The sequence below is a fragment of the Tachypleus tridentatus genome, chromosome 3, assembly GCF_004210375.1.
Source record: "Tachypleus tridentatus isolate NWPU-2018 chromosome 3, ASM421037v1, whole genome shotgun sequence".
NCBI lineage: Eukaryota > Metazoa > Arthropoda > Merostomata > Xiphosura > Limulidae > Tachypleus > Tachypleus tridentatus.
Window position 1 is genome coordinate 92086346 of NC_134827.1, and position 288358 is coordinate 92374703.

Sequence of the window (288358 nt, forward strand, 5' to 3'; positions counted from 1 at the left end):
TTAGTATGGATATAGTGTAGAAGTTTGTTTTGACATACAGTGATTATATCTTTAGTATGGATATAGTGTAGAAGTTTGTTTTGACATACAGTGATTATATCTTTAGTATGGATATAGTGTAGAAGTTTGTTTTGACATACAGTGATTATATCTTTAGTATGGATATAGTGTAGAAGTTTGTGTTGACATACAGTGATTATATCTTTAGTATGGATATAGTGTAGAAGTTTGTTTTGACATACAGTGATTATATCTTTAGTATGGATATAGTGTAGAAGTTTGTTTTGACATACAGTGATTATATCTTTAGTATGGATATAGTGTAGAAGTTTGTTTTGACATACAGTGATTATATCTTTAGTATGGATATAGTGTAGAAGTTTGTTTTGACATACAGTGATTATATCTTTAGTATGGATATAGTGTAGAAGTTTGTGTTGACATACAGTGATTATATCTTTAGTATGGATATAGTGTAGAAGTTTGTTTTGACATACAGTGATTATATCTTTAGTATGGATATAGTGTAGAAGTTTGTTTTGACATACAGTGATTATATCTTTAGTATGGATATAGTGTAGAAGTTTGTTTTGACATACAGTGATTATATCTTTAGTATGGATATAGTGTAGAAGTTTGTTTTGACATACAGTGATTATATCTTTAGTATGGATATAGTGTAGAAGTTTGTTTTGACATACAGTGATTATATCTTTAGTATGGATATACTGTAGAAGTTTGTTTTGACATACAGTGATTATATCTTTAGTATGGATATAGTGTAGATGTTTGTTTTGACATACAGTGATTATAGCTTTAGTATGGATATAGTGTAGATGTTTGTTTTGACATACAGTGATTATAGCTTTAGTATGGATATAGTATATAAGTTTGTTTTGACATACAGTGATTATATCTTTAGTGTGGATATAGTGTAGAAGTTTGTGTTGACATACAGTGATTATATCTTTAGTATGGATATAGTGTAGAAGTTTGTGTTGACATACAGTGATTATATCTTTAGTATGGATATAGTGTAGAAGTTTGTTTTGACATACAGTGATTATATCTTTAGTATGAATATAGTGTAGAAGTTTGTTTTGACATACAGTGATTATATCTTTAGTATGGATATAGTGTAGAAGTTTGTGTTGACATACAGTGATTATATCTTTAGTATGGATATAGTGTATAAGTTTGTTTTGACATACAGTGATTATATCTTTAGTGTGGATATAGTGTAGAAGTTTGTGTTGACATACAGTGATTATATCTTTAGTATGGATATAGTGTAGAAGTTTGTTTTGACATACAGTGATTATATCTTTAGTATGGATATAGTGTAGAAGTTTGTTTTGACATACAGTGATTATATCTTTTAGTATGGATATAGTGTAGAAGTTTGTTTTGACATACAGTGATTATATCTTTAGTATGGATATAGTGTAGAAGTTTGTTTTGACATACAGTGATTATATCTTTAGTATGGATATAGTGTAGAAGTTTGTTTTGACATACAGTGATTATATCTTTAGTATGGATATAGTGTAGAAGTTTGTTTTGACATACAGTGATTATATCTTTAGTATGGATATAGTGTAGAAGTTTGTGTTGACATACAGTGATTATATCTTTAGTATGGATATAGTGTAGATGTTTGTTTCAATTTGTATTGTAACTGAAGAAAACAATGCTCTGTTAAAGCATGTATATATGTATTAAAATATTTCTTTATGCAAATAAATTATTACGTATTAAATGTACAAGTACTTGTGGTAGCTTTTAGTCAGTCCACCATGGATATCAATTCACTAGTTGTTCAAGACTTATATCAATCAAGACCTGTTTGAACAGGTACATTACTGTTGAAGGTGTCTTCAAAGAAACTTTTTGATTAACATATATTGTATTAGCATTAGTAATAACTACACTTCTTAGAAGCCTTAATTTGAGGGAAAATCTATTCAAACTCCTGAGTTGTTTTGAGGATTTAGAAGCATAATAGTTTTTGAAATACTAATATATTTTCAATGATACAATGTCAGGTTAGAGAAACACACTTTGCATCAGAGGATAACCTGGTGATCTCTTGCTGTTGCAAATGCTTAGTTTGTGCTGTAGCCATCTAGTTTTTCTTTTATAACATCATTTGTATTGGCTACTGTGTGTCCTTTTTTGAGGATTACTGGGTAAAATGAGACCACACTCTTCATGTTTATTCAACTGCTTTATACATTGTGACTTAATACTGTCAGTAGCTTTAGAAAACTAGTCAACTGACAAACTGTAAGTGTACGATCAGTATATATATATGTGTGTGTATATATATATCTTGGTCTACTTGATGATGATCTAAGTAGATGATTTTGTTTAATAATTATATAATTAATCACATTTTGGCATCTGTTGTGAGTGGCATAGTACTGTTATGTTGATCAGAAGTGGATACACATTGCTTGTTTTTAGAGTTTATGTCGATTGTTTATCTCATACTGACTCATAAGGCAATCTTTTCTTTTGTATTGGTTTGCAAAATCTTATCTTTATGAGAGAGTGTTTTCAGATTCTGTATGCTCAGAATCAACATCTCTTGCTCAGTTGAAGACCTCTGATTAGCTGACATGTCATATATATATACACACACATAATTTCACTATATGTGAGAGAAATAGCAAACTAGCTGGGAGGCTGAATTGTTGCATAAATGATATCTGTTCTCCAAAATGATTCTGAAGCATCTATTTCAGCTATTGATTTCTGAAAATGTCTTTGGATACAGTAGATCCTACTGACTAAAAACTATTGTACTTTTCACAAAGTAAAGTAAGCTGAAATGTTCACCACTGGTTCCAAATCTTTTTCAAGGAGTTTATCTTTAACACACTTTAAGTTTCTCATACCAACATATGTTGAACAACATATTATGTAGTGTTTATATTTAGAGCAGTAAAATTAACACAAATGGATATGGAGAAATACTCCATCACAATAGGCCTTTACTAACTTTACGTGGAGTTTTCTCCATAAAGTGTCTTCATATATGTTAGATTTTTGCAAATACAGGTGTAGATAAAACAGTGATTGAAATTTGGTTTGGCTGCACATTTCAGTGATATTATATTTTGTCTAGTCCACATGCACTTGATTTCATATTGTTAATGGCATCCCTTGTGTGAACCTTCAGAATATTTTATTTGGACATGTGTTAGAATAATATGAAAGTTGCCATATTACTCATTTTATCTATGCACTTGACAGAAATAACTTGCATTTGTTTCACCAAATAATGTTCTTTGCTGCTGCTATGGTTCGTCAAGCACACTTATTCAAGTTCACAGTACTCTGTGTCCCATGAAAATTGTGCCAAGGTCTAACTTGTCAGTTATGGTATCAGTGCTAAGTATGTGATGTATCACTCTGTTTTCAACAATACCACTGTCATTTAGTGCAAATAAACTACAAACTCCAGACATGCATTTGTCACACTGGGAGTACCTGATACTGGAAACATCAAACCTTAGTGAATAGAATCTGGTTTAAAAATTATGAGAATATATCTACTATATACAGTGGGAGGGGTTGTGTGTGTTTGTTTTTTTTATGTAGAATGGCTTTGGACGTATGGATTCATAATGCTAGAAAAACATGTAGGTTTAAGAAATAGATTTAATTTAATTAGCTTGTTTCCAAAGAAGGAGGATCTATCTTTTAAAAGTGCTCAAATTATAGGGTTTTGTATCTGGATATATGGAGATAATTTCAACCATGGTGCAGAAGCCAATTTGGGTGTTACTTTTGTTTATCTGGGGGCAATAACCTCTGCATGTTCACAGTTGGTCTTCTCTAAACACATTTCTATCTGCTGACAACACGTGCTCAGTGATCCAACAAAGAACAATATGCTCCTGTCTCTTACTATAACGGTTGTTGATTTAATCAGGTACATTTTCAAAGCTAAATGTATTAATTTTATTTGAAATTGTAATTTTAATCAATAGAACTATTATTTTTTATCCATTTTTTCTATCAAACATTTTTTCTTTCATTTTTTGTCACATTATAATTTGTTTATTTTGTGTAGGAATAGTGACAAACAATTTGTCATTTTTTTGTTTTATGAATTGTGTATAAAGAGAAAGTATAAAGGTTTCTTGTTAAGGTGGAAATTATCTTTATTGTAATCAGAAAAGTTGAGCTTCTTGCATCATTTGGCAAACAGTTTCAGAGATGTTAATTCAGTATGAATTTGAGTTAACTTACAAATATTACAAGCAAAATCTAAAGACAACAGAAAATAATGTATGTAAAGGTAACAGCTAAATATTTGACTTTTATGTTATTATAGAGAGTTTGCAATCAGAGTTTTAGCAATTCATGTAGTTAGTGATAAAAGGAAGGACTGAATGATATCAAAGTAGTTACTTGTGAAAATGTATATATTAAATACAACTTTCACAGGTAACAAAACGTGGAACTCTTATTGCATTCCTTAGTAAAGTATTTATAACATATGAGTTTTTGTTTTATTTATATATTAGAGGCTGGACTTTCAAGTTGTGATTGTAATGTGAAATGATTCGTATGATAAAAATGAAAGAATAAAAAACTGGTTGTTGCTTAAGTTTGTATGAACTTTATTTCCATAAACATTTACTAAAATTATATTCATTTTGTTGTTGTTTGGATTGGACACTTGTTCCGATAGTAAATAACAGTTATAATGACTTTCAACTTAAATAGGAAATAGATGTTGACAATAGAATTTAATGTCCATATAATCATGTCGCTAAGAATAACATCACCTACAGACACTTTTGTAGGGTGATGTGTGTCACTGACATCTCTTTGTTGTTTGGATTGTCTAAAACCTAATTCTAATTATAAGCATACTTATTCTTGTAAGCAGATTAGACTGTTTTGGTATAATTAATGTACCACTAAAGTTTTCTCATTGATTCTGAAGCATTTTACATGCACACTTCAAAATCATCTATGTGAAAGTTACAATAAAAATACTACATGTGGTCAGCACTGAAGTACAAAGATGTTTATAAGCTTCTTTGTGGATCAAAAATTAATATGAACTAGATGAAACTGTTCCGACATCCACCTTATTTCTTTATAGCTATCCGATTGCAAGTGGAATACTAGAAATTTGAACATTTCTCTCATATGATAGCCATAAAACAGTCACAATTGATCAGCCATTAATTACAATAGCATTGAAATAGCATGTTTTAATTGGCCTCCAGTTACAAAGGCCAGCATCTATAGTTAAATTTAGCACATAATTTACACTGAAATTTTGAGTTTAGGAATAGAATGCAATAAAAAGAATAAGTTTTACATTTAAAATTGAAATATGCTAGGTACCATCTGGAACTTTCCTTTTTCTTAGAAAATAGCTCCAGCATACTTTTAATTTCAAACCCAATTTAATTTGTTTAAGCTACATGGAAAACACAGCCCTCATTAGGCTGGAAATTTTTTTCAAAATCTAGTATTTGAGCTAGTACATTACATGAAAAATCACAGAAGGGAGGTATGTGCAAATGGTATCACATATACTAGAAACAACCATTACACATTGCTATGTGTACAATGTTGCTAGGATAACTGGTTCACCCTTTACCGATGTAGAACAGCAAAAAAATGTGATAGGCTGTTTAAATACATGGTGAAAACTCATGAAACTATTTTCTAAATACCATATCTTAAAACCCTAATATTATATATAAGACTTCACTCCCTTAATACAAAAGACTAGATGCACACTTACAAGTACATCATACACCTCACATAAACAAAATCCTTTTAAATATAAATATAAGGCAACCCATTAAGAAATAATATGTAACATCTCCAGTTTGACTAAATTTTTTCCTTTCTTTCTTTCTCCAAGAAAAATACAGAAACTTTATTTAATAAATAAACATACTTAACTTTCATTAATGTTTCACAATCCTGGTACACTGACAGATCTTTACAACCTACAATTAGGTGTCATTTCTTGTCTAACTATAAGCAAAGTTATTGAACAAAACCTCACAATTTTGGCCAAACTGTTTGTGCAAAATATCACATGAGCTAGAAGTTCGAAAGTTTTGTTACATCTTCACCCAAGGGTAAAAGTGCACAGATTATAGTTTTTGTCATTTGAATTAAAGATGCCAAAACCATATGGCAAAAGCATGTGCAGAAATGTAAGTTTTGGTTAGGTCAAGCAAATTAGATTAGTTTCTAGCTTGGATTTTCAAAAGAATCATAGGGATGGATGGTTGTTTATTCATTGCTAATTTTATGCCCACCTTTAGCTAAATTTTATGAAATTCTCATAATTAAAGACTGTTCAGCATGATGTGATATTATCGTAAATAATGATGCTTGATATGGCTGTACCAACTGCATGTGGGAGATGACAAAAAACTGTTAATCTAGTTCTGTAAAGGAAGTTCTTAAGAGGAAAACTACCACCACATATTTTAAAGAATCTGGTTTGTTCTGTAAAATATAGATCTGTTCCAAATAAAAGAATTGTTATTCTAAAGCTGTGGTTTGTTAGTGTGTATTGACAAAAAGTCATTATATCTAGTCAAAACAACTTAGGTGTGACCTAAAGGAATGAAATAAAAATTGGTGGTCAAAGCAGTAGCTACATTTATATTATTCATAATAATTTTGCACCAAATACTCATTCAGTATTTAGCAGGGCCATGCATTTTGTTTTACCTACCATCATGCACCAAGTTAAACAAAAAATGCAGCCTAGCTAACTAATGAATGAATGTTCACTGTAAAATTCTTGTCAAAGTTAAAAGTGTAGCCAAATTTGATTTCATTCCTTTAAATTGCATGTTCAGTCGTTTTTAGCTGCACATTTTTATACTTAAGTTGTTCTGATTAGCTCACCTTTGTCAAAAACAACATGCAGTACTGTTATTACACCCTACATATATAATACAAAAAACCAAATCTGTAAGTATTTCTACTGTGAGTGCAAGGTATTACTTTGAAATTACTTTCATATGTCATCCACCTGTTCCTAATAAAAGCATTTCACATATAAAACTTTTCATTTTGTTGAACTTGCACAGAAAAAAAAAAAACATTATTAAGTTACTTACAAGCATCCCTTAATGCTTTCACTGTGACTGGCACATATATTTCCCAATGCAGTGGAAAACACACATTCCAGCTGCAGTGAAATGGTTAAAACATTTTATGGCAAACAGAAAAAAATATTTCGCATGAATAGAATATTGTAATGCACAGACATACACAAAGAAGACGTATGTGAAATATCTATGTTTGCATACTGAAGCACTGGGATATGTTAGATAATGGCATTCTGGTTAAATGCCTTCTTTTGGTGGGCATACTCTCGACCTTCTTCACTAGGTCCTGCATAATTTCTTCCTTCTCTTTCTGTGTTAAATGAAGTTTGGTCACTGCTTTCAAGTGTCTTGGAAGCAATACAGTTCTCTCAGATTAAATGCCCAGAACTGTCACCATTGTAGTGATATGAACGTGGTAATGATGGTGCAGTATACTGCTGCTTTGAGATATAAATATATAAATGTGTTTATCAAAGGTTCAGTCAAAAGCTCAGAGCTTCTTAGTTTTGTTTTGAAGGGACAAAGATTCTGTCACAGTCAGTTGAACAATCATCTTGACAGTATCTGAGAAATGCTTTACTTTTCATGTTGTTCAGCTTTTATTAAGAAGCAGGAGATTGTATCAGAACTACTTTGCAATTTGTATTAGCTTTACTTGCTCATCTTATAAAGAAGTTTTGGGTTTTTAAGCCTATATTGCCACTTGTGATTGGATCCATAATTTGCTTTAATGGTAATGTTGCCTTTAATGTTTTTCCATTGGACAGGCCATATATTCCCTGCATTTGCTGATATCTGATTCTGCAATGGTAGTTTTCTACTGATGTTCTTTCTTCTAATTTATGAAAAGAGATTTCATGGTCATTTAAGGAAAGAACTTAACATTTCTGACTTCAATGGAACTTCAGAGACTATGGGTAAGTTTTTATCAGTTTAATTACTCCTTGGCTCACTCAACATATCCTCAGTTTCACCTTTTGACACCATAATGAATGAGAAGATTAACATTAGTAGAATATTATCTACATTAACTTGCTCTGTAGCTAGAGCACCATCATCTATAAACTTGATGACAAAAGAAATTTACAGTTGTAGTGATATCAAGCACATCTATCTAAGCAGAAAAGGGCACCTCTCACTTCAGAGTTAAGCAAGTGGTCAATAGTATTACTGCTTGACCTGTTTATCATAAAAAAGTAGGAGAACTAGTAGTCTGGCATTTAATAGATCAGATGTTCATGCTTTAGCACTGGGTAGAAACTAGAGAATTCCAAAATTAGCTACACCTTTGTGTTTTATCAGAAATACTGAGGTGAAGTAGTTCGTAAACATTTCCTTTATAGTAAATACTGTGTCTTAGTAAAAGATAATGAGGCTGTTTGTACATCTGAACTCTAATGTAAACAGTAGGCTTAACAACTAGGTCAGACTCCTTTGGTTCAGGCATAGCAGTTCCTAATTTTGACAGTGCATACATATAGACGTATATAATACACTCTTGCTCATTTGCTTTGTTTACCATTAACCACATAACTGTATGATGGTTTCTATTTGTTTCGATTATGAATTATAATAAGCACTTCAGCTTATATACTGTGATTTCACTGTGACACATAACCTCTTGCTTCCATATAAATATGTAAATACATACACATTGTATATATAAGATAAACCAACCTATAAAGGATGGAATAGGGCAAAATGTTGAAGATGTTCAACAACAGCACAAAGTTTTCAGAAAATTTGAGAAGATTATAAAATATCAATTACTTTGTTAAATTAAGCAACAGTAATATCTAAAATATATCAATGTTATTTTATTGTTGGTATGTGCCAATAATGACCCCTTTTACAGATCTGTAAGTATACCAGTATATGTGTATATCTATCTATCTATATATATTGTGATTGTTCACACCTATAATCATAACTGAAGTGAAATCTAACTACATAATGGAACATGCAAAAAAAGTTGAAAACCAACAATATTTATACTTATCCTACAAGGTGGTGAACTGAATTTTCTAAGATTTTATTTAATTGTCAGGCATGCAAAACAATTACATAAAGCTGTTGTGACATTTACCTTCATTGCTGTCAAATTCCACTTTTTTTTGTTGGTGATGATGGTAAGAGGTAATGTAAGTATATATGTTGTAAAGTTCCTGCTACCTAATTTAGAACTTTCACCTTTTTCTTTATTATATAACAAAGTTTCTGCCTCTATGATGATTTACATATAAGCTTTCACAAGTGAAATTTGCAGACTAAGTATCTATAAAAACACTATGCCTATAGCTATACCTATCTCATACTATCCTTAACTCTTAACATCCACATGCAGTATCAATTTTCTCTTTCAAATGTTTGTTCTAAGTATTCTTGATCTTTGTGACTGCTTATTAGTTGGTGTATGACCTTCACTGTTTTACATGATTAAACTTATCCAAACTCTCAAACTAACTTACTGGATGAGGGTTATCTGAAGCAACCAGATTTGTCAGTGGAATATTAGATTTTCCAGTAGCTTCACACCTCCATTATTTGTCTTTGTTTCTAAAAAGAGGTCTGATACTCCTTAGATTGTCTTTTTTGATCTTTAAACATCTTAAAACAGATTCTGACCATCCAAGACTTTATAATTGGTGAGATGTGTCTTAAACTTATTACCATGCTCTCAATGGATTTTACTTCCAAAACAGTTCTGCATTTCATACTGCACTATAGTATATTTGCTTATCATACCATACTTATGGGATTTTTTTAAATGTAATACCACAATTTGTTTCACGTAAGTGAACCTTATTATTGTAGGCCAATTCATCTCAAACTGAGTTGTATTTTCACTAACAGCTGTTAACATGACCACACTATCTTCTTGAGCAAATGGTCTAATATCTAGTTTTATAACCCAGTGTTACCTTATATCTAGCATATTACTTTTACATCCTGTCAGTGCATGTGTAGTCACAATCATCTATTATAGCAGTAAGTCACTAATTCACATACTTCAATTAGATACTTAGATTCATTCCCAACATCATAAGACTCAGATGAATCTACATCACCTGACAAAACATAATTAAAGAAGACTGTTATTCTAATTTCTTCATATATAAACTTCTCAAAAAAATTAAAGGAACAAGTATGTTTTCTTATACAATTTATCTCAGTGTTCCAAATGTGATAATATTTTTAGTGTTTTAGGTAACTTGCCTCATTTCAGTTCCATCTCTATCAATTTTTTAATGTGTAATGAACGGTAAAACATGAAGAAATAAACTTTTTAAAAATGACGAATATTACCAAATGTGATATCCAAAATGAAACAATACTTTAAACAGTTCACATGCATTTATTCAAGAAATGTTTGAAGCATTCAATATCTCGTGTGACCTCCATGTTCTAACATGCTCCTGACATTGATTTGGCACACTTCAAATCAGTCTATCAAAGTTATCTTGGGGTATGGTAGTCCACTCCTCTATCAGGGCTTGTCGGAGTTCTTGTACATTCTGAGGAGGGTGCTGGCGATCACTAACACGTGTTGACAACATATCCCAAAAATGTTCAATTGGATTTAAATCCGGAGATCTGCCAGGCCACTCAAAAGTCTCTATTCCTTCCTTATCAAGGAAGTCCATACACAGTCTGGTGACATGGGCTCATGCGTGTACCTACATGAAAATGAACCCATTGCCGACAGCACCGGCAAAAGGCCACATAATGGGTTCCAGAATTTCGTCTCCATATCGTCATGCATTCCTGTCAAGTATGACTAAGTCTGTGCATCCACCCAAGCATATGCCTGCCTAGACCAATAAAGAACCTCCTCCATGAGCATTGACTTGCACAATGTTACATCCGGAAAATCACTCTCCTAGGCATCTCCACACTCTCGCACATCCATTATCATGAGACACAGTGAACCTGCTCTCCTCTGTCCATAGCAAGGTGGCCCATTGATGAAGTTCCCAGTCTAGGTGCTGATGATTACGAACTGTTTTCTGTCAGATGGTGTCTGACTACTTGGGTACACAAGATGAAGGTACACAGTGACAAAACAAGTCACAAAAGATCCATGTTGGTGTTTTTTCGAGAATTAATGAGGAATGCATAATTTCACAAAATAGCCTTATATAGGATACCTTGAATTATATCCTCCTTGAGTGAGGGGGGTTTCATTTGAGTTGCTTAAAACTTTACTCACAAGCTTAAAAAGTACTTGTAGACAGATGAATATGTTTTTCATACACAAGTTCAGTTAGGACAAAAATATGTACTCATTCCTTTCAATTTTTTAAGCAGTATACAAATACATATAGGTAATACAGGTAACACACACACACAGACAAAATACTTTCAATCTTATGATTAGACTGTTTAGTTATGGAAGACTGGGTTTGCTGAATATTGAATAATCAACAAAGCTTGTTAAACATACGTCCACTGACGTTATTAATATAGACTGTATTGATTATTCTGGTCAAACAAGAAAGAACTCACTCCCTGTCTTTACAACTATTTGGGCAACTAGTAAAACTTCATCCCTTTTGGTGACTAAAAAATCCAGATGTTCTTGAGCTGTCTAGTCAAACTCAGAGCAATTCAACAAGATCTGAAATCAACATTTTGGGGTCTTGTAGACAAATAGTAAGATATTTTCATCATTCCTCTATATCCATTGTGCCTTGTGTCCAGTAGAATGTTATTTTTAAATCAAGTTAAATATAGCATACTTTTTTTTTCTTCTCTTATTTGCATTTGAAAGAAATTTGAGAACTTATTTTGTATTCAGCTCTAACACACCAGTAGTAATGCAGTCAAATGGTTCACTTCAAAATTGGCACTTTGATTGTTGTTTGTTATAGTGATGAAATTTCTGTAACTACACAGTCAGACCTTTTTTGATGGATTGGACTTAATGCCATTCTGTTGGATGACATAGCTTATCCCTACGATACACTTATCATCACTACTGTCTACCTTGATTTAAAAAACTTAAATTGAATGGGTCAGCTCATTCTCTAGACATTAACACCAAAGCAAACACCTGGGACCAGCTATAGAATGGATTGCACATCTGTCTCACCTTGCAATCAAACTGGATCTTCTGCAGATAACTAAGAAATTAAAAAACACAGGTTTCTGGCCAATAGGTGTGGGAATTTTCAGTGTTTCTGTTTATCAATCATAGTTTTCTATTCTTATTTTTCAAGACACCAACTGGGGATTTAGAGCATGAGCCCCATATGCCAGTACCTAACAACATCTCTGATCTTCTGGGAAATTCCATGTTGCAGAAATGGAGATATATTTCTCAGAATTGCATCCAGAAAATACTATAGGTAATGCAGACACTGAAAAACTGTTAACCTTTAAGGATGGTTATACTTGCTCATAGTGTGAACATAAATATTTTAAGAACTCTCAACTGCTTACATTTCTTAACCATGTGTTTTCTCAAATTAAGAGGTGGGACACCTTTAATTATTTTGTCATCTATGCCAAAACATATGAATCACAATAATAAGTAGTGCATGATAAATCATTTACACATGGATTTAAGTCATTAACAACTACTTATAATAAAGATGCAAATATGCTTACTTCATCAGATAGATAGTTTCACTTAAGCATTAAATACCTAGATAGGTCCAGTTTGTAAGTAAAGTGTTAGTCTATGAAACTATCGAAGCAGGTGATATTTAACCCTAAGGAGACTTAATATAAATTTTCCTGTAAAATATTTAGATTCAAGGCCAGATTAAGGGTTTTATTGGTCCTAGACTTTTTTTAGTATCAGCCAGGTAAGCCCATGCTTTAATCCAGGGTTGTTTAGATGCCTCAAAAAGTAAGTGATATCTATAACATCTTTTGGGGGTCAAACTACTAAGAATCTGGTGGTGAACTTAAAAATATTGTGCAAAGCAACACAATGGTTTTCTGTAGAAAACCATCCATAATTTTGAACTGAAAGACTAGAAGGAAGGCAGTTAGTCAATAACACTCACTGCCACATGGTGAATGTTTCACATTCAAGACTGTTTAGTTTATTTAGTGGTTTAATATTTAATGATTACTTAATTTTCATAACAAGTGTTAAAAGTTAATTATTTTAAAAGTGATAGTTATGACAAGTTACTTACATAAGTCTGTATGGGTGGTACATTGTGTATGCTGTTTAATTGTTGTACTAGGCTTTTGCAATATTGTTGACATCACCTTACTTGAAGCTTCTAATTTTTTTATGTGAATATTGTTGTCACTAGAAGGATAGATGTTTCTATATTTTTCTGTCAAGTGTTATAAATACATGCAGATATACAGTACAAGTAAGAAGTTTAAGTTAATGAAAGTGAAGTTTGACTGTGTGATTGCCAGTTTTAACCATAATGACCAATTTCTAAAGTGCCTTTCACAGTTTGTATTGTAATAAAAAGAGATGAAGAATAATACTTTGTCTTGCAAAAAGATGTTCTAAAGTAATTGAAGCCCTCTGTGTGGACTTTGAAAAGAAGGAGACTAATATTTAAAACTATGGACACATCTGTGGTAACAAACAGTTATATTGGTGATTTTGCAGCGAGTTTCATAGCTTGTAGTGTAACAAAAGGGTTCTAAAGCAACTAAACTGGCTGATATGAACTTTCAACAAAAAAGGAAAGAATAATTTAAAGTTCTGGATACAACTGCAATAACCAACAGCATAGTGAGTATTTGTATGTACATTTGACTTGTTTTAATATCTTAATTTAAAACAAGTGAACTGTATTGCTGCCTATTGTTTAAATTTATTGTCAACATGTCACAGTTACCAATTGTAAAGAATCAAGCCCTCATAAAAACCTAACAGTGATGGAATTAGTTGATGTTGACTATGAAATTAATTCATTTAAATTTAACACTGTCACATCATCAATACCAATTAAGTAGTTTAAAAGATTTTTTCATCCCAACTCTCTTTCTGTTTATTTCCTGAAATAAAAGTGTGGCTGCATGATCCAGTGAAAATAAATCAACAAAAGTTTACACTTCAGATGCAACCAAAGATTATTGTAAAGGACATGTAGGAACATTAGAGGTAATGAAGAATATTTTGAATTTCATGACAAATAATATCTAGCTATTTAATTCTTTTTCCATTGCAAAGTGAAAGTCTCTAAAGTTTCAATTTCTAAGAATGGCTTAGATTCTACAAATGTTCACAAATTCATATATTTTCCCACTATTTGAGTATTTTTATCGTCTTTGTCCAATGAATATTATCTGTATTCAACTTGTGGATGCACATTTTATAAATACTGAATATTTTATAATTTTATATTTGTAGGATTGGCATTACTTCTATAGTCTTGAGATACTACTACTTAAATAAGATATCAATCATTAACAATTCAGAAACTGCAACTAGTTTCATTTCGGACAACTGACAGACTTAAAGCCAAAAATTTTGTGAAGTTGCCTATTTTAAACATGACAATATAAAGATAAGTGAACAAACTGACATATAATTTATTATTTTTTTAATATATCAGAAACATGACATTCAGGCATTCCAGTCAAAGTATTCATGATTTGACTATATAAATATCATATTTTAATGCTCAAAAATTTTTCATAATCATTTTTTCCTGGTTTATAATATTATGTACTGGTATATGGAGAAATATGTAACATTTGTTTGCTTTAAATAACGGACAATATGTACAGAAGTTAGTCAACATTATTTTTTTATTCACCTTTTGATAGAAAATCAAACTTAATCACATATTTTAATAGTAGCTACAATAACAAAGAAGTATTTAGTAAAAAAAAAAGAAAGCTTTTCAAAACATATTTTGATCAGAAAATGTACAATTTAAAACAACACAAGATAAAAGAACAAACATTATCAAGTAGATAATAAAATAACAAAAAGAAAACAAGCACATTTTGTTGGAAATACTTTTCACAAAATACATGTATCAAATAAATACCAAATTTTAAAAACACTTACTCTGCACCAGAAATACGGGTTATTCAATATGCTTAACAAAAAAAAACAGCATCTTTTTAGTTCACATGCATTTTACTACACCAAATCTCGTAAGTCACTAACATTGGCACAAAAGCACAAATTATAAAATTTTCCTATAAAAAATATTTTTCCATTTCACAATTAAAGGCAAAGTTTCATGATAAAATTAACATATAACCGCAAATATGTTATACACTGTGTAAAAAATAACAAAACAAAAAGCATGTAAACATTGAAGGTATTTTTTTCATTCAAACGAAAATTAATTAAGCCCACAGAAGTGAGTATTATGCTTTAGTATTTCTTGAATAATAACAAAAACAGTTAAATACATAAACGTTTCCTCTTCAAATCTTTAACTCAAAGCTAAAAAACATTTTATTTGTAGTGTTTCAGGAATTTAATTTGTTGGGAATACAAGTTTCATATACATATCATTAAGATTCTAGGCACTGACTTGTTGTTTGCATCAAAAAGATAAGGGCTTAAAATGCTAAGTCTGTAGTTTCATTTACATTTGCTTGTATGAAAGCTCACCATCAACAGTGTCATCAATGGCCAATAACTGACACCTTCAAAATATCATTTCAAAATATTAAATTTTTTAATCTTTCATTGCAACTTATAAGCAGTTTCTCTATGCTACTACAGTGCATACTACAAGCCATGGGCATATAGTAGCATTATTTTAGGATATTATGGATTAATACCATATAAACTAACTCTTCCCATGTTCTTAATGCAAATCAGTTTGAATCTCGACAAATGACATTTGATGGACACTGTATCCAACTGGGTAAAAGATTTAGTGACAAATATTTATGTGAAGTATTTTACTTTGTTACATTTTTTAATGTATTGATTTATATATATAAAGAAATTGTCTTTCCCTGTTGTAGAGGTCTTGATAAGTTAGTTTAAAATTGCAACTACTGTAGCATTAAAATTTGATTTTCCATGAATAACATACACAACTACTGGTGTCTTGTATTACATGGTTAATTTTAGAGAGTAGTACACAATTGAAAATACAAGTATAAGAAATGTTTTATGAGGTACCCTGATGCAAGATATATCATTGTGTAATGACTAACAACCTGGTATTAGTATCTTTGAATGTATACAACTGCTGTAAAACTGTAGGTAGCATACATGAAAGTTTAGCATGTTAAAATGTAAAAGAATTTTACCATTCCTGTAAAGCTGTATGCAGTTTTAATAAATGTTTAGCACGTTAAAGCATAGAAGAATTTTTGCAACTGTTGTAAAGATGTAAACATGAAGATGTTAAAATGTAGAATAATTTTACAATTATTATAAAGTGTGCATGGATGTTTAGGAAGTTAAAGTGTAAAAGAATGTTTACATGTGCTGCAAATTTGTTTGTCATTAAGCTTACTAGAATAAAGCTATACAATGGACTATGTGTGCTGTGCCCACCCCAAGCATTACATGCATTCAGACTAACCATTCTAAATCTATAATTAATGTGTATAAATAATTAGCATCTTAAATTGTGGAATAACTTTTAACCATAAAAGTAAAACAATATGTAGCATGCATGAATGACATGTTGAGTTATGGAAGAATTTTACCTCTAACATAAAAAACTGTAATGAGAAAGTGTAATTATTACCAGTACTGTAAAGCTATATGAAGGATGTGTGAATGTTTAGCACATGTATTTTATTACTAATACAATGTTATAAGTAAAATGTACAAATGTTTCACATGTTAACATATAAAAGTTTTTACCATTACTGTACTATATATATAGCTTTTTATTAAAAATAATCTTTTCCTATCAAGTCTACACCTTAAAAAAGTAACAGTGCAATGACTAAAATAACAATATGGAACTTAAGACTAGTACAGTTTTCAAAATTACTTTCTAAAAATAATTTTTAAATATAGTTATACAGTTTAATAGCTTACTTGGTGAAACCTATATGACCAACACTAACGTCTGTGTTTCATAAAGCATAAAAACATGAGCAATTCGGATATAAAAAAACAGTGGTTCGTGTAATGTTCTCTAACTATTTTAAGTTGTTTTTTTTTAAAACATAAAATCAACGTATAATGCATTCTGCGTGTCAGGTGTGTCAATGGTAAGATTTAAAATAATTGTCCAATTATTTACAATTTGTGGAGGAAGAAATAAGCAACTTGTGTAAAGTTTATCTCAGTTGTTTTCACCTAACTTAATTTGTTCTGTTGATCATGACGTAATCATATAATTTTAACTTTTGTTTATTTCTTTTAACAGTTAATACCAATTATAATTCCCTAAACATACACATTATTAAATAATGCAAGTGATAATCTGTTAATCTGTTAAAAGAAACAGAGTGGAACACATTAAAAACTTCCGAGTTTTTCAGTGTTAAGTTATTTACCCAGCCGTACTGATCCTGGGCTTTAAAACAATGATTATGTACATATGAAACAACTAATATCTAGCAACAACAATACTGAGGTCCATATATTGCTTGTTACTTCCAAATAACCTGGTCCATAGTCTACAAAAAAAATATATATATATAATATTAGTAACATTAAGTTAATTTATTAACATTTCTTCACAGGCAGTAAAAACCAAATACATATTTCAATAAAATTGCATGTTACACCCAAACCATATAAAAACACTTTGTCATTATGTTATGCTAATATCTGAATCATCCATCACGTGTATCTTCTACCAAGCCCTTTCATCTGCTTGATGCCAAAGTAAAACTGATGTATTTGTTCAATCACAGACTGATGACGTTGATGTGGAATAAGAACATGAGCTACCCATAAAACATATCCATCCCATACATTAAGCTTTCACTTTCTTAATAAGGATGGTGTGAATTAGATTCCTACAGTGTGATGTGGCCATCCCATAAAAACATACTCACAGATTCTGTACAACACTGGGTCTTTTCATATCCAACCAAGACTTGAACTAAGCAGCTGTTACAGAAGTATTCATGTGGTCAAGCATCAGCATTTTTTTGTTTTTTACCTGCTTCATACACTATTACATATTTATAGGCTCTAAGGATTACAAGTCCACCTTTGAATCCTTGGAGAAGCCATTTGTGATATAGCTTTCATTTTATTAAAGAAAGAAACCAGGGACTTGTGATCAGTACAAATAATGGATCTTCTTCCATAGATATAATTATGAAATCTCTGTACTCTGAAAACCATAGCTATTCCTTCTTTGTGTACCTGGGAATAAGTGTTTGTTCAATACATGTGGTATTGATTCCATGGGGTGGGGCATAAGTTTGTATGAGCTCCTTCTTTTCATACTAATGTACATCTGGTTTGGAACCTCAAACAACTTCTTTTGTTCAGACCCCGAAAGCCACTTCACATTTTTCCACAATAGCTTAAGCAATGGTGCTTGAAGTTTATTAGTCTGGAATGAACTTGTTTTAGCAATTTAAATAGTTTTAAGTAGGTCTTTAACTCTGACATATTAGTAGATGTCTTGAACTGTTTGTACTTTCTATTTTACAGATTGTGAACCCATTTTGTGTCCAAGAAACATTACTTCTTTTTATAGAAAAAATACACTTAGTACTCTGTAAACAAATTTCTGCTTTTTCAAGCCTTTTTAACATTTCCTCAAATTGTGAAGATGCCCCCTTTCATTTAATCTGTTATTAGGATATCACCCACATACATTTCAACACGCAGGATCCCTTATTGTAAACCTTCTAAGAGCCACTGAAATATTGCTGCAGATAATGAAATACCAAAAGGCAACAAGTTTTACCTGAAAAAGCCTTTGTGGGTATTCACAGTAATAAACTTCTTGAAGTTTCATCCGGTATTATTTGTTGGTAATAAATCATTCTTCCGCAATTAGGGCTGCAAATAAATTTTAAGTCCTAGGGAGTGGATACTGTTCCAGGTATGGCAGCTTATTGACTGTTAATACATTACCTTTACATATTCTTACTAAGCCAGTATGGAAAACATACGTGTAACACAGCTTCTTTTTGAGAAGGTGGTCAAGCTCAGCCTTGATGTTTGGTTTCCTGGTGTACGTAGCTGATCTTGGTTTGAAGATAAATACTTTCAACAGATATTTTGACTGTAGTTCCATGCAAAGTGCATACTTCTTCTTTAAACATTCTTTCATGCATTTCTAGCACTCTATACTTGGTAACTTACTTTTATACAGTTACGACAGAAAGTGTTCGTACCCCTGCGTCTCAAGTGGTTTTTTGTTCATAACATAAAAGGTATCACGATTAGGCTAACAAAAGTAAAATATATCATAAAAATTATACTAACACACATTTACATAAACTTATATGTAAATTAAAAGACAAATAAAATGTTTATAAACAAATAACCAAAAATAGGAGGAGCAGAAAGTGTTTGTACATTTCAGAATGTGTGAAAAAACTGATATTCCCGTAAAAATTTTGTTTAGTTTGGTGAATAAACTACATTATACCATTCCAGAACTAGACTCTGGGTTCATAGTTATTAGAATTTAGACAGCAAAAAATGTACTTCCGGCAATTTAGCGCCATCTCCGTCATTATCTGCTTGGTCATCATGGCGAACAGGAAACAACTGTCCAGTGGTTTAAAAAACCAAATTATTGTAAAATACAAGTCCCGTGTGTCTCTTTCCGGTATTGCTACACAACTTAATGTGTCGAAATCTACTTTTCAAAGCATAATTGCCAAGTTTAAGCTTACAGGATCAACTGCTAACCTCCCTCTTTCTGGACACCCCACCAAAATTCCAGAGAGAACCAAGAAGAACGTTCTCAGAGAAGTTAGTAGAAACCGTCGTTTAACACGTAATGACATACAGAAACTGGTAAGGGAAACTGGGGTTGAAGTAAGCATCTCTACAGTTACGAACATGTTACACTCTTCCGGGTTCAAAGCATGCCGTCCTCGTAGAACTCCATATTTAAAGCCTGTTCATTTAGAAGCACGAATGAGGTATGCAAAAAAGCATGTAGATAAACCCTTTACCTATTGGAAGAGTATTCTTTGCTAAGACGAGACTAAAATCGAGCTTTTCGGCCACAATGATGTTCGCTATATTTTCCGTAAGAAGGGGGAACAAAATCTTCCAAAAAACACCGTCACTAAAGTTAAACACGGAGGTGGCTCGATTATGCTATGGGGTTCTTTCAGCTCTTCTGGTGTAGGTAGCCTTCACTGCTTCAATGAAATCATGAAAAAAGAAGATGCGTTGATATATTAGGCACTTATATCAAGAATGATGCTCGGAAATTGTGGCTAGGGCATCATTGGATCTTCCAGCACAACAATGACCCTAAGCACACGTCGAAATATGTGCAATCCTGGTTGCAGAGGAACCATATAAGCTTTCTGGAGTGACCACCCCAGTCACCCGATCTCAATCCAATTGAAAACGTTTGGCATGAGTTGAAGACCAGGGTTTATCCGAAAAACTTGCAAGAGTTGAAGGCCTTCTGTAAAGAAGAATAGAAGAAAATACCAGTCGAGTACTGTCAAATGATCATGGAGGGCTATGAGGAGAGATTGTGCCAAGTAATTCACCTGAAGGCTACACAACTGACCATTAAAGTAGACCCATGAACATTTTCTGCCCCTCCTATGTTTGGTTATTTGTTTATAAACAGTTTATTTGTCGTTCAATTTACATAAAAATTTATGTAGATGTGTATTAGTATAATATTTATAATATACTATACTTTCATTATCCTAATCATGATACTTTTTACGTTATGAGGAAAAAACTACTCATGACACAGGGGTACAAACACTTCCTGTCGTAACTGTAAGTTCATTATCTAGTCTTCAGTTAAAGAGTAATTCAATTATCCAGCTTCTGCCTAGAAGATTGGGTGCTGTACCTGTTAATACTACCAAAGGTAGTTTATTAACTGTATCTTGATATGTCACTATTACTTGAGATGTTCCAGGTGTGTCTGCTATTTTTTCAGTGTAAAGTTTTAGATTAGTTGCACATGTTTCACACACAAGAACTGCCATATTCCATAATTATGAATACTCTGTTACATTAATGATAGTTACACTGCATTCTGTGTTAATCTCTAATTTCATGCTTTCAAAAAGTTTTGTTCATAAGCCTCCAATCCTGTGGGAAACCTCCACATATGTAGTTCTTTCTCGTTACAGGTTGTTTCTGTTACTGAACATTTTGTTTACAGTTGTGTGTGACTTTTGAACACTAGATTAATACTGGAGACATCTTTATACTGTAGATGTAAATATTTTACATTTCTGTTTGTAGATTCAATGGCTTAAACCATTTTTATACTTTCTCAAATGTTAAATCTCTCTCTGTAAACAACTGCATTGGAATTATAGCATCATTTATGCTGCAAACTACCTCTCTATCAGCACTCATGTTAGCATTTCTCTGTGATTCCAGTCCCGTGAACATTTTCACAGCCCTGCCATGTAGTCTACAACAGTTTTATTAGCTTATTGGTGCTATGAATTAAATTTAAATCACTGAACTATTTCACTTGGTATTGCGATGAAATGGATTTTCAATAAGTTTACCAGATCTTGGAATGTCTTGTCTTCAGACTGTTCAGGGCTCAGCAGATTCCTTATTAAAATACAAGTCTGAGCTTCCACCACTCCTATCTAATAAGATAGCTTTGTTCTTACCAGTGTTATTAATATCATTAGCCATAAGGGAACAAAAAAAATAAGAATTTCACAATATTTTCACCAGGTTTATGTTTTGGCAGTACAAGAGGCAACTGTTTCTACTATGCCAGCCATTTTATTTTCTTTGTATGAAGTAAGTAATACTATTATTAACTTCAGTTGACAAATGTTTAAATTTACTTGATCTGCCTGAATCAATCTCAGTTATTTTTATCCTCATTGTCATATGTCATATTCTGACTGATTAACCTAAACAGTTATTATTTTGTAAGAATGAAACTTTTATTAAAATCCTCAATTTCATGTGTTTGTTTTGTTGTAATTTTGATGCAAGATATATGAATCTGAGAGAATTTTAATGACAAATTCACAAGAGCTGGGTCTGGAATGTTAGTGGTCAATTCACTAATAAATTTGCTTAATACCATTAAAATGATAAACTAAACAAAAAGAGAAAATTAACAGAAACTAATATTCTTTTCATTATTTACATGATAGTTGTTGTTATGTACAGTTCTGTCGTAACTATTCAAAGATATTAAGTTTAACAAAGACGTAATCAGTGATGTCGAGAAAACCCACTTGTAGAGAAATATATATGCAAAAACAGCTTGTTTGGGTTGAGAAAATATTTTACGTAGAAGAGCGAACAACGTTTCGACCTTCTACGTAAAATATTTTCTCAACCCAAATGAGCAGTTTTTGCATATATAACAAAGATGTATATTTGTAGTGGCAAACAAACACTCAAACATTACCCTTTTAAGTATTCTGATGAAGTTTTTGTAAATGTTATAATTGTTTTCTTGATGATTAACATCAATCAAATGTATCACCACATTCAATAATAAATTATAAGTAGTATTTTTTAGACTCAACAACAGCTGTTAAATATTTCACAATATAAACAATGATGTTCTATTGATAATTGACTTCTCAGTATAACTTTAGTTTTAAGAATTCAGAAAACAAGTATGGATTAGCTTCTCCTTTGAAGGTTGAATATAACTAAATAAATGTCTTATTTTCACCATAACTGCATGATTTTATGTTTTAGTTTTCACTCCCACCTAAGGCTTTAATAAACCAATAAATAAAAATTCAATAGTTTCACATTTGCCTTTAACAGAAACAATCCAGTTTTTTGTTGCCATTATTATAACTTTGATACTGAAATTAATCAAGCCAAGGATTTAAAATACTTTATGAGTAATGAATGCATAAGTTGTGCTTAAAATGTGAATACACATAACTATAAAAGAATTGTAATACCTCTGCCTCAACAGTTTTGTAAAAGCTACTATCCATCTGAAAGAAAAACACTTTGGAAGTAATATTACAGAAGCACAAGTCTCTTAGTAGTTTAATTTTAAGTAAGAAATACCTTTCATGTTTGCATCCAATGTTAAAGTTACTGAATTCCTGGAGAAGCTACATCCAGCAACAAACCTATTTCAGCATCTAGCTTACATTTTCCACAGTATCCCCCACATTTTCCATGAACTAATTGTCCCTCCTAAGTAAAAGGTTTTGTAGCATAAATTATCCTCACATAGACAAATAATTCCTTAAGTTTTAAGACATGTTGTGGTTTTTATCAAGATATTAAAAATATATACCAATCTTTCATCATATTCAAAGAAATACAGGATGAGTTTAAATATCAAAACAATGATGTTTCTCAATAGCATTCACAAATACAGGAAATCACTTCAGATTAAACCAAATAAATGTCAACTTCTTAAAAAATGCCACATCATAAAAACACTAACGTTAATAGTTATGTTCAAAACATTTAGTAAAAGTAATAAATAAGCAAAAATATGCTACTAAAAATAAGAAATGGCAACAAGAAAAAGCTGAGTAAAATTTTAACCCAATTTTTCTTTAGTAAACTTTGAGTGGCAGTTTAGTTACCACTGGTTTTAGAGAAAATTCTTGTCCTACTTTAAAGACCTAACTTCTTCACATTGTAGCATATTTATCACATTTACACTGCAGCATATTATTATCTGTTAGCAGGACTGTTGCCAATACATTTATCTAGGTAAGTAAAAATAAGTTTATCATATTAAATGAACACATTTACGTCTAAATATTTGGATTACTACTTTTATAAACTATTAAATGTTTTACTTACAAATTAAGGACATGTTAAGATATTAAAGAAATATTATTATTAAGAAACTAGCCAAAAATAATAGTAATAGAACGTGCAATGAGAGGTATCATGACATTTTAAATCAATTACATTAATTATGAATAATCTTTAATAAAATGGTGTATTTATCATAAAAAACATATAATTGCTGTGATTCCACTGTTTCAATACAGAGTATCAATCGAGTAATAATAAAACCAGTGTCAACTGCTTGATCTTAGTCAATAATTTTTTTTTCAAAGATTCAGGGGCACATGTAGAAATATTCTTCCCTAACACCAGTATAAAGAATATTTTGGCAAAATTTTCATTTATTGTAATAAATATGAGTACACAACACTGCTTATACTTGAGAATTATTTCGTAGAACAAATTCCAATGAAAGTCAAGGTAGGCCAGAGTGTTTTCAGTCTTCACAGGCCTTAAAATAAAAGGGCTTAAAACCTTTGCTCAGGGTTATGTTACTCAATATAGTATAGATCAGAGTAATAGTATAACAAATTTAAAAAGTCCTACCAATCTTCTTTTTTTTAGGTAGGATAAGATTATAATAATTAATATGCTGAACAATATACTTTCACTGCTAAGTACTGCACGTTATGACAAAATTTTGTTTCATCGAGTTTCTTCTTTACATCACTGTATGACACAATCAAAAATTTATCTTAAAACTTACCTCTAGTCTGTCTATCTTGATTGTAGCATGATGACCATGTGTCTTCCATTTTGTCTTCTTAGAAATTTTTAATCCTGTACCAACAAGATTGATGGAGAAAGTACCTTGTGGACAAGGAACAAGGCTGTAACAATCTCCAGCCTCTCCAAACTTGACTGGATATCCATGAGTGTTTGAAAAGGCAAAATCATCAGCTAGCAAAAAAAACAAACAAAAAAAAACTTGAAAATCTGGGGAAATTGTATAATGTATTTACAATAACTATTTTCTCTTTTAGAAGGATTTTTCTTTTCCTTACAATTTCTCAATATTAGGTTAAATTGTAGATATCCTAATTACTTTATATTATCTAAAATTTATATTAATTGCACATTTGGAAGAATCTCTGACAAACGATGAATGAAGTTCATTTATTTGTAGAAGAAAAAGAAGATGCTCAAGACATATGACTTAATTTTCAATCTCAACCTCTATTATGATGCGATTTAGTTTCCAGTTTGGAATTCCAAAGGAAAGACGTATAAACTACATCAGTACTATTAACAGAAATTGATACATGTAGCTGGCTGAATTTGGCAATAAAGTTTAGTGCATAAACAACATAATAAAAATTTCCAAGTTTATAAAACTGATTTCATATTTTAGTTTGTCATAAAATGATACATTTTATTATAAACCATCTATTTGAATTATATTGTTTGTTTGTTTTTTGAATTTCCTGCAAAGCTACACAAGGGCTATCCGTGCTAGCCGTCCCTAATTTAGCAGTGTAAGACTAGAGGGAAGGCACCCACTGCCAACTTTTGGGTTACTCTTTTACCAATGAATAGAGGGATTGACCATCACATTATAATGCCCCCATGGCTGAAAGGGTGAGCATGTTTGGTGCAATGGGGATTCAAACCTGTGGCCCTCGGTTTACGAGTCTAACACATTAACTCAGATAGCCATGACAGGCCATTGAATTATATAATGCCCATTCCTTTTATCATGCTGATTTAATGTGTGTAGTGACAGCTTTCATAATGTTAGTTTCTCTTTTCAAATAAATACTGTCAAGCATATTTTGGATTGGTATTAAATCTGTTTCTTGCATTTATTATTCAATGATTTTCCAATTTCAAATATAAGCTAAACTTATATTTCACACATATATTTCCCAATAAAGTGTATTGAAAAAAATCTTAAATCAATAATAGATAATTTATTTTAAGGTTTTCTTTTACAAATACAGATGATGCATTTTCCAAACACAAACAAAAATTCCTAAGTTTATATTCAAGTCTGCTTTGATGTTTAAAGAGGAGATAAAAGTTCCTACTTACTCAAGACTTTAAGGCTGGTAATAATTACAGCTATGTAACTAAAGTTTATATAACCAGTTCCCATAGCTATTCTTCAATGCTTAAAAACAGAAATGCAAAGTCCCTACTTTTTCAAGACTTGAAGGCTGGTAATAATTACAGTTATGTGACTAAAGTTTATATAACTGTAATTATTACCAGCCTTCAAGTCTTGTAACTAAAGGTTATATGACCAGATCCTTCAGCTATTCTTCAATATACAAACAAAACAGAAATGCCAAGTCCTACTTACTCAAAACTTGAAGACTGGTAATATTTATAGCTATATAACTGAAGGTTGTATAACCAGCTCCCATCCTCCATTCCTCAACACATGGACAAAATCTGTGGCGTGCTCCGTTATAAGGACACGATTCAGGCTCAATTAATCTAAAACAAAGGAAAGGCTATATGTAAATGTAAGCTACTAAAAGCTAGAGAACAGATTAGAAAAAAAAATAGTTACTACTAGTTATATACACATTAGCAGATCCATTAAAATAATCCACATTAAATTAAGCATACATATACAATTATACAGAAATGTTGACTATGAACATTTTATGACAGCAGTTAAACAACTAACACTTTGGAAGTTATGTCCCTCATAGTAAGTCATTTTGAGAAACAAGTTTTAAATGTTTGAAACAGGGCGTTGTAAGCAATTTAAGATTTAATTGGCATTTTGATGACAGCTTGAAACTTTGTTCATTGTAATGTGTATAGCTTGAAAGGTAAAATAATAATTAATTTTGAAACATCTTGGTTGATGTTTTTCCACAAGTTGATATTATGTTTGAAATACACTGTATTATTGAAACCTTAAATAATTTATAAGGAATGTGTGTTAATTTTGATGTATCAATAACTTTGAAAATTACTAAGAGTTGATGAACTTCATGTCAGGTGCTAGTAGTTATTTATATATAATGTGCATTTCTATTTATATATGTCATGTTTGTACTTAATATCAGAAACTGATACTACATATCAGTATTTCAAACACATAATTCATTGAATGTTGTAAATAAATTGAAAGTCTACCATAATGAGCCAATGGCATAAAGTGTTTGACATATTCAAATCAGCTTCAGATAAACCTCATTAATACATTTTTTATGAGTTATTTAAACACTTACAATTTCGAACAGAACACAAGTATAACAAACAAAGTTAAACTATTGAACATTTCAATGTCTGTATTTGAATGTAGCACACATCATTAGTTAGTTTTAAATCCCAGTTGTCTTGATTTCAATACATATGGAAAGATTGCAGTCGACTGCTACGTTGAAAGGTTTTACTATTGCTCCTAATGTTAATGAATATTTTTAGTAAGGATGACATAAGTTGATATTTTCATGCTGTTTGTAAGGGAAAAAAGACCAACTGTATTTATATCGCTTATAAACAAAAATGTTGATTTTACACACATAATTTACAAAAGAAAATAACAAACTACACTTCTGTCTTTCTGACTGAACAACATGCAAAACAATCTTTATACAATCAGAATGAAGATAGAAATGAAAGACAATGTGTAGTCATCAGGGGAAAATTGTGGTTAAAAGTAGAGTTATAAAAAAGTAAGGAAGCTCTCAAGTTTAGAATAATGTAGATTATCATTCAACAGATCCAGAATTCTAATATCTGTGTACATTACATGGTTACCAAACTTTATTGCACAGGAACAAAAAGAGCACTACAGATACTTTTTATCCACTTCAAAATATATGTTTATACGTGTTTCTCAAGTAAAATATAAAACTAAAAGTTTTCTTTCTCTGTGGAATAATTCTCCACCCACATACTGAAATTATGTCAGACTCAAAAATGAAATATACACACAACAATTAAAAAAAGTATTATGAACATAGTCTTCTAGGAATATCAGTGACTGCCAACAGCTTTCGAACCACTAATGTCCTAGGTTCTCTAGTGATCATCATGCACTGGCTCCATATAAAATAAAACCACATTTCACCAATGTTGTACAAATAATTTACTGTGAAATTCAATCCAACAGATTGGAAATTAAAAGAACCAACTTCCTTTTAGTTTAAAAACAGTTTACAAATTCCTGTAATCTTCTCTCATAAAATGTTGATGTTCTGGATATTACAGCTAACATCACCAAGATAATTTCAATATATAAATATACATATGCTGCAGAAGTTCTCTCTTTTCACAAGATAGCTCAGAAAGTAAGGGTGATAACGTTCTTACAGCTGTTTATTTCTCAACCAACTACCTTAGCAGTTGTAAAAATTAGGAAGTCCATGTCACTATCATAACCATGCAGCCATATGCACCACATTGTCTCCTCTTTCCCTTGATTAACAGCTAACATTTTACAGTTTTTTTGAAACTATAGCTTGGGTTCACTTGAAACATTATGTAGCCATGGCAATGTATTCAAGGGCACTGAAATACAAGATGTCTTTTGACATGTAGTACTTCCCTCACCATAAGAAGTTCCTAACTGATCGAATATAAATCATACATGGGATGTAATGGTCTCCACATCACCTGGAAGCAGAAGGGTCATATTTGCAAAAAATGTCTGTCTACTGCATCTCATTTACAAGCATCCTTCCAGTACAAAGCTTTAGTAGCACTTGGTGTTCAATCATGTAGCTTATTATACAGATTTTCATAGCATAACTACAGTCAGTAAACATTTCTCAGAGACATTCCTTCAATATTCTCATCTGCATGAGAACAACTGACATTATTAGAGGTTCCTGATAGACAAGGCTACTATTCAGTCACATTCATAGGTGGGCAGAAGATGAAGTCCTTGAATGGTTATGCAGGGAAGCACTCAGTACTCAACAGAGGGCTTTTCCAAGTTTTATTTTCAGATCAGTTACGGCTCACTTCCTCTCCGCTACATTCTCGCTATAATTCAAAGACATTTCTTGGGCAATATTTTACAAGGAGTACAAATGAGAAGTACACCTTGTTGCTGGTGCTAAAATTTGTTTGATTGAAGTCATTTATGGTCGTTTCATGGTTAAACAAAGCACACAGTTATTCCATCTTCACAACAACTAAAAATCTGAAAAAGCAAGATTACCAAATAACAGCTTTAAATCCAAGTGAAACTTAAAGAGCAAGTCTCGACTCTTTCAGGACACAAAATAATCTCTCTCTGAAGAAAAAAAGGAATCTACCTGAAACAACCAAATCTACATTTAAAATTCATATTCTTTCTGTAGCTGAATGATTAGAAAGGCATATCACAAGATTCGTGAAGTATTTTTACTTCTTCTGATGGTTGTAAAGCAATTCTCTCTTTAAAAAAAAAGAAAGATTTAAAGCAGAATACTATACTATTATTCCACAATCCAGTAGATAACTTTTATGACTGAACCCTGCTACAGAAAGTAATACCTCAGACTGAAGTTAGAACATAACCTCAACTAAATTTAGTATGTTTTAAAGAAATTTTTTATAAGAAGTATACACATGACAGGAGAGTAAGTTATCTAGTAGTTGCATACTACAAGTATTCTGCCAACAAGGGCTGACTGATACTTTTGTGATGATGAGAAATCCACTTGAAGTAAAAATGTATCTCAGGATGGCTGGTATGGGTATTAACATTTTTACCAAAATAAAGCAGAGAACAATGTTTCAACCTTCTTGTTCTAAAATGTAAACAATAAATAACACAAAAAACAAACTGCTAAAATTTTTAATCTGAATGCTATTTAGTTTTTACACAATATTATAGGAAGATTTATATTCATGAAGTAAAAAAAAAGGAATATGAGGTTTTAATAATTAGGGAAATGAAGTCAATAATGTTCTCAAAGGAACATTTACTGACTTTGCTTTTTGCTGCAATTATTCCAACATAAGGTACAAATAATTAATTGCTAAAAAAATGATTAATTCATAAGTAGAAGCCCTATACTTGCAAATACTGTGTAATGACTTGCTTGTCAAAATTATCCAAAACTGTACATACAATATTAACCCTAAAAGCATATAGCCCTACAGCCAATAATTTGGTTCAACTCATTTAGGCTTTTCATTAGATATAACATATGTGTATAAATGAATGTTTTAGAATTCCTGCTGTGGCAGTGCCAAAATAAAATGGATAACTTTTGATTTTTTATCTTTGAAGTAGTTACAAAAATCTTAGAAAAATTCTTATTTTGTTACATTTTGTATGTTGATATTAATACTTTCTCAACACACTTTGTGACTGTGAAAAAAAAAAGGGGGTGGGTGTAACTTGGAACCTAATGAGACATTGTACTCTTTAATATGATAATTTTGTTTCTTATTTTTTTTAAAGGTGAAAATCAAAACAGTAAAATTATATAACATTTTTTGGTTTCTTAAATCTAGGAAAAATAATGAACTTTCCTACCATCAACTATATATCCTTTTTATCAAGCACCAACATACTAGGCAAATAATAATTTCCTCAAATATATAAACATTAAACGTTTTAGAGTGCAACACTTTTAAAACCAGTCATCTCTTTTGCAGTGAATAATTACAACTGCCCCAAATACTTTAAATTTAAAAACCAATGTAGAAATTTTACCTTTTATTATAAATCTCTGAAAAATTATCACTTTCTCCACTTGGCAATTTGATGTATTCTTGTGGATGACTACTATTCATTCTAGAACAATAAACTTTAATTGAATGCCCTCTGACTACAATATCCTGTTCTCCATCTTGCAATGTATTCTTTTGATGATCCTGACAACTTGTAGCTTTACCTAATGAGATATAATACAATGATAAGATTATAAGTACAGCTGATACTACAGAATAAATTTAAATTAATATATTCAATCATTTGTTCTATTTTTCATTAGTAATCAGATTTAACAACTGATATAATTGCTTGGATATCTTTCCTTTTCATTCATTATAGTTACTGCTTTTGTTAATTTCTAAGAAGTAATTATATATGCAAGCTTAATTCTAAATGTTGCAAATATTTTTTATGCCAAGATAATGTGTCTTTTTATATTTTATCAGTATAAAAAAATGTATGCTAAAGAAGCAACATAAATGTGTATTTGCACACTTTTTGTTTTTTTTTTTTAATACAGGAAACCAAAACAATGCCCATCATGAGTAATGGAAGTTGTTACTGCACTATAATATTTTTCACTACCAATTTTTTTATGCACTATTGGAACTACTGTCAATTTGAAAACAAAACAAGATACCACAGCAACCAAGATCTGGTTTATAGCTTTTGAAGTATATATGTATTAGACAACTTTTCTCTTTCCTTCAACAAGAATTAAACATGTAATTTAAAAACATACATCTCTAATGATGAAAAGTTAAAAATTAAGTTTCAATACCCACATTGGTCAGATCAAAGATCTCTCATTATGTAGCTTTGTGCTTAACAACATAATGGCAATATTTTGATTATTTGAAAAGTTGAAGTCATACTTAGAAATACTAATTTGAACAAATTGACTATTCTTATGAGTTATAACACTAATCAATCAAGCTGAACAAATATGAATTGAAAAATAACAATAATAGCAATATTTCAATTTCTGAACAGTTAAAATAGTTGAAAATTATTTTTAATTAGTTAATTATTTTCATAATACTGATTATTTTATCTAACACTAAACAATGTAATCAATGCTCATAGGTAATTTATTACATTAATTTTATTGCCTAGCTCTATCAAACAGAAACAATTCAAGCTGAAAACATCAATTGTTTACTGTAGAAATCTCAAGTTAACCAATTACAGATAAGAATAGTTATAGCAGAAAATCTTATCCAGAGTTAAACTGAGTTTCCTACCTGACTAAATTGAAAGTAAGGACCATATCAGCAATGGAACAAAAACATTTTATTTACTAAACAAAAGAAAACAATTTCAATACAATAAGCATGTGTATATAAAACAAAATATAGCAGTTCTTTATAGAGTGTGGAGGGATTGACATTACTGGTAAAAATCTGAATTAACCTAGAGAGCTAAACCCCCTTTATGTACACACAATAAGGCCATCTTTCTCAGACCACATACACAGTACATCACTAATGGTTATCCACATTAACTATCCATATCATTCTTGTTCACCCTATACACGTATTAACCACACTGTTCTTGTTCACCCTATACACGTACTAACTGCAACGTTCTTGGTCATCCTACACACATACTAACCACACTGTTCTTGTTCATCCCATACACGTACTAACCACACTGTTCTTGGTCGTTCCATACACGTACTAACCACACTGTTCTTGGTCGTTCCATACACGTACTAACCACACTGTTCTTGGTCGTCCCATACACGTACTAACCACACTGTTCTTGTTCATCCCATACATGTACTAACCACACTGTTCTTGGTCGTTCCATACACATACTAACCACACTGTTCTTGTTCAAGTCATACACATACTAACCACACTGTTCTTGTTCAACCCATACACGTACTAACCACACTGTTCTTGTTCAACCCATACACATACTAACCACACCATTCTTGTTCAAGTCATACACATATTAACCACACCATTCTTGTTCATCCCATACACATATTAACCACACCATTCTTGTTCAAGTCATACACATACTAACCACACCATTCTTGTTCAAGTCATACACATACTAACCACACTGTTCTTGTTCAACTCATACACATATTAACCACACCATTCTTGTTCAACCCATACACATACTAACCACACCATTCTTGTTCAAGTCATACACATATTAACCACACCATTCTTGTTCATCCCATACACATACTAACCACACCATTCTTGTTCAAGTCATACACATACTAACCACACCATTCTTGTTCATCCCATACACGTACTAACCACACTGTTCTTGTTCAAGTCATACACATACTAACCACACCATTCTTGTTCATCCCATACACATACTAACCACACTGTTCTTGTTCAAGTCATACACATACTCACCACACCATTCTTGTTCATCCCATACACGTACTAACCACACTGTTCTTGTTCAAGTCATACACATACTAACCACACCGTTCTTGTTCAACTCATACACATACTAACCACACTGTTCTTGTTCAAGTCATACACATACTAACCACACCATTCTTGTTCAAGTCATACACATACTAACCACACCATTCTTGTTCAACTCATACACATACTAACCACACCATTCTTGTTCAAGTCCCATACACATACTAACCACACCATTCTTGTTCATCCCATACACATACTAACCACACCATTCTTGTTCATCCCATACACATACTAACCACACCATTCTTGTTCAAGTCATACACATACTAACCACACCATTCTTGTTCATCCCATACACGTACTAACCACACTGTTCTTGTTCAAGTCATACACATACTAACCACACCATTCTTGTTCATCCCATACACATACTAACCACACCATTCTTGTTCAAGTCATACACATACTAACCACACTGTTCTTGTTCAAGTCATACACATACTAACCACACTGTTCTTGTTCAACTCATACACATACTAACCACACTGTTCTTGGTCATCCCATACACATACTAACCACACCATTCTTGTTCAAGTCATACACATACTAACCACACTATTCTTGTTCAACTCATACACATACTAACCACACCATTCTTGTTCATCCCATACACGTTCATCCCATACACATACTAACCACACCATTCTTGTTCACCACACCATTCTTGTTCATCCCATACACATACTAACCACACCATTCTTGTTCATACACATACTAACCATACACATACTAACCACACTAACCACACCATTCTTGTTCAACTACATACACATATTCTTGTTCAACTCATACACTGTTCTTGTTCTTGGTCAACCCATACACATACTAACCACACCATTCTTGTTCAACTCATACACATACTAACCACACCAACTTACTAACTTGTTCAAGTCATACACATACTAACCACACCATTCTTGTTCAAGTCATACACATACTAACCACACCATTCTTGTTCAAGTCATACACATACTAACCACACCATTCTTGTTCAAGTCATACACATACTAACCACACCATTCTTGTTCAAGTCATACACATACTAACCACACCATTCTTGTTCAAGTCATACACGCATTTCTAACCACACCATTCTTGTTCAAGTCATACACGTACTAACCACACCATTCTTGTTCAAGTCATACACATTCTTACCACACCATTCTTGTTCAACTCATACACATACTAACCACACCATTCTTGTTCAAGTCATACACATACTAACCACACCATTCTTGTTCAAGTCATACACGTACTAACCACACCATTCTTGTTCAAGTCATACACGTATTTCAACCACACCATTCTTGTTCAAGTCATACACATACTAACCACACCATTCTTGTTCAACTCATACACATACTAACCACACCATTCTTGTTCAAGTCATACACGTACTAACCACACCATTCTTGTTCAACTCATACACATACTAACCACACCATTCTTGTTCAAGTCATACACGTACTAACCACACCATTCTTGTTCAAGTCATACACATACTAACCACACTGTTCTTGTTCAACTCATACACATACTAACCACACCATTCTTGTTCAAGTCATACACATACTAACCACACCATTCTTGTTCAAGTCATACACATACTAACCACACCATTCTTGTTCAACTCATACACATACTAACCACACCATTCTTGTTCAAGTCATACACGTACTAACCACACTGTTCTTGGTCATCCCATACACATACTAACCACACCATTCTTGTTCAAGTCATACACGTACTAACCACACTGTTCTTGGTCATCCCATACACATACTAACCACACTGTTCTTGTTCAAGTCATACACATACTAACCACACTGTTCTTGTTCAAGTCATACACATACTAACCACACTGTTCTTGTTCAAGTCATACACATACTAACCACACCATTCTTGTTTAACTCATACACATATTATCCACACCATTCTTGTTCATCCTATGCACACACCAACCACATCGTTCTTGGTCATGATATGCACAATCCATCAATTTGTACCATTTGCTAGATTACAATAATGATGCAAGGGAAAAAACACTAACCAGATCACTCTTGTTCATCCTACTATTATTATGCTGATAAACCTAAACAGAGAAGAAGTTATGTAAGCTTAGGAAAAAGCACGTTTAGGTGCCTAGAAGTAATCAGAGTAGTACAATAACTAAGAGTAGGTGCAATTTATTAGAGTTTGCATACCTAGAGTATCAGAGAGTGATCCACCTAAAGTAGTGTTACAAATAACTGAAGATGGACACTTAATTACTCTTACTTTTTGTGCACTTAGTAAAAGTTGTAATCAGAAAAGATGTTAGGAAAAAGCTATTTTAATACAACTAAGTTACATATACAATACAAATTTAAATGTAGACTTCTGAAAAGCAATGAAATATTCCAAAATCATGCTCAAATATGACATGGTAGGTTACACAGTTTCTCACTGTTTGCTGAACAGGCACTTCTTAAAAGAAAAATTTGTAAACAAGGGTTACCTTCTATATAGATAAAAATAATGCAATGTGTACAACACAAAAATAGTTCATACTGTGAATGGACAGTTTAAAGAAACTGTCTCAGTAATAATAATAATAGGTAGTAAACATATTCACGTTGCACGACATGTTAGTTTGATTCTTTAAAAGTAATGGGCTCATCATCTTTACTTTTAAGTATTGGTTCATTCGGAAAAAAATATCTTGATAGAAAAACACCAATTACCAGTTGAAGCTAAGGTTAATATCCTGTGTACTATATGGTATCATGTGTTAGTATCTAAATATAAACGGAGAAATTGTACAGTGTGAAAACAATCCTTTTTACCTAGTGAAATAATTTATTTGCACAAGATATATAGCCAATAAAACTAAAGCATAACTCTTGAAAGGCTAAATAGCAATAAGTGGCTGATATAAGAAACACAAAAGAAAAAGAATCCAGTAAAGAGAGAGAAAAACAGTACAAGTGGAAATAATTATAGTCCATAGTGAAGGTGTCTACACCTGAAATAGAGAAAAGAACATTCTCCCCCCCCCCAAATAAAGTCTTATGCAATTTGGGACTGTTTAGTTAGTATGACATAGATAGCTAAAAATTCCAGGTTGTTACTGAAGGTGATGTGAAAAAATTCAATACTAGTAATAATACATTAGTGGAACCTGTAGAAATGGAATTAATAATAAAAAATACATATAACTGCTCAGATGTGAACAAAGAACTGTATGTATAAATTACAAATGAAGAGAAAGTGACATGACCCAAGTTTATATATAGTAGTAAAATATAGGGTCAGTAGAGTGAAATACTTAGCATTAGTGGAAAAAACTAGCCTCAATCAATATACTTACACATAATCAATATGGAAATGATAAAAGGTTAAAACTGAACTGGGAAACAAATTTATACAATGCAAAGAATATGCTATCCATTAATATTCAAGCAGTTATGCTTTAGGTTTGGGTTGATATTTTTATCTAGAAACCTAATTAGTTGTTAATGACAACAGGTGAAAGTTGAAAATAGTGATAAAGACAAGCTAGTAACTGTTCAAACTAAAGAAGTTTCAATTTAAATACCATTTGTATTATGCAATACACTTTTCAAAGACTTTTGGATATAATTCTGTACAAGTAACAGAATTATGAGCATTTGTTACTTCAGATGATATCTTTATAGCAACAAATACTTCAAATGTTTACATATATCTTAGGTAAATTACATTACAGGTGAAACCAATAATTTTTTTTTTCTAAAAAATACATACACAGTGCTCAGGAATATTAAAGACATTTGAGTATTTGGTTCATGTATATACTTTATTTGAGTATTTTTAGACTTCTTTAGACTTCTTATAATATTCTTTATAAGAAGAACAAAATAGCAGCTAGTAAAAAAAGAACAGGTTGGCTCATAAAATGTTTAAGGGAAAGATTAAAGAAAAGCACCATCAATTTAAGAAATTTAAATCAACTGGTATGACAGAAGATTACAGAAAGTTCATAAAATAGGAAATACATAAAAAGGATGTGTGAGAAAAGGTTGGCTGAAAAATTTAAAAATTAACAGTAAGTATTTCTTTAAATACATTAAAAGTGAACAAAATCTTAGAATGGGAGTAGAACACTTGAAGGATGATAAAGTGTCTGTTGAGTGAAATGACCGAGTTATTAAAATTTTGCTTTTTCCTCAGATTTTACTAATGAAGATTCAAGCAATATTCTAAATCTGGAACAGCTGATAGGTGGAAATGAGGTCAAACAAGATGACTGAACAAAGTCTGAGTTGGTTAAGGAAAGATTGAGAAGTTTAAAGAATGACAGATAAGTATCATGAACCAGATATTTACCCAGTGGTTTTAAAGGAAGTTAAAAACTGTATATGCAAGCTGCTTAGTACTATTTTTTCAGTCCTTGAATAGTGGGCAGGTACCAGAGGATTAGAAGTTAGCTAATGCAACTCCCAGTAACTATAGACTCATAAGTCTTACATCATTAGTGTGGAAAGTATCTTTTTCAGAAAGCATTTGACAAGGTGTCACAAAGATTTGTAAAAGCAGTTATCTCTATAGGTGTGGGAAATAAGTTAGCAAACTGAATAGAATGATCAATGTCTCTACTTCATACTCAAACCCATTTGTTTATTATTCACATGATCACTTAAGCCATTTCTACTTCCTCATACCAAGTCAAATGATTAATCTTCAACAACCCTTCAATTATTTTTTAATTAATTTTATCAAAATGACTATCAGATGAACAACCAATATCTAGATGGGCAAAGTGAAGGCCAAGAAATAGCTATGCATCAGCAGATAAGTATGTTTTTAAAATAATACTTTGTCTTATAAACAAAGCATTCTTTTATTCATTTATGATACTGTTATATGTTAATGTTAAGTTACTTTTGTGGAAAAAAATTAGTTTGGAAGTAATATTAAATATTTTATTAAATTTCTGAACTGAAAATTCTGGCAAAATTTTTTCTTTATTAACACATTTCAACTGATAATTCAAGATATTAATATGAATTGGTTAATTTATATTTCATCTCAGATAATTAGTCAAGAAACTTCCAGACGTATATATATTATTTTAATTATTATACAATACTATTATGTAACTTTGTGTATTGTATAAAATCATATTTACACTGCATTTTACTTACATATGATGCAGTTACTGTTGCGAACTTATTAATTTATTTATTACAATCATTATCTGTCATAATTTTAATTTATTTTTTGAAATTTTATTCTCCAAGTACTATCACTGAATGTATATTAAAAGCTATTTAGTTGTTAGCCACTTTCTCTTCACCATTCACAAATATGGATAAGCTGTTTTAATGAGTTTGTATTATGTTATTATTTACTAATAAATTTGTATTTTTTCATTCTTGCATGTTTCATTATTGCCAAAGAAATATTATGAAAAATGCTAGTATCATCAGTAGCGGTAGTGATAGCACTGCCATGGGTATAAATATATAGCAACAACAGTAGCACTGCTGTATTTTTATTACTATTAAAATATAGCTAAAACCTCATAACTAACTAAATGACAGGAAGGAATAACAAATGAACAGTAAATACTAAGTCTTTAAAGTCATGGCATAAGTCCTCTAAAATGATTAAATAATTCAGACTTAATTCAACAACCCCCCTTCTTCAGTATTTGACACCTTAAATACGTAGGTGGTGGACCCCAAAATGTGTGGATCAATCGTTTCAAAACATGTTTCAAAATGTCTTAAAGAAACAGTACCTTCCACAAATTTTCATTTGTGGTTTTAAGAAAACACACCGTTCTTCAGTAATATTGTTAAGCACACAACTTTTAAAAACTTTTTCAATTAAATGTTCTTAAATGGTTGTTAAAATCACTCTGAAAAACAACACACAGATAAACCAGAATTACCAAAATGATTTAAAAGTAAAAATTTACTCCTTACTGATGATTGTTTCTATATTTTTAATGTATTAAACTCAACATTGCAATTTAATATTCATTTTTCATCTGTAATGAGATACTTGCAGATCTATAACTGTGTTATCATGAAAGTGTATAATTGTATACTTTCAGATATGTGCACTGCATTAATATACATAGTACAACACAATACTGAGTCTGGGAAAGATAAAAAATTGGTAAAATGATAATTAGTGGTTTTTCATTCTAAGTGTTTTAGCATTTTATTTATAATAAAGTAACAGTAATTTACAAGAAAATAAAAGTCCTGTCAATTAGTATTAGAAGTTAATACTGATACAAAACTTCAAGTGGAAGGAGGTGAAATGAACAGTTAACTTCATGTTTTGTTACAGCTTCTGACACCTTTTCAATTTACAAATCTTTTTACTAATATTACAAAGCAGATAGTTGGATTCAGCAGTAATTGTGGTTCACAAGACTTAAAGTATCATATTTAACACTTTTAACATGCATATTTTCTCAGCTGTAAGAACGTTAAGTGACAATACCTGAATTAGTAAAAGTATTATTAGTAGTTTGTTCTGTTTTTGAATGTCGCACAAAGGTACACGAGAGCTGTCTGTGCTAGCCGTCCTTAATTTAGTAGTGTAAGACTAGAGGGAAGGTAGCTAGTCATCACCACCCACCACCAACTCTTGGGCTACTGTTTTACTAATGAACAGTGGGATTGACAATCACATTATAACACCCCCATGGCTGAAAGAGCAAGCATGTTTGGTGCGACCAGGATTTGAACCTGCAACCCTCAGATTACAAGTCGAATGCCTCAACCCACTTGGCCATGCCTGGCATATTATTAGTAAATATTAATCTTCACTGTTTAGTGTGATTCCAGAAATAAACATAAAAAGATGGGAATTTCACATATTGTTGTTATAAACAAGAAATAATGTCTTTAAACAAGTCATTTAACTTACTGAATCAGTTAATAATCAAGAAATGTGTCATCATTACCTTGGTTCTGTTGCAGTAATGTCTCAAAGTCTCTGTAATAGTTTTTAAGATTTTGAAAGAGGTATTATGTAACAAAATTTTTTTATCGCTTGTGTTAAGATAGTTAATAAATTCAAAAATTGATTATACTTATGTCTTGATAGCTATTAGACTACATCACATATAACATTTGGCTGGTGTAAAATTTGGTTTCTACATTCCAGCTGATTGGTGTAAATAAGATGACAAGAGACAAGATCTAGTTTATGTTACTTCCAGTAGTTCAGCTATTCATAGCTGCTTTTCTTTCCCTCTTCTAGCTCCTTGAACATGGCATCAACATTCAACACTTGTAATAAGTGAAATCTTGTAATAAGTAAGTAAATGTTTTGAGAATTAAAAAAGAAGTTTTTTAAACTTCCTGCAAGAAGTTTGGTTATAAATATTAACTTGGATACATAATTATTTGATCAAAGTCAACTTTTTCTTTTGCATGTAAATAAATGTTGAGCAAACTTGTTGGTCACAAGTCATTCAAAATTAAATAACTTCTTTTTAATTACAGTTATCATATGACTTACTTGTAATATACAGAATGAAACCAAGAGAAAATTAACAAAAATGTTCCTTCTTTTACAATTCAAAATACAAATTAAAATGGTATATTTTTACAACATAAGTGGATACTCATTCATTACTTTTTCCAAACTGAAAAGCTTACATGGTTTCTTGTAGCATTTTCTTCTTCTCTTTGGCCTCATAGAATGATGACAATATTTTCTGTTGATCTTTTTCCCATTTAGATTATAACAAGGAACACGTCTTTTCTGCATTCCAGTACCACAAGTAACAGAACACTGAATTCAATGAACCAGAAATAATATTAAAATTAGATGTAAGTGTCCTGTGCTTAACTTACTTATGGAATCAAAGATAATAGTATTACCATAAATGCTAAACTAGGACTAAACTAACTTTTTCTTCTGCCTTAGTATCAAAACACTTTTCCTCACATACTAAATAAAATTATTGTAAAAATTTTTGTGTATGTAGAAAATAAATTATTCAGTGTAATGAAATCTGGCAAATATGAACTACTGCAATATTTCAATATTTCCACTAACCCTAAATGTACAAGCCTGTCTTCAGATGCCATAGAAACAAATTAATTTGTATTGTGAATATAAAGATTGTACAAAGAAGAAATAAATAAAAAAATATGTTAACAAACAGATAATTATCTATATCAAAATATACAGAACAAAGATATGCATTCCCAAGCTTAATCTCATAACTTTGAGCATGAATTAAGCTGTAATTAGTCTAATAGCATCCTATACTTATTGAATATACCTTCCTAAAGCAGACTTTCATTGTTAGATACATGAAAATCTGCTTTTGGAAGGTATAGTTTTAGAAGTGATAGTTCATTGCAAGTTTATTTATGTCACTGTTTATGAATCATATGTTGTGTAATCAACTTGTTGTGCAGTGGTGATTTTTGTATTACTGCATCATGTTACTAGAACCTTCTAAGTTATTCTCATTTTAATTGAGTATTGTTGCATCATAATATCTTGTAGTGTGTGTAATGTTCTAAGCCTCTGTTGGGCTATAAATAAATGTTCAAGATGCAGTTCTAATTAATTAGTTGGTCAGATAGATTTAGAGTGCCTAATTGCAAGTTCAGCCATACAAAGTGTATGATGCCAATTTCTAAAGTGAAATTATCACATGCTGTATTATAATAACACAGTAAAGAAGAATAATCCTTGTCACTTGTATTCTAAAGTAACTGAACCAGCCTGTGTGGACTTTGTTGAAAAAGAGACAAACAAGACACATGATAATGTGTTATGCACCCAAAACAACCTACAAAACACATTTTGTAGCTTGGACTGTGGCAATCTAAACTATTACATATTTTCAGTGAATGAAAAATACTGGACCCTACCCTTACTTTATATACCAAATTTCAAGGCAATCCATTAATAAATTCACAAGATATAAAACTTTATTTGATAGAAAAACATATTTAACTTTCTTGGATGTTTTACAAATTTAGTACTCTTATTAATCTTTACAATCTACAATTAGGTGTGAAATTTGGTCTAAATATAAGCCATATGTGTAAAGGTAACAGAACACTGAATTCAGTGAACCAGAAATAATACTAAAGTTACATGCAAGTGTCCTGTGCTCAACTTACTTATACAATCAAAGATAATGGTATGTATAAAACTACTCAGCTTTCCTAAAATTATTGCACACACCTAAACAAACAGGTCTCAAGTTTTTATACACCTTCATCTAACAGTAAAGATTGACTGTTCTTAATTTTTTATCAATTGGATTAAAGATGGCTGATCAATAGCATCAAAACTATAGGGTAAAACACATGCAGATACATAGGTATTGGTTAGTCAAGCAAACCAGATTAGCAGATTTATAGCTCAAGTTTTCAAAAGAATCATATAGGTAGCTATCTGGCTATTAACTGTTAACGTTTAGGCACAAATTTGCTAAATTTTATGAAATTCTCCTAATTAAATAGAATCACATGATATTACCTTAAGCAATCAGGATAAATAATAATGCTTGATATGGCTGTATTGGTTACATGGAGTTGATGACAAGAAATTGTTAACCTAGATTCCATGGTGTTAGTATAAAGAGAGTTATTAATACTATTTTAGAAAGCAAAACCATCACCATATATTTTAAAGAATATGGTTGGTTCTGATGGTGTAGTTCTATTCACAATAATACGATTGGAATCCAAAAGTTAATGTTGCTAACTATTGACTGTTGCTTTCTTACCTGCAATGTTTTTTTGGTGTGTATTGACAGAAGCTGTGATATCTAACCAAAAACATGCAAGGTGTGGAAAAAAAAAAAAGTGGCCAAAAAACGGACTGAGTAAGCAAGATAAAATAATCAAATCAAATTTGGCAGCCAAAGTGGTAGCTACATGCACAATATTGATAAAATTTTTACAGCAAATATTCATTCATTAGTTAGTTATCAATGATATATGTGTAGCTACCACTTTGGTTGCAAATTTTGATTTCATTCCTTAAAGTCATATGCTGAATCCTTTTTTGGCTTCACCTTCCAGGGTCCAAACAGAGACAGAATGTCAAAACTCTAACAGAATTCCTTGTAATGACAGATTCAAGTTTCAGACAAATACAAATGCTAAGCAAGGTAAAAAGAAAACTTTCATATTTATATCTTATCCAAATTCAAGAATGGGTAGACAGAGCAAGGCCTAATGCTTATCTTTGGTAACAAAATAGCTGTCACTATAATAAAAGTTGCTATGAAACAGGAAGAAAAAGCAGATACAATCACTTACAGGCTGCCATGGCCCAGGTTTCCATGCAACTCCATCATTACAATTCCCAAGGTTACATGACTTTATCAGCTTGGGCTGACTGTTTTCATCACACCATGTTTGGTTGTGGTCATGTGGGTGAGCAAGAGGTTTGGGGTCCATCCATCCATACAGATTCACCTGATAACAATGAGCTGTACGAATCTGAATCCCTGGATTGCATGATCTATTGCACTTGAACAAAAAAAAAAAAAAAAAGCAAATGTGAATCGCATAGTAAGAATACATTACAAAATCCATGTATATATTAAGTTGATTATTGGAATGATCCTGCCAACTGTCTAGCACTACTTACTCATATGCATTTTAAAAAGTATATGCAAGATGAAGATGTTTCCCTAATTGGATAATTAAATGTTTTAAAATATCTATAACCTGTAAGAGTTTCTTATTCCTGTGTTTATCACAGGAACTTAAATTTAGTGTACTTACATAAGGTTTTGTTGCAAGATTGAGTAACTTTTAGAGTTTTAAAATAGCTACCTTTTTGCTTCTTTAATATTCATCCTTGTTACAAACATTTGTGCTAACTCTCGGCCAAACTTAATGCCTTAATATCTAAGACTAAGACATTATAAAGAGGAACAATACAAGATCTTGCAGTGTTATGTCACTAAGATACATGATGATAAACTAAACTGTACCACAACTACATGACAATTTACCCTTTATTTGACTCTACTTACTCAACACTGTAAAAGTATATGTATATATTAAATCAAAGAAATCAAAAAGTCAGTTAGAATGCTTTGAATTAGAAATAAATGACTACTAGTCATCATAAGATTGACCAGATTAAGAACTTGGTGTCTGCTTGTTCCCATGTTTAAGTCCTTGCACTTTGATACACTTTTACAAAACATTTAGATACACATTTCAGTGGCTCTGAATAAGCTTTAAGCATTAAAATTAGAGCAGATGTATTTTATAGTTTTTTCTTTCATTAAAAATACATAATACAGTTGCAAAGTGTATGTGTGTGTGTGAGGGGTGTGTGCTTGGCTAACTATGCTGATTTTACAGTAACAGACTGAAAGTATAAGGAGCTGCTAAAAGTTGCCAAAAATTAATGTAATAATTTACAGTTGCTATACAAGTCAAATATATGAAAGTTGGGGTGCTACAGTGCCCTTGGTTCCAGCACCTCTGTAACATTAGTTACTACACAATGTACTGGTTTTTATCCTCTTACAAATAATCAGAATAGCAATTTATAAAGCACATGCCATATCCAAATTAATAAAAGCTGCTAACTATCTATTTCACCCACATTCAATCAAAACTAATGATCTATATATATAATAATATAAAGTAGAAGCATCATCTATGTGTACACTTTCCATGCATATATTTTTGACTGATCCCAAACAAGTTTGACATGCACCTTTAGGAACTCATGAATGGTCATAGAGGGTTTAGCATTTTGATCTGAATACCATGCCACACTCTGGTAAGCTAGTATCAGCCTTTCATGCATGTTTTAAAATCAATCTGAACCAGATTCAACAAGCCCTCATGAAACCCTCCCCAAGAGTGTGTAACACAGGGCAGTCAACAACATTCAATTAGACTTCCTCATTTTCCTCCCTGAAAGGTCATATATTTAACTGTCTGCCTCTCATATCCCCAGTTTCTGATCAATCTCAACCAAACTTTGGGCCCTACACGAACTGATATGGGAGAACAAACTTGGATCTAAAATCCATAATTGCCCCATTCTAGTTTATTGATTTATACCAACCCTTAAATGCATTCTGAGAAGTAACATAGAGAAAGGGGTGGCACAGGACTTTGTCCTGTCTGTATCCATTTGAGGTATCTTCAGTTTTGGATTAATGTCAACTATACTTGTTATACATCCGTAGTGCTTCCAAGATGCAATACAAAAGGGTCAGAATTTGTATCTGACCCTTCCTAAGCTGTTCTCTGTAGGTACCATGGGCACTATTCTACTTATCTCAACCAAACTTTGAAGACATCCCTTGTGGCTTCTTGAAAAGTGAAATGAGCAAATCAGTTGGTTTTACTATACAAGGAAATGGACCAATAAACTTTGCTCATTCCAAGTCAACTCAAGTTTAAATCATTCAACACATCTAAGTTGAATATTAAATTACTTGCACAGATTTTTACTTTTTAATATTATTTTAGAATAGGTATAAAGGTGTTCCTTCACATTGGTTTAATTTTCTTTTTAGTTGTTGTATAAGTAGGGCTTCTTTGATTTTGCATTTATTTATATTTGTTTTCCTACTTAGTATGTGGGTGTTTTCTATGGTTATGTTGTGTTTATTTGAATTGCAGTGTTCAAAAACGAGTGAAGGTGTTTTTTTTTTCTGTTATTTGAAACTAATTTTTATTTTCCTGCTTCTTTCTCCAATACAAAAGTCATGGCAGTTGTTACAATGTATTTTATAAATTATGTTGGTGTTGTATTTGTCAGTGTAGTAGTTTTTACACAGTATGGACTTTAGTTTTGTACCTAGATTTTGAATAAATTTGGTGTTTACTGGAATGTTGTGTTTTATTATAAGTTTTTCCTAATGTTGGTTATTTTTTTGCTGATGTCAGGAACACATGGTGTGCAGCAGTATAAGGTTTTATAGTTTGTTGTATCTTGGGATTTATTGTTGTTGGTCCAGATGTGTGCATATAATTTTTTCCACAGTTTTTGAAGGAAATTTGTTGATGTTGATAAAGTGTTTTATTTTGTTGATTTCATTGCTAATTTATTGGGTGAACATAGTTTTGTGGTTGTGTTTATTTGGTTTCTTAATATGGTGGGTTTTTGTTTTGTTTCATGTGCTGAGTCCCAGGGAATGTATGATCCAGTATGGGTGATTTTTCTGTGGATTTCTGTTTAGAATTGTGTATGGGTTCTAGTGATCTTGAGGTTAAGAAATGCTATTTGGTAAGCTTTTTCCTGTTCACAGGTGAACTTAATGTTGGGGGGTATCAACTTAATGTGGTTGAAACAAGTGTGTGTTTTGTAGATGTGAATCCAGCAATTGTATCATCAACATATCTGTACCTGTATAGTTGTGGGTGTAAGGCTGAAGTGATTGCTTGAGATTCAATCTGTGTCAGAAATGTTGGAGAGAACTAGTGTCACAGCACAGGATTACCCAAACGTAGGCCATTTATTTGTAGGTAATTTTGGTTATTGAACAAAGTTAATTTTGGTGGTAGTGAATTCTTTAAGGGTTGTTAATGGGTTGGGGTCTTGGATGTAATGTTCTAAAGCTATCTTGCAGGTTTCAGGAGTTAAAACTTCTGTGAAGAAAGAGATTACATCAAAATTGGCCATTACTGCTTTATGGTTTAATTGGTCAAGAATAAAGTTAAAAGAGTCTTTGAATAAAAGAGCCAGCTGATGTTACATATTCAGAAAATGCCCATGCTATATATTTACCAAGGTTGTGGTTGAATGATTTACAGGTCGACCTCATGGATCTCAGTGGACAATCTGGATTGTGAGGTTTGGGGATGCCGTATAGTTGTGGTGTGTGTAAGTCGGTCTTTCGTAGCTAAGAATAACAGTTTTCTGAGCTTGTGCTGGTTTTTTTTCATTTGTAGTAGTATTTTGTTTAATTAGTCTTGTTTAATTGCAGTCTTTTTATGAATTTAATTTCTGATAGCTTCTTCAAGTTATATTAAAGTCAATCTGAGGTAGATAAATGGATGGTTGATTTAGTGTTTTATGGCACAAAGCAGCTTGGCTATCTGTGCCAAACTCTGGTAAAAAGATAAAATTAAGGAAATTTTAGTAAAATTCATAAAAGGAGATTAAAGTAAAACAAAACAAAGATTAAAAGAAACATAAATAGCATAAAACCAATGTTTACGTCTCGTCTACAACATTAAGAGAAAAACTACAGTAATACAAGTTGTAAAGGACTTTCTGTAGCATAATTGTAATTATCATAACTCACCAGGAAGACTAATAGGTAAGAACAAAAACCACTCTCAGTCACCCAAAGTTGGCCTTTCCAGTTCTGGTTCTGAGTTATTTGACATTATGGCCATTTCAAAAAAGTAAAGTAATAAAAGTTTTGAAAGACTTGTAGCATAATTTTAATCATTATAACTTGCCAGGATGACAAAAGGGTAAGATCAAACATCAATGTTAATCACCTGAAGTTGGCCTTTCCAGTCCTGGTTTCGAGTATTTTGACGTTACAGCCATTTTCCAGTTTCAAATTGAACTAGATGAACTGTGATTCTTAAAAGGTCTAATGTATAAATTAGGAAAACTTAAATAGCATTAAAAAGCTTAATGGCCTTAAAATATTTCTAAAATGGACAGTGTCACTGCCACCAATAACACTTTCTAATGTTATGGACAAACCTTGCAGCAAAACATGTTTAAAATGGTGTTGTCACTAAGAGTCATAATGATGACAAGACAGTAAAATGTGGCTTATTGTGTAACATGAGTGTTACACAGAAAACACATTGGTGCATCAGTCCAGATATGAGAAAATGATAAGCTAAAAAACTGTGACCAATGCATAGTCTAGTTAGAACAACTTCCTCTTTCCTATCATTACAGAAGCAAGATGGCCAAAGTCCAATATAGGGTTTATTTGGAAAAGCTTATTTTCACATTTTTCATTCAATTGAAGTGCCAACTGGCATAGAGCCAAGCCTTGAATACAGGACCATAGTTCATATATGGAATAGGCACAGCAGTGATAGTGCCAAAGAAGATAGATTTAGCTTTGGTGTCTGTGAGCTTGTTCCCATGAATACCAACATGGCCCGGTATCCAGAAAAACTGGATAGAAGTAGATGATAAAGAGAAATGGGCCAGTCGGTTTTGAATATCGGCGAGAACAGGGTGAGCCTAATGTGAAGCAATTCCAGGGCCAGTAGAGAACTAACCAAGTCAGTATAAATAGTGCAGTTTGAGTATTGCTTAGCTTATATGTGATCCAGGGCAAGAGAAATGGTGTACAGTTCAGCAGTGAACACAGAAGCTGAAAAGGGATTCTGTGTGCAACCACCTAACCACAACAAACCATGGCAGAGCCCACACAGTCTCCTGATTTTGAACCATTTGTATAAATAGGAATGGAAAGATAGTTTAAAAGATATTCAGTAAATAAGAGACAGTATTTCCAATCAGGAGTGTCTGCTTTTCTCAGAAGACTTAAAGATAGGTCACATATGGGGACTGTAAGAAACCATAGTGGGATGGGCTGACCAGTGGATACAGATATGTTATCCAAGGACAGACCCAATTCATTTGATTGTGCCTGGATATGAAGGCCAAAAGGAGCAATGGCAGACTGTCTGTTCTGAAAAAGTATAGCCTACTGAGGAAGGAAAACACAACCCCACATGGGATGCTTTAGTAAGAAACGAAGTTTCAAAGCATATAGTAAAGACAGTTGTAAACAGCAGAGGTGCAAAGAAGGTTCATGAGACTATATGTATAAGCTCTAAACTGGGGAAGTGTGAAAAGCCCCAGTGCAGAGCCAAAGTCCTTGATGATGAATTGGGTCCAGTATCTTTAAAGCAGAGGTTCTGGCAGAGCCATAGACTAGTGATCCACAGTCGAGTTTCAATTGAATAAGAGCATATATCTTTAGCATAGAACATTAATCTGCTCCCCAAGTGCTGAAAGAGAGGACATGAAGAATGTTCAGTACATTTGTACATTTGACTCACAGCTGCTTGATGTGTGGTATAAAGATCAGCTTCCAGTTACAGATAAGCCCCAAGAACTTTGTCTCAGGGACCACAGGCAGCACAATATTACTGATACGGAGTTCAGGATCAGGGTGAATATCCCATTGGCAGCAAAAGTACAAGTAAACGGTTTTAGAGAGAGAGAAGTTAAAGCCTTTTGCTGTGGTCCACTTCAGTAAACGATCGAGGGCAGTCTGTAGCTGTTGCTCAATATACCTCATATTCGACGAATGACATGAGATGTAAAAGTCATCAACATAGAGCCTGTTTGCAACAGTGAGAGGGAGTTGTTCAGTGAAAAGAACAGGAAAGTGTCGAACCCACATGAACTTGGAATCTCCTGTCCATTAAAAAATTTTTAATAAAAATGGGCAAATGGCCACATAACCCTTATATATATATATATGGAGGTCTTAAAAAATCATAAGCTTTCTCAATGTTAAAGAATATTGATACAAGATGTTATTTGAGAAAGACTTCTCTGACTGAGGTTTCAAGTCGAATCAGGTGGTCCACAGTGAAGTGATGTCATCAAAACCCACAATGGGTGGGTGAGAGGGAGTTGTTTGATTTGAGGAACCAAACAAGATGAGCATTAACTATCCACTCTATGGTCTTAAAGAGATAGCTCATTAAAGCAACTGGAGAGTAGTTTGAAGGAATCTTGGGATTCTTCCCAGGCTTAGAAAAAGGTAGGACAATAGCCTGGTGTCAGGCATTAGGAAAAACATTTTCCTGCCAGATCCAGTTAAATACAATCAGTAAAATAGCAAGAGAAGCAGGAGATAGATGGCACAGCATTTCATAGTGTACATCATCAGATCCAACCAATGTACAGCCAGACTGATGAAGGGCCAGTTTGAGTTCCATCAATGTAAAGAGACAATTATAGTCTTAGAAACAATCAGCTCGAAAAGAAAGAGGTGATTGCCCTGTCTGAGTCTTGATGGCTGAGAAGGTGGAGGAAAGAAACAGAAGTGCTAGATACCCAGCAAAAGCTTTCATTGTATTGGCAATGCTCTGGGTATCAGCTACTTCTTCGCCAGAGACCAAGATCGAGAGGGGGACAGAATTATATTGCCCACTGACCTTTCAAATCTTGTCCCATATGACTTTGGAACTGGTGGTAGGAGGTATGTTGGTTGTGAACTTAATCCAAGATTCCTTCTGGCTTTGACGTCTTACCCATTGAGCATACGCACAGGCCTGCTGGAAAGCAATGCAGTTCAAGAGTGTCAGATATCTACGGAAAGTATCCCAGGCCTGTTTTTGAGCCTTCCATGCCATGTGGCAGGCAGGATTCCACCACAAATGAGGATATTGTGGAAAACATGTTGAGGTTTTAGGATTGCACTGAGCAGCTGCTTGTATAATAGTCAGTTACTGCTGCTGACAGTTCCATTGTATCAAGGTGGCCATTTTTATTTATGCATAGGCAAATTATGTGGAGAATCCTTCTGTTTACAACTACTTCTTTTTACTTTACTGTCTTTATTTGAGGGAAGTCTAATGACCTCCATGTATCCTACCCTGGGTTGATTGGGCAGGTCTTTGCTGTTGAAGAGGATTCCAGCAATTGAAGACGTGAACAAATGATTGTTTTGCATCTTGGGGTGGGAGAAGATGTATCTGAGGAAATGCCTGTACCTGGAACCAAAGCAAGTGGATCTTGGGATTTGTTGAAATGTAGGTAAGGGGCAGAGATGGGTGTTGAAGTTAATTCATCAGCTTTTTTAACCATGGAGGTAAAAAAACTTTCAATTTGTTTAGAGAACGATTTTTTTGAGACACAGAGATCTGTCTACACTCCCACTGTAATAGTGGAATGAAGTGCAGTTGCATACATCTGAGATGAAGTGGTGTACAGCAACTTTCAAGCCTCAGGGTAATTTATGTTATGTAATGTTATGAATCGTTTTCAAATGCTGCACCTCTTTTTCTTCCAACCATTTAAAGTAGGATGGGTGAGAGCCATTGCAATTGATGCAATGAGGGTCCATTTCACAGTCAAAGGCATCCTGGTCCTTGCCACCACAAGGAGCACACGTCAAGGAACCACGACATAATGTCTTCAAATGACAGAACCACTGTCACTGGAAACATCTGAGAGGGTTTGGAGTGTATGGTCATACCATGCAATTAAGGTAACCTGCCTTGATGGTGGCAAGTGGATGTGGTGATGTAAATGTCAGAATCAGGATATTGGTAGGTATCATAATTCCATCTTTGCAAATGGAGATACACCTCACTGCAGAAACTCCTTGACTGAAGAAACCAGCAAGAATCTTTGACTTGGGGATGTTCTTCAAATTCCTCTCAACAATAATTCCTTGTGAATAATTCAAAGTAGCATGAAGTGTAATCTCAATAGGTATATCACCAATTGCCTTTGCATGCAACAGGAGTTCACTGTGTTGAGATGTGGATGTTTCCATCAATATGTCACCAGACAGAAGCTTCTTCTCTGACTTTGGAGAGCCAGGAAGTCCCTCTAGTCCCTTCGTAATGAAAATGGGAGACATTCGATCTAAAGGTTTGTCTGAAAGAGAATGTAGTATAAGAAAATAAGGTACAACAGGTGTTGAAGATTGCTGCTCAGAATCTTCAAGACATGGTCATTTACCTATAGATTGTTTTTTCACTCTTTTATTTAAGTTTTTATTTGGAGGATCCATAATAAAAAAAGAAATATTTTGGTGTTCACTGACCCCACCCACCAAGGAGCCATACGAGGGGATGCACTACAATGTCAAACAAAAACACTGCAGCAATGCCAGGGTTTCATGAGCACTATACCCAAACACCAGCATCAGATACAATATCCACAAGACCTGTTGAGAACATCCAACACTGGCATTTGCTTGACCCTAGCCCAAATGAACCAGCCAATTAACCCAAGGGAAGCTGCCCGTCTACAGGAATTCAAGGCCAAAGTAATGTGTTAGGGTTGGACCCCTCAACCACCATGATTCTCTCCTCCCCTTCACTTCAGGGGTCGCCACATACGGCAAACAAGTGGGTAGATGTTTAGATCCCAGAGGAGGAATCTACATCAAGGGACAGATAAATGAGAATTAACTTTTTCAAAATTAACCATCATTAGGACAATGTGCGTTTAGTTTGTCTAATAACAAAATACCTCTTCAGTGGATTAAATGTAATATTTTGAATTCTTTCTGACTCAGGTTCCACATTTATATGAAAACATAGATATTCTCAGTTTTTTTTGTGCAACAGACATCTTTTTCTCTTTAGATTTATATGTTAGTCACAGCTTTCATCAAATCTTTCAAGTTGAAGTAGCAAAGATAGCTACAATTTTTTTGAGTGTATTATGCCACAGAAATCTATAAACAGGAGTGATGACTTTCTGTTAGATTCTTCAAGTGATATGCATACACTGTGCTTGAGAATGTCAAATATTCATACACATAACAAATTATGTCTTGTAATTGATTCCTGTCTACTTCAGAAAGGATATCTTTAACATAATACACAAAGAATCCTGAACTATCATATAAATTGTCATTTTTTGTCAATGCAGTCTGGTCGTTTGTATTGGTTTCTGTAGAGATGCAAATTCAACCTCATAGAACTGTGTAACAGAAAATGTTTTTACTTTAATTACCACATAGTAAAAATGTTTCAGAACAATAACATTCAAGTTTAAATCATACCTCACTATTAAGGGTGTTTCTAGAGTTAATCTCTATCTAGTTCATGTACCACAAAAGTACCTTAAGCACATCAAAATCACAACCACACAATTATTTGGCATATCAGTATGATGTCACAATAGCAATCCACTGTTTATTGTACTAAGCTTCTGAAAACCACATACCATTTTGCAAAATTTAACAGCTATTATTTGTATACATCCAATATAATGTGTTTGTGTGTTTTTCTTTATGCAAAGCCATGCTGAGATATATGCTTTATCCACTGAGGGAAACTGAACCCTTGATTTTACCATTGCAAATCTGTAGACTTACCACTACCCCAGCAGGGTACTCCAAGGTAAAATGCTACTTGTTCAGATGAGAGTAACAAAATTATAAGGTTATTACTATTATTATTTTTAATAATATAGAAATATCACATCAACAGTGAAAATTTGCTTTATCCAGTGCCATGAAAACATTGGAATAGTTTCAATAGTCTGAATTAGAATAAAGGTAATATAACTTTGGAAAATTTAAACTAAATATCAATTTTGATAATCATCAGCAAATGTCCAAGTGTTTAAATATTCCATAACAATTTTAAGATGCCTTCTTGACTAATCTGTCTGGCTACCAACAAATGGCTTAACTTGGTTTAGAAACAATGAAGATAACAGACACACTTTATATACTACTGTTCGATTGTTGAAGTAAGACTTACCAAAGACCATTTTCCAGCCTTCCATATGAATGGACATGGTGGAATATGTCTGCACTTCCGAGTTATCCTGGGTTTCTTTTTGGGCATGCACATTTTGTCTTCAACGACTTTACCATGGAGATCAGTACAAATTACTTTACGTTTCTCAACTGCACGTCCACATGTAGCACTGCACTGAAGCAATAACACAAATGCTAAGTTCATAGTCCTTTCTATCTTTTACAAAAGATTCATTATTTATAATACTTAAGTAACAGAACATTACAAAATACAATAGAAAACTGACTGCTCAAGGAAAAATAACCCAACACTGTCTCTTGTTAATATAATGTTAAAAAAATTGGGTATATAATTACATATCGAAAACACAGTTACTTTTAGGTATATCTCAATATGGAATATTATTTCATGCTGTAAAAAAGAATTTTGAAAATTTATAGTAAAAAATGTAGAATTATAAATAACAAATAAAATATACAATAACACCAAATATAAAGACTAGTTTTATGAGGCCATAAATCTTTGGTAATTTGAAATAGAAATAAGTGAATTGTTTAAATACAAACTTTATTCCATTTTCCCTTTTTCCAATGAAAAATACAAGATCTCAATTTGCAGGGTCTAATTTCAGATGGAATTGGTAGTCTACACAGGGTAAAATCAACTGACTTATTGTTTTGATGGCAATAATAAAAACGTTCTTGTCTTCCCCATCCACAAGTTGATGAACACTAAAAGATAAAGCAATTTTAATTTTTAAAAAATGGTGGGATAAACCTGATTTTTTATTCTGTTGCATATTTAAATGTTCCTGAAAATGACAACATTAAAAAAAGTGAACTGAGGGTGATAATAAAACTATGTTAAATTATGCTAATGAAGTAAAAGAGTCAAGAACAGCTGTATGCACAATAAAGTTTTCAGACTACCACATACATGTGCAGATGGCTGTCAATCCTAGTATATTTATAGTGTAAAACAAATTATGCTTATATAGCTGTAACAAAGCTGCTTATGGTGTTTGACATTTTTTTTACACAGTCTACATTCTTCTGATAAAGCATTAATAATTTTTGGTTTGAAACAGTTGTATGCAATGGCTTCTGTTGACACTTAGTAATTGGAAGCTCAAAATTGTATTGCGACTGTAAGACTTTGTAGACTGGATTTTTTCACAGTAGGTTTCTGTGATTTGTTGGCAGTAAATTTCAACAATAAATAAAAAGCAACACAATCCACTTGTTTTAAAATAGTATATTTTAAACAAATCTAATGCATGTAGAAAAAATTATTTACACTATATAATATTACAGTTGTATCTAAATTATAAATAATTGTCTTTTTCTGTTGAAAACTTTTGGCAATGCTTAGAGGGCAAATAAGGTTGAGATACCTTTTGTGATTATCAAAAGTTCAATGTTAAGCTTGACTGTTTGTTCAAGTTAATTCTTTGATATGGATAATTTCATAATGTAGTCAGTAAGTATTTCTAAGTCATCCTATAGTAGGGTATATGTCAAACGTTCTTTACGTATCTTTAGATAGAGTATGGAATCTTTGCAGTGAGAAATTGATATTTATATCTGCATTGGTCTTTGTAACTTTCAGAATACATTTCTCTAGCAAATCACACCAAAGAGGATTTGCTGTAGTTACAAGTTACTGTCAAGGAATATCATAACATATAGAAGTGTTTTCTAGGTGCTATGTTATACAAAGTGACCAGCTATTTGATTGTTAATCACCCACACATAGATTCTAGGTGTTATGTTATTTATTACGACGAACTACGTGTACTGAAAAGTATTTCTGTGTGTGTAGTGTATACTATAATGAGGTAATTTCTAGAAGAACAGCAGAGAGAGGGTTTCTAAATGATATTTTATACATCCAAGCAGCTATTTTCTTGAATAATAGTGTATGGAAGACTATAATAATTCTGTTTAATTGTTTGAAAACTGGTCATGGTCTAAACCACATAAATATGTATATTATCCCTAACAAAAGAATACAAAATATGACATATCAGGTCAACTTATTTCCTTAAGAAGTAAAAGGAAGTATTTGTATGCAACATTTTTCTGTTTGACAAAGACACTGAATATTAATGTACTCTCATAATAGGATATTTCAGACAAAAACACCATGTTACTCTCATTGAGCTCTAATTTTATTAACAGATATTAAAGTTTTTTATGTACATGTCCTTTTGAGATGCCATCTGTCAAAACAACAAAACAATAATCACTTAATGAAAGAAGACAGTACTTACTAATTCCCCTGAATATCTACAATACTTTCAACCTTTTACAGACACAAAGGAGGTAATCCTGAATAAGCTTTATCAACTAAGACAAGAAAAAATAACAAAGTAAAGGTAATACTTTTTCACATTATTTTATTAAAAACTAATAAGATGGGAATATTGATACGAAAGTTGTTGTCTGCCCAAGTCAATTCTTTGTAGTCATTATTAGCTTAGTAGTATTTTCGGTTTGCAGTCTCTCATAATTAGAGAAAACAACTGAGCATGCTCAGAAACTTTCAGTTTCTCTTAAAACAATGGTGTGTTGTATGTTGGTCAAAGGACTTAAAGACAGTTATCATGAATTACATTTAGATAAAAGATAATAAAGAATAAATAGATACATCTAAATAAAAACATTTTATAGTTTCATTTTGTGCAATATTTTGGGTGGATGCTTTTCATAAGGCATTAAACCATTCAGTGAAAATCATTTATACATTTAAAATTTTTTTGATATATAATCTTGTACAACTAAAAATATAAGTAACTCACATGATAGTCTATCAAGTGATACATTCAACCATCCTTAATTGTTGTTATTATTTTATAAAAAGTTACCTCGGTCCAGTTAGTCAATATCGACTCAGGACAAGAAGGTTGAATGCATTGTTGCTGAGTTTTGGGCAATGGTCCATCACAATGATCATAAGAAATTAAATTTCCAAACTGGTAAATACACTTTACTTCCCGATGCTGGATTCCAGATCCACAACTTACTGAACACTAAAATAATAAATGATAAATAACCATACTAATCCTGTAGTTTCATATGACAAAAAATTCAAATCAGAATTAATTTTTTTAAAATCTTTCTCATTAAAAACGTATAATTAATTGATATATGTTAAATAATATATTATGTATATTGACTAAAATGCTGCATATGAAATGTCACATGCAGATGTCTAATACACCATTACAATCATCAAAAAAAAATCACAACAATATGCATCTTACATCATTTAATTTTTACAGTGAATTAAAAGTGATGTTTGGTTCATAAATGATCCTTTGACTTTGAAATACAATAACGAAATTGAATTTTTGAATATTTCAAAAAATTTATATTCTTCCAAAAGAACTAAATGAATTTAAACAAGAAAAATAATTAATAGTTGGTTTTCAAATGAACTCCATTTCAAAATGTGCTTTTTAGTTGACAACTGCTGAAGTAGATGACTCGAATTTTACACATAACTAGTAAATTATTTGTGAAAATTCCTTGTAAAATACTTTGAGCACATTTTTTGATTGACTATTTATATGTCATAAATACAAACATGTCTGGAATACATTACATTTCGATTATGGGAATCAATTTCTGTGTAGATGATTTTAATTAATAAATTTTTTATAAGTTAGAAGTTGTGCTGAATGATATGTTTTTATTTAGCTTTATTATACATTTCAGTCTAAATAATTGTAAAACAAGAAAAATACTTCTTAAATATAAATAGAACACTTAAAAAGACCAACTACACTATCCTACCAAAACTCATGGAACACACCTCTGGTTGCAGGAAAATTGGTGTGACAACAAAATAAGCAAATAGTGTGGCCTATAAAGGTAATCAGCAGTTCACTCAAAAGTTATTTCACACTTGTATACTGAATGATGAGTACACAGAAAGATCAAATAAAGTTTCAAAGAGGAAGGATAGTGGAATGTCATTTGGGGGTAAAATGTCTGAACATGCTATTGTGCAAAAACTAAACATTCCTAGGTTGACAATTGACAGTGTGCTGAATAAACAGAAGTCCAGATAACAAAGAGTCCAAGAAATGGCCAGGCAGGCATAAGATACTGAATGACAGGAGCCAACGAGCCTTGAAAAGGCTGGTTATATCATCTCGCTGTCAGATCCTAGAAAATATAGTTTTGAGATGGGCAGACACATACGATCCTATAAGTATGAAGACTTATACTGTTTAAAATTATGTACCAAATCTAAAATAATACCACTATTTTTCTAATAAAGAAATCATCTTCTATTATTGGAACATTCATTTGAATGTATATATTTTGAGGGCTAAAGATATCTTACAAAGAATTAATTGTCCTCTATTATAAAAATATTCATTTAAATGTATAGAACATTAATATTCAACAGTCAAGTAAACTAAAATAATATTTTTGATGGAAAAATTAATATTTAATGTATTTAATAAAGAAACTCTAAATAAAATGATTAAAATATCTTGTGGTAAATATAAAAATGTATTAAATACGTATAATGAAGTAAAATTTAATTAACTTTTCCTGAAAGTTCTTGATAAGTATTTTTCATTGTTAATAAGGATATTTAAACAGCTTGGCACTACTTTTATGCAGATTAACATCATATAAAGGCTAGTTTAGAGTCTGAAAACTGGTAGTTATATAAAGGCTAGTTTAGAGTCTGAAAACTGGTAGTTATATAAAGGCTGAGTCTGAAAACTGGTAGTTATATAAAGGCTAGTTTAGAGTCTGAAAACTGGTAGTTATATAAAGGCTAGTTTAGAGTCTGAAAACTGGTAGTTACAGTGATCTTAATGGGTGGCAGTTAGGAGTTATACTAGTTAGTTTATATAACTGGATGGGCCCCTTTATACTAGCATAATTTGTCTCTTGGGCTTCTAATTATTGCCTTACCCTAATAATGAGAACAGGAATTCCAACTTCAGGAGGTAAGTTTATCTTACTTCTCAATTATTATTACTATTATTACTATTACTATTACTTGTTTTTTTCTTTACTTTGAAAAACAGTCACTTTCCCACAACTGTCTGCAGGCAGTGAAGAGTGATACAGATGTGAGTCATTGTGGGCTTGAATACCCCCATCTCTCTCTCCTAATTCCTATTTTGTTTGATTATATTGTTATTATTTGTAGGTCTAATCACGTGAGACTGGTAAACAGAAGTTATGACTGATAGGCAGTATATCCTCACTGCAATGAGACTCCTACTTCTGCAGGAACCTCCAAAACCTGGGAATCCTCTTGATTTGTGCAGTGTTTTTGACTTTTGTTTAGGCTTATTTTTGTTCATTAAAATGTATATATTTTGATAAGACTATACACATTACATGGATCAAAATTACACTTCCCTTCCTTCTACCAACTTAGAAATTAACTTTTTATTAAAAAAGATTAATATATCAAATGTTTCTTGTTGTAAAGTTTTTCAATGACACATAGGTAGTATATCACATTACCTAACAAAACTTTCATAACCATTGAACTGAAGTTGTGAGTTATGTTATTTGTAACTGGACAAGTTAAGTCAAGAATACCAGATGCCATGTAGTGTAACTTTCTATCATTTAGATAGTCGAAAGATTTGTTTTGGGTTTTTCCACTTCAAAGTATAAATAAATTTTACATGCTATTTACCATTTTGTTCTATAGGATACATCTAATTAACATTAGGTACAGTTATTATAAAAACGTTTCATTTGGTCCAGATTCAGTATGTACATTTTCTTTACATTTTGGCTTTATGGATTAAAATTTGAGAAAATTACAAGAGACTTACATCAAATAATAAAATTCTAGCTGAGAATCGTAGTTTAGTTATATCAACTGTATTCAAACGAAAAACAAGGAATGCAGTCTATAATGTTTGTTTACACACCAACTTTAATTCACACAATTTCACTATAAAAGCATGTTTCAACTTTTCCAGAAAAAGATGTAGAGCTCATATGCTCTTCACCTTTTAGGTTTGCAGCTTATAACATTACACACATACTGACTTCGATAAATAAAATAAACTGTCTATTTCTCCAAAAATTTAATAAAGATGTGTTTGTTTGGTAATTAAGTTAAATGAATTATAGTTTTCATTGTTTGAACTTATTCGTGCTTGAAACATTTTAATTTACTGAATTATTTTAATGCAGTCTCAGTTATAAATACCTGATCAATTCAGAGGGTAATAAATTTTATAAAAAGAAAGTATGTATGAAAATTTTTTTATCTGGATATCAACCTATTGTTAACATAATGAGATAGCAAAAACATATCAAAGTATGATTTCTTTATATCTGGTAAAGAAAACAACATAAGTGATATTTACAAGTCTAATTCTACTGCTGGGTTTTCAAAATACTTTATTTTATAAAAATGATTACAAATCTTAATAATAAAAACACTTACAGATCCCCATGGACCAAGATACCAACGAGTTTGATATTCAGAAGGCCAACATTGACGAGAAAAACATGGTTGGGTTCTTACAGGTCGTGTAGAAAAGTTGCAGTGATGTAGAGGAACTTCACTTTTAACGTGATTGATACATGTAATTACCCTGAACTGTATTCCTTTTCCACAGGATTGAGAACACTAGATAAAAAACATGAACAATTAATATACTGAAATATTATTTCAACTGAAACTGTACAAGGTTATAATTAATTTTAATGTGCATTATGCTGCTCATCTACATCTGTTTTTTATTGATATTACATGCAAATCAACTACTTTCAACAGCTGTTGCCAAAAGGAGCTCATTCATGTTTTTTTACCAATAAATATTTCAGTACACTTTTTATAAAATTCATTTAATTATGTTCTCAAGATTAACTAACTGAACTAATTCTTTAACTACATATAATTACACCTTTCAATTTTATCATTTGAGTTCCTATAGTTTTTTTACACAAAATTTGTCATTGTAGATGAAGAAACATTTAAACAAAAATATAAAAATAAATAATTAATTTATATTGTTCACAGTTCTATTTTTTAAGGCCAATCACATATCTTTGCAACCTATATTAAAAAATCTTATTCATCACCATCCACAATATCTTCATCCTGTTTTACCTTGACCATCAAAATGCACTTTACAGTTAAATTAGTACAAAAACATTAAATAGCCAATATCTGACATACTTTACTCCAACTACTGGCAAACCAAGAAGGACAGTGTTCTACATTACAAACTTTAATTTCCCGAGGTTTGTGGACAGGATTACAATAAGAACTTATTTCTCCAAGATTAGTGAAACACGCTACTTGGCGACGTTGCAGTCCACCATCACATGTTCGTGAACACTAAAAATAAAATTAGAAATGAAGTTAGTGTCATTAATTTTAAGCATGTGTAAGCCCATTTATGCTTTTTCTAAAATATCATCTTAGTAGGTTAATAAAATAATACTAATAACTAGAGTTATGTTGTATAAATTAATAACCAGCAAAACACTTGCCTGTTTCTCACTAATTCAATTACATAAATCTCAAGCTGAGTTTCATGTACTTGAACATCATTAGTATCTATCTGTTTTTCATACATTCACTAATTTGAAGTTAACATAACAACAGTGATCTGAAAATTTGCTTGATAAGCCAAAACACTGGTCACTTCTGAATATTTTGAAAACCTGGATACCTTTGTTCATTATGTGGTATAGCCACGTGAAACTGAATTTACTCAACCACAACAGAATAGGTCCACAGAATAACAGGAGATTTGAGCAGGATATTTGTTATAATGTACTGCAAAACCTCTGCATAACTTAGTTGTGAGAGTTAATAAACTAAAGAGAGTGGATACAAGATGATATATGAACTGATCTTTATTTATATCACATTTAACATAAACACAGTACACACTGCTTCTGATACAGGAGACTCATTTTTAATAAAATTCTCTCTTGAAACTGTTTATTCTTTAAGACTGTGTTCCAGACTGACCAAGTCCAAAATTCTTTACTTCACAGAAAATACCTTATTTATTCATAGCTATAATCACATGATTGGTCATTCTCATTCAAACAAAAGGCTATAGCCTCGAGGTATCATCTGAACTATCACTGAAATACACAACTGCCAACACCTTTGTGCAATATGAAGTATCACAGCAACAGCAAATACAGGCAGAATATGTATCATATTCTTAAAATCAACCAAGGAACAAAAGCAGCTAAAATGAGATGAACTTAATGTCTCTTTTGACCATGTGCAACCTGTGCATATGTGGAATAAAATAGAATAAATACTATAATGATACAAGAATTTAGAGAAATGGTATACATTCATATACCACACTTTTCTCCTTTACCCATTTTAGGTCCTCAAGTGAATGATTAATTCTAACCTTAAAACTTGATGACCTATAAGCTCATACTCTATTTAAGGAGTATGCTGATTTTCTCTTGTGAAAACTATCAGCAGCACATAGACATTATAACTCTTAAACAACGATGACCGTAACAAAATCATATATCACACAAATATTTTAAGAAAGAAGTGTGTCGCAACAACAAAAAATAAACTTTTTAATGCTAAAACTACATATAATACAAGAGTAAACCACTTACTGAAGACTACATACAACAATAAACTATTCAACATAAACGTATATGCACATATGCTAATGGAAAAACTTTAACAATGAAAATTTCAATTATGGAAAAACCCCCAGAAAACAAAATGTACAATCTCAAAATCAAAGAAAAATACAAAATCACACTACAATATATACTTGTTAACAAAAAAGTAATGCACAAAGAAAAAACCATTTAACACTGAACCCATCATAAATATATTTACCTTACAAAATCATATTAAACCAAAACCCTTTACAATATGTAGAAATATGTAAAACATAATTCTTGATAAAATATTAAATAATCAAAATACAAAATAAATAATTCTGTAGAACTTATAAAATTAAAAATGCAAAATAAAAAACCCTTTGAAACAACACTTACTAAAAAGCAAAACAAATAGATAAACTAAAAATAGAAGTATGAAATAAACTATTAAAATAATAAATGAAAAAGTAAATAGATAAATAAATAAAAACAGAGTATAGAAATAAATATATTAAAACATTAAAGATGTGGTAGTACCAAGATATGTATCATTAGGGTGTCCCAAAAACACTTTTTGACCTAATGCTATTATGTGTCACTAAGCTATTAAGACCAAAATTGGTATAAATGAAGAAAAAACAGTTTCAATGGCCTTTTTTGTTCAAGGAAAAAACATTTTTTAAATATTTTCATGGTTAAAATTTGATCAAAAGATATGTGTGATGACCCAAAATGTTAATTATGCACTAAATAATGTTATCTAGCTTTATACAATAAAAATTAAACTTTGTTGTAATGTGTCTAAAAAATGTACCTGATTTGGTCTTTGAAAGCACACAATCTTAAAACCATTTTTCTTTTACTTCTAAACTCACTTTGAAAACAACAGCAACAACAAAAAAAGGATGGGAACTATCTCAGGAGGAAGATACCAAGTATGGTTTTCAAAATCTTCCAAGGGATTTACTCAAAAAGAAAACCAATATTTATAAAACCAAGAGAATCTCCAGAGGGTATTGAATGGATAACTCTCAAGCACTTAGACCTTTCTTCATGGTTTTACTTAACTGTATTGAATAATTTTGCAACCTAGCTCACTAAGAGACCATCATCATGGCAAGAAAACCCTAATTTTCAAAGAGCACAACAATGGACTAGAGGAGTTTAGTAACAAATGGTACTGCAGAAGGAGGTAAGTATTAGAGTCTCACCAAAAACTTCATTAAGGTGGCTGAAAAGATTTTCTCTCACTGAATAGATGTACATGAATAAGTTTTCTTCATTGTCACAATCATCATATGTTTAAGACCAAATTTATCCCTTTAAATTATGTTACAATCTCTTTGATTTCATTAATTTAAATCATTCTTATAACATTTACATAATTTCTTAAGTATTAAATTTCAGTAAACTCCTTAAATAAACTATTTTACTTAATGATAAAAATTTCTTTGGTTATTCTTAATTATTTTCAATACTTATAGTTCATTAATTTTTTTATATATTCAACAAATCTTATCTATAAAATAATTTTCACATTTTAAAAAACAGACAACAGGTATATTTTTGAAGCACGTCACAACAAACTTTAATATTGATTTTTATTATTTAAAATTAGGTAACAGTACTTAGTGGACAATTAACATTCATACACATCTTTCAGTCAAATTTTAACCTTGAAAAGTAAATCCAAAAAAGCCTAAAAAATAAAATAAATGAATTTTTCCTTCAACAAAAAGGCCATTGAAACAATGGTTTCTTTCTTTAATTTTCTCAATTTTGGTCTTAATGGCTTAGTTACAATCCACATAATGGCATTAGGCCCAAAGATTAGGACAGTTGAAAAAAAAAGTGTTGTTTGGGATACCCTAGTGTATCACATCATGAAACAGTGATATGAATATATTGATACATCATCCAATATGATATGATTTATATATCTTCATTAAACTTGGTCAGCTTTCAGTATACATCACAAGTCTTTTATAAAAAAAACAAAAAAGAATTTCTAATAAAGTATTTCTGATAAAAATTATTGACTCAATAAATGAAGATGAGTACTGAGTACTACATGTTATCTTCATTTGTTTTATCAAAAACATTACATGCAGCAAAACAAACTAATAATAACAAAATAGACTTTTACTACTTCTGCTAGCTGCCACTTAGTTGCTCAAACCTGAGAATTTGAAATTCCCCTTAAAGTATGAAATGTGTAAATAAGACAATGTTAGTAGCATAAATAATAAATTACAGACAAGACTGTCAAACGTTGTAACACACCATTGATAAAACTTCTGTATCTACATGAATATTGTATTGTGGCATCAATATCCAGATATGTATCATATAGATTAATATGAGATACAAACCTCTATAAAGTATACAATATAAACACTCGTCCAATGGGAAGTATGAGGTTCCATTCTCTTGATCTCAATTTAAACTAGCCAGGAAATCATATAAGGTGATATTTGTCTAGTGAATAGGCACAGTGATTGCTCTGGTTGTGCCCTTGGATTTAGCTAAGGCTCTTCTCATGTTTTTCAAGTTAGGCTCATGAGTAGTGTACTTCTTCATTGAGCCATATAGATGATTCTCCTTTCCTCTTGATATATAAAACCCATGCCTCTTTCCAATCTGCCAATTTCATTTGAAAATAAAGTGATCAGAGACGACAGTTGGGAATACAGTTAGAATGCCATCCTCAATTGCTTCTGGTTTAATTTTTGGGAACTTTTTAGGTATGATAGTTGGCTTTCAGCTCTCAAGGAGACAGAGGTTTTCCTTCTACATCTTGACCATGGTCTGGTGGGCCATTGAGATCAAGGCTCCTTCATTCATTGTCCTAATCAGTGTGAAAAGGATTGGGTACTAAGTAGGCTGAAAAGCCTTATCAGCCAGCTAATCTTGGGCCTACCACTCTGTCCAACAAGGGATAGGACTTCTGAGAAGTAAACTTCATTGACTAGCCTGTGTGGCTCTCTGAGACTTCAAATCCAGATTGATTACTGACTTGATAATCAGCAAAATCCTGAATGTATGAAACACTAACTAGCCATTCAACTTCATCCATGGGTTCTACTGATTGGAGAGTTAGCTAGGGTCAGGGCATTTTTGGATCAGCAGGGAAGTCTAGCTCCTCATCAAACAGAAACTCTTGGTTGTACTATTTTTAATTCCCTCCATGATAACACTTGGAGGATTTAGCATGCTAAACAATGAAACACTATAAAATGGTAAAGAATACAATATTAAATTTTAAAAGTTTGGATTTAAAATGCAATTCCAGTTGGTCAGAAGGCCATTTTGGTGTGAAAATTGAAAAAAAAACAGAAACCATAGCTGCACAATTACAGCAATTATTCTACTCTAAAAAGTATCTTCAGAGGCTGAGTAATCAATGGGTTAGCTTAGTCTGTGACATTTCTACAAGGTTCAAATATTCTCATGTTCTAATCACCTGTACAACAGGTATTCCTAGAACCCAGGAACTTCTTGGTTTCCAGTCTTGGCTAGTACTTAAACCTCCTCCTACTGTTTGGTTGTTATGAAAACAGCACCTTGTTCCAGTAGGAGAGAAATTGGATTGAGGCTCTTAAATTCGATCATCACAAGATGAGTCAGGTTAGACAATGTCACTCACTACTTTGTACTACTAGAACCTACAGAAGTTTAGGAACCTTTTTCCACTTAGAAGTTTAGTGTCAATTTTGGTGCAATTTATAAAGTTTCAAAAAACAGATATTACTTCTCACACCATCATCTCCCTACAATAATCAAAGCCTGCATTTTCATGCATCTTATACTGCTATTTTTACTGAAATAAAACACCAGGAAGTGATGATGAGAGGAAAGATATATGCAATAAAAGGCCTGTCAAATCACAATCCAAACCTAATGAATCAGGAAGGAAGCAAAAACAATCACAAAGGAACAAAGCTTTTCAAATGCAGTTGTCATTGATACACTGGTACCTCAGTTCTCAAATGATTCCCTTCTCAAACAATTCGGTTTTCGAACATATTGTTTGAGAAAAAAATGTCTCGGTTGTTGAACATAAACTCAGTTCCCGAACCAAGCTGTCATGGCCTGAACCCCCAAAATAACCCAACTGATGACCCAAACGACCCTTCAATCATTTTTGGCTCACGCCAAGCTTGCCCAAAACATTTTACCCACATCTGTCGCTCAGTCCACACCCCTGATAAAATCTGCTGTGAACATTCTCGTTTTTCTTTTTGTTTCCTAAATATTCTGATTAAATAAGCTACCATGGGATCAAAGAAGGATAATGAAAGCAGCAAACCAAGAAAAGTTGTTAAAGCCACAGTAGAGGTGAAAAAAGATTTCATAGCTAAGTATGAGAGTGGTATTTGCGTGTCTGACTTTGCTACACAGTTTGGTATGACGAAGTCTACAGTCTGCACCATACTGAAAAATAAGGAGGTCATCAAAGGAGCTGATGTTGCAAAAGGAGTGACAGTGCTTATGAAACAAAGATCACAAACAATGGAAGAGGTAGAAAAATTGTTGTTGATTTGTGTAAACGAAAACCAGTTAGGTGGTGATAGCATTTCTGAGACCATCATTTGTAAGAAAGCAAAGCAGTTGCATGCTGATCTCCTGAAAAATATCCCTGGAACGAGTGCTGATACAAGTGATACTTTTAAGGCTAGTAGGGGGTGGTTTGAAAAATTTAGGAAGAGAAGTGACATACATAGTGTGGTGAGACATGGGGAGGGTGCCAGTTCTAATAAAGATGCTGCTGATAAATTTGTTAGGGAATCTAAGGATTATGTAGAAGCTGAGGGTTTTATTCCCCAACAAGTGCCAACTGTGATAAGACAGGCCTCTTTTGGAAGAAAATGCCAAAAAGGACCTACATCACCAAGGAGGAAAATTCATTGCTAGGACACAAGCCAATGAAGGACAGGCTAACTCTATTGTTATGTAGTAATGCAAGTGGGGACTTAAAACTGAAGCCTTTCTTGTGTACCATTCTGAGAACCTGAGGGTTTTTATGAAAAATAATGTCCTGAAAAGTAAACTAAATGTCATGTGGAGGGCTAAGAGTAAAGCATGGGTAACCAGGCAATTTTTTATGGAGTAGGTCCATAAAGTGTTTGCTCCAAGTGTAAAGAATTACCTCACAGAAAAACAGTTGCTACTCAAGGCCCTTGTGAAGGACAATGTACATGCTCACCCACCAGGCTTGGAGGACGGGTTGGTGGAGGAGTACAGTTTCATTACGGTGAAGCTCTTGCCCCTTAACATGACTCCTCTCATTCAGCCCATGGACCAACAGGTCATATCGAACTTTAACAAACTCTACACAAAAGCACTGTTTCAAAGGTGCTTTGAAGTGACCTCTGACACAGAGTTAACCCTCAGAGAGTTCTGGAAAAATCACTTTAATATCCTCCATTGCTTGAGGATCACAGGCAAAGCCTGGAGGGAAGTGTCTTTGAGGACCATGAACTCAGCCTGGAAGAAATTGTGGCTAGACTCAGTAGCAGATAGAGACTTTGAAGGCTTTGAGGCTAAGCCTGTTGTCAAGGGTATTGTCTCACTAGGCAAGTGTATGGGCTTGAATGTGAGTGGTGATGATGTGGAGGAGTTGGTGGAAGACCATGGAATTGAGCTCACCACGGAAGACCTTCAAGACCTTCAGAATGAGAAGCAACAGAAGGCAACTGAGGAAGTGTCTTCAGATGAGGAGGAGGGAAGGGAGGATGTTCCTAGTTCACTAATCAAGGAAATGTGTGGAAAATGGGGAGAGTTACAAAGTTTTGTGGAAAATTTTTCTCCCTGACAAAGCTGTAGCAAACCACAGCATAAACCTTTTCAATGACAATGCCATGTGATGAGACAGTAACAAGTTTGCATTTCAGAAACATTTTAAAATGCAGGCAGAAAGAAACCTTATTACACAAGTTTTTAGTGAGAAATAGATCCAGTGAGTCTCAAACAGGTTATAGCAGTCCAAAGAGACAGAAAAGAGAGAGAACCCCAGAAGGAGAGTTACCTGAAGTTTCTATGGAAGGCAACTCCCCTTCCAAACAATAATAACCCTCCTACTCTCCACGTTCCTCACCACCTTTCATTTACGCCATCAGCTCTCCTCAGCACAAGTAAAGTGCAGTTAAATTTTCATTTATTGTTTTTTTATTGTGTTTATAGTTTTTGTGGCTGACTTTATGCATGTAAGTATTATTATACAGGTATAAATAAGCAATATTTTTGCTTCATAATGCATAATTTTTGGAGGTCTGTAACAGATTAATTTAATTTACAGTATTTCTTATGGGAAAAATTCATTCGGTTTTCGAACAGCCTTCTGGAACAGATTAAGTTCAAAAACCAAGGTACCACTGTATTTTAAATAAGATTCCTTTTGACTGCAAGTTTGCATTTTACGATGTAGTCACTGCATCAGTGAAAGATGCTGGTAAAACATTCTATCCTAATTCATAATGTCACATAAATTATAGCCTATATGTTTTGTGGACTCCTCCTAAATTTGATACTCCAAAGTCTTATCTGCTAAAGCCCCTGTGTTAAACTTGCCTTGCTCTTATTTTTCCACAAAAATTCACTAAATGCCAAATATTTCAATGTCAAAAGTTAAACATTATTTCACAAGTATTAAGGAAAATAACAGACAGTGTCTTCAAATAATACTTTACAGACAGTAATCACAGTTAACATCACACCACAGTCTTAACATCCAGATCAAATACTTAATTTTCATTAACATGTTGTGTTCTTTGCATAATTGATCTATTTATTTCATCAAAAAATCATACATGACCTTATGTAATGTTCCAATTACATCTTTTCATACATGTTAATAGTTTAAAAGTAACTGCCATTGGTTCCAGTTAAAGCAACTTCGTAATTGTGTCAAGTTACACCACCCAGTCTACATTTTGGTAGATTAGCATAGTAATGACCAAGAGACATGAAATAAATAATTACACAAAATTAAAATAAACTAAAGTGTTAAGCTAAAATTATCATAAATTACAATTAGCACTTGTGCTATAATTTTAGTATTTATCAATATATATATATAAATACAATGACAAACCACAAACTCTCTCACGCAATGTAGAGAAGTTAAACACCTTTTAGGCATGCTAGGAAAGACTATGCATATTCTCCATAAAATATTTTTTCATTCAATTTGATCTTTTAAGTGAATCTCATGAAATATTGTAGACATTTTGCATCAGAAATATCAATCATTAGCTTGGAAGGAAAAAGACTGCAATGTCCTTTCAATTAAGTTTTCAAACTCCTAGCTACCATCTTTAGTTGTGCAAACTGTTGATGCATTAACCATTATATCTAATGACACTAGCCATCCTAAAGTGTTAATCAAGCAGCTATCATCTTATATTCTATTAGCATCTCTTACTGTGAAACTTTGCTGAATAACTGGAAATATAAGGGTCATAAACCAACAAAGCATCCTAGCTTCAGATAATCAAGTGACATTCATAAAATGTAGTGCATACACTGTACCTTATTATACTCCCCACAGTTCAGAAGGCAAGAACAAAACCACCTTTAAGCAGAGTTTTCAAATTCCTAAGTATCATCTCCAGTTGCACAAACCATTGATGTTCTAGGCATTACACCTGCTAACTCCATCTGTTTTAGTTTTGTGGTAATCAGTTGGAAATTACACAATGTACTTTATACATTTTAGGGTGAACATTACCTGGGAGCTTGGAAACAAAGGATTGCCACTTTTTTCAATCAGTGACTGTTCTAGATCTTACCTTCTGGTTTAAAACCAGTCATATTGATTAAGAGGTCATTGACTGCAGTTCTATAGACTACCAGAGTAAGCAGAAGAAACTGTGTAATTCATATGTGGTCACAAGATGAAGCCAGTTTTGCACTGATGCTACTTCAGAAAGATCCATGGAAATTCCCTCTCTTCTCATAATATGACCAATAAGATCTTGTTCCATGTATATGAACTAATATTTTCTTGGTTGCAGTTTCAAGCTTTCCTTCTTTTATCCACTGGAATACTATTTTCAGGTTCTTAGGTGCAGACTGGAATAAGTATCCAAAGAATGTGAGATTATCAGCATAAACTGAGTGTTTCTTTCATTGAAATCCCTTCAGAATAAACTCTTGAAAGTGTTTGCATGTTATGTAAACCAAATAACATGATAAAAAACCTGTACAAGCCATTTATCATGCTGAAAGAGCTCTTAGACACGCTTCCACAATCCGGCTCAACTAATCAGTACTCAGATGCCAGGTATAACATAATGGATTAATGGCCCCCTTTTAATGCATACAGGCTCAACTTCACAAAAAAGTTGTGTCTAACAGAAATTCTGCTTAACTGCTAATTTTTAATGTCTTTTTCTTGGTAAAAGCATAAGTTTAATATTTACAATATTGGATTAACTAATTAGCTGACACTAACACAAACCTGTAAAAACATTCAGCATTTATCACTCATTAACTGATGAATTCAAACGATATGACTGATTAAAGCATATCTCACAATTTATATGGCTCAAATTGTTTCTTTTACTTTGGAAAAAGTTCCAGACATCTAGCTAAACAACAATACAAATTTATAGAAACACCTTGATTCAAATAGAAAAAAGGGCTAACTTCCTATCATGTGTTTCATAAATTGATGATAAATTGAGATTTATTTCATAAATAGAAATAATGCAAGCCTATAATATTTTAACAATAAATAATGTAATCATATCCTGAAGCACTTTGGTTGGTTGGTTTGGTGTTTTATGGCCAAAGCAACTTGGCTATCCATGCCAAACATCCAGTAAAATGTTAAAATTCATAAAAAGAAATTTAGGTAAAATAAAATTTTGAATTAAAAATATATATGGCATTAAATTAAATTTTCATATCTGGTTTACAGCAGTAAGAGAGAAAGTAAAATAATGCAAGTTTTAAATGACTTTCTGTAGCATAATTTTAATCATCATAACTCGCCAGGATGACTAAAGGGTAAGTTCAAACATCAACGTTAGTCACCTTTACTTACAATTAAGCCTTATTTATCTTTCTTATGAAATAAATGCTTACAAGCATTGAATAAGTTTTACACAAATTACTAATGTAACTTATTTATCTAAGTTCTTAATAAAACTTAAAATAAATACGCACGAGTATTTTAAAGTTGCAAAAGCTTGTAAAAACATTTATGTATACATAACATTCTGTGTGTCACATAACTCCTCCTAAGTTGCACCTAATTTTAAATGGTATCAAATGAACAAGTCTTGCTTCCAAGGTTTGCACAAAGGTAAAACGTTTCACCCAACCCCTTAGGAAAATGGGATGTTTTGTGAAAACATTACTTACAGTGAAGTATGTACATACATAGGCCTACTATTTACTACTTGTAACTTGGTTAAAAAAATTAAATGTACATTATAATGGCAATGATAATGTAACTGAAAAAGAGGAAAATAAGAGGGCCACAGGATCATGGTTTTGCTATTACATAAAAATCCTTGGGATTTAAGAGGAAAAAGTTACAGTAATGGCAACCCTTTTCTTGTTTATTTCTGTAGCAAGTGCTTTATAGAAAAAATAATTAATGTTGCTGCTAATTAAACTATGAGGTAAATTATTTGAACTATTTTTTAATTCATTCAAGGATATATTTAAGATATTCATCAGACATTAGTAGTAAAGGTTTCATTCCCACAAAAATAATAACTTTTTTATATATTCAGCACATATATCACACAACAGAAAAACTTCTGGCTACGAATTAACAGAGGTTAAGCTCTTCTGCTTTATATGCCAATCTGTTTATTCAGCAAGAACTTGAGAAAATCACAAGCAATCTCTTTTACAAACTCTATTCTACATTACTCTTCTTGCTTATACTCCAGAAAATCATTTATATTAAATATTCAGATCTTTTCATTTTCAGCTTCCAAATAATCTTCCAAAAGAATTGATGTTTTGTATTTATTTATGAAATGCCTTTCCAAAATTACACCAAATCATTTTAGGGTAATAATCAGTCTTGTGCACCTGTATCCAAGAGCAATTCTTTACAAAAAATAAGAAGGATCCCCAAGTAATAGTTTTTATAACAATATACTTTCATTCTTTAATCCATGTGAAAATATTAAAATAAAAAACAGTTTCTGAACCTTTGATATCAAGGTATGTGACAAGATTTTCTCACCTTACTCCAAGGACCAATTCTCCAGAAAAATCTTTGTATGTCATTGTTAATAAGAGCAATAGGTTTGGGTTGAAGGTAAGATGTACGTTCACAAGCTGGTAGGTAACATATTTTCTGATAAACTGGTTGAGTATCTTTCATGCAAGCTCCAGGGTTTCCAGTCTGACCATCAGGAAGTTGACAAATCACATCACGTGTCATAATGCCTTGACCACAGGTGACTGAACACTATGGTAATTATTTATTAAATACATTTAATACATCAGCTACTTTTGGCAACAGTCTCATAAGAGCACTTACTTAACAATTTTTTTTTTATTTAATATTTCTTACACAGCTTATTGTACATCAGAAGAATCTTTGGATCAAAAGTTAATACTGAAAAACAAAATTGTGGAGAGGAGCAAGAAAAGAACCTAGAACATCTAAAAAGTATTTGAATTTGATACTATTAGATATAATCAACGGAATATTTAAAACAGCTGGTTCAAATGTATAAAATTTTTAATGGGACACATTGATGCTGCTGTCTGTAACATATCTAGGTAATAAAACAAAACGAATGAAGATAAATAAAACCAATAATGCAGTTGAGCATGCTTTTATATGCATGTAAGTAACTTTGAAATGTCAACAACTTGAATTATAAATATATGCAACATTTTAACATCTTTGTAATAGTATTTCATATATATGATACTATATTCCTTGACTTACATACTGTCTGTTTACTGATGCATAGCAATGACAAAATATGTACGTACATACTTTAAAGCACATACTATATCAACTCACTATGATGTATTAACATGAAAATATTCATGGACATTTTCTAGTTCAGTCATGAAGCTATACAAATCATTCATGCATTGTTTCTGTGCTGCATATAACCTCAATTACACTTGTCACAAGTATTAGTTTTCAATCTCTTCAGTATTTTCAAGAATTTAATAAGCATATAATAATAAGAATACTTCAGCCACACTATATTCATTATATCTATTATTGATGATGACTCTCTTCAGTGCTCTTCAGGTTGGCCAAGACAGAATGAAACCAGTAACGTTACAAAAACAATTGTTATGTGAATGCATCAGGTTTACACTCCAATCTATAGAAGTTAATGCTTTCTTTTGTTCTTACCTTAAAGAAGCAGATACCTGGCTATATATCATATATACATAAAAATTAAATAAAATGTCTTGACTGGTAAAATACAGCTTTAATGTTTTTAAGAATATGAATTTTGCTAAAGATTATAGCAACACACTTTACTTTTAGCCCCATTTGTGGAAATAACTTTGCAGTTTTATACTCATGAAACTGATATAGTTATTAACTAGAACAATCCTTGATGACAATGACAATCCAAGTCTGGTGTGTTCTTTCCAGATTAAAAAATAAACCTCAACAGTTCCATTGTATCAAGGTGGCCATTTTTATTTATGTGTAAGTGAACTGGGTAGAGAACCCTTCTGTTTACAACCATGTCTTTTTTCATTACTGTCTTTATTCGAGGTAGGCCTATCGACCTCCATGGATCTTGCACTGTGTTGATTGGGCAGGTCTTTACTGTTGGAAGAGGATTCCAGTGACTGAGGATGTGAGCGAATGATCGTTTTGCATCTTTGGGCAGGAGAAGAAGATGTACCTAAGGAAATGCCCGTACTCCGAACCAAAGGAAGTGGATCTTGGGATTTGCAGGAATGTATGTTAGGGACAGAGATGGGTGTTGAAATTGATTCATTAACTTTTCAACCATGGAGGACAAAAGACTTTTCATTTTGTTTGAAAATGATTCTTTTGGAGGCACAGAGATATCTATCTGCACTCCCACTGTAGTAGTGGAAGAAAGTGCAGCAGCATACATCTGAGATGAAGTGGTGGACAGCAACTTTCGAGCCTCAAAGTAAGTAAAGTTTTGAATTGTTTTCAAGTGCTGCATCTCTTTTTCTTCCAACCATTTAGGGCAAGAACGAAAATAGGACAGGTGACAGCCATTACAACTGATGCAATGAAAGTGTGTTTCACACTCATTGGCATCCCCATTCATCTTTGAATACAAGAGGAGTTCACTGTGTTGAGATGTGAATGTTTCTACCAATATGTCACAAGAGCCAAATTTCTTTACTGACTTTGGAGAGAACATCCAACACTGGTACTTGGTTGACCCTAGCCCAAGTGGGTTAGCCAACTGACCCTAGTGGGGGCACTTCAAGGCTGCTAGTCTACAGGAATTCAAGGCCAAAGTGTGTAGGATTGGACCCCTCAACCACCAGAATCTTCTCCTCCCCTTCATGGGTAACCATGCATAGTAACATGTGGGTGGATGTTTAGATCCCAGAGGAGGTAAACTGAAAGAACAAAACCTTCCCTGGAAGGTTCCCTTACCATGTACAGGAATCCACACAGAGGGGATAATTATTTAAATAATAATATATCAATAAAATATATTTTAATGAAAAACAATACATTTAAGAAATTTTAAAAAAAAAACAGCAATACTTATTCAAATGTGCAAAAGTAATACTTACTGTAAAAAACTTTGATCACATGCAAGAAATAGTATTCTGTAACTAGTATTCAATAATGACTGAGATATATTATTTGATGTTAATTTAACTTTATTGTCTCTAAGGTTATATCCAATTATTAAGTATGATTTTAATCATTTTCATATCAGCCACTATCTACTTAGTTTGATATTTAAGTGAGAAGACTACTCAGACAAAATATAAACCAATGAAATTGTAATTCACAATAAAACATAACTTGTATACATAAATTAAATAAATCCACATTTCTATAAGAATGAGATTTAATCCCCATTTTTTTTAATTTACTGACTTTTGATAGTGGCATATTATAGTTGATATACATAGGTGTTTTCTTATATATGTCAGGTAACATTTAATTATTACTGAAGTATAAATCTCATATTTCTCATCTTGAAAAGATTAAAAGTTAGTAATTTTTCAAAACCTGAAATACTGTGTGGTAAATGTGAACTATACGCATAAAATATATACAGTAGCAATGCTGTCATTATATTTACTTATATTTACAGCCTTTTCAAATGTCAAATTCATCAAAATATAAAACTAATTATGATGCAACAAACAGACTGCAAAAGCTATAATAAGAGAAACTTGTCTGATGCTGAAAGAGAGAAATTTTGGGGAATTTTAGCCTGACTAGGTAAATAGAGTACAAGTCTCAGAGAAACAAGTGTCACCTGAAGATTCAAGGTTTCCACCTTATTAAACAAGATATTTTAACATACTCACATGTGACAATGAGATCCACAGACTGCTTCTTAACAGTAAACAAATATACATACCTATTGTACAGGTTACACTTACAGGTTTTTCATTGAATATTTTGTATGATTTAAAGAAAGTTTTTATTTGGATTTAGTAAGGTAATTTGTCAATGATCATTTAATAGTTCTCAGAAATATTTTCCCTCAGCATTTGGTACTTGGAAACCTTTTCTTTCTCACCATTTAGAGCTCTGCTCAAACTTATAAATCTCTCCCTAATATTTTTACAACTCTGTACAGTATTTAGAAACTTTTTTCTTTATCATTTATAAATCTTTCCAGTACTTAGAAGCTGTTATTATCACCATTTAGAAATATGTACAGTCATTAGAAATCTTTTGCCTCATCATTTGAAATTTTGTACAGTATTCAAAAGTTCATCAGTGACCATTTACAACAATGTATAATGCTCATTAATGTAATGTACCTGACCCCATTCATAAGTTTTCCACTGCTCACATTCTAGCAACTGACATGATTTTTGTGTTGGAGGACGGCTTAAGAGGTGGCAAGCATATGCTGGGAGGAAGATGTGGCCACTTTCACTCGCCTGGCAATGTATAGCTCTCTTTCTGACTCCTTTCCCACATGTCACTGAGCACTAAATTCAGTTGAGCAATGGCTTTTATCAGTTTCTTTTATCACCTTATATGGATAACAGATTAACAGAAAAAAAAAAGGAACTGGTTTGAAAAATGCATTAAAATAAATTACAATAAACAATATTAGTGAAAATTAAACACTGGAAATTTTTAAAAAGGTTTGCATTATATTAATGATTAATTGTTAATATGATACTTAAAACTGTAATACTTACAACAAAATGCTTTCTGAAAATTCAAAAAACTATTACCATATCAAAAGAGGTCTTTGTATCACTCAAGGTGATCATACTCTAAAAATTCTTTATTCCTACTAAAAGTTTTTTCACACATTACGTGTTTTCTCATTTTGTATCATCTAACGAAGGTTAATATACATGTTGTGTGATTGAGGAGATCATAAACAAATCTGTATTCATTTTGACATCAGCTAATAATAACTAATTAAATGTTGTGTAATCACAATAACATTTATTGACAAATTATTTATTGAAATATTAAATCTTAAAAACAAAGTAGTCAAATTAAGTATTAAAGTTGGTTGGCTGGTAGGCTGATTTAGTGTTTTATGGCACAAAGCAGCTAGGCTATATACGCCAAATGTCCGGTAAAAAGATAAAAGTAAATTCAGTAAAATTCATAAAAGGAAATTAAGGTAAAACAAAACAAAGTTTAAAAAATATAAATAAAGAAATAGCATAAAACCAAGGTTTACATCTAGTCTACAACATCAAGAGAAAAACTACAGTAATTCAAGTTGTAAATCATAACTCGCCAGGAAGACAATCAGGTAAGTACAAAAACCACCGTCAGTCACCTGAAGTTGGTCTTTCCAGTCCTGGTTTCAAGTTACTTAATGTTATGGCCAGTTTCTAATTTCAAATTTAACTAGATCAACTATGATGTTTAAAAGGGAGCCACATTAAAAAAGGTGTAAAGTATAAATTAAAAAACTTAAATGGCATTAGAAAGATTAATGACCTTTAAAAACTAAAAACATTACCAAGGTGAACAGTGTCACCATCACCAATAACACTGTCTAACGTTATGGACAAACTTTGGGTGTTACACAAACTATACACTGGTGCATCAGTTCCAGATAAAAGAAAGCGATGAGCTGAAAAACTGTGACCAATGTGTAGTCTAGTTAAAATGACTTCCTCTTTCCAATCCTTACAGCCAAAGTTCAATGTAGGGTTTTATTTGGAAAAGCTTGTTTTTCCGTTGATCACTCCAAGTCAACTGCCAATTGGCACAGAGCTGAGCCTCCAATACAAGACCATAGACCAGGTATGGGACAGGCACAGTGATGATAGTGCCAGAGCAGACAGACTTAGCTGCAATGTCAGCTAGCTCTTTCCTGCAAATACCAACGTGGTCCAGTACCCAGGAAAACTGGACAGAAGTAGATGTTAAAGAGAAATTAGCCAGTTGGTTTTGAATATCAGCAAAAACAGGGTGTGAAATAATGTGAAGCAATTCCAGGACCAGTAGAGAACTAAGCGAGTCAGTATAAATAATGAAGTTTGAGTACTGCTTATCTTCTACATGATCCAGAGCAAGAGAAATGCCATACAGTTCAGCAGTGAACATAGATGCTGTAGAGAGGATTTTGCACACAACCACTGAACCACAACAAACCATGGCAGAGCCCACACAGTCACCTAATTTCGAACCATCTGTATAAATAGGAATAGAAGGATGGTTGTTCGAAAATGTTCAGCAAATAGCAGACAGTATTTCCAATCAGGAGTGTCTACTTTTCTCAGATGACTTAAAGATAGGGCACATTTGGGGACTGTAATAAGCCATGGTGGGATGAGCTGACCAGTGGATACTGCAATGTTATCCAAAGACAGACCTAATTCATCCAACTGTGCCTAGATAAGAAGGCCAAAAGAAGCAATGGTAGATCGTTGGTTCTGAAAAAGCATGGCTTACCGAGGAAGGAAAACAATCCCAGGTGGGATGCTTTGGTAAGGAATGAAGTTTAGAAATATACAGTACAGACAGTTGCAAATGGCAGAGGTGAAGAGGAGGTTCATGAGACTGTGTAAAAGCTCTGAACTGGAGAAGTGCAAAAATGGTGGCAGAGAGGACATGGAGGATGTTCAGTGCTCTTGTACATTTGACCTGTAGCTGCTTGATGTGTGGTATAAAGGTCAGCTTATGATCAAAGATAAGCCCCAAACTCTTTGTCTCAGGGACCACAAGCAGCACAACTTCACCAATACAGAGTTCGGGATCAGGATGAATACCCTGTTTGTGGCAAAAGAGCATGCAAAAGGTTTTAGAGAGAGTGAAATTAAAGCTGTTCACCGTGGTCCACTTCAGTACACGATTGAGGGCAGTTTGTAGTTGCTGCTCAATATATCTCATGTTCGATGACTGATGTGAGATGTGAAAGTCATCGACGTAAAGCCCGTTTGGAACAGTGAAAGGAAGTTCTTCAGTGATGGGATTAATTTTTATACTAAAAAGTGTGACACACAGAACGCAGCCCTGACGGACTCCAAGTCCCTGTAAAAAAGAATGGGAAAGTGTCAAACCCACACAAATTTGAAATCTCCTGTCCATTAAAATTTTTTTAATAAAAATAGGCAGATGGCCACGTTATCCATATATATGGAGGTCTCACAGAATGCCATACCTCCATTTGTATCATAAGCCTTCTCAATGACAAAGAATATTAATACAAGATGTTCTAATTGACATTTCAAGTTGAATCAGGTGGTCCATGGTGGAGTTTTTTCATCACAACCCACACTAGGTTGGAGAGAGAAGGTTGTTTGATTCGAGGAACCAAACAAGACAAGCATTAACCATTCTTTCTAAGGGCTTACAGAGACAGCTCGTCAAAGCAATTGGATGGTAGTTTGAAGGAATCTTGGGATCTTTACCAGGCTTGAAGAAAGTTAGGATAATAGCCTGGTGCCAGGCATCAGGAAAAACATTCTCCTGCCACATCTGGTTAATAACAATCAGAAGAATAGCCAGAGAAGCAGAAGATTGCTTTGCCTGAGTCTTGATGGCTAAGAAAAGCAAAAGTGCTAGATACCCAGCAAAAGCTTAAACCTAGAATATCGACAATGCTCTGGGTATCAGCCACTTCCTGGTCATCAGAGACCAAGATCGACAGGGGGGCAGAATTATATTGCCCACTGACCTTTCAAATCTTGTCCCAAATGACTTTGGAACTGGTGATAGAGAATATACTGGTTGTGAACTTAATCCAAGATTCCTTGTTGCTTTGACGTCTTACCCATTGAGCATGTGCATGGGCCCGTTGAAAAGTGATGCAGTTGGAGAGTGTGGGATATCTACAGAAAGTATCCCAGGCTTGTTTTTGAGCCTTCCATGTCATGTGGCAGGCAGGATTCCACCACAGACGAGGATATCGTGGAAAAGGTGTTGAGGTTTTAGGAATACATTGAGCAACTGTTTGTATAATACAGTCACTTACTGCTGCCACACAGTCGTCTATTGATGGCTTACAGACAATGGCAGGATCAAGTTCTGTGAGAGCACTGAAAAGGGGCTAGTTTGCCTGATCCAGCTTCCATCAGGGCACACAGGTCAGGTGGCATGGCCAGTCTCTCTCAAGATTATAGGAAAATGATCACTGCCTTGTGGATTATTGTCAACCCTCCATGAAAAATGGAAAAATAATGAAGGGGAGCAAATTGAGAGATCAATAGCAGTAAAGGGCTGACTAGGTGCATGGAAATAAATAGAAGAACCAGTGTTGAAAAGAGAAAGGTTGTGATTAGAGAGCATACGCTCTACAGAGCTACCCCTCCTATCAATAACAGGACTTCCCCAGAGGGTATGATGTCCATTAAAGTCCGGAAAAAATGTTCAATGAGAGAATCAAGGTCTGATTTATCATATGTCTCTCCAGGTGACAGGTAGAGAGAAAAAAGTGTGATGGCATAACCCAAGGAAACATGGATGGGTATTGCCTACAAGGGTGTGTTGAGTGGCAAAGACAGAGTAGGCATATGCTGATCAACCAACAGTGCCACCCCTCCATGCACTTGTCCATCACACAGCCTGTCATTTCTGTAAAAAGAAAACTGCCAAAAGGTGACTGTATTGGCAGGTTTCAGAAATGTTTCCTGAAAGGAAAGACAAAGAGGATTGCAGGAAGTAATAAGTGTTTTGATGTTACCTCGGTTAGAACGTAAACCTCAACAGTTCCATTGTACCAGGGTGGCAATTTTTATTTACGTTTAGGTGAATTGGGTGGAAAACCATTCTGTTTACAACCACGTCTTTTTTCCTTACTTACCTTATTCGACAGAGATCTGTTGACCTCCATGGATCATGCCCTGGGTCGATCGGGCAGGTCTTTGCTGTTAGAAGGGGATTTCAGAAACTGAGGACATGAACAAATGATTGTTTTGCATCTTGGAGTGAGAGAGGAAGATGGATCCAAGGAAATGTCTATACCTGGAACCAAAGGATGTGGATCTTGGGGTTTGGTGGAATGTATATAAAGGACAGAGATAGGTGTTGAAGTTGATTCATCAACGTTTTTAACCATGGAGGTCAAAAGACTTTTCATTTGTTTGGAGAATGATTCTTTAGGAGGCACAGAAAGATCTGTCTGCACTCCCACAGTAACTGTGGAATGAAGTGAAGCAGCATATATCCAAGAAGAGGTGGTGGACAGCAATTTTCGAGCCTCAGGATAGGTAATGTTATGAATCATTTTCAAACACTGCACCTCTTTTTCTTCCAACAATTTAGGGCAAGAAAAAAAGTAGGATGGGTGAGAGCCACATTGCAACTGATGCAATGAGGGTCCATTTCACACTCAAAAGCACCATGGTCCTTGCCACTGCAATGAGCAGATGTCAAGTGACCATGACAAGACATCTTCAAGTGACCGAGCTGTCGACACTGGAAACATCAGAGAGGGTTTGGAATGAATGGCCATACTCTGCAATCAAGATAACCTACCTTAATGGTGGTAGGCAGACATGGTGATGTAAACATCAAAACGAGGACATTGGTCAGCACCATAATTCCATCTTTGTGAGTGGAGATACACCTCACTGCAGAAAGTCATTGGGTGGAGAAAGAAACCAGAGAGAATCTCTGACTCTGAGATGTTCTTCAAATCCCTCTCAACAATAACGCCTCATGATGAATTCAAAGTAGCATGAGGTGTAACCTCAGTAGGTATATCCCTAATTGCCTTTGAATGCAACAGAAGTTTACTGTGTTGAAATGTGGATGTTTCCACCAATATGTCACCATATCAAAGCTTTTTTATTGACTTTGGAGAGCCAGCAAGTCCCTCTAGTCCCTTCTGAGTGAAAAAGGAGACATTTGCCCTAATGGTTTGTCTGAAAGTGAGTGCAATATAAGAAAATGAGGTACAACAGGTGGTACGGATTGTGAGGATTGCTGCCCAGAATCTTCAAGACGTGGTCGTTTACCTATAGAGTGTTTTTTCATTATTTTATTAAGATTTTTAATTGGAGTATCCATAATAAAGAAAGGGAAATATCGGTGCCCACTGACCCCACCCACCATGGATCCCTACAAAGGGATGCACTACGTCAAACAAGGACACTGCAGCAACGCCAGGGTTTCATGAGCACTATATCAAACACCAGCATCAGATATAATGTCCACAACACCTGTTAAGAACATCCAACACTGGTAATTGGTTGATCCTAGCCCGAGTGGACCAGCTGATTGACCCAAGGCTGCCCGTCTACAGGAATTCAAGTCTAAAGTGGTGTGGTATGGTTGGAACCCTCAACCACCAGTATCCTCTCCTCCCCTTCACAGGTTGCCACACACGGCAAACACGTGGGTGGATGTTTAGATCCCAGAGAAGGTAAACTGAATGAACAGAACCTTCCCTGGGACCTTTATTGTACCTTTATTTCTGGAAAATTTATCTTGCTTTGTGCACCTTATAGTTTTCTTCAGGAGCAGTAACAACATATAAAAGATAATTAACTGCACTTTATTAAAACTAATTGCATATGTTAATGCAGGTGGGCGTCACCACAGTCGGGAAACATAAACAAATGCAGATCAACTGACAGCATAATGTTGTCATGGTTACACTTATAATACGAGTGGTTTGCGACTATTCTGTTTAATGATGTCCACTGATGCAGCTCCAGTTGACTTTCGTCTGCTTAAATGTAGTCCTTGAGGCCAATATATTCAAACACAGTAAAAGGCTTGTGGAAAGTTATGTAAAGACATGTGGTCAAAACTAACCTTATATTTTTCTAGAAGCATATTACTCTGAAAATTGTCCTGTTGGATAATACAGGGTGTCCCAAAAACATGTATACAAACTTTGAATGATTATAACTCAAACTTTCTTTTCTTTACAGGTGCAACTGATTTGTAGTAATGGCAGAAGCAAGTCAAAGCTTTGAGAAAAGGAAATTTATCTTTAAGTGCTATTGCAAGTGCAAGAACATAGCTGAAGTGCAAAGGTTTAGAAGGGAGTATCAAACAGATCTACCAATGTGACTCACCATTGCTCACATCAGAAATAAGTTTGAAACAAATGAAACTGTTCAAGATGTCCATAAAGGGCATTCTGGAAGACTGAGATCATCCACGAGTCCCACACGAGAAGCAGAGCTGTTGGAAAGTCTCCATCGATCTGCAAGAAAATATGTTTGGCAAATAGCCTGTGAGACAGGAATCCCAAAATTGAGTATCCATTGCATATTGAAGCACGTTCATTGGAAAAATTTTATTCCAGCATTAGTCCATGCCCTCAATGAGAATTATCCTAGCCAGAGAGTTGAATTTTGTGAGTGATACCTGGCAAAACTGCAGAGGATGCACAGTTTCCAAACAAGAATATCTGTAGCAATGAAATCACATTTAAGTTAAATGGCTCAGTTAATCACCACAATTACACCTACTGGGCACCTCAGAACCCATAATTTATGGTTGAACACCACATAAACTTACCAGGGGTTACAGTGTGGTGTGGATTATCAGCATTGGGCATAATTGGACCATTCTTTTTTGAAAACACAGTCACTGGTCTCGTTTATCTGAATTTGCTGCAAGAATGTCATGTCACGCATTCAAGAGCCATTTGTAGATGAGGAGTTTTATTTCCAGCAAGATGGAGCACCTCCCCACCATCATCGTAATGAGAGGGCCTATCTTGAGGAAAACGTGCCGACCAGAGGGACTGGGCAAAGAGGTAGCACTGAATTTCCCCCACATTTACCAGACCTCACACCTCTTTTTTTTTTTTATGGGGATACATCAAAGATAAGGTTTATTGCATAAAACTTGCAACAATCAATGAGCTGAGACCAACAATGAAAAGAGAATGCATCCAAATACCAAATGGAATGATTCGTGAAGTTTTGCAATTCCATCTCTCTGCATTATCAGCAGTGCCTGGATCAGAATGGTCATCAGTTCGAACACCTGTGGTAACTTAAAAGATTATACACTTGTCTTCTTAAACTTGGATTATAAAACCTAGATATATCTTAATAAACATTGTATTTATAATCATTCAAAGTGTGTATACATTTTTTTTGGGACACCCTGTATTGCATGATCTAAGTTACTATACTAGACTAGGAATAACCAAAGAAGAAAGTAGTAACTGTATCACATGACATTAAACACTATTCTTATAAAGTGTGGTTCAACCTTGGTAAAAAGACAGTTTTCAAACTTAATCAATAAAAATAACTTAATTCAAATCACAATCTGGTAATCCAAATCATGTTTGACTTATTTCACATAAGTATAAAACCTAACATAACTCTTGACTTCTAACACAGAGAACTTGCCTCCGACCAAGAAGACACCTTCCATATGGGAGGAAATGGTTTGAAATTCTTAGTATGGTAAATACTTCCAGCAAACAATTGTTTTGATAAGGAACTACGTATGAAAGATGATAGAAATGGAGGGATATGGTTGCTGATTTTCTGAGACTTGTCATCTTCTTGGCATGGTTGATCTCTACAGTCTGCAATTTCTTGAGGTCTCTTTTTATAATCACACAGCTCCTTTTTTACAACTTTTCCAATTATTGATTGGCAGAAGACAGTCCTTGTTTTAAATCCTATTCCACAGGTAACAGAGCACTGTAACAGAGTAACTACTGAGTCATTAACTATGTTTATGTCACTTGTTTTACAAACATAAGGATACCTACAATAATATCATTACACAATCATAGTGAACATTTATTTTATAATGCAGCTTTTTTTTTTTGACTTAATCTTTAGATAAACAAGAACTGTTGTACTATTTTTACACATAAATGTTAATTCTATCAAAACTGGTGTGATTATAATCAGCTAAAATCTTATGCTTTTTAATGTTCTCCATAACTTTTCAGTGATAAACTAACCAATTGAAAACCTCTACTTTGGTAAAATATACACATTTCTAACAGATCATATTTTTCCAATTTCATCAAAATTAATTCTGTGTAAAATGAAGTACCTCACAGTTGTGATGTAACTGTATCAAAAATATTTTAAAATTAAATCAATATTCAAATGTAACTAAAACTTCGTTACCAGTTTTCCTCGATGTTAGTAAATGGTATATATACAATGATGACAATAATGTTGCCTGACTAATAACAGACGACAAGTTTTAGCTACACTTAAGATACGCTAAATTATTCCATAATATAAACAATATAAACACACGTTTATGTGTGTTTCTGTTTGCACATGCATTTTGATTCCAACTAGCAAACAGTGACATATGACACAACTCTTTGTGCCTGGGAGCTGGTGTTGATCTTCAGTGCACCCATACAACCCGTGTCTCTGACCCCTACTACACGCAAGAGAACACTGTAGAATAATATAGTAACATGCTGAATTAATAACAAATCCAAGGTTTCCCACTTGTATTGGAACACTGCAGAGCAAAAAAGTACCATTCTGAATGAAAAGTATAGTCTGTACCTTCACTTATTATGTATGTAATGAAAGTAAGTGGAATAACAAAGTAACATTCTGAATTAACACTACAGTTTTTATCTATCACAGAACACTGCGAAATGATAAAATAACATTCTTAATTGCACTATTATTTAGTGCATTTTAGAAAAAGCTTTCATAATACATATTTTCATTTCTTTCAATTTTAAAATAAAAAACAGGTAAAAAGTTATGATTATTCTTTATGAAGCTACTTTCAATAAAATTTCAACATTTAGATTATGAGAAATAATTTTCAAAACTTTTAATTTAAATCATATGCAGCTGTTAAATATTTTTGACAGCATTAATAAGCTTCTAAGAATAAATAACTTATCACAAACTATACATGAGCATCACAATGAAGAGAAATGCAAAAATAAAACAAGTCACTGAGCTGTAAGTGCTCTGTTGAACCTTATTAAAGTTGTCTATAAAATACTGAAATTTTGAACAACTCTTTGGTTTAGTTATTAGTTCTTTTCTAGTCAAGGTGGTTGTAAAACTAAAGCAAACATGTTTAAATATGTTAAAAGTATTGGTTTTGCTTACTGTTTTTTAGACATGTCTCTCACAGCCAAATTTGATGTAAAGATAGTTTATAAAAGTTTATGTATACTGAAAATATGTGATACTGTATATTTTGCTATGCGTGTGATTTTGAAGGTAGAAGATATAAACTCTGAAGCATGTTAAATTTGGAACGAATTATGCATTAATGACAATAGACCTTACTTTCATGAAAGAATTTGACAATCAATTTAAATACAACTGGTGTGAGTTACTTATATTCCCTTGTTGGCAACAAACTACAGTGTAGAGAACATAATATAATTTAACAGACTAAATTTGAGATCATTAATCACGCTGATTAATATAACTTAAATATCATTCTAATATCTATTTTAAACACTCATTACTTATTTGACTTTTTTGCATTTTGTAAGTAGGAAAGGAACTTTTTTATAGAATTTGGGAAGGATGGTGGTGATAGTATGTGGGCTATTCATGAGATTTGTAAAAATATAAAGTATATATATAAAATAAGCATATTAATATATCAATGAATGGAAATCTCTAAGTGTAATAATTTCATGTAACTATGTAAATGTCAGTGAATGCCTCAGATCTGATGGCATTATAATGTAAGCACTCTCATTAATATTAAAGATATTCAATAATTGTAGTTGTTTACCTTAAATTGATATTCAAAGTTAACTCCACTCACACTGACGAGACTTATTGAAGTAATTTAACATCTAAGTTGTATTAAATCTAGTCTTGATGTTAGCTGTACAGACATCAGAGCTGAGTTAATAATAAACTCAAAGTCTTTTAGAACTGTCAGCCTGTATTTCAACTGATGAGTATATTCATGATTAACTCATAACTGAAGCAGCCAGTGAAAGGATGATCTATTTATAGAGCCTGTTATCTCACAGTGACTTTGGAAAAAAAAAAAAAAATCAAGAATGAAATTAAAATCTAAAACACTGGATACAGTTATGAAGTAAATGTAACTAGAGGATAATCATAATATTCACATTTTAAATAAAGGAATAAAATTTAGAAAAATACAAATTATGAATAATCTTAGAAATGACCAAATGCTATACAATACTAGATTAATAGTTTCTTAAGGAATATATATATATATATATAAAGTTTGTTTGCTTGTTTTTTTTAATTTCGCACAAAGCTACTCGAGGACTATCTGCGCTAGCCGTCCCTAATTTTGAAGTGTAAGACTAGAGGGAAGGCAGCTAGTCATCACCACCCACCGCTAGTTCTCGGGCTACTCTTTTACCAACGTATAGTGGGATTGACCATCACATTATAATGCCCCCATGACTGAAAGGGCGAGCATGTTTGGTGCAACAGGGATTCGAACCCGCACCCCTCAGATTATGAATCAAGCACAATAACCACCTGGCCATGCTGGGCAAAAACTGATTGTTATAAGTATTAAGGAACTGGGCTTGAAAATTAAAAACTACATTTTATTTATCAAAAGTATAATAATTTAAATTCCTAACCATGAACATAATATTTCAGGAAAACTCTGGTTTCTCTTTAGGAATTAAAGCAATTTATAATTCAAATTATTGGTACAGATAAGATTTTTTTTCTGGTATAAAACCTGAAATGGAAAAATTATTTATTTTGGCATGTTAGTGATTATATTATATGAAATTATGTTTATTATATAAAGGTTAAATGATTCAGATATTTTAAAATATTCTAATATGTGTTAGAACTCATTATGAACAAAACTCCAATGGCACTGACTAAACTTTGCTGTACTCAGAACGCTATCATTATTTTCTCTGACTACACAGATATACCACATTCCATACTAGGGGATATACAGTTATAGTAACAGACAAGATAATGATGAAACTAACTAGCAATATACATATACTCACAAGACAAACATATATCCACTCTACCAATAAGATGAGATATAACAGACCAAAAGTTTATTGTTGAGGTTTATGTTAAAATTTCCAATAAAAGTACTTTTTGCACCAATAATGTGAAAACTATACTGTAATATTCTTACCATCAATATGCAACACATATTCAGCCAAGACCAATGAACCTCACCTGTGTCCAATTTCCAACTTTCCATTCTGGACAGGGTTCACTATTGCAGGTTTTAAGAGTAATCTTCTTGGAAGCTTCACAGCTACTCTCAGGCATCCTTTTTCCAGCTGTGCTTACACAAGTGGCAGTCCGTGTCCATCTTCCACCCCCACACGACTTGGAACACTGTAGAAATTGGCAAAAATAGGAAGTAGAGTTGGTGTAAGCATACAGATAAATAGGATAAAGAACATCATATCTAACATGCAAAACATCTAAACACTTTTAGGTCACTGAGCATAACTTATGAAAAATTGGTAAAAGAAACAGTTTATTAAATTGCTTGAAGTCTCAGTTTCTTTTTTCAAACACTTGTAATGTCAGTATTACATCTTTTTTATTTCAGTAAGCATGTACTCTCACTATTTTTACAGATTTTTTCAAGTTTTTTTGCTAATATTATCAAAATAGCCAATAAAAGAAATCTGTCTGAGAATCTCTGCTGCTATGTTTATTTAAATTTTCTAATATTTCTTTACTCAAATAGAAAAAAAAACATTGTTAAGCAATTTCTTATACATAACCATGATTTGGTTATCAATTTAACTGGAAAAAAAACAACTAAATTCACCTTCACTACCAATTGTCATGAAAAATAATTATTAGTTATTACAAAGTAATTTCACAGGGAATCAAACAAATTAACTCTTTTGTACTCAGAGATCTTAAACAGTTAAGTTTGTTAACAATTATATGAAATTGATAATGAATTTCCTGTGATAATTTAACCTATTCTGTCTTTTAAATTCCCTATTAACACTATGCCTGATTTATAATCTTTTTTCCTACTTCAGTCACTTCATCTTTAAAGATTTTAGTTAAATATCACAAGATAAAAATATTTCTAAATAATTGCTTTCATGTCATAATAAAAATAAATATCTTATGTATTTCACTAACGTGGTTTGACTCCTTTTTTGAAATGCATAATGTGTACACATTAGTAGAATCTAAATTTTGGTAAACTAGAACATAGCTAATCCATCATTAAATATTTGCAATAATACTGTCAATAAAAAAGTGTTTTTTTTATAAAAACAAGAGTATTCCATATTATCCCAAGTTACTTTTTTGACCTGGCTTTTAATACCATAGCTTTCTAATTTTCTTATTTTTTAGTAAAGATACAGTTGTTTTTAATATAATATTCCCATTGAACAACTGATGTTTTTATTAGTTCAATTATTTTTTACTCCTAAGTTTCAAAGAATTACGATTTAAGGTAATCAATTAACCTCTGTATATTGTATTTGTTCTAAGGTACTGAACATGAGGATAACCTAACAAATTCCTACTTGTTCAACAGAATGTCCTCTGCAGTGTAAAACAGATATTGAGAAACTACACATGTGAAAGATAGGTGAAGCAATTCAAAATAAGTAATTATTATGAGACAAATTTTGATGGATATGTTTCAGAGAAAGATTGATTTTTCATACTTTACTCTTGCAATTTGTATTAATCTCTTATCAATATTTGTTTTTACATTAGTAGTTTTTACTATATGATGAACTGTTTCTAAGAGTCTTACCATCTTTCAAACAAAGCTATCTTGATCTTCTCTCTGCCCCATAAAAATTGCGAAAAATGTTTAATACACAGTGCACCAGTCTATATACTCCACAAATTACATGCAATTTTGAACATTAATATATGGCAAGTGCCCATTCTCTACAAACAGTATTGTAGTCATATATCCAGAAAGGTCCTTCTTCCCTAAGATATCTCTTGTCAATAGAGCCAATTTAGCATTTATGCTCATTTCTTTAACTACCACCTCCCACCTGTACTCTTATTCCAATCCCAACTGTCTTCCTTATCAGGTTTGCTTCATATGAAATTAGGTGACACCTACTGCATCCTTTTGATGTTCATGTTCCTGACCTTTTATTTCCTGGAACCTTTCTGTTTCACATGATCTATACCCTGCAACATTCACTGGTTTGGTTTGTCAACTCTTTAGGCTGGCATATTCAGACTTATCCATGGAAGGTTGCTGCTTCTCCTCAATGTTTCTTATCACCAAATCTGTCATACAACAATGACTTTGGCTGCTTTTCTTTACTGTCTGTTGAAAGGAGTTATTTAGGTTTATTCCTTCATCACTCATTATCTGCAATATCTGACTGTACTTTTCTCAGATATCATTTCCCTCCAAGGTAGTTCTACACACACACATTAATTTTTGTCTTGGAAGTGTCTTTTCACAACATTTATGCTGTTTTTTTTCAAAGACCCTCTTATATTCGCAGGGGTTCCACTCTGTAACAAGTGTTGCCTGGTGAGGTGTGCTTTTACTCAAATCTACTCTGTATATAGTAGTAAGTCTATAATACTGACTTTAGAGATGGGATGTTCCACAAGACCACTGGTGGCATGCCTAGTGGTATATATTTATGTGTCTATAGGTATCCATATGTTTAACTCAAAGGTGGACCATTACTCAAGAACCATCATGAGTAAAGTAAAAGGGGATTTATGCCCATCACTTCAGACCCTTTGACTGCATAAATTATGAATGGTCTGATTTTCAAAAGAGGAAATCATAGACACTAACTGCACTTTTTTCAGTGAGATGTTCCTTCAAATTTCACACCACATTTACTGCCCCCCTCTTTTCTTTTTTTTTCAAGAGGTTGCAAGAGGTTTCCTTCCATGCCTCTATGTTTAAGATGGGGAACTTCATCTGCCTCATAATATTGGCAACAGGATGTAAATACTCTGTTCTAACGGTTCAGCAAACGTTTCACATCCTCTTCATAAGTCCAGGTGCAAGATGTGTCTTGCTCCATTTACAGTTGAGTGAGTTACAATTTCTGCTCTTAATATCTGATACAACTACTGTCCTCTTCTCACATTTGAGTTGAAGCCATCACACAACCCTGTAATGCCAGATTTTGTTCATTGTACTTCCTCTTATGGCAGTTTTAGGAGTTTGTCTGGTTTCAATAGAATGCTAACTTCCTCTTAGTAATACCAGTTACTTGATGTAGTATACTATGTTTACTTGTGGTGGGAGTTGTGTATATATCACATGCCATAGCTAATATATTTATGTTTCTCTAATATGTTTTTATTTATATGATCTTGACCTAATTCTGAAGATTGGTTGTGGAACTTCATTTGTCTGGTCATCATTATGTAGATACATAGCCAAGACTATTTCTTTTTTTCTCCATCATTATATTTCAACGAACTGCCTCTGAAATTGTCGTTTCTTCTCATGTTTACTTCGAGTTTTCATTTCATAGAGTAGCTCTTCATCTACGAGAGCCAGCTGTTTTCAGTTTGTTTTGTGTAATGGAGGATAGTTCAAACTTGCATCACCTTTTCCTATGGATGGCACCTCTCAGAACAAACTTAGCTCATGCAGATCCTTTTTTATTGCCCATGTCTGGATCATTTCCTTATGAGTCAAAGAGCATGTGTGTCCAGAAGTAGTGCAGTGCCCCATATCTGCTTCATTTCCATCTATGAGCATACCATTTATTACTAGGCAGTCATTTTCTGCTTGGTTTCACAGTTAGACATCTACCCAATCTTTCTACCTTTTAAATGTGAGATTCTAGCTTTGTGCAAGAGGACATACGACCATATCGAAAGTTAACATTTTCTTACCCTGAAAATGTATTTTCAATAAATCCTTTCTCCCCTGTCCTACTTCAAACCCTCCATCCCCACTATGGTGTCATTAATTTTATATCATGCTAATTCTTGAAAGTGAGAATGGAGCAGGAACATCAGAGGGAGTTGAGTTGGTTGCACCAATAGAAATGGTGCAATATTGGTGGTGGAAGATGTCACATGCTATATATTTGTTCAAAAGTGACATGTAATTTGTGGGATATATAGATTGATGCACTAAGCATTAACAATTTTTTAGCAATGTTTTGAGGCAAAAAAAAGAACAAGAATGTTTTGCATGAAAAGTAAGTTACTACATTTTCAGTATAAGAAAATGTTGACTTTATATATCAAGTATTAAATTGATCACTATTTGAAATACTGTACCAGCAAGAATATATGCAGAATTATTTATACATACACACACAATGTTGAATTATTTGAAGAATTTAAAATAATTAATTAAACAAGGTGTTAAGATGCTACCTAATGTATTATTTCCTATTTCTTAATCATAATTTGCTAATTAACTAATTATTTTCGTATGAATATTGCAGTAAGGAAGACATAAAGAGAGTAGTCAAAATACGAAAGCTTACTTGTGAAATCCACAATTTTAAAACTTTTTTTTTTGCTTAGTTAACTTAGTTCAACAATTTCCTCAATTTAAATTGTGTATCATGGTCTTCAACTAACTTCCTCTAGAATACTATCCACAAAAATATCTCGTAGCAGATAGTTTATTGAAAAGTAAAAGTTCTCCTGGGGCAATATCATATATACACATATATACATAAATTTTAACTTAACGTTTAACAAATTACAGTGGCTCAAAGAGTCTGACATAAGAAGAAAGAGCAAAAAAAGATACTTACAACTAATTTTATTATTTGACAGTCTGTATTTGTATGTAACTACCTTAAACATGAACTTATCAGGTATATATAATCCAACTGTATGATATGATGCACCATTAACTACTTCAATCTCAACATTCCAAACATTTGTTGAATAATAAAGACTGGCTTTAAGTTTTTTTAATGCTTAATTAGTGACATTACAGCCTAAGTAAACCAATATACATTTTGTTGTCCCCAAATTTTATATTATGCTAAAAACTTATGAGTGAAAGCAAAGTAAAATATGATATAATATGTCAACTACAGGACCATCTTCAGCATCTTTCTGCTCAATACAAGAGTTCATTAGGTAGCTAAAGCATTGCAGACTTGGTAGTGGTCCAGGCACTATTTACCTTTACTTCCATGATTAACAACTATTTTGTTGTGTTTTGATACGGTTTGCTTTGAATTTTGTTAAAACTTAATGAGGGCTATTTGTACTAGTCATCCATAATCTAGCAGTGAAAGAATAGAGGGAAGGCAACTAGTCATAACCACCTACTGCAAACTCTTCTTGGGCTACTCTTTTACCAACAAATAGTGGGATGGAACATACTTTATAACTTCTCCATGTCTAAAAGGGTAAACATGTTTGGTGGGGATAGGAATTTGAGTATTCTGAGGTGAGTGTCCTAACTACCTAGCTATGTTGAGTGAACTAACTTATTAAATAAAGGAGAAGTGTAATTTTTTAGGCATTATTTATTCATTTAAATATCAGATTTAGAGGATAATGGTTAATAACAAATTCTTATTAATTATTCATTTCAATTTTGACAATGATTATTTACTTATTATATATTTCAATTGTTGTACTTAAATTAATTTTACTACCAGTAAAAAAAAACTGGCAAACTAATAAGCTACTTTTCTTGTTCCCAGAACAACCACAGTGTAAATAGAAGAAAACTACATCAACATTAAAATTTAAGATTAAATGTGGAATATGTTATAAAATCTCTCTCACACTACATCTCATATGCCAAGTGCTGATGACGCCTTTCATTTAACACTGAGGCTCATCAGGCTAGCTGGGACACACAGACAATGTAGTGATCCAGGCATTATTTATATTATCAACTTTCATGAACAACCATTATGGTGTGAACTAGATTAAGTAAGTGAAATAATATTACTGTCAATTTAATTTAAACTGTTTAAGAGTCAGATTTATAGAGTAAGCATTAATAACACATTATTATTTACTTTTTACATTTAAGTATACTTACTTGCTAATTTATTACTATTATAATTTAATTAAATTTACTATCCTTCAGAAGAAGTGACACACAGCAAGATAGTATTTTTTATCTCCAGATCAGTTCAAACAACCACAGAATCAATGGAAGAAAACCACATTAGTTTTGAAATTTTCCAGTTTTCTTGATTATACATTTCATTCCATGCTTTCAGTACATAGGCTAACAACAATATTAGGTTATACTTTGTTGCTAAGCAACATCACATAAAAGCCATCGTTGTAATGTAGTATTATCAAAATGCACTGGCTTTTCTATAAATTAGAAGTTGTTAATATAACTGATTTTTACTAATAATTATTCTATGAATATTTCAGAAAACCATTTCATGAATGATCTTAATTTTGATTGTCTCCCAAAAGAATTTACCAATGTTTGACTGCCTTGACTATACTTTTCTGCCACTTTATTGGTCAAGCTTGATTTCACAAAATTTACTTTTTTCACTCAGTCATGGAATATGAGGTTAGGGTGTACTATGGGGTGAGAGTGGTAGTAATTGTGCCATCATTTTAGATTGGCTATATGCTAGTAATGTGTATAAAAGCTGATCAACTTTAGTAGATCCTACAGTTTGTGAAATTCAAATAAAGTGTATTAATTCTAAACTAAATGTAAATAATGAATTACACTCCAGTAATTTGTATGTATTAGTTTCTTCTTTTTGCACAAGCCTTAATACTCAACACTCTGCTTAATAACAAAAATATATGGATTAACTTACCAACCAACTTGTTATACAGACTTTTAACAAAAATGTCAACTATAGTTCACTTTCCTGAAAAATCCAACTAAACTATTAATCACTGTTTAGGCTGTGTAACAGTTCTACAATACTTTACTGCTTTCAGTTCTATTTAATTAGCATTCCATAACAAAAGAGCTATTACAAACAATCCTCACACAAATCACCATACACTACTTCTACCATTACTGTTTTGTTTGTTTTTTACTGAAAGTTTAAAATCACTTACTGAGCTCCACTGGCCAAATATCCAGTATGATTTTAGGCAAGGCCCCTCACATTCTTCTGTATCTTCTGGTCTTGTCCCAGTGTGATCACAGAAAGCATCAGCCACCTCTTGTAATTGAAACATATTCTTTTGTTGAAGACACTTAACTGTTCTAAACTTTTTGCCCTTCCCACAGTAGGAAGAACATTTGGAGCTTGCCATTACTTGCCATCTAGTAGAAGCAAAACAATTTCACCATAAACTGCATGTAATCATTTTTGCTTACATATTAATCTAAATGACATTAAAGATTCATTTACTAGCCTTTGAATGCAAACCCTACTTGCACATGTGATAAGCTAGTTTTGTTTTTTTTAAATCAAAGTAACTGAATTTGGAAAAAAAAAATCTAAGAAACATGTTCACCAAACTGAGAGAAGTAATTTAGCAGAATGAACTCTTAAGTACACATAAACCTGACACCAGAAAATTAGAATTATGCTGATATAGGTAGGTAAATCTTATTACAGTGGTATCTAGGTGATCCCTGTATCAGTATTTTAAACTTTTCATATATTTCCAGTTCAGAGATAATCAACAGCTAAGTAAGCTATAGGACAATCCCATATTCAATTTGAACTTTTGAAGGGTAGGGGAAAATAACATTTTAAAATTTTTGAGAAAGCAGTGCTTCAATATTAGAACAGTGTTGTGTATGTTGAGTAAACTCTTAAACACTATAATTTAACCAGTGTCAAGTTAAGAAAATAGTGAATTTCTGCATTAAGTTGATATCACAGAAAATCCACTAAAATTGTGTAACCTTTGCTAATATTTGTCATTCATGTGCCTAAACACTATTCTGTTTTATATTCAAATAAAAAAAAAATTATTTGATTTGATATACACCATAATGATAAATGCATACTACATTTGTTTTTATTTTGTACCATTTTTCAAGCAACATATCTGAGAATTTGCATGGATATTTAAACAGAGCATAATATTTTGTTAAATTAGCATGATATATTTGGTGAAAACTAATCAGTTTTGCAAGATTATTGCTTAGAAGAGAGAGATTATTGCATTTATTCACAAAGTTAATTCAACTCTAAGTGAGTTAGCTATATCTTTATAATACAGATTTCTGATTGTTAAGGTAATGATGCTATATTTCAGTATACATGTTTTTACAAATATGTGGCCTAAACCTTTTTTTTTTAATGACAATTAAACAAAATAAAACAATGTTGTTGTAATGTACTATATTGTTAGACAGGATCATTTAGATTACTTGAGTAAAATAATACAAGATGTAATCCAGGTAACCATAACAAATTAATTTATTCATTTATAATATTTGCTGCAACCACTTTCACCAATAAGCTTCTAATACACAACTTTTAACAGATGCTGTTCTAATTACGGTAGGCATAATCCATCAATAATGTTTAATAGAAGTTTTCCTGACTGATAGTAAGTACACCTAACTCACAAATAAACTTACAAAATCACCTCACCACTCATTAGAGTAACTAAATCAAAACAATAAATCTCACCTCTACCACTGAACAACTCTTCTGACTCTGCACCTGTAAACTCACTGAATAATCTTTAACTTCATAATGGTTATTTATATTTATAAATAATCTCCCCTTTTCTCTAGACATTGGATTAAGCTTCCTGATTATTACATCATCATGGTTTGCAGCTTCAAACACAACTAAATTAAGACACTGAAAATATATCTTACAACAAAATTTAATACCATATTGGACATACTGATGAATGAACCAGCTTATTAAGTAAAGGAAGTGTAATTATTTTAAACATTATTTATTCGTTTAAATATCAGATTTAGAGGATAAGGATTAATAACAAATTCTTATTAATTATTCATTTTAATTTTAACAATGATTATTTACTTATTTCATATTTCAATTATTGTACTTAAATTAATTTTACTACCAGTGAAAAAACAATTGGCAAACTAGTTTTCTTCTTCCCAGAGCAACCACAGTGTCAACAGGAGAAAACTACATCTACAACACTAAAAACATAAGACTAAATGTGGAATATGTTCTAAAATATAACCCACACTACATGTCTGGTGCTGATGAGGCCTTTCATCTAACACAGGCTCGTCAGGCTGGCTGGAACACACAGACAAAGTAGTGGTCTAGGCATTATTTATATTATCAACTTTCACTGAGAAGGTCAAAATATTGTTCTCTACTTTATTTTAATAAAAGTTTTAATACCCATACTGGCTGTCTTAAGATACAATTCATATGATGAAAAAGAAAGAGCTAGATGTTCTTAATTTGGCTAGACACAAGCCAGAAGAGGAAATTCCAGGAGAAGAAACATAAAATAACTTTGATAGTTGGTCAAAACACTAACAAAAGTCTCATGATTGCTGTGGCTATGATTAACTACCAGACAGTAGTTAGAACATTGTAATATCAATGACCAAAAGGAAATAATATTTGTTGCTTTACAAGCTGCTTGGTGGTATTTCATTATGAAATATGCTCTACATTGTGTAATTGTCATTTGATTTTCACAGAGTTAGGATGCTCTTCTGATTGAAAGATCAAAAGGACCAAAAGGGCATTTTAACTCTTACAAGCTAACCTACTGAATAGAATTTTATTCAGAAATATTCACAGCATATCAAGTAATAGTAAGTCGACTATTACACAGTTAGAATGGCTAGTTAGTAACTGCAATACCCAGAACATAAACAGATTGCATCACATAATATGACTGCTAAGAGTTTGAAAACTCAACTGAAAGGACATTGCTACTCTTACTTTTCAAGGTACTGAACAATTTTCTGAGGCAATTTGTTGTTCACTATTTTGTAAGAATCACTCACCTGATGTAGTCAAGTGGCAAAAGTTCTATGGAATAAACAGCACAATCCTCACTACTCTCTCTCTCCAGTATACTGAAATGTGTGTAACTTCTTCTGTACACAATGAGAGAGTTGGTTTTGTCTCAGCATGAAATGTGAATAAAGCTGTGATGAATCTAAGTGAAAAACTCCTGTTTTGTTGTATTTGCCTGTCAACTGAATCAACTTGAAAATGGTGGTAGAATATCTTACTAGTTCAGATAGTGGTGTTGATGGCTCATCTAGGATAGTAAATGTATTTTGCTATAAAGTACTGCATTCAAGTAAGTTAGTATGAGTATGTATTATTATATACTGTAGTGACTGTGTTAATATTAATCTTCACTGAAATAACATTTAGCTCAAATGCTTCAGTTTCGCTTTGGCTGAATTTTGCCAATAAATATTTATTTTATGATTCCAAAAAAATACATTGGATTTAATGATACACAGCTAGCAGTAAATTATAGTACCAATGCTACAGAAACAGTTAGTGGAGGTAGCCTATGTTGGTTACTGAGAAAAGACTACCTTTTCACCAATCTTGGTGACATCTTTGATAACACCAATGTCCCAAAGTGCCTGGGGTTAATCCTTACTTTTACCTTAGCTGATGTCGTACTGGCCAATATATCAAATAAATAGGACCAGACAGAGGATGCTGTTAAGTTGGTTCTGAAATACCAAACATAATGGAACCACCTTCAATATATGAACAATGACATCTTCAATGGCTAGACTGCTGGTGGAACAAAGCCTACCCTCAGTTTAGTGGATGGCCCTGATGTTTAAACTAGCTCCATTAAGACTTTTCTACACCTAATATCAGGATTATGACCATCCCTATCTGTTAGTCAAGCCACCATTGCACCTTCAACTGGATCAATAACCACAGAAAGAGTCAATGTATATTTCGAAAATCTAAACTTTACCACAAAAACATAGAATTTTATAAATCCTACCACTCTCAGCTTCTTAACAAATCCAATTTTCTGGGAGTTAAATGGAGCTTTCAGCAAACAATGCTTCATGAGATACCTCTACCTCTTGAGCATCTCTTTCAGGTTCAAGCTGTTAAGTGAAGCATGCTTGGGTCTGCTACAATCAACAAGAGAATCAGTTGCTGAAAGACAGTAACCCACAACTTTAGTTACAGAGGAAGGTGCAACAACTGTGGGCTGAGATAGCCAAGATCAGTAAGGTCTTGTCAATGATAAAGGAAATAATTCATTAGATTACTACCACTAATTGAAAATCAATCACTAGCATGGGAGTCTATTAACAGGGTTCCTTTTACACCATGGAGAGGATGAATATGTTTTTGATAAAAAAAATATATAATTTTTATTAGTTTTTCACATTTTTAGTATATAATTTTTCCTTCATTATCATTTAACATAAATAAGAGACAATATTAAACAGCTTAAAGAGTGAAAAACAGAAAATCTTATAAAATCTTCATTATTATTCAATGTGAATGTATACATGGTTTCACCTTCACATGTGATAACCCAATTATCACCATAATACAGTAAAACCTGTCTCAGCATTATCTTAAGATTTCTCTAACAAAAGGCCCCCAACATAGCAGAATCTGACTGACATGGACAGAAAACTATCTTTCACCTACCTCATTTATCAGTAAGTAGGATGAGAACCTGAGTAAGGTGGAAAAAAAATGTTTTTGATTAAATATTAATAAATTTTTCTTTAATTAATAATTTGTTTAAATATTAATAAATTCTCGGACATTTTGTAACAATAAGTACTGGTTAAATATGTTCTGTTCTTTTTTCTGCCTTCATTATTCCTGAGATTGCTATTCAAAAGAACTGTACTTTTGATTGCATTTGCTGATAGAAAAACTAGAGAAACCATGGGCAACAGGTAACAGTGAAAATCCATGCTGTTTCAAAAATTTAAGGAAGAATCAACTTTCTGTGGAATGGAAAATGAATAATAAAGTGTGGATGGCAAGTACTATATTCGAGGAATTTTTGAACAAATTAAACAAAAGAATGGAACAAGAAAATAGGAATATTCTAATTTTCCTAGATAATGTAATTTGTCACCCAAAAGTTCAACTTTCAAAGATTTGTTTAGTCTTTCTACCTACATGTACAACATCAATTCTACAGCTACTAGATAATGGAATTATACAGTGTATAAAATTGAGATACAGAAAACTGATGCTTCAGCATATTATTGCAAACATGGATGACTGTAAGAGAGCATCTGAAATGACCATGAAAATTGAAGTGTTAGATACAATTGCATTTTTATATCACTCAATCAAATGTGTAACAAGAGTTTTCGAAACTGAATTTATTCTTAATAATGGTGAAGATTGTGGAGAAGTTGTTTGTTATGACGATTCTAGTGAAATCCACACTCTGATTGAGAAGATTGATGCAGATGATTCTGTGTAAATGCAGAAAGTTTTGTGAACGTTGAGAAGAATCTTTTAACAGAAACTGATGAAATTGATTTAAAATCTATAACAGAATTGCAAGATGGTAATAGTGTAAGAGATTCAGAAGATGAACGAAATGGAAAAGATAGTGGAAAAACAAAATTCCTACTTCATCACAAGTGTTAAGTTATATTAATGCTATCAAATTGTATACAAAAATGAAGGGGAAAATGAACTTCACGAAAAGGCCATAAAATTGGCATTCTCTTATAACCACACGAGAAAGCCCATTAAAAAACGAAACAGTTGAAATTTGACACTTTCTTTAAATAAATTTGATTACGATTTTATATACTTATGTATATATGCATATTCTGAATGTCTATTTTTGTTCTTATTCTAATAAATATAGCATAAACAGTATAATAACTTTATTAACAAATTTCTTACTTCTCTTGAGTCGAGCAAGTATAACGTTCCGCTCAAAAATTACATATAATTAAGGAAATGCATGTTCACTGTCTAAGCTGGAAATCTTACTCAGTCCCATGCAATTCTGCCTTAGACAGGTTTTACTGTTTTACCCACATTGTTAGCTATGTGCTCTGATAGAGCCAAGTCATTTTCTATGATATTCTTTGTTCCTTGACCCTAAATATCAAGTTTCTGTATATTTGCCAAATCTAAACTTTACCACAGAAACAAGGAATTTTATAATTCCTACATTTATCAACTTGTTTTGTTTTACTTTTTATGCTGATGAGATAATTATTTAACTTACAATTCACTTAGAATTTAGGTTTAGTATTGAACTACCATGGAGCATTGAAGATATGAAATTTCAGTTAGTAAAGAACATACAGCTACTTTTTGTTATGACTAGGTTTTCTTTATTTTGATTATACATCTTTGTGTTAAAATTTGCTCACTTTTTTACCAATTATATGTGTTATGTGTTAAATGGTCTTTCTATAGGGTTTACCCAAGTCAGTTTTAATGGGTTATGAATCAATTGTAATTTTTTGATATAATAAACTCAGTTCTCCTTCGCTACCAAGATACAATAATATAATTAAAGTAAAGCTTTACATAGGTTAAAAATAAAAAACGATTATCATAACTGTATTCAGATATACTGTTTTGCAATGACACACTCATTGACTTAAATAGATGGTTGTTAAATCTCATAATGACATTGCCCTAACCAGAAATTCAGGTAACTTTACAAATCCTCTGTATTTGATAGAACTAGCCCAAAGGAAAAAAAAAAACCACCAATGCTAAATCACTTTAATCTTTCAAGTTACACTAAAATATAAATGGAGTTTAACTATGCAGGTAATATATTTTTTTCTGTCTACAAGCATATTTAAAAAAACATGTTGCTTTTATTATAAAAGCTTTACAGGAATAAGTCAAAGAGGAATCAAGCACTGATGTTGAAAAACCTTCAATAATTCTACTTACTGAGCAAACCATATGGATCAGTCTCTGCATCACTCATTTACACCTTTCACTTTTGAAGTACACATTACAAATTATTGTTACAAACTACACATGCAAGTTGCAAGACTTAATATTAGCAAAAGATTAAAATTTACTTTTAGATATTATGCAAATCTTAAATTGCACACAAAAATGTACAATGTAATTATTCTTCTGTTACCTGAGTGTACAATGTGTATTGCAGACTTGAGCAAGTTTTGGAGGTTTGCTGTTGAGGTTACAGTTGATATCACTTACTATTTGGCCATCATGCTTTCTCATGCAGACTAGTAATCGAAATCTTTCACCTGCAAGCTCAAAGTAAATACAATTTTTTTTAATATAAGCATTATCCAATGAGTGCAATAAGTGAAAGCAGGACAATACAAAGGTCAGACCAATACAGTAAAATACACTGAACTAAACTTTTAGATCATAAAAATAGTGTTCTACAAAAGTTATGAAAAGTTGTCTAAGAAATAATGAGCAAGAATTGTAATTTTACTATCATGTTTTAAAGTGATTAAATATAAATTTTAACCCAATTTCAAACCTACCATATATCAAATTCATTTATTTCACAACAATTTTCCCCCACAAATTACCATTTTAAACAGCTAGGATTAGAGTCTCAATAATTTAGTTAAACAGAGAACATAAGAGAGCTTTAAGAAATTATTCCACATAAGTACATGTATGCTAGATTTAACAAACTGGTAGGTTCACCATAGTTTTGGCTGTCACTTAAGAACTTACTAGGTGTTTTTGATGCATCATGATATTACAAATAAATTGAATGAAGATAATAAAAATCTTCTTTTCATAAGAATGACCACAGTGAGCATCAAAAGCATGAACAATATATTTTTTTTTATTTCTTACCATTATATTTTATTTTATCTAACCAACATACTTCTAATTATTTTATTTGTGAACATTATTGGGCATTTTAATTAGAACAACAGTATTATAAATTTGATAAGAACAAAAATATTTAGATATGTTTTTAAAGTTAAAATAATAAATTATATTTTAACAGTTGGCAAATAAAATTTTTCTGATGATTTTTTAGGCAGTTAGTCCTTCTTAGGTTACTTAAACTTTTTAATAGAATTAAAAAGGTTCATTAATTTTAACTTATGTATATCTATCTTTTTGAAAAATCTATCTGTTAGAGAAAACAAGGACTTATTTAGACAGTGAGCTTTATTATACCTAACAAATATTTTCTGACCTTGACACAGCCGGTTACAATCAGACCACTTATCTCTCAGAACCCAATGATGTAGATCATGGTTAACAGAAGACACTACGTACATATAGTGGACATCTGGTGGATACAATCTACCTACATTTAGCACCTGCAATAGCCAGATAAAACTAAATTATTTGAAAACTTCACTATTTTCTAAAATGCCATTGGATTGCTAATTCACATTGGAAAAAAAGTCTAGATTCTCATGGACTGAAGTAAAAATTATTTTCTTTTTAGTTAGTTTAATTGTTTGTAGTTAATTTAAACTCAATTCTACACAGTGAGCTATTTGTGCTGTGCCCACTATTGGTGTTTAAATTCAGTTTTTAGCATTAGAAGCCTTCAAACTTACCACACTACTAATAGGTTTATTTTTAATATGGAAAATCAAATAAAAAACTCCTGAATTTTAGGTAAATTGAAGAAACCATAACTAATACTATACAATCATTGATTTTCTTTTATTTACAGGAAAGGAAATTAGGAATGTGTGAACTATTTATCTATGTACATATAAAGGTTCTGAAAGATTCATTCTAATTTTATTTAGAGACTTGAATCTGATTTTGAAATAAAAAAGGTCATTTTGTTGACTACCAATATCACATCAAACTCTAATTACACTATCTCCCAATATAAGAGAGACAACACACTTGAATTATTAAAACAAAACTCACTATTTTTAACATCTTAATATCAAATAAGAAAACTGGAATTACAATGTAATAAATAAATTTAAATATCTCACCTGAACAGCCAAATTTTTGCTCAACGTTTTACTCGAGTTGATTCGTTCAATAACAGCATTACACCCACTGTAATCAATCGTTGTTTCCCCATAGTAAACTCTTTTTCTGAAAGGAGTGACACTATAATCTCCATTGAGTAAGTAATTGTTGTCACTTCCTTTTAGTACTGAAAAAAGGAAAACAAATGAAAACTGCCTTAATTAATTATAATGCCCAAGAATGTACAGCTGTATCTTGAAGGTTATCTATCCAGAGAAGATAACAATTGAAGATTTTAATTTAACCATTCAAACACAGCTACAAAAAATAACACCCTGCAACAGTCTATCCACCAGGTTGGAATGGGGCTGAAGTAGTAGAACCTCACCATACAAGATACTATGGTGCAGTTTTTAAGCTTTTAAATCTTCTCAAAATTGTGCCTCCCATTGACATGAAAGCATTAATTAATATTTTTCTGGATGGGTGTGGATAGTCATACCATACAACTTACAGTGAAATAATTATATCCAATCAGAGAAGACCAAGAGTGGGTGGCTTTAATGGTAGTTTGGAACAGCATCAGACCACTGCAAAGTTCTGAAAAATAAACCTATGGTAATTTTGGCTTTTTTATAATTAAAAAGAAAAGATATTTTTTAAAGGCAAGGAAGTCTATTTCTTTTTTATTTAATAACATTTGACTTCCAATCTCTCTTCTGACATGCCCCTTCATTTTCTCAAAAAAAAAAAAGTCCTAGTTTTTCCACTGCTACTTTGATTAGCAAGATACTCACATTGACATAATTGAGCATTGTGAATTTGTGAAATATTTATAAAAAGATATCAAATACAGTGAGAAATGCCAGTTTTAGACTACATTTAACATGTTTAGACAACTTAAATGGTTAATCCCATGAGTAAAACAACAATGAACTGGAATGACAGAGAAGACTTTCTATGCTACATTATTATTATATTAGTAGAGAACAAAGAATTTTTACATTGAACACAAGATACTTTCTTTAAGTTCTATCTCCTTCTAAAATCCTTCAGAGGTCAAAGTTTGAGTGAAAGTGTCAAAGATTGAAGCTAAAATCAAGGAAACCAACCTCTTTCATTTTATATTTACTCACTAAACACATAATTTACCTTGCATTCTCTAATTTTAATATTAAATATGATATTTAATACATAAAACATATGTTTAGTGATTTCTGATGCCTGCTCTTTTATGAAAAGTCTGCAAAATGAAACTCCAGTTTTTTTAAAAATCACTTAAGAACAGAGGTTGTAAGAACTTACTCTTATTCTGTAAAAACCTAGTAGAAAGAGCACTGAAAGTCTGTTTAAATTTTCATGAAATTTTCCCAATTATTATGCCATTTTTGGAAGATCTTTCAAATGATGACACTCAATCATCTTTTAAAGTAAATGGGCTTCTCTATCTCTATCTGAGTTCATTGTGTCACTAAAAATGGCAGTATCAGTTTTTCATAACAATGTCATTATTTTGTAGGCTTTATAAATAGCACTCAAACAACTCTAATCCTAAAAAATGTAAAAACATTCACATCTATCCTTAAAGAGCAAAGAATAGAAATGAAGAAGTTTGAAGCTACCTCTAAAAGTTCAACCAGATTTTACAAGTGAAAATTATATTACCATAAGCATGCATACCTCAATAGGAGGGTAAAACACAGGAAAACATCAAGTAATTTGATACTCAAGTATATTAATGTTCTGTAGTCTGGACACCATTTTCTAATTATCTGATAATAAAGCTCAGTGCTCGATGTGGTTCTCCATACCACAAGAGCGTATGCTTGGATTCTCAGCTCATTTAACTAACTTATTTGCTCAGAAGTTGAACAATTCTGAATAAGTCTACCTTTCAATACACTGGTGAAAAGGACAGCTTGCTAAGTGCAAGCAATCAAAATCAACTGGAACCTTGCAATTACAATGTCTTCACAAGCTCTTAGTTGGCCTTCCTGTTATGAAGTGTTAAGAACAGCAATTCTTGTGAGTCTTAAGAAGGACAATGGCCTATCTAAGGTCAGTAGTTAACCAATCACATCTCAATGGTCTTATTAAATCCAATTTTACCTCACGAGATCATTGAAAAGCATTCTCTCCATTTACAGCTTTTAAACTAACTCACTATTATAACCTCAAAGGTTTATTTGTAAAAGGTAGGCATAAAACTACCTAATGGGCTATCTGTGCCTTGTCCACCATAGGTACTGAAACCCTATCTCTAGTGGTACAAGTCCACTGATATACCACTGTGTCACTGGAGAGTTAGAACCTCAAAGGATAAATTTTACTTAACAGACAACAATATAAATGGAGAAGAAAATATTTCCATTCCTGGTTCTCACATAAATATACAGATTAGCATCAGCATTAGAACTGTATTTTGTAAAATATATTTTACGTACAAATTTTGTATTAACCTGAAATCTTGCCTGCAGCTGAGGAAGTGAAACTAGTTGAAAATATCAAAACTATAATGTGTTCTACTATAAAGCAAGCTACACTACCTCTTGGTTGTCCCCATCCAACTGCCATCAATCCATAGACAAACCTTGGTTTCAGCTTGAAACTTTATCATTCAAGTCTTTAATAATAAATTCAGTGTTTGAAAGTGTATAAAGTAGCTTCACAAATTTTGTAACTTTGTAAGTTATTCTATGAATAGAAACTAGTATTAGATTGTTTCCACAATATAATTATGTTTAGTTCTTTTAAAGATAGAATAACAAAATAGCAAAGTCCATGTCAGACTGAAGAAATGCATTAACAAACACAAAAGAGGTTACATGTATGAAAAGTCATAATGCCACATTTAGTAACTTGTGATCTAATTTATTACAGTAATAGTTTGCAATGTTCTTTCTTGTTTAAGTATGAAGCTTAGAGTGTAACTTTAGTAAAACTTTGTTACACCTTAACTTAAAAACTTGAATCAAGTTTTGAACAATTAAGGTAGAAATTTGTTGGCTATGAATTCTTACTCCTCTTTCTTTGTAGATTACAGTTCATCTTATTTCTGGCTTTAATGGATGACACTTATAAGATTCCATTTTAACATATTTCTGTAAGAAATGAATTAAAATAAATGTAGGATCTATTATTATTTAAATTACCTAAATAATTGCCATCATTGTGGGAGTTATTATGTCCATGTTGAAGAATAACTATGTTTCTTGCACCAGCTGGAATAACTACCACAGAATTGTACCCTAAAATGATAAAACATACTTTACTTAATACAGTGTTTTAAAGTTACTGGACAAAAGATGTTTGTAGTTTCTCTAAAAGTCTTGACTTCTAAATTACACAATAAAAAATAAAAGACCAAACATGTGGCACCAATGAAAGTAAACTTGAACATCTCATGATTCCATAATTCTGCAATAATTTTATTTGAAATAAGCGTAACACAATATATTCGTAAAAAATAACTTTCAGGAATTTATCTAAACCTAGAATATGAATGCATTTGCTGAAATGATACACATCATGCAAGAGTAATGAAAAATTTCACTGTATTAATATAATTATGAAATTCACATTAATTGTTTTATTATATAAAAATAGACTTTCATTTTTATCAAGAAAATAATCTTCTGTAAGAGGTAATCGTAATAAGTGACTATGTAAAAAAGAAAAAAAAATGTAAAGTATTCTTCAAACGTGTAAATGTATATGTTAAAGTATTTCTTATGATTAAGAATAAGTAATCATCATACTCAAATGAAATAAGAAAACTAGATGTATACAATATTTGTATGAGATTATTATATACTTCTCGAATATTAAGCAACACTGCACTATCTGAGATCATACTTGCATTGATTTTACACACACTAAATCACTTACATATTTGTTCTTTGGTTTGAAACTTGTAAACTGTAATTAATTTAACATTATATTATTCTTTTAATATCTTTGTTTGCTTCAGTGTAATATAGATTTAAAAATACATACAACTTGTATCATTAAATGTCTATGCAAAAGTCCCACCTATTCTTTAAATTCGTAGAAGATTCTTGAGTGTAAAAACCAACAATATATGTTTTACATTGCTGCCAAATGAATTTTATAGAACCTCACCCTAAAAGTTTATAAGCAATGAGCCAAGAGACAGTTTAATATTGTTAGTTTGCTACAGTCAATATACTACAAACCTTAGAAGCTATAACTGTGGTAAATGTTTATTAATCAGAAAATTACAGATATTTTACCAGATCTTGAACATTATAAATTGTTCAAGTTCAGAGAATTAACTTTAGAAGTTAACATATCTACAAGAACAGTAGATATCTTCCTTGGTGGAAAGTGAGCTTATAAACCATGTAAGGAGGGCCAAGAATAGAGCTAGCTAGCCTTCCTGTCAAGAGAAGTGTATCTATGTATCAACATAGAATTATTTTGTTCTATATGAACTGTCAGTAAAAGATTCAGTTCCATACTAAATAGAAGAATTAGTATTGTTGTAAGCTTGTGAAACTCTTGTTTGTAAACCATTATTTGTAATAACTTTTTGTTATAGCCATTATTATAGATTGTATTGTTGTTTGTATATTAAAATATATTTGTATTAAAAAAAAGTATCAAGTGTGTCTCAATCCTGTTAGCAAATATCACAACTTTGATAAATATTGACATTCAATTAACTTGTAAATTCAAATTTGTAAATTTCTGGCTCTATGAAATTGTAATACATAACATACATAACAAAATATACACATTTCTCATTAGTATTGCGTAATTGATACAACTAACATTAACAGAAGAGAAACATTAATGTAAATTACTAAATACTGAGGCAGAAGGTAGAACACAACTCAAACAATTCCCTTAAAATATAAGTAATACAATTAGTCACCAAAGCTTGTCTTGTTGAAATGACCCATCACTTTTTTACAAGTTGAGTTGTCTCCTCCACAGACTCCACAAATATCGAGTGTTTTGTTAGACCCCAACAAATGATCACAACCAGCTGCCTAAGAAAATAAAATTAATGTATTTTTATTTTCAATACTTTATTAGTAAATAAGTACTAACTTAAGTCTAACAAATATTGTGTAAGTGAATTGTCGCTTGTTGCTCTAACATTATCATTACTGGTTTGGATCCTCCTTGAAAAAGTTGATTATGTGTTTAATTTCAATCTAGCAAGGAAATGATAAGACTGTTTGCACTTAATTACTAGTGTTTTTACAGCATTTAAGAAATCTCAAAATAACAAAACTTTTGATTTCTAATTATTTGCCAGTTTTGTTGCCAATTTCTTGAACCGTAATTGTATTGTATTTGAAAAATACTAAACTTTTGTTTTTTCTTTAGTTTGAAATGACAAATGCTTACTTATTCATGAAGTTTTCCAAATCTTTCACACTTAAGCACATTGGAATACATGTTCACTTACATCATGTAAATAATTGACTTGGCCTTGTTCTTGTCCCAGTTAACATTGTTCAAAATTATTCCAGTAACTAAGACTGTACATGACTGATGTTGCTAGATCTGATTGAAAATTCCTTTGGATGTTCTAGCTTCATCAGCTATGAGTGCCATGTGAAGATGCAGAAGTATAGAAGACTTGGCCTTTACTTTGTTTCAATGGGAGTGACAAATAGCATGGGTGATTGAGCAGTCTTGGGTAATTAAAAGTGTTCAAGTTTTGTATATAGAGCAAAGGGTTTCTTTCAATTAACATTTCAGTTTGTAAAAGATCAGAGTCCAGTTCATTCTTTTCATTGGCTGAATAAGTTTTTCTTTTGTCTTGTAAATAAACAAAGTATTTCCTTGTAGCACAGTACTGTCCACCTTCTACCTTTAATTCAGTTGAGTCAAATTAAGTTATTGATAGTGAAAAGTATTTTCTGATGAACCTTCTGTTAGACCAGATTACCAAGCTTTACTGGAGGAATTAATCTGCTTAAGAATACCATTCCATACAGTTCACTAAAATGTAGAAAAATCTAGACATATTTAATACTTTCTACATTTTTATTATAAAAAATCTACATTCATAAATTTTATGGAAAAGTACAAGTTAAAAGATGTTTCTTTTTCAAGTTAAATAACGTAAAAATGAAAGCATTATCAACTTAAAAAACCTAATAGCACTACAACAAAATAAGCAAGTACACCTCATGTAGCTAAAAAAATTAATACAATGATAACTCTCTTTCCATGGTCAAGCAAACATCTAAGGCAAAGTAATCTTTAATCTGTTTTTACAACATTTCTATATTTAGTAGAAGGTTATATTGATGAGTTTTGCACAGTGGTGTTTTGGATGTAAGACTCAATAAATGAAATGTGTTTTTAAGCATCAAATTACACAATGTTATTAATTTTAAAGCACTAATGAAGTTTTAGTTCATTTGGTTATTAATTTAAAGAAGTCTAATTATATGAAATGTTGTTTAAAAGAGATACATCTACTGTCATGAAGTTGTATACAAAATTATTTTAGACACAAATTAATTATAACATGCCTATTCCAAAAATCAAATTCTACTGGTGGAGTGGACTTGCCAGTGAACTTTTATATCATTTATATGTATTATTTTAAATAGGTTACATACTCTATGAATGCAGCACCATGTTGTAATTAATTCTAAGTAATGACTATCACCAATGAACAAATGATTACAAAATTAAAACAGTGTTTGAAAGATTAATGTGTAAATTCAGGAGAATTTTGAAAAGCAAGTTGAAGGAATTTATCATCTTATTGGGACATGTGTGATTTGGTATTTCATGATTTTTTCATTCCATAAAAAACAAAAACATTATAATAAAAATCTTTACCTTACACTGCCCATTAACACAGACATCAAATGTTTCGATTCCACATGTTGTTCCATCAATGACTTTCCCTTTCAGTAGATAATGACGAAAGGTACCCAAAACTCGACAATATAGCTTGCATGCTTCTTTATCTGTTACAAATACATCATACAGTGTTTTAACTTTAATTAAAATATAGAAGTATACATTACAAAAAATTCAATCATGATTATAATTTCTATTTTGGTATTAAATGTTAATGCCAAATAATTAAATTTATGGATTTGTTTTACTGATAATATTATACAGTTTTACTAATCTTTCAAGCAGTAGCCCTCAGGTGGCAGAGCAGTACATATGCAAACCTACAACACTAGAAATTGGGTTTTTGATACCTGTGGTGGGCAGAGCACAGATAGCCCATTTTGTAGGTTTGTGGTTAACATCAAGTAAACTCAAGCAGTATAATGGTATATGGGGGTTTGAGATAAATGCTGAAAACCTATTTATGTAAAAAAGCTAGAATTTCTTAAAATTACATTTATTCCACTGAATTTGCTAGTATTTGTAAATTGTTTTCTAGGTTTTATACATGAGGAAGATGAAAATGGTATTTACAATTCAATAACCAGATATCAGTATTTGAGGAAACCAGAACTCCAAACCATACGGTAAGTCCAAATTACAGAATGTTAGTCTGTCTCTAGAATCACTCTTATAGGGTTACTTTGTACTTTTTTTTCCTGATGAAAAAATTAATTCTATATAACTAGTTAAAATTTGAGAACAAACATTATTAGAAATATATATGAAACAATTTTCAGAAAGATGATTATAAGCAAAACCAAACGTTTTATTTGTCAAACAATTAATGCTTTCAAAATACTTCTTAGTATGATCTAAGTGCTGGAAAATTCCAATCAGTCAAAATATTTCCTGTTTAGGTATAAAGACAATACTTTCAACCTCAACCATCAAGGAAGCACATTACATTATTCTTTCAGTATTACTGTTGATAATTTAAAAATCTAAGCCACATCCTTGTAAAATATATGCACAAAAATCCACTTCAGAATACTTGCTCTCTGTCACAAATTGACAAGCGACAGTTAAAAGAAAGAGAAAAAATGATTGAAACTAGCATATCAAACTGACACTGTCTGCCAGAAGGGAATATATGAAATAATTTCTTTTATATAACTTTGTGTTGTGTGCAAGTAGGTAGGTACAGCACGTGAGTGAATACATACTTAAACCCATACATTCTTATTAACATTGTTTAATTAATTTTTAACATTAATTTTTGCATTTTATTTGTTTTTGACACCAGAGTACTAGTTATCTTTCAAACTATTTTACAAACTTGATATTCACTGTTGTCTACAACAATGCACAGCACCCTACTTACCAATAATAACAGTCAGTAGACTTTGAAATATTAATTAAACCTTTCGTAACATCATATATTAAAACCACTTGAAGAAGGACGTCCATACCTGAAACATTGTGAGCATTAAAAATACTAGTTTATCATTTACAATTTGTTTATGTTACAAGTTTTCTCTCTCTTGTTTTTTTTATTTACTTGTACCAAAGAAGTCTTTGCAACGGTTACTCACTTTCATATTGTTGATTTAAGTGTTATACTTTCTTTAGCGTTATAACCTATGTGCTTTAGAACAGTTGTACTAGTGGTTGACGGGTCGTATCCGTCTAAATAATTTTTTTCCTTAAACCTACCATAAAAAAACTGTTAGTTACAAAAAAGGCAACAACAAAAGTTTCTCTTATAATCTGCCATTTCATTACATAGTAGTAATTAACGCGAAAAAACGTAAAACTAAGAAGCAAATTACACCACCTTATAAAAAGTAATATATTTTGAAAATATTACAGTTATCTGTCAAATACTTACGAAGAATTACTCACAGCCAGTTCATGGGCAGTTCTAATGGAATAGTTGTATTTGCCCATCACTCTTAAACACACCCACACCCCCAAAGCGCGAAGCACAATCATGCGGCATTAACTACCATATAACTTACACTCTCCATAATGAGGAATCCATTTCACATCATGAGGCAGTCCTGGATAATTCAGTGTCTTTCCATTAAAATTTGAACACTGCTGAGCTCTAAAATCCGGTGTACCTGGCGGACAATCCTGGAATCAATCAAAATAACTCTATAAATTTCCACCAAGAAAATTATATGTATACACAATTCTATGATCTGAGGAAAATGTTAACGTTTTTGTACATCTACCAATGTTTTTGAACACCGTATCTCAAATAAACATAAGTGTGAATAAACAAAAAATTAAAGCTCTTCTGATACAAGAACTTAAATTCACATTAAACCAACGCCAAAGAACATCTATATTAATAATTTACCTAGTTTTAAGACCCCACCAGACTTGATAAATAATGGCCCCTTTTTCGAAAGCCAGTCTTAATCTGATGATAACCTAAGGGAGTCGAAGCGATATTTGATTTGAGTTTTAAATAATTTTTTTTAATAATCATATCAGCCGTTTCTACTGTATGTATATATATATAGGTTTGCCATTTCTTTAAAAAAAAGTCGAAACAAAAATTAATTGAACAAAAACGCTGTACTAATTGAAAAGATCCCAGTGTACAAACTATAATGTGGGATTTAATCTTTGTTTTCCTTGGATACATTTTATAAACTCAATTTATAGTTTATACCCTGGAATATTTTCAATGAGAGCAGCGTTTTTTGTTTATTTTTGTTTCGGCTTGTTTTTTTTTAAGAAATAACAAACTAATATAATTAGTCAGAGGTTTGGATTTGCTATTTTTAACGTAGGACTTACTTGTGATTTTGTTTTCTTAACTTTATCAAAATGTATTAATTTTCACTAATATGTGTATATATTTATTTATTTATTTCAAGTGGATTCCTCATCATCCTGAATTATTATTTATCTACACCAATCGTCTCTAACTTTCAACTTATGGATTAAAGAAACCAACTAACCAACAGCATTTACTGCCAACTCTTGACGCGTTATAATCGAACAAAGATTTGATCATAACTATTGTAATGCACATACGTCATCAAAGCTAGTACTGTGTAGCAACAGCAAAATAACCATGGGCTATCAGATTCATATTCTGACACACTAACAACGAGCCACGTCCGTTCTAACAGTGTAGTGTCTAAGCACTTTAAAAATGAGTTTTGCAAGCTAATATTTTATGAAAAATATTACAAGGCTTCACAAGTGTACATGTGAAATTCTAATAACTAAATGATAACATTTAATTTTACTTGTAATGTTTCATCACATAACCTACGTTTTGCATAGTCCTGGATTAACCATTAAGCAAAATATCACATGCTTAGGGAAGGGGGAACCACAAAGTTTTCCCCCTAGTTATAATGCCCTTAACTCTTTCATGCCACAGTTAACTTTAGTCGATTTTTTTGTAATTGTCCTTATCTGTCGTGTTCGACTTTACTCTGTATTGTTAAAAAAGTTTTATTTGGCTCGGTGAGTGACTAAAGTTTCGAGAAACTACTAAACTATGTATCTGAAGTACAAAGTCATTGATTTGCGAAAAATTACTATAAAGAGCAGAACAGAATGTTGATAAAACTTCAGGTAAAAGATGATCGTATTTTATGATGTTTGATCTTGAAGATTAAATATTTTTCTCAATCATCCCTTCTACTGTGGCTATTTATAAGAAATTATAGGTAGTGGAACTGTTTTGTTTTATCTTTTACTACTTTATTCAGTCACATCTACAGAAAAATAGGATAATAATACCACAGAAACATAAGTCAAACGAAATGGTGACAGATGTGTACAGAGATGTGGCTAGTTTAATGTATTTTTCGGCTTCTGTTTTCATAAGTTATATTTGGGTTATTGTTTCATTTGTTAGTTTTATGTGCGTTAGTATTGTATTATTCATGTATGTTTTGTAATATTTTTATAAGTGTGTTTCTCACTGAAGCTTTTCTGAGCCGTAATTTTTTTGGCTCCAAACAACTTGCTGCAAAAAACCTCCTTTGTGTGTGAGTACATGTTTTGAAATTTATCATACCAAGAAAAAATTTAGAAAGGAATGCCACTGTAGCAATGCCATTGGTCATAGATTACATGTAACCTGTAAGAGTATTTGGACATGTATGTATTCCCTTGTGATTATGTAATAATATAAACAGATTTGAAATTGAGATTTACTTAAGGTATAAATACAAGGGTGCTCGGTCTTAAATATAATTTAATGCTTTGTTTGTAAACTTTTTGCCCCAAACTTTTCCTCGCATTTTATTGAAAGAGAAGAGTTCAGTGACTGGTCGAATACTATTGTAATTGATTATTATCAAAGAAGCACCACTCACCGAGACTCTATGCTAACATACTTAAACTCGCAAACAAGGTTTAGGCTTGCGACATGAGTTGGAAAAACAAATTAAAGAGTGCAATTACTGGGAACATGTCTTGGAGCGTGTAATAGCTGTTATTTGTACGTTAGCTGAACGTGGACTTGCTTTTTGATGAACAGATGAAATTTGGTTCACTGCAGAATGGGAATTTTTTAGGGTTGCTTGAGCTCATAAGGTCAGTTTGATCCATTTTTAGCAGGGCACATTTTGAGGTATGGAAATTCTGGAAAAAGAAATCCTTGTCCAAAACCACCTGTGAAGAAATCATTGAACCAATGGCTCAGAAGTTCCACGCGTTCACTGTTGATGAAGTAAACACTTTTGGTTATTTTAGCTTGTCAGTTGACTTGACGCCAGATCTATCATATATATACACACATAAGTGTTGCACTTCGATACTTAAAAGATGGGCAACCTATTGAATGCTTTTTAACCTTTCTGGAACTGAAAAGCCATACCGGTAAGGAAATGACAAACCAGGTATTGCAGTACTTATATGAAGTTTGCAAATTTAAATTTCAAAATGTAGGGGTCAGTTTCACGACAATTCTGCTAACATGTCTGAGTGTTATAAGGAGATGCAGCAAAAGATTTTAGAAGAAAATAAGTTTGCCATATATGTGCCCTGTGCAACCCATTCACTAAATCTGGTAGGCCAAAGTGCTGTTGACTGCTGTCAAGTGGCAGTTAATTTTTCTCTACAATGCATTTGCTCTATACATTTTTTTTCGGTCTTAACCACCTAGTGGAAAATTCTTCAATCTTTTCTTGAAAATGAAAGTGTGTTAAAATTCCTCTCTGATACCAGAATGTCTAGTTGAAGACCTGTCACAAAAGGGAGACACTAGAAGAGAAGTAGACAATATTACAAATATAGTGCAAGAACTAGAATTTGTTTTTATGTTGATCATGTGGGATGAGATTTTGCAAAAATTTCATAAAACAAGTCAAGTTCTGCAAAATAAGGATGTGAACTTAAAAACATGTGCAGATCTGTATGGGTCATTAGCTGACCAACTACGCACTTTAATGGATGACTTTGAAAGATTTGAAGCAGTTGCAAAGGAAATACTACCAAATTTTGATTAAAATGCAGCTCAAACTCGCAAACAAGTCAGAAAGAAGGTACTCAGTAACGGAGATGCACAAGAAGTAGATCTGAATGCCAGAGATAAATTTCGTATCACCACCTTCTATACAATTGTTGATAAACTAGAAACCTAGATGGGAAGAAGAGGAGAGATGTTAAAAAAAAAAAGCATCAGTTGCTCTGGTTTTGTACCTATATCTTAAGTTAATGATTCTGGGTAATGGCAACTTCATTAGAAACAAAGGAACCTCAAAAACTTGTCTTTCTATTACAAAACATATATAATAATAAAAATATATTTAACGTACCTGAATATTGCAAGATCGGTAGCGTTTTCTTTTTCCAACACAGTAGCGCCCTCCATTAGCAGGACTATAAAATGAACCAATAGCAAATATATAAATATTAGAAGTTTAAATTGAAATAAAAAATATAACTGAAACACTGAAACAATTAAATGCTTTAGTTATATTCTATTAACATGTTGTCTCTTAAGCCTATTTTGCCGATTCTTTCCAGGATCTTACTAGTCATTTTATAATTACTTTTCTTTGGAAAAGTGTATATCTATCTGTTGTGCCCCAGCAAAAAAGTAGCCCTGTAAAAAAGAAAATAGAACACGACTCACAGGTGGGTCGTGTGGGAGCCAACGTGTTAAAGAGCTACAATAATCACTATTATATTTATATAGATTTTGTGAATGAAGTAGTATGAATAATGTTCTTTGGATGTCCATGCAACTAGTTCGAAGGATTTGGATGGATCTTTACGCAAACTGGTGATTCATCAGCTCCATTCAGTTTTGAAGTTTTTATAAGCGCGTTTTACCACCACTTCTCTCTCTCTGGATGGATCTTCACCAAATTTGGTATGGAGGTTCTTTGGGTCTAAATGTTTAGTCTTGCATTTTGCGGTTTTTATGGGCGTTTTCTAACCACTATTTTGTCCCCTCTAAATGGATCTTTATCAAATTTGGCATGAAGGTTTGTTAGGGACATGCGGAGAAACATGCAAATTTGCAGTTTCATATTTTGTTTTGCAGCTTTTATGGGCGATTTTTACAATTACGTAAAAGGGAATCAGATTTTCATGTCCCGAGATAACTTATCATTAATCATGAATTTACATAATATCCTTACAGTAGACGGATGCTCCATCTATTATTATATATGATACTTCACCAAAGGCAGAAGTAGACAACTCTATACCCCAGAAGAGTGTACAAGTTTACTATTAAACAAAACAAGCAAAACGTAAATAATGTAACGCCAGTTTTTATTATCGTTAATAACGGTTTTATTGACAAACATTTATTACAAAAATTGTTAACATATGTGTATATGGTGCACTATGATCAAAATTTACGTTGGAAATTAATATTTTATGTCAATAGTAAACATACAAAAACATCCAGTACAATACACGCAACTAAGATGTTATTTCCTTGGCACATGTGTATAATGTTAATATAACTAATAAACAACACATAAAACATTTTTAAATTCAGGTCTGAATTTAAAAAAAAAAAATATTCTTAATTGTGTATTGATGTGCGTTATTTATTTATTCTTTTGATACATATTACTAAATAAGCTAAATTTCTATTATTAAATTATTAGGCCCTGAAACAAAAATATCGAGATGTTTAAATTATATAATTATAACAATCAGCTTTGTTAAAATAACTTTATAATAACCAGTGAAGCGTTGCAAAATCCTTCAACTTATAAATTTATAATAAATTTACATTGCTGTAAACAAATTTCAAATCAAAAGTCAAGGATGAAATAAGTCTTTAACTCGTAATTTTCTAATCACACTATACCTAAAGGCGTTTGTAAATATCACAGTAACTTGACTTTATACAGTCAAACATCGATATAAGGCGCTAGTTGGGGTCCAAAAAAATTCGACCGCGTTGTATCTGATTGCGCCTTATACCGATATAAGCGGCGGCCTCTGTAGAAACCTAAAAAAATTTGGGGCCTAAGACCCCATCGCGCCCAACTGATTATCGCGCTTTATCGATGCGTTTTATATCGATGTTTACCTGTATTTAATGGTAAATTTTAGTATGTTTGCCGTAAAACTTCAAAACTCACTTTCGTTAACGTGTCAGTGAAATCATAGTTTTAAGTATCACGTTAGGTGTTTTTACATCATTCTCGTATTTGAACTTTGTTGGACTAGTCAAGAGAAACTAGTTAATGCAGCTTTCCAAAACGTTGCCCTTCGTAGTTAACAACGTTACATAATTTCATGAACGTTAAACAGCTTCATCAGTAATGTTACATATGTCCCAGCTGTTGTAAATTATTGTAAAAAAAACAAAACGGGAAAATTGATGAAAAAAATCTTTCAAAAACACAGATGATTTATTTCAAAGCAAGGATACACAATATTTCGAACTCCGAATTTTAGCGTTAAAAACCTTGCATAAACAGAAATAAAAACGGCTGACTTTTGTTGTTGCTGTTGTCAAATATCTGATGCAAAAACCACAACCATTTCATGTTATGTTAAACAGAAGACGCACACAAGTGTTTATAGATTAAACCTCGCAATTAGCATAATCCGATCAAAATTGTTTTTCTTTTTCAAATTCGTTCACAACTTTTTAATCAAGTACCAATATCCGTGTGCCAAAAAATACCAACAACAAAAAACGTATGACATGAGGACAACTATTTTTATTACGTGTGCTACATTTATCATGAACTATTATAAAGGTTCATAACAGTGATCGCAAGGTATTGCACAAAAACCTGATAGGAGATTCGGCCAAAAAGCATCTTAAGCAGTGAAGATTCAGTTCAAACACTTCTAAACCGTTAGTATTGACTGCTAAGGCTGTACACATAAAAATGCACATGAAAGATGCGTGTTAGACTAACAAGGAAAAGGAAATCCGCTTAAAATGGCCAGCTTGTAATATTAGTATTATCTTGCCAGCCCACAACAAAAACGGCTTGGTACATATTAACCCAAACCTTTTGCACAATACCAAATAAGGTGCTGTAAAAATGGTAGGTGTATTGAAAAGTCGATTTGTTTCCCCCAATTTTTCATAAGCTAGAAAAGATAAATCACAATTCATTATCCCTTTAAGTTAGCTTAAGTACAGAGTTAGACAAGAATTGCCAGCCAATGACAGATGAACATTAAACGACTGTAACAAGTACATAGTGAATACATTATACACGGTACAACTGATGTCCTCAGTGAGCCAATCCCTGTATTATGTATGAAGTAGTAAAAGTAAAATAATTACTTTAAAATTCACAAAAGTTTACTTAAAGCAATATCTTTGAAAAGGCATATATTTATTCATTGCTATGCATTATACCTACAGAATTTAGTTAGGCAGAAATTATAAATCCTCACTATATTCTCAAACAGATTTCTTTGATAATCTCTAGTTACAGCTTAATGTTTCACGGCTCAAACTAATGTGATCAAATATCCAATAGCTACAGTAAATCATCATGAACCGAATCAGCTAGCTTCTAGCTATGTGCATAACCATTATTATGTACAAAGTTAGCTACCATATCAAGTAATCCTATGCCCATAGTTAAATATAAAAAAGCCAGCAAAAAAATATAACTAAAAAAATCTGGAATTTAAAAATATGCAAATTTGGATCGTAAAAATTCTAAAAAAAAAAACAGGAAGAAATATGATGGCAGTAATCAATACAATTCAAAGTCCAATCTCCCAAGATAATAAAAGTTAGTTAAGAAATGCATAAATGGCAAAAGTTCCATATTTATTCACCATTTCGTTCAAAACAAGAGTTTATATTAACTGCTAGATAAAGCTAATAGAATATATGCGATTTGGTTTACATGTTACAGGAGATCAGTACAGGTTACAAAATAATCTTGACTCTCTACAACTGTCAGTACCAATCCAGGAAATGTAGTCTCTAATTTCGAACCACTGACAACAAGTAGGTAAGATACGACAGCAACCACTCCTTAGTTTAGTGTTAGTTTTAGCACCAAATCCAAATAATTTAATTTCAATATTATTACTCTTACTATTAATCCTGTCATGACCTGGTGGTTAGGACGATCAAGTCAAAATCTGAAGGTAAAGAGTTCCAATCCCTGTCACCGAAGGTGCTCGTCCTAATATTACCTAAACAAAATTGTGGTACAATAAAAACAAAAAATGAAATGGAACGATTTTTCTTTACAGCACATGCTGTTACGTCAACACCAGTACTTCTGTATTAGGACCAAACTTCATGTATACAGTCAAATAGTTGTTCACTTGTACATCCAAGTGCCTTAATCATTGTATAACTTGTTTATATTGTGGAAAACTGTACGTTGAAGAATTGTTTGTTTGCTAGTTCTAAGTTTCGCGAAAAGCTACATGAGAGTTATCTGCGCTATCTGTCCCTAATTTAGCAGTGTGAGACTAGAGGGAAACAGCTAGTCATCACCACCCACCACCAACTCTTGGTCTACTCTTTTGCCAACGAATGGCAGGATTGATGGTAACATTATAACGAAACCAAAACTGAAAGAGTGAGCATTTTTGGTGTTAAGGAGATTCGAACCCGTGACCTTCAGAGTGCGAATCAAGCGCCCTAACCACCTGGCCATGTAGGATCACATTATAGAAACATGTTGGATGTTGTCTGAATGAGCACACGAGCACATCCCTAGCAGCAAGAATTATGATCCTGACAAATCTGTAGCTAAACAGTTCATAATAATGGCCATAACATTAGTCATTTCAGAAACATGAACTTCCGTCATTTATTGACAGTAAAAAAAAAAAAAGACGAGACAACAGGGTGAAAATAAACTGATCTATATGTTTGGTGCAATTCATCCGAAGGAAACAAAACAAATACTAACTTAGCTATAGCTGTCTATATGGGAACTCGCAAAGGTGAGTATGCGTGATCTAACTTGTATATTTTTCTTTCATATACACGCACTCATATATTCTTCATCTTTAATTAATTAATTAATCTTTTATTTATTTATTTATTCACTTTTTGGACATCAAAGCACAAGCTACGTTTCGAACCTTAAAACGTGGCATTTCTGCTCTGTAACAATACAAAACACCTAACTTACCTGTTAATATTATTGACGTTTCTTTAGAAAAACAAAAGTTACAGTATAATTCAAACATCTACTATTATTATTTGGATTTTTATTTTGTAGTAAAAATATTATTTTGCCAGTGTTTCACGTGTACATTAGATCTGTTGCATGATGTTAATTTTGAATGTTATATGTTTGGTAATCCTTATGATATCAAGCATTTAATTCCATTAAAGTTTAAAATCACCAGTATGTCTAGTTGTTAAAAGTTCGGGAAAGCTAAAAATACAAAGTGTGAGATTGTATATTTGCAGTGCTAGGCTTAACGTTGTAAATTTAGGCCTACATGTATCTGCAGTAATAAAACGGCAGGAATCCAATAACTATTAATACTAAAATAAAAATTAATCCATGTAAAAAATATCGTGAGTTACTTGCACCAGATTTTAACAATAAATAAATAAAACAATTGTCTGTTGCTGTTTGTTTGTTTTTTTAATTTCGCGCAAAGCTACACGAGAACTATCTGCGCTAGCCGTCCCTAATTTAGCAGTGTAAGGCTAGAGGAAGGGCAGCTAGTCATCACCACCCACCGCCAACTGTTGGGCTACTACTCTTATTAACGAATAGTGGGATTTACCGTTACTTACAACGCCCGCAACCCTCACATTACGAGTCGAACGCCTTAACCCACTTGGCCATGGCGGGCCATCTAGAAAAGTAAGATACCTAGCAACTTTAACGTTCATATATCTTTACTTTTAATGCAGTTCTACGGAATAAAGCATTTTAGAACAAATTATTATATGTTAAAAGTTTCCCAAAGTGTCCATAAGTGTTGTTTTTGCAATTTTACTCTAATATTAGCACAAAATGATCAAATCGCAAATGAGTCCTTACAGAAAATATTTGTATTTAGATACGTAGTAGAACCGACTTGATATTCATGATTTGTCATTAAATATTAACCACATATATCTTAATGAGTTCAGTTGTGTTGAAATTTTTTCTCCCTAAAGGTTGTTCAAAATAGTACTAACTTAATATGCAAAATTATTTATTATGACTTAAATATGCATCAAATTACACAAAGATACTTTTTAATAACTAATGACTATTTGTTCTTGAATTTATTGTAATAATTATTCCCCGTGATTGTGATCTCATTCACCCAGTTGAGAAGTACTGTCCTAAGCTATGGAAATGCCTGATAGCAAAGTGAAGCCCAAGTAACAAAAAGTAGACTGCGGGCACTATATTTATATGTAGCAAGGAGTCACCTCTGAACAAGTCCACCGCATCTAAAACTATCGTTCGTAGATAACACTTTGTGAAGTTGTAGCAGGAGATAATTTGAGTCGGAGCAATTGTTAAGTTTGCAAGAAACTATAGGACTTCTGCTTCAAATACATCTTATGACACAGGGAATTCGCATATAAACAATCTCACTGGAGAACAACAAAGTTCTGTAGTTGAACATAATACCGAGGACTCGAAGCGCTCTTTGAAACTGCTCATAAACGGTCAAGAATGTATGACAAAATGCACATCTTCTGTTAACGACAGAAAATATATATCAAAAGAACAAATCGTCTTGAATCCTTGAAGTTAGCTTAGAACTCACAGCTGACAAAACCGTTCGTGAGATTGCAACTCAATATTTAGGTGAGACAATAATATCTGTACCCTCAAGAGCAACTGTCGCAGTAGCAGAGCACTTGGACAGAAAGTGTTACTGAGACTGGACATACCGGAAAAAATCATTTTTTTCTCTTACCAAAATGTGAAAAGAAGGTAACCTCAACATGCTATTTGAAAATATCCTGGTGTTGTTGTTTCAATGTCACGGATTGTCGCACTGACTTAATTTTCTTCCTACGCATCTTGAATACAAATGGAACAGGTGAAGTCACGTATTGAAGGAAAAATAATTTAAGTTACTTGAATCATTCGCTACTGATTAGATATGTTTGGTGAAGAAACGTGAGACATAAGTTAAGTAACGAAAACAAGTCCTGTTTTTGCATGACTAGCAAAAAATGGAATTCACAAATAGCATTACAACGTTTTCTTCACACTTTTCAGGAAAAAAGAAATTATGTGGTTGTACGCATTTCTGTTAGCATTTTTACTATTGAAATATACCTATGGTACGGAAAGAAATGTGCAATTTGTTTCTATTCAAACAACTATTTCGTACTGTGCGGTACCAAAAATACTTTGGACCTCAAATGAATATCTCGAATATACACTTACCTTGGGTTATTGCATTCCCGAGAAGAACTCTGTATTCCTCCACCACACTCCCGGGAGCATTGTCCAAATGGTTGCCATTTACCCCACTGACCATCCACTGGTTCACGGTTACTGAGCGTGGTAGAATCCACACAGTTTCCTTTACTGCATTGCTAATGAAACATTATAAATGTACACAGCAAATTCATCAATAAATCCTAGTGGAAACAGTTTGGTTTAATTGCACCAGATAGTTTATAAAATATTTACCAGCCGACCCGGACTAACTGACCAGAGCACATTACAACACAGTTTAGATACAGGCATTCCTATTTTAGGACTGCGACTAGAGAAATACAACTAGTCAGCAGCGTCTGTCGCTTAAATGGCTACTCTTAACTAAGTTGGTTATTGCAGTTATAACATTTCCAAAATTGGAAGTGAAGTGTCCATTTACTTATCGCCACTACAATATTGGACCTTTCGATTCACAGGCTGATGAATTGACCACTAGGTCATGCCTGGCCTGTATAAAAGGAGATAAATAAATATTTCAAACAAATACAAAGTACACGTATCGTGGAGAAATATTGTTGTTGTTTTGCATTAAGCACAAAGCTACACAATGTGCTCTGCCCAACACGGGTATCGAAATCCGGATTTTAGCGTTGTAAGTCCGCAGACATACCGCTTAGCCACTGGGGGCAGTGGAGAAAGAAATTTAATATAATTAAACAGTGCAGTGAAACATTTACGAAAATGCAAAAGAAACTGTCGCCAAAAATCTAAAATTGTTTTATTAGGTAGCCGCAAATACTGCAGTTTCTGTATCTTCTCTGATTTAATAGTCATTAAAATTATCTTAGTTTCATTTATACAATTTTTCTAATACCAAACATACAATTACATTTTTATGTATGCATAATGAAGAAATATAAACATTGACATTTTCTCCATCTGTAGTAATTATTCATTATTTTACATCATTATATATCATATGAAATTAGATCAAATGTATTTTAAACATGACTATACTACCTTATTTCGCCCACATGGAGTCCCATCTGCCCATGGTACTTTCTGGCTTTGGCATCCTTTGAAAGTGTACGAGTCCCTGGTACACCATAAGAGTTTACACACAGGTTTTTCAGGACAGATCTTGTAACCTGGTCCGAAGACAAACTCGCACTGTGCATCCATGTCATACAGTTCTCCTGGACGTTGGCGAGGGTAAGAATATTTCTCTATCATATAATCTTTTGACGGTGTGTCCACTAGACAATCCCCCTGACCTGTACTATACACAATACATATCTTGTGAAGTTTTAGTGCTTTAAAGTTATTGGTATAAGAAACTATGGTATTTGCAGATTAAATTTTTCTAAACAAGTGTTAGAAAGACGAATGTGCAATCAATACAGACTTTGCGAATAATTTATGAAGGTTTTCGAGAAAGAGATAATTGGACTAAAATTTCTCTTTAGTGCAAACACAATTAAGCTGGACACGTTACGCACAAATGAAAATATTTTTTATCTGACAATAAAAAGAAAACAAGCGAGTGTGCGATTTTCTTCTTCTTCATTCTCTGAGGAAGAAATGTTGTGGAACCAAATAAGACTTCAAAAACAAAAAACGATCCAGGTATTTTCTGTAGATCGACCACTACAGAATTGAACCAAGCAAGTCTGCTCGGATCTGGAATGTAAACTCACTTTCTTTATTCAGTGGATGGCATCTTTTTGTGTTCTTTGTTCTCTGACAGCATTGGTCAGATGTCACTTTTAGTCAACGTCATAACAGACCAGGAAAATATGTTTTAGTACTAACTCTTTCGCCCTAGATGCTGCATCTACTACTAAAATATATTTACAGGCAGAGAAAACTTCACTTGCTAAAAGGAACAAAGAAGGAAATTAACTAGTGCAAAGTAGTATTAATTTTCTATATCACATGTTGCCGCCATGACAGGGTGAAAATTAAATAATCGAAATATTTGAATATTTCTGTATCATTAAAAAAGGTATAAAACGCGTGATATACCTTATTGCGAGAAGAATAAATCCACTGTACTCTTTAAATAAAAGTCCAAAGGCACAGCTTATGAGTGGATTGTTTATTTTTGTTTAATTTTAGTACAACGTTTAGGCCACTCGTATAGCCATCAGCAGGTAACTGTCCTCTATTAACACAACTCTACACCCTTCCACACACTGGTTAAGATACATCATCGACCGACGACGTATTTTGTAAATATGAAGACAACGATCATTGGGCATTTCTACATCACGTGAACATCATTCACTCTAACATAGATTATACTCATGCAAAATAGAATGAAAACGAGGTTTTAAATTACATGTAAATAACAAGAGAAAGAAACTTCACCGTTTCTAACAAGAATACCTTTCATAAATTTCAGGTCACTCCACTCAACAAAAAACTTATATTATTATGCAGTTACAACAGTGGCAGTAATGTTCAACGAGAAATGGAACCAATGTCACTACACTTATTACCCATGTCTCGTCCCTAAACATATTGTCACTAAAACGTGGAGTAAATATAAAAACAAACCCAATAACAAAAAAGAACGGGAACATAACATACACTACATGAAGAGAACAATTGCACACATTTAGACACATTAGCAGGTGTCTTACCTTATCATGACTATATAGCTGGAAATATCAAACGTTTGAAAACGTATAAAAATAAAAATAACATTATTGTTTATATTGTATTTCACAACCGGATACTGAAATCAAAGGTAATCTAAGGAAGGTTTATTCTAACGGCTTCCATGGCCGACACTGACAGGGAATTAGGGCACTCAACTCGCAATCTCAGGATCGCGGATTCGAATACCCGTCATCCCAAACATGCTTGTCGTATCAGCTGTGAGAGCGTTATCACCTGACAGTAAGTCCCACTATTCGTTGACAAAAGAGTCGTTCAAGCATTGGCGGAGGTTGGTGATAACTAGCTGCCTTCCCTCTAGTCTTACATTGCTGAACTGGGAACGGCTAGTGCAGATAGCCCTCGTGTAGCTTTGCGCGATATTCCAAAAACAAACATCTTCAACGATGGAAGAATCTATAAGTATCAATGTTACGACACATCATAAGTGTTAGAATCGAATAATATTTTGTTTTTGTTTAATTTTTAATTTTGCGCAAAGCTACTCAAGGGCTATCTGTGCTAGCAGTCCCTAATTTAGCAATATAAGACTAGAGGGAAGCCAGCTAGTTATCATCACCCACCGCGAACTCTTGGGCTACTTACCAACGAATAGTGGGATTGACCGTCACATTATAAAGCCCCCACGGCTGAAAGGGCGATCATGTTTGGTGCGAAGGGGATTCAAACCCGCGACCCTCAAATTACGAGTCAAACGTCTTAACCCATCTGATCATGCCAGGCTCGAAGAATATAACAATCCCCCCCTCATACATTCACGAACAGAGTACAATGAATCAACATCTAATTAACTAACTTATTATGCAACAAAAACAATATTAATAGAAGAAAAATAATAGAGTGTTAATTATTCGTTTACAGCCAGAATGATTCGTCTCCAATGTTTTTTTTACCAGTTTATATGTAACATCTGCCATCACTGCTAGATAGCAGAAACTAAAAAAACCTACACTCGAACATAGGAGAACATATTTACGCTCTTTATTAACAACAATACGAAAAAATCACAATTGCAGACCATTTTCAACTAGTTTGTTTGTTTTTTGGAATTTCGTGGAAAGCTACACAAGGTCTATCTGCACTAGCCGTCCCTAATTTATCAGCCTAAGACTATAGAGAAGGCAAGTGTCATTACCACCCACAGCCAATACTTGGGTTACCCTTTTACCAACAAATAGTGGGATTGACTATCATATGATAACACCTCTACGTCTAAAAGGGCAAAACATGTTTGTTGTGACGGGATTCGAACCCGCGACCCTCAGATTACGAGTCGAGCGCCCTAACCACCTGGCCATGCCGAGTCATTTTTAACTAATCATGAACAAATAACATCTGACTTGTAAACACCATTTTCCATACAAATCCTTACTAAAGACACCAAGTAAAGTGACAGAAAATTAATAAAAGCTCTTCTCATGCAAGAACTATGACCCCAGGAGAAGGGATGACACTGTAATTTTTTAATTAATTCAATTTTTTAATCTAATTTTCACTCTGTAACCTTAACAGAACGTTCGTTACTAGAGGTCGCACGCCATACAAGTTCACGTTACAGACTGGAATATCATACAATAATGAAACACTTGCTTATATGTAAGATACTGAAAACTCTTCTTTATTATGTGATGTGCAAACCCTGACTTTGCGAAATGATTTTATCTTGTGTGCATGTAGTTTTGCAGTAGGGGTCACGATTTAACCGTTTCGCTTTCGCTTCCCGTCACGGAAAACTATTTTTCACTGTTCGAATGTACAGAAAAGAAATTGGGCAGCTGAATTTGCTGCGTATAGTGGAGCAAAACAAAGGTGAAGAGGTCACATACATATTTAACGCTTACGAAGTTATAAAGTGATGAATAGCGTTATAAACAGTTCTGTATTAAGGAGTTATAGTGTTGAATAGCGTTATAAACAGTTCTGTATTAAGGAGTTATAAAGTGATGAATAGCGTCAGAAATAGTTCTGTATTAAGGAGTTATAAAGTGATGAATAGCGTCAGAAATAGTTCTGTATTATCAGCGTTTCAAGTATCTACCGAGTATTCAAGTAAAGAGCTGTCATATGTGACCAGAAATTGATAACAATTTATTAAAATGTTCTCGAAGAAGTGTGTTTGTTTACAAACACGCAGGGTGTAGATATGACGTTCTGAATACGTCACACGCCAATCTAATGCACTGGCGCCACGGCTAGTAATTTATGATTCAACAATTTGTATCTTTGTACTGTTAGTTTTGGTTTGTGTTGTAGTGCATATAGGTGTAAAGAAGACATTTTAAAACTAGAAATAAATGATCTTATAACTCCAAAATATTTTTTTTATTTAATTAAACCAGCAATGAAACTAACAGAATGACGAATTAAAAGTGAACATTGGTTTGATTTTTGAATAGAATAGTATAGAATGCTAGTTACCTCTAAAATCCAGGAGCTATTACGGCATTTGTAAGCTTTTAAGATCCATGGTGTCTCCATTTTTCAATATAATAATTTTTGTCTGTAACTGTTCTTCCTAATTCATTATAATATTCCAAGCTGCAATTCCAAATCACATTAGTTTACAACGATTTTTCAAAGTTAGATAATCGAAAACATTTTTTTATTTTAGGCATCATTTTGTAGGCAAACCAATCTCTTTGTAGGGATTTTTCCAAATCATACATCACTGTTCTAATTATTAAATGGAACGCATTCTAGGATTTTACCAGATGCCAATTTTGCTTGGATGTGCAATGTAAAAGCTTATTTTTTCCATTTAGCAATTATACAAGTTTGCCAAATCTTTTAACGCCACACCAGGATATAGTGATTTTATTTTGTTCATCACATTGAACCTTTATTTATACAGGTTTTTAAATAGCGTGTAACATTGCTGCTACTATACTTTTCTTCAGCAGGCATTTTAAGTTACTAAAAAGGTACACGAATGAAACTCACAATTCAATTAACCATTTGTCAGTGCGTTAGACCTATTTTGGGAAGTTACATTGTTCATCGAGAACCATCAACACAAGAAAAGAGAAAAACATGACTACAGGCTTGTTACCGTGATGACCTGTAAATCACACGTATGAGAGGCTTTTATTTAATACAATCAGCTTACATTTATGAACGTTTCGAATACTATATAGCAGCGGCGTTATTAATTTGTTCGTTTTTATAATTATTTGTCCTGTACAGTTTTGCTCAAAAGTGCCTCTGTGTGTAGCTGCAGTAAAAGATATTCCGAGTGGTAATTTATCAATCAAGAAATTAAAATATTAATGTAGAAAAATATAAAAAAACATCAATACATTTGAAGCATTTTCTTCTGATTTATTATCAATCTCAACACTGTGGGAGTAAACATTAAAATTGTATCAAAAATTAATAACTTACTCCAAAAATTCTGTGAGGTACCATCGGCTACAGCCTGACCATCCCCAAGGATCTCTGGAGTAATCCAAAACACGACTCATCAAATGGTTACCGTCATTTTGGTCATCTCTGTGGTTTTTACATTTGTAATGGTCATCATGCGGCATTCCTAACCTAGAAGAAAATATTTCGTTGAACGAAGTTCTGATGAAGTACACTAGAAATCAAAATCACGCTCTGAACTTTAACATTAAAGAAAAATAAAACGTTAAAAAACAGACTGAAAACTTAATTTTGGAAACTAAATATGGTAAGTAACATTCATGTAACATAGTTGTGGTAATAATCTCTTCATTCTACAAATTTGTTACTGAAGTGCCTTTATAACACTGTGAAATTTTACATCCTAATCGTCTGAATGTAAATTAAATACTGTCTTTTCAATGAATCTGTTAAACTAAATACTAACAAAGGAGGCAATATCTAGTAACTCCACTTTACAACAGTGTTTACGTTACTGTCTTAAAAAACTGGAAATACAACTGATAAAAGCATCTAAAATAGTTAGAAAACTGAAGTGAAAAGTCTTAACGCTACTTCCAATGATTGAAAGAATGAAGAGATAAAGTCTGAATAGGCTAAGCTCCAACTGATATTTCTTCTCGTGGCAAGTGTGAGGTTTTGGAAAAAACGTGAACTTTGAAGCTAAACTACTATCGATCGTTAAGCATTTCTCGTGACTTTGTCGACAGTCTTTATGTATTAAATCTAGTAAATTAAAATCACCATCGCCAATGACAGTCGAACTTTAGGGGTAAAGCCACAGAAAAGACAGGACGAAAATGGTGCCATCGCTCACAGCCGTAACGACAGTAAAACGTGAACTATTGTGTTTGTTTGTTTGTTTGTTTTGAATTTCGCACAAAGCTACTCAAGGGCTTTTTGCGCTAACCGTCCCTAATTTAGCGGTGTAAGGCAGTAAGTCATCACCACCCACCGCCAACTCTTGGACTACTTTTTTATCAACAAATAGTGGGATTGACCGTAATATTATAACGCTCCCACGGCTAAAAAGGCGATCACGTTTGGTGTGACGGAGATTCGAACCCGCGACCCTCAGATTACGAGTCACGTGCCTTAACCATCTGACCATGCCGGGCTAAGGTTTACTGTGACTTGAATGTCACAAAACGCAAACGCAAAAACGCAAACTAACGTGGCAGGGGTTTAGTTTAGAGAGAGAGAAGTCAGAAGAAGAATTCTCTCTCCAACTGGGGTGTTCAGGAACGTTGTGGTTCCTCTTCGTCCCCTTTCGTGGAAGGTTCTTGAATTTAGCTGGTTTTATTTTAACTCTTTTTTTGGGAGAAGGAGTGAAGTTGGTCATAATTAATATTATTCATGAACGAGGCAAAGGTAGCACCGGAGAAAACAGCCAGATCCCGTCCCGAAAGGCAGATGTCATAGTAAATGTGAAAATAAACGACCCGATTCAGGGCATGGCAATAAAGTTGCCTAGACTGGGATCTGAAGATCCAATGCCTAAGTTTTTGCTGTGAGAGGAAACGGGAGCGCCCCGAGAAAAACTCACTTTCACAGGACAGGCGCCGAAAGTTTAAGGCCCGAGACCTGAATAAGAAAATACATAGTATTTACGTGAGTTTTGCCCTTTAAGTACTCTGTTGTGTGTGATTCCTGAAACATGTTGTATAGTGAAATTAATTTGGTTGGTGCACTCGTTAATTTATAGAGTGATGCCGTTAGTTTGTTTCTATTTTCTGCTTTTAAATAATATTTGTGTGATATTTCCGTTAGTCTATTTCTTAGTGTTGGTAAGTTACTGATTTGATGTATATAATTTACTGGCGTGAATGACGGTAGACTGAATGCAGATCTTAGTATTCTCTTCTGATGAACTTGGATTTTCGGGAGTGTGTTGTTTGACATATTGTATGTTACTTGACATCCATACTCTATTAGTGGACGGATGTAAGCCTTGTATATTTGGATAATGGTGTTTGGTGAACATTTTGAGTGTTTGCTGGTTAGAGTCATTAAGTGTGAAATGCGTTTTCTAATTGATGAGTGTATGCTGTTAACATGTTTTTCCATGTTAGTTTTGTGTCGAAAGTGATGCCAAGGAAAGTGATGTTTTTGCTCATGTTAATGGGCGTGTTTCCGAGTAATAATTTTACTTTTCCAGATTTTTTCTTTGTTTTTTTAGTTTCCTGTAGAAGGTGGTTGCTTGCGTTTTGGTTGGATTTAAAACTACTCTCCACTTGTTACTCCAGGTTGAGACGTTGTTAAGTGATCCTTGCACGCGAGACATGGCCATTACTAGGTTTCTGGAGGTGCTCCAGATAGCGATGTCGTCTGCGTATTGTGAATTATGCGTGTATGTTAAATTGGGGAACGGTATGTCGCTTACAAAATAATATATAGTAGTGGAAAAGGACTGATCCTTGGGGCACTCCTGCAGTTATATTGAATGATTTAGATATAGTTTTATTGACTTTTACTTGTGCTGTTCTATCAGTGTCACAAAGGTCGTATACTAGTGCTTTTACTAAGTTGCAGCGTTTTCCCATTTGACACGATTTGTTGATCAATAAAAGTTTGTCCTTGAAAATACATATGTTTATTTAACTCTCTATTTAATAACGGCTCACCACTTATAGGAAACAGTATTTAAAATATTGTTTGACTCCTATACATAATTGTTTTTATTTCACCCCATACAACACCTTTCTTGTAAGGCAGTACTAAAACAAGATTAAGTTGAGATTACTGGGCTAACAATTTTACTGATATATCTCTCGATATGGAGCTTTTAAGCTGGTAAAACCCCTATACTCTTTTTTATGTTTTTCTTCTGTTCTAAAACAACGTTAGTAACATTTTGTATACATATAAACAGGGACGAAAACCGTAAGGATAGAAAACTAAACAATTGGTTTCTTAATTAATCAAAGAAATGTACAGTAGTTTGCTCTGTGAGAATGGTCCTCGCCAAATTATCGGATTGGATCTTTCACGCACCTTACTGCAGTTGGAAAGATTAAACGCTGTATGGACAAATAGTTCACAATGTCAAAGTTGAGTGGTTTAGGTGAGCTGTCATCAGTTAAACCAAGCCAAACAAGGTAAACAGATTGCCAACACTGAGTATTGACCCTCAGCTTTCTTCCTTCACCGTGATTAGGAAACTCCTTGATAATACACAGTCGATACGTGGATGTTGTTGTTCGCTTCGGGCGTTCGAAACGTGGATGTTGTTGTTCGCTTCGGGCGTTCATTTACATCGTTACAGATAAACCTTCGCTAACGTTTTTTACGACATACTTTTTTCAGTCGCGTATATTTCGTTGTTGTCACATTCTACTGCATTAACAACATTCAGAGAATTTTGAGATCTTATATTTGCAGATCACCTTCGAAATTGACACTTCTGACATTTGTCACGGAGTTAGAAACGATTTGTTGACACATTTTTAAAGAAAAGCAGAGTGTTCTCAGTAAACCCGTATTAGAACAATTGGTATCCAGAACTAGTTATCAGTGAAGTCTTGCTCTCACTAACCATAAATAAATCACTGTATCTTTGTATTTCTGTACATCAGGATTGTCCCTCACCATTGAATTTGTCATAAAAAATGAAATATCTTAACAAAATTGCAGGAAATAAGAAAATCCCGGATTTACTTGGCTGAGATCAGTTTAGCGAATGAGCTCTGGTTAAATCAGATATCGCTTGTTAAATTGGCAGTATAATTGGAAAGACAAATAAGATTTTTAGTCCTACTTGCCATCATTAAAATTGCTTTAGATATCGCTTAATGTAAAGGTGTAGCGAATCTGTCATTATAAAAGAACTGACCTACAATGACAACTGATATTCTAATTAGGTTGTTTTATTAAGCATGCTACTGATTGTTAGTAAATAATAATAAAAATAGTACGACATGTGAAATCAGTAAAACATAATAAGGATTTAGTACTCATGTTCCTCAGTTGTATAGTCAGAAAGACAGAAACTTGAAGCAGTTTGAGCAAGTATGTAACATGATACTGTCACTACGCGAACACAACTTGAGAGTTCATCGTAACTATAAACCTATATAGCCTTAAATTCTCTCTCTAGGAGAGAGTACAAAGATGAACATTTATGCAAATTCTACACAAGATACGCAAAATCTGTACTTGATACTAAAATATATTATTTGTGAAGGAATTAGAAGTGCAAAAGCTTTTGAATTCATATTCCTGCACGCCAAGAACTAGGCCGCCAGAGTAAAAATATCAATTAAAAGCACAAATCATCTATGTGAAAATTATTTAGGTGCACAATTTGAAAAAAAAACAAACCCAAAAACTGTATAACTACAATGAGGAAAAAAAATTCCCAGAAAACGAGATAATTATTATTTCTAACGGATACTATGGTAATTAAACTCCCAAAAGGAATGATATGCACAAAATTTGCATTTACTTGAAGTAGAAAGGAGTTCACACTTGTACTTACCAGCTAAAGGTTAGGCGTAATTCGAATAAGAGGGAAAAGAAAGCTTCAAACACCCGAGAGTGTACAATTAAAAGTTTAGATCAAACATTTTTTTTGGAAAACTGAAAGTTAGGTCTGCTCTGTTCCGAACATAAACGTTTAAAGGATTTATTGCTAATAAGATTCATGGTGGATTAGTTTCAAACTTCTTTTCAGATCCAAAATTCTAAGTACACAAACACACACACATACATATATATATAATTTATAATATGGTATAATACTTAAATCAAATGTAAGTATAATAATACTAGTATAAGATTAAATTTTATGCTATTTAAAATTATTAGAAGAAACGTGTATTTTAGTACAAAATAAGTATTATTACGAGCTAGATATTTAGCTCGTAATTAATATTAGGTCTTCTGTTGCTTTGAGAAATATTGATTGAAATGCTGATATTACTTACATGTGTCCCAACTCATGTGCAATAGTAAAGGCTGCACCCAAACCGTTGTCCTGAACAATAGCGCAACTACTGTATGGATCACAAATCATTCCAGGATGAGCTAAGCCTAGAAGATCTTGAAATAAGTACAGCAACTTTTTCTTTTTTTTTTTTGCAAAAGGTCAATGAAAGTTGCACATAAAACTCGTAGAAACATTTAACAATAACACCACATTATTACCTTAACGTTTGCTGTTATATTATATACATTTTTCAAATAGAAACATTGATTCAAGTATTCTCCTCTCACAAAGTTTTCAAATTACATTTTTGTGAAAGTAACCGTATGAAGATCAGAAAGCTGGAATCCCAAACAGTTTAAGTTTTCTAATTACTAAAAAATATCTCAGTGAAAGATGTAATTAGATTCCATACGTGTTATGCTTTAAGCATTAAACGTTCGTTTACAAATATACTCTTCTCAAAGTAATTGTTAGTTCATTTATGTTACACTTTGTTTTACAACTTAAAGCTCGTGCCCTTTGCTTATAGTATTGTGTTAAACACATGCATTTATACTAAATGAGAAGAGCTGTAATTATTTGTCAGGAAATATATCTTACCTAATGTATCACAGGAATTTGAGGTTCGACACAAGTTCTCTCTGTGAAGAAAACAAAAGAATCAGTTCCTAAACTGAACACTGAGGCATTTAGAAACGAAAACCTTCACATAAACATGATAACAGAGTATTTGATTTATAAAAATTCTAGGTTTCAAGTGTCACGAACACTTTTTCAGGGGTTCCAAAACTAGGGGCTGTAGCAAATACACAGTACTGTTAAGGTACTCACTATCTGTATACTTATTAGGTGGTTAAAAGTGATACTTAGATGTGATTATTCTAAGAAATCCTGAACTGGATGGTTAGTTGAATATGCTTGCAGGATTTAAATAACTGAATAACAAATATTTCATGTTCATGCTGGGACTTTGATTAAAAAAAACATTACAACATGTAAATTTATCAGATATTTTATACAGGTGTATTATTAAAGAAGTAACTTCAAATATTGAAATTCACTGATTAAAATGAGGCGTTTAATTATGGTTTTTTTAAACTGTCTTAAAATCATAAGGGCGAATTGGCAATACAAAAAATAAAGCTGTATACAATAGTTGTTTTACGTCACAGTAAAGCCAATATGTAATCATGAAAACATATGCAGAAACTCACAATTACAAAAAGAAAAATAAATATTATTAAATTAAGATTGGTAATAAGATTATAGAAAATATACGTATTTATCAAATCGGACATTATACAAGTTTTGTTGTTAGTTTTCAAATACAAAGATCGTTGCGAAATTGTCTAATGTTTAATCGTTTTCATTTCTCTAACTAGAAATTTCTTCTTTTACAATAATAATGCCTATATATCTTACCTAGTGAGTAAAATTGCCGTGTCAAAATGGAGATTACTTTCTTGATGATCATTGCTGTGCTGCCATCTACAGAAGTTTTTAAGGGTTTTCGAAGCATATGGGAAAATAATATCTCGTGCCTAGTTACAAATAATAATGTCACTCTTTTTGAATTTTTAAAACGTTTTATCAGTATCATTAAATTTTATATTTTACCATAAACTGAATAGTAAGTTTTAAGAGCTAAAACAGAATATTTCTAATGTGAATTATTACTTTTTACAGCAGTTGGTTCGTCGAAAACTGCTAGTAGTGACTTAGATATATTTACATGTAAACACATATCAAATGCCTGAGCCCTAACACCTCAAATATGAATCGCACTCCTATGTGTCATTTGATGTCCCACCACTCATCATTAATTTTAACTTTCTTCATTAATAAATATTTTGGGAAAACAAGTGCCCTCTTGAATAAAAAGAGTATCAAACTTCGCAGTGATCAAGCTACAAAGAGAGGTGGTATAAATGGGTCATATTTTTAACTGTTTTAGGTTTGAAGATTTATTTACTACTCGATTTTACGGAAGAAATGTGCCAGTTTGAGGGCGCTGTAACCGCTCATCGAATTAACACAGAACAAAGTATTATGTACTTTTAGTTTATCACGTGGAGGAAGGTTATATTAATAAGGAATCAATTGTTTATTTGTTTGTTTTGAATTTCACGCAAAGCTACTCGAGGGCTATCTACGATATCCGTCCCTAATTTAGCAGTATAAGACTAGAAGGAAGACAGCTAGTCATTACCACCCACCACCAATTCTTGGGCTACTCTTTTACCAACGAATAGTGGGATTGATTGTAACATTATAATGCCCCCACGGCTGAAAGGGCGAGCGTGTTTGGTGCTACGGGAATCCGAACCCTAACGTATCAAATTTGTATGGTTAACCACACTTGTAGTTGTAATGTTTTACGTTCTCCCTCACTCATAGTGTAAAAATAATGTTAACTATATTGTATTAACACAATTATTTTTTTTGTTCTCGACGCACCAAACTTATCTCATTATAAGTACACATTCATTTTTCATAGTGTTATTAAAACAAAATTATTAGGTTTAAGAAAAATAATTTTTCAAACAAAAGAAATTTATTCTTAAATTAAATAACAAAATAACACAATGTGACACAAATTTTGTTTCTGGATAGTATGTGTTATTTCTCAATTGTTTATGTTGTAAAAGTACAGAAAATGACCATTATTCCCTTCAAACTTTGCTTTTGTGACCTAGATAATGAAATTTAGAAATTAACCTATTTTTTACGTAAAACGGAGAAATTTGCACATTTTCATTTACATAAGGTCTGAATAAAACATATGAATCAAGATTTACATATATTTATACTAAAGTTATAAAAAAATGAACAAAAATGTTTAGAAGTGAGTAGTTTTTCGAGATTGGCGACTGTAATGTAACTCACTTTCACGTATCACCCCCAAATATAGTCTCATATCATGTTTTCGTTATACGCTTCCAGGACACAAAAGCAAAGTTCGAAGAGAAAAATAAGTCTTTTCCATTTACTTTAGGCATAAGCAATTGGGAAATAACACTTTCTGCCCAGGAACAAGAAAAAGTAAAAATTTTTGTTACATTGTGTAATGTATAAGACATATTAGAATACTTCGTAAAGCAATGTTTCTGTTTTTTGTTTTTTTATTTTACTCTTAATTAAAAGTACCTCTTTTTCATCCATTACAATAAGTTTTACTATAACGATATTTAAGGCGTTACCAATACTTGGGTCCTTGTACATCAAAGATACCTAGCAAGGAGAGATAAATAAAACTATAGTAGTAACACAGAATTTAATACTTATACATTATTAATTAGAAAAATAGATTTGTGAGTTACAAATATTGCATTTTCTAAATAGAAATTACACTATTTCATAAACATGATTTGGGGTAATTTAGCTTTATCTCTCTCTGTATATATATATTGTATAGATATTGTGGTACCGTATAATGCATTGGAATGAACCCAGAAATCGAATATTAAAGCAGCACTTCGGTATTAATACTTTAGCACCCCCATTTTTACACATTTGTGTTAAATAGCAACTGTAAATTATATTGTTATACTAATTTTATAGGATACATTCCCCCAGACTTCCCTAGATTGTAGCTCCTTATACATTCAATAACTCATTGTAAAATCTGCATGTCTAGCCAAGCACCCATTACTTTGGAACTCCGTCCTATACCACTGGATAAAGGTAATAAAATATCAAAAAGAAACAATTAAATAAAATTTATGCTAAAACAGCTTAACGCTTCAATAGAGTAGCCATTAAATATTATGAAGATTTTTCTTTCGTTTTTTGATATTTCTATCTTAGATAAGTCTTGTTCGAAACTTACCGAAGCCATCAATGTTAGAACATAGGTGTGTAAGTTACTTCTGTGGAACTCCGCCATTTTGTAATCGACTGCAATCATTACTTTGACGTAACGAACTACTGAAACAGATCGTTTGTTACGCCAACTTTTGTCGAACTTGAGATGTGTTATTCCTCTTTTCATTTTTCGTCTGATAATTCTCTCTGAAAATATATTACATATTTTTGTGCACAAAATATATTCAGTAAACTAAAAAATACCCTAAATATAAAATCATATTTTTTTGTCAAAGTGACGTTCTAAAAGAGTGATGCTACAACATACATTTAACACCATTTTTATTCCAATCCCAACCAAATAAACACAAATACTACTTTTGAAGGTGTATTAGAAGGGGAGTGTAGCTACTCATGCACACCCAGAGAACAAGACTCACGTGATTTTTAAAAGTTCAATATCGTTCATGGATACTGTTTTGATGTTTCACAGGTGGATGAGAATAAATGTAAAGAGCGTATGTAAGGGTCATTGAGAAGGTCACTAACTGCCCAGGTTAATTTTAAGTAAGCTCTTCAGAGTGGATTATTTAATAAGCGATCACATCTCCAAGAAGAAATAAAATTTAAACGAAATGAAAATTTAGGGCAAACTTGAATGGTACTTACAGAATAGAACTACTTCTAAGGATTGTTTTACAGTATCAGTGATACAGATTCGTCCAATCTGCTGTTAACAGTTATTACACATAAGGGATACAAATTCATCCAATCTGCTGTTAACAGTTATTACACATAAGGGATATAAATTCGTCCATTCTGCTGTTAACAGTTATTCCACATCATGGATACAAATTCATCCAATCTGCTGTTAACAGTTATTACACGTAAGGGATATAAATTCATCCAATCTGCTGTTAACAGTTATTACACATAAGGGATATAAATTCATCCAATCTGCTGTTAACAGTTATTACACATAAGGGATATAAATTCGTCCAATCTGCTGTTAACAGTTATTACACATAAGGAATATAAGCTTTTTAATTCTTCTATCAACAGATATTCAAAACCAGAGCTACAAATGTATTCATTCCTTTTTTAACAAACATATAAAACCAGATATACAAATTTGTTCATTCTTCTATTGACAGATATTTGGCACCAAGGAAAAAAAAAACATGTTTACTGTTTGGTTATTTATTCAACACAAGGAATTTTAAAATATATTTATTATTTTATTAGTCTACAAATAGTGTTCAAAATCTTGGTAGACGGCACATGTAATTTAACATGTTAATCAATCCATTGTGGATTCCAAATTAGAAGCATGCAAAATAGAGTTTAAAATAAAGAATTTGTCTTCCATATGTAAATGCTCAGAAAGACTTTTGTTTAATACCAGAACTCGTTAGTTTATGTTGCGCGTGAGCTAAAACAGTCAGGTCAGAAAATCAAAGAGTTCAGGCATAGCCGCCCCTAGATTTGAGTTATTAACGGAAAGTAAAGAGGAAGTTAGCCAGCAGCACCCGCCGCCACAAGTTTTGAAACGAATAACGGGATTAATTTTCATTCCTTTGGCACGCCCACGGCTGGAGTAAGTAAGTATTCAGAGGAAACAGGTCTAGTTTCTTGATGACGAGAAATCCACTTCAAATAAAAATTGCATCTCAGAACGGCTGGTACGGGTATTAACACTTTTATCGAGAAGGAGAGAACAAGGTTTCGACCTTCCTAGGTCACCTTCACCTTAAGAAAGAGAGTTTGAATGTGACCGTTGACGGACACGTCTTAGGAACGAGAATGTAAACGGGTACGGGATTGTAGGGGGCGTTGCAGGCGGATGTTAAGGTGTTAATTAGTATAGGTGTTCCTTTATATTAGTTTAATTTTGGTTTTAGTTGCTGTATAAGCAGGGCTTTTATTTTGCGTTTGTTTATATTTGTTTCCCTACTTAATATCTGGATATTTTCTGTGGTTATGTTGTGTTTATTTGACTTGCAGTGTTCAAAAACGTGTGAAGGTGTTTTTTGTGTTCTTTGAATCTATTTTCCATTTTTCTGCTTGTTTCTCCAACATAGAAGTCTTGGCAGTTGTTGCATTGTATTTTATAAATTATGTTGGTGTTGTGTTTGTCAATGTAGTTTTTATATAGTATGGACTTTAGTTTTGTACCTGGTTTTTGAATAAAATTGGTGTTTACTGGAATGTTGTGTTTTGTTATAATTTTTTTTTCGCTGATGTCGGAAACATAAGGTATACAGCAGTGTAAGGTTTTGTAGTTTGTTATATCTTGGGATTTATTGTTGTTGTTTGTTGTTGGTCTAATAGCATTTCTTAAACTCGAAATGACTAGAACTGATACACAATTCAAAATAGAAATCCACAGAAAAATCACCCATACTGGATTATACATTCCTTGGGAATCAGCACATGAAACAAAACAAAAACTTAACATATTAAGAAACCAAATAAACACAGCCACAAATCTATGTTCACCTGGTAAAACTAACGATGAAATGAACAAAATAAACATTTCACCAACATCAACAAATTTCTTCAAAAAACCGTAGAAAAAATTATACGCACACACTTGGAACAACAACAAACAAACAACAATAAACCCCAAGATACAACAAACTATAATACCTTATACTGCTGCGTACCATACGTTCCCGACATCAGCCAAAAATTAGGCAATATTTGGAAAAAAACTTAAAACACAACGTTCCAGTAAACACTAAATTTATTCAAAAACCAGGTACGAAACTAAAGTCCATACAATGTAAAAACTACACTGACAAATACAACATCAATATAATTTATAAAATACAATGCAACAACTGCCAAGACTTATACAGCAACTAGATTACTAAAACGTTAATTAAACCAATATAAAGGAACACCTTTATACCTACACTAAGTAACAGCCTAACATCCTTCTGCAACGTCCCCTAGAATCCCGTACCCGTTTATACTCTCGTCCCTAAGACATGTGTCCGTCAGCTGTCACATTCAAACTCTCTCTTTCTTAACCTGAAGATGACCTAGGAAGGTCGAAACGTTGTTCTGTCCTTATCAATAGAGTAAATATCCATACCAGCCATTCTGAGACACATCTAGCTTCACTCAAATCACGTCCTCTCGTGACTCGTTTTGCCCCACTGAGTGCCCTGAGGCTGGTATTCAAAACACTACCCCATTTCTCAAAATCTTTTACTTGCAGCCCGACAAACGAACACCAGATCACGCCTGTCCTCGTATAAAGGACTAATAATAGCATATGAGGTTAAGTTCGTACTTTTTACGTTATACAACAGAAATGTAGAACTGGTTTTAGACACTGAATACATAACCGGACGTTTATCTTGTAATTTTGCATTCCACATTGATTTCACTAAATCCAGAATTTTTCAATACTTTAGCAATAACGATATCATAACGAATATATTATTGTTTTTTGTTATAAAACAGCAGTCCCCTAGCAGTCGTACAATACAAATACAACCCACATTAATTGGAGGGGCGGAAGCACACGAAGTCATTATTTATAGAATAGTGTTTCACGAAAGCTTAATGTCCAAAACAAATTATCTTTCAAGTCGGCAGATTTAAAGACTAACATTTCAGAGATAAAATTACCCTTTTCAGAACTCATTAAGTAAAAAAAAAAAAAAAAAAACACTATAAGAAACGTGGGAGGGAAGGATGGGGGGTGGCTCTAACAGCACAAATGAATGACATAAATTTAGCTTTTCGATGAACGTCTGCCTTAACTCAGTCACGTTTGTCTTTCACGGTAACTCCTAAATTTGTGACGGAGATCACTATTAATCAATGATAACATGTTTCTACCGAAGGAAGTTTCCTCAACTGAACAGTTAATGATGTCGATTAGACGACTAATAAAAAAATTATGTATTTGTATAAGAAGAAGGAAAAAAAAAACCATCAATTTACAACGCAACTGATAGTATACCTTGATAAATATCTGTCGTTCAAGTCGGTACATTCACAGCCGATTTGCACTAACCGAAGGAACAAATGGCCAAGAATCATAAAAAAAGCTCGTGTCTTGACGAAATAAAGATAAACCAAGATTAAACTAATAGGCAGTGTTGTTAACACGAAATTCAACCACGAAAAAAAAACAACAAAAAAAGCTTGGGATATTCATGCAAGCATACATATGAGCAAAATATTTTTAAGACAAAATTTTAGTTTACGTTACGCAAACGGTAAGGTAGCTGTTTTACCAACGTTTACCTTGTTGTTGTGTGTTCGTGCAAAGCTAAACAAGCGTTATATGTGTACAGCCGTTAGACTAGTGGAAAGTCAGCTAGCTAGTCAACAGCACTTATCACGTTGCTCTTTGTCTCATCGAATAATTGGATTCGACAGTCACTCTTATAGCGCATGCATGGCCTCAGAAACGTTCCTTCGACAACAGAAAGATAACACGAATATTAGGATTCACAGTTCAGGCACGCTAACCAATATGGTACTCTTAACCTCAGTACAAATTACCCACCAAGAATACATGGTAAAATGGCCAATTTAAAATGGCGTCAATCTATCTGTATCTCTGTAGTCCTGTGCGTTAGGAAATTCTATGACCAATCTACAGGTCGATCAAAACCTGTCGCCGAATACGCCGAAGTTAGTTTCAAAGTCAACCCCATTATTTGTTGGTAAAGAGTAGGCGGCTTGTGGTATTGATTAGATGCTTTCCCTCTAATCCACCGCTTCAAAATTGTGGATGGCTGGAGCAGTTAGCCCTCGAGTAGCTTTGGGCGAAAATAAACAACAGTATCTCTGTGTTTGTTTATATACACAATTGCAATAAAATACTACTTTAAATTTTAAAGACATTTCTCATTTGTAAACTATAATGCAATTTTCATTTGCAAAAGGCAAGTTTATACGACACGTTTTTCTCCACCTGTAAACCTATTTCTTTTGGCTCATCGTACGAATGTACGTTGATTGTTAATTTTCATTTTCATTGGAATTTACCTATCATGTAAATAAAACCAAGATCACGAAAGACGTCGCTTTTTGTGGGCTGTTAAGTAGTGTCGTCCGAGTAACTGTCAAATACAAATAAATAATAACAAGAAAAAATTTCTTCTAGGTCTTGCAATATCAAGAATGAATTGAACCTAAAGAATTTATCACTTAATAGTGATTGCTAATCTGGCTATTAAAATAAATATTGGACCGACATAATAATTATTTATTACCCCTTCAATTATGTATGTCATACGCTGCGAAATATATTTCTGGTGGGGATGTACCATCATTACAATATTACCCAAACCATTGGAAGTTGAAACAGCTAATTTCCATAATATTTTTTTATAATAACTCCATTTCCCGTTAAATGTGGTACTTCGCTGCACTATCAAAACTGAGGGGCTTAATGTTTACTACAAACAAACAAACGAACAAAAAGTTAAGGTTAATGTTAACACTGGGAAGACATTATTAATCATACTCATTACGTTAAGCCAGACGATAATTGATCACTGGTTCTCAGACCACATTCACCAAGAATTGCCGTGGTCGGTGTTGTGGTAAGATATTAAGTATTATTTTACGGCCTGAAATATTCTACCTCAACGAGGTTCTTTTGACGTTGACATTGTTGACGTCTTTCTCTACTTCATTCTTGTCCTTCTGTGCTTTTATTTTGACTTCGTCAATGTCCTTCTGCATTTCTTCAAACTTGTTGCTGTAATCTTTTTGTACGTCCCCAACAGCTTCGTCGATCTTGTCTTCAGGCATTTTCATTTTTAATTATACTTTAAATAATAACTTTCTTTTAATTTCTCTCTGAAATGTATGTTACAATATTCTAATTTTCAGCCTCATTCCTCCAGATTCCATCAACTAAATAAAGTAACTAATTTAGCAGTAAAAGAATAGAGGGAAGGCAACCAGTCATCATCACCCACTGACAAATTTTAGGCTGTTCTTTTACAAACGAATAGTGGGTCTGACGTCACATTATAACGCTTACATTGCTGAAAAGGTGAGCATGTTTGGTGGGACGGGGATTCGAACACGCAACTCTCAGATTGAGAGTTGAGTGCCCTAGCCAACTAGCTACACTGAGCCAGGTAAAATCAAAACAGGGAATTGTAGTAAATGTTTACAGTATCTTGTTTACTTATTCTTTACAATCTCTATTTGCAGATTTTTTATATTTATCTTCTTTGCTCGCTTTTTATGCTTAAGTATGGGAAAAAATTACTTGATACAGTTGCTACTTTATAGATTGTAATAATAAGCATATCTAGTAGCTAGCTGATTCGACTCATGATAATTTACTATAGCTATTGACTATTTGATCACATTAGTTCGAGATGGAAAACGTGAAGCTGGAACTAAAGAACGTCAAGAAAATTGTTTGAGAATATAATGACCATTTATAGTCTCTAAGCAACTAAATTCTTTATATCTATTGCACATAAGTAGATAAATGTCAGCCAAAATTAAGATACAACTCCCACTAAGCGCGTGGGAGTAGAAAAGCAGCCTTTTCAAATGAAACATATCCATCAAAAACATCACCTTAAATAAACCTTTGTTTTTTTTTAAAAATCTATGAGTGTGTATAATAAAATTAAATATTATGTATAATGATTTTTTTTACTCTTTCACATGTATGATACATAATACAGGAGTTGATCTCCTGGAAACATGGATAATATCGTGTACAAAGCATTATTTACGTCCATCTGTTATTGCTCGTAATTCCCGTTTCACCCTGTACTAAAGCTTTTTAAAAGAATACCACATACTTCTAAGAAAGCTAATTTCAAGGGATAATGATAACATTGTTTACACTATAATTATGAAGTTGTTTTTTTTTAGCTTATGTAAAATACAGATGAAACAAATCAACTTTTAAATACCCTTACGATCTTCGCGGTACCTCATTTAGTATTCTGTGAAAGGTTTGGGTACAATATACCAAGTTGTTTTTGTTGTAGATTGGCAAGATAATAATTAAAAACACGCCATTTCAATGGATTTTATTTTAATTGTGAGTCTAACACGCGTACACTCTTATATGAACATTTATATGTGTGCAGCCTTAGAAATCAATAGTACAATTTTTAAAGTGTTGTTTAAACTGAATTTTACTGTCGAAGGTGCTTTTTACCCAAACGTTCTATTAGGGTTTTATACTAATACCTTGTGATCTGTACTGTAAACTATTATTGTGGTTCAGGATACATACATTATATATATTACAATTGAGAGTTCACAGCAGATTAACATGAAACAAACGCTATGACAAATTCAAAGCCAAATCTACTAATGGTTGATGGAAATATTAATTGGCACAGGGAGAATCAATCAACTCTAGTTGTGCACTCGCACAGCAATTAAGGATAATCACTCTTGAAACGTTCCCATGTCAAGAAAGAGATTAGATAGATAGTTGTGTTAGACTTTAGCGTTGAATATGATAAATGCAGTCACTTACAGCATATAGTTAATAGTTGGCTTATAGACTGCATCATAAGGTTTGTTTTGAATTTCGCGCAAAGCTACTCGAAGGCTATCTGCGCTAGCCGTCCCTAATTTAGCAGTGTAAGACCTATTGGGTGAGCATAGTTCTGAGACTGTATTTATTTGGTTTCTTAATACGCCGAGTTCTTGTTCTCTGTTTTGTGTGTTAATACCTATACCAGTCATCCTGAGATACATTTTTACTTCAGATGGATTTCTTGTCATCACGAAGAGCCGTCCCTAATCTTGAGCTAGGTAGTTAACAACTACTGTCAACTCATAGAATACTCTAATCAAATAGTGGGATGTGGTTGTTACTCTTTCCAAGTGCCCCCACCCAAAGTATGGGGCTCGTTATTTTTCAGCATTGGGGCACAAACCATGGATTAAACACTCCGCGTGCTAAACACTAATCACATCCAGTTAGTTATGCTTTTAGAATAATCCGTGTAGCCATAAAAAAACCGTCTGATTTATGTATTATTGACATAACGAACAGAAAAAGACATACAGTGTGATACACCGAAATACTTACACGAGATTATTCTAGCTACAGAAATTTTGCTACAAGCAAAAATATCCGTCCCCAGTGACGATAAAAGTTTTGATAATCTATCAATTTAAATTATTTCATAGACTTTAAAAATGTTAGTTGTGTTACACTCTTGGTTTCACTCAGAGACAAAGCTGTGAGCTACTTATTTATTTTGTTTGTTTGTTTGTTTGTTTTGAATTTCGCCCAAAGCTACACGAGGGTTATCTACGCTAGCCGTCCCTAATTTAGCATTTTAAGACCAGAGGGAAGACAGCTAGTCATCACCACCCACCGCCAACTCTTAGGCTACTCTTTTACCAACGAATAGTGGGATTGACCGTCACATTATAACGCCCCCACGGCTGAAAGGACGAGCCTAAAGCTACTTATACTGACCACTATGAAAAGCAATTGTTGAGTATTTTAATCACGCTAAGAGCCCCCCCAACAATAACATACAGTAAATTTACATTGTTATTATTTACGTTGCGTTACATTTTGAAATGTAATTGATAGTGTGATTAATTCTTAACAATTAAGTGTAAAATATCCAACTTGCGAAATAAAATTTGGCATCAACATTATTCATGTTTGCTTCTTTTCAAACGTAAACAGAAAACATGGGAAAGATCGACAAACACCACGATTCACGCATCTACAAGATGCTACCGAATTATCTAGATGAATAACTTCCAATTATAAATAAAGAACGCAGAAACTAATAATCTAATTACACCAAACACTTACAATTTTAATAATATATGTTTCTCCAGTAATATGTAACAACACAAAAACCTGTTAAAAGGAAGGCTGAATGTCTATATAATCATATTAAAACTATTAGTTTTCAAATATTCACACTAACACAGTATTAGTTTTTAAATATTCAGAGTAACACAGTACTAGTTTCTTACATATTTAGACTAACACAGTACACGTTTATATATATTCAGAGTAATACGGTACTAGTTTCTTACATATTTAGACTAACACAGTGCACGTTTGTATATATTCAGAGTAACACGGTACTAGTTTCTTACATATTTAGACTAACACAGTACACGTCTGTATACATTCAGAGTAACACGGTACTAGTTTCTTACATATTTAGACTAACACAGTACACGTTTGTATACATTCAGAGTAACACGGTACTAGTTTTTCAAGATCTTATTTACCCAAGATCTAAGAGAGAGTGACGAAATGTGAACGCCATAAAAAACAACAACAATGCTACACACTAAGGAGAAACAGGCTTTCTTTGCTGACGCAGTGGCTATCTTGAAAAGGGAACCATCAGCTGTAACTGTGACAAATTCTTTATTTTGTGTTCGCTACCTAAAACAGTCACTCCATAATCCACTCCACGCACCCTCCTTATCTCGTAGCGCTGAGTGTCATGTAACAAACTCAGTATGCACTCAATCTCGTGCCACGGAGAGTAAATCGGAAAAACCTTTCAAGACCCGAGATTATATCTCCAACTAGTCAAGAACAAAACAGTGACTGCAACATTAAAAACAATGCATTTTTTTAGGCTTGGATTCTAAAGCACTTGAACCAAGATATCAAAAAAATAGCAAGGAACATATCATTTTTGGTACCGACTTACAGTTTTCTTTAGAAATATTCCAAGGTTAAAAAATATTCAGAATGAGTACAAGTAATGTCTAATTATAATCGAAACGTAAACGCGAAGCAATTACACAATTAATTAAAGAATTGTTTCCAAAGAATTATCGACCACAAGAAATATATGAATGTAAAATTTCATGAAAACATTGTAGTGCTCTTTTTTAAATCAACGAACATTTATCTCTTAGAAAAAAGAATACTGTGTGAACTGGTGGAAAAGTGGAAATAACCTAAATTAAATAGCAAAATTGGTCGAAGTTATTTCCATAAATATCTGGAATAGAAATCATTCTTTCAGCTAAATACACGTTGTGAATCCCTTGACTTACCGATGTCCCAGCGGGGGACTGGAAAAAATGAATATCATTTTCGGATTCAGCGTATCACTGTGGAACACGTAAAGATTTTATGAGAATAAAACTACTGAGGCCTGTGCCATATGACAAGCTTTTTAGTTTGAAATATTCGTGAATAACAGCAGGTTCGTCCGAAGTTTTTAAGTATGTTTTCCGAGTGAGAGCATTTGACTGATGTTTTTCATCGTTAGTGTGAAAATATGAGAACCTGGACTGTAAGCAAAATTAACGAAATATTTATCCACTACAAACACAAAAATCCTGAGATATGAACGCGTTAAACTGACTTCGAAACAATTTTCTTTCAACAAAACTGGGGCGAAACTGAACAAAGAAAATGTCTGTATTTCAAACATTTATTTGATTTCTTTGTAAAGCCGACGGCGTCACCTTGTGGTCTCTCTTCCCTGACAGCGTTGGTCAGCTATCAAGCGAGGTTAACTTTACACTTTGGCCTCCAAAGGATGTTACAGTTTTAAGTAGTTTTAATCCAGACTCAAAACGCACTGAAATATCCTCAAGAGCGAAAGATAAAGAGAAGAAAACATGTCTGAGGTGGGCTAAAATAAAATAATATTAAACACTTTGGACCACATGTTGCCCCTAAGTGAGTGAGGAAACTAAACAATCAATAATTAAACAAACAATCACTATAGATGGTAGATGACATGGTATACTTGCATCCCACATCTTTGCTCTCCCCATCGCAGGTATCGAAACCCGACTTTTACTATTATAAGGTAGCCATCAAACGTAATGTTAAAACTACTGTGAAATAACATAAACTGATTTCTTTCTGCTTAAGCACAATAAGTATTTGCGCTGCGCTCGTCACGAGTATCAAAACCCGATTTTTGTGTTACAAGCCATCAAACGAGCTGCTGAGACTCTAAGAAGCAAGTAACGATTTATTTATGCTTAAAGGCAAAGCTGTTTAAAGGACTATTCGTGCTGTGGTCACCACAGGTTTAAGCAGCGGTGTATTTAAGTTAGGGTTAGAGGGGGCTCAGCTTCAGAGCCAATGGTCTTAATGTGGGCCCATCGATAATTTTATTCTACGTAAAATTATAGGGGATGTAGGACCCACAAAACCTTAAATCCGCCACTGAGTATAAGCCATCAAGCTAACCGCTGAGCCACAGGGGACAACAACAAAGGTAAAGAATAAAATGCTTTAGCAATGAAATACAAATTATACAACATAAAATATTTTATAGAATTATAATCGTTGTGAAAACAACGAAATCACATATTTTTGTGATAATACAATTGTTCAATTGTCGATTTCTTTTTGCTGTCAATAGTCCACTTAATGTTCAGAAATTCTAAGTAAAAGATGACTAAAAAAGTAACAAGAGGGAGTCGTCATAAGCCGTAGTACTTCAAATTCCTTTTAACAGGATTAGAGTAAAGTAGTCTATGAAACTTTTTTCTTTCTTATTAGCTTTTTTTTTTGCCCGCAATACCAACCGTAGGACCCACTTACACCTGATTCAGTTTTGTTACTCGCCCTACCCTCAAATTAAAATTCTTTCAGCCTGGATTAAACTAATCTGTAGGATCTTGGGAATGGTCAAATACATCAATCGAAAGGGATGACGGATCTACGAGCCAAAAGTTTGTACCAGAGAAAAGGAAGAAAAGAGCTCAGAGCTGTTCTATGAGCTGCTAGGCTGTAGCTGATAAAGAAAAATACAACAAGATTCGACTTTTATCTTCAAAACCTTTCCCGGGGATCTCCAATAAAAGTACTTGAAGGTGGCACTGAAGGTTTGATTTGGTGAGTGAAATGGCAGACTATTGGAGTTGGGAGTAGACAATTCGTAAATAGTTTATAAACATGTAAGACAAGGTGGAAAATCTTTTTAAGTTTATATTGAAACATTTTTCACTACACACACACACGTGTAACATGTTATATATATATACATACACAAGCCCAAACAAAAGAAGACAAAATTAAAGTATTTAATTCATATTTATGTTTAGGCTTCTTCTTATTCACGTGAATGTCATTTTTCATAGGTTTGAATTTTCTGTTTTTAACACAGTTTTTGTTCATTGATTTTATTTCGTTTGACTGTGTCATTATTAATTTTACTGTACTTCCTTTTAACATTTAACTTTATAAGGGAAGTAAAGTCTGATAATATGATCAGATTTAGTGCACTCTATTTTGTTATTTAGGTATTTTTTAATAAATATTTTGATATCACAATTCAGTTTAATGCTGAACAGAAAATTAATACCGACACAGTCAGTAAATAGAGTGCACTAAATCTGATCATATTATCAGACTGTACTTCCTTTTAACATTTAACTTTATAAGGGAAGTTATTTTGCACTTCTCTGACAACAATAGCAAGGAACCTTCATTTTTGAGTTTGTCTCAATGGATTAGTTGGCTGTTAGAATCACCACTAGCACGAGTGCTCTCTCTCTCTCTCTCTGAAAATCTTGTAGAACATTTGTTCAGTTATCTTTACTTGTTACAAGCTTTAAGATAATTAAACAACCACTCTTAATATCAAAGTGCTTCACATTGAAAACTGATAGAAAAATGCTCAGATGTTGTAATATGCTAAAAGTATGTGCACTTTTCTGTTAAAGGTAATTGCGCCTCATAACATTTCCATAATGGCAGTTTAATGATTCTTCAATAAAACTAAAACTAGCACAAACACACACACAAACGAGTAGTTCTAGACTGGCAATGTATAAAACTAACACACACACAAACGAGTAGTTCTAGACTGGCAATGTATAAAACTAACACACACAAACGAGTAGTTATAGACAGGCAATGCATAAAACTAACACACACACAGAGTAGTTATAGACTGGCAATGTATAAAAATAACACACAACACACACAGAGTAGTTATAGACTGGCAATGTATAAATATAACACAGACACCACACACAGAGTAGTTCTAGACTGGAAATGTATAAAAATAACACACACACACAGAGTAGTTCTAGACTGGCAATGCGTAAAACTAACACACACACAAACGAGTAGTTCTAGACTGGTAATGCGTAAAACTAACACACACAAACGAGTAGTTCTAGAATAGCAATGCATAAAACTAACACACACAAACGAGTAGTTCTAGACTGGCAATGCATAAAACTAACACACACACAAACGAGTAGTTCTAGACTGGCAATGCTTAAAACTAACACACACACAAACGAGTAGTTCTAGACTAGCAATGTATAAAAATAACACACACACACACATAAAGTAGTTGTAGACTGGCAATGTATAAAACACACAAACACAGAGCAGTTGTAGACTGGCAATGTATAAAACACACAAACACAGAGCAGTTGTAGACTGGCAATGTATAAAACACACAAACACAGAGTAGTTGTAGACTGGCAATGTATAAAACACACAAACACAGAGTAGTTGTAGACTGGCAATGTATAAAACACACAAACACAGAGTAGTTGTAGACTGGCAATGTATAAAACACACAAACACAGAGCAGTTGTAGACTGGCAATGTATAAAACACACAAACACAGAGTAGTTGTAGACTGGCAATGTATAAAACACACAAACACAGAGCAGTTGTAGACTGGCAGTGTATACAACACACAAACACAGAGTAGTTGTAGACTGGCAATGTATAAAACACACAAACACAGAGTAGTTGTAGACTGGCAATGTATAAAACACACAAACACAGAGCAGTTGTAGACTGGCAATGTATAAAACACACAAACACAGAGCAGTTGTAGACTGGCAATGTATAAAACACACAAACACAGAGTAGTTGTAGACTGGCAATGTATAAAACACACAAACACAGAGCAGTTGTAGACTGGCAATGTATAAAACACATAAACACAGAGTAGTTGTAGACTGGCAATGTATAAAACACACAAACACAGAGCAGTTGTAGACTGGCAATGTATAAAACACACAAACACAGAGCAGTTGTAGACTGGCAATGTATAAAACACACAAACACAGAGCAGTTGTAGACTGGCAGTGTATAAAACACACAAACACAGAGTAGTTGTAGACTGTATCGTCCCCAGAATGTGTGCCTTATTCTACTCCCTTAACACCCTTCAACTTGTGTAGTGTTCCTTTAGACTAAAATATCCTAACAAAACAAAACGTTTTTCTGTAACAGAATTTCTGAGACAATGAACATAGGTTGTGGTACTTACAAAAGAAAAAAAAGAGAAAACGGTTTCTACCTACGTTTACAAAGAGAAATGATATCTTTGGGGAATCAGCTAGTTAAAATAATTTACGTCAACAAAGTGAAATAGTACCTTTATGAAACCAGCTTGTTAAAAAGCTATGAATACCTATATACGTCTACAGAGCGAAATGCAAATGTTCTAACTAACTGGCTCACCAAAATTAGCATTTTGTCATTTACAATTATATTGTGTATGACACCAGTAGAAAGAAGCATATACAGCTAAAACTTAAATCATCGAAAGTGACACCAGTAGAAACAAGCTTATGCTACAACTATAAACGAAATCATTGTAAATGAAACCAGTAGAAACAAGCTTATGCTACAACTATAAACGAAATCATTGTAAATGACACTAGTAGAAACAAGCATATACAACAACAACAATCAAAATCATTGCAAGTAACACCAGTAGAAAAAACATACACTACAACTACAACCGAAATCGTTGTAAGTGACACCAGTAGAAACAAGCATATACAGCTAAAACCGAAATCATCGTGACACCAGCAGAAACAAGCATATACTGCAACTAAAACCGAAATCATTGCAAGTAACACCAGTAGAAACAACCGTATACTACAACTGAAACCGAAATCATTGCAAGTAACACCAGTAGAAACAACCGTATACTACAACTAAAACCGAAATCATTGTAAGTGACACCAGTAGAAACAAGCATATACAACTAAAACCGAAATCATCGTGACACCAGTAGAAACAAGCATATACAACAATTAAAACCGACATCATTGTAACTGACACCAGTAGAAATATGCATATACAGCTGAAACTTAAATAATCGAAAGTGACACCAGTACAAAGAAGCATATAGTACAACTATAATCGAAATTATCGTGACACCAGTAGAAACAAGCATATAGTACACAACTATAACCGAAATCATCGTAACACCACCAAAAACAAACATATGCTACAACAGAAATCATTGTAAGTGACACCAGTAGAAACAAGCATATACAACTAAAACCGAAATCACTGTAAGTGACACCAGTAGAAACAAGAATATACTACAACTAAAACCGAAATAATCGTGACACCAGTAGAAACAAGCATAACACAAGCATATACTACAACTAAAACAGAAATCATTGTGAGTAACACCAGTACAAACAACCGTATACTACTACTACTAAAACCGAAATTATTTTAAATGTCACCAGGAGAAACAAGCATATACAACTAAAACCGAAATCATCGTAAATGACACCAGTAGAAACAAGCATATACTGCAACTATAACCGAAATCATTGTAAATGACACCAGTAGAAACAAGCATATAATGCTGCTAAAACCTAAATCATCGTAAGTGACACCAGTAGAAACATGCATATACAACTAAAACCAAAATCATTGTCAGTGACACCAGTAGAAACAGACATATACTACAACTAAAACCGATATCATTGTAAGTGACACCAGTAGAAACAAGCATATACAACAATTAAAACCGACATCATTGTGACACCAGTAGAAACAAGCATGTACAACTAAAACCAAAATCATTGAAACTAACACCAGTAAAAAAAAGCATACACTACAAATAAAACCGAAATCATTGTAACTGACACCAGTAGAAACATGCATACACTACAACTATAGCCGAAATCATCGTGACACCAGTAGAAACAAGCATATACCACAACTATAACGGAAATCATCGTGGCACCAGTAGAAACAAGCACATACTACAATGAAAACCTAAATCATCGTGACACTTGTAGAAACAAGCATAAAACAAGCATATACTACAACTAAAACTGAAATCATTTAAAGTGACACCAGTAGAAACAAGCGTATACAACAACTAAAACCGAAATCATTGTAAGTGACACCAGTAAAAACAAGCATATACAACTGAAACCGAAATCACTGTAAGTGACACCAGAAGAAACAACCGTATACTACAACTAAAACCGAAATCATTGAAATTGACACCAGTAGAAAAAAGGATACACTACAAATAAAACCGAAATCATTGAAATTGACACCAGTAGAAAAAAAGTATACACTACAAATAAAACCGAAATCATTGAAATTGACACCAGTAGAAACATGCATATACAGCTAAAACTTAAATCATCGAAAGTGACACCAATAGAAACATGCATGTACAACTAAAACCGAAATCATCGTGACACCAGCAGAAACAAGCATATACTGCAACTAAAACCGAAATCATTGCAAGTAACACCAGTAGAAACAACCGTATACTACAACTGAAACCGAAATCATTGCAAGTAACACCAGTAGAAACAACCGTATACTACAACTAAAACCGAAATCATTGTAAGTGACACCAGTAGAAACAAGCATATACAACTAAAACCGAAATCATCGTGACACCAGTAGAAACAAGCATATACAACAATTAAAACCGACATCATTGTAACTGACACCAGTAGAAATATGCATATACAGCTGAAACTTAAATAATCGAAAGTGACACCAGTACAAAGAAGCATATAGTACAACTATAATCGAAATTATCGTGACACCAGTAGAAACAAGCATATAGTACAACTATAACCGAAATCATCGTAACACCACCAAAAACAAACATATGCTACAACAGAAATCATTGTGACACCAGTAAAAACAAGCATATACAACTAAAACCGAAATCACTGTAAGTGACACCAGTAGAAACAAGAATATACTACAACTAAAACCGAAATAATCGTGACACCAGTAGAAACAAGCATAACACAAGCATATACTACAACTAAAACCGAAATCATTGTGAGTAACACCAGTACAAACAACCGTATACTACTACTACTAAAACCGAAATTATTTTAAATGTCACCAGGAGAAACAAGCATATACAACTAAAACCGAAATCATCGTAAATGACACCAGTAGAAACAAGCATATAATGCTGCTAAAACCTAAATCATCGTAAGTGACACCAGTAGAAACATGCATATACAACTAAAACCAAAATCATTGTCAGTGACACCAGTAGAAACAGACATATACTACAACTAAAACCGATATCATTGTAAGTGACACCAGTAGAAACAGACATATACTACAACTAAAACCGATATCATTGTAAGTGACACCAGTAGAAACAAGCATATACAACAATTAAAACCGACATCATTGTGACACCAGTAGAAACAAGCATATACAACTAAAACCAAAATCATTGAAACTAACACCAGTAGGAAAAAGCATACACTACAAATAAAACCGAAATCATTGTAACTGACACCAGTAGAAACATGCATACACCACAACTATAGCCGAAATCATCGTGACACCAGTAGAAACAAGCATATACCACAACTATAACGGAAATCATCGTGGCACCAGTAGAAACAAGCACATACTACAATGAAAACCTAAATCATCGTGACACTTGTAGAAACAAGCATAAAACAAGCATATACTACAACTAAAACTGAAATCATTTAAAGTGACACCAGTAGAAACAAGCGTATACAACAACTAAAACCGAAATCATTGTAAGTGACACCAGTAAAAACAAGCATATACAACTGAAACCGAAATCACTGTAAGTGACACCAGAAGAAACAACCGTATACTACAACTAAAACCGAAATCATTGAAATTGACACCAGTAGAAAAAAGGATACACTACAAATAAAACCGAAATCATTGAAATTGACACCAGTAGAAAAAAAGTATACACTACAAATAAAACCGAAATCATTGAAATTGACACCAGTAGAAACATGCATATACAGCTAAAACTTAAATCATCGAAAGTGACACCAGTAGAAACATGCATGTACAACTAAAACCGAAATCATTGTAAGTGACACCAGTAGAAAAAAGCATACACTACAACTGTAGCCGAAATCATCGTGACACCAGTAGAAACAAGCATATATATCACAACTATAACGGAAATCATCGTGGCACCAGTAGAAACAAACATATACTACAACAGAAATCATTGTAAGTGACACCAGTAGAAACAAGCAAATACTACAACGAAAACCGAAATCATCGTGACACCAGTAGAAACAAGCATATACTACAACTACAACCGAAATCATTGTAAGTGACACCAGTAGAAACATGCATATACAACTAAAACCAAAATCATTGTTAGTGACACCAGTAGAAACAAGCATATACAGCTAAAACTTAAATCATCGAAAGTGACACCAGTAGAAACATGCATGTACAACTAAAACCGAAATCATTGCAAGTGACACCAGTAAAAAATAGCATATACAACTAAAACCGAAATCACTGTCAGTGACACCAGTAGAAACAAGCATACACTACAACTGTAGCCGAAATCATCGTGACACCAGTAGAAACAAGCATATACTACAACAGAAATCATTGTAAGTGAAACCAGTAGAAACAAGCATATACAACAATTAAAACCGACATCATTGTGACACCAGTAGAAACAAGCATGTACAACTAAAACCAAAATCATCGCAAGTGACACCAGTAGAAACAAGCATGTACTACAACTAAAACCTGATTCGGCATTTGTATAAAGTGTCTTTAAATAACATTTCGTGATTGGACCAAAAATACTTGTTATACTTATCACCACCTTTTCCTCTCAAATCTAAATGAAGACAACCTTCCTAAACATGCATAAGACTGGTCAGTGCATAGTTTTGTGTACACCTAAATATTCATCCTGTTCTTAGACTAAGTTTTCTAAACCCAAGACGACAGTGAAATGCGGACTAAAATTCACACCAGGGTAATGTCTCAGTAGATTAAATGGTTATTGATGCACAGTATACACTGTCTTAACTAGTGTAAAATATTTATTTATTCTCGTAATACACTATCTTAACTGGTGTAAAATATTTATTTATTCTGGCAGTACGCTGTATTAATTAGTGTAAAATATTTATTTATTATGGTGAAACACTGTCTTAACTAGTGTAAAATATTTATTTATTCTGGTAATACACTATCTTAACTGGTGTAAAATATTTATTTATTCTGGCAGTACGCTGTATTAATTAGTGTAAAATATTTATTTATTATGGTGAAACACTGTCTTAACTAGTGTAAAATATTTATTTATTCTGGTAATACACTATCTTAACTGGTGTAAAATATTTATTTATTCTGGCAGTACGCTGTATTAATTAGTGTAAAATATTTATTTATTATGGTGAAACACTGTCTTAACTAGTGTAAAATATTTATTTATTCTGGTAATACACTGTCTTAACTAGTGTAAAATATTTATTTATTCTGGTAATACACTGTCTTAATTAGTGTAAAATATTTATTTATTCTGGTAGTACACAGTCTTAACTACTGTAAAATATTTACTCTGGTCTTAACTAGTGTAAAATATGTATTTATTCTGGTAGTACACAGTCTTAACTACTGTAAAATATTTACTCTGGTCTTAACTAGTGTAAAGTATGTATTTATTCTGGTAGTACACAGTCTTAACTAGCTTTATTGATGCAGGAAGTATATTGAAAGGCACCATTGTTGACTTTGAACAAGAAAATTCGTCAAAATTTCGAAACCTTGTTGAACAGCTTTAAGTGGGAATTATCTTGTACGTCAGAGTTTACATTAATAAGTTGTATTTTTTATCTCTATTGGCCACAAACTACAACAGTTTATGAAGATACAGACGATAACGTTTTTACTTTTGTCTCAACTCATACCAAAGGTATTCGTTTCGTTGAGAAGATGCGCACGTTTCTATTGATAACTGTCTCTGGTATTTACTATTTTCAACCTCCTTTATTATATGAAAAGAAGAAGCTACTTGATATGAAGTGTATGAGTTTTACACTTTAACGCAGTTCCAAACGCTAGGTGGCGAATCGTTACACCACTTAGCTTTTAAAATATGTAATGTTTTTACAGGAAAATAACTGTTTTCTCTCTCTCTCTCTCAGTACACATATAGTGTACATAGACTTGGCACACACACACTCATACATAACGTACACGCTCTTGACACGCACATAGTGTGCACATGGAGATAAAATATACGTACTTTAGACACACACAGTGTACATGGTTTTGACACGAAGGCACATACATCTGTATAAATAAATGTCAATATGGGCGTGTATCCATTCCTTGATCAATCTGCAAACTTGAAACAGTGACACAAGATGAGAAAGGCCATGCTAATAAACCGACAACTGGAGAACAAAGCATCTTAGAACATAGTACATACAGACAATATGAACGAATATATTATTACAAAAGTTCTTGAATCGAAGGCGATAATTTTTGTTAACGAAAAACTCATTGTTGGTAAACTGTTTACAGGGTTGGACCAAATCATTGAGCTTTATAAATGCAAACGAAGTACTACATCTGCTGTTACAATTTACCCAAGACAACAATTTTATACTACAAGGAAACTGATATGTATCACTCAAATACAGGACAAAGTTAACAGATGATATTCAACAGGATATTGTGAAGTTCGAGGTGACGTGCACAGTAGATAGTTTTTAATACACAAATATATTTTAGTTTTATATCAGTAAACTATGATTCAAACTTTACAAAAACTTAGAAGATAGCTGTAGATATACAGATACAAGTTATTTTTAGATGTATAAATACAATTTTTGTTGTTTTCCAACATAAGTTTTTTAAAGTAAGACATATTCCAATTTTCTATTATTTCATATACATATATAGAAACACAACCTACGTATTTTCAGGTAATTTCAACACGTGCATCAATTTATCTTTTTATAGAAGTTACTATAGACTCTGATTTTGTAAGTTTATAAATATATTGATAAGACATAGTCCACGCACCTACAGCGTAACTTATTGTCCAAGACTAGAAATATCGTATAGTGAGCTCAATTACGCTATTTGATTTTCTTAATCTACAGTAATACTTTAGGGCTCTTGAAAGACTGCTTATAATAAGAGATTGAAATATGCCAGGAGAAACATGAAGAGAACAGATAAAGACGATATGAGAGAAACATGAGAGCATGGATGGATCTAGAAGTAGAAGAGGGTAAACAGTCGGAAAATTTTGTAAAGTGTGTTTCTTATAGCAAAGCCACATCCGGCTATCTGCTGTGTCCACTGAGGGGAGTCGAACCCCTGATTAGAGCGTTGTAAATCCGAAGATTTACCGCTGTAATAGCGGCGGACAAATTTTGTAGAAAAAGGCATGTTTTTGTGTGTTTTAAATAAAACAGTTCGTAATGTGTACTTTACACTGAAAGTTTATGTCAACACATACCAGAAAAATAAAATTTTAGAAAAAATCTATTATTAGATTTATTCCTGTTTTTATCAAACTGGTCATGATGTGGTGGTTTTATATATAACGTAGAAAATGTAACACTGTTGTTAAGGGCATGTATTACTGGGATAACTCGTTTTTTCATACACACAAATTAGGAGGATTTGGTTACAGATGGAGAAGATGAGAATAGATGTCTAGCCCGAACTGAAGTTTAAAAGATATGACCTTATACTATACGATATACCTAATGGCAATTCCATATCACACTCAGTTTAAAAATCTGTACAATTAACAGTAGTGATTAAGTTTTGTTACTTAAGTTCATTTGTTTTGTTCCCTTTCTTTTGACTTACCACCAGTTGAAAAAAAAAAAACAGTATTATGATCGTTTGTTTGTTTTTAAATTTCGTGGAAAGCTACTCGAGGGCTATCTGCGCTAACCATCCCTAATTTAGCAGTGTAAGACAAGAGGGAAGACAGCTAGTCATCACCATCCACCGCCAACTCTTGGGCTACTCTTTTATCAACGAATAGTGGGATTGACCGTCACATTATAACGCTCCCACGGCTGAAAAGGCGAGTATATTTGGTGCGACGGGGATTCGAACACGCGACCCTCAGATTACGAGTCACACGCCTTAACCCACCTGGCCATGCCGAGCCGAAGTATTAGGAATTATTTGCGTTTAAAACATAAATGCATTATGTTCACCAACTATTTAGTGCATTCGCATATTTATATTTTGAAGATAGAATACACCCACACATTAAAACACAATTACGCTTAAATTATCGTTTCAAATCTTAACATTTTTTCTAATGTGTTCATTCCTTGTTTCCAGTAATTAAGTTATTTATATAGTGAAGTATCAATGAAGATTTGAGACTAAGTATTAAACAGTATTCATTTTTAATCTTGATTACATAATTCTAAAACTGTGAATCACCTGTTTCTGTAGCATATTCATACCATCTAATTCTCATCTCTAAATACTGACAGAAGTTGGTTGATTTGGCATTTTATGGCGCAAATCAACTAGGCTATTTGCGCCAAACATCTAGTAAAAATTTAAAAGTAAAGTAAAATTATTAAAATTCAGAAAAGAGAAATCAAGGTAAAACAAAACAAAGTTTTGTAACAGAAAAACTACAGTAATGCAAGTTTCAAAGGATTCTTTGTAGTATAATGGGTATTATCATAGCATGCCAGGATGACTAACGGGTAAGTTCAAACAGCAGTGTTAATCACCTGAAGTTGGTCTTTCCAGTTCTGGTTTTGAGTAATTTGACGTTACAGCCATTTTCTAATTTCAACTCGAACTTGTTGTACGTTAATTCTTAAAACACTGTGGCCAACGTGTAGTCTAGTTAGGACAACTTCCTCTTTCCGGTCCTTACAGAAGAAAGACATCCAAAGTTCAACAGAGGGTTTCAGTTGGAAAAGCATATTTTCACGTTGCTCACTCCAAGTCGACTGCCAACTGGCACGGAGCCGAGCCCTGAATACAGGACCATAGTCCATGTATGGAACAGGCACAGAAGTAATAGTGCAAGAGCAGACAGATTTAGCTGCGGTGCCGGCGAGCCCGTTCCCGCGAATACTAACGTAACCTAGAGTCCAGAAAAACTGGATAGAAGTAGATATTAAAACGAAATAGGCCAATCAATTTTGAATATCAGCGAGAACAGGATGTGACCTAACGTGAAGCAATTCCAGAGCCAGTAGAAAAGTAAGCGAGTCATTATAAATAGTGCAGTTTGAGTACTGCTTAGCTTCGATATAATCGAGGGCAAGAAAAGTGGCGTACAATTCAGTAGTAAACACAGAAACTGTAGAGAGAATTCTGCGCACAACCACCGAACCACAACAAACCATGGCAGAGCCCACACAGTCACCTGATTTTGAGCCATCTGTATAAATAGGAATGGAAGGATGGTTTGAAAGATGTTCAGCAAATAACAGGCAGTATTTCCAATCGGGCGTATATAGTCCTCTCAGAAGACTTAAAGAAAGGTTACATTTGGGGTTTGTAAATAGCCATGGTGGGATGGGCTGACCAGTGGATACAGCAGTGTTATTCAAGAACAAGCCTAATTCATCCAACTGTGCCTAGATAAGAAGGCCAAAAGGAGCAATGACAGATCGTTGGTTCTGAAAAAACATGGCTTACCGAGGAATTAAAACAATACCAGGTGGGATGATTTGGTGAGAAATAAAGTTTCGAAACATATAATAAAAACAGTTGCAAACGGCAGAGGTGTAAAGAAGATTCATGATATTCTGTCTACGTGTAAGCTCTGAACTGCGGAAAGCCCCGGTGCAGAGCCGAAGTCGTTGATGATAAATGGGGTCCAGCACCTTTAAGACCGAGGTCCTTGCAGAGCCATAGACCAGTGATGCATAGCCGAGTTGCGACTGAATAAGAGCATGATATATCTTTAGCATTGAACGTCGATCTGTTCCCCAAGTGCTGAAAGAGAGGACACAGATGATGTTCAGTGCTCTTGTACATTTGACCCGTAGCTGCTTAATTTGTGGCATAAAAGGTCAGCTTACAGTCAAAGATAAGCTCCAAGGACTTTGTCTCAGAGACCACAGGTAGCACAACTTCACCGATATGGAGTTCAGGATAAGGGTGAATACCCCGTTGGCAACAAAAGAGTATGCAAATCGTTTTGAAGAGAGAAGTTAAAACCGTTTGCTGTGGTACACTTCAGTAAACAATTGAGGGCAGTTTCTAGCTGCCTCTCAATATACCTCATGTTCTATGACTGACACGAGATGTGAAAGTGATCGACATAGAGCCTGTTTGCAACAGTAAGAGGGAGTTGTTCAGTGATAGCATTACTCTTTATACCGAAAAGTTTGAGACTCAAAACACAGCCCTGAGGGATTCCAAGTTCCTGTAGAAAAAAGTGTCAAACCCACACCATCTTGGAATCGCCTGTCCATTAAAAATTTAATAAAAATGGGCAAATGACCACTAACCCATATAAAAGATTTCGAAAATGCCGTACTCAATGTAGTATCATAAGCCTTCTCGATGTAAAATAATATTGATACAAGATGTCGTTTGAGAAAGGCTTCGCCGATTAACGTTTAAAGCCTAATCAGGTGGTCCATGGAGGAGCGCTGTCGTCGGAACCCACAAGGAATCAAACAGGATGAGCCTTAACCATCCTTTCTAAGGTCTTACAGTGACAATTAATCAAAGCAATTGGACGGTAATTTGAAGGAATCTTGGAATCTTTCCCAGGCTTAGAGAAAGGTAGAACAATAGCCTGGTGACTGGTATCAGAAAAAACATTCTCCTGGCAGATCCCTTTAAAACCAATGAGAAGAATAGCAAGAGAAGCAGGCGATAGATGGCTCAGAATTTCATAGTGTACATTATCAGGTCCGACCAATGTACTGCAAGACCGATGAAGGGCCAGTTTAAGTTCTACTAGTGTAAAGGGGCGATTATGGTCATCAAGACAATCAGCTCGAATAGAAAGAGGTGATCACTCTGTCCGAGTCTCGATGGCTAAGAAGGGGAGGATGAAGCAAAAGTGCTAGATACCTGGCAAAAGTTTTCGCCTAGAGTATCGGAGATGTTTCTTTTCAAGGCACAAAGAAATTCTCATCGTAGTTGTGGAACGAAGTGCTGCAGCGTCTGTCCGAGATGAAGTGCTGGTCATCAATTTTGGAGCTCCAGGATAGGTAATGCTATAAACTGTTTTCAAACGCTGCACCTCTTTTTTTTCCAACTAGTTAGGGCAAGAACGAAAGTAGGACGCAATGAGGGTCCGTTTCACACTCATACGCATCGTGGTCCTTGCCTTGCCACCGCAACGAGCACACGTCAAGGAACCACGATATGATTTCTTCGAATGACCGAACCGCTGGCACTGGAAACATCTGAGAGGGTTTGGAGTGTATGGTCATACCTTACAAGTAAGATAACCTGGCTTGATGGTGGCAGATACACGCGGTGACATTGGTCGGCATCATAACTCCATCTTTGTGAGTGGAGATATGCCTCACTGCAGAAACTCCTTGGGTGGAGAAACCAGCGAGAATATCTGACTCTAGGATGTGTTTTTAAATCCCTCTCAACAATAACTCCTTGTGAAGAATACAAAGTACCATAGGGTGTAACCTCAATGGGTATATCTTTATCGATTTTAAATGTAAGAGGAGTTCGCTGTGTTTAGAGGTGGATGTTTCCACCAACATATCACCAGAGCAAAGGTTTTTGACTGCCTTTGGAGACCCAGCAAGTCTCTCTAGTCCCTTTCGAATAAAAAAGGGAAATATTTGCCCTAACGGTTTGTCTCTAAGAGAATGTAATATAAGAAAATGAGATACAGGTGTTACAGATGTTGAAGATTGCTGCTCAGAATCTTCAAGATGTGGTCGTTTACCTATGCACTGTTTTTTCACTATTTAAGTTTTTAGATGGGAAATCCGTAATAGAAAGAGAATGTTTCGGCGCCCACTGACTCCACCCACCCTGAAGCCCTACGATGAAACACTACAGTGCCAAACAAGCACACTGCAGCAACGCTAGGGTTTCATGAGAACTATACCCAAACACCAGCATCAAATACAATGTCCTTATATATGTAAAAACGGCCGGTATGGGTAGAGAAAGCACTATGTAGAGGAGTTTTGTGTGTGTGAACCTGACCGAAGAAGGTCCAAACGTTGTTCGCTCCTCTACATAGTGTTTTCTGTTCCCATACCAGCCGTTTTTACATATATAATTTTCTCTACAAGTGGGTTTTCTCGTCATCACGAATACAATGTCCACAACACCTCTTGAGAACATCCAGCACTGGTACTTGCTTGATCCTAGCCCAAGTCAACCAGCAAATTGACCCTAGGCCGTTACGCCAAGGCCGCCTGCCTACAGAAATTCAAGGCCAAAGTGGTGTGTTAGGATTGGACCCCTCAACCACCAGGCTTCTCTCCCACCTTCACGGGTCACCACGCATGGTATACACGTGAGTGTATATTTAGATCCCAGAGGCAGTAAACTGAAAGAACAAAACCTTTCCTGGGAGGGCCCCTCACCACGTACAGGAATCCACACCGAGGGGACTGAAACAAGATACCAATATCACACCTTAAAGTTTTTCAATTAAGTTGTAAGGTAACACCTTGATATTGTATAAAGTAGTTCAAACTTTAATTGGTGTGAATTCACACTCGTATTTCTAAAAGTATGGGGTTAGGGATTTAGGGTATATAGAGTTGATAATTAACGTGATAGTTATTATTAAAAGTATAGGGTTAGGGATTTAGGGTATATAGAGTTAATAATTAACGTGATAGTTATTATCACCCTAACCCTTCAAAACTGATATTGGTACATTTGTTTTTCATTCAATATATAAACCATGAATTTACTGAAATATCTGAGGTCAGAAACAGTTCGCTTGATCTGTTTTGCACAAAGCTTCTTGAATGTTGACTGTGTTGGCCATCTTCAATTCAAAAGTGGGCTACTCTAATCAAGTAACGAGATTGAGCGTCATATTATTACGCCCCCATAGCTAAAAGGACAAACATGTTCATAGTTGGGATTTGAAGCCGCGGTATACAGAGTGCGAGTCCAACCACCAGTTCAGTTAACGTACTCTACGTATGTAATAGCCAAATGGCTATGTCTGTTTGTTACGCTGTGTATCCACTCAACAGTTAGTCGCACAAAAGAAATTATATATTGAAATATACAACTTAAAAGAGTAAATTACAGCAGAAATGCTTGTTTTTACAATTATTATAACTCCATATAGATATCAACTTCGATTTGTCAGTCTTTGTATGTGCTGAAGAGTCAATTTGAGAATAAAAAAATCTTTAAAAGATGTTTCTTATTATGAAAATATTTCACGGGAAGAAAAGGGGCTTCCTTATTGGATTGATTGAAGAAAACATTTGGAAGATAAGAGCATCGTGTGTGTTTTTCTTATTGCAAAGCCACATCAGGCTACCTGCTGAGCCCATCGAGGGGAATCGAACCCCTGATTTTAGCGTTGTAAGTTCGTATACTTACCGCTGTTCTAGCTGGGACTATAAGAGCTTTGACAGTAAGAAACACATGAAAAGAGGAACGTGATAGAGTATATATTTGTTTCCATATCGGTATTATATACATACGTAATTTTAATGCAGCATGTCGAATAAATTGATATGAATAGAACTGAATATCTCCTCTTTGACAGTTATTATTAAAATTACAACTGCCAAAAGGGGCTCATTTCAATATTGGTCTTTTCTGACACTCAGTAAAATAACAAAGATGGATGGCATACAGTGATAAAATCCCGGCGGTTACTTAGCGAAATAAAGCACTCTATTTCGCTGGAAGCACCCATTGCACTGAAAAATAAACATTTCTGTTTAGAGTGCAATACAGTCAGTCTGTTGTGCTTAGAAAAAAAGGGAATTTCAATTTTAGTTAATGAAATAACACATGGAATGACAAAATACAGTTACAAACGGCCCACTTAACAATCATATTGCATACAACTATGATCCAAGGAATTGGATTAAATGTACGTTTTATATTCATTAATCCCTATTTTTTTTTTCAGGAAATTTATCGTTGAAGTGTTTCAATGGACATCTGCTAATCTCATATAAAACAAAAAATTTCCAGTCCTTCATTTACCAAATATTTACCTTGTGAAAGCGTTTCTTAGTTTGTTCAGTAAATGGGCATTACGATTAGCATGAATCATCTGTGAATGCAAGTGTTCACGACTTGTTGGCGCAACAAAAACACACCATACACAAAATTGAAAATTAAATCCCCCTATTTCATCAAGTGTTTAATAGTTCAAGAGATAGGGTTAGTGTTCTAATTTATCACTTACAACTCAGGGCCGACTAATGGCTAATAGCCCTTGTGTAGCTTTAAGCGAAGCTTCGAAAACAAAACCCAAAAATTTCAACAAATGCGCGAATATTAAGCTTTTATTACTTGTATTTTATTTACAAAATAAAAATTAATAAAATTATACCACACAGGTTTTATATAAATGCAGAATAAAAACTAGACAATGTTATTATACAGTGAAATATAATTCAGTGGTTTGAAGACCACTAATACATAGTTGTTGATATATATTAGTTTTAGGCTTTAAGTGCAATCAATATATCATTGTTGCATTTTAAACAAGTTTAACAATTTCACCATTAGCTGCTACCATCTGTAGTTATTTTCAGGAATTTTTCTAAAAGTTTCAATGTACTATAATTACAGGTATTTTGTTTCCGGCAACACTGACAAATAACTGCCAATGTTCTGAATTATGAAGAAAATAAAACAACATTTGAAGTAGAAATTAAAACTACCAAAGCACTGGCTGTATCGAGGACAATAAACAAACACAAACGATCTGAAAATGAAATAAACAGATAAAGCGCTTTGGAAGACCAATATTTCACAGGGAACAATAAAAAGTACATAGTTTTATGGCAATTATTATTATTAAATGTGTATTTAAAGGAGAATTGAGGGGTGTATTTAAATCTACGTATAGTTTTGTATGTTATCCATATACAAACATAGGTTGAATTTTAAAAGGCAGATATTTCACTTATTTAAGAAAAACATTTTATATCATATTACGAGATTACCAGAACCTTTCCATCAGCAGTACGAGTTCACTTTCTATACGTACTTCTCAAATGTTTTAAATGAAAAAGGTTTAGTAACAATAACTTCACTTGTTATTACGACAGCATGAAAATAATATATCTACGACTGTCATTCTTTGAAGTTAACAAAAACCTTTAGGACTCACCGGAACCGGATTCTGTTTCTAAGCCTAGTTAGCTAGTTTATTTTTTCTTCTTTCACGTGGGAACAATTCAGAAAAGGAACACACGGTAATTATGTTCTGAACTATTAAGTTTAAAACCTACTGATGAGAGTTGAATTAATTCAATTCCAGAAGTGTGTTGCAACCAGTTTCTCAAACACATCTTTGTACACGAAAACTTTTAACATAATGTTTTAAAAATTGGGGCAGGCGAGAAGACGTGCCCCTGTCTCACATGATGGGCGCCATTACGTTTGAACAGTTATTGTTGTCACCTGGATTTTGCAACTGTAAAATACATTGCTGTAACAAACTTACACTAATCACCTTAAAGCAAATAAAAACGTTTCAGTTTACCTATATATTCTTAATGATATCTCTATATACAAATTGATCAAGTCCGAGATATTGTCCTAAAGTGCTGTTAATGTTGTAAAATCTATATAACTATTTCCTAAACAACCTCTGAAAGGCGGGTAAATATTATTGCGTTTACATTAATAATGTTCGTAAAACTACTCGCTCTAAGCGCCATTTTTTGTTGGATTCACGACAATGGCAAAACGAGGTAAACGAGCGGTATTCGCCATACAAATTAACTAAATATCGGCATAAACTTTTCTAGAGGTTCACTCTTGATGACAAACTAATCATGAACAAATAGATAGTTTATATCTATTTTGTGGTATAAATGAAAGGCTTTTTTTCTGAGCAAACGTCAAATATTCAGAAGCCAAAGTAATTTTCATTGTTTTATGTTTTGAAGTGAAGTCATTACCCGCTCACGTATTATCAAGTTTTCTACTTCTTCATTTGTCTCCTTTGTTTGTTGTCAATGTTATGCTGTATTATTGTTTGGATTACAATGATAAACAGTTGCGATTGTTCAAAGTATAATTTAATTTAGATGTATTTGTCGCCTATTATGATTTTAACTGTATATTTCTTGGATTATTTATAAAGAGAATGTCCATCGCATGAAACATGTTGGAATTTTGGCTTTTTTTGTATATTTAAAGTAATATACTCTCTGAATGTGTGGGTATTAAACTAAGTTAATCTATTTATTATTTATTAATAAAAAATTCAATAAATGTCAAAACGAATGCATAAAAATGTCAACCACATTCATAAAGAATGTGTAACAACATGGTAGCCATATTAAAGAAAAATATATAAAACGTGGTAACCACATTAAAGAAGAATGTATAACAATATGTTAACCACATTAAAGAAAAATATATAACAACATGTTAACCACATTCATGAAATATATAACAATATGGTAACCATATTAAAAAAAAAAAAAAGTATAACAATATCGTAGCCACATTAAAGAAGAATGTATAACAATATGATGACGTTGTATCTGTAATGTTCGGTGTTTCGAGGCCTTTCACCCAATACTATTCATGTCGGCTGAGGTATGATGCAATAGTGCATGAGATACCATTTATCGTTTGACAACAACGGTTACAGTGAGATTTTCATAAAATTCGTATGTCTCAACACATCAGAACTATGGGAAGGGTCATTTAACACTATATATTGTTATTCATCAATTCCTTTGTTTTCAAAAAATATATTTACTTGACTTTTGTGTAGCATAAGAAAACAACATACAAACACCTTTGTGATACATGGTACAAAAAATACTTTTATTTGTGAAAACCTGAAAACACTGTAAAGGCTTTGTTTAACATTCTACCTTTTATATTTAACCTTAAATAACGCAGGGTAAATAGTGCAATCTAAAGAGTACTATTTGATTATAAAGTTTTTTCTTGTTTTTGGGTTATTTTTGTTTATTTTGTTGTTGTTTTTATTTCGCGCAAAGCAACACGAGGGCTACCTAAGCTATTCGTCCCTAGTTCAGCAGTGTAAGACTAGAGGGAAGGCAACTAGTCATCACCACCCACCGCCAACTCTCGGGGCTTCTCTTTCACCAACGAATAGTGGGATTGACCGCACATTATAATGCCCCCACAGCTGAAAAGGCGTGCATGTTTGGTGCGACGGGGATTCGAACTCGCGACCCTCAGATTACGAGTCGAATGCCTTAACCCACCTGGCCATGCCGGGCCAATGAATTTTTGGACAAACAATTTTTTGTTCACTTACGGCTCAACGAATCAAGAAACTTCTACTGATCAAATAAATTATAGAAAACACACCGATAATTTGTAACAAACCACATTACAAAAAGCTATAAATATATAAAAATGAACAGACATGTTAAAAACTAAACGAAAAAATTCCTTAAATTATGTGATACTAGATAATGATAATTATATTTTTATTTAATTTGTGCATGTTACAGAATAAGGGACATTTTGATACTAGTAATAGACGACATTATCAATTTTTCTTTTTCTCCTTTATTTCGACATTCAAAGTTTTGCTTAACAGCCTCAAAGACAACAAGTTAATCTCTCAACAATAAACTTTACTAGTTAACTTCTGAAACACACGCTAGAGGTGCGATTTAAATTTATAATTTAACCCAATGGAAGCTTTGTGCTGTCAATTACGGTTTCTGCTTTGGTGAAAAGCACTTGAATAAGTTAAGGAGAAAGGTTTAGTGTCCAATTAAAGGGGTGGGAGATAAATTTGGGGTCATATGATAGTTATTACCTGCCACTAAACTCAGACATGTTTCACGTATTCTGTAAAGAAATTTTCCATTTACTACAATTGAAAGAAAACCTATTTCTACTGAATTTTCCGCCGTTTCCTTCAGTAAGAGCAGAAACCTTAAAAATAAAATTTTTTTATTCTCTAATTTACGTCACACTTCTAAATGTTAATGATAGTCTGACTAATTACTAACAATCTAATGTAAAATATCCTGATTGTGAAATACAATCTGACATTAACATTATTCACGTCTGTTCTATCATTACTTCGAAAGTGAATGTTGAGCTTTCCCTGTGTGAACAGCTTTTCAAACATAAATGGATGATAGGTGAATGCTCGGACAAACAGCATGGTTTACAATATATATAAAGATTTATTTAATAATTAAGCAGCCACAACAAAAATGGTAAATCAGTTCATTAGTAATGTGTTGTTCTCTTATAATCGTTTTGTTTTTTTATCAATTACTCGATTAACTGTTACTTTCTAAAACAGCTGCTGTTTATTTTTTCACTTTGTTTGAAGCTTTCAGATATATAGTTAAACATTATTTTTGGTAACATATCTTTATTATAGATAGTTACACAAAGCGAAGATAGTTTCCAATGTCTACTAGTGTTTACTTAATACTGAGTGTACGAAATATGGGCAAAGGTTTATGTTTGACAACTTTGCTCATTTTATTATGATAAAAGAACGGAGAGTCTTAGCCCCATCCGATTTCTTTTTTCTTCTTCTTCAATATATCGAAATCAACTTTGAAGTGTCGTGTGGATTATTCCTTTTCAGGAACAAAAAGAGAAGTTCAACTTTCTAAAATGCTCGAACTGTCGAATTCATTCCAGTTACCAATTAGCTAATCATACAATTTACGGATAAAAATGCACATCTCTTACTATATATGAAATCCATAAATCCCTTGTGCCAACTCCAGTCCGTTTATCTGTTCATCTTTCGTCATAATTCCGAATGCATATCGATTCATCATGACGAACACAAAATTATAAAACGTAACTGACATCCCCACAAAAAAAAAACCAAACCAGTACAGAAATAGAAATCAAATGAGATAAAGTATACATTATAATTGACATTTATGTTAACAGAAAGTACAAACTTCCCTCAAGTTCTAACCTATCCATTTTTATCTACATATTCGCTGTGTGACTCTCATATCTACACAATCACTTTCTTTTCTTTAAGTGTTTGTTCAGTTCACTTAAACGCTTAACATTTATGTTTAATTTATTTTCCTTCGTTCTCACCAGGTGAACAGTGCTTGAAAATAGTTAATATTCATATTGCCTTTCCCCAGTGTCCCAGCGGTATATCTGTGAACTTGTACTGTTATAAAACGAGTTTTGATACCCCAAGTGAGAAGAACACAGACATCCCTTTGTGTAGCTGTGTAGTTAATAACAAACAGCATTCGTATTTTGTAAATTCAGTTCTATTCTATCAGTAAGAAACTTGCAATCGAGTGAGTGTTTTCATTACATGAAAAGAGAAACACAAAAGAATACTGATCTTTTAAGGTGTTCATGTAAGAAACATAAAAGAGAAGACAGATTTTTAATGTTGTTTTTTTTTACTTCTATACTGTAAACTATTTACGTGCAAGTTATATGCATTTCTTTTTCCCACAAGTAGCATATATATTAACATAGATAACTGAACAAAGGTAACCTTACTGTTAACCGTTAATTCTTCCATAATGTTCAGTGAATATAAATTTTAATAGATTTTAATTATTTTTATGACCAGAATTGTGTATTTTAGCGAAAAAGGCAAACAAGGCTTAATGTATTCTTGGCTCTACCTTAAACCGATTTGTGCGAGTTCCACCAATTTTGGATAAAAACAAATCAAACATCATGGCTTTTGTTGGTGACTAGCATTTCATGTTTGCTTGTCGAAGAAAATGACCAGTCTCTCTTAAGATGTCAGTTCATAAATCTAATATTTCACATTCGTTCTTTGTAGTAAGAGAGAGTCAAACATTTTTAGGAGTTGTTTAGAAAACTGATTTGAGATCGATTTTGTGGTATTTTTTTAAATGAAACTTGAAACAATTATCAAATAAAAATATAATTAAAATATGAGATAAAATACTTCAAATACTTTTAAATATAACATTTTAAAGTCAAATTCTTCTTAGACCAAACAAATAACATACACTGAATTAGATCATATTAATATCAGAAGATTTGGTATTATTCTCATTCAACATAAGTATCGAATAAGTTTCATTATGAATATTTCGCTAAGCCAGCACTCGTGGAACACAAGTTCTTATGTTGATCAGTGCTGACCGAATTAACGTCCTGGAAACATTGCACCGGATAAAAATTGTTATTCAATAATGAATACTGGATGAAATGCGGCGAATCCTACTCTGTTCTTTAGTCAGTAAAATATCCATTCTTTATATTCACGAAACGTGTTAAAAGTGTTGATTAGCGCCGCTTTCGAGAAGACCAAATACGGGTCTAAGGCGTTGAGGCCCGGCATGGTCGCGGGTTCGAATCCCCATCGCACCAAACATGCTCCTCCTTTCAGCGTGGGGGAGTTATAATGTCAATCCTACTATTCGTTGGTAAAAGAGTAGCTCAAGAGTTGGCGGTGGGTGGTGATGGCTAGCTGCCTTCCCTCTATTCTTAACACTACTAAATTAGGGACTGCTAGTGCACATAGTTCTCGTGTAGTTTTGCGCAAAATTCAAAAGCGACATACACTAAGACGTTGATTAGCAGCGCTTCCAAGGAAGCCTAAAAAAGTGTTCTATGGATTCTTCTTTAACCTCGTGCTTTGAACTTTTCCAGAGTTTTATCACTCACAGATATATACACTGTATAATGCACAATGTACTTCCTTGAGCCATTTAATGCTGATATGTTACTTGCAAGACGGTTGACAAGAGCAGGGACAATACAGACTTTATATTGATGTCGTTATTGATAATGAAAATAGAATACGTTCTTCATTAGTAAAACAAAACTGGAATATGTAAATCAACAACTGAGATGATAACCATAGCCAATATAAAACTGCGGTGTTACGTACTATATACCAGATTACATTTTAACTTTGTTTAGCATTTCGTATATAGTATGATGTCATGAAAAGTAATAGAAATAGTAAAGAGTACATAACAGCTTTTCTACAGTAAAATATACATAAACCCAGGTTTTAAAGTTGTGTTCAGATCAGAAATTTAAAGATTCCTATACAAGGACATTCCATATGTTCAATGACATTGAGAAACAAAAGAAGTTTGTTTGTTTTATGAAGTTCGCTACCCGAGGGCTATCTGGACTAGTCGTCCCTAATTTAGCAGTGTAAGAATAGAGGTAAGGTAACTAGTCACCACTACCTACCGCCAACTCTTAGGCTACTGTTTTATCAACGAATTGTGGGATTGACCATAACATTATAATGCTCCCACGTCTGAAAGGGCAAGCATGTTTGGGTGCGGCGGGGATTCGAAGTAGTAGATGATCTACTTATTTTAGAAACTACTGTTATGCCATACAGAATATTCCAAAAGTAAAATGTGACAGCATGGATTACAGATATGTATGTATACAATGTTTTCGAACATTCCGATTAGTGTGGAATACTCTGAACTATACACTTCAAAAAAAGAAACGCAAAAGGCAAAATTCGAGACAAATTGTTAACACGTTTATTCCGGGTAGTTCTGTATGACATGTGTGAAACTTTGGGTGTTCAGCAGTGAATGTGCAAAGTCTGCAAAGGCGAAGTCCACGCTCACTAGTTGAAGTTTAACGTCACTCAACGTCAATAACGAGTATGCCCCCAGTGAGCATCAATAACTGCTTGGCATCTCCTGCCCATGGAAGCGATGAGATGACGAATCACATCCTGTGGAATGGCTGTCCACTCAGCCTGCAAAGCTGCTGCAAGCTGAGGTAGAGTCTGCGGTTGAGGTTGTCGCCGTCGCAGACGTCGGTCCAACTCGTCCCAAAGATATTCGATGGGGTATAAATCTGGTGATCTGGAGGGCCAGGGAAGAACTTTGATGTTGTAGTGTCTCAAGAAGACAGTGGTGAGTCGGGCTGGGTGAGGACGGGCGTTGTCATGTTGGAAAACGTCGTTGACGTTCACCATGATGGGTTGCACATGGGGCCTAAGAATCTCGTCGACGTATCGTTGAGCCGTAAGATTCCCTCGAATGTGCAAAAGGTTTGTTCTAGCATTGTAGGCGATGGCAGCCCACATCATGACGCTGCCACCACCAAATCTGTCAACTTCCTGCACACAGTATGCTGCAAAACGTTCACCTCGGCGACGGTAAACACGAGTCCTTCCATCCTGCCTACGAAGCATAAAACGTGATTCATCACTGAACCAATCATGCCTCCATCGTCGATGAGGCCATACCCGATGTGCCTGAGTCCACTGCAGCCGTGCTTGACGATGTTGCTGGGTGAGGATGACGCCTCTGACTGGACGTCGAGGTCGGATTCCTGTATCTCGTAGACGGTTGCGTACGGTCTGATCGGAAATCCTACGCAGCCTTGGTATGGTTGAGGCAGTAGACGTCGCAGTGGTGGTCCTATCCCGAAGGTGTCGTAACCGGATGTAGCGATCTTGTGCGGGCGTGGTCACACGAGGTCTGCCAGATCGTGGACGGTCACGAGTTGATCCATGTTGTTGGTGACGATTCCATAGCCTTGTGATGGTGCTTGGGTGGATATTCACAGTTCTGGCAACATCTGATCGAGATTCGCCTGCTTCCAAGCGACCAATGGCGTTGCGTTGTGCTTCAGTCAGTCTTGGTGTAACTGTATTGCGTGTTGGTGGCTTAACACTGACCTATGGAAACCGAGAACCCGTCACTTTTATAGAGATTTTGCAGATGTTGCACTTGAAGAACATGCAGATCTCTCAAACAAATTTATTGGACACGAATGCGTTTTGGCGAAAAATTCGATGTTTTCCTCCGTTTTCAAAGTGCACAACTTTTATTGTCATTTTGGTCTGACAATCAGTGCCTTAACACGTGTAACATCACATACTCTGAGCTTGTAACGTTATTACATATATTTCTCTTTAAAATAAAAAAAATATCCCTTTTGCGTTTCTTGTGTTGAAGAGTATATTTTAGAACATGCTACAGTATGTCAGAATAATCTGTAAAATTCTAGCATGTACAGGCTGTAACAAATTTAATATCATATTTTTGTTTACTTCAGTTTAATATACGTTTACAAATGCATATTACACATGGCGAAAATCCTTCCTTTTCTCCTAAGTTTGTAGATGATTTTCAAGCATAGGGATCAACAATGTACGATGTATACAAAACGCTAGTGATTGCCGTTATTGCTGCCAACTGAACGTTTTTAAACCTTACCTCAAAGTATATAAACTGAGGCACTGAGAGACAGTAATAGAATATTACTGGTCAGCTACAGTCAGTGTACTATAAGCCTCGGAAGCTATAATTGTGATTCACGCTTATTAATCGGAAAACTACAGATATTTGACCAGGAACGTTTGTGGATTTCGAACGTTATAAACCGTTCAACTTCAGTGAACTATCTTCGGACGTTAATATTTCCACAAAAACATTGGATTTCTTCCTTGGTACAAAGTCAGCGGTGTGAGGCCAACTAAGCTAGCTTGCTTAAGCAAGGTATGACAATATCAACTGAGAATTAATACGCTCGTCATGGACCTGGACTGTAGAAAAAATATTTAGTTCTATACCGGATATAAGAATCTTTATTGTCAATAAGTCTGTAAAACTCTTGTATAAAAATCAATATTTCTAATAACCGTTATTATAAATCATATTGTTGTTTGCATATTAAAACATATTTGTGTTAAGAAAGAAAATTGTGTGTATCAATCTTATTGACAAATATTATTAACTTATAAATTAAAATTTCCGGTTATTTGAAATAGTGTGTAACTTACGTAATACATTAAATCAGAGACTCGTCCGAGATAAACGATAATACGTAACAAGGAATAATTGTTTTTTTTCTTTCTTTTTGAACTGGCCTCGCATGGCCAAGCGCGTAAGGCGTGCGACTCGTAATCCGAGGGTCGCGGGTTCGCGCCCGACTCGCGCCACACATGCTCGCCCTCCCAGCCGTGGGGGCGTTATAATGTTATGGTCAATCCCACTATTCGTTGGTAAAAGAGTAGCCCAAGAGTTGGCGGTGGGTGGTGATGACTAGCTGCCTTCCCTCTAGTCTTACACTGCTAAATTAGGGACGGCTAGCACAGATAGCCCTCGAGTAGCTTTGTGCGAAATTCCAAAACAAACCAAAACCTTTTTGAACTGCGCGCAATGCTACATGAGGGCAATTTGCGCTAACAAGAAATAATGAGAGCTACAGCCCCCCAGAGGCCTAACAGTATATTTCGGACATTTCAACACTAGGAACAGGATTTAGATACGTTTAGTGGACAGAGCACAGATAGCTCATGGTGTAGCTTTGTGATTAACCACGCACACACACACACGAGCTACAAGTTAAAATTTTAACTAACTCGAGCAACTCTTAAATGTTATTTAATACAAATAAAATTTGTTGCGACTTATTTATACAGTGGAACAGAATGAGATGTTGATGTCTCGTAAATCAAAACTTCAAATGTAAAGACCGCCGTATTGGTCACGGTATTTAGATAAAATTATGAAACACTTATAGATTATAGTTTGCTAGTCAGATACTGGGCACAAAGTTGCATAATGGGGTACATGCGCTATCCCTACTGAAGAGATCGAACTTTGAATTCCTGCGTTATAAACCTTTAAGCTTACCACCGTTTGTTTTTGAATTTCACGTAAAGTTACACGAGGGCAATCTGCGCTGGCCGTCCCTAATTTAGCAGTGTTAGACTAGAGGTAAAGCAGCTAGTCACCACCACCCATTGCCAACTCTTAGGCCACTCTTACCAACAAATAGTAAGATTGACCGTAATACTGTAACGTCACCACGGCTGAAAGGACGAGCATGTTTGGTGTGACGGGCATTCGAGCCCGCAACCCCCAGATTAAGAGTCGAGCACTCTAACCACCTAGCCATGCCGGGCTGCTTACCACTAAACCACTGCTGTGAGACAAGGGTAAAGCATGAATAATTTTGTTTTTACGAAATTTTCTGATAAAATTGTGATATGTTGAATAGAATATTAAAACATTATTTAACTGTTTTTATGATAACTAAAACAATATTATGATAAGCTGTAGTTAAAATACGTCATTTAATATACATTACTTAAGGTCACTCGTCCTTCTACCACCGCCTAGTTTCATACTATTTAATTAATATATATATATATATATATATATATGCAGTTACGTCCCATTACTGTTTATTATGTCTGTATAAAACACTATGAAACCTTAGGTCGAATGCCTGAAGTTGAAGGCGGCGTCCTAAACAGTTTGTGAATTGCGATTGTATGAGTAGTTTCAAAAGTACCTTACCCGTAATGGTTAAAGGGTTAAACCACTAAGTTATGTTGGAGGGCAAAAGGCAGCAAGTTAGTTGCCGAAATGAAATCTAAAGCTACTTTACAGAAGAATGTAGTTTATAATAAGTATCTTCCACAAGATACAACCAACTAGTATGAAATGCTCACGCCCTGCTGCATGGTTGAAAGGCCCTCTCGTGATTCACATAAGTCCCAACGTACGAAAAACCTCCTCCATTATTCCCAGTTATTTCTATAGTTACCACAATGGGGTTTTGTAACTCCCAAAAAGTTAGGGCATTTACCAGTTGCACATGAAAACGTGTTATGTCCCTGTGAGCTGAAGAAAAAACAAAGTTTAAAAAATGACGCCCTCGGGAATCTATGGGGAGGGTATAAGCTCTGGTACAAGATCTCGGTTCAATGCCTCCAAAAGCCTATTAGAGACCTCCCTCATGTCATGACTAACCTTTTGTGAAGTTTTTATCCCATAAAATAAAGATAACTCTCATTCACGCCAAATCGTCCCCCAGGTTTGAACCTACTGGGTGTAACTGCAAGATAAATTAACTTGAAACATGTTGCAATTGAACAAGAGCGTCAATCTGGCTATAAAATAAACATTTGTATATTTGAAAAACACTCATAAAAAATAGTATAGTAGCCTTAAAGTTGTGCTATGCTTAATTTCTAGATAACCAGTACAATATGTATTTTTACATATTCGTTACAACTGTAGGTGTATGTAACTGAATCTTACGTTTTCCCGACTCTCAATGAAAAATGTCGCTTCTTAAGTGGCAGTCGTCCAAAAACGGGCTTTAAACATACTGTCAGTAAAGTGACACCTAAAACACTTATCTGTAAAACTGCTTCCAAAAGTTCTGCCCATAAAATTATCTTTTTGTTGGTGTCAGTGGCACACAAAATAGTCTGTTAAACGGCTTTCACTGTTTTTACTGCATATCAGTTTCTCAAGTTTTACGAGAGACAAATGATAGAGCTGTGAGAAGGCACGCTTGTTGTTACGTTTATTATCAGGAGGATTCTGAATATAAATATTAACCTCTTCAAGTATTTTCGACTTCATGCTTTTACTCGGTATAATGTAAATACCTTCTTTAGAGATATTCAGTTTTAGTCAGATATTTTTATTATTAAAAATCGCGTGTATTATTAACGTTTTATTTTAATATTTTTAAAGAATGATAAATTCTTGGTTGTTGCTTTTGATGGTCTACTTTGCCAATCCGCTTTTCTAAGTACAACTGATTATTAGCATGAATTTTATTTATAACAAAAAAAAAACTTAGTCATTTTTTATTCTTATTCTCGAAACAAATATCTAAGAAATACGTGATTTACAGCAATGTTATTACCTACTTAAAACACGGATGAAATTGGCAGCCTAACGAGTATACTTTCATTAATATAACAATACAAAAATACTAGGTTTATGTCATAAGAATGCTTACAACGTAATAACTGAGCAATGTCTAATATCCACAGTAATTTAATTCAAACATTTGTAGACAAATGTATAACAAAAGCATGCGCCTTAGAGTGTATGAATATTCATGTGCAAAAATGAAAGTGACAACTAACATACAACTGATCTATGGTTTCTTGTTGTGGTTATTACACTTGTAGTAGTTATACTAGCATTTACAGTTGCTGGTAAGTATTTAACTAATTTCCTTAAACTCGATATTATATAAATTAAAATCAAATTTGTGCCTGCCAATCTGAGAAATGCGTACACAGTATGTTTCCAGCTTTTGTATTACTGATTAACTGACACAACTCAGTATTTAAGAACAACCTTAGGAGATCACTTATTAACTTACGAAACCATAGTTATAATGAACTATACAATCCTGTATTATTAACATATGAATCTGCCATAGCTTAATTTCGACATTATGTTTTCTCGTGGCATCTAATCATGATAAAGTTCACAATCTTTTTTATTCGTACTCTCAAACATCTTGAATTGTTAAACACAGCATATTTCTGATTTTTGAATATCTTAAAGACAAGACGTTCTCGCACACCCTCTCTCCAGCAGCCTCTAACATAAGCACCTACTGCAGCCCTCTAGCGATGATAATGTTTAAAACACCAATAACATTGGTGTCAACATTTTCTGGGATAAATCGAACTGTGACTCATTTAGGGTTGGCGAGTAATGACTCTTGAGAAGCCACTTCAATAAGTGACCTAAATTAAGCCACTGAAGCTACATGTTCCTGTGAAGAGCAGTGCGTACACTTTCTTAGCCCTATAAAGAAAGTTAAATTAAGTTCTACCCTTTCCCCAAAAAGTTCGGCTGTTTCTAAAACATCATTACACGATATAAATACTCCTGAAGTACAGAGCGAAGGGTGCCGTGCGATTAGCACGTCTTGGCTTGGAGAGGACATCACACAGCGTAGGATTTTACAGCCATCCTCATTAACGTTTTGTCTATTAACTTAAACTGTTTTACTTTCTCTTTAACTTGATAATATTCTTTATCTCACCAACATGTGCTTTTAGCGTTAACTACCAATTGAGTAATTTCGTGTTTTAGCCTATTACAAAATTCGATGTATAAAATAGAATTGTATGACATTTTTTCTACGTTAAAAATAGTAATGAGACATTAACTACAGTACTAATGGTATTTACTGTATATAGATCCTATTCCATGAATCACTAAGGTTCTTGCATAATTAGTTTACAAAATGAGTTTAGAAAAACCGATGACAGATCCCATTGATTTCAGGGTTGTCGAACTGATCTGGTGAACTAATAAAACTACAAAACAATTGTAAACTGTATATAGCAGGGAACATCACAGGTTCTCTAGACAACTTAAACCACATGTGATAAAACTATAATAATATTCTGGCATACAATACTTGGAACAAACGATTTTAATTAAATTAAAGATACTTGGCCATTTAATAGAATAAACTGGTTGGTTTGTGTTTTATGGCACAAAGCAACAAGACTATTTGTGCCAAACATCCAGTAAAAAGTTACCATTAAAATAAAATCATCAAAATTCATAAAAGGAAATTAAGGTAAAACAAAACAAAGTATAATATTTGAATTAAAAACAAATAGCATTAAATCCAATTTTTATATGTAGTCTACAGTCATAAGAGAAACACTACAGTAATACAAGTTGTAAAGGACTTTTTGTAGCATAATTGGTATTATCATAACTAGCCAGGAATACTTGACAGGCAAGTTCAAAAATCAACACAAGTCACCTAAAGTTCGCCTTTCCAATCCTGGTTTCGAGTTATTAACGTTACGGCCATTTTCTAATTTCAAATCGAACTAGATAGACTGATTCTTAAAAGGGAATATTATTAAAAAATGTCTAATTTATAAATTAAAAACTTAAATAGCATTAAAAAGATTAATGGCCTTTAAAAAACTAAAAACATTTGTAAGGCGGACAGTGTCACCATCGCCAATAACACTGTCTAACGTCACACATATACGACGGCAAGACATTAAAATGTAGCTTATTGTGACCTGAGTGTTACACAGACACATCAGTCCCAGATAAAAGAAAACGACGAGTCAAAAAAAAAAAACTGACCAATGTAATTAGGAAAACTTCCTCTTTCCGATCCTTATGGAAACAAGACGGCCAAAGTCCAATAGAGGTTTTATTTGGAAAATCTTGTTTTCACGTTGCTCACTCAAATCGACTACCACCTGGCACAGAAATGAGCCTTGAATACAGGACCATACTCCATGTATGGAACAAGCACAGCGGTGACAGTGCAGAGCAAAGATTAGCTGCGGTTTCGTCGAGCCCATTCCCGCAAATACCAACGTGGCCCGGTATCTAGAAAAACTGGATAGAATTAGATGTTAAAGAGAAATGGGCCAGTTGGTTTTGAATATCAGCGAGAACAGGGTAAGAACTAACATGAAGCGATTCTAGAGCCAGTAGAGACCTAAGCGAGTCGGTATAAATAGTGCAGTCGGAGTACTGCTTAGCTTCAATATGATCCAGGGCAAGAGAAATGGCATACAGTTCAGCAGTGAACACAGAAACTGCAGAGGGGATTCTGCGCGCAACCACCAACCCACAACAACTATGGCAGAGCCCACACAGTCACCTGATTTTGAACCATCTGTATAAATAGAAATGGAAGGATGGTTCAAAAGATGTTCAGCAAAAAACAGACAGTATTTCCAATTGTGAGTGTCTGCTTTTCTCAGAAGACTTAAGAAAGGTTACATTTGGGGATTGTAATTAGCCATGGTGGGATGGGCTGACCAGTGGATACAGCAATGTTATCCAAGGACAGACCTAATTCATCCAACTGTGTCTGGATAAGAAGGCCAAAAGGAGCAATGGCAGATCGTTGGTTTTGAAAAAGGATGGCTTACCGAGGAAGGAAAGCAATCCCAGGTGAAATGCTTTGGTAAGGAATGAAGTTTAGAAGTATACAGTAAAGACAGTTGCAAACAGCAGAGGTGAATAGGAGGTTTATGAAACTGTGTATAAGCTCTGAACTGGGGAAGTGCAGAAACTCCAATGCAAAGCCGAAATTCTTGATGATGAATGGGATCCAGCATCTTTAAGGCAGAGGTTCTGGCAGAGCCATAGATCAGTGATCAATAGTCAAGTTTCGATCGAATAAGAGCACGATACATCTTCAGCACAGATCATCGATTTGTTCCACAAGTGCTGAAAGAGAGGACGCAGAGGATGTTCAGTGCTCTTGTACATTTGACCTGTAGCTGCTTGATGTGTGGTATAAAGGTCAGCTTACGGTCAAAGATAAGCCCCAAGAACTTTGTCTCAGGGACCACAGGTAGCACAACTTTACCGATACGGAGTTCAGGATCAGGGTGAATACCCCCCGTTGGTGGCAAAAGTGCATGCAAACGGTTTTAGAAAGAGAGGAGTTAAAACCATTTGCTGTTGTCCACTTCAGTCAACGATTGAGGGCAGTCTGCAGCTGCTGCTCAATATACCTCATGTTCGGCGACTCACATGAAATGTGAAAGTCATCGACATAGAGCCCGTTTGCAACAGTGACAAATAGTTGTTCAGTAATGACATTAATCTTTATACTGAAAACTGTGACACTCAAAATACAGCTCTAAGGGACTCAAAGTTCCTGTAGAAAAGAATGGGAAAGTGTCTAACCCACACGTACTTGGAATCTCTTGTCCATTAAAATTTTTTAATGAAAAATGGGTAAATAGCCACGTAATCGATATATATGGAGGTCTCGCAAAATGCCGTACCTCCATGTTGTTTCATAAGCCTTCTGAATGTCAAAGAATATTAATACAAGATGATGTCGTTTGAGAAAGGCTTCTCTAATTGACGTTTCAAGTCAAATCAGGTGGTCCAGTGTGGAGTGCTGTCGTCGGAACGCACACTGGGTGGGCGAGAGGAGGTTGTTTGATTCCTCGAATCAAGATGAGTATTAACCATCCTTTCTAAAGTCTTACAGAGACAGCTCATCAAAGCAATTGGACAGTAGTTTGAAGGAATCTTGGAATCCTTCCCAGGCTTAGAAAAAGGTAGGACAATAGCCTGGTGACAGACATCAGGAAAAACTTTCTCCTGCCATGTCTGGTTAAAAACAATCAGAAGAATAGCAAGATAAGCAGGAGATAGATGGCGCAGCATTTCCTAGTGTTAATCATCAGGTCCAACCGATGTACTGCCAGATCGAAGAAGGGCCAGTTTGAGTTCCACCAGTGTAAAGGGACGATTACAGTCACAGAGACAATCAGCTCGAAAGGAAAGAAGTGATCGTTCTGAACGAGTCTTGATGGCTAAGAAGGTGGAGGATGAAGCAGAAGTGCTAGATACCTGGCAAAAGCTTTCACCTAGAGTATCTGCGATGCTTTGGGTATCAGCTACTCCCTGGCCATCAGAGACCAAGATCGAGAGAGGGGCAGAATTATACTGCCCACTGACCTTTCGTATCTTGTCCCATATGGCTTTAGAACTGAGAGTAGAATAGATGCTGGTTGTGAACTTAATCCAAGATTCCTTCTGGCTTTGACGTCTTACCCACCAAGCATGTGCATGAGTCTGCTGGAAAGCGATGCGGCTGTCGAGTGTGCGATACCTGAGGAAAGTATCCAAGGCCCGTTTTTGAGCCTTCCGTGCCATATGGCAGGTAAGATTTCACCACGGACGAGGATATCGTGGAAAACGTGTCGAGGTTTTAGGAATACATTAAGCAGCTGTTTGTATAATACAGTCAGTTACTGCTGCAACACAGTCGTCTATTGATGGCTTACAGATGATGGCAGGATCAAGTTCTGTGAGAGCAGTGAAAGAGGGTCTGCCTCTCAAAATTATAGGAAACTAGTTACCGCCTCGTGGATTATTGTCAACCCTCCATGAAAAATGGGAGAAAACTGAGAAATCAATAGCAGTAAAGGACTAACTAGGTGCCTGAAAATAAGTAGAAGAACTAGTATTGAAAAGAGAAAGGTTCTGGTCTGTAGAGCATATGCTCTACAGAGCGACCTCTCCTATCAATATCAGCATTTCCCCAGAGGGGATGATACCCATTTAAGTCCTTCAGGATTAAAAAGGAAGACGGCAACTGTTCAATGAGAGCATCAAGGTCTGATTGATAACAGGTCTCTCCAGGCGACAGGTAGAGAGAATAAACAGTAATGGTACCACCCAAGGAAACACGGATGGCTAAGGTCTCCAAGGGTGTGTCGAATGGCAAAGACAGGGTAAGCACATTCTGATCAACCAACAGTGCTACCCGTTCATGCACTTGTCCATCACACAGCCTGTCATTTCTGTACAAAAAAAACCCGCCAAAAGGTGGTTGTATCGGTAGGTTTCAGAAATGTTTCCTGTGAGAAAAGACATACAGGATGGTAGGAGGCAATCAGTGTTTTGATGTCATCCAGATTAAAATGTAAACCTCGACAGTTCCACTGCATCAAGGTGGTCATTTTCAATTTTGTTTACTACCACGTCGTTTTTCTTTACTGTCTTTATTCGAGGTAGGCCTATCGATCTCCATGTATCCTGCTCTGGGTCGATGGGGCAAGTCTTTGCTGTTGGAAAAGGATTCTAGTGACTGAGTACGTGAATGAATGATCATTTTGCATCTTAGGGTGGGAAAAGGAGATGTATCCGAAGAAATGTCTGTACCCGGAACCAAAGAAAGTGGATCTTGGGATTTGCTGGAATCTATGTTAGGGACAAAGATGGATGTTGAAGTTGATTCATCAACTTTTTTAACCATGGAGGTCAAAAGGCTTTCCATTTGTTTGGTTTGAGAACGATTCTTTTGGAGGCACAGAGAGATCCGTCTAAACTCTTACTGAAGTAGTGGAACGAAGTGCAGCTGCATACGTCTAAGATGAAGTGGTGGACAGCAACTTTTGAGCCTCATAAGTAATGTATTGAATCGTTTTCAAACCCTACACCTCTTTTTCTTCCAACCATTTAAGGCAATAATGAAAATAGGACGGGTGAGAGCCACTGCAATTGACGCAATGAGTGTCCGTTTTACACTCATAGGCATCATGGTCCTTGCCACCGCAACGAGCAATAACAATAACTCCTCGTGATGAATTCAAAATAGCATTAGGTGTAACCTCAATAGATATATCTCCAATTGCCTTTGAATGCAAGAGGAGTTCACTGTGTTTCCACCAATATCTCAACAGATCAAAGCTTCTTTACTGACTTTGATGATCCAGAAAGTCCCCGAGTCCCTTTTGAATGAAAAAGGGAGACATTTGCCCTAAAAGTCTGTCTGAAAGAGAATGTAGTCTTAGAAAATGAGGTACAGATGTTGAAGATTGCTGCTTAGAATCTTCAAGACGTAGTTGTTTACCACTGTCTTTTCACTCTTTTATTTATGTTTTTATTTGGAGGATCCATAATGAAAAAAAAATATATTTCAGTGCTCATTGACCCCACCCATCATGGATCTCTACAACGGGACGACCTGTAATGCCAAACAAGAACACTACAGTAATATCAGGATTAATGAGCACTATATCCAAGCCCCAGCATTAGATACAATGTCCACAACACTTGTTGAAAACATCTAACACTGGTACTTAGTTGATCCTAGCCAAAGTGGACCAGCCGATTGACCCAAGGAAGGCACTTCAAGGTCACCCGTCTACAGGAAATCAATGCCAAAGTGATGTGTTAGGGTTGGACCCCTCAACCACCAGGATTCTCTCCTCACCTTCACGGGTCATCACGCGTGCCAAACACGTAGTTGAATGTTTAGATTCCAGAGGAAGTAAACTGAAAGAACAGAACCTTCCCTTGGAGGTCCCCCCTCAACACGTACAGGAATCCACACCGAGGTGTCGTTATTTAGTAGAATAAACACGTCATAAATGAATAGAAATATTCGTCAAACATTAATAAGTCAATAAACTCAAAATAAAAATATTACCACTGTGGATTTTTAACAGCCTCATCTCTATTGTGTATTTGGTAAATCACTACTATCATTTATTCATTTTGTTAATAATACCAGTCATGGTGGGATATTTCTTTAACAGCCCGTGAAACTGCATTTCCCACCTTGGTAAGGTCGTTAGAAATATGGAAAGATGACTTCGTCAAAATGTTGTGCCTGGATGGTTAACAAAGAAAAGACTAATATTAAGTTGGTTACAGACATGCGTGTTGGATATGAAAGACTGTTCAGTTTAAATTATTATTTGATTTATTTAATGATTTAATATTTAAGTGTTATACGTTTGTTATTTTAAAAGCGATAGTTATGACAAAGTTCGTTACATAACTCTCTTCGAGTAGAGTGTTGTGATTATAGCTTAATTGAGCTAAGTTTTTATAATATTGTCGGTGTCATCTTTCTCGAAGGCTCTAATTTTTCTCGTTGTGTATAATATTGTTGCCACTAGAGGGCTAGATATTTCTAAATTTCTCTCTCACAAGCTATAAATATATGAAAATACAGAGAGAAAGTTTAGAAAGCGCGTTAAGTGAGAGAAATAATTAGACAGATCTCTTTAGACTGTGTGTGAACAGCCTTAAAAGGCGATTTATAAAGTTAATTTCACAGTTGTATTGTAAATGTTTGTTTTTTAATTTTGCGCAAAGCAACTCGAGGGCTTGTTTTTTTTTGTTTGTTTTTGAATTTCACGCAAAGCTACTCAAGGGCTATCTGCACTAGCCGTCCTTAATTTAGCAGTGTAAGACTAGAGGGAAGGCAACTAGTCATAACCACCCACCGCCAACTCTTGGGCTACTCTTTGTACCAACGAATTGTTAGATTAACCCACGGCTGAATAAACGAGAAAGTTTGATATTTTGAACAGATTAATAACCTTAAATAAGATAAACTATTATTGATTTCCACATTTCTTTTTATTAAAACAAGCCTCTAAAAAATTATTTTCTTAGCACTGGGATAGTTAAATGTGTCAGCGCTAAAATCAATCCAGTGGTTTGTACATAAAACTTAATTTCTATTTTCCAGTGTTAAAAATTACGATATTTCCTGACACTCTTAGAAACTTACCCTCGAAACCAGAATTTATTACAGATCTTTTCTTCATTGTAGGTGCTTGCAGCATTTTCATAACATGTGTTGTTGTTACACGCTTTCCAGTTTTTGTTCGACGTCCAATCCAAAGCAATGGTTCGATAAAGAAGACTCCGTGTGAAGTATGAATTAGGCCTAACTGAAATGGAAATGATACATGAATTTCACAGCATAAAAACTGAGTGTAATTATCACAAAACTAATTGTTTACTTTCACTGGGTTCACGAATATTACGGTCGAATTTATTTTACATATTTTATTTTAACACAAACAATTACGTGAAATATATGCATATAGATATACAAAATCTGAAATTCCTATGTTTGAACTGTTAGAAAAACAATGCATCTTGAAATATAAAGAAACGAGCGGTTAGTTTGATCTCACACTTCTCTCAATACAGTTAATCCATTGATTAATGTGATTAGATTTCTACTGAATCTTCATTACTAGAAGTCCTTTCTGCAGTGATGATGTACATCCCTTTAAAAACACTGACACTCATAACACCCTTTATGTTAAAAACATTGATAATCATGATGCTTTCTATTTAATAACAGTAATACTAATTATACCGTCTATTTGAAATAAAACAACAGATACTGGTGATATTTTTTTACTTTTAAAATCTGATCCCATGGTAACAACACAATACAATCATTCGGTCCTCTGAACACTGACTGCAACTTCCTGATCGCAGATTTTTGGCGTTCTGCAGAGCTCTCAGTCTTCTAACCTGGGCAGTTATTCTATGCGCCTGATATGCAATGCTCTTTAATAATTCTAATAACAAATTTAGAATGTATTAAATAATAACGTTTATAACATATACATAAAACCTGCTTAATACCACTTTCGGTGTTTGAGAACTCACATTGGAAAATATACAACCAATCAACTTCGTTTCTTCGGGTTATAGAGATTTACTTGTGAAGCATAGATTGTTTTTTTCATAACAATAATAACTAAAAAGTCCGGTTCAGGTTACTCGAAGGAGAAGGAATTAAAATATCCAAAATAAACAACGTGAAGTATTTATTCAACTTATTTGTATATCTTGTAAAACTATACACATTTTAGAAGATTTTATTCCGTCTAGCTTCTCATCACCCCGCATGGTTGCTCAGCTATGTTGGTGGTTGTGGTGACTGACTGTCTCTTACACAACAAATCACTGTTTCCAAAAAAATGAAGAAAAACTACCACAGCCATGTTGACGGATATTTAAGTATTAGTGAGGGGGAAAGGTGTACCTTTAGTTTTTGAAAATAACAGTACATTGTTATCTGAAGCTATTATATGAGATGAAAATACAAGGGGAATCGGTCATTTACTATACGAGTCAAAGAATAATGAAACTAAGGAAGTCTTCAAAATTATCGGTTTCTACACTTTAAAAAACGAAGTCTGAAAGAGGTCACGGATCTCAGATTCTGAGAGATTCGGCAGAAATTAAGCACTGAGGGAACGAAATAATTATCGTTTCCTGAGAAACACTCGAGCTGTTTATGATAGGCGTGCGTTATGATACTGAAACAAAAGGTAACGGAAACATCACGAATGCAAATGTTTAGATTAAAAGCTAAAAACAGTGAATAACGTGTCACGGACTTGTAGCTAATGTAACGAACAGGGGAAAAAGTTCTATGTAGAAAACAACAGGGAAATATGAAACAGTCATGAAAACAGACACATAACCTATTGTTAAAAAGAGTGTGAAATAATATACACATGACCTGTTGTTAAAAGAGTGTGAAACAGTCACGAAACATATACACATAACCTGTTGTTAAAAGTGTGTAAAACAGTCACGAAACATATACACATAACCTGTTGTTAAAAGTGTGTAAAACAGTCATGAAACATATACACATGACCTGTTGTTAAAAAGTGTGTAAAACAGTCATGAAACATATACACATAACCTGTTGTTAAAAGTGTGTAAAACAGTCATGAAACATATACACATAACCTGTTGTTAAAAGTGTGTAAAACAGTCATGAAATATATACACATAACCTGTTGTTAAAAGAGTGTGAAACAGTCATGAAAAATACACACATGACCTGTTGTTAAAAGTGTGAAACAGTCATAAAAAATACACACATGACCTGTTGTTAAAAGAGTGTGAAACAGTCATGAAAAATACACATGACCTGTTGTTAAAAGTGTGAAACAGTCATGAAAAATATACACACGACCTGTCGTTAAAAGTGTGAAACAGTCATGAAAAATATACACATGACCTGTTGTTAAAATAGTGTGAAAGTCATGAAAAATATACACATAACCTGTTGTTAAAAAATGAGTGAAACAGTCATGAAAAATATACACATAACCTGTTGTTAAAGTAGTACGAATAGTAATAAATATTTTATGCAGAACGTACAATGAAACGTTGAAAGAATATATACAGAGCCTGTTCTTAAAGTAGCGTGATATAGTGATTAAAAAGTATGCTCTGAATACTTTGTTAAAGAAGTATGAAATATGTCCAGAATACGTCGTTGAGTAGTATGGAAGTGATAAAGCACACACACAGATATATATGTATGTATATAACCTGTTGTTCAGTAGTGATAAGGTAGTCAGAACTTGCTATTAAAGTAATATGATATGGTGAATAATATATACGAACCTGTTATCGAAATAGTGATATATATATCTGTGGAAGTCTAACAAAGTTGTAAAAACTGATTATAATTTTCCCACGAATTAACCAAAAATCGACAAATTAAAGATCAAAAGGCATTATAAATTGAACACAAAAAGTAATAAGTTAAAATTATGAAAGAACAAATGAAAAACATTGAAAAACGTACATGCCTAAATAACAATGAAAATAAACGTTGAAAAAACGTACATGTCTAAATAACAATGAAAAAACGACAGGAAAACGTACATATCTAAATGACATGGATAAAACGTTCCTATATTAAAACAGTCTGAAGTAAAGAAATATTTAAATTACTTTATATTAGATTTTGCTGAAGTAGGACCTCTTACATGCTTACTTATTATGATGAAAACAAGCATTACCTTAAACTCCTAAACATTCTAGTCTTTAGTAATTCTTAAATTATCAGACAGAAAAGTTTACCAGGGGGTCAGAGGTTAATTTGCGAACTTATAACGCTAATGTTCTGGATTCGTTTCCCCTCGGTGTACACAGGGCACATATCTCATCGTGTAGTTTAAAACTTACGACATTTAGAAAACTACTTGAAGAACGAAACATGTCCCTTAGAACCTTTCTAAACAACTGCAATCAATAAAACTAAACCATCTTTCGTTTTTAGTAAAAAATCAACACGTTTATAAGCTTTGCATCTTTTCTAATAAAGCACATTATTTCCCTAATTACTTGGTTGTGTAATTTGGTTTTGTTATCACAGAACATGTTGGTTATCATAGCTGTAAGCGCTATCCAATTCTACAGAAATATTTGAATGAAGAGAGAAACATATAATGAAATACTGTAAACCGTACTTTAGCTTTACTCCAGTGGTTCCAAACCTTTTTTATGTCCCGCACCCCTAAAAAAAATTTAATATGTTCTCGCACCCCTCACAGTAATTATTTATTTAAGAATAAAGGTGACGGTGGCCAAAACAAATGTTATCTCGCACCCCTGGTTGGGAACCACTGCTTTACTGTATTATTTGAAGTGGTTAAAAAAGTGTTGATATAGACAAGAATAAATGTTTGTTATTTTTCTTTCCGTGACAGGAAGGACCACGTGCCAGTACATCATTCATTAATTGCAACACGTGCAAGCCTCACGTGCAGTGGTTCTTCCAAAAATACATCAACGTTAATAACCAGCAAGAAACCTCCCACAACATCTCCAACTTGTCATTTTCAAAACTTAGTTTAAACAAAGTTATTTTTTGGGAAACCGAAAAAAAACAAACAACTTAGATCTCAACTTCAAAGGAAGGAGCAAACATTCCAGAAAAATATCGAAAGTAGGTAACGGAAGCTGTAAAAAGGCAGCAAAATTAACAGGTACAGATAAAAGTGTCTGCGTAAAACTTCAAGAAAAGCGTTAAAGAAATAAAGATAAATGCGGTAATGCTCTTTAGGTCAGAAATAACATTTGTTATGTTGGTAGCATATGTTGAAGCCATAAGCTGTTTCTCAACACGCATCTCCAGAAATAACCTTTACGAGATTATTTGTCAGTATAGATATAAATAGAAGTTAAAGACAGCTTCAGCTACGTCAAATGCTATCTTGTTTTCTAGAGAACGTACCGTACAGTTCGGTTTGTTTTGAATTTCGTGTAAAGCTACACGAGGGCTATCTACGCTAGCCGTTCCTAATTTTGCACTGTTAAGACAAGAGGGAAGGCAGCTAGTCATCACCACCCACCGCCAACTCTAAGGCTACTCTTACCAACGAATAGTGTGATTGATCGTCACATTATAACGCCCCCATGGCCGAAAGGGCAAGCACGTTTGGTGTGACTGGGATTCGAACCCGCACCCTCATATTCTGAGTCGAGTGTATCATCCACCTGGCCCGTACCGTACATATCTTGTTTCCTAAAGAAGGACGTGCCGTACAAACAACTTATTTTCGCTTACAGTGGAATACATTTGCTAAAAAGAGAGAAATAGAGGTAACGCAAGTGTAAATAAATTTAGTAATTTTAAACTCAGACTGAAAATCAGTGAGATATAATGCCTTGTAAAAATCCAGAACGCATTTTTGAAATTAAATCGACGGCCGATTTTAATTTTCATGGCAGTGGTAATTCGAAAGGCTACTGTGTTCATAAAATCATAAAAAATCCCATTTTTCACAACATAAATCTGTTAAAAGTACTTGGTCAGTACGTGACATGTATTACTGTATTTCTTGAACAATACAAGTTTATACAGAATTGATCTATTTAATGACGGAGAGGATTAAACGTAACAATATTTCGAGATGGTCGGAGATAGATGGATTCCACCTTTAATCCATCTATTTAAAAGCACGATTAACACTTCATATATCGACTACTGATCCTAACTACATCGTTTTAACTGTGTATACAAATAATTCGATAAAAACAGGACGCCTGCTGGATATTATAACATAAAATGGTGTTAGTGGTTACGTACACTAACGTTCTACTGAAAAATCAAAATTAAAACACGCGACAGGTACTTGTTTTAAATGCATCACATCCGTCAAATGTTTTTCAGAAAGAACGTACATATCGTCTTCGTTTGTGAATCAACTTATAATGGTTACAGAGTCTTACGAGAACATTTCTATACATGAACCCATAGTTCAGTGAACCGACTATATGATCACAAATAAGCGTACCAAAGCTATACAGTACAAGCTATATTTGTACTGTAATTATAAAAATATTCAAATACTGAACTGTCGATCTTTACGTTTACGTCCGACCATTATACAAATTGTGTTGAAGAACTAGAAGCATGTATTACACTGACAAACGTTTTGAATTAACACCACGGGCTTATTCCCAGCTAGTAGATTCCCAGCTCTTCCTGAATAACAACCAACATCCCATGGTTCACTATTGCTTAGGGTTAACAAGCGTCACCAGTTGAAACAGATTAATAGATAGAGGCAAGAAAAGGAAATTAAAATAATACAACTTCACAAAAGAATGATTAATGGATAAAACAACAATATGAGCGATATCGGTATTTAGACCGTTTACTACTCCAAATACATTTGGAGTGGTATGCTGAAGAAATGGATGACTTACTTGGAATATTCGTCTAAACGCCCAAGTTATTCATTTTTTATTCCATGGGAACTTTGAAACTAAAGAAAACTGTTATTTTCCAATAAATCCATCACCACAGATTTCAAATAGTGATCACAACTGTAAGCTAAAATGTTTAATGTGCCTCGAGTGTTTTCTACTGTAGGACCTCCTGCAGCTGATCATCAACGTGAAGATAAGCTATTCACTATTATATAGCACCCCGAGTGGTTGTTGCTCTCGGATTTTCTTCAGTTAATTACAGACATGAATACAAAGTATCGGCTATTATACAGCGCCTTACGTATAGAAATTCATTGACAATAGTTACGAGTTGTTACCCCATTTCACTTCATACAAAAAGTATGGGTTCAATGATAACCTGGAAACATGCTTTGGACATGAATGAGTCATCCTATCCATAAAGAAAGGTATAAGTAATACCATTATGTAACCCTGTTTCAGTAGGTTTGGGCTTAATCAAATAGTAATCGAATGATTATAGAAATCCTTATCGTATTGGGATGTTGTAAGCCATGTTGTTCACCAGTACTGACCAAATTGTACAGAAAATGTTTTTACATCTTTAAATATAATAATACTCTGTTCCACACCATGCTGCCATGGCTAATTATGTCAGGATCTGCCGCAGACCACCTCAACACCTGAAATTATTCAATTTAACCTCATTTGGAAGCTTTGGAACATCGCCCAAAGGACGGAATAGTAAAGAAACGTTTGAAAAATTTAAGTTGCTTTTTACGAAGTTTTCTTTCTAAATGAGGGTTTGAGTAAATCTTGTTATAAAAGAGCCTGAATGTCGAGACATTCAACTACTTGTGTCAGTAAAACGTATTTTTGTATTAGTATAGTATCTAATATTTTCTTACACTTAAGGGTTTGGTAATGTTCTTGTATGAATTAATTTGTATAAATCACTTAATTTATGAAATAAAACTGACGGGTGGTATAAAATGTACTTTTTAAAAGAAAGTTTTATAAAGTTTTTCACTATATCCCAAACATTTAAATTAAAAGATACTTTATTTAGCGTCTCTCTGTACTATGATAATTTCAGGCACATTAAAATATCCTAAATTTAGAATTCAGTATTGAAATTGGCTAACACCGTATGCCAAATGTTTTCTGATACAACTTGTTTTTTACCCTAAAGCGTAACCTGAACATCAGTTAAAACCATAAACTGTTCAGGTGGGTTTTAAATAGCTGCATTTGTTTACTTAATGTTACGCAAATGAAACTTTTTGTAAAATATTCTGTGTAATTTTTCTACTTCAAGAGTATTAATAATAAAAATAATAATATTGAATTTTTGTATTGAAGACCATATTAATAGATGTGCGCAGGCGTTTTACAATATTAAAATGTTAAATGCGTCAAATGCAAATTGTGAATTCTGAATGATATGCAATTTGAAACGTATCTGTTTATGGCGATAGACCATGCTGCCAGCACATTTTGATTATGTCTTCTAAGCTTGATCATATAGACTATGTATTTTATTGTTTTAAGGAAGAAACCATATATTTTCGAGACTTATTACTGTAGAATATTTAAAAAAAAAATATCCAAATTATAACTTTTCAAGTTGTTTCAAAAACAAAACAACTGATACTTCAAGAGCTCAAGACGCGCTTTAACCGATTACACACACAAACAGTAAAAGTTTTATTAAGGCAGTGTACCTTTTGTAAAGTGAAAGGTCAAGTGTGAGAAACTATGGACTGCTGGTTTCTTCTGCGAATATTTGATAGAGAAGAAATGGTTTATGATATTGTAACAAGTAAACCATTTAATACAATTTTCATTTCTTCTCTAAACTGAAGTGGTAAGTAATAACAAAATACTATTAGGCAGACACTTCTCAACTGAATTATTTTTTTGTAACAAGTTTTATTTAATTCGATCAAGTATAATTATTTCTTTATTATTTTTTGTAATACGTACTACAACACTGCCTGGTCGATATCACTGTTCTCATATAGTTTAGTTGGTATAAACAGGTAACACTTTCTAATATTCCTATGTCATGAAAGAAAAGAGAGAAAACAGTTTACACCAAACTGTACGGTGATGGTAAGATAACGTATCATTAATACCATAAAAATGTTTGAGGAATAGCAACACTTTTATAGACAGCAACTAAAGTGAAGTCTTACTTTGAGTGCATTCGTGACGAACGTTTTCAGATAACAAAGCAAACGTTGCTGAATGCACTGTTATTAACTTATATGAGGTCAGACTTTGGATACAAACATTAATGACTGTGGAACATGAATTATGGTATTGATGGACAGTATACAGAGTGTTATACCATATGTAAGCTAGAAAGTAATTTCTCTTGAAGATAATTAATTAAGCACTTCCAGCCCTATTTATATGGAGGTGAGCTTACCATAAATGTAAGTAATGTATCAATAAACTAATTAATAATTTGAAAGAGACTTTACTGATCACTATATTTGGATAACACTGTTTTGGAAGACAGCATGGAAAAGTAGATGACATTCTCAGAAGGCATGTTCAATTAAAGAATGTTTTTACACCGTCTACAAGGCTAAATAAACCTCCAGTGATAAAAGCTGGAAGTAAGGAAAATGACGTAAGAATACAAAACTAAAAATAACCCAGCGATAAAAACTAGCAGCAAATAGAATGATGTGAATAATTGAATACTCTCCAGAGACTTAACGTACTGTTTCCTAAGAACTGAAGATATTTCCAACTATACACAGGAATATGTAAAGTGGTCACTGACCACTGATGCTGGTGTGTGTATTTGTATATCAACAAATGGAAAAAGCTGCCACAGTTCTAAGTTTACTATAGTAGGTTACTCAGACCAATACTCAAACAACGTCATCACTGGACTGTGAGGTACATCGACAGCTGAGGCCATAGCTCTGATGAACAGCTTGACCAAGGCACTAGATGTACAGAAAATGTTGGGCAACAAAGAACAAGAAGCAACTTCAATTTCGTCCCTGTTAATGAAGAAGACAATAATAGAGGTGATGGATTAAACGAGAACAACCAACAGACTGTATGGAAGAACTACATTACCTCCTGCATTCTGGTGTTGGTCATGAAAAGTAACATCAAGTAAGGTAGTAATGATTACATATTTTCGCACACAAGGCTATGCTGAATTAATATATATTAGCAAAACTAATTCAAAACCTAAATGGTTTTGTACTTTTTTTCTTTCTGAGCAATGAGGTTTACAACATTGTGAGCGAATACAAGACACACCAGTGAATTAACTGTCCATGGAGTGTCACATACTTTCAACACTATGAAGTTGAATGACGGAAGTATTAGTTTGTAATAACGAATAAGAGAGACTCAGTTAATAATACTATGAGAGCAGTTAGTTGTATGTTGACATCAGATTCACTCTGAAATATGAAGAGCGAGTTAAATAACGATATATTATGTGTACACACACTAATAAATTCACCATTGTACTGATAAAAGACAAGTATGTTATTTTTAGGATATGTTGTTGGAAGAAAGTATGTAATAGGATATTTATTACTTTTTTGTTAATTTGCGAGTACTGAATAAAAACTCGTTCTAAAAGTAAAACAAATGTACATCTTTTTACTGTAATACATTTAGCACTGACTAGTCTTAGTAACTGGGACATACAGTAGAGAATATTAAAATATGATTTGAAACGGAATTTTTTATTGTAAACTTCTTGACAAGCTGCCATTGTTACTTCATAAGTAAGGAGAATAAACTTTGATAAAGTTTTACATCATAAAACAAATTCATCTCACAAAAAGTCACAATAACCGAGTAACTGAATGAATAAATTATATTGGTCAGCCAATATATTTGTTAATCTGGGAGTTTCTGTATTTCAACGAGTAGAGTTCCTTAAATATTATCTGTTTACAAATCTGTGGCAGTTAAATCAACGTTCCAAGAGAAGAATGGATCGTGTTTGTTTGACAATCTATAAAAGTATTGTTGCTGTAGCCTCTTCTACAGTGTGTCATAAATTAACCTCCTTTATTCTTTAACTCTATTACGCACAAAATGTCCAGCTTATATAATATATTGGAGAGCACACATTATACTTCAGTAATACCATATTTTTAACATCAGAATTAATACAAATGTCTGGTTGGTTGTTGGCTATTTGACTTGTGTTTGTTTCTCTCTCTCCTTTGGTAAATAATTAAGTTGATAGTCAACATTTATTTACGACTTTAGGAATGGGTTAATGAATTCAACAATTAGAGGTGCGATTAATTTAGGTTTTTTGCAGATCCTTAATTGGTTATTGGCGATGTCTTTCCTTTTGTTTGTTTATTGTCAAGCGCCAAACTACACAATGAGCCATCTGTGTTCTGTCCACAGTGCGTTTCAAAACCAGATTTGTTAACGTTATTAACTCTGAGTTACAGCTCAGTTGTCAGGGGTGGCTTAGTTTTTGTCGACAGATGCAATGACTGAATATACAAAACATATGACTACCTGATCTGAATTGGTTTAGGTTCTTCTATAATTTTAGTCTTGCTAGTCTTGTTGCTAAAAACGTTACCAACTGCGGGAGGGTAACCATGGTAAGATAGTGAAACGAAGAAAGTGTAAAATGGTTTTAGCACCAGGTTTGTTGTGAATGTAAGTTAGCATATTGTGCTTTTGAAGTGTTTGACACACGTCTAAAATATTAAAACAAGTGTTGGAATTGTTTTATTGATGTTTGGATGTAATTTTTACAAGTAAACGAATCGAGTTTTAAAAATTCGAATTTAAATAAATCTTCGACACTGATTCCAAAGGTTAAAAATATCATGAGGTTTAGTAGCGACTGATAATTTGGACCATTTAACTAAAACACATAACATCTTTAACTGATAGAAATGACATAAAACAATTATAAAATTCCCGTGTGAAGAATAAACTCTTTCTTAGCAAAAATCATAGTTTTATATTTCTCTCATAATTTTAGCCTTGGAGTAATAAATGTTTCTATAAATGTAGAGAAAATGTAAAGTAAATCCATTCATAAAAACGCAAAAACGATAAATTACAAATACAGACAGACCAATTTAATTTACCAATATTATATATTTCTGTTTTTCCTAATTTTAAAAAGATATCGGGATTTTATCTTTACTTTGTATTCTTTGCTAACAATAATAAAACGTGTCCACGCATTAACGATATAAAACTATTCAAAATTATCTTTAATGTTTGTCTTTGATTAATTATTTGTTCCAATTACTGAGACTAATTAGTACTAGTTGTAATGCTGTAAAACGTTTCACACAGAAAAAAGTGTAACCGAAACGTCGGTAAAGTAAACATTGTTTCGGAGCTGTAGTCGCTTTCATTTGTAGAAAGTAATACGAAAAACACGCTTTTTGTAAAGTGTGGATTGTTGGTAGACGAGAGGAGGCACACAAACTCTGGTGATACAGGGGTTTTTCCTTGTTCTAGAAAATCCTTGTTTTAACACTGAAATAGAACTGAAGGGAAGTTACAGAAAAGGTACAACATATTTCCATCTCAGAACTGTTCACGAGTTCGACAAGAATGTGCAATTCATTTTGAAGTACAATGCAATAAAGGGTACCTTCTAAAAGAGCGTAAAAATATAAGTGGTTCAGGATTGGTAGTTTTGTCTTTGTATGTTACATTGACGGTAGCAGTAACAATGAGTACAAATTATACATCTGGAAAAATACAAAAACTGGATTAGCTTTTCTTCCTGTTTTTCAGAGACTCCTTCTCTACAAAATCTGTTTGTTTAGTGGTATACACTGGTTGGATCATAACCATTCATAAGAAAATGTAACGTTCTCTATCCTCTAAGGTCGCACCACTGAGCAACTCCGAAACCACATTTTAAAAAGATTATCTAATTTAGTAACTTTCTAACAATAATTATTTTACAAAAGTGCGCAGTGACGTCTTATGCTATTTCTCTCAATCTGATGCTATTTTTCATTCTACTTTTATCCAGTTGTCAACATACCTATAGACCTATCTTCATTCTAGCTAGTAAACTGTAGCTTTTGAAAAACAATTCAAACTTGTTAAAATATTCTAATAAACAAAAAGTAAGTACCACTAGCTTGCGGCCCGGTATGATCAGGTGGTTAAGGCACTCGACTCGTAATCCTAGGGTCGCGGGTTCGAATCCCAGTCGCCCCAAACATGTTCGCCCTTTCAGCCTTGAGGGTGTTAAGCAACGCTCAATCCCACTATTAGTTAGTAAAATAGTAGTCCAAGAGTTGGGCGGTAATGACTAGCTGCTTTCTCTGTAGTTTTACACTGCTAAATTAGAGACGGCTAGCGAAGATAGCCCTCGAGTAGCTTTACGCGAAATTCAAAGCAAACCAAACACTAAATTGCACACGATTTAGTAACATGATTATTCCTCGTATAATTTCTTAACGGATAAAATCAATATTCAGAGTGCAATGCTTTAAAGGATAAAAATTATTCTCCAAAGAATAAAACAGCATATGTCAATAATGAAGAACTATGATGATAGTGGTTCATAATAGGGATCGTAAGCAATAAAATAAAACCCTAGTACAGCAACTTAAGTTGAAAAAATTTAGTTGAAAAAACACTTTCAAAACTTTACTTTTGACTGCTAAGCCTGTGCGTATATATAAATGCACAAACAAGGAAAAGAAAACCCGCTCAAAACGGCCTGTTTATAATTATTTTTAATATCTTGCTGGCCAATAACAAAAACGGCTTCGTGTATCAGAAACAAACATATTGTAGAAAGCTATATAAGGTACTCAAGTATTAAAAAATCGATTCGTTTCTTATATATTTCAAATAAGCTAAAAACACCATAATTAGTGTTATCATTACTCCGTTAGGCTAGTTTTTTGTTGGTTTTTTTTTTTAGAAACATTGCTGGTTCTTTAAAAAGCTCAAGTGCAGGGTTAAAGAGGAATTATGAGCCAATAACAGGTGAACTCTAGATGACTGCAACTACAAAATACGACAATGCTTTGTACAATATACAATGTTTTTTTTAAGGAGCTAACCACTATATCATGTACGAAATGTAGGAGATTTGTTTGTTTGTTTGTTTTGGAATTTCGCACAAAGCTACACGAGGGCTATCTGTGCTAGCCGTCCCTAATTTAGCAGTGTAAGACTAGAGGGAAAGCAGCTAGTCATCACCACCCACCGCCAACTCACGGGCTACTCTTTTTTACCAACGAATAGTGGGATTGACAGTCACATTATAACGCCCCCACGGCTGGGAGGGCGAGCATGTTTAGCGCGACGAAAATGTAGGAGAAAGAATATATCAATACACAATATTAAAATTTATTATACCCATTTGTGGAACAATTACATTAAAACGCACGAAGGTTTATTTGAAGCTATGGTTTAGACTTGTGTTTTATTTGAGAAGACTGCTTTTATACTGGTAAAATTTGATACGCTTTTAATGTTTTGGTGTATTTATATATTTGTCCATTGCTTTGCATTATATTTATAGAATTAAATCACACAAACTGTAATAGCTCACTATATTGTCAAACAAATCTCCATGATAATTTCTAGCTACAGCTTAACATTTTCCTTCTCGAACCAATGTAATCAAATAGTTAATAGCTATAGTGGCTCATCATGAACCGTATTAGATAGCTGCTTGTTACGTTTATATTACAATGTATAAAGTTAGCTACCATGCTAAACGATCCTTTGCCCAGAGTGAACATAAAAAAAAGCCTACAAACAAGATAAATAAAAATTAGGACTTTTAAAATCCTGGAAATAGAGATCGTAAAAAATGTAAGGAAACAAGGCTGGAGATACTCAAACTACAAATCCCTATTTCGGTAATTTTGAATTACAATGGGTAGAATCAAAATAGGCATTGGTTTGAGTGAATAATGTCTACAATATCTCTAGTCTTGTTTACTCACATTTTTACGATCACTATTTCCAAGTTTTTCCATTTTTTTTTATTTATTATGTATACATCAAATTAGTACTTTTTAACCATTCATTCTCTCTGATTAATATATACTAAACATTTCACTGATTATGCAAATTGTTGGAACTATTAATAAGTTTCAGTAGGTAATACAACATATGTAGTAACAAACCACTCATATCGTAAACACTACGTATGGAGGGTGGTCCGAGCACAGGCCAAGCCACAATACGAATCCGAGGTTCTGTAGTTCAAGACCCATTATCATAACAATGAGAAAAAAAAAGCACTCCGCATGTGGAGCTGTGGGTGCATAATAAGAGTGACGAACAAATCCCCTTTTTCATTTAGAATGACCCACGAGCTCACGGTGGACGGTGTAGAATAGCTGATGTTCCTCTAATCTTTCACCTCACGTTACACATAACTAACGCAGATAGTTCCCGATTATCTTTGCGCGAAATTCAATAAAAAGAAACGTACATATTTACGAAGAAATAATGTCGCTTTATGTTGTTGTTGTTGTTGTTTTTCTCACAAAGCTACACAAAGGCTATCTGCGCTAACCGTACCTAATTTAGCAGTGTAAGACTAGAGGGAAGGCAGTCATCACCACCCACCGCCAATTCTTGGGCTACTCTTACCAACGAATAGTGGGATTGACCGTAACATTATAACAATCCCACGGCTGAAAGGGCGAGCATGTTTGGTGTGATGGGGATTCGAATTCGCGACCCTCAGATTACGAGCCAAATGTCTTAACCCACCGGGCCATGCAGGGCCCTTTATGTTGGTACTAGTAAACATTATATACGTAGTAACATGCAGACAATAATAGCATGGGAAGTAACAAGTCCTATACTATAAACCCTAGCACTGTTGTGTTAAAGCTATACATTATGTAATTTTTTTCTTCTGTGGATAAGTCACAGTTCCTATGTATTATACACAGATGGTATATTTACAGAAGATTAATAATTTTTCCGTAGATACTAATATTGATACAAATCATTTCTTTAAAGTACATATACGACAAGTAACAATACCAGTACCTATGGTAATTACAGGAAATGAACAAAGTTGAGGAAAATCTTACCTTTTTAAATGCAAGTTTTGATAGCTTTAAAATGAGAAAATGTAGCCAACTGTTGATTTGACCGTGTATTAAATAATTCCATATCATTAAAGTTGTCTTTATGTAAGTAATATATTATTGTTGTTGTTTTTTTCGAAAAGGTTCTACAGTATCAAGGTCTGTCAGATTTCCAAAAAAGACAAAAAAGGCATAATTGTAGGTTAACGTTACCTAGCTGGTTCTTCAGCAACGTCAACGGAGCAGTTGTAGAAAACAAAACTGAAAAGTCGTGACTAACTCTCATAATTCGAGTAGTAAGACAAGAAAAACAAACTAATGAATATCGGTTATTGTGGTCTATCATTCAGAAACTCATTCCAACAACTGAAAACCCTGAGAAAAATGGTTTCAAGACCATATAATTTGGATAAAGGTTAAAATAATTACATTGTTTGATCAGGCGAGTAACTTTTTACACTCTACCCGTCAAATAGACATCTCTATGTGTGATGAAAAGCCAAAAGCAGCTTACAATTCTGAATGTCTTATGTTATCAGTTAAAGAAAGTGCTCTGGTGCTTTGGCTTTGGGTAGCAAAGTTTGAAAATATTTAGAATTTCAAAAAGGTAAAACAAAGGCAAATCGTTACTTAAACCTTATCATAGATAATGTTCACCTCATGAAGAAAACTTTATTCTACAATGGATAGTGTGAGTTTCAACCATGCTGCTCACTGACACATGAGGGTGTGTGTCAGTTTCAACCATGCTGCTCACTGACACATGAGGGTGTGTGTCAGTTTCAACCATGCTGCTCACTGACACATGAAAGTGTGTGTCAGTTTCAACCATGCTGCTCACTGACACATGAAAGTGTGTGTCAGTTTCAACCATGCTGCTCACTGACACATAAGGGTGTGTGCGAGTTTCAACCATGCTGCTCACTGACACATGAGGGTGTGTGTCAGTTTCAACCATGCTGCTCACTGACACATGAGGGTGTGTGTCAGTTTCAACCATGCTGCTCACTGACACATGAAAGTGTGTGCGAGTTTCAACCATGCTGCTCACTGACACATGAAAGTGTGTGCGAGTTTCAACCATGCTGCTTTCTGACACATAAGGGTGTGTGCGAGTTTCAACCATGCTGTTGACGGACACATGAGGGTGTGTGCGAGTTTCAACCATGCTGCTCACTGACACATGAGGGTGTGTGCGAGTTTCAACCATGCTGTTGACGGACACATGAGGGTGTGTGCGAGTTTCAACCATGCTGCTCACTGACACATGAGGGTGTGTGCGAGTTTCAACCATGCTGTTGACGGACACATGAGGGTGTGTGCGAGTTTCAACCATGCTGTTGACGGACACATGAGGGTGTGTGCGAGTTTCAACCATGCTGTTGACGGACACATGAGGGTGTGTGCGAGTTTCAACCATGCTGTTGACGGACACATGAGGGTGTGTGCGAGTTTCAACCATGCTGCTCACTGACACATGAGGGTGTGTGTGAGTTTCAACCATGATGCTCACTGACACATGAGGGTGTGTGTCAGTTTCAACCATGCTGCTCACTGACACATGAGGGTGTGTGTCAGTTTCAACCATGCTGCTCACTGACACATGAAAGTGTGTGTCAGTTTCAACCATGCTGCTCACTGACACATGAGAGTGTGTGTCAGTTTCAACCATGCTGCTCACTGACACATGAAAGTGTGTGTCAGTTTCAACCATGCTGCTCACTGACACATGAAAGTGTGTGTCAGTTTCAACCATGCTGCTCACTGACACATAAGGGTGTGTGCGAGTTTCAACCATGCTGCTCACTGACACATGAGGGTGTGTGTCAGTTTCAACCATGCTGCTCACTGACACATGAGGGTGTGTGTCAGTTTCAACCATGCTGCTCACTGACACATGAAAGTGTGTGCGAGTTTCAACCATGCTGCTTTCTGACACATGAGGGTGTGTGCGAGTTTCAACCATGCTGCTTTCTGACACATAAGGGTGTGTGCGAGTTTCAACCATGCTGTTGACGGACACATGAGGGTGTGTGTGAGTTTCAACCATGCTGTTGACGGACACATGAGGGTGTGTGCGAGTTTCAACCATGCTGCTCACTGACACATGAGGGTGTGTGTGAGTTTCAACCATGATGCTCACTGACACATGAGGGTGTGTGCGAGTTTCAACCATGCTGCTCACTGACACATGAAAGTGTGTGTCAGTTTCAACCATGCTGCTCACTGACACATTAGGGTGTGTGTGAGTTTCAACCATGCTGCTTTCTGACACATGAGGGTGTGTGCGAGTTTCAACCATGCTGCTTTCTGACACATGAGGGTGTGTGCGAGTTTCAACCATGCTGCTCACTGACACATGAGGGTGTGTGCGAGTTTCAACCATGCTGCTCACTGACACATGAGGGTGTGTGCGAGTTTCAACCATGCTGCTCACTGACACATGAGGGTGTGTGCGAGTTTCAACCATGATGCTCACTGACACATAAGGGTGTGTGTGAGTTTCAACCATGATGCTCACTGACACATGAGGGTGTGTGCGAGTTTCAACCATGATGCTCACTGACACATAAGGGTGTGTGTGAGTTTCAACCATGCTGCTCACTGACACATAAGGGTGTGTGTGAGTTTCAACCATGCTGCTCACTGACACATAAGGGTGTGTGTGAGTTTCAACCATGATGCTCACTGACACATGAGGGTGTGTGCGAGTTTCAACCATGATGCTCACTGACACATGAGGGTGTGTGTGAGTTTCAACCATGCTGAGCACTGACACATAAGGGTGTGTGCGAGTTTCAACCATCCTGCTCACTGACACATAAGGGTGTGTGTGAGTTTCAACCATGCTGTTGACTGCCACATAAGGATGTGTGTGAGTTTCAACCATGCTGTTGACTGACGCATAACTTGGTCAACAGTCACCAGGTTTACATGTTATAGAGTTTCTACTACTTGTTCTTGAAACCAAGTTTTCCAGCAACAACATCACTTCAACAATTGGAAGAAGCCTTAATCGAAAAATGATTAGAAACACCTGATGCATCACATGTTCTTTTACGTTATGTTAATGCTGTATCGTCCGTTCACGTCTGGCTAACTCCGTAAGTAAAAAATGTACAATTTAAAATGAATTACATTAGTTTGTTCAACCCGTGCACATTGTAGATATTACATTACTCTTTTCGATAATAGCACATGAGTACCAGGTATTATACTTAGGGACACGGCATTTCCACATCAAAAACAAAAGACTACAGATCTGTCCAACCTACGCATTCTCACTGCTACTAAATAGCATTACGCTTCAGCCTTTTATACAAAACTAGAAGTATTATTTTAAGATATTATACATTTATAATGCAAAGAATAAAATCTGTTAGATATGTTTGGCTGTTTCAATTTAAGTGTAGTGCAACTGTTAAATTTATTTATGTTTAGAATCCTTAGTTTATTACATATTTGTTCACGTGGAGAATCATAAGCTGTGTAGCTCCACTGTTGTGATTTGGACTAGTGTTACTGCGTCATGTTACCAGAACCTTCTACGTTTTTCTCGTTGTTTACGTCGAGTATTGTAACATCCTAACATCTCATAGTGTGTAGAAAGTTCTAAATCTCAGTTGGGCTATTTATAAATTCACGTCTAAAATGTAGTTCAAGTGAAAGCAAATTCAATTAGTGAGATATATAATTCGATAGATCTAGACTGCTTGTTTGTGAATGTTGAAGTAGAGTGTATAGTGGCGTTTTTTGTTGTTTAAATGAAATTATTCCAGATTGTATTGTTTGTTTGTTTATTTTAATTTCGCATGAAACTATATGACGGTTATCTGTGCTAGCCGTCCCTAATTGAATAGTAAAAGACTAGAGGAAAGGCAGCTAGTCATCACCACCCACCGCCAACTCTTGAGCTACTGTTTTAGCAACATATAGTGGGATTGACCGAAATATTATAACGACCCCACAGCTAAAAGGACGAGCATGTTGGGTGACACAGGTATTCGAACTAGCGACCTTCAGATTGCAATTCAAGCACCCTAACCACCTAGCCACACCAGGCCAAAATTGTATTGTAACAATAGAATGATTATAATAAATAGCATATACTTAGAAAGATTCTGAAGTTAATCTAATAACAATTTCGCGCAGGAACGTAATACACATAACTGTGGTGGAATGTGTGGTGTGGTATTAGTACACACATAGCAACCTCTACAATCTGTGGAATGGTACTTTAATTTAAAAAAAGTGACAGACTACATCGTAAAAACATAATAAATTGGCCGACACATTTCATAAATAAAAGAGGGCTGAAGAAACGGAAACGCTTGCACGTTTGCCATTTTTCAATCCCATAAATTGCGTATAGAATGCTTTTGGTAAACGCAAAGGATCCTGTGAAGTGATTCCAAACATTAAACATGACTTGAAACGGCTCTTCAAGACGAGCGATCGAAAATAATTTAGGTAAATCTTAACACGGATATTAAGTGTGCTACATCTGAGCCATACCGTTGCACTTGCTGTTTGTGCTGACCATACCGAAGTGTCATGAACTATAAAGATGTACATTCAGCCGCCTCTACTAGATGTGTAAAGATATACATCCAGCCATTTCTACCAGATATGCAAAGATATATATCCAACCATCTCTACCAGATATGTAAAGATGTACATCCAGCTTACCCTACATAATAAGTTAATTTGCATTGCAGGTCACACGACATTTTATCATTGGTCTGACTAACTTGAGGGAACGACTAACAATTTTATTTCGGTCATGCTTACAATATTTTTGTCTAGCGCTTCGTAAAAAAACAATATATATTCCAATTGTTTTAGAGCTAGCCGTTTTGCACGATATAAAAAATAAAACCAAAAATAATTTAAAAAATACAGATAAAGTACAGTGTAACAACAAAATTATGATTAGATTTGTTTTACACCGACAGGTGTGTTTCAAATAAATTGCTAGCTAAATTGTATTTAACACGACCAATTCAGTCTTCGTTAATTGTTTTTCTTTGATTTTTTGCTAAACGCAAAGCTATACATTGGGCTATATGTGCTGTGCCCACTGCAAGCGTCGACATCATTTTTTAGCATTACAATCCCTCAAACTTGCCGCTGAGCCACAGAGGGAATCTTGGTTCATAAACAACAAATACTTAATATGTTAGTCATTATTACAATATTTTTTGTTTTAAACTGAACTGAGAGTGAACCCTACTTTTCAACCGGTAATTTTAGTTTTCTGGCTCTAGGGTAATTAGTGTATTCAATATTCCAGGCTAGCCCTTAACTCTTTCACTGCCATGAGCAAATATATGTCCCCCTCTAAATTTGGAATTTTATACAACCCCAAAAGGAAAAAAAAACAAAACATTTTCCTTCAAGCTTTCTGCAGTTTTGTGTGTGTGTGTGTGTGTGTGTGTGTGTGTGTGTGTGCGTGCGTACCTAAATATAAACTTCACAGTGATAGAGTTGTTTATCTAAAAATCTGTTAAAAGGGATACAAAAATATTATTCGATGTTGTGGCTTTGAAGTAAGCACAAAGCTACTCAATGGGCTATCTGTGCTCTGCCCATCACGGGTATCGAAACTCGGTTTTTTAGCGTCGTAAGTCCGCAGACATACCGCTGAGCCACTGGGGGGCATGTTATTTGAACATTAACAAAATACAAATTTGAAAGAAACGCAAATGTATTAAGACTGGAAGAGAATAATAATGAAGTAATTTGCTACTTTTCTGAATGACATCATGTATCACTTGCTTTAAAAAATACTTCTCTGAAAACAAAATGTTAAATTTGTTTTGAAAGGTAGAAAGGTAAAACACTCCGTTGTTTAGAACTACTCAGCAGTTTCATGTTAAGCCTAAAGCTACGCAATGGATTATCTATGTTCTGCTCACCGCAGGTATTGAACGTCAGCAGTCTAGAGTTAAAATCATCATCATTCACTGTTACTAAGCTATTATGATTAATTATCAACGTTATCGTATAATTAAATACATTATCCATTAACCATTCGTTATGCACGATTGTGTTCTGTTAACTTTTAACACGCAGAAATCTCTTCCCTTTGAAAAGATGACAGGTGCTGAATCATTCAAATATTTAGATGTATGCCTGTTACCAGAGTAAAATGAGTTCGTTTGCTCTGAATTTTGCGCAAAACTACACAAGAGCTATCTGCGCTAGCCGTCCCTAACTTAGCAGTGCAAGACTAGAGGGAAAGCAGCTAGTCACCACCACCCACTCTTGGGCCACTCTTACCAACAATTAGTGGGATTGAACGTAACATTATAACGTCCCCACGGTTGAAATAATAAAATAAAGTTGGCAGTTTGGTGTGACGGGGATTCGAACCCGCGACCAACAGTAAAATTAACAAAATTTAAATGATCTTTTCAAATATATTATACTATAGCGGAAACTTATACCAAAACTTTATTTTGTTGAAATATTTTATATTAACAACTGTACTCAACAAAATAAATAATGAGTGGTGTATTTATTAGGACAATAATCTAAGTCTTAAATATTTATAGATAGTATAGAAAATAATGTCACGTTCATTTGTTTCAAATATTCGCCCATAGATATCTGCATTAGCAGTCTAATTTTGAACCGATAAACTAAATAAACAGTAATTGAATAGTAAAACATGACTGTCACTTGTATAACATACCCCTGACCCCAAAGAGAGAAGTGCTATTTTGCGGCAACAACGAAACATGAATAACGATCCTTGGATTCGGTCTGGCACGATAATAACTAAGCTGTGCCCGACTCAGCCACACTCGGAGGGTAAGAATTCCACCACGTCTTGATTAGATGTCCTTCCGTAGGGTCCCCAAAAGTGTTCTGTTTCAAGAGTAAAAACCAAAAGAAAAGTAACAAATTTTTGTTTCATGTAGCCTAGAGTGTGCATAATTCTTCTCGTGATTCATGGCATGCACATATTTTACTGACGTTACGACAGTGGAAATTGCAATGTTAAGCATCCCCTTTGTGACGTTATTGCAATGTTTTCTGTATAGCGGTGCGAGTGGTCAAAATAGGTGACCCTGTAGGCGGCCCCTTTCGGAGAAATCAGACATTATAGTTGACAGATTAATTTAACATATATGCTAAATAACCCTCTTTAATGTGTATGTTCAAATCTAATAAATGTAAGCTTTAATGTATAAATTTAAAGAAACAACAAAAATCATGTAAAAATCTACTAGACAATGCTTTTCTACCTAACTATTTTATTTAGTATAAAAATATCATTTCTTTCTAATGAATAATAAATTTGTGTATGTATTTATTTTTATTTGCCTTTGAAAGAAACAACGGGTCAAATCTTTACCGAACAAACCATTCATATCTTGATATTTCAGGTTTGCATCAGACTGTTTCGCTCGTAAAGTGCTTTAATCTGTGCAGAAAACATTTTTCATTCTTGCTTAATGGGACTTGCACTTTTTTTATGTTTCAATTCTCTACACCTCAGCTAAGCCTTACAGTTGGCAAAATTTACGATGCTTTGCTGTCAGAGATCAATGACAGGTTAAAGAATGTCCCATTAAGGTTCTTGTTTGGAAAAAAAAAAACATTCAACGTATGATAACAAAAGTGGATCCTGAAAAAGAAATGGAGGGATAAAATATAATGATCACGTGAACACTGATAACACAAGAATAAACAGTTTGCCTTCTGTCGTATTTTATCTTGTAGAAGATACTAAACGACACTAGTTAAGAGAACCGAACTAGGTGTTAAGAGTTGAGTATCTCACCAAGTAATTAAATAGAATGCCGCGAATAACGCTGTAAGAGAATATTTTTGTTTCTTTTTTAGGTACTTAAACTTGCGATGTTTCAACTAGAAGGATAAGGCTATCTTAGATTAAAAACAATTGAATTTGTAATTGTTGTTAGTAATCCAATGGATTTTAAATTGTTGTTAATAATCCAATGGATTTTAAGTTGTTTTTAATAGTTAAATGAATTTGAATTTTTTTATAATAGATTGAATTTGTAATTTATAATAGCAGTTTGAGTATGTAATTTTTCTTAGTAATACATTGCTTGATCTGATGAAAATTGTTCTCGACTCCCAGTCTGCGTATCGCTGGTTCAAATCCCGTAATTACGATCTTATGATCAATCCCACTATTCGCTAATAAAGAGTATCACAAAAATTGGCGGTGGACGATGTTAATTAGCTGCCTTCCTTCTAGTATATAATTTTGAAATTAGAGAGGGCTAATGGAGATAGCCCTCTAGTAACTTTGCGCAAAATTTAGTAAAGAAACAAATTCATTTGCCTAAAGATAGCTCACTGCTGAGGTCTAAACCGTCACAGATTTAACAATAACTTTCCTCTGTTCATGATATTAAATTTAGCCGTGTTTTTCTTCACACAAAATCACAAAACATTGAGACTGACCTCTTGGACAGATATGTTTCGTCTACAAATGAAACTTTCTTGCATTAACCCACAAAATACACAAAAGTTTTGAAGCAAGACAAATCTTAGTTTTTTTATGAAATATGTCTCTCCCAGAAAGTTAGTAAGGAATAAAAACTATTTTCGGACCAAGTTTATTGTATGTTATATGAAACAATGTAAACAAGTTCGCTAACAGTACACAATAGGGACCTAAACTCGAAGGTTACACGATTTCTTTAAGCTATAAGGATCAGCTTGTTCAAACGTTCAAGTTTATTGGTAAAAAATATGCACTAATGGTAATAAGTTTGTGAAAATACTAGAAAATAATACCGTAACCGATTAAAATGCATTGTATCATTATTTTTTGTATCTGATATAATTTTATTCTTCCGCCAGGTTTTTCTTGAAAACATTGTTAACCTAAATAATGCAAGGTCCTGTTCAATCTTTTACAGGATCTCAACATCAACTATTGCTTGTTTTGCCTGGAAAAAGCTAATAATGTATTATTTACTGGTAGAAGTGTTTGTTTCTTTTGAATTTTGCGCAAAGCTACACAAGGACTCTTTGCGCTAGCCGTCCCTAATTTAGCAGTATAAGACTAGAGGGAAGGCAGCTAGTCATCACCACCCACCGCCAACTCTTGGACTAGTAAAAGAGTAGTCACATTATAAAGTTCTCATCGCTGAAAAGGAGAGCATGTTTGATGGTACGGGGATTCGAACCCTCGACCCTCAGATTGAGAGTCGAGCGCCCTCAGTGCCTGGTCATGTCGGACTTATTTACTGGTAGAGTTAAATATCTTCATAATATCGAAACAATTCTCAACTTTTTTGCTTCCTTGTTGCTAAGCACAAAGCTACACAATGACATATGCGTTCTGCTTATCACCAGTATCGAAACATGATTGGTAGCATCACAAGCCCTCACACTAACGAGACACAACGTGCTACATTTCTTATGAATTATTCTTTTCATATTTAATTCCCATATCGTAAAAAGCATCCCTGGATGTATTTTTAACTAACGTCTCTGCTCGAAATGATGCTATTTTTGTTATTTTAACAAAAATCTATACAAAGGGCTGTCTGTTCTGTCAGCCGCAGGGAGCGGATTCCCGGATTTCACCTTTTTAAGTTCATAAACTTATCTCTGACCTCCAGGGGGTACATGAGAGGATGAACGTGCATAAATTCTTCAGTATGTTTGTAAAGAAACTTGGAATAAAGAAAACATATTTACAGCTTTTCGTTTAAATAAGTAATAATAAAAACAACGATGGAGAATATCCTACGATTTCACCATTTTTTCATTTTGTAATCAACCACAAGACATGAAAGCCGGCAGTGATCTACACTCTAACAACGTTATTAAGTTTATCACCTTATTGGGATCAAGATTTGTAGGAGGTGCGAGAAGAAAAAAACTAATTTGTAAATATTTATGTTCAATTAATTACTACAAACCTAAATCTTAGCGATTAACAACAATAACAGATACAAGGTTGGAAGATTAGAAGTGTCAAATCTTTGGAAGTCAAGACGAATAGAGAGGGTAGATTAAGGCTGATTAATCACACAGAGGAATACATATCAATATTGTGAACTGGTGTCAAACCAAAGGTCGCAAGAGTTTCTTCAATGAAACAGACAGATTAACTATCCGTACCTAATTTAACAGTGATTGAAGTAAAGACGAAATAAGAGAGGGTAGATTAAAGCTAATTAAGTGATGTTGGTGTTAATTTAAGAAATCTTAAGGTTTCCAGTGGGTATATCCACCATTAGAAAAAGTTTTAAATGTAAATATGGTAAGTCTGTATCAACCCTCTTTTGAAATACTGAAATAATATACCTGACATCGCCAAAAAATAAATTACTTCTAATTCTAGGTAAGAGCATGGAAGCAAAATAGGTGTTTGTAGTTTGGGTAAATAATGTTTAAAACATCTCCAGCCTTGTTTCTTTAACTTTATATATAATAATGTTTACAACATCTCCAGCCTTGTTTCTTTAACTTTATATATAATAATGTTTACAACATCTCCAGCCTTGTTTCTTTAACTTTTTACGATTCCTATTTACAGGTTTTTAAATTCATTTTTATCCATTTTTCTTGTAACTTATGGTAGTTTTACTACAAGTGAAACAATTTCCATAATAAAGATCTACTTTGTTTAGTCATTATTTAAAGACTCTTGTCTTCTAATTCAAGACATTTTAATATGACTTTTATGTGCGAAATTCATCTTATCCATTATGAAAATACTCAGAACTACACTGGTTTGATTTCTTAGATATAATGCTCTAAAAACTGAATAAATTGTTATTTTATATTCGTATGGGAAACCTATATCAAAATGGTTTAAAGTAACTTTAAAATATGGAAAATATTTTACTTCTCATAAAACTTCCGCACACAACTCTGGATCCCAGAGTGTCAGTTTCTTTATTACGATAATTATAAACAACAGTGCCTTCCATTTGCAGTTTCCAAGACTACATATATGATTTTGCATTCCCTGTTTTCATTGAATTATCATTGTACTTTTTGTTTGTTTCGGCTTGTTTCAAATTTTGAGCAAAGCTACTAGAGGGATATCTGCGCTTGCCGTCCCTAATTTAGCAGTGTAAGACTAGAGGAAAAGCAGCTAGTCATCACTACCCACCGCTAACTCTTAGGCTACTCTTCTACTAATGAATAGTGTGATTGACTGTCACATTATAACGCCCCCCGCGGCTGAAATGGGGGGATTATTGGTGTGACAGGGATTCGAACCCGTGACCCTCAGATTACGAGTCGAGTGCCTTGACCACCTGGCCATGACAAGCCATCATTGTGCTTATTTAGTAAATAAAATCCGAAGTAAAAAATAACTATTATTTGTATTATCTATAATTTTTCATCTGCCGTTTCATATTTCGTACATGAAAGAAATAAAATCAATTTATGATTGGTTTAAATCAAATATATTCCATCGTCATCATCTGTATTGTCTCCTTTTAAACAAGTTACTGTTATTTTTATTTCGTTATTTTTGTAAAAACGTTTAGCGATAATTTTGATCTTCTTTGAGATTTGAAATAACAGTGAAATATAACGTTAAGTTTGAAACTTCATTTCTCCAGTTATTTAGCATTTTCCTCACATTTTCATTTTATTTGCACAAGATTTATAATACTTTTGCTACCGCAAACAGTTACTTAGAAATGTATTTAAATCTACTCTAACGTCGAAATTACTGAATACACTTCAATTAAATCTCGGGTTATTTCTGTCTCAGTACTTATAAACGATGTGTGACAGCCTTCATTAATATGTGCTAAGGCTTAACGAATATTATAGCTTACTATGACGCAAAATTACTGTAATATCTTTTTCCTTCACTGACGTAATTACAAATAATAATCATCATAGTTGCTCGTTCATCGTCAGACTATTATAAATGTAAAAATAAACTTCGGTGAGTGATTATACTTATTTATAGAAATAAAGTTTTATTTAAATCTAGCTGACAATTCAATTAAGTTGTAAAAATGTAGGAAGAAGGTAATTACATACCATTCCTCGACACAAGCTGACGCAAACTCTAGACTTCCCATCGTCCTTCACGCGCCCTCTGTAGAAACAATTAATTTCTGTCTCAGAACTTGTCGAAAAGGTGACGTTTTTGGTACCAGTTTCCAATTTTTGAACATGGAACATGGGAGAGAGAAAAGACTCTTCTTGTTCAAGTTCTAGATGGAATGTTCGGTTAAATGCTGACAATTTGTACCGTACAAAATATTCACGTGTCTTTGTTTTCCGCCAGTGGGACTGACCAGGAAAGTAAGATCGTTGTTTCGCTGTGCTGACTCGTACAGGGTGCACATACTCTTTTAACGAAAATTCTAGAGAGAAAGGAGAGATATTAAGGGAAGTTAACAGCTCGGTCATGAAGTTTTCGATTTCATACGTACCGTCATTGATATAAATATCTAATGAATGTTATCCTGTTATACAAACATCATAATAATAAATGTTATAACAATACCACTAAATCGAAGAGTTTTATGATAAGTTATAAGCAAGAGTTACCTTTCAAAGCAAAATATATCAGTTTTTTACCTAAATAACAAATCAAAAAGTAAGGGGCCTCTTAATGAGATGCACTTTTAGAGAAAAGAGCAGAAAACATAATACACATCTTGAAAGTAGGGTACGTTTATTATCAAACAGTGGACTACAGAAACCCAAAACTGCTTCTTACAACGTTTTGTACAAGAGAAAATGCTACAAGACAATTCAGCAATTTACAACTTGTACTTGACCGTATTCACTTGTTCAAACTTTGATCCTGTTAGTTTGTATGACAATAATAAATGAAACATTAATTAACATTATACTACACACATGACCTTTTGCAACACTCATACAATAACAATATTTTGGAATGAGAGAAAGTTAGTGGTTGTCGGCAATTAATTTCATTTATACGTTTAGCAAATGTTTTACTTATTCCACACATCAAACCTACTTGCCAAGTACACTGAAGATTCTCACTTCAAGTAAGTATGGAATACGATACAAAAACGGTGGTCGAACAAAACCCACTGAGCAAGTTTAAAACAGTCGAAATAGACGCCAACTGTTTTTACCTCAATATTTATCACATATAGTTTTATATAAGAACCATTTCGTTACTTTCCGACACTGAAAATTGAACTTCAGATGCTTCCCTTCCTATCTTCCAATTAACGTTCTTGATTTTTCGATTGGCCAAGTAACTGAATTTCGTAGTGACATTGCTAAAGTAGTTCAGGTAGGTCCTGAAGTCACAGATAGCAGGCTCGGCATGGCCGCTGGGTTAAGGCGATCGACTCGTAATCTGAGGGTCGCGGGTTCAAATCCCTGTCATACCAAACATGCTCATCCTTTCAGCCGTGGGAGCGTTATGATGTTATGGTCAATCCCACTATTCGTTGGTAAAAGAGCAGCCCAAGAGTTGGCGGTGGGTGGTGATAACTAGCAGCCTTCCATCTAGTCTTACACTGCTAAATTAGGGATGGCTAGCGCAGATAGCCCTCGTGTAGCTTTGCGCGAAATTTAAAAACAAACAAACATAGACAAAATTAACGATAGCAGGAGTAGACCAAATATATTCACCTATTAGATACTTTGTAGTAAATAGTAATTTAGGTTGGAAATTTGACAGATGCAGAAAAAGGATTGGCTGATCTCTTCGTTGTATTTTGCATTTGAATTTCTGAATCTTTTGTTTTGTCGCTGATGTTTTTTCTCCTATTTTACTAATCTTGATGTTTGCTATCTTTCCATACTTATTGATATTTCACTTTTGACTTCGTCGATGTCATTCTGTTTATCTTCAATTACTGTAATCTCTCTGTAAAACTCGAATCACCTTATTATCTTCAATCAGTTTTACTTCTGATTTTAATACTTCTTTAAACAGTACCTAGTTTTCTTGAAGCCCCTTTCTTACCTTCCTGCCACATTCTTTTAATTTTTTTGCCCCTTTCTTCTGGTGTTACTTTTAATTTTATTTTAGATTTTCTTCCTAATCTTTTTATTTTTTATCTCTTTCTCTTAATTGTCTGTCTTGTTCATTTAATTAACATCTGTATTAAAACATAGCTCACAACAGTATATATCTAGTATCAACTTAGCACCTAATAAGCCTCGTTTTCACATCGCATTCCATTTCATGTTTCCGAAACGTTGAATAGAAATATTAATACAATCTTTTAGATATATTAATGTGTAGATGGGTTGATTCTGCGCATTTTGTAACAAAACGTAAGTAAGAAAAATTGATTTTTCAACGTACGTTCTTTTTTAAGAGCTACATGTTTTATCCTTTATCAAAAAGAAATCTGTTGCTGAAACAGAACTTTTTGTGATAACCAAAATTAAAGTTAGTAGAGGATGCTTGAACGAATGTTTTAAACTTTGTGAATAAAACAGTTGAACTAGATGTTAGAATTTATAAAGCAATGGTAAGTTCTAAAAAAAAACGATACTAATGACCAGATGATTTACTGATTTTAACCTCCGTAAGTACACAACAAAGACAAAACCTCACTGTTAACGGATGAACCAAATTCAGAAGTCTTCCTACAGAAATAATTTAATAACTACAGCATTGGTTGTTGAATTTTTTATACTGTTGCACCTTCTTAAACTTCTAAGTACAATTACTGGTATCTATCAGTGTCCGGTTTATTCCAAGTGACTAATTGTCTGAGTGCCAGGGGCTATTAACAAACATAGTGTTTTTGTCTAGCTATTGTCGTTCGTGGCCTCGGGCTCCAGAAATTCAAACATATCCAATTTCAGTTCCTTGCCAGCACAATGACTTTTAAAGATATTTGGTTGAGTATATGAAGAGTTACGATAAGCACCACACTGTTTCACTCAAGGAAAGCAGTCGTTTGTCGGTTTGTACGTTTGTTAAGCCACCCTCTTTCCTCTATAACAGATAAATTATTTTTACGGTTTAAAGCAAACGATACAAGAATTAGAACACGCATTTAACAGCTATACTGGATCTCATGAAATATAGAGTTCTAGAAGCCTACTTAAAAAAAAAAAAAAACATAAGGGCTTATTAGAAGTTTTATAATAATTAAGTGTAGTACCCAGAACCCAGATCACCACTTCTTACAAACAATAACATCTATACTTAGGTCAGCAGTACGTAAAACCGTAATAACATTTATCTTCTAAGTCTGAACAGTTGTTGTAAAATTTAGATATTCGAACAGAGTATAGATAATAGCAATAATACTTAGATCTTAGAACCCAGTATGTACTACATTAATAACGTTCAGATATTACAAAACAGATATAACAGTAATAGCATTCAGATTTTAAATCTTCTGCATGTACAATCGTAGCAAAATTCGGATCCTAACCCACTGACTGTTAACTTGCCATGTACAGTACGATCCGTCTTCAGTAGTTGAATGAAAGTACGATTTGTATGGTGTATGGTTCGTAAAAAATATGCGCGCGCACAAAGCAGCCGCAGTCGTCGGTTAAGTCAAAGGTGCGTACAACAGTAATGGCACCTATATCATAGATCCGCAGTATGTAAAACAAACAAATACAGATCTTAGATCTCCAGTATTTACACGTTAAGTCCGCAGTACATATAACTGTAATAACATTCTTGTCTTAGATCCCTGTACGTACATGCAACCGTATTACCATTCAGATATCATTTTCACATTTATATTCAGAACATGGAAACAAGCAGTTCCACCGAAACGATGTTCAAATCTGAGTTTCTGATAAATATACACAATTACACTGCGTTTCGATCTTAAATTAATAAAATAACTTCATTAATGAATGAACAATTGTATACGAATCAGACTACGAGAGTAATGTCTTATTCCAAGACCAAGAATAACTCCGTTGTCTAAATTGTAAGAATTTAAAGTTGGACCATTTCCTATGACAAAAAACGGATGCTCGTTATATTTAAATTTATAACGAAGCGTAATTTTTATTAAGTATGTACTGTCACGTTTCATACCTAGAACCGAATAACATCACTAATTAATTTAGAAGACAAGACACTTCTAATAACAGTTGAAACTCTGTTAGTGTCGTTGCAGCAAGTAAAACAACACTAACCACTTTATGACCCCGAATACATTATACAAGTTCACGGTTAAATCCACTTATTCGATTACAGCAGCACAAAGGTTGTCGTTGTGTGTTATTGATTAGCTACATATTAACATATGTACGGTTAGCGTAGATATCCTTTAAGCAGCTTTAGCCGATTATCCAACATAAACAATTTTAATATTTGAATGACAGAGACAGAAAATAATTACGTTCAGATATTTAATCATGTCATGCATCAAGATACGAGGTTGGTCGTTAATATAGATGAAAACGTCGAAAACCAAATGTACAGGTTTTATAATGTTACTTTTGACTTCGTGAAGGCATCAATTTGAAACCCACGTCTAACTTTATAATGGTGTCTCTTTGGATTCTAGTGAATCTAAAATTATTCCATTCCTCCTTGGATGGAAGTAGATTTTTTTTTCTCCCCTGAATATAAAGTTGGAGGTCAAACTTGTTTCTTTAGTGCACGTAGACATGCATATTCAAAAGGCTTCTTATACACTACCTACTGATACTTGAGTATCTTTATATGAATAGAAACTTGAAATCTTCCATCAATGTATTATTACCACAGCAGAGGACTGGGGCCAACGACAAAAAAGGTAAAAATACAATTACGGCCTCTGACAATTACATAGTCACTGAAACATAACCAGTAACTTAATAAGCACCAGACACTTACTTTCAGGGGGGAGATAAGGATCATATTGTTAACATTTGAACGATAACCTTATGTTACAAGTTACATATAAGATCAAGGTTATAAAGAAATTGCATACTCGGTATGCTTTTAAATTCAGAGTTACATCCCTACATTATACATTCGAAAAACATACATCAAGAAAATATTAAGTAATGTCAACTACCTTACGAATAATGGCATTCTGAACCAAAACTAATAATAAACAAAAAGTACTAGAAAATACTACATAATCGTGTGAACTTTTGTTATGAAACAAACATGAATTGGGATTCCACTTTAATAAAAACACAGTTGTAATATTGTAATTATATGTCACTGAACATATTGCCTTGACTCACCGGACTCGGAAACACTAGGTACACCATGTTTTTCAGACGACGCAGTACAGATTAAACACAAGTTTTAATGACCTTCAGTGAAAATACAGATGAAGATTTCAGTTTCGTTTTCAAATACAAAGTTTCACTACATATCATTCGTTCCAACAAAACACGTGCATTTCAATAGCCAATACTCAATTGTCTGAATATTGTAATATCTTTTATTATTGTATTCATGTAATGCAATATACGTAAAAAATGTATCTACTTTATATACTGACATAGACGCGCATACAGATAATAAATCCAGATAATCGATGATTGTATATACCTACAGTATATAATAAACGAATGCTAAAATCGTGGCTGACTATAAACTATGTTTTCAGTGTTTGTACTAAAAGTACAAACAGTTTTTTAATGGAAGTGATTCATGCAACCTGGATCAATACATTTTGTGACCCGCGGTATACATCAATATACCAGGGCAGTCCTTTTGCTTATTTACGTTTATACACTGTTTTACTATTAACAGAAAGCATTTTGTGAAATAAGCTTTGGTTCATGCTATGTAATATATAAAGAAATAAAAAACACAGAAGGGAAAATAAGCATATTTTACTTTAGTGAGACTTTTGGTGCTGCACGAACGATGACAGTTGATAACAGTTGTTTTGAGAGCTACGCATGTAGCACTAGTTTTATCAGTTGATGAAGATACTACTAGTTCTACCACTGCGACAGTTCCAGCATTTAGGAACCTCATTTTCTGCGTTATCCCAGTCACTAACCGATCTTTTTCAATATTTTCTAGTTCAGCTCTTAAGTCGACAAAATTTTGGCCCCCAAATTGAGTTGCTTTGTAAATCAATTAGTTACATCTCAAAATTATCCACGTCAATCCACTGCAACATTTCCAAATTCAGTTTGGCTAACGTTACACTGTCTGCATACTTTATGAATTTTGCAGTTTCTTACAAATAACCTGAAATGATTAAATCTTAAAGAAAATTGTTCAAAAGTTGAATTAATGATACTTGAAAATTGCACTTGCAAGCTCCGAATGTATATTTTCTCATCAATTTCAAGATTTTGTTATTTTAGGTTTAGGAAATATTTAAAAGTGCTATTATAAACTTCACGTTTAAAAATATTCAATTTGATTTCAAAAGCTTTTACTTCATCAGACATAACATCAAGTGTTTTGCCAGATCCATAAAATTTAGTGTTCAAGTCATTTAAATGTGAAGAGAAATCTGAAAAAGACATCAATCTACAAATTAACACAACATCAGATAATTCTTGACAAGAAAATTTTTCATTTGTCAAAAACAGACGAATTTCATCCAAACACTCAACAAATCGTTTAAGGACAGAATTTCTACACAGTAAACGAACGTTGTCGTACACAAGTAATCCTGTGTACATCGAATTCGCCTCTGTCTCAGTAAATTCCAAAATTGTCTTTTTTCAGAGCATGCGCAGAAATCACGCAAAAGCCCAGCTTTTGCATACAAAGCCTCCTCGTGTATAATACGATACCAGCATAACCAGTGGATGTCAAACATATTTTACAAACAGATTTACAAAACCTGCTTCTTTAACAATCATGCTGGACGCATCATCAGTTGTCACGGAAACTATTTTTGAAAGGTCAATCTGTAAATTGGATAATTCGTTTACTACTTCCTTACATAGTTCATCCTCTGTGGTATGTTCAATTCTTCGCAGATTTCATGACCCCTTACAAAATCGAGTAATAATGTCTAGCCTAGCCGATTAGTGCCCTCACCAAGACAAATGGAAAGGAATTTACACGAACCAATATCTTTTGTTAGCTGTTCCGCTATATTTCTTTCTTTCTTTCTTCAATATTTTACCTTTTACCTTAAAGCACTGAATATTTTTTCTTTTTCTGAAAAACTGTCAAAAAGGACAGGAGCACATTTTAGCCATAATTCTTTAATATACTCCCATCACTAAATGATTTTTCCCATGTTAAGCAATAATATTTGAAATCTCAACTACCTAAAACAAATTTCATCAAAACATTTGATTAAATGTCGTTGTTGCTGACTTCTCGAGAAATGTGTTCTTTTGTTCTTCCTCACTCTTCTCCAAAGCCATTTATGAACAGTTTCACAACGCCGCTTCACACGGGAAGTCCTGCACACCACTATTTCAGAACATAAGGTGCATAATGATTTATCACCCTTTTTGATCATGACAAATTTTCCAGTCCACGATTCTTGAAAATCTCCTTCCAGTTGACCATTTTTGTTTCTTTATTCGTTGAGCTGACATTCTGACAGGCTTCTCACGAATTAACTTAAATACGATAAGTTAACTTACCGTAACACATTTTGTTTCTTTTTTGAATTTCGCTCAAAGCTACACGATGCTGTCTGTGCTAGCCGTCCCTAATTTAAGAGTGTGAGACTAGAGGGAAGATAGCGAGTTATCACAACCCACCACCAACTATTGAGCTACTCTATCACCAAAGAAAAGTGGGATCGACCGTACCTTTATAGCACCCCCACAGCCAGGATGGGAGAGCATGTTCGGTGGGGCGGGTATTCAAACCCATTACACTCAGTTACACGCAACTTCGAAAGATAACTTAAAATTATACTATTTGGTAAGCTAGTATTTAATTTTAGACACTTGTTTTCTGAAATAATGATAATAAAATATTGTGTTTTATTTGAATTTAGGTAACAATTAGTAGTTGAATAAGTGAGTAAATCTCGTTCTACCTGGGCACTCAGGATTATGAATGCCCACCGATTGCTTAGTTGTAGACTCGAATACACATAACACTAATATTCAGGGTTAAATTTTGCACTTAAAAATAAACAAGCATTGTTGTTTTTGTTTTTCTTGCGAAATAGCAATAATATGTTGAATATGAATAAGAAACACTAAAATATAATTTTAAAAACAGTTTTACAAATAATACACCTGGCAATAGCATTGATATGAAATTTAATTGGAAAACACTTGTAGATATAATTGGCAAGTTAATTGGAAATTCAAAATGTCTTGCAGGTTCCTTTGTTATTTATCACATCAGACTACTGAAAGTGAGACAAGCTAACCTGTCGAAATTCTACTTACCTGAAGCTTACAAGAAGAACAAAATAAAAGCTGTCTAAACTAATCCCACACCTAATGCTTTTATATCGTAGTCGAGAGATAGAAAATTCATTATTCAAAGCAGTAGGTGACCCATAAAAGTTCACTACTCAAACTATTTCACGTGACCGCAAGCCACTTGTGTAAACTTTTATATGTTAACACTGTACAAGCAGAGTTAGAGTTTTCGCCTAGAATAAATCAAACTTTAAATTCCCAGTGTTTAAATTTATGTGAAAACGGGATAACTTCTTCTGAGATACCAAAATCTAATAATTTTAATAGTTGATATGAAGCCAACTGATATTTATTGATAACACAAGCAGCTACGTCACGATTATAAAAAAGTATTAAATTACAATATCATAATAAAGTTATAGCCCCGGCATGGCCAGGAGGGTTAAGGCATTCGACTCGTAATCTAAGGGTCGCGGGTTCGAATCTCCGTCTCACCAAACATGCTCGCCCTTTCAGCCGTGGGTTCGTTATTATGTGACGGTTAATCCCTCTATTCGTTGGAAAAGAGTAGCCCAAGAGTTGGCGGTGGGTGGCGATGACTAGCTGCCTTCCCTCTAGTCTTACACTGCTAAATTAGAGACGGCTAGCGCAGATAGCCCTCGTGTAGCTTTGCGCGAAATACAAAACAAACCAATAAAATTATAATTACACTCAAACTGGTAACTAACTCGTGATAAAAATTCTTTCAACAAATTAAACTAAGTAATTCCATCGCCAACCACAAAGGTGATACAGTTTGGAAATATCTTTTAAAAAATTAGAATATTTAATAAGTTACCTTGTTTATATGGTAGAGCATTAAGAGAAAAGTAGCATTTCTGAACAAAAAATCAATAAACAGACAGTGTACAAGAAAAAATCTTTTGTATCTAAAAAATAAACCATTTAATTTTTTCACCCTTAAACTGGGACTACACACCATAATAGTTCTCAACCCTTGTTTCTTGAAACAAAGAAAACAGAAACTAATCTGCTGGACACTGCATAGATGCAGTCATACATACGTACATATCATATGACCTTTCGCTTCACATATCCATACTGAAAATACTCTGTGTTGATTTCTGTTTTGAAGATGCTACACAGTAAAACTAACACGTCTTAAATTCAGTGTTCTGTACCGTCCACATAAACGGATCTGAAAACGAGGAGAGAGTATGTTTGGTGTGACGGGGATTAGAACCTGCGACCCTCAGATTACGAGTCGAGTGCACTAACCACGTGGTCATGCCGGATCGAAACAGGGAGAGAGTAGTGGATATTAGAAAACAACTTACGTCTACCACATGGTAAATCATACTCAGGTTTTGGGAAAAATTTGAAACAAGCATTACGAATTTACGCCCTATACAACGATAACCATTATGCAAGTACGTCACAATTTTGCCTCATAGTATTGAGAATATCAGCAATGTTTCTTTGGATTTAGTCACGTGCCTAACACTTAAAGGTCCCAATAAAATCGATACTGTTGGTTAACAATTTTCGAGAGTGCAACAAGTTATTAACTAACTGATAAAATATTGTCATAAATACATTTTACAAGAAAAAGGTTGCTTGACCGATTCTATGTGATAATCATGAGCTTTTGTGTGATTGTATATAATAATAGTTAGCTATACTAATTTTCTATTTTGTATGTAGATTTGTTTTGACATTCGTATATAACTTTATTAGGTTTGACGATAGTTTTAGATAACTCGAACATTTTAGAGTTGTAACGTGTAATGAACAAATTTCAAGTTGTCCTTATAGCAATGACATCTAGCATAATCCGTTACCTTGATATGAGTCATTATTGCACAAAAAGGCATTGTAGTTGGCTTTAAGTTCCGGTCTTCGGCGATCAAAGTAATTGCAGTTGAGCCTTCAACTTGAGCCACAAATAAAAGAATCATACAATAAAAAGATGAAAGTCATGAGAATTTCGAACTCGGCAAATCTTGTCTATGACAAGCTACAGCCTTGAGGCCACGAACACCTGGATATTTTCCAAATTAGTGAAATTGTTTCCTCCTGAAATTACAAGCTCAATTCAATATCCTCGGGCATTTTTGACGACTAACTGTTGAGCCAGCTGCATTTAAACAGGATTCTTATAAAGAAAAGAATATTTCACCGAAGTGTTAGAAAACAGATACTGTGTAGTTAAAAGAAGAGCTTTGAATAACATATTTCTGAAGTTTTAGTTGAATTTTACACAAAGCTGCTTGAGGACTACTTAAATTAACCGTTTTTAATCTCAAAGTTATAGATCAGAGTATTGTTTTTTTTAAATGGTCTCGCAAAATGCCATGCCCCCACGCAGTATCGTAAGCCTTTTAACAGTCAAATATTGACTCAAGATGATGCTGGCTTCTCTGATTGACGTTTCAAGTCAAATCAGGTTGTCCACAGTAGAGTATTGTTGTCAAAACCCACAGTGGGCGGGCAAGAGGAAGTTGTTTGATACGAGGAAGCAAACAAGTCAAGCGTTGACGATCCTCTCAAATGGTTAGTGTTTTGAAGGAATCTTGGAATCCTTCCCAAGTTTAGAAAAAGGGAAGACAAAGCCCAGCGCCAAGCATCAGAAAAAACATTATCTTACCAGATCCAGTTAAAACATCCAAAAGAATAGCATAAGAGGCAGGAGAGAAATGGAGCAACATCTTGTAGTGAATATCATCATGTGTCATACTGATGTACTGCTAGGTCAATGAAGAGCAAGCTTGAGCTCTACCCGTGTAAAGGTGTGATAACAGTGGCAGAAATGACCGTCACGAAAAAAAAAAAAAAAGAGGCAATTACTGTGCCCGAGTTTTGACACCTAAGGTGTGGAATGAAGCAGAAATACCAGATGTACGAGAAAATAATTTCCCGAGAGTATCGGCGATGCTTTGAGCATCAGCAATCTTTTGGCCAGAAAGCAAGATCAAAAGAGAGGCAGAAGTATACTCTCCATTGACCTTTCGAATCTCGTCCCATAGGATTTTGAAACTGATGGTAGAAAGGATATTGGTTTACTTAATCCAAAATTCCTTTTGGCTCTCACGTTTTACCTGCCAAGCATGTGCATGGGCCTGATGAAGAGTGATACAGTTTGAAAATGTGGGATACCTACCTCATTTTTGTACCAAAAACAACTCTTCCAAGGTAATAGGATCTCAATGTGACTGTAGCACAGCCATTCGTGATGCTTCCATAAAGTGAACTTGGGATTGAGTATTATGAGCGTAGCAAAAATGTTTATCTTCAAAGAACATTTCAACAGTCTTGAACATTGAAATTATTGCTGTTGGCTCCAGTTTCTTTGGTAACTTATTCCATGATTAATTCATATATTCTCACCACAAAAACAGATTCAGCCAAGATAACTATTTGATGAAGTTGTTTATGCACTATGTTGGGGTATGGTTTGCAATACAGATATCATATGTCAGCCACATAAATTGTCAGGTTCTCATGAGTTTGATGTCTATAAGCCTTGATTTGTTTGTTTGTTTGAATTTCGCACAAACCTACTTGAGGGCTATCTGTGCTAGTCGTCCCTAATTTAGGAGTGTAAGACTAAAGGGAAGACAGCTAGTCATCACCACCCACCACCAACTCTTGGGCTACTCTTTTACCAACGAATAGTGGGATTGACCGTCACATTATAACGCCCCCACGGCTGAAAGGGCGAGCATGTTTGGCGCGACTGGGATGCGAACCCGCGACCCTCGGATTACGAGTCGCACGCCTTAACACGCTTGGTCATGCCGGGCCCTATAAGCCTTGAACTTGATACCGTATTTTCCTCACTTGTCCACAATGTTATAATGTTGATTCAACCTAGTCACTTCTTTATAAAGCGTTCTATTTCTCTAGCAATGGACTATTCACATTCAGCATTAGGCATTGCATAACTTGTTCTTGTGTCCAGTATTCCGAGCAAAAACTTGCTTGAAATACTTTAGGAAATGGCTCACGTGTTTCCGGGTAATACTTCTGAATGCTGTATTTCATATCACCACCATCTAACTGTGACAAAAGATACAGGCGTCCACTCCCAGCTTCTTTACTGTTAAAGTGTTGGAATAACTAAGAGATGAAAACACTAGTTCTCCATGGTGCCTAGTAGTTACAGGAACATAGCTTTCTTTCAACAAAGATTTTATGGACAGCTAGCTAACTTAAAAATCATTTCAACAGCCTTTCCATTCTTGAAACTTCCTGTATGCACCATGGATAATTAGTCCTTCTTGCATCACCTGACATTCATACTATCTCCTAGCCACTGGTAACATGAACCAGTGCTGCATTTTAGCATTACTGCTGTTTGACCACTTAAACGTTTCTTAAAATTACTGGTATTCAATCTTAGAACACCCAGATGTCTTATAAGCATGACAACGATATATAGCTGTTAAGTTTTTTCCATAATTCTGAGATAACCACTGGAGGTTGAGTTGTTTGGCAGTTCAGGAAGACCCCTACGTCACTACTATACTCTCTTGCCTTCACTCCAGGTAAAACAACAGACATGTTTGTTAGTTCATACTTTTGGCAAAAGGTTCTAGTTACTAATTGAAATTCTTTCACACTGTACTTCATTTTCGCTTACCTGATCTCCAACGTACATCTCCTGTGAGCATTTAACTGTCTCAATAAATGCAGACTTGACAAAATAAAGTTGAAGTGGAGGAGCGCCATCTGTCTTAAGCTCAAGAATAAAAAACTACCAAATGTTTAACCTAATAACCTTGTCTGTGGCATTCTTCGGAAAACCTGATAGATAGGTATTGTGAGTGTGATACTAAGAGATAAGTTAAGAAGGGTTTAAATAAATGGGACTCGAACAAAAACAAAGACACCATTCTATGATTTTGAAATTAAGAAAAGGTGACTTACAACTAAATAGTTTCGTATGGTGTATATCAGTGCATTCTTTAAACTTCTGAGGATTAAATGACTTTACTAAACAGGATTGTTCTGGACTAGAAGGAAGGCGATTCTTTTCTTGACGTTATACTTTAAGCTCAAGTTTAACCCAAAAGGTTACACCACACGTACCAGGAAACTAGCAAAAATTTCAAAACTTGGAGAGAGAGATTTCTTTCATACTCATGTTTCTGCGTGTTTCCAGCCCACCAGATACCGTGATAAAAGAACTAACAACTGATCCCGTACAAAACATACATTATCCCTGGCGGGAGCATAGGGGTGGGTACATCCTGTTTACGTTGAACGCGAAAGCACTGAGTGCACTACTATTAACATTTGGAAAAACAACATGATTTACCTGGGTAAATATACAGAAAACTTTGGTGTTACAAAAATTTACACCATAATATTTGCATAATAGATAAAAATTTACTCTCTATGTTTAGCGTAAAATGTAACAAACTTCATTTCAATTGTTTCACTACTATTTAAAAAATTTTCTTTAAGAAATGATGAGTAGTCTGTGTAGAGTACACTTTTGTTACAGTTTGCACGCAATATGAAAATAATTAAAACGTAGAATTCACTGTTTGTAAAAAAAAATGTTGAAAGTTGAATAACTATCTGTTGGAAACCGAATGTCTTTTTCGCTTTAAGGTGCCCCCCCTCCCCCGTGGCTCAGCGGGAAGTCTGAGGGCTCACATCGCTAAAAACCGCGTATTATTTCGATACTGGTGGTAAGCACAGCACAAATAGCCCACGGTGTAACATTTTGTTTAATTAGAAATAAACAAAAGTAAAAGGGTATTACAGAGGGAAAGAGGAAGACATTAATGGACAACGTTAAAACAGGCAATATCTTTTAGTTTTGAAATACATCCTTGAGACAAGCCACAACTTTTTTTTTACGTCGATTAACTATTTCAAATAAAAATGATTGTATTTACAAACATACCCTTCTATCAAGAAAAGTAAAGTGCCATCCAATTATTCGAAACTCTATTTTTAACACATTTAGTTTAACTGAGTGTTTTAATTTATTACAGTGCGACTTTTAAAATAACTTGACCAACACTGCATCACATTTCATACAAATTTTTCTTTGTGATAAAAATTTTAAAATATTGAATGGTTTTATTCTATAACAGTTTTGTTCGGATATATACTAAATTAACTTAGGAAAAAAATATAATTAAGCAGTTGCAGTCATGCGTAAGCCTCATCATATTTCTTAATACATTAATTTGTGAAACGCAAAGTTGGCCAACAGATGTGATTATATAACGTTTTATCTCGGGTTCGAATCCCTGTCACACCAAACATGCTCGCCCCTTTTAGCCGTGGGTACGTTATAATGCGATGGCTAGCGGAGATAGTCCTCGGGTAGCTTTGCGTGAAATTTAAAATAAGACAAACAAAACATCTCTGTTCTTATTTTCAAGTTATGTAGCAAGAATAAGAGCAGGCCTAGTTTGGAATCATCGGTATGTGAAAATAGATTACCAGTTTACGTTACCCGGAAGAGTAAAACTTGGAACAACTTTTCGGTGTGCACTTTGCTTATATGTAGTTTTTTAATTTCAACAAGTTAGTATAAACTTATTTTTATAGTCTAAAAACAAGAAAAATAAATGTGACCCTCTGTAAGCGTTTCGAAAATCACAAATTATAAAGTTGAGATAACTTGTAACAGCAACTATAATCGTATTTACGAATGTAGTTATATAAGGGGTGGAAAGTAGACACAGCGTGCGGGAAACTGGAATATTACTTTTTAGTTTTCATTTCAGCGCAAGGACGATGAAATTGCGTTTATGTAAATTTAAGGTCACTGATGATCAATATATTTAAATAATAATTTTAATAATTTATGAACGTCTGTGAAATACTGAGTTATGCACAAACCATCCAAAAATATAACCCGAGGCATCCTCATTCTTCAACGTACCAATCAAACTAAAAAATGTTTTAAAAACTACACAACCTCAAGTCATCGAAATGATTCATGCAACACAAAATCACGAGCTCAGATGATTGGATTTATTATGTATTAAAATTGACATATAAAAAAACTAAAAATATTCCTCTCATAAACCTTTATAATTAGCATAAATTAGTGGAACGATCAAGTCTCATGCAAACATGCTGAGATAATAAGCGAAATTAGAAAGAAAAAATATCAAAAACCCTTAAAGGTGCAGTGATATGTATATTGAATGTTTGATATTACTATTATTATGTGAATTTGACAGATTATTTTTTTGTCGCTAACAAATTCTTCTTGGAGTGTTCAAGCATTTTTAATAACGTCATTTATTTGTTTTAATTTTATCTATTTTCTACAAACGATACATTTATTTGATACAAAGGCTGAACGAAATCTTAAATATTTTCCTTCCAAATATACATCACCGACACATCTTTTACAGTGTGTGTGACTGAGTGTTGTATATACATATGAATGATAGACATTTAGCACTTTGTTAAATGTAGGCAAAAATAGTAGTGTGGTTAATTGTCTTTAAATTCAAGTATGTTGCCCAAGTCGAAAGTAAAATATTTATGTCCATAATTACAGAACCTTTAAAATATATAAAACCAACAATAATTACGGAGTCTGAAGAAGGTAAGTAATATGGCATAATATTAAACTACATCGTAAACAACATACGTAGTGGTGATTTATTCTCTCCGAAATTTTTGATAATTTTTAGAGTGCTTTTGTATTTAATCTTGTACCAGTAACGTAATACACAAATATTCTACATTCAACTAATATTGAGTTGATTGTATTTTTTATGTCTTAAAAATGCATGTAGAGTATCGCAAAGTAATGAAACAGTTGTTGAGAAAAAACGGTCGACAAAGAACACAAAATGTGTTTGGTCCTCAAGAGTTTAAATTTTACAAAAGGCATTGAACGTCAGACAGCCCCATTCAAAACACTATTTTTGGAGTTGCCAGATAAAACTTAGGTTGTTTTGTAATATTTGTATGTCTAATTATAGTCTTCAGTGAAAAGTAAAATGTCCACCGCAGAATACAAATTTATATTTAAAACAATACCACTGAGTGTGGTTTATCTGCATTTACATTAAACTTTTTTTCATTGACCTACTTTATTCTCCGGTGGACAATAGCTTCTATTTATGTAACACGTGTGTGGCAAGTCAAACTCGTACGTATATCATAAAATTAAAACTCCTTTACGACTGACTATAAATTCGAAGAATGTGTATTAGATCTGACCATCAGCAATAAAACTATTTCTATACTAATCCGACAATCAATCTGTTTGAAAGATACTAATAAGTTGCTAGAAAGGAAGAGTTTCGACGATATTTAACTTATAAAGATTAGCCTCGAAAGGAAGTATCGACTTTCAGTTTAAATAAACAAATTGCGCAGATAGCCCTCAAGTAGCTTTGCGCGAAATTAAAAACAACAACAAGTTACACTTAAAATAGAACTAAACAAGAACTTACTTGTTTTAAAAAATGGAAAGTCAAAAGTTAACTACAGTTTAATGTGCACGTTTTAGAATAACAAAAAAAGCAAAATCCGTGCGCAAATATCGAATGTCTTCTGACTGTTCTTTAATAAGCTACGAAGAAAATGTTTTGTAATAGTTTGTTGGTCATTGTTCGTGTATAAAGAAAGAAAAAATCAAAGTAAAAGCGTCTAAAAATAAAAAAAATATCTCATATTTATTTAAGATCAAGAAACGAAGCAATAACAAGAAATAGGGGCAAACTGGAGAAGTACATTTCGTTAACCTATTAACACTAAAGATAATAGATTTTCTTAGATACTCCCCACCACCAAAAAAAAAACCCTCCAAATTTTGTTTTTAACATGACATTTCAGAAACAAGGAAACGCAATTCCATTTAATTATGAAATTTTATATTCAGAGTAGATAGCAATTCCCGAGTTTGAATGCATCACTCACCTTTTGATACTGTCGTTGATTCACCAGAATTAATTAATAACAGAATCGTACCGAAAGTCACCCATAAAAATGTTTTACAAAACCTTTGGTCTTCTTGAATAAGCAGCATTGCTTGTTTAGTAGTGGATCAACACAGACGATAGTAAGGATAACAATAATGTTTCTGTCAAATTACGAAAAATTCATACTACAGCTCATTATAATTACAATAATTAAACAGCTGCCATAATAAAGTCAATGCCATTCTATTTACCCTCTGTCATTTAATAAAATGTTAAACGTACAAAAGAATTACCACAGAAGATAGCCCCAACCAATCACAACACAAGAAACTCGCCTCACGATCCACACCAAGAGTAAAGCTCGAGTGAAAACTAACATTTCTGATGAACAGGCCCCTCTGTCAGAGTATTAAGCACACTCTATCGGTGATTGGCAGAACTATTCTATCGTAATTGCAGTTTTTTTGCTAGATGATGGATAAGTTTGCTACCAATAGTAACAGTGAGAATTAAAAAGTAAAGTGAAAATTCGAATTAATCATAAACAAAATTGTTTTGAGTTATCTAATTAAGTATGTACAATTTTATCGTCTGTTGATTTCTTTACGTTGTTTATGAATATTTCAATGTCAATGTTATATATCGCGTTTCTAAACATTTAATTACTTAAAAGTAACATCTTGTAATGTATGATAAGAAAACAACAAACAGTTTTGTATGTGATTTTTTTTCTCTTCTTCACCAAAATGTGTAATTTCAGTGAAGAAATAATTCTTCAGTGATGCAGATAAGTAATTAGGTGTTCTTATTAATTCGGAATAACTTAAGTTTACATTCTGTCACTACAGATGCACTACCTGAAGAAGGATACTACGAGAAACGAAAAACAGTTTAGTGGTGAGTACTGAATCATACACAACAGACTACAAGTTGTCAGCTTTGATATGTTAAATAATGGGGAAGCCTGGGTGTGAAACAACACGCCTTGTATGAATACATGAGACTGCTCCTGATAATTGTGTTTGTTTGTAGTTAAGCGCAAAGGTGTACATTGGGCCTTCTGTACTATGGCTGCCACGAGTATCGAAACCCTGTTTTAGCGTTATTAGTCGCCGACTTACCCCTGGTAAGGAGGCTTTTTGATACTTAGAAAGTAATCTAATAACGGCAGTTTAGATAAGAGGCACATTCAAACAAATTTATTTTGTGTTATGGTGAAATATTCTGTTTGTTTTCAGTTAAAAATGACGTAGCATGACAAAAGTCGAATTATTAACAAATAAAACATGCCTTCTTATGACGTTCACTTTACAAAATTAAAGAAATAAAATTCTAAATTTCGCTCACGTGAGATATGAATGGGAGCTCGATAAGTAATGGTCAAGCGTGGTCAAGCGTGCGACTCGTAATCTGAGGGTCGCGGGTTCGCATCCCCGTCGCACCAAACATGCTTGCTCTTTCAGTCGTGAGGGCGTTATAATGTTACGGTCAATCCCACTATTCGTTGGTAAAAGAGTAGCCCAAGAGTTGGCGGTAGGTGGTGATGACTAGCTGTCTTTCCCTTAGTCTTAAGTAAGTAGTGTGATATAAAATCATGTGTAAACTTTTAAAACAAAAGCAAAAACTAATGAAAAACTCGTGGTTAAAAGAAGACGACTCTTGTGAGATAAAATTTCGGTCTAGCTTTGTGGCTAATATACTCAGACTATGAATCCAAGGAATTGTGATTTTCAGTTCGTTGCTACGAAAACGTGCACCGCTGTGAGAGAGTCCAACAGTTGGTAGTGTGTTGCTGTTGACTAGCTGCCTTTCCTCTGTTTATCATTTTAAAATTAAGAAGCTGGTGGAGCTTTGGGAGAATAGCCGGAAACAAAATAAACTCGACCCCGAAATCCATCGTTTTCCACTTCAATACGATAATCTTTAGGCCTCGCTCAGGCTCTAGGTTAAATGAACGATTCCAGTTTACGTGGTAAGGTAAACAACTCTGTTCCCTTAATTATGTGTATAAGTGCTTCCTTTTATGGTATAAACATTGTGTATTAGTTTTAGAAGTCACATCAAAAGAAAAAATAAAATATTATCCATTTGAACATGGTATTTCAAATACCACTCTTCTTCAGGCATTGTCACTGTACAGGTAAGATTAGAAGTTAAATCATTTAAGACATTGCGAATTTGTAAACAATACGTGTGACAGGCGAGGTGAATGGCTCATAATAGCAATAAGCACATAACTGTTTCTTTTTTGACTCAACGTAGGCTAGTCAAGTTTTTACAACTGAATCAACCTCGTTTTGTTCAACGCGTATTTTAATAAACCAGCCAGAACCATAAACAAGATTAGTAAGTTTGTGTAGGTATCTATGCGTAATAGGTCGTTGTTGGCTGAGCCGCCACTCTATGCTGTGAAATAAATACTTTATTATATGTACTTATGTAAGAATTAGTCGTATATATAATAATACGAATCACTAGAATACTCTACGTAATTATCAACTGAAAATTGCGGAGGTCTTGTCAATCCCAGGTGAAATACAAATTTAATTTTCAGTTTTTCATAAATAGTATAGATTTAGCTCAACTAAAACCGGCCCGATATGGCCAGGTGGTTAAGGCACTCGACTCGTAATCTGAAAGTCGCGGGTTCGAATCCCCGTCCCATCAAACATTCTCGCCTTTTCAACTGTGGGGACGTTATAATGTGACGTTTAATCACACTATTCGTTGGTAAAAGAGTAGCCCAAGAGTTTGCAGTAGGTGGCGATGACTAGCTGTCTACCCTCAAATCTTACTCTGCTAAATTAGGGACGGCTAGCGCAGATAGCCCTCGTGTAGCTTTGCGCGAAATTAAAAAAAAAAACCGGAAAGAAAAAAGATATGATCTAGCACAATCTGGTGGCTAGGGCGCCTGACTCGCAATCTGCTTGTTAGAATATGCTCGCAGTTTCAGCTGTGGGCTTTTTATAATATGACATTCAATCACACCATTTTTGTTGGTAAATGAAAACCTAAGAGTTGGCGATGGGTGGTGTTGAATTTCACCCTTACTGTAGTCCTGTAAAATTAAACTACCTGTAACGTTTTTACGTTTATTTTAATACCGACGCTCGTTTTAGTATAGTTTTCTTTTTTGCATGCGACGTTTATTCTTGATTGTGTATTGCGTAAGTACCACTTGTTCTCAAAATTTGTAAAATATTCTTGAGAGTAAGAATCAACAACATTTGTTTTACTAAAACGCGCTAAAAAAATTGTTGAAATTTCTACAAACTCGTGTAATTCGTATAAAAAGCGGCTAGCCGAGAGATAGAAGATTATTAATGCAAAAGTAGAGTCAGTGTGATACACACCTCGGAAACAATAATTGTGGTTAACTTCTATCAATCGAAAAACTAAAGGATTTGACCAGGAACGTTTGTAGATTTCGAACATTACAAACCGTTCAACTTCAGTGAATTACTTCGGCGCTAGTATTTCTACGAGGACATTAGATATTGTCTCCTGCAAAAAACTTACAATGCTTCCAGCTCAGCCAGCCGTCAAAAGAAGTGTACATGTGTGTCAACAAATAATTAATTTGTTCGTCATGGACCTTGGCTGTCGATAAAATATTTAGTTCTAGACCAAATATAAACTCAATATTGTCTTTGAATTTGTAAAACTGTTGTATATAAATTATTATTTGTAATAAATATTTATAATAACCGTTATTATAAATTGTATTTTTGTTTGTATATTGAAATATATTTGTATTAAAAAAGAAAATTTTGTGTATCAGTCTTTTTAGTAAATACCCTAAATTTGATACATATTAATATTTAATAAACTTCTAAATTCAAATTCAAATTTCCAGTTAATTGAAATAGTAATACGTTAACATACGTAACAATAAATCGGAGATTCATCCGAAGTAAATTAGAATACGTAATAAGTAGCATACAATGCATCTCAGCAAAGGCTAACACGTTATTTGCTGAACATACTCATGTTCAGGTAGGAAGTCTTCCTTCTTGTACTTGTAATGTTTGGGCCTCCTCCTAAAACAAGCATCCAAATAATCTACACAAGAATGTGTGAAGTGGTTAAGGTCTCTGTTTGTTGAGATATCCGAGTTTTCATGTAAACAGCTAATAACGGCCACGTATGATAGAAGAGATGCCACGGTAAAACCATGAAGGAACAGCTGTTGTAGAATGGATACTGTAATGCTTGAGTAACACACCAACATCAGGACTACATTTCGCTCTGATGAGTCGATCCATTGATATAAATATTACAGCAAACAAAAGGTGCAGGGAAGTGCATTACCAATGAATTTCTGGTAAACCAACTTGATCTGGAGTCAGAGGAAGATAAGGGTGCTTGCCAGAACCTTATTGTGGTCATTCACAATAAGACAGAAGAAGATGTATTAAATAAAGAGGCAATTTTAACGGTCAGTTGATTGACCAGTGTCAGTAAAATACGTCATTACAGATTTAGGATGGTCATATTATTGTATGACTGAGATGAAGTGGTATTTCTGTCTTCCTGATCGATCTGAGGGTATGGGGTATGATTGACTGAAATATTTTTAAATGAGTGAAGTTAAGTAGTAAATGAAATTCACAAACAGTAATCTGCATGCAATAAGAAATGTAAAACTTAGTGTACCCAAAGTTTTATTCAGTTATAATGGAACATTTTCAATGATGCATATTGAAATATTTCATAAGCACACAGTTTTTAAAATATTTTCTTAACATTATTTCAGTACATTTAAATATTCATAAAAATGCGTTCTTTGAGTGCACTGCGGGCAAAGAATAACAACCTGTGCAGTGGAACATTTTAGTTACATCAAGCTAATACTTAACTTGAATTTTGTAAAAAGTCGCAAAAGAGAAATGATGTAAGTATTAATTAATTACAATGGTCAAAGGTATAAGTAGGTATTTGCTCCAAGTCAGCTCGCGTATGAGAACCAGTTTTGGAGTCTCATGTACATTCGTTTCCTACTGTTTATATAGTAAACAAATGGGAAGAAATGCATCTTGGACAAAAGAAAACTGTGTTGATTGTTGTCGTGGGAAGAGCAAGGGAAAAACAGCTAAAGTAAGACCACTACAACTCAAAGCTAAGAAAAACATTTTGGAGCTGAAATATTCTTGGGGGTTGACTTGGTGCCAGGATGGTGTTTCAGAGCTGATGGATAAGGATACACCTGAAATCACAAATACCCTGTTCATTACCACTACTGGCAGAGTGATGACCCAACGTGGGCGAGCCGCTCTGCGTAAGAAACCTAATGAATGACTACAATGACACCCAAAACTTGACTTTCCATCAACCTTCTCTTCCATCATTACCACAAATTTAACTTTACAGTAGATCTCAATGCTGTAGCAGCATTTCCATGAGATGACCACAGTGTAGATCTAAAACAACTGTGAGGAGGATCTGTTGCATCAGAGGAACACTTCGCGCTTCCAACTGAAATAAGAAAGCTGTTCATAGAGCTGGCACGGATAGAGAGCGCTGAACTAGGCCTGAGGCACGGATACAGAGCGCTGAACTAGGCCTGAGACATCACCTTGTTCTGGCACGGATAGAGAGCGCTGAACTAGGCCTGAGACATCACCTTGTTCTGGCACGGATAGAGAGCGCTGAACTAGGCCTGAGACATCACCTTGTTCTGGCACAGATAGAGAGCGCTGAACTAGGCCTGAGACATCACCTTGTTCACTTCCAAATATTGCTTTGGAGAAATCACTGATATGGTTGAAGTGAGAAGAGCTGAACCTCATGCTTGCTATTCAGTAAGATTAATTTTTCTTTCTTACTTCATTTTAATTTGTACAGTAGATATTTTATGGTTATCTCTGTATTTTTAGTTTGTTTTCTACGTAGTTAATTTTTATCTATTATATATTATTATTTCTGTTTAAGGATAGTCACTTTGTGTATGATTATATTGTATTTATTACATATATATACACAAACCTGTATATTATTTGTATTGATTTTCTTCTTTTATGAATTTTGTTTTGTTTATTATCATCGTTTACACGGTTTTATTTTTTCATGCAGAAGTATCAATATACTTTCTTTTTCACTTTATTATGAATGTGTATGTTTATTCTGAAGGTATTTCTTGTATTTTTAGTTTGTATTTTAGTTAATTAATACCACCTTTCTGTATTGAGAAGACTTATGTTGTTCTTTTATTATTCAGTAAAGCTTTTCGTTATTATATATTTTATGATTTTGGTGTTTATGTTAAAAGTGTTTTTTTACACTGTATTCAGTGGATATGACATTGTTTTGGAAAATAGTTCTATATATTTAAACACTTACGGATAATTTCAGCAATATTAAAGTATATAATTATTTTCACATTAACTTAATGTTTTTAGTTTGTTTTGGAATTTCGCACAAAGCTACTCGAGGGCTATCTGTGCTAGCCGTCCCTAATTTAGCAGTGTAAGACTAGAGGGAAGGCAGCTAGTCATCACCACCCACCGCCAACTCTTGGGCTACTCTTTTACCAACGAAAAGTGGGATTGACCGTCACATTATAACGCCCCCACGGCTGGGAGGGCGAGCATGTTTGGCGCGACTCGGGCGCGAACTCGCGACCCTCAGATTACAAGGTCACACGCCTTAACGCGCTGGGCCATGCCAGGCCTTTTTTTTTTTTTTTTTTTTTTTAAAGAAACTCAATTTCAATGTTTTAAGCCTTCAGATTTACCACTGGAGAGTGTGTGTGTTTTTCTTATAGCAAAGCCACATACGGCTATCTGCTCAGCTCACCGAGGGGAATCGAACCCCTGATTTCAGCGTTGTAAATCCCGAGACATACCGCTGTACTAGCGGGGGCAATGTTTTAGCCGTACTTCAAAGTACTTGTTTGTTTTTGAATTTCGCGCAAAGCTACACGACAGCTATCTGCGCTAGCCGTCCCTGATTTAGCAGTGTAAGACTAGAGGGAAGGCAGCTAGTCAGCACCACCCACCGCCAACTCTTGGGCTACTCTTTTTACCAACGAGTAGTGTGATTGACCGTCACATTATACGCCCCCACGGCTGGGAGGGCGAGCATGTTTACCACCTTACAAAATTTTAGTCTTATCATAATATTTTTTCTAACACAAATAGATATTGATACAATTATCAGGTTATTTACTGCTGTGTGTTTGTGTGTGCGTTTTCTTACAGCAAAGCCACATCGGGCTATCTGCTGAGCCCACCGAAGGAAATAGAACCCCTGATTTTAACGTTGATTTACTGCTAGTAGAGGTCTTGTGAGTTTCAATCTTGGTTGTGAGTCCTTGAAATTCTGGCTGATATGTTGTCAAAGCTGTACGAATTAGCCCGTCAGGTGTTAATTTGTAAGGAGTTTCGACTTCACAAACTTCGTTACAGAGTACAGTGATTCACAGCAATATGTTGTGCTGAAAATTTAAATGAGTCGCACATTGGTTTTCTTCAGCTCAGGATATTTTATTTGTGGAACTTGCCTCCAGAACTGAATTGTAGAATGGGATTTACGGATCATCTTTTGACCCAGATCCTCCTGTAGTCCTATTAGTTCCATTTCCACAGCAGATGGTTCTGTAACCAGAGATTCGAGAATTGAACAACCATCATTGATCACATCAACAATGAATGAATTTACAAGAAAGGCAAAGTAGGACTTCAGCTTCTGCAAGTCCTCAAACCTGTCTAGGAAATTATCAAGCAGTTCTTGTAATTTATCTTTGTATTCTTCCAGTTTGTGATCTTTTATTTCAATATCAGAGAGTCTGCTTACTCTCCTTTTGTGATTGAGAAAGTACCTGAAGATTCTTGACAATATGTCTCTTTGAAAAAGTCTTATTTTATTCTCAAACCTGAAAACTGTCTGAGTAAGATGAGAAACAATCTTATCCTTCCCATGGAGTGCCAAGTTGAGAGTTTGTAGATGATTCATTATATTAGTAAGGAACATTAGATCTTGCATCTATTCATTGTTTCCCAGTTGAGGATAGAATCTTTTCTTTTATTCAAGAAAAGTAATAATAGGCTCCAACAAATTCACAAACCTATTTAAGACATTGCTGGTTGACAGCCGCCTTACAGTGTTGTAGAAAGAGACATCACTGGATTTATCTTCAAGTTCCAGTTCTTCAATAAAATGTTTGAATTGTCGGTAGGTCTTCCCATTTAAGCGTATAAAATTGACAATTTCAAGAACAAATTTCATGAAATCTTCATACTTGAAGTATCTGGCTGCTAGGTGTTCACGATGAATAATGCAATGAACAGGGAGAAACTCTGGAAAGCTGGGATTACTTTTCATAAGTGCAATTAATCCTGAATTTTCCCCACCATTGCAGGTGCTCCATCTGTTGCAACACTGACGAGTTTATCCAGCATTTGTTAAAGCTCTGTCACGCTCTGTCACGCGCATTTTTAATGTTAACACCACGAGTTGTTTCTTTTAGTGCCACTGAGTCCAACATTTCTTCTTTCACAGTTACCTCAGATGAAACATAACAAACAAATACCGCCAATTGTGGGTTGTCTTGAATGTCTGTAGATTCGTCAAGGGTAAGCTGAATGCAAGGGAATTATTTAAATTATTTTGCATTTTGCCTGCAACATCAGCACTGAACTAGGAGATACGTCTCTCTGTAGTGTGGCGTGAAGCTGGTGTTTGTGCTATTAGTTGCTGAAGTTTTGTGTTATTTGGATCTAACACTGCAACAACTTCAGCTATATTCTTATTAACAAATTCATCATCAAAATATGGGCGTTTAGCACGAAAAATATTTTATGATATAACAAAACTAGCTTCAGTCGTTGTATCAACTTCCTTACTGAACGTTGTCAACAATGTCTACTGGCTATTAAGTGATGATTTTAACACAGTTAACTTGTTTTTCCGTAAATCTGATTTAGGTGGATAATCAGACGAAATGTTTTTGTGATTTGTTGCATAGTGGCATTTCAAGTTAGTGGCTTTTTAATGACTGCGTAACACACAGCAGAAAAGACACAAAAGTTTACCTCCTTTAACGGTGAATGTAAAATCTTCCTCCCACTCTGGCTTAAAGCTTCTATTTTCATTTTCATACTTTCGCTTCTTACAATTTGATGACGCCATCTTCCTGCACAAAATTCTCACAGACACTTCTAAAAAATTAAAGTGAAAAGAATCAATAAGGTCCAACACGCGCAACGCAACCAAACTCTACAGCGCCCAGTATCATACCAACACTCCGCTAATTTCACTGCCCGGAACACAGCCACACACGCCACAATAACAAGATCGCAAGCCACGTCCACTGAAACTAACGTTGTCAGCATCGGCTTGTACAGTTACTGATTCTCCAGCACAATTCCTCTGTCATCCTTGCTGATCTGAAACTTCTTTAATCTCTAACTCAAATTTAGCATTAAAATTGGGATTTAGCTTCTTAAATAAATTTACTTATCATGAACCTTAAACATACGTTGTAATCCAGTGGACTCTCAGTTTGTATCCGGTAAATAATTATAAAGCTTGAAATTTTTTTATTTACCTTTTATGTTAATTGTGATGCAAAAAGGAGCTCAGTCAACATATTTCCGCGAGCCGCACATTATATGTCGAAGAGCCGCATGTGTCTCGCGAGCCTCGGTTTGACCACCCCTGAGATAGAAGATGAGCAATATTTTTAATAGAACCCACAGTGAATAATAACAATAACAATCAATAACAGTGAAGTCGAGGATGTGTTATCTTTTCAGTAGAATATATAACCTTAAGAATAAGACTAAAGTTAAGGATAGGTAATTTCTTCAGTAGAATTTGTAATCTTAGAAATTGTTAATGTAGTTAAGGGTGGAAAATCTTTCAGGAGAATTCACATGCTACTTTTCGAAAACGTTGGAATAAACTACATTAAATTCTAAGAAACAATTATATCTCAAATATTTATGTGACCTTATAATAATGCAATACTTTCCATTGACTAACGTCGAACGTTTGCTAATCTAAATTGCAATCATACGCAAAAACATTTAACATTTCATAAGTGTATGAGTGACAGAGAACTTTCACACACGTATAATGAGTAAAAGCATTGGTTTATTTAGTACGTAGCTACATTTTAATTTTACGGTTACACTCGCTCGTTTTGACTTGAAAACTTTTTATCGCAAGTTATGCTAAAATAATTTCGTTTTGTTAGGTATTAACGTAACATGAAGAAAAATGAAAATTGCCAAATTTCTAAATGTTTTTACTGTATAATAATCAATCTCATACTTGAAATAACTAAACATTTAAACAAGTAGCTGGTAAATAGAGAAATTTATTATTACCAAAAAATGGCTAAAGTACAGGCCTTATTCTGTGATTAAAAAAAAAGACATATGAAAGGCTGTACAGGTAGAAATATGGCTCGAAGCAGACATTCCAAGAATACCAACCAGTCTTAACACATCACTTTCAGAAGGCCCTGAAGTTTTTAAAGGCAGTTTATCACTTAGATTGCAGCGGTCGGCTCATCATTATACCTACTCGACTTCTCTTTCCTTCCTTACGTCTTCTTTATGTCTCTCAATCACTTAAGTATATTGGAGGGATTAAGTCAGTAGAGTGACAGCCCACCCACAATTTGTGAAAATGTTTGGTCAAAGCGTACAGTGGCAAAGCTATCTATGAAATATAATAGACCAGACTTCAATTCAAACATTCTTGTTTAACAATCTCCTTCTTGTACCAAGTATTCTGCCATCTCGGTATAACATTCTAACGTAATGTTCTTTACTTTAACCTCTTCGATACCGAGGACTGGCTCCTTAAACAGTCTCTGATCACTAAATTACAAGTACCATTAATGAGATACCGTTCCAACTTACCCATGAATATTCCACCAGTTTTAAATTCAACGGATCGATGCTGATCTGTGTATCAGTGGTTGAGAAACACTGTTCTAGTGCAAGCAGTATTTTATCATGATATGCAATTACTCCATCGAGGTAAACATGTTGCGTTAGAGGAATAAAGTAATGAATACTCTTCATTGATAAGTGTATTGAATACACACTTAAACAGACGAATAATTTCTGTTATAAAATAAGCGTTAATTTATATGATTAACTGATTTGGTTAATTTGCAGCCAACAATGAAAAGAGTATTCATATGAAACTGAGTTTTATTCATTTATAAGCAGAAGCCGTAAAATTAAACATGTCAATTCAGAATATAGATAAATATTACACATAGGATGTCGTAAACATGTTACTGTTGTACAAACCGTATGGGCCTCATTAAAGCATGTTTATAGTTTAGATCAGTTTGTTTACATAAGACTGAATTGCTTATCTATGCGCTTCGAGAAAACATTTAATTTGGACTTTTTTTTTCTCTTCTCTTACTCGTTTTTGGTATACGTAAAATTAGAGCACGTCTGATTATTTTAAGTTTTGTGCTAGTCATGAAATAAAGTACTCAGATCTAGATATCAACTTACTCGGTACTAAATGGTCGAGAAATGTGCTTTCAAGACACACGGTACGGCCACAACAACATGCAGACACACTTTGTGTTATTAACATGGGTATGTTAGTTTAGCGATTTTCCAAATTTCCGTAGCTCGAACTGTGCTGGCATGGCCAGGTGGGTTAAGGCATTCGACTTGTAATCCGAGGGTCGTGGGTTCGAATCCTCGTCGTACCAAACATGCTCGCCCTTTCAGCCGTAGGGGCGTTATAATGTGACGGTCAATCCCACTATTCGTTGGTATAAGAATAGCCCGAGAGTTAGCGGTGGTTGGTAATGACTAGCTGCCTTCTTTCTAGTCTTACACTGCTAAATTAGGGACAGCTAGCGCAGATAGCCCTCGAGTAGCTTTGCGCGAAATTCAAAACAAACAAACAAATGAACTGTGCTAATCCAACATTCCGTGAATGTGTCTTACTCAACCTTTACTTCACATACCAAAATTCAGTGCAATCTAATAAGTAATATATGAGATATAGAAGCTCCACTCTTTATTCATTCTACAATTATGTGTCAAATTTGGTCTAGGTATAAACTACACGTACAGAGTTATTCAACAAAAACTGTTCACCTTTGATCAATATATTTGGTTACGCCTACGTAAAATCGTCATGTGAGCTGTCTGTCTTACACTTTTACAAAAGGTTCATCTAAGATATAAAAAATGGACTATTTTTAGTTTTTTTCATTAGGATTAAATACGGTTAAAATATAGCAGCAAAACTATAGGGTAAAAGGACGTAAAGATACACAGGTATTAGTTAGAACAGGCAAACCAGATCAGCAGTTTGTAGCTCAAGTTTTCAACATAATAATAGTGTAGACGATTATTGTTTATTATTCATTCCAAAATTTTAAACACAAATTTCATAAAATTCTTCTAATCAAAGAACGTTTAGCATCACGTGATATTATCTTAGGTAATTACCATAAATATTTGTGCTTGACACAATTGTGCCGATTGCATGAAGGTGATGACAAGAAACTGTTATTCTAGATTCCGTAGCATCAGTATAAAGCAAGTTATTAACACTATTTTAGAGAGACAAATCTAGCACAATATAGTTTAAAGAATATCGTCGGTTCTTTTAAGTATAAGTCTTTTCTAAATAACAGACTTGCAATCTTAAAGCTAATATTGTTCACTTGCTGTGGCTTGTTGATGTCATGATATCTAATCAAAAACACCTTAGGTGGAACAAAAGATGTAACCAAAAAAAGATTAAGCGTATAAAGTAAAGGAATGAAATCAAAATTGGCGTCCAAACTGGTAGCTATACTTAAAGCGTTAATAAAAATTTTAGAGCAAATATTCATTCATTCGTTAATTTTAACATAGTATGAACATAAAACGCCTCCCAACTAACTAATGAATGAAAATTGCTCTGAATGTAATGTAATATTTTCTGTTTTGTGTACTTACCACCTGTATTTTATCATAATTTCGATATTTCCTGTACTGAGGCTTCAGAAGTTAGAAGATCAATGGATAAAATGGAAATTGGTTGGTGGAGGGGAATGCCTAACCCACTTGGTCAGTCCTCATACAAAACTACAGAATTTACTAATCACATTATTGTTCAAATCTATAAGCGATCCTGGTCAGCTATCAGTAGTTTTCCGATTAATAAGCGTTTATCACTCTTATAGCTTTGAGGTTTATTGTATACTGACTAGATCAGACCAGCTACATTATCCGTCACCCCGCAAGTTGTGATTTATAAACTATAAAGCGAGCTTCAAGAAAGTTCATTTAGCTCAATAACAATGGCAATCACTAGTATTTTACATTCCACATTGTTGATTCCTACGCTCGAGAATTTTCTTCAAACTTAGAGAATAGGTGGCAATTTCGCGTTACACATTTAACAATGTAAGTTTCAAACATTTCGAAATATATATTTAACTAAAACAAACATCAGTGTTAAAATAAGTATAATAGTAGAAAATCTGTGGCACTTCATACAAGACTCTACAAACTCTACTAACCACATTATATATAGTATATATATATACTAAAGAAGAAAAGTCATCATTAGTTTTGATGACCAGAGTTTTATTTCTTGATACTTGTAAAAAGTGTTAAAATAATAACACACAACACTAAAATAGGTACACAACTGAATATATTTTAATTATTGTTACTTTGTTTAATTCCGCGCAAAGCTACTCGAGAGCCATCTATGCTATTCATCCCCAATTTAGCAGTGGAAGACTAGAGCGACGGCAACTAGTCATCACCACCCACCGCCACCTCTTGGGCTACTCTTTTACCAACGAATAGTGGGATTGACCGTCACATTATAACGCACCTACGGTTGAAAGGGCGAGCATGTTTGGTGCGACGGGGGATTCGAACCCGCGACCCTCGGATAATGAATCGAACGCCTTAACCCAGCTGGCCATGCCGGGCTATATACTTTAATTAAGCCCGACCTTTGACAACTAAAAAACTGACTCTACATATTTTAACGTTGCGATGTTATTCTCGGAAGTGAGTTACAAGATATAATCGTTTCTTATTTTTACTTTTGTTTGTTGTTGTTAAATAGGTCATATGATTTGTGTTACAGTTCCCGTGTGAATTTTTTACAGGTCACCCCATATTTTTTCACAGATATTCACCAGACCTTGATCTCTCTTTAAAAACGTCGCTCGCTAGTACAGCGGTAAGTCTACGGATTTACAACGCTAAAATCAGCGGTTCGATTTCCCTCGGTGGGCTCAGCAGATAGCCTGATGTGGCTTTGCTATAAGAAAACTCACACACACTTTAACAATACGTTATCCTTTTTAGATATTTAATTCTTTCCAAATGTTCAAAAATATTATTAGTTATAATTCCTTTTGGTTGAGCTAATATTACAGTTTTTTTCCTCGTGTACATGAAATACAACATACGGTATACTACTAAAAAACTATTACCTTTTAAATTTTATTATTTTGTGCACACAAACCAACCAAAAATACCAAGAAACCTACGGTTTACCGAAAGTCCATTAAAAAAACCGAAAACTTACGCCCAGTTACGTCTTTTATAACTCTTTTAAACCATAACATTTGTAAATAATTTAACTGGAATTCGAAAGCTTAATTTGTCTAAAATATACACACATTTAAATAACACTTCACATTTTCTGCAATATTTAAATAGTTTAGACAGTTTAGCTTTAATACCATAAACGTATTCCCTCAAGATCCCCCAAGCACCCCTTTGCGCCGCCACTGTTCCCTCAAGGCCCTGATCCTAAGTGGCACAACGAAATATCTGCAGACTTGCAACACTAAAAACCGGGTTTTGACACCCGTCGTTGGCAGAGTAAAGATAACTCATCGTGTAACTTTGTGCTGAGCTATAACTTAAACCCCTTGTCCTGAGGCATATTTACCACTTATGATCCTGGGAAGAGAATCAACATAAAACAGGAACACCTAATCGAACTGTCACAACTAGTCATATTTATTTAGTTGAATTCGAAAATTCGTACTACCTTCAGCTACACAGACTTGCCATGGAAAATCCATTATTGGGTACTCTGGGTGGTTTATTTCTATTTCGTTTACTCTAATGTAATCACCAAAATAAATGTTTGATATTTTCTGTAAACTTGGTATGACACAATATCGTAAATAAAAAAAAACAACAACTTTAAAGCAGTATTATAATACCTTGAGGACAAGCTAGTTTTATGTGATATATACATATGTAGTGTACATGTAAATGTACACAAAAAACATCGATGTGATTATGTTTTAAAAGTCTATTACGTCCTATTATGAACAGTATAAATATAAAAATGCCTTGTTTCTGAAACTTCGCCAAAGGGATTTTTGTATCTTAACGTTATTCCGTTTTTGACAACGTGATGACTGTATTTTTAGATCTATTTCTGTTTTTTCTAGTGCCAATAGGGGTAAACGAACTGGGATGTTCTCTGGCAACTCTTATCTTACTTTGCATAGAACACGTAATAGTCACATTCTTATATAATCCTTCATCTTGGGTTAGATACGTGTTTTGCGGTTTTACTTGTCAAGATGAACTAACAAAAATACTTCACCATGTAAACAGCCCACACAGAAACATATAAAACACAGTTGAAAGTGAAAACAACTACATGATAAATATTTTAAATGTTTACATCATACAAAGTTCCCAAAGCTACACCACAAAACTTAATAAAAAACACATACAGAATAAAAAACAGAAACTGTTTTTAATCATATAACCCACTAGAAGCTAGCCACTCTGAAAAAAAAGACTAAATTTAACATACACACTACTTAACCAAATGCTTTACTATTATAAGCTAATTATCTAGTAAAGTAGTTGTTGTTCAGTGGTACAGGAGAATGTCTCCGAACATACAACACAAGAAATCGGGTGACGATATCCTTGGTAGGCAGAGCACAGATAGCCCGTTGTGTAGTTTTGTGTTTAATTACAACAACAAAAACCAGAATTGTTACAGGAATTATTAAACATTTAAAAAAAACACAGACAGTAGACATTTAACAAACAAATAAACTTAAAACCACTTCACAAAGGAAACTTAATCACTTAAAGTATCTCATATAATGAAAATATTAGCATGTTTCTTTCAGAAATATGGAAAAAAAAACTAGCACATTAATATGACCTTAAAACAAGGAACGACTAAATTCATTTTCACCCTTGGAATCAAAATTAAACACACGTTAACAATTACATAAGGAGACCACCCCAGGTAACAGTTACAAAATCCATGAACATATGAATAAAACCAAACATAGTTTTGTGAACAGAACACTTCCCAGTGAATTTATACTGCTAAAAACAGGGCTTGAATACCCGTGGTAGGCAAAGCACAGATAGCCCTTTGTGTAGCTTTCTACTTCATAATAAATGAACCTGAGATTAACAGGAAAAAAGCAGATAAGCCTTATGACATAAAATAAAAACAATTCACTATTATCAAATACGCGGGGATATCACTATGTATATGTCTTTGATCTCTACTTCCTAACAACATTGTCTACGTGTTCATATTTATTCAATTTTTGTTGTTCTTTTTTTTTTCTGTTCAACTGTAAATAAATATTCTGTCAGTTCACGCGGATTGATGTGCACGAGCATAAGTAACCACTAGCGATTCTCTAATTTCAATAATATACTGTTATACTGTAGAACGTAGATTAAATACAAACATCTTTCTTTACCGCTAAGCCCCCCGCTAATACAACGATAGGGGAAACAGCCTTCGTTTTTTGTTATTCCGATCAAAGACATCTTGGTTAGGCCGAGGAAAATAACTCAAGTTTTTAAAAGAATAATACGGGTGAATGGTTATTATTTATTGCTAACTTCTAAACACAAATTTACTATATTTTATGAAACTATTCTAATTAAAGAGCGTTTATTGTCACATAATATTACCCTATGCAACTACTATAAATAATTATGCTTGATACCGCTGTACCATTTGCTTGTAACTTACGACAAGAAATTGTTAATTTAGCTTCTATGGCGTTAACACAAAGAGAGCTACTAACAATGTTTTATTTGGTTGTTTGTTTTTTTTTAATTTCGCGCAAAGCTGCTCGAGGGTTATCTGCGCTAGCCGTTCCTAATTTAGCAGTGTAAGACCACAGGGAAAGCAGCTTGTTATCGCCACCCACCGCCAACTCTTTGGTTACTCATTTACCAACGAATAGTGGGATTGACCATCACATTATAATGCCCTCACGGCTGAAAGGGCGAGTAAGTTTAGTGTGACGGGGATTCGAACCCGCGATCCTCAGATTACGAGTCGGACGCCTTAACCCACCTGGCCATGCCGGGCCAACAATGTTTTAGAGAGTTAAACTACCACCACATATTTTAAAGAATCTCATTTGGTCAGTAAAGTATGGGTTTATTTCGAATTATATGACTGTGATTCTAAAGCTAATGTTGGTTATTGTCGAATGTCATTTTCTTACTTTTTGTGGTTCGTTGGTATGTATTGAGAAAATATCATGTTATCTAATTAAAACAAATTAGGTGTTAAAGAAGTGAAGCTCAACAATAAATGAAATCAAAATTAGCGGTGAAACAGGTATCTACATTTACAGCACTGCTACGAATTTTACAGAAAATATTTATTCATTAATTCACTATGCCACATGTTTTGTTTTTACCCATCATTATAATCAAGTCGAACAACAAAAAAAGGATTAGTGTAAATTTATCTATATAACTATTTTTCCTTTTCATTGGCCCGGCATGGCTAGGTGGTTAAGGCATTCAACTCGTAATCCGAGGGTCGCGGGTTCAAATTCCCGTCACACAAAAATGGCTTGCCCTTTCAGCCGTGGGGATGTTATAAAATTACGGTTAATTTCACTATTCGTTAGCAAAAGAGTAGCCCAAGAGTTGGCGGTGGGTGGTGATAGATAACTGTCTTCCCTTTAGTCTTACACTGCTCAACTAGGGACGGCTAGCACAGATAGTCTTCGAGTAGCTTTGCGCGAAATTAAAAACAAACCAAACCCTTTTAACTAAACGTTAACTCCACTTTTTCAGGCTTTGGTGTGGCTGAAATGCATTTTCTATACACTACGTTTAATAAGGTTATAGATATTTCTCTTCCTTGTCCAAAACGGGTGTTTATTACATGTTTTTTTTTTCACTTTATTTATTTTTAAACAGCAATGTTTTGCAAACATTACTCCGGTCAAGTAAAACGGAATTTTCTAACTAATTTTTAAGGACGGGATGGAGAAGTCACGAACAAATAATTGGTTCATTAAATACTCAATTCAATGTTAATTTATTAACTGTATTATTTTGAAGCACTTGTGTATTTCACAGTGTATTGTAACTGAATTAATCTTTAGTGTCCTTCTTCCCTTTCGAGTTCTTGCAAATAAACAGTAGACACATTTTTAAACGACATATTACCAGTTTGATGAAACTTTTAAAATGGACGGCAACTGCCTGTTGTGGAGACACAAGTGTAGAGGACGACGTTTCGAAAGTCTTCCGCTTTTCTATCTATCAAAGATTACCAGTTTACTTTATCATTTCACGTTCTTTGGCAATAAGTAAACAAATACAAGTATAGTTGCAGTTTCAGAAGTCTGAAATGAAAATTTGAATTCACTGTTATACAGGTCGGGTGAGGTTTAAGGGGTAGTCTGTCGAAATTCATGGTTCGCAACCCTTTGTCACAAAAAACGAGTTTCTCGCTTTAAGTCGAAGGGTATAGGGAGTCAAAAGGTATAGGAGTATAAATTCCGCTATGTTGTTTTCTATTACTTCAGAATTAGGACAGTATGCGCCACTAGCCCCCTACGCAGCTTCGCCAAAAAATCTCAAAGTCATTCATCTGTTATTAATTAGCTTTACTTGTTCGGGAATTATAAATCCTCACGCAAAGTTTATATTCAAGAAGTATGGTCGAAAATGTCATGTTTATTCTATTTGAAGAGAAATAAACAATGTTCTCAGACATACGCATCAGATGGGTTCTATATGAAGTCTGGTAGCACAGCATAAATAATGGTAGAAATGAAGATGGATCGACAATTTGACAGACTTATCTATAGTTTTAGTCTCTGTGTGGTTAACTAACTCCCTAAGAGAGTTAACCTCTCACGTGATTCAGGGTTAAAGTTCCTAATTCGTTTACACGAGTTGTACTGAACCATTGAAGTCATGGGTTCTGCTTCGTGGGAGCGATATGTTTTTATCACTATTATTAAAACCCGTCGTTCTTATGTAAGTTTAATGCACGAAGGAGATAAAAAAAGGTGATTCCTACATGCTGATTTTACAATTTCAGGATTAATTGATAATTCCCAAGCATTTTTTTAACAATAGGGCAAAGATACACTTAATTTGAAGTATTATATGTAGATAAGCACACACATATATTCACTTCACCTACTGAATTCAAAGTAGTGAAAGATTCTTTCCAGGCATGTTTTTAACCAAATGACGGAGTCGTTGCTTTAATAAATTGACCAATACTTTGTGGCCATTGATGCACTTGCTATAAGAAGGTGAATGATAACGCTCTACTATTCCATTAGACATAAGAAACCGGAGACGGTTAGTCTTGATTAGCTCTGAATTACCTGTGTTAGTACTAAGGCCGCGACTTTCCTCATAAGAAAGAAAAGTCGTGATAAGACTAGTATGACTGGCCTTCAAGTTAATTAAAACAAGTAGTGAATGAATAGTCCTGTCAATTGTAGTTATTTTCTATTAATAAGAGTATGGCTGGTTTAAAGAGGGAAAACGAGTTGTCTGATGTGCAGAAAGAGAACTTGTGGCTAAATTGCAAGAGAATAACGATATGGCTGGTCTAGATAAAGATAATGGTGTGGATAATTTACAGAAGCATGACTGTGTGGCTAATTTATATAAGGATAATGGTGTAGCTGGCTTACAAAGAGATAACGCTATGGCTAGTTTATATAAGGATAATGGTGTGGCTGGCTTACAAAGAGATAACGCTATAGCTAGTTTATATAAGGATAATGGTGTGGCTGGCTTACAAAGAGATAACGCTATGGCTAGTTTATAGAGAGATAAAGGTATGGGAAGTTATAGAGAGATAATGGTGTGGATCGCTCGTAATTAGATAAAGGTATGGCAAGTTTATAGAGAGATAATGGTGTGGATCGCTCGTAATTAGATAAAGGTATGGCAAGTTTATAGAGAGATAATGGTGTGGCTGGTTTACAGAAGGATAACGACGTGACTACCTTACAGAGAGATGAAAGTGTGACTAGTTTATATAAGGGTAACGACGTGGCTGGCTTACAGAGAGATGAAAGTGTAACTAGTTTACAGAAGGATAACGACGTGACTGGCTTATAGAGAGATTATAGTGTGACTAGTTTATATAAAGGTAACGACGTGGCTGGCTTATAGAGAGATTATAGTGTGACTAGTTTATATAAGGGTAACGACGTGGCTGGCTTACAGAGAGATGAAAGTGTAACTAGTTTACAGAAGGATAACGACGTGACTGGCTTACAGAGAGATGAAAGTGTAACTAGTTTATATAAGGGTAACGACGTGGCTGGCTTACAGAGAGATGAAAGTGTAACTAGTTTACAGAAGGATAACGACGTGACTGGCTTACAGAGAGATGAAAGTGTAACTAGTTTACAGAAGGATAACGACGTGACTAGCTTACAGAGAGATGAAAGTGTAACTAGTTTATATAAGGGTAACGACGTGGCTGGCTTATAGAGAGATTATAGTGTAACTAGTTTATATAAGGGTAACGACGTGACTGGCTTACAGAGAGATGAAAGTGTGACTAGTTTATATAAGGGTAAAGACGTGACTAGCTTACAGAAAGATGAAAGTGTAACTAGTTTACAGAAGGATAACGACGTGACTAGCTTACAGAGAGATGAAAGTGTAACTAGTTTATATAAGGGTAACGACGTGGCTGGCTTACAGAGAGATGAAAGTGTGACTAGTTTATATAAGGGTAACGACGTGGCTAGCTTACAGAGAGATGAAAGTGTGACTAGTTTATATAAGGGTAACGACGTGACTAGCTTACAGAGAGATGAAAGTGTGACTAGTTTATATAAGGGTAACGACGTGACTGGCTTACAGAGAGATGAAAGTGTGACTAGTTTATATAAGGGTAACGACGTGGCTAGCTTACAGAGAGATGAAAGTGTGACTAGTTTATATAAGGGTAACGACGTGACTAGCTTACAGAGAGATGAAAGTGTGACTAGTTTATATAAGGGTAACGACGTGACTAGCTTACAGAGAGATGAAAGTGTGACTAGTTTATATAAGGGTAACGACGTGACTGGCTTACAGAGAGATGAAAGTGTGACTAGTTTATATAAGGGTAACGACGTGACTGGCTTACAGAGAGATGAAAGTGTGACTAGTTTATATAAGGGTAAAGACGTGGCTGGCTTACAGAGAGATGAAAGTGTAACTAGTTTATATAAGGGTAACGACGTGACTAGCTTACAGAGAGATGAAAGTGTAACTAGTTTATATAAGGGTAACGACGTGGCTGGCTTATAGAGAGATTATAGTGTAACTAGTTTATATAAGGGTAACGACGTGACTGGCTTACAGAGAGATGAAAGTGTGACTAGTTTATATAAGGGTAAAGACGTGACTAGCTTACAGAAAGATGAAAGTGTAACTAGTTTACAGAAGGATAACGACGTGACTAGCTTACAGAGAGATGAAAGTGTAACTAGTTTATATAAGGGTAACGAAGTGGCTGGCTTACAGAGAGATGAAAGTGTGACTAGTTTATATAAGGGTAACGACGTGACTAGCTTACAGAGAGATGAAAGTGTGACTAGTTTATATAAGGGTAACGACGTGACTGGCTTACAGAGAGATGAAAGTGTGACTAGTTTATATAAGGGTAAAGACGTGACTAGCTTACAGAGAGATGAAAGTGTGACTAGTTTATATAAGGGTAACGACGTGACTAGCTTACAGAGAGATGAAAGTATGGCTAGTTTATATAAGGGTAACGACGTGACTAGCTTACAGAGAGATGAAAGTGTGACTAGTTTATATAAGGGTAACGACGTGACTAGCTTACAGAGAGATGAAAGTGTGACTAGTTTATATAAGGGTAACGACGTGACTGGCTTACAGAGAGATGAAAGTGTGACTAGTTTATATAAGGGTAACGACGTGGCTGGCTTATAGAGAGATTATAGTGTGACTAGTTTATATAAGGGTAAAGACGTGGCTGGCTTACAGAGAGATGAAAGTGTAACTAGTTTATATAAGGGTAACGACGTGACTAGCTTACAGAGAGATGAAAGTGTAACTAGTTTATATAAGGGTAACGACGTGACTAGCTTACAGAGAGATGAAAGTGTGACTAGTTTATATAAGGGTAACGACGTGACTAGCTTACAGAGAGATGAAAGTGTGACTAGTTTATATAAGGGTAAAGACGTGGCTGGCTTACAGAGAGATGAAAGTGTGACTAGTTTATATAAGGGTAACGACGTGACTAGCTTACAGAGTGATGAAAGTGTAACTAGTTTATATAAGGGTAACGACGTGACTAGCTTACAGAGAGATGAAAGTGTGACTAGTTTATATAAGGGTAACGACGTGACTAGCTTACAGAGAGATGAAAGTGTGACTAGTTTATATAAGGGTAACGACGTGACTAGCTTACAGAGTGATGAAAGTGTAACTAGTTTATATAAGGGTAACGACGTGACTAGCTTACAGAGAGATGAAAGTGTGACTAGTTTATATAAGAGTAACGACGTGACTAGCTTACAGAGAGATGAAAGTGTGACTAGTTTATATAAGGGTAACGACGTGACTAGCTTACAGAGAGATGAAAGTATGGCTAGTTTATATAAGGGTAAAGACGTGACTAGCTTACAGAGAGATGAAAGTGTGACTAGTTTATATAAGGGTAACGACGTGACTAGCTTACAGAGAGATGAAAGTGTGACTAGTTTATATAAGGGTAACGACGTGACTAGCTTACAGAGAGATGAAAGTGTGACTAGTTTATATAAGGGTAACGACGTGACTAGCTTACAAAGAGATGAAAGTGTGGCTAATTTATTGATATATAATGGTGTGGCTGGTTTATAAAGAAATAATGGTGTGGATGGTCTACATGGTTACATTAATCTGTACAAAACAAATGTTGCGACCGATAATCAGGATGACAAAACATAAAAGCCACTCATTGCCATGATGGTTAGGTTTCATCCATGGAATAAATACTTTGTTGTTGGTTCATCAGGCGACTCCATATAACCCTCTATGAACAGGCGTATTCAAAGTTACCGAGTTTCAAGTTAACCACTTGAACTGTTTTTTCACACGACGTCCAAAACGAAACTAGTTCACAGGTTTTCAATACAGTCTATGCAGAGAAAGTTTAGTGTCTTAGGTCTGTTTGGATGGTCCACAGGGTTACAGACTATTCTACTGATCTAGGTTTGTATGATTGGTCCACATGGTTACAGAGTATTCTACAGATCTAGGTTTGTATGATTGGTCCACATGGTTACAGAGTATTCTACAGATCAAGGTTTGTATGATTGGTCCACAGGGTTACAGATTATTCTACTGATCTAGGTTTGTATGATTGGTCCACATGGTTACAGAGTATTCTACAGATCTAGGTTTGTATGATTGGTCCACATGGTTACAGAGTATTCTACAGGTTTGTATGATATTCTACTACTGATCTAGGTTTGTATGATTGGTCCACATGGTTACAGAGTATTCTACAGATCTAGGTTTGTATGATTGGTCCACAGGGTTACAGACTATTCTACTGATCTAGGTTTGTATGATTGGTCCACATGGTTACAGAGTATTCTACAGATCTAGGTTTGTATGATTGGTCCACAGGGTTACAGACTATTCTACTGATCTAGGTTTGTATGGTTGGTCCACATGGTTACAGAGTATTCTACAGATCTCGGTTTGTATGATTGGTTCACATGGTTACAGAGTATTCTACAGATCTAGGTTTGTGTGGTTGGTTCACACTTCACAGGGTTACAGAGCATCATAATACCGGAAACACTTTGTTTTCTATATAACTACTATAATAAATCATCGTTTCTAGCCTCACAGATATATCTTTGTTTCGTATATAGGCACTATAAAGATGCATCACGTCAGGTTTTCCAGCCACATCTTTGTTTTCTGTATGACCACTGAAATTATCCATCACAATAAGTCTTACACCCGTATCTTTATTTTTATGTAATCAAGATAATCTCATCACCTAGGGCCATACAGCCATATCTCATTTTTGTATAAAGCAACTGTAAAGTGACGTGTATAATATCAGATTTTACAGCCATATCTTTGTTTTATATATATATATATATATATACAGCCACTATAATCCCATTCTTCTCAGGGCTTACTACCACATCTTTTTTTCTTCTATATAACCACTATAATCATATATCATCTCAGGTTGTACAGCTACATCTTTATAAAGCAAATCTAATTGTAATTACCTCTCACCCTAGGTGTTACAGCCAAATCTTTGTTTTGTATGTAGTCATTGTAACCATCCATCACGTCATGTCTTATAACCATGCATTTTTTTTTTATATAAGCACTATAATCATCCATCACCTCAGGTGTTACCGGTATATCTTTATTCTTTCTATATCAAATGTAATAATAAATCAGAGTGTAAGTGTATAAACAGTATTGTAGCGTCAGCTGAACTGTCTAGAAACTCTCTTGTTACAGTTAGTATACTAAATACCTCAAAAGTTATAGCTGCGTTAAACGCTTATTAATCGGAAAACTACAAATATTTGACCAGGAACGCTTATAGATTTTTAACGCTAAAAACAGCTTTTCTTTAGTGAATTAATTTAGAAATTTAGTATTTCTACGAAGACATTGTATAACTTCAGTGGAAAAAACTCACACCCAAAGAAGCTAGCTAGCTTCCTGTTAAGGGAAGTGTACCTGTGTATCAACAACAAAATAAACCATCAATAAAATATTCAGTTCCAGACCAGATAGAAGACTCAATATTGTTTGTAAAATCTTTGTTTATAAATATTATAAATTGTATTGTCGTTTGTATATAAAAATATATTTGTGTTAAGAAAGAAAATTGTGTGTGTCGATCTTGTTCGCAAATATTATTAATTTGATACATCTCTATATTTAACTTATTTCTAAGTTTAAATTAAAACTTCTTCAGTTTCAGGCTGTTTGAAATAATATTACGTAACATAATAAATTAGAAACTAGTCTGAGATAAATTATGACACGTAACAAAAGTCAATAAAACCAATCAAAACCTTTGGACTTATAACAACATATTTGGTTTATATATAGCGATTTGTAACGATTAATTATGTATTTATTTTAATGTAGATGCTTCTTTAATTAAATATATATTTAAAAATCCATGTAATTTATTGTGTTAAATAAGTGTTGCAAAATTCCTACCTATTCTCTAAATTTGTAGAAGATTCTCGAGTGTAAGAATCAATAATGTACTATGTGTGTAAGTAAAATATTGTTACCAATTGAACTTTCGAGAACCTCTACAAAACTTTATAAATCGACACTCCAAGAAACAGTGTTCATATTGTTGTTGGTTTGCTATAGTTAATTTACTATATACCTTGGAAGCTATAACTGTAATAAGCGCTTATTAATCATAAAACTACAGTTATTTGACCAGGAAAGTTCAAATGAATTAATTTCTGGCATTAGTAGTTCTGCAAAGACATTAGATATCTTTGTTGGAGAAATATCAGCTTGTAAATGGCATGAGACGAATCAAGAATAGAGAGGTAGTGAGTTTGTTTGTTTGAAATTACGCACGAAGCAACACAGTGGGCTATTTATGCTCTGCCCACCACAGGTACTGAAACCCACTTACTAGCGGTGTGAGTCCTCCGACATACCGTTGTACCAGTAGAGAGTACTCGTTAAGTGAACTGTACTTGTATCAACTCACAATTAATTCACTCATCATAAACCGTCGATAAAATATTCAGTTTCAGACTAGATAGAAGACATAGTATTGTTTGTAAATGTGTAAAAGTTTTGTATATAACTCATTATTTGTAATAACTCTTTGTAAAAACCATTTTAATATAAATAGTATTATTGTTTGTATATTAAAATATATTTGTGTTAAGGAAGAAAACAGTGTACAACAATCTTGTTGGCAAATATCATAAATGTGATACACATCAATACTTCATTAACCTCTGAATTTTAATTCACATTTCCCGCTATTTAAAATCCTAATATGTAACATATTAATTGGAGACTCGTCTGAGGTAAATTAAACTATGTAACAATGATAAATTGGGGTCTCATCCGGGATAAATTTTGATACGTAACATAATAAATTACAAGCCCGTCCGGAATAAATTATAATACATAACGCTATTTCATCCATACATCGTCTGAAGTGTGATGACGTAACATTACAGCCATATCTTTATTCTATAGATATTCTATATCTATATATCTATAAAGCAACTATAATCATCCATCATACTACGTCTTACAGCCGTATCTTTATTTTCTATATAGTCACAATAATCACCTCGGACCTTACAGCCATATCTCATTTTTGTTTATAGTAATATTGTGCATATATCACCTCTAGTCTTACAGCCATATCTTTGTTTTCTATATGGTAATTATCAATATCCACAACCTCTTGTCTTACAACAATATATCTGTTTTCAATTTAGCCATTATAACCATTTGGTATATTAGGTGTTACAGCAATATCTTTGTTTTGTATATAGGTACTATAATCATCCATAACCTTAGGTATTATATCATATCTTTGTTTTGTATGTAGCTACTATGATTATCCATAATCTCAGGTATTATATCATATCTTTTTTTGTATGTATGTACTATGATCATCCATGACTTCAGGTATTATATCATATCTTTGTTTTATATACTTTACAATCATGCATGACCTCTGATCTTATAGATAAACCTTTTATCCCGTATACAAACGCTATAGGCATACTTCACCTTTGTCATACAACGATATTTTCTATCTTACTCAAGTACTACAATTGTCCATCATCACCGTCCGTCCTCCTAGCCTAAGTTTTATCGCTTAAATAAACATTATAAATTTTCATCATCTCTGATCTTAGAGACACCTTGTATCATATAAATAGTATAAAAACTCCACAACCTTACATAGGTTTTATCTGGTACATAAAGGCTATAAATGTTCACTACCTCTGGTCTTACGTTTTGTTTGCTTATCTGTTAAACAAGCAGCGTAAATATCAATAACTTCTGGTTTTACAGATGTAAGTTTTATCTGGTTTTAAACTACTACAACCATCCACTATCTCTGAGTTTATAGCTGTATTTTTTAAACTGCTATACAAACACTATAAATACCCATCACCAATGACCTAATATGGTTTTACAAAAATCTGAGATGTTCGTTCAAAAATAGGATGACACAGTTTACTTTATAGATTCTTTCACTTCGTGTATAAGATCTGAGCTTCACACGAGAACAGTAAAATAAAATAAAAACTGCAAGTGTAGCAGAAGTCATAAAGAAAAAAAAAATAAGGCAGGGAATGATTTATTAAGAACTAGAACCATGGAGTCATTAGTATAGGCGGAAGTTTGGGTTAAAACATCTGCCACTAACTCGTTTAAATTTGACACGAACAACTAAATTAGTGTTACTGGACTCGGAAAAATAGGAAGATGGGCAGCAAATTTTTATGACGCGCTTCCCGAGACACCACGTCACGGCGGCGACATGTATGTATCGACTACTGTCAACTGTGTGTGTGATACCAGCTTAAATCATGCCTAACTCCTTCGTAGGAGTTGATGTAGGCTGATAGGCATCTAGATACATATATATTATTACTAAATGCACCAACTGCTGCTAGATATAGCAACGTTATTACACACGTACTTATAAGGGTGTGGGTCTACGTAATATATACAATTTTCGCTTACTAACACATCTAACATTCACACAATGTGCTCTGCCCGCCACGGGTATCGTAATCCGTTTTCTAGCGTTGTAAGTTCGCAGACATACCATTGTGTTGCTTGAGGTGTTCGCTAAACCTAAAACATAGAATAAATTAGAACTGATTTTTTTAAATGTATGCAAGTCATTACTTTCCATGAATAATGATTCTTTGTGGTTAAATGCAACAATGCACAGTGTGTTAAAGGCATTTGTGCCAAACATGGAGTCAGACCCCAAACACTAGCATTATACGCCCTCAGACTCGCCACTGGACCAGTAAGAAGCATTGAAATTCAAAAAATTAATTTTTCAGCTCATTCTAATGATCAGTGGTTAAATGTCATGGTTTTTTTACCTGATAGTTAAAGTGATTGATTTGCAATATGTGTTCCGTGTGATCCAAACCTTCACTCAAAATGCTAGCTATTTCAACTTGCGGTGTAAATTCAAGGACATGTCCCTGTGCCATTGGGGAGGACATCAGAATTAGGAAAAGCTTGTGTAGATGGTCCTTGAGTAGCTTTTCGTAAAATGTAACAAAGACACAACAAACATTCATGGTTATTATAGCAACTTTAAGAAAATTACTAGTAAATTCAGCCTTCAGTTTAGCAATGTAAGTTTTAATGCCACACCCGCACAGGTCATGACCTGATAATTTAAGTTTAAAAAAAGCTAACGCAAAAGTACATGCCATTTGTTGAGTGAATGATACCCCCAGTGTTAAATACAAAACTAATCTTCCACTAACTGTGACTAACATGTGGCTGGTGGCTTGTCATTAACAGAAGTACTGGCTAAATTCAAATCACCAGATGCATTCTCAGGTTGAGTAAGCTACGATATTTGTTCTAGTATCCAGTAAAAATTTAGCCTCTCGTTACAACTGTTATATATTTATTTTAATATCTATGTTTGTTTCAGTTTAATATATATTTAGAAATGCATGTCACTTATATTATTAAATGTGTGTTGCGATAGTCCCGCTTATTCTCTAAATTTGTAGAAGATTCTCGAGTGTAAGAATTAACAATATATGTTTTACGAAAGCACTAGCGTGTCTTCAAATGTTGTTGCCAACTGAACTTTCGAAAACCTCGCCTTAAAGCTTATAAAAGGTAACCAACACAACGCGGAGAGACAGTTCTATAATAATGTTGGTTTGCTGCAGTTACTATGCTGAAAACTTCGGAGGTTATAATTGTGATTAACACTTATTGATCGGGAAAGTGCAGACACTTACGAGAAACGCTTATAGATTTTGAATATTACGAAGCATTCAACTTCAGTTAATTAACTTTGGACGTTAGTATTTCCAAGGAGACATTTCGTATCTTCGTCAGTGAAAAACTCATGTGCGAGTAGCGACGGAGAGCTTACCCGTAAAGTGAACTGCATGGATATCAACAAAGAACTAATTTGTTCATTTCGAACCGTCGATAAAAATATTCAATTTCAGACTCGATAAAAGACTGAGTATTGCTTGTAACTTTGTAAAATTTTTGAATATACATTATTATTTGTAATAACCGTCATTATAAGTTGTACTGTTGTTTATATATTAAAATATATTTATGAGAATGGTTTAATAATGTTTATTGTTGTATGAGAGTAGTGTGATATTGTTTATTGTTATACGAGAATAGTGTAAACATTTTATTGCTATATGAAAATAATGTGATGGTGTTAACTGTTCTATTAGAATAGTGTGATAATGTTTATTGTTATATGAGAATAGTGTAATAATGTTTATTGTTATATTAAAATAGTGTGATATTGTTTATTGTTATATGGGAATAGTGTAAACATTTTATTGCTATATGAAAATAATGTGATGGTGTTAACTGTTCTATTAGAATAGTGTGATAATGTTTATTGTTATATGAGAATAGTGTGATAATGTTTATTGTTATATTAAAATAGTTTGATGATGTTTATCGTTCTATTGCAATAGTGTGATAATGTTTATTGTTATATGAGAACAGTGTGATAATGTTTATTGTTATATTAAAATAGTTTGATGATGTTTATCGTTCTATTGCAATAGTGTGATAATGTTTATTGCTATATGAGAATAGTGTGATGATGTTTATTTCAGCTCATAATTGAGCAAGAAACTTGATTTTAAAAAGAAATATTAGCGAGTTCCAAGCGAAAATAGCAACAGTTTTCATTCATGTATGACAGCTGTTAATTTTAACTTTTATCTTTGACATTGAAAGTAGTAAAATGTATACCACGGATTTTTAAACTGAACAACATAAATTTTAAAAGTACGTATAATATATCTGTAATTAATACATTATCATGTTTTTATTACGACTCAATGAGCAACATTTTGGAAAATAGTATATATATATATATATAAATGTATGTAGAAATGTTATTTAACTTAGAAAGTGTGAAAATGATAAAACATTGTGAAATTTATAATTCATACGATTTGCATTTTTAGAGTAAATTGGCAATTATCGAAGATAATTCTGACAGTGATTTTAGGTTTATAATATCATTTGTTGCACATGTTCTACCAAAAGGAATATAATCCATTTTAAAATTAAGCTTGTTAAACTTTGTGTGTGTTTTGTGTTTGGTGAGAATTATTTTACATTGTCGCTTTGCGAGCGATTCAGGATGGAGGACAGAGGCTAGAATATTGTTTTGGTTTGTTTGTTTTGAATTTCGCGTAAAGCTACTCGAGGGCTATCTGCGCTAGCCGTCCCTAATTTGGCAGTGTAAGACTAGAGGGAAGGCAGCTAGTCATCACAACCCACCGCCAACTCTTGAGCTTCTCTTTTACCGACGAATAGTGGGATTGACCGTCACATTATAACGCCCCCACGGCTGAAAGGGCGAGCATGTTTGGTGCGACCGGGATTCTAACCCGCGACCCTCGGGTTACGAGTCGAACGCCATAACACGCTTGGCCATGCCGGGCCCTATTGTTTTGGACATAGCAACAGAAACTTTCTGTTGTAAGCTCAAATGGATGGATAAATCTCGCTAATTAAATATACGAAACCATGTAACATATCACCAGGAACAGTAATCAATGACTATGTTTGAATAAAAAACCTAGTCAGGTATCACACAGTTATATTAATCAGAACAACAGTAGAACGTTATAAAAGACAGGGAAATTTATTGTAATGTCTCTTTTTGTTGTTATTGCTAAGCGAAACGCTACACAATGGTTTATCTGTGCTATACCTAGCACATGTATCGAGACTCGACTTTTAGTGTTATAAGCTTTCAGGCTTACTGCTGAACAAACCGGGGGACATTAATGCACTGAAATACACAGAACGTACAAATATTCAACAATATTTCAGATTTCTCAGACTTTTAGAACTGACCTACATGCCAAACTGGCCTTCCCATCAAGACTCGAGGTAAACTTGAAGATTTATAATGGTTAAATAAGGTTCGGGAACCGTTGTGGACAAAGTGTAGATAGCCTGTTACGCAGGTTTTCGCTTAAAAACAAAATAAAAGAAATCAGTTTTGTAAACACACTTTGATCTAGGAAATACCAGCATAAAAAACACAACAATCTATTTTGAAAGTTTTTTTATTTATTTAAAACTAAACAATGTGACCTACAAAAACAAAACATTTTTCGTCAAGATAATAAACGAGACACCGCTTGCCATAAACTACATATAACGTGTGTAATTCATAATTGCCAGTTATGGCATATGATGCTCAAGTTTATCCTAAAGTTTCCCAATTAAGTTGCCGCTTGGAACAAATTCCTGGTAATAGGAACACGATAATTGTTGTATTTACGTCATATGTAAATAGCAGTTTGACTAAAGAAGCGATGTGAATACATTTAGTACTTTTTATCAGTGAAGTTGTGTTGTTTAATATCTACAAAAAGGGGAGGTATTTGGTTTACTTCTGTTTTTTTAGTGAGACTGCTTATTAACTAACGTAGAACAACTATCTGTTGTTAGATATTACTCAATAAGCTACTAAGTCTATACTTTGTTATCCCGTAAATAACTAATTGGTGGATGAAGAAGTGTTATATTTGTATTTTGCTGTAAGTAATCCATACAATGATTAAAGATTTTCTATGCATGCCGTCAACGGAAAATGGGTTTTATTGATAAATAACTCTTGTGACAGTTATAGAACTTTTCTGCGCCATGAACAAGGGCTTCAGGAATAATAGAGATTTGTTTGCGTTTTATGCAACTTTATGTCAAAAGTAGTTTCTCTCTGTAATCTTTGAACGAAAATACAACTCCGTGTTATATATACGGGTTTTGTAATCAGCAATTTCACGAAGGTGAGTATGAACTGCGAATCAAATAATTTATGGTTCGTGACCTGTTGCTGCAAAATAGATCTGTTACTATAAGAGTAACGGTCAGATTCCCTTATTATTTCAGCAAGAGTAGGCCAGAAGTTGGCGGCAGGTGTTGTCGAAAAGCTCTTGAATAGTTTTACGTGAAAATATGAAACAAACAAACAAACAAGAAAAAAAACACAAACATGAAAGTCAAAACTATCGGGAGTTTCCGTTAATAGTGTTGGTTTGGTTTGTTTTAAATTTGGTGCAAATCTGCACTAGCCGTTATTTGTGACTTATTGGCACATTGCGTTAAACTCAATGCTTTACATTTTTTAAATGAGAAAATCGATTTTCGGTCCTAATTCGGTTACTTAAACATAATTAGCAATATAAGGAAGTACCTAGCAATTTTTTCATAGTTGTACAAGCTAGTTAAGTTTATTTGTTTAATTTTAACATTATGTAGTTAATTCTGATCTATTTCACGTGTAGATTACACTGTTCATATTTTCATTGCAAGTATTACTCACTCAAATGTTGGCTACAAGTAACGCTGTTGAATTGACTATAACGTGTAACTCGAGTGTGGAGATTTTTACCCTAAACTCCTTGCTATTCCTCCTTAAAGACTGGGATGACAATTTACGGCATAAACCACCAAGCTTTGGAAAAAATGGTAACTTTGACTTGTATATTTCACTCAAAAAAACACGAGAGCTATCTACACTAGCCGTCCCTTACTTAGCAATGAAAGAGTAGAGAAAAAGTAGTCACCCATTTTCATTTCTTGGGCTACTTTTTTACCAACGAATAGTGGGATTGACCCTAACAATATAACACCCATACAGCTGAAAGGGTGAGCATACTTGATGGAACAGGAATTTGAACCCGTGTCCTGCATTTTGCGATTCGAGCGCCCTAACCACCTGGGCATGTCAGGCCAATAATACTATTTAATTTGTTATTATTTTCTCATCGTGATAAATTTCAATTTGATAATATAAAAGATTCCATGTTATCGTTGTGATAAACATTATTTTACCTGTTACATTGGTTTAGTACAATTCTGATCATCAAAAATTCCATTAAAAGGACCAAAAGTTGCGAACAGAAATTGTACTTGAAGCCTTCACTTGTTATTAGGTGATCAACGTCAGCACATTTATGATGATTTACCCATGTAGTAACTTCAGAGTATTATCAGCCCCTATGTGATGATTTATCCAAGTAGTATCTTACATTGTCACCAGCCCACATGTATTATCTTGAACTGTAAACAGCCCATACGTGATAATGTACGCTTGTAGTATCTTTAGAGGTAGTGGTTAATTAAATGTTTTGTATATCAGTCACACGTTAACAATATAACACTTATTATAATTATGTCGGATGTTACATAATGTAAGTAAAACGTTCGAGTTAATGAGTTATTTTCTTTTCTTTAAATTCCTAATCGAGTAGTGGAATTGACTGTCACATTAATACGCTACGCCCCCTTGACGTAAAAGTCGAAATGTTCGGTGATGGGATCCTAAGCGACTGTTTACACACTGCTCGTTGAGTAAACTAATCCCTTAACCCACGCGTCAAGCAACAAGGCAATCCAAACTCCTGGCCCGGCATGGCCTGGTGGGTTAAGGCGTGCGACTCGTAATCCGAGGGTCGCGGGTGCGCATCTCCGTCGCGTCAAACATGCTCGCCCTTTTAGCCGTGGGTCGTTATAATGTGACGATCAATGCCACTATTCGTTGGTAAAAGAGTAGTTCAAGAGTAGGCGGTGGTTGGTGATGACAAGCTGCCTTCCCTCTAGTCTTACACTGCTAAATCAGGGACGGCTAGCGCAGATAGCCCTCGAGTAGCTTTGCACGAAATTCAAAAACAAACAAACTCCTTAATTAAAACACTAAAACCGCATTCTACTACATTAGTTATGGGCAAAAATTATAAAAACAAATAAATGGCTTTAAATTTCAGTCTTAATGTTTTTAAAGCAGGATTAAAGTTTCAGCTTATATTCTAAAGAATACTAAAAATAAAGAGAAAAGGACTCAAGAATTTCCAAATTTTCCAATCTGGTTTTACTTCTAATTATTGTTATTAATATCTTATAAAACGTTATGTGTTAAATGTTAGCTTTTTTTTTATTACTCAGCTACACAGTAGGCTATCTTCGTTTTGTCTAACAAGGAATATCGAACTCCGGATTTTAGCATTATAAGAGTGTAAATTTACTACTAGCTCATTAACACTTAATTTCAACAACAAAAATTAAAATAAAAAAGACTTAACACTTCTATGGGAACAAAAATATAGAATAGTTTCAAGAAACGTGATTGGGTTTCAAAGTCATACAACGTTATTAAACTTTTTCATGGCTGTAGCACAATGTTCTTTGAATAATATAGAGGCACACATTCAACAAATCTTATATTGCCACCTACTGGAAAACTATAGAATTTTATGATGTTATCCTTGTTTGCAGAGACAAAAACAGTAGTGTTTATAGGATTGACTAATATGGTTTTTCGACGTGGGTGGAACGTGTTTTTCATCGAGTAAACCTTCCTTACCATTTTTGGAAATAGCAATTCTATAATAACCCACATAAGATACAGTTCTTCTTTTAGTGTGATTGGCGAAAACAAATAGAAGTTATTTCGGTGGTTATACTATATGAATATGTAACCAAAATTGAGGATGGGGAAATATTTTGTTCTCGAAATTTCCAACGTTATTGATCACTTGAAAACTGTTTTATTTTTTCTATTTCTAGGTAAGATGCAACTTAAACTTATGTTTACAATAAAAATATTTCATCTTGAAGGTCATTGACATTTAGTTTTTTGAAACAATTTCATAATTTTTATTCACATCTCGTTTCTGAACGGCACAATGTTAGGCTTTAGATTATTTCAGTGGTAGAAATGCAGATGGCTAATTGAGAAATCGTGCTCTTAACAACAAGCAGACTGATGGTTCACAAAATTAATTTATATTAAAATACAAAAAAAAGAAACTTTTTTTTTTCCAAAAGTAAGCAATAGCTCACACCCAGAACACATACAACCGGCGAAATCATTTATTAAATTATTTTGCAAAAATGATTGATTTTTTAAACAAAAGCAATCGATTTTTCAGAATTTAAAATAATCAATGTTTACAGAATTTTAATAAATTATATAATCATAATAGCATAAGAGTTAAACATGGTAAAACAGTTTAAAAAAAGGTGTTTGTGTATTTTCTTATAGCAAAGCCACATTGGGCTATCTGCTGAGTCCATCGAGGGGAATCGAATCCCTAATTGTAGTGTTGCAAATCCATAGATTTACCGCTATACCAGCGGGGGACTTTAAAAAAAAAAAGGAAACTGCAATTAAAGCGTCAAACTGATGTAAAACAGCTGAAGCAATGCTAACTTTAATCATTAAGAAAGCATGCTGTCCTGGGTCATATTCCATATAGATTAATAGCAATACTTAAAGGGTCAGATTTTATCATTACGCGTATATTAGGTTTCCATTACACGATGTATGCCATTGGTGAATGGTGTTGATATGGCTTATACAATCATTAACTTCTTGGTTTTATTCTAAACAGAACAAGGCTACACTTCTCCATAACAGGAAGAGAATAAATCCGCCAAGCTATAAAACTAGTTACCATTAATTGATCGAGAGGTGTTTGTTTGTTTTTTTTCTTCAACTCAAGAAGGTAAAGAAGACAAACATTATGTGCACGTGCTTTCAACTCAACAGACGTTCTATGTTTTCAGCCCTTAAATGACACTAATATCCATAAGCAGGTCTCATTTCACTAGCACGCCAACTATATGTGTTTATAATCATCATAAGATTGGAGACAAAAAGTAAATCCAGATCGTGCTCCAGTTTACATTTTTCCAGTAAATGTAACTTACGGATATTTAAAGTAAAATCTGTTTTACATGTTTTAGAAGTATAAAACTGATGTTTAGGTTAAGAACAGGATTCACATCTATAGCTTTTGACATGTCAAATTTAGCATTCACCCTCCCTGGTGAGTGTCATAGGGGTCAGCACTCGGTCTAGCTTCATATGTTACTAATTGGGATCCCTACGTCTTTTCCGTGCTTTATGTGTACGTATACAAAGTACAAAGGGCATGAATTTTAATATGCCTAAGACAATAGATCTCCAAATCGTTGAAGATGTCTAAGCTCCATAAAGTGTTGAGAATATATTCCAAATAAAGTCTAAAAAAAGTCTAAAAAGGGAAATCAAATAGAGACCAGACATAGGTAGTGGAACCCATAACTTCCTAAACCTCATTTCCACTCACCATCTTCAACTAGTTGTGAGCATGGTAGTCACCCTTAATGCTAATAAAAACTCAATGTTTTTAAAATAATAGCAACTATAAAACGCTGCCTAAATAGTTCAGTATTAAATGAATACCTTAACTCTACCTATAGATTGTTGTTATAAAATAACAAAAGCTACAAAATCCTACCGAAATAATTCAGTAGTAACTGAACACCTAACCGTCATCCATATATTATTGTTACAAAATAATAATACATATGGAACTCTATCCAAATAGTTCAGTGCTAAGTGAACACTATATCTTCACCAAAATAATATAAAAAATAGCAAGAACTATGAAACCATACCAAAGCAACTGAAAAGTAATCGAATAATTATCATCTGCACTTATCAAAATCATTAATATTGTTATTGTTGGCGAGGCAATTTTTCTATATAAATGTGGTTTTGATTTCTGTATTTTTTCATTAGATTTTTATACTTTTTTATGTTGTACTGAATAATCTCTTGTATTAACTAACCCAGAAGAGCAGAAAAATATTCAAAATTAATGCGATATTTTTGCCGTACCAAGTCTTCCCTTTATATGTTTATTTGTTAATCTCCTTAATAGAAAATAACTTTTAATTAAGATAACATGAAGTAATTACAAAGTAATCTAAAGTCAAGTCTCACCTATTCATTAAGACTAGTCTAATCAGGAAAAGTTTTATTTAACCAAAACTTAAATTCTTAAAATATGGCCCCCAGTGGCACAGCAATGTGTTTGCGGACTTTTAACGCTAGAAACTGGGTTTTGATAACTCTGGTAGGAAGAGCAGAGATAACCTATTGTGTGGTAGCTTTGTGTTTAATTACAAGCAAACAAAACTTTTAAAATATGGCCATTATTCTAAAGAATGGTAATTTTTTTTCTTTTTAAGCGAAGTTAGTTTGATAAGTTGAAAGCGCACTTTTCGTTTCCTTCTATGACAAACAGAAAACAAAAACTACTTAATAATATATTTATGTCAACTTCGTTTGATGTAAATTGCTAATGCAGGCCGTGAAACACGATTAATGTTTTTATAGTGGAAAATTAAACACTTTGAAGTTTGAAACAGCTTCCATAAATTAACAGCAGTTAGTTATTTCAAATGACTGGAAATTTTCATTTTAATTTAGAAGGTAATTAAATGTCTATATGTGTCAAATTTATAATATTTGCCAACTAGATTGATACACACAATTTTCTTTCTTAACACAAATATATGATAATATACAAACAATAATAGAATGTATAATAACGGTTATTTTAAACATCTATTCATTTATAAACACTTTACACTCTTACAAACAATACTGAGTCATCTATCTGGTCTTGAACTGAATATTTTTATAGACGGTTCTCGATGAACGAATTTATTCTATGTTGATATCGACACAATTCATTTAACAAGTAAGCTATCTTTCGCTTCTCACATGCGAGTTTTTCATAGAGGAAGATACGTAAGGTCCTCGTAGAAATATTAAGGTCCGAAGTTAATTCACCGAAGTTAAGTGTTTTGTAATGTTGGGAAACTATAAACGTTCCTGGTCAAGTATTTATAGAATTCCGATTGATAAGTGTTTATCACAATTACAGCTTCCAAGGCTTATAGTACACCAAACCAACAAACAATATTAAACTGTCTCTCCGTGTTGCGTTGGTTATCTTTTATAAGCTCTAAGGGAGGATCTCGAAAGTTCAGTTGGCAGTAATACTGGCAGTCATTGGTATTTTACATACACACATAGTACAATGTTCGTTTTCACGCTCGAGAATCTTCTACAAATTTAGAGAATAGACAGGACTTTCGCAACACATATTTAACAATATAAGTTACGCACATTTTTAAATATATATTAAACTGAAACAAACATAAGTAACAAAATAAATACATAATAGTAAGTCCTTTATAAATTTAATATTAGCTTTAATTTGCTGAGTTACTAGGTTCGTAGGTTTTTACTTTAAAATTATTAGACGATTAATCAACAATCAATTCTATGCTTGAAAAAGCACAGAAATAATTTATGCGTTTGAGTAAAGTGATATAAAAACAATTTAATACTGTATTTGATTTTAATTAAACATTAATAAATTCAGCGATTATCATTTCTGCTGATAATTGTCATTACAGCCTTCATTACTCTTACATTGAAGTACAAAACTGAATAATTGTTTTATTCCGTTTCCTATATCGGCCAGATGGTTAAAATGATCGACTCGTTAACTGATGGTCGCGGGCTCGAATGCCCGTTACACCAAACATACTCGCCCTTTCAACCTTGGGGGCGTTATATGTGTTGGTTACTCCAGCTATTCCTTGGTAAAAATATTAGCCCAAGAGTTAACGATGGGTGGTGATGAGTAGCTACCTTCCCTCTAGTCTTCTTACACTACTAAATTAGGGACAGCTAACGCAGATAGCCTTCGTGTAGCTTTGCGCGAAATTCAAAAACAAAACAAACAAAATCGATAGCCCTCTTGTGTTTCTTATAATCAACCAACCAAAAATAACAAAGTTAAATATTTTTTCTGTTTCTACTATAAATATATATCTACTGTTTGTTTTCATTATTTTTCTCAAGAGTATAAACTACGCGTAGGTTTGTCTCATATTCACAAACCCATTATTATATTCCATTATTGATTAGCTTTATTATAATTGTGGCTCATGGTTTCTAAGAGTGTAACAGCTATCTTAATTGAAGAAAACAACCCCCACTTTAAATCAACACCTCGGGGTACTAAGATACTAATAATAAACAATTAAGTAATATCCGGTCACGTGACATATTTGTTCTGCACTGTTTATATATATATTTGTGTATTTTTGTAAACCATTTATACCCGAGAATGACAAAATCTTGTCAAAGCGTAGTGAAGTTAAATGGTTCTTCACTATCCAGTCAAGCCGTCTCAAAATGTTCTTTACCATTCTAGCACGTCACTTTTATGTGTCTTGGCAACACAGAAGAAGAATTGAACTGAACTACTGCGTACAGATAAACTACAACTAATCACGACAGTCCTGAACAGCTAAGGTTACCATATTGTATTCGATATATCCATTGTCACGAAGAGCAAACATTACCGTATTACAGCCGACATATACACTATGATGAAAAAAAACAACATATTACACTTGCATATCAGATGTTATGAAAAACAAAATTACCATATTGTACTCGACATATCCACTCTCGTGAAAAAAAAAAATTACAGTCGACATATCCGCTGTCATTAAAAACAAAATAACCATATTGCAGTCGCCATATTCGCTGTCATGAAAAACACAATTATCATATTACAGTCGACATAACCGTTGTCATGAAAACAAAATTACTATATTACAGTCGACATAACCGCTGTCATGAAAACAAAATTACTATATTACAGTCGACATAACCGCTGTCATGAAAACAAAATTACTATATTACAGTCGACATAACCGCTGTCATGAAAACAAAATTACTATATTACAGTCGACATATCCACTGTCATGAAAAATTACCATATTGCAGCCGACATGTACGCTATTGTGAAGAGTAAAACCTACCTTGAGACTTTTGTAGTTTTTTAAATAAGTGTACCCCGCTAGTACAGCGGTAAGTCTACGGATTTACAAAATTAGAATCAGGAGTTCTATCTACCTGGGTGGACTCAGCAGAGAGCCCCATGTGGCTTTGCTATAAGAAAATACACATACACGCTTTTAGTAAGTTTGCCAGATCAACTACCGGTTAAAATAATTTAAAGACAAAACAAAACCTTCTTGCAAAGGTTTTTGAGAAACCTTTTTTTATAAGTTAATCATAAAAATATGAAAGTATGAAATGAAGCTAAATTAAAATGTGTAAAAAGAACTAAGAACTGATGTAAAAAATGTATTAATGACTTGCAGCGTGGAAGTCTGTAAAACCAAAGAGCAAGAATACGATTTATATGGCCTGGCATGGCCAGGCGTGCGACTCGTAATCCGAGGGTCGCGGGTTCGCGCCCGCGTCTCGCTAAACAGGCTCGCCCTCCCAACCGTGGGGGCGTATAATGTGACGGTCAATCCCACTATTCGTTGGTAAAAGAGTAGCCCAAGAGTTGGCGGTGGGTGGTGATGACTAGCTGCCTTCCCTCTAGTCTTACACTGCTAAATTAGGGACGGCTAGCACAGATAGCCCTCGAGTAGCTTTGTGCGAAATTCCAAAACAAACAAACAAACGATTTATTTAGCACACCTAAAAGTCATGCCGCAGTGCTTGGTTCTTTTTGTAAAATTTCCGTATGTAGTTGACACATAATGTGAAATAATGTTAATAGTACACGAAACTCATCTCGCCTCTTTCGATACTCCCCCTAGTGGGTACAGTACAAATGGTACATTATGTAGGTATTCGCTCAACAATAACCAATCTTCCCTATCATTACAGCCTGGCCTGTTGTTCTATGGAAGTTCTAGATTCCACGTAAATTAAAAACCTACATGTGAACAAACATCTGTTGTTAGGAATGGAACTATGAGGAGAACTAACCGTTTTTGAAATAGAAAATTTGGACAGAGAAAAGACGTTAGAAAGTGTATTTGAACAAAATATATACTGAAAAAATGTTTCAGTTAAGAGTAATAACCGTAAAAAACCGATGTTTATTATTACAGTTCTTTCACTTAATTTACTAGAACATCTGACTTAAAAAAGAATTAAAACGTTTCAAAAACTATATCTGTACCTATCAACAAGTAAGTGTAATAAGAGTACCAGAAACAAGTTCATAATTGACACTTAAATTCTCGAACAGCAGACGGCTTGTTTTAGCACTATTCATCAAAGTAGAATAACTCCTCGAGTGTTTATCATACCGAACTATGGATCTAAGGCCCTGTGCATAACGTCTCATAACCGACAATTTATATATGCATGTATATACTTTACATTCCTCACTTTTGGGCCGTGAGTACGTTATACATGTGACGATAAACTCACATTATTAGGTCTGACAGTTGTCTGTGGGTGGTTTTGACTAGCTTCAAAATTAGAGATGACTAATGGAGAAAGTTCTCGTGTAGCTCAGAGCAAAATTTAACAGACAAATAAAAAACAGACAAAATTATCTAGAGCTACACCTGGCACTCAGCAGAAAGTCGTGACACACAGGATCACGTGTGGATGCATGAGAAAATACACAATAAAATCAGAACATCTACCTAAATTAGACACAAAAAAATTTGAGATAAACTTATTGGAGAAATTGAACATAGCTTTTCCTGTCACTCTCGTAGTGCGTCAAGTAGAAATCACAGAATACGAAAACAATTTAGCTGTGGTAAAATAGAGAACGCCCCCTACGTCAGAGAAGATTGTTTCTTTTGAATTTCGCACAAAGCCACTCAATGAGCTATTTGTGCTAGCCGTCCCTAATTTAGCAATGTAAGACTAGAGGGAAGGCAGCTAGTCATCACCACCCACGGTCAATCCCACTATTCGTTGTTAAAAGAGTAGCCCAAGAGTTGGCGGTGGGTGGTCGCACTAAACATGTTCGCCCTATCAGCCGTGGGGGCGTTATAACGTTACGGGGATTCGAACCCGCGACCCTCAGATTACGAGTCGAACGCTTTAACCCACCTGGCCATGCCGTGCCGCACGTCAGAGAAAGCAGGATATGAACATTGATTTGGACATAACAATTATCATAGTTTGTAAATTGATCTTGTATGTGATTAGTTAATGGCTAATGATATTGCTGTACATTTTAATTTTCACACTGTTCGATCAGTGCATTAAATCAGTGAATGCATTAAATCATTAAATGCAATTTCTTCCTACAATTAAATTTTCAAAAATGTATGCATTTACTTTAATCTTTTTTTTACATTTTAAAGTATATTTCTGGGTTTAGGATATTTTTACAGAAAGTATTGGCTTATACCTTTTTGCATTGTTTTGCGAGTTTGTCATTATTCTGGCTTCATCTGGTGGACTTGAAGAATTTAATTATTATTTTGTAACCTCTATGTATTACTCGAGGTTAAACTCGTCCTACTGTGGCTACGTAAGTTTCTGCCTCAGTTTTAAATATGTAAGTGTATAAAGCTCTATAAATTTACACTTTTGCATGTTAAGGCAAATCCAATGATATGTATGCTTATGAGAAGTCTTAAGTACTTGTATACACATATACTTATGCGAAGTTGAGCAGTACGTTTAAGGTCTTATGATGCTAAAGTCGTGTTTTGACATATGCAATCAGCAGAAAAGATAACCAATTGTGTAATTTGTGTTAATGTTAAACAAACAATACTTAAGTGAGTATATCTGTATACTTGTGAAAGTTTATTATTACTGTATTATTTAAATATTTGATATTGCTCTAAGAATATTTAAAAACACACGCATCAGAACACTATCTTCGTGTTTTTTGTTGTTATTATTCTTCACCTTGATGTGAAGAAGTGTTGCTTCTCAATTTGTTATGTTTGACTAATAACCATCTTTGCGATTTATAACCTATTGAATTTTATTGTATTTTTTAGGTGTCTGTAGCTTATACTGATTTTATATGTACTTTTACACTTCTTAAATTTTGTACATAGCAAGTATATGTAACTCTAGGAAGACCTTTTTTAAGACCTTAAAGTTGTAGATACAAACATTAAAAGCTGGGGAAGTATTTTAAACCATCGGACTTAGTATTTGCGATCTCCTTTTTTTTAAACATAGCAACAAGTACATATGTTTTATAAGGTTTTAAATAAATGACACCACATGTCGGGTTTGGATTGGTTCTCGATAGCTCAGCGATAAGCTAAAATTTAGGATTCGATATTGGAAGTTGACAAAGTGCAGATAGCTCATTGTGAAAGTTTTCGTTAAATAAAACAAATAAACAAAAAATCACAGAGTGCATGAAACTGTCGTGTGCTATAAGATCAGTAATGATATGTAAAAACTACAAGATATATTTTTCTTCTCATATCTTGATAGCCTGTGCTTCTTTTATATACAAATTATAAACATTTTTGGAAAGAGACGTTATTTTTTATTTCGATGTATTTGTTTGTTTGTTTGTTTGAAGTTGCTTAACTAACTTAATTAGCTTAACAAAGTTACACTTGGGGTCTCTATGCTCTATCCACCAAGTATATCGGAAGCCAGTTTCTAATGTTGTAAATCCGCAAAAAACAGCTGTGCCACTATGGAAACATTTTAATGTAAAAACTTTTCTATATAAGTACAAGCAAGTTGAGGAAACGATTTTTGTGCACTGAAATTTTATCAGAATTATTTTAACATGCATGGCCAGTTATTTTAAATTTTAATGTTGTTCTACAGAGCAAATTTTTATTATTGTTACAAAGTTTTATTACCGTATGACATACATTTTTCAACCTACATTAAAGACATTATCCATGTAACCTCTTTAGGTCACAGCATATATTTTCACCATTGATATCAAATCATTTCACACCCTTATTCCTCGCCGCACTGACTGCACTTTAGCCTTTTTTGTATCAAAGACTCATTCTTAATCCTTTAATATACATAAATTGCGTCGATTAATTGAGCTAATTCTTTTTTTAACAGGGTTTTCGCTTTGCGGCATTGAAAATGGACCTAAGTTTCGGAAACCTTTAAGTTAAAAATAAATAATAATGACCGAAACTCTTGTTTTATTGCAAACACTTTGATGACGTACAAACAACAATTACGAATATGTCGTAATTTTTAATTTTTTTACGAGAGAGGTAAAGGCAATTGTTTTAAAGCAGGTGTGTGCAACAGGCGGCCCGCGGGCCACAACCCGGCCCGCCAAGCCATTTAGTGTGGCCCTAGTTGTTGTAATCTAACCATGTGGCCTGATCTGTAATCCAACGCAAATGGAATATTTTTAAAAGCATCGATCCTACGGGATTCCCAGGCTTCGACTCGACAAACTTCTAAAATTATCTTTGCTAGAGAGGAGCAGGCCGAATTCGATTGGTCGGCCTCCTTAGGGCATGAATAGGTGACGTGCACTAGCACTATTGTCAACGACTCAACGTCATGTCCTGAACCTCGCCTTCGCCCGCTGGCGACAATTTTCCCTAACCTCTGCTGTCCGTCATTCATTATTGGTGAAAATTTTATTACCTTTTACAGTTACTACAAGAGATTGAAGGTAAATTGATTATTATTTAGCATATTGTTGTGACTTTACTGAATTTATTAAAATTTTTGCTTTCAGATGCATCTGATTCTATGTACAGTGTGACCTCGTTATTCGCGGGGGTTACGTTCTTTACCCTCCCGCGAATAGCGAAAAACCGCGAATATTGGATGCAGTTTTAAAACGTATATGTATGCGATTATATACTATATGAAATGCTTCCCAAACGCTAATGATACTTATACTCATTGATGCAGTAATAATGTAGCAATATTGCATACTGTTATGTATTTCACTAAATTGTACCGTGCGTTACCGGGCTGTGCTTTGCCGTTTGCGTTGTTGGGGAAGCTGAGGCAGTCAGCCAATAGCAGTCCAATCTTGTTTGGTGAAGACGACAATTGATAAAAACGGCTTGATTGAGTAAATACAACAGAAATCTCCTCGAAAAGCCCTTTCAGTCTCTGTGACCTACAAAAACGCAGTTCGCGCATAACCCGCGAATATGCGGGGCCGCAAATGGCGAACCGCGAATAGGCGAGGTCACACTGTATTTTGCTATTCTCAATTAATTTAAGTACCGGAAGGCTATGATCGGGATGCCAATTTAGAAACATGTGTTTCTGTCCATAAGAGGTTCCATGTGTAAATACATTCTATGTTTTTTTCTACTTTGCTATTTTCGTGAGAATAATTTTTGTTTTGATTTCAGGGCTAGTAAAATGTCAGCAGTTAAGAAACGAAAAATTGATGATGAGGGAAGGTTATTCAACAGTGAATGGTGCACAAAATATCTTGTTGTCCCACATAATCAAGGTGTTGTCTGCCTCGTCTGTCAAACTACAATTGCAGTCATGAAAGAGTACAATATTAAGCGACATTACGCAACTAAGCACTCCTCCCAGTTTGATGAAATTGTTGGTCAGGCACGAAAGGACAAAATTGAACATTTAAAACATCCATTGAAAAGCAACAAGGTGTTTTACCACTTTCAAGAAAAATTCAGAACTGGTGACAAAACTGAGTTTTAAGCTTTGTGAATGTATGGCAGAAAAGGGAAAGCCTTTCAGTGATGGAGAATTTATTAAAATTGTTTAACAATATTCACAGAATATGCATGTCCAGAGAAAAAATATTTGGTGGAGCAAACTAGCCTTTCCCGCTTTACTGTCTCACGCAGGACAAAAGATCTTTCAGAGGACATCAAAGAAACTTTGAAAGAGAGATTGAATTCGTGTGAAGCTTTCAGTCTGGCTTTGGATGAAAGCACTGATATCAATGACACATCCCAACTTGTCATTTTCATCAGAGCTGTTACTGCAGGCTTTGATGTTTTCGAAGAGTTTTAGATATGGCAAGCCTTTCCTCCACAACCACAGGACAGGATATTTGTGAACAAGTGCTTAAGGTTGTAGAAAAGTTTGAACTGAATCCTTATAAATTATGTGGTGTTACAACAGATGGTGCTCCTTCCATGACAGGTAGGACAAATGGATTCACCAAGAAATTTCTAACTGCAATTGGAGCACAAGACGTAGTTGTAAGCCATTGCATTATTCACCAAGAGAGCTTGTGCACCAAAGTTCTGGATTTTGCAGAAGTCATGAAAATATCGTCCAATGCGTAAATTATATTCGAACACGAGGATTAAATCATCGACAATTTAAAACTTTTTAGATGAGCTGGACAGTGAGTATTCAGATGTTTTGTACTTCTCTGCTGTACGTTGGCTTAGTAGAGCTGCTACTTTGAAGAGATTCTGGAATCTGCGAGAGGAGATTAAGTTCTTCATAGAGAGCAAACGTCAGAATGTGGACTTCTTGAGCAATGAGAACTGGCTGAATGACTTAGCATTCCTCACAGACATTACACAGCATCTGTCTGATTTAAACTTAAAACTACAAGGGAAAAGTCAACTTGTGAATAAGTTGTTTGAGCATATTTGTGCTTTTGAGAAGAAATTGGAACTTTTCCAGGTTCAGTTGAGAAGAGCCATATTGACCCATTTTACATGTCTTGCAACCAGGAAACTGGAATTTCCTAATCTGGATTGCAACAAATATGGAACCAGTGTACAAAAGCTGCGTGATGAGTTTGCAAACAGATTTCCAGATTTCAGACAAACTGAAATTAGATTGAAATTGTTCGCTCAACCTTTTGATTTGGCAGTGGAAGACAGTCCTGATGATTGCCAAATGGAACTCATTGAACTGCAGGCTGACATGGACACTAAAAGGAAATTCTCTGAAAACAGTTTGCTAGACTTTTACAAACTCTGTGTACATGAAAAGTTTCCCAATTTGTCCCGACATGCACAAAGAATTGCCTTCCTTTTTGGTAGCTACTGCTGTGAGCAATTTTTCTCCAAAATGAAGCTCATCAAAACCAAATGTAGAAGTCAGCTGACTGATGAACATTTGACCAGTCAGTTAAGAGTGGCAACCACTTCTGTCAAAGCTGATATTGACAAGCTCTGCAAGGACTCTAAATTTCAAGTGTCGCACTAAAATGATCACTCATGCAAAAATATAAAATATTATTGCTTGCATTTTGAGAATTTTTTTTAATTTATTGTGCATGTACACGAATAAGCTTGTTTTTTAAGTGGCCCCGCTTGATTGATGAAGTTGGTTATATGGCCCACCGACGAAAAATGTTGCACACCCCTGTTTTAAAGTAAACGTTACAAGTTTAGTTACGTAATTCGGCAAGAATCATACGCTGTGTTTATTATTCATTGGTATTGAAGATACCGAACGTCGCATGAAAGATATTGATGTGGAAGATATATTAACTTCTAGAAGACGAGCAGACTTTTAAATGATTAATATATAATTCAGGTGAGGCGAGCGGAAGCAGTAGACAGATAGAGTAGACAACAAAATGAATTCATTGGAAATAGAAGTTCAATCAAAGAAAAGTTAAACGTGAAGTTAACTGCCGTAGTAGTGAAAGGCCTAACGGTTTATACAGACCTAACGAGTAATAAATTCGAGTAAACCTAACAGTTTTAAAACAGTTTCAAAAGTATAGTTTCTTCAGTCAAACATAGTTTTAAAGTAACTGACCAGCCTGAGAGCACTTTGACAAAAAAAAAAAGAGACGATATTAGAAGAACGAGGACCAGACGATTAGCATAAGAGAGAATACGATCGTAGTTGTTCACGCTATAATTGTGAGTTATATACAGAATAAAAGTGTGATAGAAATAGAGAAAGTTTGGTTTGTCAACTGAAATTCTAAAGCAATTGAATAGGCCTAGGTGGACCCTTGGCAAGAAGAAGAGAATTATATATGGTTTTTATGATATGCCTATCATCCCTATAGTGTAATGTAAAGAATTTGTTGTACATACAGTGTACACTTAACTAGTTCGAATATACATATATATTATTTTGAAAACAAGTGGAGTGCATGGTGCTTGTTTATTTTTGAATTTATCGCTCGCCAACATGTCATCGACATTTACCGTAGAAGAATCCTTAGCCTAACCCCTATATTATGTAACCTACTTACTAAGTACTACTACTATATATACTATTAAGAATAAACCCTTTATTTTGGTAAAAATGTTAAGCTGCAGCTGGAGATTATTAGGGTTATTTCTTTGAGGATATAGTGAAAAATTTATAGTTTCTTTGTAACTAAATTCTCTCTCCATGTATATAATGTATAGCAACAGATAAATATATGCCTAGACTAAGACACAACCCCCACAAAATGCATATAAAATTTTATTAATAGAAAAGCAGCCTTTTCAAATAAAATATATACGTCTTAGATATCGCTTTAAATAAATGTTAATGTCCTTTAATGCCATTACTCTACGATTACGTGTAATAAAATTTAATATTATATCTAATTACCATTTTTTTACTCCTTCACTTCATACATAATACATCAAAGTATCGTGTACAAAGCACTGAATATGTACACATTACACCATTCAATATTAATATATTTGCTGGTAATTCCTGTTTCACCTTGTACTTGAGTTTTAAAAGGAATTGTTGTATGAAAGATAACTTCAAGGGTAACGATAACATAGTTTATACTAGAAATATTGTTTTTTAGTTTACGTAGAATATAGAAGAAACAAACAGACTTTTCAAAAGCCCTACGGTTTTTGCAGTTTCTTATTTAGTATTCAGGATTAGATGCAATATACCAAGCTATTTTTGTTATCGGCTGGCAAGAGAATAATAATAACAATTACAAATGACCCGTTTTAAGCAGATTTTCTTTTCCCTATAAATCTAAAATGCATGCTCTTTTTTATTTATACTACAATAGCAGTAAATACTGAAGGTTTTGAAGTGAATATTTATTGTATAAGGTGTTCTTTTGTCCGAACATTCCATTATGGTTTCTTTACGATCCGTATTATGAACCACTATCATTGTTTATGATATGTTGTTTCTGTATGGGGAGTCTGTAAACACTGGATTGATGGAAGGCCTAATAAATATATTGCAATGGTCCATGCTGCCGAGAAACCCATTTGAATTAAAAATGTATTCTTAAAACTGCTGGAATGTGTATTAAAACTTTAATTAAAATAAAGTACAACGTTTCGACCTTTATAGGTAATTTTCAAGTTTACAAAGAGAGCTTTGGTGGCCCATTCCATGGTTTGAACAACTTTCTCAAAATGTTGGAAATACTTATCAACTTCATTTTCATTGAATGGTGGTACTTTAATATATTGATTGAGTTCAAAGTTGTCATTTTGCTTTGGTCGATTGGAGTTGTGTCAAATTTCCATTTGTTTCAGCCTAACTTCTTTCTCGGCTTCGATACAAGCTTGCTCCTTCTCAGCTTCAATGAAGACTTATTCGATCTTGATTTGTTTGAGTTTTAACTGGATTTCTAACTTATCTTTATCACTCAACTCCGATTGACTATTCGAGACACTAGAGTATTCCACCAATGCTTCCTGAGGCAACAAGTCATCATTGCTAAGCATTTCAATAATTTCTCCTTAGTTCATTCTTTCTCATTAATTTCTTAATGTATAATTTTAAGATTTTAACAATTTTGAACAACTCACTTTTGTTATAGCTTATTAGTTGTTCGATGGAGGGTAATTGAAGAAAACTTTGATAATCAGGGATGTTCAAATCTTAATTTAAATCGAATTTTGTCTCTGATTCAGATCTCGAAAGAGTATTTGATTTATTATGTTACGTATTACTATTTCCGTTAGCCAGAAATTTTAATTTGAAGTTACAAGTTAATTTATGATATTTGCCAACAAAATTGAAACACAATTTTCTTTCCTAGTGAAAAGTATTTTAATATACAAACAACAATACAATTTATAACAACGGTTATTACAAATAGATATTACAAAAAATGATTTATTTAGAAATGTTTTACAAACTTACAAACAATACTTTATCTGGCCTGGAACTGAAAATTTTGTCGAAGGTTCACGATGAACGAATTTATTCTACGTTGACATCGGAACAATTCTCTTAACAGGTGAGCTAGTTCTCGCTTCCCACGCGTAAGTTTTTTACAGAGGAAGATAAGTAATGTCCTCGTGAAAAGACCATTCTCTGAAGTTAAACGTTTTTTAATGTTCGAAATCTATAAACGTTCGTTGTCAAATACTTACACTTTCCCGATTAGACTAAAACAAACAACGATATTAAAATAAATATATAACAGTAAATCCGTGACACCTTCTTATTTTGAAAACAGATATTTCTTGACTGCAGTAACACAAACATGCCCAAGAGCATCATGACTAATGGAATGTAAGTAAATGATGATAAGCTGATCATTGTTTGTTTATCTTAATACAAAGCTACACAGTATACGTAACTTCTGCACGATATTCATTATGGGATATTGAAGCCTCAGATTGCAGCGTTGTAAGTCTGTAAACGTACAGTGGACACACTGTGAGGTAATATTTATTGTATGTGAATAGAACCATAAACCAGAATTGGAATAATAATCTAACAGCAATATTGGATTAGCATATAGGCCACTTGTGCCCGTGCCTAAAGCCCCTGTTATACAGGGGCCCCGCCAGCTACCCAATTAACAAAGATGATTCATAAAACTAGCAGAACAGAAGCAAGAGTGAGTTGTTACTATTACTCCTAAGTATTACCTGGGCCTAGGGCCCTGTTAAACCTTAATCCCACCCTATTTAACGGTAGTATTTTTGCTGTTAATATTTTATTTGCTGTATTGTTGAATTTTTTTGCCAATTTTTGTTTATAAACTTACCATTATTATTACTCAGCTGTTATTAAGAGGTTTGTATTTGCAAAATGGTGGAACATTTATTGAATATTGTTAAAGAATGATTTAGCTGTAATTGCTGACTGGAATCAATCATTACCTAATGAATCGATACACTCTATTTTTGTTGTTGCTTGTTTTCATTATTGTTGTTGATGCTGCTCAATAACATGGGTTGGAAATGAAATATTAGTAAGTTCATGCAAATTATGTTAGCCTAACCACTTCTTACATTGCACAATCGTGATTTCTACTTACTAGGATTACTAAACATTTGAAGGAAATTTTCTAACTTTAAAATGGAAAGCTTAGAAAGTAACTTCAACTGTGCTGCTGTAAAAATGTTTATATTTTATATTGCAGTAAAGCATTTATTGTGTAACGGATTTAATATTATTTTAATATCCATGTTTCTTTCATTTTAATGTATATTTAGAAATATATGTAACTTATATTGCTAAATGTGTATTGTGCATGTCCTGTCTGTTCTCTAATTGTGTAGAACATTCTCGAGAGTAAGAATCAACAATATATGTTTTACGAAAGTACTAGCATATCTTCGAACATTGTTGTGCCAACTGAACTTTCGAGAACTTTGTCTATATATTATACATACACGCGCCAAGAGACAGTATAATATTGTAGGTCGACTAAAGTCAGTATACCATAAGCTTCGGAAACTATAACTGTGATTAACGCTTATTAGTCGGACAACTACAGTATTTGACTAGGAACATTTAGAGGTTTTGAACATTACAAAACATTCCATTTCAATGAATTAACTTTGGACGTTAGTATTTCTACGAGGACATTAGACATCTGTCTTCCTCTATGAAAAATAAGCCAAAGAAGAATAGAGCTAGTTAGCATTCCAGTCAAGTAAAATGTATAGTGTATCAATTCAGAATTAATTTGCTCGTCGTGGATATGGACCATCGATAAAACATTCAATTGCAGATCAGATGGAATACTGAATATTGTTTGGGAGTTTGTGAAGCTTTTGTTTGTGAATCGTTGTATTGAAGTATAATTGTGTTAAATTTGTTTTGGAATTTCGCACAAAGCTACTCGAGGGCTATCTGTGCTAGCCGTCCCTAATTTAGCAGTGTAAGACTAGAGGGAAGGCAGCTAGTCATCACCACTCACCGCCAACTCTTGGGCTACTCTTTTACCAACGAATAGTGGGATTGACTGTAACATTATACACCCCACGGCTGGGAGGGCGAGCATGTTTGGCGCGACGCGGGCCCGCGACCCTCGGATTACGAGTCGCACGCCTTACGCGCTTGGCCATGCAGGGCCATTGTGTTAAGAAAAAAAAAATTGTGTGTATCAGTCTTTATGGCAAATATCATGTCGACATTCAATAACTTATAAGCTCAAATTTTCAGTTACTTGAAATCGTAATACGTTAACATACGTAACATAATAAATCAGAGACTCGTCCGAGATAAATTATAAAAAGTAACAGTTGGCAAGTGATTCTATCATGACTGTTGTTATAAACTTGCAAAAACAACTGGAGGTACAAAAATTATTTCTTAAGAAAGTTTGTAAACATTTTCGTATATTTGAAAGTATCTGAAGGTTTCAAAAATATTCCGAATTATGTAAGTATTTATTATAATGCTGTGTCCGATCCATGACCGCAGGGCATGGGGGGTCAGCATGATCCGATACTTCGGGGAAAATCATACGCTCTGAGAGGGAGATTGAAGAAAAAAGAAAGGAAAGGTTTGTTTGTTTGTTTGAAATTTGTGCAAAGCTACACGGGGGTTATCTACGCTAGCCGTCTCTAATTTAGCAGTATAAGACTAGAGTGAAATCAGCTAGTCATCACCACTCACCGCCAACTCATGGGCTAATTTTTTACCAACGAATAGTGTGATTGATCGCCACATTATAACGCCCCCATGGCAAAAAGAGCGAACAATAGAAAAAACGAGAGGAAAAGAAAAAATGAAAGAAAATATGGAAAGAATAGGGAAAAAATACAGAAAAAATAGAGAGACAGAAAAATCACAGTAAGAATATCAAGATTAAGATCTAACTTTTGTTTTTCTTCATTCATTTCCTTACCGTCAGAGCGCGAGCGCGTGCATGTCAGTAAACAATTGCACAGTGGATCGAGCGGGATAATGTAATTAACCAATGTAATTCTGCATTAATTTGTTTTTCCTTTACGTCTCTTTATGGTTTAATAATGAATATATAGAATACTTTTTTCTGTTTTTCCAATTAATATTAATAAGATAAATATATAACAAAATTTCTGATTTTATAATTAATATTTATCTGACTACTGATAATGTCTCCTTACTTTGCGACTTTTATGGACTGAATGAGAATCAATGGTCTTCTTGATCAAGAAAAACAAAATTTCCATTTGTTTTCACGGTATAATTTGTTACAATGGGTTTATGAGAATGGCATCTCTCAACTCCTTCCAACTTATTCTCAGTTAGCGCAAATATTCAGCATTGCTGCAGCCAGATCGTGTTCTGCTGAAAGATCATTCTCTGCTTTACATCGAATAAAAACTTATGTTCTACTATTGGACAAGAAAGATTGTCTCATGTCGCCATTGTAAATATTGAATGGGAAATAAATGTTGTGATAGAGAACAAAATGGAAGAGATGATCGATCAGAAGATTCGTGAAAACTTATTGTTTATTTGAATTTTATTCAGTCTTATGTTACACGCGTTATAAAAGTAAAAACATTAGCTGCAATGAAAAGTTTATGTTTACGGTTTTTATTCTTAATAACAAAAATATGATGTTACTTTTTCGGAGGTGTCAAGGTACTAACACCCCAGTTGGGAAATCTGTCCTGCGGTCCTGATTCGATCCTTGTGTACGACCTTGAATGGTAAGGTCTATTCGTAATTCTTCCTCGCTGTCATAATGATACTCAGTTGTTGTCCGAAAATGCGCGCGTACTTCGCTGGATATATATATATATATATAAACAGTTTGTAAAACAACGAACTTAATACACGTTACAGTATTAATTTAATTCTTTGTCAAACGTAGGTAGTACTTGATAAAGGCATAACTAATCTTAGCCTTAAGTCTTCTATTAGAATTCGTTTGTATTATTCTATAAATCCGGTATTTAATGAATTAATGTTACAATAAAGATACTAATTTGACCGCAAATGTTTTGCAGTCTCTGCTAGTATATATGTATTTGTGTGTATGAAAAAATAATTATTTCGAGAGAATATGACCAACAAGCGATGAAAATAATAGTTATGAAGTAACTAATAAACATTGCATTTTTTTATTCAATCAAACATTATATATTGTTTTTACAACTTTCTTATTTTTCAAAACCTAGTATCATAAAATTACAGTCATCCCCAGGGTTAGTTAGTTGACCTTTGGTCCAGCTGCATCTGTGGGTTGATTTCCGTTTCTAAATAACAAGCACGTACATTCACCAGTTTAAGATACAAGATGTAGTTATCTAAATTAAAACCAATTAGCGGTTGACTCGAAGAATTCCCAACACCCAGAAATCTTTATCTCATCACAACAAACTTCTAATGGGAACTTTCTTATTTACTTTTCGTACAGCTTAAGTTTCTATTGTATTTCAAATCACAAAATTCGTGGGAAATGAAATATATCCAGCAAACGATAATATTTATATTGTTTCATTCAAATTTACAGACAAAAGCAAAAGTATCTGAATTATTATTTTTCCAAATAAATGTATCCCATATTATCCAATCTCGTATAAACTGCTTGTATAGAATTAACAAACCGTGATCCCCCCATTCTTTGTTAGTTTATATATTTGGTCACATGTATGATTATTACTGTTAAGCTGACACCTAGGAGGTGGGGTGGGGGAGAGTTCAGTGAATTTATCAAAGATTCATGATATGTGTAATGGGTATGATCATACGATTCATCTGGAAGATACGTAATGTTCCTAAACTTATTCACATGGAAAGGAATCCAATACTACAGCTTAAAAACTAATAAAAAATATCTCATTGTTAGAAGGAGGGGTTTATGTCGTTGAAAACAAAAATATTAAGGCAACAGACAGTTAATATTAAGTTAACACCGCACGCATGTACAGAAACAAGGACAAAACAAACAATATTAAGTCACAAACTATCTATCGGATTACTTAATTGGTAAGCCTCACAAAGAAAAATAAACGTTGAGTATTTTGTGTTAAATTCACAACGTCTCGTGTCTTTGTCATCTTTAATTCTCTGCAGCCTGGTATGAGGAAGCGGATATTCAAATAATGTATTATGTACTAGAATAACATAGGGAGTATTCAAGCTTTGATAATAGTAACATACCATTTTGTCAAACAGTAAACAAGAAAAAACACAGTTTATTTGTTCAGAATTAAGCACAAAGCTACACAAGTGGCTATCTGTGCTATGCACACCACGGGTATCGAAACCCAGTTTTCAGCGGTGTTAGTCCACAGACATACCGCTGTGCCACAGGGGGTCAGAAACACAAAGAAAAACGTTTCACAGAAAATATTATAATTGATATCTAATTATTCCTAAACCAAATTCAAAATATAGAATTACACTGATCCACCATCTTTAACGGTCTACCTCCAGCTAATTAACAAATCCAGTAAAATTACACCTACTTAACTAAGTGGAACTGATGTTTTGAAACAGCATTTAAAGGAACATAAGTGATGGTAAATAATTTTAATAAATTATAAAGAAAACAAATTCAATAATTCCTTCTAATTATTTCAATTTTTGTTTTTTTTATAAAAAAATTCATATTTTTTATTTATCTTAGAATGATCTAAAATATTTGTTTCGCGTAGACTTTTAAAATGCTGTAATTTTCAATCTCAAAAGTAGTATTACATAATATACTTAGAGCAAATTTACTTCAGTATCTATGTGACTATGATATAATAATTTATTTAAATGTAAAGGAGTTTTACCATTAGGAAAGGAGATGTCATTAAGTTTTTAATTTTAAAAAAAAGATATCAAAATAAAAACAGAATAATCAGAAATCTTGTTTTCAAATTGAAGAAATGAGCTTCAAATATTATATATTTGTAAATCAAGAGGATGTGTATGTCAAAGATAATACTATTATAGGCTACAACAACATTGGGTGAGTTGGTGAAACTGGTCCATATCTGGACACGAACGCATGGGGCGTGCCTTCTTTTCTTTTTAAAACACCAACAATCGGACATAACATTTCCAGGTTTTTCACAAAACTTGCTGACAGGTCTTGATGATTTTGATGGAGTTTTGTCCCATCTATAATAAGATTTCGAACTAGATATCCTCAGTTTTATTGAAATTAACAGGTACATTTTTCTGCTGACCTGGCAAGAATTTCACTTTATAAAAAGTAGTTTAATATGTTAAAGTGTAATCACTAAAAGAGTGAATGCTTTCTGTAGCGTTTCGACTTTATTTTCATCCGAGTAAGTTTGGAAGATGTCACTTGTATTGCATTTAAATTCCTCAACTAGATATAATTGTCTTAATTTCTCAAAACTGTTGCCAAATATACATATAATTACACCACCTATCAAAGCAAACCTCTTTTTGTGGGTGAATTCCATATAAGTTTGACATCTTACTTGTGATAACCTCGAAATGTTTGACGATAAATCTCCGATATTAACTCGTATGCTTTAAAAATAGTTACTTTAAAGTTATCATAATTGGTGCAATCTTCCAGAAAGAGAGAGAGAGATAGCAGCATAAGCCTCTTGTGCTTTACTAATTAAAACATTCTGTAATAATAACGTGCCATTTTTCGGTGGGTCATTCCATGGGTAACCATCTCAAAATGTTAGTAGTATTTATCAACTTCATTTTCATTGAATGATGGTACTTAAATATATCGATTTGAGCTCAAAGTTGTAATTTTGCCTTGGTCGATCGGAGTCGAGTATAATTTCAATTTCTTTCTTGGCTTCGATACAGTCTTTCTCTTTCTCAGCTTCAATGTAGGCTTTTTCAAGCTCAATTTGTTTTACTTTTAACTGACTTTCTAACTTATCTTTATCACTCAACTCTAACTGGCTTGTGGAAATTTTACAATTTTCCCCTAATGCTTCCTCAGATTTTGATTGTTTCAAACAATTCACTTGTGCTATATCTTTCTAGTTGTTCGAAGGGGGGTGATTCAAGAAAACCATGATAATCAGACATGATCAAATCTTGATGGCACTAATAAATATGAATTTAATTAAGGTTTGAATTTTAATTTTAGGACGAATTTTGTTTCTATTCAGATCCCAGACGAGCTCCCAATTTATTTATAATACGTAATACGTATTATAATTTATCTCGGACGAGTCTCCGATTTATTATGTTACATACATAATGTATTGGATGTATATATGATTTCAAGTACCCGGAAATTTGTATTTAGAAGTTAACTGAATATAGATATGTATGATACATATGTATCATATGTATATATGATTTCAAGTACCCGGAAATTTGTATTTAGAAGTTAACTGAATATAGATATGTATCAAATTTATGCCAACAAAACAGATACACACAATTTTGTTTCTTAACGTAAATATATTTTAATATACAAAAACTATATATTTTATAATAACGTTCATTAAAAATAGATAAAACAAATAATTACTTATATATAAAAATTTTACAGACTCGGAAACAATATTCAGTCTT

The 288358-nt window shown here is 33.8% G+C and overlaps 1 protein-coding gene across 3 annotated transcripts; it reads right to left on the minus strand.

The window, feature by feature from the left end:
- Window positions 1-14831: 14831 nt before the first annotated feature.
- LOC143247473 (A disintegrin and metalloproteinase with thrombospondin motifs 9-like) lies at window positions 14832-230999 on the minus strand. Of its 3 annotated transcripts, XM_076495682.1 has the most exons (36): window positions 230631-230999; window positions 213519-213847; window positions 186698-186860; window positions 137774-137955; window positions 137092-137175; window positions 135367-135485; window positions 134545-134585; window positions 133943-134048; window positions 128997-129149; window positions 123954-124212; window positions 122937-123088; window positions 115920-115983; window positions 112143-112260; window positions 110119-110249; window positions 108182-108299; window positions 106437-106532; window positions 103305-103471; window positions 102536-102662; window positions 101483-101609; window positions 94526-94736; window positions 87728-87892; window positions 83966-84265; window positions 75980-76153; window positions 72231-72458; window positions 60594-60755; window positions 59856-60041; window positions 56275-56439; window positions 53975-54139; window positions 53409-53582; window positions 43293-43505; window positions 40656-40791; window positions 30545-30725; window positions 26231-26367; window positions 24635-24828; window positions 23182-23313; window positions 14832-17657 (listed from the first exon to the last, which is right to left on the minus strand). In XM_076495682.1, exons 1-35 carry the CDS (start codon window positions 230737-230739, stop codon window positions 23209-23211), a joined length of 5541 nt encoding a protein of 1846 aa, XP_076351797.1. In that variant the 5' UTR covers window positions 230740-230999; the 3' UTR covers window positions 14832-17657; window positions 23182-23208. The 3 variants fall into 3 exon arrangements, 2 of the variants coding, with proteins under 2 accessions (XP_076351797.1, XP_076351798.1); XR_013026563.1 differs by lacking the exon at window positions 40656-40791; XM_076495683.1 differs by lacking the exon at window positions 56275-56439.
- Between the last annotated feature and the right edge of the window lie 57359 nt (window positions 231000-288358).

Bases quoted from the DNA above. Each gene is read 5' to 3' on its own strand.
- LOC143247473 (XM_076495682.1), bottom strand. From the start codon at position 230,739: ATGCTGCTTATTCAAGAAGACCAAAGGTTTTGTAAAACATTTTTATGG. The intron at 135,486-137,091 runs GTACTTTTAATT...ATTTGTAACTAG, and splicing joins TTGTAATGGATGAAAAAGAG to GCACGAGATATTATTTTCCC. The intron at 94,737-101,482 runs GTAACAGAAGAA...TGCTTCTACTAG, and splicing joins AATACACATTGTACACTCAG to ATGGCAAGTAATGGCAAGCT.